General features: G+C 40.1%; 2 protein-coding genes across 2 annotated transcripts; both read left to right on the forward strand.

Annotated features, from left to right (window-relative positions):
- Nucleotides 1-8,651: 8,651 nt before the first annotated feature.
- cpne7 (copine VII) lies at nucleotides 8,652-124,364 on the forward strand. Its single transcript, XM_079810813.1, has 16 exons — nucleotides 8,652-8,761; nucleotides 15,204-15,756; nucleotides 39,445-39,627; nucleotides 50,256-50,330; nucleotides 53,498-53,572; nucleotides 68,848-68,931; nucleotides 69,023-69,112; nucleotides 71,898-71,996; nucleotides 72,181-72,267; nucleotides 74,127-74,186; nucleotides 75,193-75,326; nucleotides 96,714-96,768; nucleotides 100,589-100,640; nucleotides 108,662-108,795; nucleotides 117,360-117,596; nucleotides 122,099-124,364. The coding sequence occupies exons 2-16, from the start codon at nucleotides 15,478-15,480 to the stop codon at nucleotides 122,237-122,239; spliced, it is 1,785 nt and encodes a 594-aa protein (XP_079666939.1). The 5' UTR covers nucleotides 8,652-8,761; nucleotides 15,204-15,477; the 3' UTR covers nucleotides 122,240-124,364.
- Nucleotides 124,365-249,706: 125,342 nt separating this feature from the next.
- On the forward strand, nucleotides 249,707-254,562 carry LOC307139696 (adenosine receptor A2b; the record flags this gene model as incomplete). Its single annotated transcript, XM_079838761.1, has 2 exons — nucleotides 249,707-250,505; nucleotides 254,234-254,562. 2 exons carry the CDS (start codon nucleotides 249,707-249,709, stop codon nucleotides 254,560-254,562), a joined length of 1,128 nt encoding a protein of 375 aa, XP_079694887.1.
- Between the last annotated feature and the right edge of the window lie 16,476 nt (nucleotides 254,563-271,038).

Raw genomic sequence — 271,038 nt, forward strand, 5'->3', positions numbered from 1 at the left:
CGAGAGCAAAACCTAACTATTGCTGCTTTAAAGACCTAATACCTTTCCAGAAACATTTCGTTTTTGGAAGAACGTTTGTTCATAACTTTGAGAGAACCTTGCTGGTTACAACTTAACACGATAACCAGTAACACTGGAACGTTAGCTAAAGTTCTGAGAACGTTTGGGCAAAACCAAAGTCCCTTTAAGACAAATCGTTTCACTCGGCAGCCATCTTTGAAATGCCTCAGGTATGCAAGTGCAGCTCCTATCTCTTTGAATAGGGAAACATCAAATTCTCCAAAACTGTTAAAAACGTACAAATAAATTTCAAATTTGAAATCACCAATGAAATCTGACACAAACTGCCTCATAAATTTAGTTTCTGAACACTCGATTCATGAAAAAAAAACTGCATTTTTTTCAGCCTGGACAAAGGTAATGCGCTTGCGCAGTCCTAGGCGCGCGTTTCAAAACACTGGCTGTTTCTATAGCAACCAGAGCATCTAATGGCAGCTGCAGTGACGGGATGACTTTACTAATCAACGGCTGCGTCTGAAATTGCGTACAATGTGAGTAGGTACTACATTTAAATTAGAACGTGCTTCGCAACTGTTAAAAAAGTATGTTCTATATAGTATGAATAAGGGTAGTATGAATGGAATCCGAACGTACTACATCCACCATTTTGGTATTGTCATGTGACAAATGCTGTCACAACAGTGCGAACATTTAAAGAGCCCATTCCATTGAACCAACTTCAGCAATGTTTTCGGTTCTTCTTACCGCTTTCGTCAGCGTTTTAACGACTTTGAAATTACTGTTCAGATAAAAAATTATTTTACAGCCATTCACAAAATTGTACCCTTGATTTACATTGTTTAAACTTTTAACAAGTCAACCGTTTACTTATATGATGTTAAACAAATACAATAACCACAAGGAACGAGTACTTACACTTGAAAAGAGCCGTGTCTCAGTTTTCCACCATTTTCAAATATAATGACGAATCCTCTCCTGTGGCATCATGGGATAGTAAAATGTCCATCGTATGCGCACTTTAGAATCTCGCCGGAAGTAGTAGGTCATCTGGGTACTGTTCGCCTGCTGTTTTTCAAATACTATGAATTCGGACTACTCTGTTCGCGTACTGTTTTTCGCATATATATATATATATAGTAGAAAAGTATTCGATTTCGGACGCAGTCGTTGGCTGACTGACTCTTTCAGTTAGAAGGCGGGGCTTATTCACCATATTGGGCGTTGCACTTTCTCCCATTCATAAGTAATCAGAGTGCACTGTCTTCCTATACATAGTCTTTGGTAAAACCCCTATTTATAAGGTTTCAAAAGAACAATAAAGTGTTACATAGAACCTTAAAGGGATAGTTCACCCTAAAATAAAAAAAAACTAGTCATAATTTACTTACCCTGTTGTTGTTTTATTTTTCCATGCCCTTATTTCTTTTTTGGACCACAAAAAATTGTATGCATTATTTAACAAAAATCCTGACCTTGGTTGTTGGTTTTCTCTGCATGGCTACATTGGAAATTGAAGCAAAAAAGACAGTTCCTTTACAAATTATTATCTGAGTCTACATGAAGGACAATTGACATTGAACACAAAGAAAAACAACACAAAATAGAAACCAGGAAGGTTCCAGTGAATTACACTACACAATCCTCTATGATGTCTTTATGTGTGTATTTTGGAGTAATTGAATGGCAGTTTGCAGATGATAAGGTTGTCGGGTGTAACAGCATCTGTCTGGGTAGAAATACGCACATGAGTTTAGAGTTACACAATGTCTCTTTTATTTAAGTAAAAGCAATTAAGCGTATGAAGGCCAAATGAATAATGAAATGGTTACAGATTAAAAAAAAGAAAAGAACCATCTTTTGTAGCATAATGATATTAAGTTGGACAGAACAGACGTTCACAAAAATCCTGCCATTTGTAAACACTTAAACCTGCATAGATTCAAACATAAAGTAATCAGGCAAACACTTTTAAAGACATTTGTTTAACTGTTTAGAAGATAATCACATGCATTTCACCATGCACTCCATTACTGACACTTTGCTTCTATCAAAAAATCTCAATGAATGCTGTTCAAGTTGAAAAATTAAATAACATTAGGTTTTTGTATGTATTGAGGAGTTTAAATATCCTGAGGTTGAATTTCTAAAAAGATGTAAAAGATGTACTCAAAGCGCTTTACATGGAAGGGGGGAATCTCCTCAACCACCACCAATGTGCAGCATCCACTGGATGATGACGGCAGCCATGTTGTGCCAGAACGCCCACCACACACCAGCTGACTGGTGGAAAGGAGACAGCCAATCATTGTATGAGGATTATTAGGAGGCCAGTGGGCAAATTTGGCCAGGATGCCGGGGTTACACCCCTACTCTTTTCCGAAGGACATCCTGGGAATTTTAATGACCAAAGAGAGTCAGGACCTTTGTTTAACGTCTCATCCGGTGCTTGTTACAGTATAGTGTCCCCATCACTATACTGGGGTGTTAGGACCCAGACAGACCACAGGGTGAGCGCCCCCTGCTGGCCTCACTAACACCTCTTCCAGCAGCAACCTAGTTTTCCCAGGAGGTTTCCCATCCAGGTACTGACCAGGCTCGACCTTGGGCTACAGGATGATATGGCTGCTGGCTGTAGATTTCAGTAGATGTCCCCCCTCTGATTGATGTCACGTGCCGCTTGCCCTTCTCATCAGGATTCTTGATGGAGTGGCTCTTGATGTTCTCGTAGAATCGCAGACGCTGAATTAGCAGAGCCGGGTTAAGATGATCAGCACAGTGACCACAAGACCGCAACGTCTTATTTTCCAGAAACAAAATAGCACTTTACCTCTGATGAAGCCCATTCCATTATCGCTCCCACTTCACTTCCTGACATATCTACACTCTTAAAAATGCTTCCAATTTTTTTTCTCTCGCACTGATGCCATTAAAAAGCCATGCATTTTGGGTTCCCCAAAATATTAGGTAATTATTATGCCCTTTTACAAAATCGAACAGAGTAGGTTCTTGTGCTTAAAGGTTTCGGCAGTGGCTAAGTGTAAGTAGATGCTATACTTAGTGTTAAATAGTGGCAGATACTGTTCACACCTCAGTGTATATTATAAAACATTGTAATAATAACAATATATTAAGTGTATAGGATTATATTTATTAAAATCATAAATGGATGCCACCTTAGTGGGACTTTTCTTGTCTCTAAAGCCCTCCCCTACACCTAACTCTACCCGATAAACACTTTATTCCCACATTTTCTTAATTTTGATTTAAAATGAACTATACTCTCCAAGCTGGTTTGTGATGAGAAGAGGGAGAATGAGTTTGGAAAAAGGGCGTATTCGAACTCGGGTCGGTCGCATCAAAAGCTAACGCCACCCTCCTTCCTGACCCTGTTATCAGCAGGATTTAGTTTTGTAATTTTGTCCGGCTCAATCAGACTATTGGTTGGCAGAGTTAGTGTAACTAGCATCTGCCAAAAAGGCAGACTATTTGCACTTGGTGTAAATAGACACCGTTATTTTTCTGATATTTAACATTGTTGCAGCACCTCTCTTCCTAGTCTTTCAGTAACAATCCAATCCATTTAGTTCCTGTCGTGATGTGATTGGTGATGAACGCTTCAAGCTTGTTTGGGAAATGTCACAACTCAACCAGGCCTCGCCCCCTTGAAGGCCCGTTCACACTAAGGAGGACGATATGGGTTTTCAAACTTTATGATACCAAGTACCCCCAAATATGAGGGACCCCCTAAAAACAACATATTGTTTCCAAACTTAAATTGGCTATAGTTAATGTTGGATGTATAAACCTGAAGAAGAATATGTTCTATTAAAAATTATTTGTATAAGCGACATACACAATAAATGTAAGCAGCTTACGTACAGCGTTAGGAATACTGCCTTACAAACCCAGTGAGCAAGATAAAGGGGACTATAGTGAGAAAAACTCACTAGAAAGAAACAAAGCAAACATATTATACGGCAAGAAATGTTTGGTCCACTTTATTTTTGCTTTGTCTTTTTATTCTGTGAAATTTTCTGGGGACCCCTTAGAACCTTCTGGAGGACCCCAGTTTGTAGGCTACAACTATAAAAATATCAATAAAGATATAGTTCTGAATATCGTTCTCAATATTAAAGAATAGCAGAGTTCACATCACAGCTATAGCGATCATAACGATATAGAGAAACGATATTGTTGGAATCACTTGGATTTTATCCAGCCGATGAATGACAAAAACATTGACAGCCAATCAGAATCCATCCTGCTGTAACGAGCTCGAGCATTTAAAGCGGCGGCCAAGCATGTGCTTGGAATAAACAGAACAATATTGTCCGCTGGTGTGGACGCTAATATAGTTATCTTAAAAGTGATCGTTCTTGGTGTGAACGGGCCTTTATTTTGCCTATGCCTTGGGCGGGAATTACTTAAATGAAGAATATTGTGACACGTTCGTTCAGGGAGAATAACTCCCTTTGGAGTGAATTTGTGCTTTGTAACTTTGCAAAACCTGTCCTACATTTTCTCTCATTCCAGAAGCCGTTTCACTCGTATATTCATCACAATAGAGAAGAAAACACTATCGCAAACTGCTGTTTCATAGGGACTTTAAAAAAAATTATAATCTAAACACTGTAAAGAACCTTTTGTGCAAGTTCTATGGATGTTTATTGTTCTTCATGGAGCCATAGCGATCAATAAACAAGCTTTTATTTTTATGAGTGCAACTACTGTCCTATCTAAAAAGTAATACGAATAAAAAGTGACCTCTGTGTATGCCTTCAGAATGCTATAATTGTCAATAATATCAATTGCTCTGCTAGAATGAGACTTAACTGATTTGCAAGTTATGCTATATCCTGTCTTGGTGTTTGTGCTTAGCTGACACATCAACATACATTCTGTGCTGCTCAAGAAACACATGACAGGAAACTCCTCCAGTTTAACGAGACTATCATTTCTAATTCATCTCAAAATCTATAAGATCTAATGGCACTCTTTTATTTGTGATAAAGACAAATTTGCTTCTAGGACTTCTGTGCTTTTTGAAAATCCCACACAAAGGAATCAGATGGTATCTTAAAATAATATTATGTAAGAATTGTCTAACAATGCTATTTTCACCACTTTTGCCATTATGCCGCCATGCCATTATGCCAAAACAAAAGAAGGCATCAGCTAACAGCATAAAAGCATTTCAATAACTCTTGAGCTTTCATGTGGCCAGGCTGATATGACACACACTGACATTATACTCTGAGACCCTGATAACAACTACATGACATTAAGCCATTCGACAAAAAACGGGAGCCTTTGTGTCTTTCAATAACACGTGTAAATAATGACAATGGAAATCTAGGCATCGTTGCACACACACACACACACACACACACACACACGAACGCACACACACACACACACACACACACACACACACACACACACACACACACACACACACACACACACACACACACACACACACACACACACACACACACACACACACACACACACACACACACACACACACACACACACACACACACACACACACACACACACACACACACACACACACACACACACACGAACGCACACACGTGTGCATACAGTGCCCTCCACTAATATTGGCACTCTTGGTAAATATGAGCAAAGGCAGCTGTGACAATAAATCTGCATTGTTTATCCTTTTGATATTTCATTCAAAAAATGCACAAAATTCGAACCTTTCATTGAAGTAAACAATTGAATCTGGGGGGAAAATCTCATTATGAAATAAATGTTTTTCTCCAATGCATGTTGGTCACAATTATTGGCACCCAATTATTGCAGCCTCCTTTTGCCAAGATAACAGCTGTGAGTCTTCTTCTATAATGCCTGATGAGTTTATGAACACCTGACCAGAGATCAGAGATCATTCCTCCATACAGAATCTCTCCAGATTCCCAGCTCCATGTTGGTGCTTCTTCTCTTCAGTTCAGCCCACTCATCTTCTGTAGGGTTCAGGTCAGTCACACATTTGTGTGTTGATTTTGATCATTGTCCCGATGGAAGATCCAACCACGGTCCATTATAAGATTTCTAGCAGAAGAAAGTTCAGGTTTTGATTTTATATCTGTTGGTATTTGCTAGAATCCATGATACCATGTATCTGAACAAGATGTCCAGGACCTCCAGCAAAAAAAAAATTGTGACCAACATGCATTGGAGAAAAACATTTGACCAAGGGCACCAATATTAGTTGAGGGCACTGTAAATTGTCAATGCATCAATGGCTTTGAATTAAATAGCAACATTTCTAGCCAAGTGGAATTTATTTGAAAGGAAATCAGTGGTTCACAGACTTAAAGTTAAAAAAAAATCTGTCAAAATGACAGGAACTGGAAGGAAAAGTTTTCTCTGTTGAGTAAGGAAGTTTCTTAAATTTCAAGATTCTATGATTTTGTGTGGTATTGTTAGTATAGTTTTATTTATCAGTGTCAACTCTTTTACCACCAACCCACATCAGTGTCTTCATTAACCCATTATATCCCTAAGTTTATAAATAGTTACTTATTTATATTATTGCTACGAACCACTCTGAGACTCAAAAGGTTGGAGATACATGTTGTGCTTTTCCTCTCTGGACTCGGGACTAGAGACGGACTCCTCTCTGGACTCTGGACTGGAGACTGAGCCCTCTCTGGACTCGGGACAGGGGCTGGAGCCTTCACTGGACTCTGGACAGGGGCTGGAGCCTTCACTGGACTCGGGACAGGGGTTGGAGCCTTCACTGGACTCTGGACAGGTGCTGGAGCCTTCACTGGACTCTGGACAGGGGCTGGAGCCTTCACTGGACTCTGGACAGGTGCTGGAGCCTTCACTGGACTCTGGACAGGGGCTGGAGCCTTCACTGGACTCTGGACAGGGGCTGGAGCCTTCACTGGACTCTGGACAGGTGCTGGAGCCTTCACTGGACTCTGGACAGGGGCTGGAGCCTTCACTGGACTCTGGACAGGGGCTGGAACCAATTAATGAGCTGCCCACACACACCACATTGCCGTGGCCACAATGCTCAGCACTGCACACTCCAAAGACTCTGGCTGCGTCCGAAATCGCGTACTATGTGAGTAGGTACTACATTTAAATTAGAACGTACTTCGCGACTGTTAAAAAAGTATGTTCTATATAGTATGAATAAGGGTAGTATGAATGGAATCCGAACGTACTACATCCGCCATTTTGGTATTGTCATGTGACAAATGCTGTCACAACAGCGCGAAAATTTAAAGAGCCCATTCCATTGAACCAACTTCAACAATGTTTTTGGTTCTTCTTACCGCTTTCGTCAGCGTTTTAACATCTTTCAAAATTACTGTCAAGAAAAAAATTTCTTTTTACAGCCATTCAAAAAATTGTACCCTTGATTTACATTGTTTAAACTTTCAACAAGTCAACCGTTTACTTATATGATGTTAAACATGTACAATAACCACAAGGAACGAGTACTTACACTTGAAAAGAGCCGCGTCTCCGTTTTCCACGATTTTCAAATATAACGAGGAATCCTCTCCTGTGACATCATGGGATAGTAAAATGTCCATCGTATGCGCACTTCAGAATCTCTCCGGAAGTAGTAGGTCATCCGGGTACTGTTCGCCTGCTGTTTTTCAAATACTATGAATTCGGACATACTACTCTGTTCGAGTACTGTTTTTCGCATATACTGTATATAGTATAGAAGTATTCGATTTCGGACGCAGCCTCTGACTTGGGCGTGGCGACCATCTTGGACGAGGGCTCTGGCGTGACTGCAATCTTGGCAGAGGGCTCTGGCGTGGCGGCCATCTTGGCAGAGGGCTCAGGACTGGCGGCCATCTTGTGTGAAGACACAGGCTCGGCGGCCATCTTGTCCGAAGACATAGGCTCCGCTGCCCTTTTGTCCAGAGACACTGGCGTAGCGGCAGTGAGAGCTGGAAGCCCTGGGCGTGGCGGCAGGAGACTTTTCAGGGTGGAGTGCCCTCTGGTGGTAATCACAGGCATTCTCACTGGTGAATCGTGACAATTATAAATACGTTATTATACATATATACGTATTTTACTTTATAACATGTAAAATATGGATATTTTTCTTCCACAAATGCATCTGTTTGCTTCAGAAGGCCTTTATTAACCCCCCGGAGCCGTGTTGATTACTTTTATAATGGATGGATGCACTTTTTTGGGCTTCAAATTTTGGGCTGCCATTCGCCATTATAAAGCTTGGAAGAGCCAGGACTTTTTTTTAATATAACTCCGATTGTATCCGTCTGAAAGAAGAATCTCATATACACCTATTGGCTTGAGGGTGAGTAAATCATGGGGGCATTTTCATTTTTGAGTGAACTATCCCTTTAAACCTAGCCATCAAACATGTCACTAACCTTACCTGTAGATGAACACAATAAGTAAATAATATGACATCTAATATAAAGTGTGACTGAATTTTTTTTATAGAAATGTGTTTTTATTTTTTAACCAACAAAAGACATTATGAGACTTATAAACATGATTTCTGCACATTCATTCAAGCTTGGTAGATTCTTGTCCAAACTGACGTCAAAGCCTTTTTTTCCCGCTGAGTGTGTCGGATAAAGAAGCGTTTTTAATTCACTCCAATGTGGCTCTTCAACGTAACATGACGGCAAAGCCGAACTAGCGCGCGGTGGGCATGTGTCACACACACACAAACACACACTGAGAGAAGCAGCAGCAACAGCGGGTAAGAACACAGCTCTCTTATTTATAGTCATGTGTTTTGTTGTTATTATTATGCTTTTGCATATGCGATGTCTTTGATTAGGGACACACGTTTGTGGTATTTAGCTGTGACAATGAACTTGACAGTGATTGCAAGTCTTTCCGCAAAGATAAAGGAGGCAGTCAAATACATAGACAATAAACTGCATTCATACATGCATGCGAGTTTGACAAGTAATAGAGGATATCAAGTGGGTTGTGTGCCAAATTGCGTTGCTGACGCGCGCGCGAGAGAAGTTTACACTAAAGTGTAATCTATTAACACTCACTTCATAGTAGGTTACACTTTTATTCACGCCATTTAAACTGGATTATCTGCGTAAACGGGAAAAGTTTGGTGTATTCTTGTTGCATACTAAAATCATGTAAAAGAGCCAGTTACGCGAAGACCAGACGTTTGCTCGTTTAACTCGTGGTTCAAATCAAATAATATTTCAGGCTCAAGAGATAGCAAGAGTCTTTTCTTGTATATCGCACGAAAGATCTCTAACCGTGCGGTAATTTCCTCGCTAGAATGGCTCGATTGGCTGTTGTAAAGTGGATATAGATGCGAGAGGAGCTGTCCGCGGTCTGTGGTGCTGAGCCACGCGCACACTGGAGCACTTTGCTGGCTATATTTACTCGTCTCTTTTGTTTATTTTATCATTTAAAGGGTGAGTAGCTAATGCATTAAACACACCATTAATGTTAAGTGGTAATGTGATGATGAAATATGACCGCGGGGTACGAGTTATAGGGGGCGGGTTGGCTTGAACGCCGAAAAGGAAGTCAAAACAAAAGATTGGAGGGGGTCTTAAAATTGCATAGTCTTCCTGAGTTTTATTACAAAGTTATATGGCAAGTTAGTCAGAGCGACTAAAAAGATCAAGCCGAGGAGAAATCGCGTTCGCCTGGACGTAACGCGCTTTGGCACACATCGGCAGTGGAATCTCAAACACCGCGAGGTCTGGAGACGCGGGGTTTTTTTTCTAATTGGAACTTTTTTAAACTTGAGCGTCGCGGTTTAGAACGCCACGTCATGCACAAGATGATGCAAAAGAATCTAGCTCATGTTAACGAAAAAACAAAACCAAGCATCTCCGATGAGTGCAAAGACGCATTCTGTGTGCACGATGTGGTTGGTTGTGTATAGGGGAGAGCGGGGCACAACCTAACGCTTTTTGACTTTCTCAGTTTGTGTAAATTATTTATTTTTTCCCACATTAATTGCACACATGTCTAGTACAATTATGTGGTTTTGTTTCATTAATACAGTGTATACTTTTTTCTTGATTTACCCCGAAAGAATGGAAGTGAAATGTGACAACATGCCCCATAGGTGGGGTACATTGTAACATGTGGTGGGGCACGATGTAACATGGCCAAATGACAGCTTAAAATGTTACCTGATATAATAAAAAATATACAAGACAAACTTAAATATTTTGTCAACAAAATACAATTATAAACTTTTTAAAATAAAATAAAGGCATTTTTGAATCATTAAAAATATACTAATTTTTGAGTTTGACTACAAACACATCGCTAAATCTATACAGCATAGTTCAAAACATAATAATACTTAATCATTTCTGAACATTAACTCTCAGACATTATTCACCCTTTTCTCATGGTTTCTCAAAAGAATTAATAAAAGTATAGAATATAATAGCATATTTCTTGTAGGGGCTCATTGTAACGCAGTGTTACAACACACCCAACCTGCACAACTGGGATTTAACCTGCGGCTCGTGTCTTCTGCTGGTTAGATCAGCATTAAAGAACTATATCAACTGTTAAATAACAGATATAAGATTACAATAATATCGTATTTGTCTAATTTTAAATAAACACAAAAAACAGAGATGAAAACTAAACTTAAGTAAGAAATTTACTTTTGCTATGGTTTAAATACATGTTCAGTAATATCTTCCAGAGATTTTTTAATTTTGGCGCTATTTTTCCTCTAAATAATGTTGGTATGGCAACTAGTAAATACACTTAGTTTCATCATTCTGGCATGTGTGGAAAGGGTTAAAACATGCATGTTACAACTAACCCGCGTTAGGTTGTGCCCCGTGCTCCCCTACACTCTAAAAAAAAAAAAAGGTTCCATATGGCCACCAAAATTGGTGCTTTATAGCACTTAAAAAGGTTCCCCTATGATTACGAGCCAAGAACCATTTTGGTGCCATATAGAACCTTTTTTTTTTAGAGTGTATCAGTGGTTCTCAAACCTGTTCTGGGAAACCTCCACCTCTGCACATGTGTCTCCCTCATCTCTTCTAACACTGCAAGACTTGAATTTGGTGTCTGATGAGCGAAACAACCAAAATGTGCAATGGTGGGGGTCCTAGACAGGTTTGAGGAGCACTGGTGTATATGAACACCACTATGAAGGAGAATCAAAGTCTTTACTGATAAAAGCTTAGCAGAACATAGAGAGGTACAACCAAACTATCACAAACGAGAACGGACAAAGAACTCAGGGCATAGATATATGGAACAAACAAAGGGAACTAATTAGGAATCTGCGGAACAGAATGACTAATCAAGGAGACTAATGAGAACTCAGGCAGTTTAACAGAAACAAAGCAAACAAGACTCAGGGTGTTTACACGACAGCGATGTACTAAAGTAAGTACTGCAGAACAACTCATTTTGCATGGTATGTAGAAATTAAAGTTAAACCTTCAATCGCCTTCTGAAGATCCCCAAAAAGTCTGTTGGTGCCTTGGTTAATGTTGATGTACAACTACTTCGCTCAGAAAAGCAGTCAAAAAAAACAAAACTAAACCCTTATTTTAAAACCTTAATAAAACTTTAAAACTTATTTAAAAAATGAACACTTTGAAATGACATCAGTGTGATAAAAACAACCAAAAATAACAGAAACCCTCTTTGGAAAACATTTGAAGTGTAATTTGTAGGGATGCACCGATATGAACATTTTGGCCGATACCGATAACAATAAGTCCCCAAACAGTCAAACTCGCATCAGCTGTCTGTCAGCTGATCATGTCTACCTATAGGAATATGACATCTATCACCCAAGTGGCACCTCCCGCAGTTTCTCTTGAAGCCAATACGGAAGTGACATAAACTGCAATTCATCGACTGGCCACTTTGCCCCCAGAAGGGAGCAGAATCTCATTGAGCCCCATGTTAAAATGCCCAACTTTACAGCAGAATAAAACATGTTTACAGCCTGGTACAAATTGTGGTTTTGGTCTATACGGCTCATTTTGCCCTTCATGACAACTGTGAGGGGGGTGAATTTTTTTATAACTCATTCGTTTACATTATATAAAGCATTAAAGATCTGCATAATTAAGGGCGTGGCCACTTCGAATGACAGGTGGATTGCCGTTTATCTGCTGTCTGTTAGTCATCGCGTCACCTCAGCTCCGCCCACGTCCCGCCTCTTTGCCCATTTTCTATTATCCGGGAGTGACGTGCAATGACGCGCCGCCAAGATGGCAACGGCCAGCTCGTCCCTACTTTACGCTTCAAAACTGCTCATCAGAATCCTATGGGTGACGTCACAGACACTACGTCCATATTTTTTTACAGTCTATGCTATCACCTCATGCATATATATAGCTCCTCAGCACTATCAGCAGCTATCGCGTTTCTCCAGAGCTCATTTACCCTCCTCCACCCCCAGCTCCTCCTCTTGTCAGTCAGGATTTGGTATTCTGATTCCCATTGAATCAGAATAAATTCCTGAATCACGCTGTTCATGTAATATCAACATTAATGATATCTGCAATACATTATGTTGGTTCTGTTCTGTTTACCCTAAGGGGGGTTATCGCTGCTCTCCCTGCTCTTATCTATGCTAGGCTGCATGGATGCGCAGGGAGTTCTTGCCCAGAACAGAACCATACCGGCAATCCAAACTATATGCTAATAGTCAATCAATCAGCCTTGACGATAGTGGTCCTGACAGAATGCATTTTTGCAGTGAGAGAAGCTTTTTAAAAATAGTTTTCTATAGGCAGTGAGCGTTTTGCGCGCTGTTTATGTGCCCCGGGCTCCTCGCGTTTTAGCCGCCTGCTGCGCCTCAAGTTTTTGTAGGAGCGGTCTAAGGGCCTCAAGATGAAAAAAATTTACTCTGAGCAGAAAACTGCCCAACGTCATCACGTTTTTCTCCCCCACATTGTCCAATCGAATGAATGGAGAGGCGGGCCTTCCGTTGTGGTGATGTTTATCTTGATTAGACTGACAGGACAGCTGATTCGGGGGTTGCCTAGCAGCACACTGCTCTTTTCTAAATTAAAAAAGTCAATCAAAAAAAAGGCAGTGGGGTGCGCACGTTACAAACCTGAAAAATGTCTGATTGGGGCTTAATTCTTTATATTTGAAAGCCGATAACCGATATATTGGCTGATAAATCAAAATTTTTGAGGGACAATTTTTGAGAGCCTGATTACAAAATCAGAAGTCTCACCATTAAACGCCACGACCCAAGCACACAATTATGATTTTCTCATTATAATTTGATGTAGCCTATTGCTGCCTTCACGTGCTATCAGAAATGTCCTACTTCCCGTTTCAGAAGTCGTGATTACGAGCTTGTTGCATTCAAGTGCTTTGTTGTCGGAATGAACAGGAATCGTGGAGGACACCAGATTTATTCTTGCCTATTTATTGGGAGAATCTTATCAACAACAAAAAAATTACATGTAGTGTCCCATGCATTGATAACAATAAACATTTACGATGCTATATCCAAATAGTCCGCTTTCTGCCGATTCTGTATAATTTCGGGTCAAATGCATGCTGTTGTCGATGTGTATAAAAATACAATACGTGTCAAATGATTACTCGTATATGTTAATATGCACTATTAATGACAAGTGATTACCTGTCAAAGTTTATGGCACGCTCATCTTGGGAATTTGGGTATCAAAATTATTTCCGAACTTCCCAGTGGTAAACACGACATCAGAGGGTGTTCATGTGCATTTTTTCCCTAGGAAACTCGTATTTACGATAATTCCGATAGCAAGTGAAGGCAGAATATATATGACAGACTTGCGCTGCACATGTTGCACTTCACAGTATTTTCCTTTTTTGAAGTGATTTCAAACAATTCAAACCCATCATGGCGAACAGCGCACATCTGAAGTGTCTCAGCTGAAGGAAATAATCCATTATTTATTGGCTTTAATATATCGGCCAAATTTTTATTTGTTTAGTTTGTCTCACATCCCATTAGATTACATGGAGAGGGCGGGGTTTATGAGCTATACTTCATCCAGCCACCTGGGAGCGAACAAAACGTTTTGGCTTCACTATTCAGGACTTGTTTGGCACACTTGGTTCACACGGATCTGCAAAGGCCCTGTCCCAAATGGCACTCTAAACCCTCGCGGTCTTCGTACGAGTCTGCACTATCATGACGTAACGCCGCTTTGACTGTCAGGAAGAAGTCTGCTGCAGAGTTCACCAGTGCGGGCTCGGCAGAAGTGCGCATCAAGGGCGCATATCGACTGCAAAGGGGGCACTGCGAGCACCTTTCTGAGATCTAAAATGACAAACGGGACACCTTACGGTCTCGTGGACTTAACGGACATGCGCACGCGGCAGCCATTGTAAGTCCACAAGACCGAAAGTGCATAATGAAGTGTGCCATTTGGGACAGTTCCAAATACGACGTATAAAATCTATATTATGCATGCCAGGCCAGTAGTTGCCGATGTCACTTTGGCCATGTCCCAAATGGCACCCTAAACCCTCACGGTCTTCCTCTGAGTCCGCACTTTCACGACGTAACACCGCTTTGATTGCCGGGAAGAAGTCCGCTGCGTTACCCGCACCAGTACGGACTCGGCAGAAGTGCGCATCGAGGGCGCATATCGACCTCAAAGGGGGGGCTCGCGAGCACCCTTCTTAGACCTAAAATGACAAACGGGACACCCTGCGGTCTGCAGTCCACAAGACTGAAAGTGCACATGAAGTGTGCCATTTGGGACAGGGCCTTTGTAGAAACCCCATCCTATAGACTGAACACGTAATACGTATGCGCATGACGTCACCATTTTCACAAATTCACATTTTTGCTGTTTACATGGAGACGGTAAAGGTATTGTTTTCAAAACCTTGCACTTTGCAAGGTTTGTCATGTAAATGACAGCCAAAACGCATAAAAAGTTTTCCGCTTTAAGTGTAAAATGGTGTCGTGTAAACATACCCTGAAACTGAACATAACAGAATATACACGTTACACACGGTCCCTTCATACGGCAATGGTATTCCCAGTGCTCATTCTTTCTCAACTTATATTGTCACTTATGTACCTTGTATTCCCTATATTCACTGCAAGTCGATAGTGTGGTTTCAGTGCTTTTGTCAAATCATTGGATGTTAAAATGAAATCATACATCCTGAAATGTCTTACCCTCTTATTTCTTGCTTAGGAGTCTGTTGTGAAGAGGCTGTCAACTGAAAGTCTCACCTGGGATTTTCCTGTTGTAACACTAATGGACATCTCTGATTTACAACATCCCATTTGATCCCTTTAAATCTGAACCATTCCCAGCAGCCCATTCTCCTCTAATGCGAATCAGAGATAGAGATGTCTCTCTGTAAAGAACTTTAAGTCGAACTGACAGGTACTTTTTTTAAGACATCCCACATCTTTTGCTTTACGAAGAAACAACAGGCGGTCACATTTAAAGGTAGACTCCCTGAATGGGAGAGCCCTGCTTCAATCAAACGGAGGCTTTTAAAGATCGCCCTGTTGATAGTGCCATCTCCCATCTCCCGCTGACCCTCCGCACTCAACTTTCTGTCAGGATGAGTGACTCACAGGAAGCGATGTCCCCGGTGGCAGGCATAGGAGGCCCTGTCGCTTGTGTTTCCAAGGTGGAGCTGCGCGTTTCCTGCAAGTCCCTGTTGGACCGGGACACGCTCAATAAGTCTGACCCCTGCGTCATCCTCATGGTACAGAACCAAGGTCAATGGACTGAAGTGAGTTTTCCTTTTTTCCTCCTTATTGCTTGATTATATCTTTGCACTGTTGGAATATTTATTGTACAATATTGGTTTTGTTCTAATGCAGTTCAGTTATAAATACTGGTCAATCAATGTGGTCATCAGTTGATAAAATGCAAAAATATTTTAAACAATTAAAAAAAATTATTCACCCAAAATGAAAATGTTATCATTTACTCACCTTCAAGGGTTAGTTCACCCAAAAATGAAAATTCTGTCATTAATTACTTACCCTCATGTTGTTCGACACCCGTCAGACCTCCGTTCATCTTCGGAACAGAAATGAAGATATTTTAGTTGAAATCTGATGGCTCTGAAAGGCCTCCATTGGCACAATGCACGGTTCACTCTCAAGACCCTTAAAAGGTACTAAAGACGTTGTTACAAAGTCCATCTCACTACAGTGGTTCTAAAATAACTTTATGAATTGGCGAGAAAAGTTTTTGTGCGCAAAAAAACCCTAAATAACGACTTACATAGTGATGACGATTTCAAAACAAGGCATCATGAAGCTTCGAAGCGTTATGAATCAGTCGAATCAGCAGTTTGGATCGCCAAATTTCAGCAGTTTGGATCGCCAAATTTCAGCAGTTTGGCGGTTTGACACGCAATCCGAATCATGACTCGACTCACTGATTCATAACGCTTCGAAGCTTCCGAAGATGAACGGAGGTCTTACAGGTGTCGAACGACATGAGGGTAAGTAATTAATGACAGAATTTTCATTTTTGGGTGAACTAACCCTTTCATGTTCTGTAGAACAAAAAATATAGCCATGAATGGAGGAAATAAAGATGCAATGAAAGTAAGTCATGTTCCTGGATCAACATATTTGGTTGATGAAAATGTAGTCCTATCCCCTTTCCCTTTCCCTACCCCTAAACCTAACCCTACCCATAAGTTATCCCTAAAATCAGAGGGAAATGATAGGTGAATAACACTGATGTAGAAGCACCGAACCTTGGTTGTAAGCCTAAACTTGACATAAACTGTAAACTTGTCCCTCAAATCTGATTGGCTGATTGGAATGTTGATCCAGGATCATTAAAGATGTTAATCCAGGGGCATGTTAAACTTGGTGAAATCACGTCCACCCATTGGCAGTAGTGGTTCTAAAGGTTCAGTGTGTACGTTTTTGTGGCATGGACTCTTATCAAACATGCATTTAATTGAAATTTTGTAGGTGGCGCTATCGAGCCATTTTGCCACACTTAATTCTGAAACCCATATCAGACGTACATTTTCACCACTTATGACGCGTGTGCAACGTTTCATGAGTTTTCGAGCATGTTTAGGCCCTCAAAAATGCGATTCATTTCGGAGAAGAAAAATGACATGCCGAGCAATTCCAATATGGTCCTCACACCATCGGTGCTCGGGCCTTAATAAGTAAGAAATAGGAGATAATATATAGTGTACAATGGGGCTTAAGGCTTTACGGGGTAAAAGGCACCTTTGATTTTATTTTCCTCTAAACCACTAGACGGCACAAAAACTTGCCTCAGCACTTTCCAAAACATTTTTCAAGATGCACGTGGAAATTTGTCTGATCTTTGATGCGATCACGGACAGCAGCGCAAAGTTTATTCTGCACTCATTTGATCTCTAATATTTGATGTTGTCGATTTTGTCGAAAGACGCTCCTGCTGCAAAGGCACAATAATTAACATGATAATAAACAGCCGGCTGACTTTTCCATTTGTTGACATGACATGGTTAGATTCAGATGGTAAATATCATATATTAAAGGGTTAGTTCACCCAAAAATGAAAATTCTGTCATTGATTACCCTCATGTCGTTCGACACCCGTAAGACCTCCGTTCATCTTCAGAACACAAATGCTGATCAGCTGACAGACAAATAAAGTAGTTGAAATCTGATGGCTCTGAAAGGCCTCCATTGGCACAATGCACGGTTCACTCTCAAGACCCTTAAAAGGTACTAAAGACGTCGTTACAAAGTCCATCTCACTACAGTGGTTCTAAAATAACTTTATGAATCGGCGAGAATAGTTTTTGTGCGCAAAAAAACCCTAAATAACGACTTATATAGTGATGACGATTTCAAAACACGGCCTCATGAAGCTTCGAAGCGTTATGAATCAGTGAGTCGAATCATGATTTGGATCGCGTGTCAAACCGCCAAACTACTGAAATTTGGCGATCCAAACAGCTCATTCGGCTCACTGATTCATAACGCTTCGAAGGTCTTACGGGTGTCGAACGACATGAGGGTAAGTAATTAATGACAGAATTTTCATTTTTGGGTGTTTTCAGTGATTGAAATACTGCAGCAGGTGCTGTATATGGATCTTAAGTTCACTTATTTTTGTTTTAAGATGGAAATTTGACAGGCTTGTGCTGTAGTTCTATAGAGTTCTATGGCGGTTTTGCCCTCCAAGGCTCCGCGACAGTCATGTGACTGAAAACTATGAATGTGGAGAAACGGCAACCGGAATGATTCGCCCATAGGGCTCGCAAAATGTCTTTATCAACAAACACAATGATTTATCTCTCATACACAATTAATATGAATGTTATTTTGTTATTACTTGGCCGGCCCGATCGGTGGATATATCCACTCGCGCGTGTATTTCACTATTTAAGTGCCGTGGTCCACACATGTTTGAGTCTGATCACGAATCGCAGGACAATGAACCGACAACACCTCAAATACAAAGGATACTCCAGCCTTTGACATCGTGGCAGTTATGTTTAGTTTGACACGTACATAATCAGTAGATATCAAACACAACAATGCAATACTATCAAATATAAAAACATTTTTTTACTTGCATAATTGTGTTGCATCATTCCTCTCAGATCCAGAAGCCACAGCGTCGTTTTTTAATCTCATGCAAATCCAGTCTCTAGTTTAAAAAGAATCCAGTGAAATGAAGCGAACAAATGCAATGTCTTCTCCACGTGAGCTGGATCTTCATTAAAAATAAGGTTCCCTTTCGTTCAGTCACTACGACGTACGTTAGTGACTAACGAATGGGGGTTTCGCCTAGAAGCCAATTACCTTCGAGGTGTTTAACAGCGCCCAATGGCGTGCCAATGCCATGGGCATGCGGAATTTGCATGCGTAACTCCGCCCCACCGCGTGGGTATATAAGGAAGTACGCTGGCAACATCGCATTATGTTTCTGCTTTGGAGCCAAGAGAACCTCTTCACTCCTTCAAGCCTACAACTGAGTCTTTGTCAAGCCTTCGAGACGAGCAGCTTTCCAGAGGCGTTGGATCTACGGCGCGTTGCAGTGATCGCATACTGCCTGCCTGCTGATCTGCGCAGTGGTCCGTCTGACAGCTGGTGTGTGGTCCCTGGGCGCTTCGGCGTCTCTGCGAAGCTTCCTCTCATAAAAGAGCTTACACGTGGCACGTCCTTTTCAGGATGTCTCGCCCGTGTACTTCTGGGTGTGGCCGGTCGCTGAATTCTTTTGATGGGCACGATCTCTGCTTGGTATGCTTGGGCGTTCAGCATGCTCAAGCAGCGTTCGTGGATGAGTCATGTTCCCACTGCGGGAACATGACCATCGCGGTCCTGCGGTCAAGACTCAAGGATCTTCGTAATGAAGTGAGAGTCCCCTCAACCACACCCCGATCTACCGTGCCCCCCGTGGCCGGTACTTCGGCTGGTGGTCAGGGTGACCTGAGGGTTACGGTGTGGAACAAAGCCCCGACGCTCATGCCTCGGGCCACACCTCCCTCTAGCGTTCCGCAACCCGCGAGTGTTCAGGCAGAAATCGCGGGGCCAGCTCCGGCTCCCCCGCGCATTTCGTTTGGCGCTACGGAAGATGACGCGATGTCGGTCACCGCATCACAGGGTGGGCTCGAGTCCTCTGAGGATGATGACTCGGATGTGCTGCCGCCTTCGGGCGCGCCAGCATTGCCCGAGTCGGACCCAGAGCTGACAGCCATGCTGTCTCGGGCAGCCGCGAGTCTAGGGATAGAGTGGAACCCTCCGCCCTGTCCCGAACGCTCGCGGCTCGATGATTGGTATCTGGGGGCCCGCGCTGACTCACGTCAGTCCCCGCCCTCAATACCTTTCTTTCCCGAGCTGCATGAGGAGATTGCCCGGTCCTGGAAGTCCCCGTTGTCTTCCCGTGACCGGTCTGCAGTCTCCTCCGCCTTCTCCATCCTCGATGGGGCCGCGGCCAACGGGTACACTGGGGTCCCCCAGGTTGAACGTTCTGTTGAGATGCAACTGTGTCCTCAGAGCGCTTCGACCTGGCGAGGCAATCCTAAGCACCCCTCCAAAGCCTGTCGATTCACATCTACATTGGTGGCGAAATCGCACAGAGCCGCGGGGCAGGCTGCCGCCTCTTTGCATGCCATGGCGATCCTCCAGGTCTACCAGGCCAGGATCCTCAGGGACATGCATGAGGGTGGAGTTGATCCGGGGCTCTTAAATGAGCTGCGTGCCGCCACCGACCTCGCTCTCCGGGCGACGAAGGTGACCGCACGCTCCCTGGGTCAAGTGATGTCCACAAATGTGGTCCAGGAGCGACACCTGTGGCTAAACCTGGCCGATATGCGGGACACCGAGCGGACACGTTTCCTCGATGTCCCCATATCCCAGGCTGGCCTCTTCGGCGGAGCGGTTGAAAACTTCGCCCAACAGTTTTCAACCGCCCAGAAGCAGACTGAGGCTCTCAAACATGTACTGCCCCGGCGGCCAGCTGCTGCTTCCACCCAGCCGCCGGCACAGTCGCCTCAGCCTGCTTGCCGCCGAGGACGCCCTCCTAAGGCTCCCGCCCCTCCCACCCGGTCCAAGCAGCAGCCTTCACCCGGGCCGGGTCGCGGAGGAAGCCGTAGGAAGCCGTCCAAGTCCCCTCAGGCCGCCCCGCGCCCTGCTAAACGCCAGGCCAAGCGGCGCTCCTGAGACGGACGGCTCAGGGATGGCAAATTCTTTCGAGGAGATGGTAGCAGGACCACTCCTTCCCCCGGTGAAGGGCCGGGGGAGAATCCTTTGTTCAGCTGCTGGCCCCCGGGTCAGCAGCACCCTAATTTGGTCAAAGAAAGAATTAACACTCCCATCCCTGAGCCCTCAGAGATCGGTGATGTCAGTGTGCGCCACCCACGGGTCCCGCCACTCGCATCCCACTCTGTCGCCAGCCTCCTGGCAGAGCAGACCCCAGTGGAACGTGCGTCCTTCCCTGGTCTCCTCTGTCAGGACGCAGCAGTTAACCGCACCCCCACACCGGGACGCCCAACAGCCTCCCTTGTCCGGGTCGGTAACGCTGCATCGCTGCCCCACACCGGGTACACCTGTAGTCCGAATGACCCCGCTGGTGCAGTTCCTGGGAGCCTGGCTTCAGATTCCAGGGCTGTCCCGCTGGGTCGCGAAGACAGTCAGGTGCGGCTACGCGATTCAGTTCGCGCAGGTTCCTCCCTGTTTCCGGGGAGTCCGCTTTACTATGGTCGGGGCCAATGCCCCTGTCATGTGAGCGGAGGTTGCCACCCTACTGGCGAAGGGTGCGATCGAACCTGTCCCTCCAGCCGAGATGAAGTCGGGGTTTTACAGCCCCTACTTCATTGTACCCAAAAAGACCGGTGGGTTGAGACCAATCCTGGACCTGCGCATCTTGAACCGTTACCTTCACAAGTTTCCGTTCAAAATGTTGACAGCGAAACGCCTTTTCGAATGCGTTCGTCCCGACGATTGGTTTGCAGCGATCGACCTGAAGGACGCCTACTTTCATGTCTCCATCCTACCCTGACACAGACCGTTCCTACGGTTTGCTTTCGAGGGGCGGGCATACCAGTACGCGGTCCTCCCATTCGGGCTATCTCTGTCCCCTCGCGTCTTTACGAAGATTGCCGAGGCAGCCCTTGCGCCCCTACGGCAGCACGGGGTTCGCATCCTGAACTACCTCGACGACTGGCTCATACTGAGTCACTCTCGAGAGCAGGTTTGCGAACACAGAGATCTGGTTCTCCACCACTTAGCCTGTCTGGGCCTTCGGGTCAACTGGGAGAAGAGCAAACTTTGCCCCGTGCAGAGGATCTCTTTTCTCGGTATGGAGATCGACTCGGTCGCCATGTGCGTGCAGCTTACGAGCGAGCGCACGCAGTCTCTGCTGACTTGCCTCCGTCAAATCGAGAGCAAGAGTGCGGTTCCACTGAAACATTTTCAGAGGCTCCTGGGGCATATGGCATCTGCAGCCGCGGTAATGCCACTCGGATTGCTACATATGAGACCGCTTCAGCACTGGCTTCGCGATCGAGTCCCGAGATGGGCATGGCGGTCTGGCACGCTCCGGGTCCAAATAATCCGGGCCTGCTTACAGACACTCACTCCGTGGTCGAACCTCAGTTTTCTACGGGCCGGCGTGTCCTTAGAACGAGTTTCCAGGCATGTTGTTGTATCAACGGATGCCTCCTCCACGGGCTGGGGTGCCATGTGCAATGGACAAGCAGCCGCGGGCTCCTGGACAGGACCCCAGCGCCTTCTGCATGTCAATTGCCTCGAGTTGCTGGCAGTACGGTTCGCCCTGCACCGCTTCCGAGCGTTGCTGAGGGGTCAACACGTACTTGTCCGGACAGACAACACGGCCACAGTAGCGTACATCAACCACCAGGGCGGTCTACGCTCCCGCCGTATGTCTCAACTCGCCCGCCATCTCGTTTTATGGAGTCAGAAGCACCTGAGGTCCCTTCGTGCTATCCACATCCCGGGAGACCTGAACCGTGCAGCCGACGAGCTCTCACGGATTCAGCCACTTCCTGGAGAATGGAGACTCCATCCCCAGACGGTCCAGCTGATTGGGGAACAGTTCGGCGACGCACAGGTAGATCTGTTTGCCTCCCAAGACTCTTCCCACTGCAGCCTGTACTATTCCCTGACCGAGGGCACGCTCGGCACGGATGCACTGGCGCACAGCTGGCCCCAGGGCCTACGCTTATATGCGTTTCCCCCTGTGAGCCTTCTCGCACGGGTACTGTGCAAGATCAGGGAGGACAAGGAGCAAGTCATGTTGGTCGCCCTGTATTGGCACGGCCAGACCTGGTTCTCAGAACTGCTACTCCTTGCGACAGCCCCTCCCTGGCCTATCCCTCTGAGACCGGACCTCCTCTCTCAGAGACGGGGCACCCTATGGCACCCGTGTCCAGCGCTCTGGAAGCTCCACGTGTGGCTTCTGGACGGGACGCGGCAGGTTTTAGTGGCCTGCCACCTACGGTGGCCGCCACCATCACTTCCGCTAGGGCAGAGTCTACACGACACCTCTATGCGTTGAAGTGGAACCTCTTCGTCACCTGGTGCTCTTCCCGCCAAGAAGACCCCTGGAATTGCCCGATCAGGTCCGTGCTTGAGTTTCTCCAAGAGGGGCTGGAGCGAAGGCTGTCTCCCTCCACCCTCAAAGTGTATGTGGCTGCAATATCTGCCCATCACGACCTCTTGGGAGACAAAAAAGGTAAGTCAGCACGACTTGATCATCAGGTTTCTGAGGGGAGCGAGGTCAATGAAGACGGCTCTGCTGACCGCATTGGCCTCTCTTAAGAGGGTCGGGGACCTGCAGGCTTCCTGTCAATGAAGACGGCTCTGCTGACCGCATTGGCCTCTCTTAAGAGGGTCGGGGACCTGCAGGCTTTTTCAGTTGACGAAGCATGCCTAGTATTCGGGCCGGCTAACTCTCACGTGACCTTGAGACCCCGGCCTGGATATGTGCCCAAGGTTCCTACCACTCCCTTCAGATATCAGGTAGTGAACCTGCAAGCGCTGCCTTTGGAGGAGGCAGACCCAGCCTTGGCATTGCTCTGTCCAGTACGCGCTCTCCGCGCTTACGTAGACATGACGCAGTGTTTCAGGACCTCAGACCAGCTCTTTGTTTGTTATGGTGGAGAGCGGAAGGGAAGGAGCTCTCTCAAAGCAGAGGTTGTCTCACTGGATAGTGGACACCATTGTTTTGGCTTACCAGCAGCAAGGTCGACCATGAGTGTGGCCTCCTCTTGGGCTCTAGCGCATGGCGCCTCGCTAACAGACATCTGCAGAGCTGCAGGCTGGGCGACACCCAACACATTCGCCAGATTCTACAATCTCCGAGTGGAGCCAGTGTCCGACTATGTACTCGCCCCCCCCGAGGGGCCGGTAATGGACCAGGCTCTAGGTGTCTTCGCTTGCTCGCCACTCCACTCCGCGGACTGGATACGTGCGATATTTTCCTCAGGTGAGCTCCCCGAGAGCCCTGAGCTCCTCCAGCACTGTCGACGCCGACATCAGTTCAGTCTGCCCTTTCGAGCCCAGACCCTCATGTCCGGCCAGGTGCCCCGTGTGCATGGTTCCCTCCGGCGACCCCCACACGAGTATTTCCACCGTAAGCCTCCTCAGTGAGCAGGTGTCTTTCCCTTGGCAAGCCCCTGCCACCCCTAGGGTTAAAAATCCACCTTCGGCTGGTACCCTAGAGTTTCCCATATGCAGCCCACAGCGGGTCATATGTGTACTCTCTAAGTCCTCCCCACGGGTAGGCATCTTTGGCATTCCCTCACTGGGATATGCTTCCCAGTGTACCTTGGTAATCCTGTGATAAGTGGGAGTCCTACGGCCTTAAGTGGCGGGATCTCACACTTACGCAGGGCACTGGACGACAGCTGAGTGGCGCGGTTATATTGGAACCCCCATTCGTTAGTCACTAACGTACGTCGTAGTGACTGAACGAAAGGGAGCGTCTCGGTTACGTATGTAACCCTCATTCCCTGAGGAGGGAACGGAGACGTACGTTCCTCAGCCACGTCAGCTGTGCTGCTGGAACACGGAGTTCAGATCTTGGCTCCGCAGCAGATACATAATGCGATGTTGCCAGCGTACTTCCTTATATACCCACGCGGTGGGGCGGAGTTACGCATGCAAATTCCGCATGCCCATGGCATTGGCACGCCATTGGGCGCTGTTAAACACCTCAAAGGTAATTGGCTTCTAGGCGAAACCCCCATTCGTTAGTCACTAACGTACGTCTCCGTTCCCTCCTCGGGGAACGAGGGTTACATACGTAACCGAGACGTTCAACCATGCATTTTAGAATCCGAAGGAAGCTTAATTCATGTTTGAAACATGCCATAAGCTTTATTGCATGGAAGTTCGATCTGGTTTAGCTCCACGTAGGCCGATGTTATTTATCTAACATGCCAGGCACGAATCGGTAGGCGGGGCTAAAGAAATAGGCGTTCGTCTTCTTCAGTTGAGGCGGCGTTTCACTGCACTCTGACATTCACAGATTGAACGTTTGCTGGGCCTGGTGTCAATAAAAGCTTTTCTTTGACTAACAAGGAAGTTTTCAGCTTTGAAACTTACAGGATATTCTTATATTACTATGACCTTTTATATATCAAAAGCTCAAGGGAAAGTTGATTTCTCAATTCATGACCCCTTTAAACAAAATTAACCCCTTTTAATGAGTTATTTTCTCACACAACATTGTTGAATTAGAAGCCATTTCATTTTATAATAAATATACAGTATGTATAAGTTTTTGTCTTATATTGATATCATATGATATAGATTAGCAATATCACATGAGCAAGAGGGCTGTTTTTTCCCCAAATATCAGCATGATAGTATGAAGTAAATACCCTTGTAGTGCTGCCGTCAGACTCCTTCTATTCTTTAATGATTAAAATTTAAAACAGGCCTAAGTGTTAAATTCTGAGGCTCTGGGTTAAGAACTGTTGGATGGGTATAATTTCGCACAATGCCTTCAGTTGACATTCTGATAGTAGGGCTTGACTCTGAAGGTTGACTGGGCTGTCGAAAGCGCATGTGAGTGGGGGGAGTGGGCACTTTTTGGAATGAATCTAGGCAGGGAATTGTCACACAGCAGGAAAGGGCGCTTGAAGCAAGGAGAGAGACCACTCTGGTGTTTTTTTTTTCCATATCAAAGCAGTCACTGTAAGAAAAAAAAATTTATCTGGAGCCACAGCAGTGGTTCTGAAGACAGCTCGGCAAATCTGTCTGCAGCAATATGTCAGGCTGAAGGATGAAATCTTAATCCTGGCCCCATTATTCCAACAACTGTGTCACGTTCAACATCACAGAGAACAAAGTGAGAGATGCCATCCTGCCTCAGCTGCAGCATTCGTTGCATTTTAATAGATTCAATTTTAAAGAAGGGACACATAAATCAGGAAACTGAAAATGGAAAAGCAATTGAGATGTTGTCGTGGACATTGTATGAATCATCAATGGCTTCGTTTTCCATGAGGTTGAATATCTCGAAAAGAACTGATTGCCCTAATCGGACACTTTGCACTTCAGATTCTCTCGCATATCTCCATGTGCTGGCAAAGCACAGGTCTAGATTGAATACTGAAGAATAGCTGACGATGAAAACTGTTGCTTATCTTTGTCCATTTGAGACTAATTGACTCTTTGCAGTGGCTTTCATTTTGTCATCTCAAAAATGTTCCGTTTTCTGTATAACATCTATTTCAGTCACATATTGAGAGCTGCGGGACACAAAGATGAGCCGTGTAGTGAGGGGGAAAAAAGCCTTTTTGTCAGTGTGGATAAGACAATCATATCACTAAATGTATTATCTTCACACTGTGTGCCAGTGATTAAGTCTGACTGCAGCAGCAAGTTGTGATGGTTTGAGATGCATTATTGTGAACATGATTAGTTTTCGTAGTGAAGGGTTTGTAGTGGTTAGGCTGATGATAGTGCTGGTGAGTCACTGGATGAACAGCCTCTTAAAGGGATAGTTCACCCTCAAATGAAAACACAGGCATCTTTTACTCACTGGTCATGGTGTTCCAAATCGGTATGACTTTCTTTGTTCTGTGGATCTTTATTTTAGCTGTCCATACAGTCAAAGTCAGTAGTGTCCAAAACCACACTGGACAGTGGACCCCATTGACCCATTGTATTGTATTTGTATTGCCAGTAAAAGGTTTAGTAATTTCTACTTAGTTGAAGTTTCTTTTGAAATACTTTTAATTAAATTGTATAATTAAGTGTTGTGTTACTAAATGACACAATAGATATTGTGTAGACACCATGGGCCAGATTTACTAACAGCTTGCTCCAATGTAAACCCTCTTTTGACATTAAAAAAACTACTGTCAGGATTTACTTATGACACACAGTAAAAAATGATCGCTGAAAAGGCGTGGACAGGGTTATTTTTGCGGCTGAGCTTATTGCATAATCATTTGTTGGAGTTTCCATTCAGACGCAAAATTTATGGGAGGAGAGTATTTAAATGAATCACGCGAGGTGATTTACTAAGGTTTGCGCTAGTCAATTTACTGGTGTTTGCGCCATTATTTACCGCCCCAAAAAAGCATGTCTTAAACCAGATGCTAACTGGTAGATTGTGTTGTTCATTATGGAAATGATCCGGCTGTGTCTGTGTTCTTTAATTTGAGCGTCGTCAGTAGATCACACCAAGGCCGTAACCATGTCTTGAACATTAGGGGGGCAATTTTTTATTTAAAGCATAAAGAAACAGAACAGTGATCGAAATTCTAGGTCTAATTCTAGTTGGGAAATAATCCTTTTGGGACTATTTGCCAACAATATTTGCATTAATTTGCATCAAATATATAAGTCCTGAGATTCTTCGCATTAGTGAATAAATACATAGATCTGCTGATAACATTTGAATTCCCCAGCAAACCGTGTCAAAGGTTCCGGGTTCTAATCCACTCTCATATAGTTTTTCTTCTTCATTAAAATCAAAGATGTTCATCAATGATTGTATATTAAGAGCAGTGACACGCTTGTGAGCATTATGTTTTGTGATTTCACCAGAAAGAATAGAGTCTCTCTCCGCGATGGCATTAAGCGATAGATTGACGCGCTCGTCTGTGTGAGAGGACTGTGCACGAGCCCGAAGAGAACGTAAACCCCACCTACTTTGATTTGATTGGCCATCTCAATCATTTTGACATTGACGAGCGCTGTAAGACCAGACCACTGAGACATACCAGACTAAAATGTAACTTTTAAACCTTTTTGTCATCCTAACAACAACATACTGAGCAATTTGGCCATTTCTAATTATTGGGGGGGACTTCCTCTCACGCTAATTTGCCCTGTTTTATAAATCTGGCCCTGAGTCTACGTAAAATAGTAACACGGCACCTGAACACAAAGACCTCAAAACTTGGAACACAATACACAGTGACGGTAACATTCAATGGATTTTTCTTTTTTTGAGTATGAATGTGTCATGTTGAGTAGAAAATGACTTCCAAGGGCCAGATTTTACTAAACAGGGCAAATTAGCGTGAGAGCGCAATTCAAAAAAAGAACGAAAGAGGACAGTTATGTGTGTGATCTACTGACGAAACACAAATTAAAGAACACAGACGCAGCCGGATCATTTCCATAATGACCAACGCAATCTACCAGTTAGCATCTGGTTTAAGACGTGCTTTTTTGGGGCGGTAAATAATGGCGCAAACACCAGTAAATTGACTAGCGCAAACCTTAGTAAATACTAATTAAATGCTAATTTTTCACTGTGTGTCTGTAGTAAATCCAGACTTTTTTTTTAAACACCAGAAGAGGGTTTGCGCTGGAGCAAGCTGTTAGTAAATCTGGCCCCAAATGTCACAAAATGGCAAGGTTACTAAACCTAACAACAACAAAAGCAATGATAAAACAGTGTAAATACAGCGAACAATCAACCTACTTAATTATTCAAACCCCAGTGCATGATGGGAATACCAGTATCAGAAAAGTTGAGTGGTTTTACTTCATTTTATAACGTTGAGATGATCCACTTTTTACAAGCTTGACTTGAGTACTAATATAGAATTCACTTTACCTGATCTAAATTATTCATGTAGAAATTACATGTGTTTTTTCTGCAGTATTTACTTCACCACAGAATAATTTTTAACAGTGTACATGTCAACTAACTCTCATTAGAGTATTAGTAGACTGCCTGCTTAATATCTGCTAACACTTTATTTTGATGCTCCTCCAACAGACACTCTACTGACTAAGTAACTTTGCAACTACATGTCAACTTATTCTACTAACCCTAACCTAATAGTCTACTAATACTCTAATGAGAGTTGCTTAACATGTAGTTGCAAATTAACCAATCAGCCAATCAGATTTGAGGGACAAGTTTACAGTTTATGTCAAGTTGAGGCTTACAGCCAGGGTTAGGTGTTTCTGTATCAGTGTTATTCACCTATCATTTCCTTCTGATTTTAGGGATAAGTTATGGGTAGGGATAGTGTTAGGACTAAATTTTCGGACAGAAATGTCTGGAACATGTCTTATTTGGCAAAATCACGGTAACCCTGCCGTATTAGAGGTGTTACTGCCATCATTATACTACGCATAGAGAAAATATAGACTCAGTTTGAATATCATTTGCATGGTTTTACACTTGTCATTTCAGTCAAAGAGCGGCAGTATTTATGTAATTAATGATTTTGATCTTTTCCGTGACATTAGCTTTTACACATTCCAGATTGGTTTTCACAGTAGCAGAAAAAACTAATATTAGACACAGGCATATTGCCAAAGTCTGTGCAAAACATATATGCAAGGCTGTTTTCCTGCCATCGTCATTAGTCTACATTTTCTGTCTTGAATTTCTGCCAGCCGTTTTCAGGGATCTTGGCGCGCATTTCTAGGATGTGTCAATATAGTCTCATTTTGCTACAGGAGACCCGACATCACATATTCCACGCTCTCAATCCCATCCGTATTCCCATGCTATTCCCATTAGATCTCATGACTTCTTAATGAACTGGAACCCGTTACATTGATCCATGATCGTATTATCAGAATGGCCAGAATATGATAAGTTAAACATTAGGCTTTAATGTTCTCATGCAAGCACTGAGCGTATGAATCGTCACAGCATGAGACACAAAGCAGATTCTGCTCTACAGTCGAATGGACGAAGCAACAGATATGTTCGCCATTGCCCTGTTTTGCAAAACGTATCCTTTTAAATCATAGCTCGATGAACAGAGTTTTGTTAAGGTGTCAAGTTGGTTTGTAAAAAGCTTACCAAATCTCTGACTGCTGTCAGTTTTTGTTTTATAAATATATATATATATATCTTCCAAATGAACAAAATAGGAATTCATTGTGTGTTCATGCACTGCACCGCAGAAAAACTTCTCCAATTCTCCAGTGTATAGCAAAAATAGATTCTCAGATATTCTGCCTGAAAATGTCTCAGCAAAACTGCCACAGTGTTAGGGTTTTCAGGGTAGTTGCCAAGGAGTTGGAAGTGTTTGTTAGCATTAGGGGTGTGCAGCGGAGCCAATATCTGTACCTGTGTCTGTAATAATCTCAAAATGATTTGTATCTGTAGCTGTATTCGGATAAATCCAGAAGTGAGCAGGGTGAAATAACACGAGAAGCCTTTTTAAATGTAATTCTGTTCCCTTCATAGTTATCATTTAACAAATATGCCTTGTTTAACTCATAAAATAATTATTTTCTATTATAACTATAACATTTATTGAAATATCTTCTAAATAAAACAATAATACTAAATGTTAAATAAAAGGATTTAAAAAAAAAAAATTACATAGGAACTTTGTGTAGCCTACAGAGTTGTCAAGACAATACATGGAGGTAAAAAGATAATATTCAGTGGTTGAAAATTGCTAAAACAACTTTTATATAAATTTGAACAAATTATAAAGAATGCTGGCCGTCGAGTGAAACAGAGAAACACATCATATCGTACAATGGTTTAAAACATTTCAATAAACATACCAAGTAGTAGACAACGTGTATGATGTAGTATGAGGGTACATTACATGACAACAATGTACTAAAAACACAAAAGTTTTTCCTTTGCGTTTTTCACGTTCAGACAACAACACTGTCAAAACGATCCCAGTTCACATGTATCCGCGGAAACAACTAAAATCGCTGTATTCTGCCGCCAGGCCAGTAGATGTCACTTTGCAAAGAAAAGCTACGCACCTGTATAGACTGTAAGACAAATGCTCATGACGTTACAGTTTTCACAAATTCACGTTTTTGTTGTTTATATGGAGATGAAAATGGTATCGTTTTCAAAATCAAAAGTTCGTGTTTTCAGGCTAGGTTTTTCAGGTTTTCATTAGTAAATGAACGGCAAAAACTAGTTTTCTGTTTTTAGTTTACTCTGGGAGCTCGAAGCCCTCCCCCCGGACAGCACGCCAAATACGCATTTAAAGGTACTCTCTATAAATTATATGTAAGTCTGAACTCATGAACCGGTAGCGTTAACAAAAGCAAACTTGAGATAAAAACACATCTGCTTAAAGGGATAGTTCCCCAAAAAATTAAAATTAGCCCATGATTTACTCACCCTCAAGCCATCCTAGGTGTATATGACTTTCTTCTTTCAGACAAATACAATCGGAGTTGTATTAAAAAATATCCTGGCTCTTCCAAGCTTTATAATGGCAGTGAATGGCAGCCCAAAATTTGAAGACCAAAAGATTGTATCCATCCATTATAAAAGTAATCCACACGTCTCCAGGGGGTTGATAAAGGCCTTCTGAAGCGAATCGATGGGTTTTTGTGAGAAAAATATCTATATATAACACGTTATAAAGTAAAATATTTGAGCTCTTTTATCTTGGCGACTCCACCGAGCACTCCACGATCTTCAGTAGTTTGTTGTAGTTCTGTCTCTTCCGCTGCTTCTTCGACTGTAAAACGCTCTTGGTCAGTGTTCCCTCCAAGTGGATAAGCATAAAAAACACAAACCTATACATACAATGCAGTTTCCAGCTGAAATTAACAATAGAAACTAGCCTGGATGCCAGCCGAACTTAGCCCCGCCCACAACATTTGAGGTCGGGAAGTTCGGTCTGGACATGATCCGTTGTGGAGCAACTATGCTCGAACTAGAGCTGTTTGGACCATTCAAATTGTCAGGGCGGGCTTTATACGAGGATCGACAGATGATCAACAGTAACGTAATCATCCACGTCACCAAAGAGCGCTTGGGTTGAATTCGTTCTAATCCTAAACGGAGAACTTGTTGGTATATGCATTCACCTTTACTATTGTGTTGGTAAGTACTCTGTGTATCCTTAAATTCTTTTTTACAATACCGGCAAAGATCGTTTACACTCATCTTCTTCTTCTACTTCTTCCAGTGTGCGTGCAGTTGAGTTCTGTTGACAACTATGCGTTGCTCCGTTGCTCTGATTGGTTGTAGGTCTATCCAATTGAGTGCAGAGGCATTTTCTTTCCTGGTTCGGTTGAAACACGCCTCATAATCACAGCCCAATGGAGCAGTATCAGACTCATATTCTGACTAGAATCTGAACATGACGACGTCAGGCTAAATAGAGACACCAACAACAACTTGTGTTCCTTTTCACAATTATGATTACAGAGGCAAATTATCTATTAATAAAGATTTTCATGCAATTCCTTGCACAATACTATGTTAAAACCTTTACCATAGTGCATAGTACCAATGTCATTTGTAAAATTACACATTATGATGTTTGCATCACATAATCAGCTCCATATGTAACCGGTTTTACTCGACCTGCTCCGAGTGGGATTTGAACCAGGGTCTCCAGTGTAGGAGGCAGGCACGCTAACAAGGATGCTAAAGACCACAGCCATTAACGCAACTCCTTAGGCCAGGGTAGTAAGCTTTACATTCACAGCTCTTACTGGCCTACGGTACACTCACCCCCTAAACCTCACTCCCATCCGGGTCACAGAACCAAATGTAACCGGTCCTACTTGACCCACTCCGATCAGGATTCGAACCGAGGTCTCCCACATGGTGCGCTAGCGTGCCTCTTGAGGCCAGAGAGGAGTGAGGTTTACACGCACAGCTCTTACTGGCCTATGTCCGTTACACAAATTGTAGAAGCAAGTTGCTTCAACAAATGTGTTTTTGGTCATATGTTTGCTTTTAACACTATTGGCTAAGTTATGTGTAGGTGGTAGATTGTTTTCAAATGTATGAGCATTAACCTTCACCACTCACTGGACATTTCATTCCCGAACTGCACAACATTAACACAAAATTGCCAGATTCATGTTAATCAGTTTTGGTTAAAACTGAACATGCTTTTAAGTGACACTCTCTAGACATTTCTCATTGAAAGTGTTGTGAAACATGCAATAAGCAACGTAATATCATTATTCAGAAATATAATTTTTCCAATAAGCCTGGGTTGGCACATTGTATGCAGCTATTTTGTAGCTATTCGTACATGATTCTGAACATGTGGATTTTTGCTTCTATGTTGTACTGAGTGCTTCTCTGATGCTCTTGAGCCATTAGGTGTCCCACTATCTGCTCATGCAGCACCTATTAATGGGAAGTGTCATTGTTATGCAAATCGAGAGCTAAAATTGAGTAGGAGCTAAGCCTACTCATATCTCTCTTTGCACTCTCTTTCACTTACTCTCTCTCTCAAGGTGAGCGTTATATAGTATGTGTAAATTTAGTATAATATTCTGTTGCACTGAGACCCCTAAGAACCTGGCGTGTAATCTTTTCTTCTTAGGCTACATACATCACTTCCTTTCTGTCACTGCTTCTCTTATGCTGCTCAAACATCATAAATCAGCCACCGTAAGGGGTAAAGTGACAAACCCCGGCTCATTTAACAGCCCCTTTACTGCTGTATAACTCACTATGATGTTCTTCATGTTGACAATAAGATCTCAAAAGTCTCAAAAGTCTCTTCCTCTTGGTTTCTTTACTCTCTGTATTTAAATATTTGTTCCACTGAACTAAACAGAAGTTTGGCACCTATTTGTTTATTCAAAGCTTTTAAAGATGCTTTATTTAATATGCTTTCAGACAAACTATGTGCAAATCCATAAATCAGAACCATTGCTGAGTATTTTCTCCTTAAAATTGAAGTAAACCAAAGACAAAAAAAAGCGGTTTGACTGGTGTAATAAACTACCTTGTAACCAATCACGTCAACCAAAAATCTGGTACTTTTAACAATATAGTATATGATATACATGATGTTATGATGAACTACGTTCTATGATGTTCAAAGCGTTTGTAAGGATGCTGATTTTTAGAAGGCAGACTGAGATGGTGAACGGGAACATGGTTTGTGTAACATTAGCAACACATCATTAGCTGTTTGATAATGTAGTCAAGCAAAAGGCTAATCATATTAATTACCGTTATGTGTCCGACGATACCCTTGTGCAGCGTTTTCTACAGTAACTTGAGTAAAAGTTGACCATGTGGATCTCTGAGCTGGTGTGAGTGAGTGGAGGCGGGGATCATTTGCATATTCATATATGCACGTATACTAAATAAAGCAAGGGTGTAGAGTTACATTCAAGCGATTTTAACGGTGCAGTGTGTAGTATTTATGAGGATTTATTGACAGAAATGCAACATAATATACAACAATGTTTTCAGTGGTGTGACCTTACATAATGTACCGTTATGTTTTTATTACCTTAGAATGATCCATTTCTATCTACATACACCGCGGTTCCCCTTACAGTGAAGTCACCATTTTGCGCCGCCATGTTTCTACAGTAGCCCTAAACGGACAAACTGCTCCACAGAGCACTAGCTACTCTCTGCTGTCTCCGACGATAACATTTTTGTTCTGAGTCAGCCACCATAGCTTCTCTATATGCAAAGGGAGGGGTGAGCGGTGGGTGATTGCAATTCACAACCTCACCACTAGATGCTGATAAAATATACACACTGCACCTTTAAGGCATGAGGAATTTTTTTCATAAGAAAAAACATTGAATATGTAATTTTGGTGAGTTTTAAGGGATACAATTATGGACAACAGGGGGACTTTAATAATCTTAATATGGCAATAAATCTAAACTCACAGTGAACAAACAGTGGTAAGTGATAAAAGCTCTAATGATAAATCCACTCAAAGGTACACAGCCTGTCTCCTCACCTCATAACTTAAAGGAACACGCCACTTTTTTTGAAAATAGGCTCATTTTCCAACTCCCCAGTTAAACAGTTGAGTTTTCGAATCCATTCAGCCGATCTCCGGATCTGGCGGTAGCACTTTTAGCATAGCTTAGCATAATTAATTGAATCTGATTAGACTCTTAGCATCTCGCTCCAAAAAATGACCAAAGAGTTTTGATATTTTTCCTATTTAAAACTTGACTCTTCTGTAGTTACATCGTGTACTAAGACATGAAAAGTTGCGATTTTCTAGGCCAATATGGCTAGGAACTATACTGTTATTCCTGCCTAATAATCAAGGAACTTTGCTTCCATTCCATGGGTGCAGCGGCACAATTATATTACGCATCGCCTGAAAATAGGCTTACTTCCGTCAACATAACCAACGTGACAACCTGCTTGCACAGGGAGCGTGCTGGGGACTATTTTTCCTTCAAGTAAACAAGTTCATTGGAAGGTTGACGATATCATAATTTCATTTCAGACTCTACGTGGCATAGGCACGCAATCCAGTTTTGGCTGTGTATGTGAGTTGACCCAACCAGAGTTTTTAATCTAGACCTCAGTATAGGGAATGTGTCTGAATTCTGTATGTTGGCCGTTCTGTAACTGGGGAGTTCTGTAACAAAATGGTTTTCCAGCAGCAGATGTACTTGGAATTGATAAGAGTTCTGCTTTCCTGTGATTGGAGGAGCCGCGGGAGGCAGTTGGGTGTTTGGAGCGATAGCAGAGACTCTAGTTGTAGCAGTATGAACTAGCTGTAGCCTATATACAGTAGGGATTGAGAAACCATTCGGCCAGCACAGTATTGCAGTAATCTAGTCGAGAGGTTATTGGACATAATAGTTTCTCAATGTCATGCTCTACATCCAAGATGCTCCTCAAAAGTAATATTAGCAATATTTTTTGACCTCCCAGGAGGAAGCCGTCTATTTTAAGTCTAAACAGTCCAGTGCTATGAAATATCTTTAAATCGTCTCTATGCAAATCTTTTTATTTTTATTTAAATCAGCATAAATTAAAGGCAGCACATGCAACTATTTTTCAGTGTACAGAATTTGCCCGCCCTGACGGGATATGCACTTAATTCTCATGAAAAACAATATAACAACGAATAAAACATTAATGGTCCCTTTCTTTATTCTGAATACAGTGTCTTATTTCTTGTCGATTTTGGGCTGAATTATGACCTGGACATAATGGTTTTTTAAGATTCATCCCATACCAGCTCCTTTAGTTAGATTTACTACCACTTGCGCCTCAGTTCAAGGGCACATGCATAGTAGATTGAAGGGCTGAATATTTTATATATGAGGCTGTATGTAATTGCTGAGAAAGACTCTGTCAAACATGGGCTGATGGAGGAGGGTCATTCCCTGCTTGATATATGCCGTACAGACACATTGGAGGTTTGACACTGTTAATCTGATTTAGTGAGAGTATGATTGATTACCGCACATGCTGATTTTAAATGGTTATTTTCCACATTTGTGTGACAATAACAAATTACCTTTTTAGAAATACCCCAGAGAATGACAGTCGGCCTAGCAATGTTTGGATGCTACTTTGAAATTTGATAGTTTCCCACAAGTAAGCAATAAGGTACGAGAGGCGGTTCTGTATCGTGAAAAAGTCACGGCTGAAGAGGTAACAACGTCCTTCAGCTGTGACTTATTCAATATAATGTGACTACAGACAAAGATTGTCTTTATGAGTGAGTCAGTCAGTAGCGAAGACTTTTATATTGAAAGGGCTGAAGCTTGTTGTGAACATGGAACAAAACAGAACTGACAAATGCTTTGACTAGCGCTCTCTCAGAGTCAGGACACAGGAAAACCCCTTAACTCAGAACATAGTACTGACCTGAGTCTGCATGTCCACCGAAGTGTTTTTAGCCGGCTGAAAATGCTAGGCGCTCCACTGAAAACACCTCGCTGTGGGTGCTTGAGAGCGCTTTGGCAGCGCAGTGTTTTTTTCAGTTGAGACTCTTTGCTTGTTATGATACGGAATATCCGCGGAAGTGTTACTAGTATCTCATTTCACAGATAGTTTGTTTCCGTATTGATTCTATATAAAAATGTCCATATAATGTAAAGTATTTGCTCTGGCTCTTGTTTTAATTCATTTTGATCCGTTATTATGCTGCTTTTTGTCATTTGCTGACGTTGTACAAGTAGAATGTGGTTGGTCGGTGTTGCATTTGTCCCGCCCCTCCTCCACTGTGATTGGACGGCAGGGTAAAAAGTGATGAGTGTGAAATAGATGCTCAGCGCCCCGTTACGCTTAGCCTGGTCCTAACAGACTCTCGTACATTTCATTTGTACAGAGAGTCTGGCCACTCTCCATTGACAAGCGTTAACTTCCTTGAAGGCGGGTACTCTGTTGAATTTTAAAACTATTGTATCTGCCCAGAGCCACTCTGGATCTGCCATAACCAATCGCTAACGTTTGGTCGTGACGAATGTCATCTCAAACTAGCGCACAACATCAACGTCATCGTTCTCAGCCACTCCCTCTGTTCGCTGATTGGACCAGTTAAAATTTGACCGGAAAAAAACAGAGAATATACAGCAATCCCAGACGGAGTACTGAATGAAAATGAAAATTGAGTGGAAGTACGTAGGAGGGCGGAGCCAGGCTACGTTACGCTCATGCTACTCTAAAAACACGACGCTCCCATTTAAAACAATTGGAGAAATACACCAGCCGCGTGAAAAAACGCTTTGGTGGACACACGACCTGAAAGAAAATGCTATATATAAATGCAGGTACACTTGCTCTCTCTCTCTCTCTCTCTCTCTCTCTCTCTCTCTCTCTCTCTCTCTCTCTCTCTCTCTCTCTCTCTCTCTCTCTCTCTCTCTCACACACACACACACACAATACTCTACTCTACATAATACAGTAAGCTTTAATGAACAATATCATTGAGAACAAACATATGTTTACATTGCTAAGAGTGGTTGCTAAGGGTGTTGTGTAGTTCAGGGGTTTTCAAAATTAATAATAGTAATAATAATAATAATAATAATAATAATAATAATAATAATAATAATAATAATAATAATAATAATAATAATTAGATTAAAATAAATGAGTAAAGTTAAAAAATAGATACATCAATATTTTTATTTATTTAAATAAATAAATAAATTATTAGTTAGTTATTATTCTATTAAATACAATTATTAATATAAATAAATACAATTTTGATTAAAATTAAATAAATAAACAAAAAAAACAACTAATACATGTAACAATAGCTACATTACTACAGTGAGTAAAACAAAATACAGTATATAATAATGTAACACAAATTTTAGATTCATAATATAATTTTTTCTGTGTATAAACTGGGTGTTTATGAATGACAGATGCCGTATACCTTTTTGAGGGGTCCCTCACACAGGGATGATCATATTTGGGGGTTTGTGGCATCAAAAAGACCGAAAACCCCTGGTGTAGTTCACACAGAACTGCTTTGAAAAACATGAGACGCGGGCAGTGGAATGGGGAAAAAACAAGAATGTCTCAAGAACTGATTTGAACTTGTTTGCCACGGTTCTAGAACGTGTCTCATGCACGAGTCGCTGCAAAAGATGCAAGATTCGCACAGTGGTTATACACGTCCATCTAGCGTGTGTTTACATAGAAAAACAATGTAAAAGTAGCGCATTGGAATGGAAAAACACGTTCTGTGTAAACGGCCCCTTTGGTGAAGTTGTCATAGCCGTGTTTTATCGTGAATGAAACACAGCTATTGACCAATCAGAGTCAAGGACCGGAACTAACTGTTTTATAAAGTGTCATAAACAGACCTTCCCTTTTGAAAAAGTCTGCACTAAGCTACTAACAAAAAGAAGAAGAAAAGAAAATACTTTGACTCTGTTTAAGGAGGCAAAATCCCCTAGAGTTATTTTTTTTGCAAACAGAGCAGTTGTTATCTGGCACTAGTTAACAGTGACAGTCTTAATTTGGGATACATTTACATGAAATTTGATTAGTAAGACCATTAAAAAATGTGTCAAAAACATTGACATCAGCACTTCTATGCAGGGGCTCCAGTGAAATGGTGAAATGTTTATTCAGCAAACCAACATTATTTTTTCATGATAAACAGATAGAGAGATTCATAATAGAAAAACCATTATCAAAACAGCTGAACTATTGTCACATCATGAAAAATGTAGTTAAGTTAGTAGCAATGCTTTGTTACACCCCAAACCTGCTCACTTGTTGCTCTTCTACTCAAATTTCCAAAATTGATGATCGAACTTCCGTTCTTTGTTCATTCAGTCTTTGCTTTGGTATATTGGTAAGTAACGCCCAAATCATTGTCTTGTTCAGTGCTTATTGTACTGTTATTTTCAGATTGCATCTCTAAACAATTTCCTTAATATCTCTGAAAATGATGCATTAACTCCTACTGCTAATTGCCTCAGCGAGGTTTAATTCAGAAATGATTGTATTTGCTCAGTTTGTTTTTGACGTGCACCAGTGAACAATAGCAAAGCAGGGGGAGGTGAGGAGAGAGAGACAGCTGATGAATGAGAAACGAGAACAAACGCTTTTGTGCGAGAGCAAGGCCATGATCATCGCAGCTGCATGTGTGGAAGCTCTCAACAATCAGACTCATGAGGCCTTCATCCCCGCTACCGCCGTTTCTTTGACTTTATCCAGGGACGGCGACACAAACAGACGAATAAACAGTGCACCCTGCGATCTGATTGTTGATAAGCCAGATGCTTCCACAATTTGCAGTTACTGTTGACTGATTTGCTGTTCTGTCTTTCAGCTGGACCGCACTGAGGTGATCAAGAGTAACCTGAATCCGGTCTTTGCTAAAGTCTTAATGCTGGACTACTACTTTGAGGAAGTACAGAAACTGCGCTTTGAAGTCTACGACATCCACGGAACCCACAGTATTGGAACGCGCGATGATGACTTCCTGGGTGGTGTGGAATGCACGCTTGGACAGGTGATGTCAATAGATAATTTTGGTAATCCAGGTTGGAAACAAAAAAACCCTAAGTGCAAATAGCCCATCTTGTTGGCAAATGCTATTTGCACTAACTCCGCCCACTGATGTCTGGTTAGGCCAGACAAAAGGATGGAAGACACTGGTTTGTGCGCACCAGCAGTAGTAATGGGCGATATAAACAATAGATTTTAATTAGTGGTGGGCCGTTATCGGTATTATCGTGCTGTGTTAATGTGGGACTCTTATCGGGCGCTAAAAAAAATATCGCCGTTAATCTATTCTCAAAGTTGGGTTGGGAGCTGGGTCTATACTACGCAAGCTATGATGACTTTCACCTTGATATTTTAGCGTGGATGTATACCTAGCCGAATTGCACTGTAGGGGCGAGAGAACGAGTCTTCGAACCTGTGTGTATGCCTACTAGTGTTGTCAAAAATATCCATATTTCGATATGTATCGATACTGAAATATCTGAAACTTTACGATACTCATTTTCTACAGTATCGATATTAGCTGTGCTCTCCTCTCCTCTCCGACTGATAGTGAGTTGACACGCACCTGCCTCCTCTCATTCAATCCGGTTAACCCTCTGAACACGACGAGCGCGTGTTCTGCTGGATTTTTCCTCATGACTGCGTGTTAGTATTGGTGTGACCGGTCTAAATTTTGCGCAGGGTTGCACATAACATTAATTCTACTAATTCCCGCAGATTTCGCGCTCGCATCTGAAGCGCACACACACACATACCGTAATAAAGCCACCTCTGACATACAAGTGCAAAAATGAGCTCCTTTTTCCAGCTTATTAATGGTCAAATACTCTCAAAAATGTCTCAATGCCCATCTTGGTGAGTTTTAACGTAAACACAGTCGTAACCAGCTCCTCACAGGAACAGTTTTTGGGATCCATGTGTGCGTCAGGTCTTAAAGGGACAGAAGTTATTTATTATTCAAACTACAAAAAGACAAACGATCACTTACGAGCACACATATTCTGAATGCCTTCGGCAGAATTCAAATGAGCCATTTTAATCTAGATTAATTCCAAGATTACAGTGAGATTAATCTAGATAAAAAAAAATGTATTTATGCCCACCACTAATTTTAATTCTATTGCACTATTGCGATAATTTATGTTGATGACGCAATCTACCCGTGAAATTTAGGGCCATGAGCTGCAACTGGCAGTGGTGGAAAGAGTACCGATAAAGCATACTAAAGTAAAAGTACTGTTACTTTTTAAAAAATGTAGTGCAAGTAGAGTTAAAGTACCTGTCCTAAATACTACTCAAAGTAGGAGTAAAAAGTAGCCCCTTTAAAAGTACTCAAGAGTAGTGAGTATTATGCTATGAATGTTATTCCACCTTATACCCTGCAAATTAAAAATGCATCTTACTTTTTATGGATGATTCTCAGTAAGAACAACAACAAAAAAACAGGAGATCACCAACAGTATTTCAGTATTTCTCCAAGTTTTATTTTTGACTGCTAGCACTAAAAATACAGCCATGTAATATTTGAGAAAGCAACCAATAATCTGGCTATAAGCCAGTATAACCAGTAAACTTCAATAAGCCGACAGAAAGCAGGTTAATGCGTTTACATGCTGAGCGAAATCGATGTAAGGGACAAAAATCTATCATTTACGATTAGTTAATGCCTAATGCACTTTGAAGCCTGGCAAACAATCAAGCTAAACGAAGTGTTTCCAGCAGATGGCAGATGCAGCGCTAACAGAATACATACCATTTGTGCGTGTATTAGAAAATGTAATATTCTGCGGTCAATTTTTAGTAATTGTTTAAGGCAATTTCACGATTCATTTCATTAACCAGCAACAATCCCCTTCCATAAAGCGCGTACCTCTCATTCTAGGCTGGTCTAAAACCTGGTTTATACTCGATGCGTCTGCACGAGTGTGAGGGTGTCACACATTTGATGGGAGTCACACGCGCGACGCATGGAGACAGGACTGATTATTCATCTTAGCCAATCACGTTGACAGGAAAAAAAATGTAGCGACGGCAGGTTTAGGGAAAATAGCGCAGTAAAAGTACCAATACAGCACTTAAAATGTACTCAAGTAAAAGTAAAAGTACACTGTTTTTAAACTACTTAATAAAGTACAATTCCTGAGCAAAACTACTCAATTACAGTAATTCCTTACTTTACACCATTGGCAACTGGCTACAACGCATCATCGTATTCGTCATCTTGAGTAAACATAGCTGAAAGTGAAACGGACGACCGCTGCAACATCCATTATTTGGACTTGGTTCGGATTTAAGCTGTCCGACGAGCAGCAGCAATGACGGGCGCAGATGCGTGGGCACGTGCGCACAAATACACGCACGTGACACTCGCTCGCTGTCTTTGTAGTCTCTGCCGTGTGTCACTATATGAGGACATAAACGCATAAACCGTCACTTCATAAGAATTTACCTTTTAATTTGAGAAAACTGTCATATCATGAAATGAACACAGACACTCTAAGCTCTTCACGGCAACTTGTCAAAATAAAAGTTCGGTTTAACGTGAAGAAATTGACAGAATATATTAGGCTACTGTTGTAGCCTATCTTACAGTAGATTTAGCTACGTCTCTATGTAATAATAATTTGTCTCTACTACTAATAATAATTATGCCTAGATGGTTGCTTATTTTTCACATTTCTTTTTTATGATCTTTTCTTGAACAATGTTTACTTTTAAACAGCATACAGCTTTTAAATGTTTATGTATTATTTACTTTAAATGATTATAAACTTATTGAATTTTTTTTTTTTTAAATAGTTAAATAAAAAAATTAAAAAACAATATGTTGTGGTACCGAGTGCCGTAAAATCTTTATGGTATTGGTACAGACTACTGAAATTTTGGTGTCATGACATCCCTATTCCCTAATTCACAGTATCTGTTCCTTTATTAACAAGACACCAGTTTTCATTTCATTAAGAGAGCAAAATGTTTAAAACCAAATACGTTACATCAGGCTGCAGGTAAGAAACTTTGTTTGAAATATGTTTCCTTACGGTTTGGCTTTCATTAGAGTCTATGTAACCTGTTCTGAAATGGTTCTATAATAATTTATATATTGTGATATATCGTTATCGCAAGAGGCTGCGATGTATATCGCAATATGGATTTTAGGCCATATCGCCCATCCCTAACCAGCAGTAGTATAGGGGTAAAGCGCGCGGCAGGAAGTTTTGACACAAATCGACGCAAGGTTAGAATCTGCCCTTTTCCGAACTCGCTCTAATCCCTTTTCCCATCACATATCAGATTGTAAAGGCATTTATTTTCAATAAAAATAAAGAAAATATTCAAAAAAGTGGTAATAAAGTGTCTAACATTATAATTTATCTGTTACACTGTAAACCCGAATAAGTTGGGCTAACTCAAAAAATGTGAGGTAATCAGTTACATCAATTTTTTTATGTTATGTTCTGAGTTATGTTCCCAATTTTAAGTAAGCAGAACTATCTAGTTTTGAGTTTTTAGTACTCATGCATGTTAATTGCTCCTAACTTGAAGTACTGAGTTAGCTACAGTAACTCCCACATTTTGATAGCAATTAACATAAAATATTTAGTTACTTTTTTTTTATTCTTGCAAATCAAATTATTGAGTTATTTACTTCACTGTAAACCCTAATAAGTTGTCAGAACTCTTAAGTAAGTCTAAATGAAAGGAAATGAGTTCAAACAACTCAAAACAATGAAACAGTTCAGTTTACTTGAAATATGTCAGGGCTGTGAACTCATAACAGTTATGAATACTCATAACAGTTAATTTAAATTAACTAATTTGTTTAATTTAAGTTTGTCCTACTCAAACCAATTAAGTATTTTTGTAGGGTAGGTTTAGGGTCCCAATAAGGCAGCATTCATTTTATAATTTTAACATTATTTACACTTTGTAATTATTGCATACTGTTTAATCAGTCCCTCCAGAAAAATGCGATTATGCGATCGCGTGATTTAACGCATAATCAGCCAAAGTCCGCATATTCATGCAGGGGCCGCAATTTTTCAAATACGCCGCACTTTCGCCGCATAAATTGCCTATTTCCGCGTGCAAAATATGCGGGGCTATCATGATTTCATAATCCCTGCATTTTCGTTGCAAAAAAAGTCATATATATTAGCAGAAAGTTGAAAAATTTTCGTTTACTTCACACAAGAGCCGCCATTTCCGCCTATTGCCATGGGAACGTTTTGAAGTGACGTGATTACCCGACGCGAACGTCATCGAAAAGCTTCAAACCCCGTGGAGAAACCATAGATACCGGTGAAACCATGATGAAGCACAAACTCCCATTGGCCAACAAAAATAACAGCAAAAGAGCAAAGCAGTTTCCCTGTGTGCTGACTGATTTCAAAACACAGCATCATGAAGCTTTGAAGCGTTATGAATCAATGAGTCGATTCAGCGGTTTGAAGCATTATGAATCAATGAGTCGATTCAGCGGTTTGAAGCGTTATGAATCAATGAGTCGATTCAGCGGTTTGAAGCGTTATGAATCAATGAGTTGATTCAGCGGTTTGAAGCGTTATGAATCAATGAGTCGATTCAGCGGTTTGAAGCGTTATGAATCAATGAGTTGATTCAGCGGTTTGAAGCGTTATGAATCAATGAGTCGATTCAGCGGGTTGAAGCGTTATGAATCAATGAGTCGATTCAGCGGTTTGAAGCGTTATGAATCAATGAGTCGATTCAGCGGGTTGGATCGCCAAAGTCACGTATTTCAGCAGTTTGACACGCGATCCGAATCATGAATCGACTCGATGATTCATAGCATCATGATGCTGTGTTTTGAAATCAGTCATCACTATATAAGTCGTTATTTAGTTTTTTTTGCACACAATAACTATTATCGTCGCTTCATAAAGTTATTGTAGAACCACTGTAGTGAGATGGACTTTGTAACGACGTCTTTAGTAGGCTACCTTTTATGGGTCTTGAGAGTGTACATTGTGCCAATGGAGGCCTTTCTGAGCCATCGGAATTCAACTAAAATATCTTAATTTGTGTCCAACAACATAAAGGGAAGTCATTAATGACAGAATTTTCATTTTTGGGTGAACTAACCCTTTAAGAGATTGCACTTTGTGCATTGGAAGCACTCAAATGTCTGTTTTGTATAGCGACATCTGTAAAACAGGAAGTTATTTATTAATTTTTTCAGAAGTTGTAGCATATTCCTTTTGTAAAGCTACAGAACTTGATTGACTAAATGTTTTGTAAATTTGAGCCATTATTAAGGTCTTCAATAAAACAAGATGAGAACTTAAATATTCCAGCACTTTCTGTGATGTAGTTTTTTTCTCTTTCTCATCAAACCGCAGTTTTTGCAAGTTCCCGCAATTTTATCGCATAAAATTGCATAAATATCCCGCATTTTTCATCGCATTTTTTAAGAAAACGTGCCGCATAATCAAGGATTTTTGCCCGCAACAATCACAAAAAAAAGCCGCATTTTTCTGGAAGGACTGTTTAATGTACAACAACACTGAGGTGAAAATACTATCTGCCACTATTTATAAATATAAATATCATCTAACTAGTGTAAAGATCAGATCGGTAAGAAATGTTGCTATTTTCATAGTGTAAATTAGATTCTATTGCCATTAATACTTTTTTTTATGCCACTGCCATACAAAAAAAAACAAAAACAGGCAATAGTAATAGGCCAATAAAAATGTGAACCTTTATTTATAAGCAAGAACACCAAAAAATTGACAAAAATATTGACAAGAGTAAAAACAAAGTGAGAAAAAAAGTGCAGAAAACAATGAAACAGTTATACTGCTTATATTAAACAAAACTGTGTTTAAACGTTTATTATTAATTAACGTTTAAGAACATATTTGACCAGCAATTTCATTTATTTTTTCTCCCGCCTACAAGCACTTGACCAAAACCATCAGGCTGAGTGCCACCAAGAAACACACAGATTGAAAGCCAATAAACACATAAATTTGAGAATAAATGACGTATTACAGTGAATTGACAGGATTTTACCCTCTCTGTTTAATGCGTTTATAATCACACTCAAGCGCCATCGCGGCATGTTTAGTTTCCTGTCATCAGTCACTCACTGTTCGAGTGATTTAGATGAGAGAAAACACAAAATCCTCCAGTTTTAAAAGAGCGTGCTCCTCGCTGCTGTCAGTTTCCTCTCCTCTCCACTTCGATTAGTATTTCTTCTATTTTCCTCACACATTCCTGTCATGAGTGCCGTAAACATGGACAGACGAAGACTTACTTGTACTCAAACTACTTATATATTCTCTGTGAAACACTCGTTTAGCGCCATTGTGCTTTTTCGTCAAATGGACCAGCCCACAATGCATTGCGTACTACAGTACAAAACCGTAATACATAAATACAGTAGATTACTGTTGAAAATGGGCTGTAAATTAATAGCAATTGCTTACCGTGAGAAATATTGCCCAGAATGTATTCTTTTCCACAGTACATTACTGTTTAAATGGAAAACAGTGTCACTGTCAGATTTGGGCCATTTTTTTAAAACCGGAGTGTCTATTAACACCAAGTGCAAATAGCGTGCCTTGATGGCAAGTGCTATTCGCACTAACTCCGCCTAACAATGCCATTTCACAATGTTTTTCAATGTCTTCAGTGGTGCAATCAGTAAAGCGTAAGGCTTAAAGGTGCACTATGTAAAATCTTTTCAGTAAAATATCCAAAAACCACTAGGCCAGTGTTATATATTTTGTTCAGTTGAGTACTTACAATATCCCAAATGTTTCCAACTATTTGTAAATCGTGAGAAAATTGCTATTTTAACCAAGGAACCGGGACGTGTGAGGGAGTTGCCTCTCAATTGCGTCATATCTGCGTTACCCTCAGTTTCCGTTTTTATTTTGCAGAAACGCTTTACTCTTACGGCAGTGTGTAACATCATAACATCATTTTCAACACACTCAGATGTATCTAATACGATAAACAGAGCTGCGTTACCTCATACGCAGGGCCGGCTCTGTAAATCTGGGGGCCCTAAGCAGGATAATTTTGGGGCCCTGCCTTGCAGTGAATAATGGAGTATTGCACCGCAAACCATCAACTGTATACAATCTAACACTTACACATTTCATCTGTATATCTTTTAACATGATTGTCTACAATTATTTTACTGCTTATTAAAGTACACTCACTGAAACAGTAAAAGTAAAAGTAAAGATTACAGATTTGCAAATTTAAGGTCAATTTGTTGTTAACAAATATTAATAATTTAGCATTAACAATATATAGCTAACTTACAACATTAGCCATAGTGGTATGCGACTCGCTATGCTCTACTGAAGCAGCAGTAGAGTCACCTCCTCCAGCTGTTGAGATTATAATATAATTAATAATAAATACAGTATGCAGAGTAGATAAAACACATTAATTTTAAATTAATATTAAAGTACAATTAGACAACAAAGTGAATTATGATTATAAAACTAAATTTTTTATTGGCAAGAGGAAAATTAGCTATGTTGAAGTTGCGCACAAAACTATTCAAAAGAAAGGCAGTGGGAAATATTTACTTGTGTCATCTCTGGTGTCAGCCTCCTGAAATGTTTCTCCACGACCACCAAAATATTTAAGAATGGCTCCTCCTGAGAAAGTGACATTTTGTTTTTTACAATTATGTTAAGGGTAAATTAAAAGAAATCCAATGTTAAATTATATTATTTAATTATTGGTTGATTAACTCTTACATACTGTTCATATTTTAAACCTTCACAGCATGGAGTGAGATATTTTTTTACCTTTTATGATTACATACAGTAATACATTCACTGTAAAAAAAAAATCAGGTGCCCAATTGAAAATTTTCTAGTGAGTGATCACATCTAAAATTTTCAGTTGGCCAAATTTAATTTCTTGAATTTTAATTGAATTAAATTGCATCAATTCACATTAATTCAATTTGGCCAACTGAAAAATTTAGATGTGATCGCTCACTTGAAAATTTTCAATTGGGGACCTGCTTTTTTTTACAGTGTTCTTTACTAAAATTTCCCACAAATCCATTTTTCTTTTAGGTGTCTTGTATCGATCATCATTCAATAATGTTTCAGAGAGGACACTGTGTTTTCTTTAGGTTTAAATGGTCTGGGCGATTTAGCTTAACAATATATAAAATGTATTATATTATTTCATAATAGTATATGATTAATATTTATTAATAATCTTTAATTGCCTATTCAATTAAGACCATAAGAAAAAGCTTGTATTTAACCGCTTTATTTTAAACTTCATTTTGATTTTGACTGTCAAATGATTGCTCTTTCTCTTCCTTTTTACTTTCTTTCTCTCGAATGTTCAATAATTAAACTATTTTTTATTGTAAGCGTCTATTGAGACAAAGATTTTTCGTTTTTTTCTTTCCCAGAACTAGTGTAGGTCATGTAACGTTAACTGTTAAAAAGAAAATACATTCATAGGAGGTGGGTCTGTCTCTACGCGGTCTGTAGCCCAGAGCTGGGGCCGACGGCTGGACCATAGCGCAAGCAGTGTTGATTCAGCATAATCGACGGACAGCTAACGTTATGCTGCGTTCACACCAAACGCAAATAGAGTGTCTGGCGCGAGTGATTTGATTTCAATGTTAAGTCAATGGAAAGGCGCGTTGACGCGCGTCTGGAGGTCCCGCGGCGCGGAAGGCGCTTTTTGAGCGTCTTGCATGATAAACTACGGCGACGCTGGCGAGTGCAATCTGTAGTTAGGGCGCCCCCTAGTGGCGGCGGGGCTCTAAGCAACCGCTTAGTTCGCTTATAGGGAGAGCCGGCTCTGCTCATACGCATGACCACAAAAGCGGAAGTGGCGCCGGGGACTGTGGCATAATAACAGTCCCGCTGCTCACGAGGCGTGAATTGCATTCATCTTATTAACAATCGCTCCTGCCTTACTCAGCTCCACAACACTCGGCCCTGCTCTGCTTCATACTACAGTAACGTTAATAATCACATCCATGAACATGATTTTTGCCCGAGTCCTATCCCGATTATTTTCCACCGGCTGTGAGGTGAAGACCACATGTCCCAAGATTCTGCGCTCAAACGTGGCGTCATCAAACTACACCTTTGTTTTGAACAGGCGACCTCTAGTGGACGGAAAAGTTACATAATGCAGCTTTAAGGATTTTGGTTTTAACGCGGTCGACCCGGGTTCGAATCCGACTTATGCAGAGCTCGCTCTTCTCCCTTTTCCTATCACATATCACATGTGATAGGAAAAGTGCCTAAATAAAGAAAAATGTCAAATAAAGTAAATATGTAAAATGTCAAATAAAGTGCCAAACAAAATGTTTATTGATAATAGGAGTATTTATTGGGTAGGGTTAGGGGTAGTTGTAGGGAGGGCTTTTATTATCCCATTAAGGTGGAATCCAACTAATAATTTTAATAAATATAATAATTAACACTTTAAGTTATTATTGCATCCTGTTAATGTACAACAATACTGAGGTACAAATAGTATGTATCTGTCAAAATATAGTATAAATTGCATCGAATTACTTTTTACACATATTGCAAAGAACTGCTACTTTTACATGGTGTAAATATATCACTATTTTCACTTAGTAAATAGCATCTACAGCTATTTGCACTTAAATATCATCTATCGCTAAGAAATGTTATTTTCAATTAGTGTAAATAGCCACTGCCTTTTTTTAACAGCAATTTTTCTACATTGTGTACTATGCCATTCTCAACTAATTTTTATTTCATAACTATTTGATTTCCTTAAATTTGGCATTAAACAAAAGTTTCCTTACTGTGACATAAATCCGAGTGAAATGGCTTCTCAAACAAGAAAAAATATTGATTTTATCCATTGGGGATTGATTGAATCATTGGATGGTTGTGGTTTGCTATTGGTCGTTCTCATGTGAGTGATAGGTCGCCCTCGCGTTAGTAAACAAGTCATTAGAGAAGAGAAGAGATGTCGCTGCAATAAGGAGGGGAAGATATTTTCATTAAACATCATGAGGGAACATGAATTTTAAAAAAATATGTATATTGATGTGCACAGATAAATAATTTATAATAAATACTGCAATATTCCATTAAAAACAACAAGGGCCAGATTTACTAACAGCTTGCTCCAGTGCAAACTCTCTTCTGGCATTAAAAAAACTACTGTCAGGATTTACTAAAGACACACAGTGTAAAATGAGTACCGAAAAGGCATTGACAAGGTTATTTTTGCGGCTGAGCTTATTGCATATGCATTTGTAGGAGTTTCCCTTCAGACGCAAAATTTATATGAAGAGAGTATTAAAATGAATAATGCGAGGTGATTTACTAAGGTTTGCACTCATCAATTTACTGGTGTTTGCGCCATTATTTACTGCCCCAAAAAAGCACGTCTTAAACCAGACGCTAACTGGTAGATTGTGTTGGTCATTATGGAAATGAACCGGGTTCGTCTGTGTGCTTTCATTTGCGTGTCGTCAGTAGATCACACACAGAACTGTCCACTCCAATCAGCTTTTTTTTTGGAATTGCGCTCTCACGCTAATTTGCCCTGTTTAGTAAATCTTGCTCTAATTGTCAATTTTTATTTCAAGGTGACTTTAAAACATTTGAATCTGTTCCATAGATAGTGGCCCAAAAAAAGATGATGAAACCTCTGCTGCTGAAATATGGAAAATATGCTGGAAAATCCACCATCACGGTGAGTTGAAACAATCCACACACACAATTCATGTTTTATTGCTGCTGTTCACATTTACACATTCACTGGAAGAGCTCTCGTGGTAGAAGTTTCATCTGGCTTTACTTAATTTTAGCATCCGCAAAGGCATTTTGATTTTGTTTACAGAATAACAACAGGGCAATTTGAGTTACTTTACCGGAGACATTGTTTGCCAGACCAACTCACTATTAGACAATAACCACTTTTTGAGAATGAATGAAAAATCAATGTGTTTAATTAGACAAAATCAATCACTGTCTCTGTAAAGGCTCGTTCACACCAACGTTAACTGTATTAGTCCACACCAACACATGATTATGCGCATGATAATCGCATATCATCTGAAAAAAAATCGCTCTGAAAGTTATTTTATTCCAAGTGAAGTTATTAAACATAATTTCGGGAGGAGTACGCCCATCTAATCTTCCAATTAATACCAAGGTATAAAACCAGCAGCTTACCTCTTCCCATTTTTAGTTCCTGCAGCATCCCTCCTCCTCCCCTGCTCCTCCTTTTGTACAATTTTGCCTGTTATAGGGGGGCAATCGGAGCTCGGGTAATATCCTCTCCAAGCCCCTCTATAGCAGACAGCAAGCCAAATCTGTTTACCACTTTCACTAAGATTATATGGGCACACACACTCTTGAACTAAATAATGTTGTTATCGTTGTGGTGTGGACTTCGCTATTCTCAGAATGATTATTACAACTTTGCAGTTTGTAGTTATCATTATGATTATCATTCTCCTTGGTGTGAACAGGCCTTAACTACGGGTGGGTTGTTGGCACCTACACTCACCCCTATACAATTGCATTGAGTTATCATTTAGAAGTGATATTCATCACTGTCTATAGGACCACCCTTTCTTTTCTGAAGTGCCATCTAAATGCCAAATTCTGCCCACGTTGCTCATCACTATACTCATAGGATGACTGCACATTACAAAATGAGTGATTTTATTCCTATTACTTCTGGAATGAAATGTCACTTTAAAATATTTCTTGATACAGTTGAGTGAAACCGCTAGTACGTGTGATGGCTGAGAGATAGATAATGGGGAATCTCTATAACACTGGTGCATTAAAAAGTCATCAGGTTTCAGGAATAAGGTCTAACCTGTGTAAGGACTTTGAATATGACTCCGTGTAGTTTGGGTTGCAGTGCAGGCGGTTTGACCTCCAATTTAAATTCTGTTGTTTGCTGGGCCGATATCATATAACTCTGTTACTTTATTGTACTCTAAGTAAACGGGCCCTGGATGTTCTTACATATGGTGGAAAATAATTTAGTATATCAATTTCAATGTGTATTTCAAAAAAGTAGTATTTCAATTACAATATCACAGCTAGTTCAACTCAATTCAAACAAGCCACACAAGCCTCAAGCTTTTTTGGCATGTTTCTATTGCAGGCAGACAAGGTTCATTTGTAAGACAAAACGTAATACCACATCCTTATCTTAGGTGTTGATTCTCTGCTTTCTCATCAGTTTTAATGCATTTTCTTTGGACCACACTTCAGACTAATGGCCTTTTCATGTTGAAACTCCCACAGAAATGACTGTTTTTGACCTCCTCATTGGATTACACTCTGGTTGTAGATTTTTTTTTAATGCTGACGAAATCACATTTTGATCTGAGGTGAGACAAAATGGGATGATTTCAGCATTTCACCCATCTTTTCTTATCAAACTAATAGAGGTCAAAGACATCTCAATAAATGACTTCCTTTAATCAGTACTGTTCACATTCAATTACATAGTAAAAAGCAAGTTTAGAACCTTTACACTCGATCAAGTGCTTACAGTTTCTCTTCCGTTTATACTGTACGAGTTTTTAGCTGTATAGATAGAAAGATCTGGGCTGGGCAGACAGACAGACAGACGGATGGGCTGGGCAAAAGGACGGACTGAAAGAAGGATAGATGGGAAGATGGATGAATGGAAGGACAGATGGACGACTGGATGAATGGATCAGCTGGGCTGAACAGAGGGATAAGAAGGGCATTTGGTTGACAGACGGCTTTATAGATCAGCTGGATGAAGGACAGACAAATCGGCTGGGCTATGTGGGCAAACAGATAGGTGGATAGGTAGATAGGTGGATGATGGATAGATAGATAGATAGATAGATAGATAGATAGATAGATAGATAGATAGATAGATAGATAGATAGATAGATAGATAGATAGATAGATAGATAGATAGATAGATAGATAGATAGATAGATAGATAGATAGATAGATAGATAGATAGATAGACAGATAGATAGATTGAAAGATAGATAGAGAGATAGATAGAGAGATAGAGAGATAGATGGATAGATGGATTGATGGATGGATTGATAGATGGATAGGTAGGTAGGTAGGTAGGTGGATGGATGAGTAGATAGATAGATAGATAGATAGATAGATAGATAGATAGATAGATAGATAGATAGATAGATAGATAGATAGATAGATAGATAGATAGATAGATAGATAGATAGATAGATAGATAGATAGATAGATAGATAGATAGATAGATAGATAGATAGATAGATAGACAGATAGATAGATTGAAAGATAGATAGAGAGATAGATAGAGAGATAGAGAGATAGATGGATAGATGGATTGATGGATGGATTGATAGATGGATAGGTAGGTAGGTAGGTAGGTGGATGGATGAGTAGATAGATAGATAGATAGATAGATAGATAGATAGATAGATAGATAGATAGATAGATAGATAGATAGATAGATAGATAGATAGATAGATAGATAGATAGATAGATAGATAGATAGAGAGATAGATAGAAAGATAGATAGAGAGATAGAGAGATAGAGAGATAGATAGATAGATGGATTGATGGATGGATTGATGGATTGATAGATGGATAGGTAGGTAGGTAGGTGGATGGATGAGTAGATAGATAGATAGATAGATAGATAGATAGATAGATAGATAGATAGATAGATAGATAGATAGATAGATAGATAGATAGATAGATAGATAGATAGATAGATAGATAGATAGATAGATAGATAGATAGATAGATAGATAGATAGATAGATAGATGAGGATGAGGAGTCTGGTTGTCCACATATAGAGTATAAACAATAACAGAATGTTAGCTTGGTCTCAGCTAATCCCTTTCTTGTTTCCCAAGATTCACGCAGAAGAGATTTCTGGGAACAATGGTTACTTGGAGCTTGCCTTCTGTGCCAAGAAGTTAGATGACAAGGTAAGGAGTGATTCTTTTTCCATCAAAAGCTGTCAAGCATAAACAACTCACCAGAGTTTCCACTCAGTGTGCTTTTGACATTAAAGTATGCCGAGTGACAGAAAATGAGATTCTTAGTTTGTAAAGGAGTGATTTTTGACCCTATGAAACCAATAATCGCAGCGGCCAAAGAACCTTTCAACTCACTTTGAATGTTTTTGGTTCTCCATTTCAGCTCCGTTAAGAGCCATTAGGGCTATTATGGCTTCATAAAATCCCACTCTCTCTTTTTGGCTTTGGCGTAATGTTTGAAACCCTATTCATTCAGCTGAGGTTTCCTAATGAGAATGGAAGCTCTCTGAGCAGCGAGGGCTAACAGAGCCGAAGCGCTGAGGGAGCGTAGGGTGGCTGGCTGACTCTCAGTGTGCAAACAGCCTCTCCCACACAGCGCGGCCCACGGCGCAGCTCTCTCCGTGCCCTGTAGTTCTGCAGGTGTCTGCACCTCCCGCTGCGCTGCCGCACAGTACACAAACGCCTCTGCACCCCTCGTCCTACTCTCAGTGCTCATCTCATCTGGTTCTCCTACTCTTTCCTCTCGTTTCTCCCTCCCTCTTCCTCTTTTGTGTACTGCTGTTCTCTTCCTCTCTGCCTGGGGCGACATTTGTGCTCAGCGGTTATCTTTAAAACACAGCTTTTTTTGTTCATTCCTCAACCCTTTTATAATCTGCCTTTCATGAATTCATACATCTCGAGTAATGAAGGGAAACAGCAAATCGATAGCAGTGACTTGTCCACTCAAGCTTCTCATCCTCTCAACCCCACATTAGGTGGTAAAATCGATATATTGTCTATTCATCTTTTTACAGTGAGACAGAAATGCTATTTGGCATCTGTGGCGTGACAGAAAGCACAGGCTGTGATTCTGATTGGAGATGCTTAGTAAGCCAAAGCACCCACGCAAACCATTGGCTGACTGTGATTTTGCCAACTAGGACGTGTTCCTGGATCAACAATCTTTGGCTGGTGCTGGGACAACATTCCTCTTCCTCTTAAATCAGATGCAAACGATTGGTTGATCTGAATGGAAAGCCCCTATTCCTATTGATAGGAGTGTAGCTAATCCAGGAACTTGTTTTTTTGAGGGCCGCAAAGTAGTGTTGTAATACTCCAGACCGTTTTTTGAAGGTCTTGGTCTCGTCTCGGTCTCGACCACATACACAGAGAAAAAGGGTGTCAAAATTGTACCTTTTGGGGTACAACAGATTGTCGCTGGGGCAGTACCCTTAAAGGACATATTTGTACCTTTTTTAACCACAAAAAGGTTCATAGTAGGACCTTAAGGTACGTATTTGTACTCTAAGGTACTAATATGCACCTTTTAGGAGTAAAACAGGTACAAATATGATCTTTTAAGGGTACTGCCCCAGTGACAAGCTGTTGTACCCCTAAAGGTACAATTTTGACACCCTTTTTCTCTGTGTACTCTGTCTCGTCTCGGTCTCAGACTTCGAGGACTCTGGATTTAGTTTCAAGACCGGTCAAGACCACAACTGCTGGGATATTACTAAATTACTGTTTTATTTATTTATTCATGAACATCATTAATACGGACTACCGGCACATCCGGGAACTTAACCCCTTTTTACACTCTCAAAAAAAAGAGTGAAAATTGTATCTTTTAAGGTACAAGTGGCCGTCACTGGGGTTGGACCCTTAAGGGTACATTTTTGTACCTCTAAGTCAGGGGTAGGCAAGTTCGGTCCTAGAGAGCTGATGTCCTGCAGAGTTTAGCTCCAACCCTACTAAGCCAACACAGTATAAAACTCATGGCTCCCAGCATGCATTGCAGCATTAAGTATGTCACCATTGTTGAGATTCATATGCTGGTTCTTGATATCTGTGTGCGTCTAAACTTTTTTTCCCCCTAGAATGTATTTAAAAACCAAAATTCAGAATGTCTGATCTGTGGCAAGAAATTATTGTTGGTGAATATTATTTATTAATATTTTTAGTCAGTGATGAGTTTAGTAAAACCTTTTTTTTCATGATAATTTTTGATTATGGCTTCTTTTGATTTGAGCAGATTATGTGTTTTGTTAACACTGTAACAAAAAACACAAACTTGCATAAAAAGCCAATAGTCAAACTGACCAACTAAAGGAAACAACACATATTTTTAATAAAACATCAACATCAAAACCTCTGTTAATTCTCAATAAGAGCTTCTATAGATGTTTTTCAGGGTTGTCTGCAGGACAGCGACTCACTAGGACCAAACTTGCCTGCCAGTGGTTTAATTGTACCCTAAGAATCAATTGTGTACCTTTAAAGGTACAGTTATACGTTTTGTTCCCCAAGGAACAAAATTGTACCTCCACTGCACCTTTTTTTCTGAGATTGTAGGGGAAAATAAACTGGACTTCCCGTAGACTTGGTTGGCGTCGTGTCATAGCTGGGGGCGGAGTCAACGTGGGGGAAAACAGTCCATTCCCCACAATGGAAATGCATGGGGTTAACCCAGTTTAGCCTGTGTAGAATCAATTTTGCTGCTCGACAGAGCAAGATATATAGAAAAACTGAGCCAAATTGGGTCAGATTGTCCGTACAGTATCTGTGACTGATAAACCCAATGGAATCAATGGCCAGAGGTGTCATTTTCTCATCAAAATACATGCTGCTCCGCCGACCCCCGTATAGATATGACATGAATCACCCAGTCTTTCCATGAAGATGTAAATTCAGTGTTCCTGAATTTAATGGATTACAAGTATGTATTGCATACATTTAACATTTTAAAATGATCATAAAATGTGTCTTGTGCTATGAAATTGATATTTGGAGTTCACATGTCAGTGTCACAATATTATTAGAATTACTGACAATAGCAAAAAAAATGTATCACTGTGTGATTTATGAAGTAGCCTAGCTATTATGTCATGTAATATTTGTGGGAGCAGCTGCATTTAGACGAGAAAATGTACAAGTGTCGTACATATAATGTGACTATCAGCTTGAAGCACAAGCATGAGGCCGGCCCTTCCCATCATGAAGTAAAGAAGACTTTTGAATGTATTGTACATTAATAACCTCACGCATTACGTGGCTATGTGATCGCTCATCGTGAAAAACACCAAGTATGACTTTATTGGCGTTTTCTTCAACAAACTTTTGCCATTGCAATTCGTGAAATCTTTTTTTTTAATCTTTACAATAATACCAGCATCATGTAGTGCAAATGTTTAATTGTAATGGACGTATTGCACAGGCTTTCGGAATTGACGAACGGCTCCGTCTGTTTATTTGGCAGTATAAAACTTCAGATCAGGGTTTATTAACTTACTAGAGGTGCAGAACGTCACATGGCAACTTTTCGGGACTGCACCAAGCAAAAATAAATCATAATCATTACAAAGAGTAAAGATAAAGCGTCTAACAAGGTCTACATGCATTCATTCTAATGGCTTGTTTTCCCCCACGGCATATGGCGGATATGACGTTTTATGGGTGTTCCCAGTAATGCAGACCAAGTCCATAGACTTCAATACAAAATAGTGGCACAAAACAACGTCCATACACAGCCGGCAGGCTTGAATAACTTAACAAATCATTAAGATTAAACATGTCAAGTAATTATATGTCCAGCCTGCCTGCCAAGAGCGTGAAAGATACATCCACAAACTTAATTTGGTCAATTTAAAAACATGTCCCTTCATTTTCCCAGCGTCAAATTGGTGTCTTAATCTTAGTGATTTCTTAAGTTATTCAAGCCTGCCATCTGTGTACAGACGTTGTTTTGTGCCGCTATTTTGTATCGAAGTCTATGGGAAGTCTAGTTTATTTTCCCCTTAAAAGGGGCGTTGACGAAATTGACAGTTAAGTTCCCGGATGTGCCGGTAGTCTGTATGTGATTGGATGTAAATCTTACCGCTTCAGATGCAATCAATAACTTATTTCTAATATGATTTATTTATTGTGCCGGTTCCGAAATGAATGAGGGATTGTGTCAAAAATGTCACCAAAATAAATACAAATGCTCAGAAAATTCAAGATACTATTGCAAAAAAGTACTTGTATGAGATCTGGATTTTTATATTAAAATGTGATATGACTAAGCAATATCACGATAAGAGAGCTTTTTTCACAAATTTGAGCATGACTTTTATACAGGCATTCCATTTTTTTTAAACATTATTCTCAGCATTATTTATGTACAGTATTTGTAATTTGCTAATTCAGATGCATCTTCTGTACCACCTTTGCAGCGCAACGATGAATTTTGTTGTTAATGATTTGGTAACAGCTCTAAATAGTGTCTTATTCTAATTATATTTATTGATTAAAAATAAGTAATTTCTCAGGCGGTAATGTGGATCTTTATGAATATAAGGAGTGCTGGCCTGGTCTTGGTCTTGTCTTGGTCTCAACCCCTCAAAGTCTTGGTCTTGACTGGGTCTCGCCCTGCCTTGGTCTGGTCTCAGGTTAAGTGGTATTGACTAGAGGTGTGCGATACCGCTAGATTTGGTATCGATCCGATACCAAGTAAATACAGGGCCAGTATCGCCGATACCGATACCAATATCGATACTTTTTAATAATTAAGGTGGATGCGTCTTCAACCTAAATCTAAATGAATTTTCATGACTTTTAATTTGTTTTTGTGATTTGCATTTTGGGTTATTAATCAGTACTACAAAAGCTTTTGTTCAGAAACGACTTTTGGTTACTTCTGTTTTATTTAAATAAACAAAGTTACAAAATGATTACTTCACAAATATAAAAAATGTAAAAACAAAATCTCTTTTCAAGTAGCATGTTAACAAAAAATGTTTCTCCTCTTTAGTGCACTTCTTTTCAGGATTTTTTTCTAAAATAAACAAAGTCACAAAGTTTTACATACAACGCTCCTCTTTCTCTCTGCTGCCATTCTCCGCCTCTGACTGACTGCTGTTAGAAATGCGCGGCTGAGCGGCGCGCGCGCCTGACTGCTGGTGGTAGCGCTAGTGGTGAGTCACGTGACGGTACAACACAGGAGAGGCGGAGGAGAGCAGCGTCGAGCACGAGCAGCACCCTTGAGAGGTTGCTCTGCTCTGTGACAGCAGCAGCATTTTGACAAACACGGCCAGGTCGCAAAACGGGAGAAACTGAAACTTAAGTATCGATATTTTCACGTTGGTATCGATCAATACCGATACCAACGTTGGTATCGATATTATCGATATTAGTATCGATCTGCCCACCTCTAGTATTGACTACAACACTACCGCAAAGTCAAGTCACCTTTATTTATATAGCGCTTTATACAAGTGATAACAGGAAAATTATGCATTTCGGCTGTTGTTCTGAAGTCAGTTCAGTGTTGCTTTAGTTTCGTTGTAAAGATCATCAATTATTAAATTAGTTCATTTAATCTATGAAGCAGTTCTGCAAAAAATGATGCCTTCGTCCAGCTCAGTTCAGTTCTCATATAACAGTGTCAGTAAAGGCAGATCAATAATATTGTTGAATATTAAGTGTCCTCAACTAAGCAAGCCAGAGGCGACAGAGGCAAAGAACCCAAACTCCATCAGGTGACAGAATGGAGTAAAAAACCTTGGGAGAAAGCGGGCTCAGTCGGGAGCATTCAAATATTCATCCAAAAGGAATGAAAAAATTTGCAAAAATGGTACATACTGTATAAGGGTACCCTCAGAAAATATTTTGTACCTTATTTACCCCTAAAAGATTCATAGTAGTACTTTAAGGGTACATATTCCTACTCTAAAGTACTAAAATGCACCTTTTAGGGATATAAGGTACAAAGGTGTTCATTAAAGGGTTAAAAGAAAATTATCCCATAATTGACTCACCCTCTAGCCATCCTTGGTATATATGACTTTCTTCTTTCAGACGAATACAATCAGAGTTATATTAAATAATAACCTGGCTCTTCCAAGCTTTATAATGGCACTGAATAGAGGATTTGATTTTGAAGATCAAAAAAGTACATCCATACATCATAAAAGATATCCACCCGGCTCCGGGGGTTTAATAAAGGCCTTCTGAAGCGAAGCCATGTGTTTGTGTGAAAAAAAAATCCATGTTTAAAACTTTATATACTAAAATAATTTGCTTCCGACAGACGGCCGTACACATCGATTTATGGCGAAAGAGTGACCTGTGACAAACCCAGAAGCGCAGAGGATAGAGCAAAACAAAACACTGGTCATGAATTAGAGTCTAAAACGAGAATTTTTAAAGAGAGAGGATTTCGATATAAGCAAAGAGGAGCTTGAGTTTGTTGCCCAGCCCTAATTGTTTGAACCGCGAGAGGCGTCAAAGCTTAAGGCCATTACATACTCCGCAAGAACAGAGAAAAAAGTTCTCGCTCCCAGGGCTGCAAAACAAAATAACGTAATTTTGTTCTTGCAGCCCTGGTTTGGGAGTTCTCGCAGCTTGTTCTCGACACATCATCTGAGCAGAACTCAAGTGTAGGTGTCCGAGAACTATTGTGTGATTGGTCAGAAATTTTAAGTGGGCGGGGTTAATGCGGCGAAACGGAAATGTTCGGCACCGGCTTTTATCGTGAAGTATGGAATGTCCTGGCCTGAACGAATGTTGTTCTTGTTCTTGCCACCTCGAGAAAACAAACAAATTTCTTTGTTCTAGCGGAGTATGTACCAAGCTTTACGCTACTCCTACATCGCATCAGGCGTTACTCTTTTGCCGTAAACCGACTTTTTATTCGATTTACTAGATCGACTAGTTATTTTAGTTTTTAAAGTTTTAAATATGGATATTTTTCTTACACAAACACATGGCTTCGCTTCAGAAGGCCTTTATTAAACCCCCAGAGCCAGATGGATATCTTTTATGATGGATGGGTGCACTTTTTTGAGCTTCAAAATATCATCCTCTATTCACTGCCATTATAAAGCTTGTAAGAGCCAGGACATTTCAAACTCTAGATGGCGCAGGCTGATGGGTCCTTAACGCAATTGATGATATTCACAGCTTATAATCCACAGATATAACTACTTGGCGCAAGCTGATTGGTTCATGTCATATCTGTAGCCAATGAGCTTGCTGTTCAATATTTAAAGGGGTGATGAATTGAGAAATCAACTTTCCCTTGAAGTTCATTGTGATATAAGAATATCCTGTAAGTTTCGGAGGTGAAAACTTCCTTGTTAGTCAAAGAAAAGCTTTTATTGGCACCAGGCCTAGAAAACGCTTGATCTCAGAATATGTCGACCCTTGACGTCATTGTTTAATGAAACGCCGCCTCAACAGATACATTTGTACGCCTGATTCTGTAGCCCCTCCCACGGACTCGTGCCTAAGATTATATCGGTCTACATTGAGCTAAACCGCATCGAACTTCTAAGCAATAAACATACCACATAAGCTTCATTTGGATTCCAATATTATGAATGCATGGATGAACTTTATTTTTAATGAATATCCAGCTCAGGTGGGGAAGACATTTCATGTCTGTTCCTTCATTTCACCACGGATTCGTTTGTAAACAAGAGACTGGATTTGCAGACAGGATGAGATTACATGAATGAATGAAGCAACATACTAATGTGAGTAAAACATGTTTTTATGATAGTATTGCATTGTTACAGATAGTATTGATTATGTCTAACTGAACATACCTTAGCACGCTGTCAGGCTGGGGAATTCTTTATTTGAGGTGTTGTTGGGTCATTGCGATTTGGGGTCAGACTCTGACATGTATGGGCCAGTGCTCGCAAAGCCCAACGTCCCGGGGCTATGTGTTTTTCAGACAGGCTACCAAAACGTAAAAACGTCTTAAATAGTGAAATAACATTCCTTTCTTGATGTGCGTTGTTCACTCTCTTGACTTGATATTTGAAGGGCACTGGCTTGTGTGTGTACGGTTTGCGGTTATATTCACAGATCGGGCGGGCCAAGTAATAAAAAAATAACATTCCAATCAATAAATCATTGTTTTTGTTTGATAAAGACATTTTGCGAGCCCTGTGGGCGATTCATTCCGGTTGCCGTTTCCCCACACGCTTTCAAAACAATTCCCACATGTGCTGGCAGGGGAGCCGAAGCTCATTAAATATGCAAATCTTATCCAATCCTAGCCGTGGGCGTTTACTTCCAAGTCTTTAGTGCGGCACGCCCATAAAAACCGAGTGTTTCTTGAGAGAGCCTCAAAGCCAGGGCAGAAATTAGCCTATTACTTATTCATTATGATGTTTTTTAATGTAAACACCATGCAAACATCATAATTTGACCTCAGACAACAAAAAAAAAAGCTTCATGACTCCTTTAAATGGCTGGTTATATTCACTATAGCAGTTTGCAGAACGCCTTCAGAGTTCCTCTGAAACCCCCTACCTTCCCCAGCTCCACCTGCATAGATCTGCTATGGGTAATTTATATATGCTATTTGTGCAACAGCATATGTCTTACATACAGCTGCGTATCTGTGTATGTATTTGCAGTAGCAAGCTCTTGTTCTTGCTCTGCAACAGCAGCAGCAGTGGCTGTGTAACAGTTCTATTCCGCCAAGACCAAATACATTAACATTGTCATATCCATTACCAATTCAGAGAGTTGTCATCATAGAAATGCATTTATGCCATCTCTGTGCTTCTGGTTAAACGCACAGTATATCTGCAGCTTCTATGCAGTGTGAAAACAGCTCTATACAAATGTATCCATAATATCATGGTAAAATACATATGCTGATGCAGTAAATCGTGTTTAGTTCTGCTGTTTGCAGAATATGGAACCATATTCTTGGCACATTGCATATGCATGAAAGCAGAGGATACGCGGTCACATCACTAATTTATTTCTGTTCTAGTGACGGGCTTGTCCACCTGCCCATCAGAACCAGGCTAATTCTGAAAGTCTAATGATGGCAAATTCCATAAGGCAATAAAATTGAATTCTCACTTTCATTTCAAGCAATCTCTGCAATCAGCCCCGACATATCATTTTAATGCTCTTTTTCAGGGAGGGTGGATTTTATTGTCCTCCCTCTTGTAATTGCTGTTTATATTGCAGCTTGCGTTTTCACATTTTTACCCTCAGGTCTGTTAATTATTGCTCACTGGATTACATGTACTTGATAGGAATTACAATCATTAATATGGGCGTTCTGAAGGCTTTGCATCGCTTATGTTAGCTGTATCACATGAGCTGATTAGCATTTCTTCTTCACACTCATCCTCAGAACCCAGAGTTGGCGCCATCCTGGCCCGGATATCATAGTGAGAGGATGGATGGAGTCTAATAAACGGCTAGGCAGAATAATGGCTGTGCTGCTATCTTTGGACAGGATCTGTCTGTTCATATAACGCTGTCTTTCTCTGAATATAGACTGATATGATTTAAACAAAATGGACACATTAGCACACCATACTATATTGGACTTCTTGACAGCTTCTGCACGTGACCGTGCCTTTGATGTGAATGCCATTTCTCTTTATGAAGAAGTCGCTAATGCATTTTGAATCGAAAAGTCGCTCTGGGTTATGTGACATTTATCAAAGACTCTTCACTTGGCACTTTCTCTGTGAATTTTAAAGCTTAATTTGGTGATGTGCCTTCACATGGGGTTCTTTGTAGATATTAGCACATATTTTGTCTTTTTCAGGGAACTTTGATAGCTCTATTTTTCATCAGATCATAAAAGACAAGCACGGAATTAACCTTTAATCTTGCATTAAGTCATCCGGAAAATGGCGTTAAGGTTCTTGTCTCATTGGAGTGTGGCAGCCTTAAATGTCTTGTTGGAATAATGAACAGCCAGGAATCATCGTCGGTCCGTAGTGAACTTCATAAATGCATTGACAGTTTTCAGAGGTGCGATGCATGTGATGAATGAGAACAACAGACAAATCACTTGTCTAAATCAGTCTTCACTCAAACCACTGGCAAGATGTTACCTTGACAACCAGATGGGGGGGGGGGGGGGGGGGGGGCACCTCCTCTTTCAGCGTCCCTGTGGAGATGTCGCACACTAATGCAGCGAGAAATGGGGATATTAAATGGCTCGTTCTTTGCTCTACCCATTTCTCTCTCTCTCTCTCTTCCTTTATCTGTCTGTGCCTCGTTCTCTCTCTCAGATCTGCACACACTTAGGAACAAAGTCCTCAGTGGCTTCTCCGGAGAGCTGCAATTCAGAAACCTTATGTTGAATGATTGTTTCAGACAATATTGTTGATTTGATTTGCCACAGCTATGAGCACAATCGGCAGCAGCTCACATGGGCATGCACACAAAAACAATCGTGAAATATGCATTTTCCCTTGACCAATTATTCCACCCGAAAGTGTTATTGCAGATTTGTATCTTAAAAAGAAGATCTCTTGAACTCAGAATTTCTTTTTGTTGCCTTTATCCATATCAATATGGAAATATACCCATTTTCACTCCCAACTCGTCACATAGTGACGCTTGGTCAGGGGTCACCTTTAGTGTCATTTTCCGACGTGCGGGGTACTCCATTGCTTTCAGTTGTTTACCTTATAATTCTTTGCATTTGTGAAAGTAGACATGATTTTATAAATTATTATACTTTCAAATTTTGTAGCAACTAACACCACTCCTACCCTAAACCCACCCACTTCTCAACAATATAAAACACGTAACAGGCAAATGAATGCACAGTCACGGGTATTGCAAAAACTGACCAAAAACAGGTTAACACTCTAGTGAAGCGGCATGCGGCGATCGATACTTGGAATTTGAGGCTGTGCATTTAACCCATCCAAGTGCACACACACAGTAGTGAACACACACTCAGAGCAGTGGGCAGCCATATTGCTGCGGCGCCCGGGGAGCGGTTGGGGGTTTGGTGCCTTTGCTCAAGGGTCTCACCTCAGTCGTGGTATTGAGGGTGGAAGAGAGCACTGGTTATTCACTCCCCCCCCACCGACAATTCCTGCCGTACCTGAGACTTGAACCCACAACCTTCGGGTTACAAGTCCAACTCTCTAACCATTAGGCCACGACTTGTCCTTGTTCGGTCAACTTAACATTGCTGAGTGAAACGAACAAACTGGGCAGTGGATCTGTAGTTCCCAGCATGCAAGGGACTGCATTAAGAGAATACATTTAGGGATTAAAATGTTATTTTATGTTTTTCAAGGGGAAGATGTTGTTAGTTTATGTTCGTGTTTAATGTTCAGTTATGTTGGACATTTTTAGTAATTTTTTTGGTTACCATTATGCAGAAGAGTGGTGCTTGTGTTTAGGCTGTGGGCACTCATTTACACACATTGAGCCTCATTCGTGAAACGTTCGTAAATATAAAATTCTGAGTAATTGGTACATAAAATGGACATTTATGAAAACTTTCCTCCAGATTCATAAACACTTCGTAAACCATGGATTTGGTAATGAATTCCAAACATTTGTAAATAGGATGCACGTGCACGCTCATTCATAATTAGCATAATCCCTGCCCATGAGTTACAACTGCAAATGTCTGGAGGAACGCTGTGGAATCTTCTGGACTTCTTTCTCTGGTTTGGCTCCAGTATATTGCATAAATGCTAAAGAGACTAATTGTCCATATTGAATTATCATGCGTCCATCAAAGCATTTTACCCAACTAAAAATGCCTGGTGCTCTTCTGAAAACGGCCAGCTGGTGGCGCTTGAGAGCGCTTTGCAAGGGCAGCGTTTTTCCATCTGAGATACTTTGATTGCTATGAATATGATACAGAATATCCATGGCAGTAATGTGTTACTAGTATCTAATTTTGAAGAATATTACGCACCATTTACACGGGGTGGGGAGTAGGTGTACATTTCTTTTGTACCAACTAACATTTTGAGAATATGAACATTTTCGTGAATCCGAAAATTTACATCAGAGCGGCTTTACGAACGATTTACACACAAATTCGTTCTACTCGTGTTTCATGAATGAGGCCCATTTATTGGATGGACTTCCTGCCCTCAATTAAGTTATTTTTGCTTTTTTTTTCTAATAATATGCTTGTTGTTATTTAATAGTTTTCAACTTACACTTGTAGAGCAAGTAGTTAATTTACTAAGGTAAATTAAATCGATAAATGTGTTCACCTAACATAATAAACTTTTATAAATTTAACATAACATTATTAAGTAAACTGCACATATAAATATTATGTAACAGTGACAAATTCAAATGGTTTGTATTTACTTAAGGAAATTTTGTCAGCTTTACTTGACTTTCTTTTGTTCATATAACTACTGTAAACTGTTATTTGTAAATATTACTCAATATAATTGCATGGAACCACTTGACGCTGCTTTTTTGAGTAAATTCAAGTAATTAATTTTTTTGAGTGAAGTTGCAATTGCGAGTTATAAAGTCAGAATTGCGTGGTATAAACTCACAATTTGGATTTTTTTTCTCACAATTGAGAGTTTATACCACGCAACTGTGAGAAAAAATGTCAGAATTGCGAGATGCAAATGTGCAATTGTGAGATAAAAAGTTGCAATTATCTTTTAAAATGTTTTATTCTGTGGTGGAAACAAGCTTCCATAACATGTACTTACCATAGTAATAACAGTAAATATTGAATAACTACAATTGCAACTAACAACTAACCCTCAACTTAACCCTAACCCTATAGTAAGTACATGTTGTTAATTAATATTACTCAGTACTTAAATATATAATTACACTGTAACACGGACAGTGGACACCTAAAATAAAGTGTAACCAAACATTATTCAAGTATTACAAATAACTGTTATCTTGCATTCCAAGTCTTCTAAAGCCATACGATATCTTTATGTGAAGAACAGAGCGGATCTCAATGTTTTAATGACCCACTCTGAGAACGGATACAGTCACATCTCATTCAAAAGATACACCCGACTCTTTAGCATGATGCAATCAATCACGACACACACGTGAGTCAATGCCATTTCACAATCAAAGCTGATGTAATGATGTGTGCATAGACAGAATATACGGCGGCTGAAGATGGTGATCTCTTTTGAGTCTTTTCTTCACACAAATCAATCGTTTTAGCCTCGAAATATTTGAAATATTTGTACTTTTTCAATAGATTGTGCCTGTAGTTGTGTATCTGCCTGTTATATCCTGTTTTTTATATCATATAATACACAATGGGTAGGTTTAGGGGGTTGGGTTGGGTTATGTGTCTAAATTGCGAAAGTAAAAAACTAAATAAATGTAAATAAAATTATGCTGGCTGATTACTTTGAGAATCACACCCCAACATGTCAAAATGACAAAATTATAACCCAATATATAATTTCATCATGATTGTAACATTCCCATGCCTAACGCGTCTATGTGTGATGCCAAAGGTTTCTCAAAACCCTTTTCAGTGCCTTTCAAATCCCCAAAGGTGTGGATTTCTATTGAAATTACTGGATTTTGGATTATGTGCAGAATAATGGTAAAGGTGACCACACCTACAATCTTCAGGGGAAATGGACCAGAATTACGAATAGCTACCCTTGTTCACAGGATCTTTAATCTCCTAGAAATAGAGAGCATCTAAGTGTCATCATACGTTTTGGCTGGATAGCACGATGGGGGCAGTCGTGGCCCAATGGTTAGAGAGTCTGACTTGTAACTCGAAGGTTGTGGGTTCGAGTTTCAGGTCCGGCAGGAATTGTCAGTGGGGGGAGTGTATAACCAGCACTCTCCTCCACCCTCAATACCACGACTGAGGTGAGTCGAAGGCACCGTACCCCCAACTGGCTGCCCACTGCTCTGGGTGTGTGTTCACGGTGTGTGTGTGTTCACTACTGTGTGTGTGTGCACTTGGATGGGTTAAATGCAGAGCACAAATTCCAAGTATGGGTCACCTTACTTGGCCACATGTCACTTCATTCACTCACTCACTTAGTCCTTGCTGGTAGGTGCCATAACTACACCAATGGGGCAAAAAGCATATATTTTCCTCTGGCATCCATTCAAAAGCAGTCATGTGTTCAAAATAAATTTGTTTGCAAGCGACATTTAAATTGTAAATATTTACATGATATTATCAGAAAAAAAATTGATGCCAGTGACTGTTCTAGAGGGCTTCTAGCATGATTTAGGGGCCTATCATACATCCAGTGCAATGTGGCGCCAGGCATGACGCAAGTGATTTTTGCAAGTGAACTCGACGCAGTTATCATTTTCACGGTCAGCGCCACATTGTTTAAATAGCAAATGCACTCGCGCTCATCTGTTCGCCCATGGGTGTGCTGGTCTGAAAACCAGGTGTGTTCAGGCGCATTGTTGGCACGTTGCTATTTTGAGTCAACTGAAAATGACTGCGCCATTGACCAACAAAAACCTGGTCTAAAGTCAATAGCAGTATTTTTGTTTTATTTAAAGGGTAAGTTAGTAATATGTGCCTATTGGTGGGTACACGCAACTGGCTTTTAGAGGCAATGGGAGATGAGACTCTGATTGGTTTATTGCACGTTACGCCCCAAAAACACATCCATGACTCATTAAGAGACTAGGGACAACCCTTTTGGCCCATGAGTCTGGCGCGCCTACCGTTTTTTCCGCCGGTAAACTAGTAAAAGTGGATTCGGACACACCCTCAGATCATTAAAATAGGGCCCATGGACTTTGTCATCATAGCTATTTTTGTCATGATGTTACGTTCCAAATTGATTAGTTACATGACATTTATGACTCAGAAAAATAAAAGTGCCCATGAGCTATGACAAATTTCAAATTCCATACACCTGTGGTCCGGCGTCAGCTGAGCAACTAACATTCAGAATGTAAATGCTAATAGCTTTTCCGAGGTATTATAGATCTTCTTGATGATGTCAAAACCTGGAAGAATAATATGTCACTGGTTCTCTCAAGATTTTCCTATGGGGTTTTATAATGGGTTTTTTTTTTCTCAATAAACTTAATGAACTTTGACATTTTGTTCTATAATGTAAACTGCGCACACCCGCAAACGTGAATTTTAAAGCAGTTATGTTCACCTTTGAAAACATATGTTTTTAGTAAGTAACTAGATAAAAATGTTTGGGGCGTGAGTGTGTGCAGTTTACATTGTAGAACAAAACATCAATGTGTTGTCAAGTTATGTTTACCTCAGGCTTTATTTTACCCATAAATTGAAAACCTCCATTATAAAACCCATAGGAGAGAATCTCAAAACGATCTATATCCATGTTTAAAAGGACATCCATGTTTTTCCTCGCCCAACTTCCTGTTACAAAAAAGACATTAATTCAGAAAGGATTGCATTCATAAATCCATGGGGTCTTTTAGAAAATGCCCATTGCATGATGTTCTCCTTTTGACTGTATTGAAATTATCTTGTGACTGTATAGGATCTCTTCAGCAAGTCGGATCCATTCTTGGAGATTTACCGGATCAATGATGATGGAACAGAACAGCTTGTACACAGAACTGAAGTAAGTAGTTCCATCCCATGGGATAATAATCTTTCTTTTGCAGTTCATTATTCCTCTTTAGTTTATACAGTGCTATTGATTTTATCTGCAGGTGATTAAAAACAACCTGAACCCTGTGTGGGAATCCTTTAAGGTGTCTCTCATTTCTCTGTGCAGCTGTGACGACGAAAGAAAGCTAAAGGTGAATATTAATGGAATAGGTCACTCCAGAATGGGCATTTTATCACCCGTAATGTTCCAAACCTCTTCTGTGCGTCACAAAAAAAGATGTTTTGCAGAATGTCCAAGATTCTCTTTTCCTTACAATTAAAATTTCAATGCCTATCAAGTTCCAAAAAGGACAAAGTGGTCCTTACGACTCCTGCACTAATTTCCAAATATTATGCATACATTAAATATGCTGCATCCCAATTCACATGCTATCCAAATAGTATTTGAAATGAGGATTAGTGAAATGAGGATGCGCCAGATCCGTGCCCACTCGAATGGCTAATATGGCCCACAACCCTTTGCGAATTGGACGAGGATTTGATTAGAACTACAAACTAAAATAAAAAGTGTAAAAAAAACTACAAACATGGTGGTTGTGCGAGTCCAACGGTTAAAGCTACACTGTGTGATATTTTCCCCCATCTAGTGGTGAAAAGGTATATGACCATCCAGTGAATTTTAGTTTCTGTTCCTCTCAATTCCGATTTCGTTTTAACTCCTACGGTGGCCGATTTAGTCCAAGATTAAAATGGCTTCCAGTTCGACCTTGTCCACATTCGACACGGTGCCATCGAGTGTTAAAACGCGAAAGGCGAAGCTTAAATTTACGGGTATGTCCCTCTTTGGCTAATGTACTTTCAAGATGGAGGGGCAACATGGCGACCCGCATTCGAACCCCTCACCCGTATGTATTTTCAATGGCATATTATAAACTTACGAGAATACTTTATTACTTGAAAGAAATATACATTAATGACAGGGTTGCCAACTTTCACGCATTTGGCGTGACACTCACGCTTTCAGGCTCTGTCTCACGCTCTCACGCTGCCCAACTTAATCTCACGCCAAACTGCCAAACCTGCTTTTGATATTAAACAAAGTCTAAGCTTTTAGATTTGTTTAAGTTTTAATGCGAAATTCAAACAATAAATAGCGTTTTGGCGCTAATATGGCATAACAGTTAAAGCCAGAGTGTTGAAAAACGGAGATGCGACATGCTCTCTCATCTCGCGGGTGCACGCGCGGTCACGTGCTCCACGGAGCTCTCAATACTTCTAGCGCTGTGTCAATGCATTTGAATGGCTTGATACACAACATCTCCACTTCAGATGTTTGCAGCAAGTTTTGGTAAACAGTACAGCATAGTGTGCATTGATTATTACGTCAGCCATACAGGATCGTTTTATTATAGAGAGTGATGGAGATGCAACATTGTTAACATTAATGTTAATGTTTTTCCTGTATTTAGCCCTCATACACTCATACACATTGATGGTCAAATGTGACCATACACCTTAACTATTTTTCAATTGAATAAATGTTCTATATTTTAGTTCAAAAATATTAATTGAATATTTTGAGATATTTTGGTACTAAATACTATCTGTGCAATAATTATGGTCCTGACCACTTAAAATATTTTTCTTCTAATATTTTTCTTATTTATATTACAATTAGTATTAAGGTTGAATTAGAGAATTCTTATTCAAAGAGGAGAATTAGAGTCATTTTGTGGCTTGAAAAATAATAATTTCCATTTGTAATGCCATTACCCACTGGTGCCTTTATGGCTCTTTAATCAATATACATGTATCTAATCTAGTTGCTCAAAAGAGTATTGCAGTTTTGCATTTTAATAAATATTTTGATATGATCAAACACTAGATTTCTTTAAATGGGAAATTTTAAAATGTTAATAACGTACATATCCTTATTTCCTTATATGTACAGCAGGCTATGAATTGATACTGAAATCGATATAATCGTACGGTAATTGGTTAAGTACCCCCCCCCCCCCCCCCCCCCCCAAAAAAAGAAAAGAAAATCTCACTCCAACCTGATCTCAAAAGTTGGCAACCCTGTTAATGAGCACATATATTTTGAAAGAAATAAGTGTTTTTAGCTAAGAATAAACTAAAAAAGTTACACAGTGTAACTTTAAGCATAAAGAGGTTTGAGTGATTAATAATCAGTATATAACCTATACAAATTATATTTATTCAATGTTATCCACATTATATTTCATATGCAACAGCATTGTGAACTTTTGTAAAGATACAATTAACTTTTAAATGCATCATTATGCAAATTGAGTTCTCTGTTTGAAAGACTAACGACAGATCAACGTGCTACTTCATTTCTCTCCGATACAGTAGAAAATGAAATTAAATTGAATGTGGAGGATTTTAACTGTGACGAGATGATTAACAGGGCAGTTTAAACGGTGACAGGATGCACATGACTAAGCGTCCATTAAAGATGCAATTATGAGGAAGTAGTATGTCCCAAAGTTTGCCTATACTCTTCTGCTACACACTCTAAAGTACATACATTTAGGGCTTAGTATAAGTAGGCGAATTGGGACGCAGTAATAGTTTTGTTTTAGGAACAGATAAGAATTTAATTTGTTTTTCACTGAAAATCTTCCCAAGTTTGAACATGTGCAAGAGTGAATGGGGTTTCACAGTTATGGCAGAGGACATTGGATCTGTTCATTACATATAGTTGTGTGTTCAGATGTCTTTATGGTCTTTATGGTGACTTTGTAGTACTTTTTCAGAATATTGGACATTCTGCTAAATATCTATTTTGCTGTTTCACTTAAGAAATTCACAACGATTTGGTCTGACAAAAACAAAAACGTTTTGGGTGAACTATTCCTTTAAGAGAAATAATGACAGTAATCAAACCAAAATTAAACATGGAAACATTATAGACCCATGAGTTAATGAGCTGTAATTGTCTGTGAACTGCAGTGCTTGGTCTGGGACTATGACTCGAGGGGAAAGCATGACTTCATTGGTGAATTCTACACTAATTTCAAAGAAATGCAGAAGATTTCCTCAGGAAACAAGGTCAGTGTGAGACCTTCAGCCATACATTGGTGTTTGATATCGGTCATAGCTGTTTCCTGCCGAGGACCAGAATGGATTAAAGAAATGTCACAGCCCTTCTGCATGTGTGGTAAAAGTGACTTCGCTGCAGTGCCACCTTCAATTTTTCATCTCACCTCTTTGATCTCTTCCCGTACTCCTGAAGGTCACATGGGAGTGCATCAATCCAAAATACAAACTGAAGAAGAAGAACTACAAGAACTCTGGGTTGGTTATTCTCAGTGATCTTAAGGTAAGAGCCTGACAGTTTGTGTGCATGCAGAGAGAGCTTTGAGACATGCCATCCCTGTTTTTGGAATGCTAGTACTGCACAATACTGGCCAACTAGCTGTCAATGAATAGGCATAGTTATTATTGTTGTGGGTGGGTGTGACAATCATGCTTAGCCTGAAGACATTAGCGGGGTGGGAAGAGGATAATGTATTCGTCTTTTTTGTGCACATTCACACAGGGAAGATTTTTATTTATAGAGCTGTTTAAGTCTGTTTTTTTTTTTTTTATCCTTTTCACATTTATCAATTCAGATTGAGATTTGTGTTCTTTTTGTGTTTGTTTTTTATTAAGGCTAGTAATTTATTAATATTCAAGTCTTCATCACGGTACCTGTTAGTGGGTGGGATATATTAGGCACCAAATGAACATTTTGTCCTCAAAGTTGATGTGTTAGAAGCAGGAAAAATGGGCAAGTGTAAGGATTTGAGCGAGTTTGACAAGGGCCAAATTGTGATGGCTAGACGACTGGGTCAGAGCATCTCCAAAACTGCAGCTCTTGTGGGGTGTTCCCGGTCTGCAGTGGTCAGTCTCTATCAAAAGTGCTCCAAGGAAGGAACGGTGGTGAACCGGTGACAGGGTCATGGGCGGTCATGGCTCATTGATGCACGTGGGGAGTGAAAGTCTTCTGCTGCTGTAGCCCATCCGCCTCAAGGTTGTGCGTGTTGTGGCTTCACAAATGCTTTGCTGCATACCTCGGTTGTAACGAGTGGTTATTTCAGTCAAAGTTGCTCTTCTATCAGCTTGAATCAGTCGGCCCATTCTCCTCTGACCTCTAGCATGAACAAGGCATTTTCGCCCACAGGACTGCCGCATACTGGATGTTTTTCCCTTTTCACACCATTCTTTGTAAACCCTAGAAATGCGTGAAAATCCCAGTAACTGAGCAGATTGTGAAATACTCAGACCGGCCCGTCTGGCACCAACAACCATGCCACGCTCAAAATTGCTTAAATCACCTTTCTTTCCCATTCTGACATTCAGTTTGGAGTTCAGGAGATTTTCTTGACCAAGACCACACCCATAAATGCATTAAAGCAACTGCCATGTGATTGGTTGATAAGATAATTGCAATAATGAGAAATTGAACGGGTGTTCCTAATAATCCTTTAGGTGAGTCGGTGTTTCCCAGAACCATAATCCCAAAGAACATTCGCAAACAGCATTGCAAAGTTGTGTGGTCTGAACGACAGCTCTCGACCTGGGGTTAGAAGCATTCGTTTCTTGTTTGCATGACATGTGGATTAATAAATCCACGTCTTGAGCAAAATAAGCAAGATGACATTCAGTACAATCTATATCTTTTATTTTGAATATATACAAATGTCATTTACGTCTTTTAGTTTGTCAAGAATTTACAATAAAGCACCGTTTTTGAAGAGTGCGTATGTGTTCTAGTAAGAACGAGCCTATGATTGAATGTGGAAAAAAGCAAAATAACTGAGAACAATGAGAATTAATCCTCAGATGTAATGTGTTACTTTATTAGTTACTTGGAAAAAAAGTAATCTGATTACGTTACTTGTAATGCATTACGTCCAACACTGTGTATGACCATTCAAAAACGATTGTGCCATGTGGTACCATGGTAATGTTATAATGCCATTTGGTGTAATATTTTAATGGTATCCCTAAGGAAAACTTTTTTTGTTTTGGACACCATATGTTTTGTACTCTTTTTGTGAGTTGCTTCATATCTCCTGTACTGCCATGTGTCTGTTTGATGTGTATCAGTAAAATTCCAGAGGCTGAAATTTTGCATGTAGTCTTGCAGATAAATGTGGCAGAGTTTCTGCTCACCCTCCATTCTTCTTTTTGCAGCTTCACAGAGTCTATTCCTTCCTGGACTACATCATGGGAGGCTGCCAAATACACTTCACAGTAAGTGGGAACAGCAGTGCGCTCCACATTTAGCTCCGCAGTGCGATCCAGACCCTTCACAGAATCACTGCCCATCTTTTCCACAAAGCATGTAGATACTGAAGCCAGACGTGCTGGACTGATAACTGCCTCCTCGCAGCAAATGCAGCTCATTTATAGACTGCAAAACGTAAAGTTCTTGATTATTTTTTTCTCTTGTTTGCCAGTAAAAATAGCGAATCATTCTTAAAACAAGATCAGAATGTGCTATTTCGTCCCCATTCACGTTTGTAATTGTGTTACATTTTTTGACCAGCTTCTCTTGAGTTTTATTTTGAGTAAGAATGTGATTGTTTCACGGCTGGAGGCAACAGAACAAATTAATACCTCATCCAAACTGTTTTAAGTCCCCCACCTCATGCCCCCTTTTAGAGCGGCAAAATGGGCCAAGATTATTAATGAATCAAATTGAATATTCATTATTTAAATATCCGAATTCTCCTGTTGCCTGTTAAAATGAAAGATAATCCGAAGTCAAGGGGTGAAAGCCTCAGAGTGAATGGTTAGGAAGTCAGTGAATGTTTTGGTGCAGGTTTCCAATCGGATCTTCATTGAAGTGTAATGCACTGGTTTAGAATGTTTATGAGCTCTATTTCTGTTTTACAGAGCATATGGTAACCGGTTGTGCCATTTTTGATTATAACATCTGCTTGATGAGTGACTATACAATACATGCCTCTAAGCAAATAACATTTACATATTGTCCATTTTAAGTACTTTAATTATTTATACAGATGGGCTTCTGATTGCAGAACTGTTCTATTCAGGTTTTGTGTAATTTCCTTGGAAAGATGGCTTTTGGCTTTTTGTAGACAGACATTTCCTTTCAATGTTCTACAATGGTGACAACTATTGTTCCAGGCGTAAAACTAAAATGATTAAAAGTATTTGACGATCGATCAGATTATGTAACCCATTACATTTTCGTCCTGCATTTTGCAGCTTCATCATGCTATTATCTCTCTAGGTTGCCATTGACTTCACGGCGTCCAATGGGGACCCTCGCAATAGCTGTTCCCTGCACTACATCAACCCATATCAGCCAAACGAGTATCTGAAAGCTTTGATAGCCGTGGGGGAGATCTGCCAGGATTACGACAGGTTAGTGCTGGTGTTCCTGCTGATGGAGGTGGGCACTATCATGTAGGTTTGCAATTTTTCTCATTTGGAATTTAGTGCATGCAGAATGTCTCCAAAAGTTAGTGACTAAGCTCAGATGTAGAGTGAACAACTTTTTTTGACTTTGTAACTTTATGACTTTTTGACTAAATGATTTGCTGACTTGCTCTGACTATCCTTTTTGGGTGATGTCACATACAGTTGTGGTCAGAATTATTGGCACCCTTGGTAAATATGATCAAAGATGGCTGTAAAAATAAATCTACATTGTTTATCCTTTTGAATTTGGCTTTCATTGAAGTAAAATGATTGAAAGTACATTATGAAATAAATGCTTTTCTCCAAAACATGTTGGCCATAATTATTGGCACCCTTTTATTAAATACTTTTTGCAACCTCTTTTTGCCAAGAGAACAGCTCTGAGTCTTCTTCTATAATGCCTGGTGAGTTTTGAGAACACCTTACAAGAGATCAGAGATGATTCCTCCATACAGAATCTCTCCAGATCCTTCAAATTCATGTTGGTGCTTCTTCTCTTCAGTTCAGCCCACTCATCTTCTATAGGGTTCAGGTCAGGGAACTGGGGCGGTCATGGCAGAAGCTTCAATTTTGTGTTCAGTGACATATTTTTGTGTTGATTTTGATGTTTGTTTTGGATCGTTGTCCTGATGGAAGATCCAATCACAGCCCAATATAAGATTTCGAGCAGGGGCCGTCAGGTTCAGCAAGGACGTTTTTTCTTGAAACCATCCCAAACTACATGTGGTGATGTAGGGGTTGTTTGATAAAAATAAAAAAAAATTGTTTAGCCTTTCTGACCGCAAGACTCAACTAATCCCTGCAATTCTCCAGCTGTGATCCTTGGAGATAGACTGGGTAAAACCAGCCTGATCTGCCAGTGATTTGATTTCGCCCTTCAACTCAGTCTGTAAACCTGTACATTCATTTCTACTGCTTCTGTTACACTTTTGCGGGAACCAATCACAGACTGACTTATCCACCTGGCACGCTATTGGCGGGTTTAACACAATGACAGATAGAGAAGGGATGGATCGATGCCCGTTGATCACGGCATTGTGATCTCTTGTGGTCTGATTGGTTGAAGGACTATCCAATTGCGTACAGAGTCTTTTAATTTATGCTAGTTGATCACGCCTCTTGTGCAGTAGAAAATACAGACTCCCCAGACTGATGTTAAATCTTAAATTGAGCTTGGTCTGGTGATAGCCAGACTACCTTGGAGAGTTTTTGGCCTCTCAAACTTTCCTCCTCGCCGTGCATTAGGACGATATAGACACACATCCTCTTCCAGGCAGATTTGTAACATCTTTGGTTGATCGGAGCTTCTTAATTATTGCACTGATGGTGGAAATGGGAATTTTGCTGCACATATTCTGCTATATTCTTTGGTTTTACTCATTATGATGAATGATTAAGGGAATTTTGGCCTCTGTGTTTCCTCATATTTATACTCCCGTGAAAGTCATAGCTAGACAATTTCATGTTCCTAATCACCCTGGTGTGCTAAACAAATTAAATATTAATGGGAATATACTTCAGAGATATTTTACTCATAAAAAAATTCTAGGAGTGCCAATAATTGTGGCCGTGTTTTGGAGACAAGCATTAATTTCATAATGTGACCCCCCCCTCACACACATACACTTTCAAAAGGATAAACAATGCAGATTTATTTTTAAAGCCATATATACCAGGGGTGCCAATAATTCTGACCACAACTGTAGGCTGCGCAGGCCATTGGTAATTTTAACCAATATCCAAATAGCTATTTAGGCTTTGTTTTAGGCTACTCTTGTACAGTGTTTCTAAAAAGCATGCCAATATTTGATATATTAATCAAATGCACGTTAAAGGGCACATTTTATACTTTATTTTACCTGTCCTCTAGTGTGTAATATAGCTGTTTGTGCATGTAGTCTGCAAAGTCACAAAACATGCCAAAGGGAGTTGATCTCTCCAACAGAAAACACCTTCCTGAAATTCCTCGTTTGTAGTCTTGCCATTATTTCTGTGACTTAGCTACATCACCATGTTTCCCGTATACATAATGCTCACCTGGGTGCTTTGGCCCACTGTCAGTAAGGGATTTTGCTATGGTGATGAGACGCTGTTTTGTTTTTAGTTTTTGAATGGACCAATGCTTTACCATAGATATGATACTGTTTACATCTGCTTATGAAGCCCCGCGAGACGACACCTGATTATGGTAGATTTCTGACTCACACTCTAAGCGGTTGACCAATAACAAGACTGCACCAGCTGACCAATCAGATCAGACTAGGCTTTTCGGAAGGTAGGCTAAACTAAAGCAGATTGTTTCAGGCAGAAGGTGAAAAGAGGTGCTGCAGCAATGTACAGTATGAGAAAATATTTTTTTAATCATGAATCTTGATTATTATATGGGCACTTTAACATAATGAAGTACAGCAGCAGTAGCCAAAATTGAATAACAAAAGGAAGTGTTACAATTTTAACTCACCAGGATGCTCTGGAGGGTGAACTGGACCTTCAGCCTCCTCTTCCTGTTCAAAACGCCCCTTCAAATGTGGGTACCGGCAGTGTTTCAGAGTGCTGCTCCTCAGCCGACTTGCATTCAGGTCTTGAATGAACAGTGTTCACGACCCAAGCACTTCTCAGCAGACAAAAAACAAGTCCAAGGACGGATTATCAGGTCAATGGGAGTCAATCATCAACAACAACAAGCCACTACAAATGTAAAATTAACATAGACACATAGAACAGTGCTTGAATGTGTAGCACAGTATGAAATGAACAAAGAAAAGAGAAAGTCTTTTCCTGGCACCTTGACAACACTAACAGAGTCTTTTGAACAACTTATCGCAGCTGTGATGTTGTATACTCTTGTGGTATACCATTGTCTCTTGCAATCTGCACATGCATTTATTCTCATAACTTCATTTCTTGTAATTGCAACTCTGATAAGGGGGCATCCGATAAGAGTGGTGCCATGAGGCCTCATATGACTGCAATCCGTCCTTCCCTTGTGAAATACACTGGAGAAATGTATACTTCATATCTTCAAATCAAGTATTAAAAGACTTTTCCAAAAAGTACCCCCCCCCCCTGTATTTGCAGATAATATAATTTTAATGAAATAAGAGGCAACTTAAAGGGATAGTTCACCCAAAAATGAAATTTTTATGTTCATCTGCTTACCCCCAGGGCATCCAAGATGTAGGTGTCTTTGTTTCTTCAGTAGAACACAAATTAAGATTTTTAACTCCAACCGTTGCAGTGTGATAGTCATATAATGCATGTCAATGGGGATATTTTAGAGTATGAGAGCAATGAGAGTAAAAACACAGACATACGAATCCTTATTAAAACATGCGGCTCGTGGCGACACATTGATGTCTTAATAATGTCATCTAGTATTCCCAGCGCTGTAACTTCCGGCGAATAAGGTCGAAATACTGGTGCGATCAAAGTAATATATACGTAGATGCCTCATTCGACCGATCCGCGCAGGCACTAATGAGGAATCTATGTATATATCTATGATCGCGCCGGTATTTTGCATGTATTTTGACCTATATATTTGAACATTTTTAATATAACTCAGATTTTATTCGTCTGAAAGAAGAATGTCATATACACCTCGGAATACTTGAGGGTGAGTAAATCATGGGCTAATTTTCATTTTTGGGTGAACTATCCCTTTAAGTTTACTTAAAGAGAGTACATGTTTATGACTTTTTAAAAAGTGTACTTTGTCAAACTTATATTGGCCCGGTTTCACAAACAGGGCTTAAATTAAGCCAGGTTTAAGCCTTAGTTAAATAAGGGCATTTAAGTAGCATTTTTATAAACATACCATTGAGAAAAAAACTTTACTGATATGCATCTTAAGACAAAACAATTGCACTGACATATTTTAAGATATAAGATTTAAGAGCAAGTTTCTTTCGGTTAAAACAGCTCAAACATGCATTTTAGTCTGGGACTAGCTTAAACCTTGTCTGTGAAACCGACCAATAAAGTACTTGATTATAATTTGAACTGTAGTGCTATTCAATGTAATATATTTTTGTTTAATTATTGTTTAATTGACTAAATTGGAACTTAATTTTTTTTACAAATGTGTTATTACAAATATATTTAAATACTTGACATAAAAGTTTAAATATAAATTACAATGTATTTTGGTTTACCATGAATGCTTGTCATATTTACAACCATATATAAAAGACAAATTAAGTAATTATGAAATTACTTATAAAGATGTACTTAAAGGGTTAGTTCACCCAAAAATGAAAATTCTGTCATTAATTACTTACCCTCATGTCGTTCGACACCCGTAAGACCTCCGTTCAATTTTCGGAACACAAATGAAGATATTTTAAATGAAATCTGATGGCTCTGAAAGGCCTCCATTGGCACAATGCACGGTTCACTCTCAAGACCCTTAAAAAGTACTAAAGACGTCGTTACAAAGTCCATCTCACTACAGTGGTTCTAAAATAACTTTAAGAAGTGACGAGAATAGTTTTTGTGTGCAAAATAACCCTAAATAAGGACTTATATAGTGATGACGATTTCAAAACACGGCATCATGAAGCTTTGAAGCGTTATGAATCAGTGAGTCGAATCATGATTCGGATCGCGTGTCAAACCGCCAAACTGCTGAAATCGCGTGACTTTGGCGATCCAAACTGCTGAATCGACTCACTGATTCATAACGCTTCGAAGCTTCATGATGCCGTGTTTTGAAATCGTCATCACAGGTCTTATGGGTGTCGAACGACATGAGGGTAAGTAATTAATGACAGAATTTTCATTTTTGGGTGAACTAACCCTTTAAGTCCTACTAAAGTGGACAAAAAAACTCAAGTTCAGTTTATTGCATTTAATATAATTGTAAACTATAGTACATTTTTGTTTAAATGCAATTAGCATGTAATTCAGGATCTGAAAACATTACATTCGGTTCACACTTAAGTATATTCTTTTCAAGTCTGTTATTAAGTACTCTTTTAAAAAGTGTACTTCTTTTTCACATACATTTGTTCCACCCAACCTTTTTACTCATTGAAAAATTTTGAGATAAACAGAATATTTGCAGTACAGAAGTAAATTGGGTTGTGAATACAGTTTTAGGTAGAGGTTTGGGCTGAACAGTATATATAGTATATCACTTTAAGCTTGCCTGGAGGCTGTTTGCTGTCTTTGAGGCTTTGTTGGTTAGCTCAGGTCACTATTTAATTTATTTCTGGTAGTTCACTCATTGCCTAGTGAAGGTATCAGGGGTCTGTCCAGTCCAATGACTGAGGCTGAGTTCTTCCTCTGAGCTACATCCTAATAACCCATGGCACTGCAGATCCTGCCAGCGACTGGTGCCAGGGACTCGCCAGTGTCTGTAGTCTGTAGCTTATTAAACAACTGTGCTTGTGGAACCCTAGTGTGAGAGAGAAATCTGAACCGACTAATCAGCCAAACAGAATTTCCCTTTATTATGTGGCCTTTATTTATCAAAACTGAGAACTAACGCATTGTGTGTGGGTGGTTAATATAGTTAGTGTATTCTCTCTAATTGTGCAATGCTGCAATTTTCACCTTCCCTTTTCCTGCCTGATTCAGAAAATTGTGCATTAGTGTGTTCAGTGTGTTTCTTTCCGGAAAGGCGTTCACTGTTTGTCTTTTAAACAGCCATATCCCATGACCATTGATTCTGTTCCCGTTTTATTAAATGGTAGTTCTTGACTCACAATGACTAAATCAATATCTGCTTAAGTTGTTGTGGGCTTACAATAATTAGCCTTATAGGAGCTGGTTAATTACCGTCTTACACATTTATAATAAAATCTGTTCCAAAGGGAGGATTCTCTCCTTAGATTAAAGCCAAATGAGTCAACGGATATATCCCCCTAATGGACAAAACAGAAGAGGCATTATGATTAATGAAAAAGTTTAATGGATGAGGGTGTTTTTTCAAATTTGGCCACGTTTAGCCCTGTGGACTATTTTCTACAAACAATGTCCAACAGTCACAAGAGAATTCAGTTTTTTTTTTCTTTTCTATATGTTCTGTTTGTTCTATTCAACTGCGATGAAAATGAAATCTCTGTAACACGTTATTTTAGTGTCCTTGTGACACGTTACATGTTCTTATTATGGTAAAAGCTATAAATTGTGCATAATTATAACTAATACCCTGACCCTAATACTAACCCCATAGCAGGTACACTCTAAAAACATGTGCTATATGGCACTAAAAGTTAGCCTGACGTCGTCATACACAATTCTAGTCAGAATTTGAGTCTGATACTGCTCTGTTGGGCTGTGATTATGGGGCGTGTTTCAACCGAACCAGGAAAGACCTCAATTGGATAGACCTACAACCAATCAGAACAACGGAGCGATGCACAACGTTAGTTGTCAAATGTCAACAGAAATCAACTGCACTGTGTTGCCAAGTCCGCGGGTTGAAGCGACCCCAATTATGTGATATACAGACCCAGAAATGCGAATTTTAGCAGGCAGCCCTGCCAAAATAACACATATTTTACCCCACAAATGCCATTTTTTCCCCGGCTTGTTTTTGGCTAGTTTTGAGTAGCAATTGCTGGAATAAGTAACGTTAGAAGAAAAAGATGAGTGTAAATCCTTACCGGTGTTGTAAAAATAATTTAAGGATACACAGAGTACTTACCAACACAATCATAATTTCTGAGAGAAATAGTAAAGGTGAATGCATATACGAACAAGTTCTCCGTTTAGGATTAGAACAAATTCAACCCAAGCGCTCTTTAATGACGTGAATGATTACGTTACTGTTTATCATGTGTCCATCATCGTCTAAAGCCCGCCTTGACAATTTAATTGGTCCGAACAGTTTCTGTCCAGGCATAATTACTTCTCTACGGATCAAGTCCAGACCAAACTGCCCAAGTTAAAATGTTGTGGGCGGGGCTAAGTTCGGCTGGCATCCAGGCTAACTAAAAGTGGTTCTTGGCTCGTAATCATAGGGGAACCACTTTTGGTGCCAAATAGCACCATATCTTAACATGTTCTGTATATGATAACGGTGCTATATAGCACCTCAGTCAGCGGTGCTATATAGCATCTCAGCCAAAGAACTGTTGAAGAACTGCTGAAGAACCACTGAAGCACCAAGATTGGTGCTATACAGCACTTAAAGAGGTTCCCCTATGATTACGAGCCAAGAACCACTTTTTTTCCACATTTTTTTCATGTTGTTAATTAATATTACTCAGTACTTAAATGTATAATTACACTGTAACAAGGACACCTTAAAATAAAGTGTGACCAAAATTTCAAACACATTTGGAATAAAATGGCAAACCTCTTTGTATTGCTAAGGCTGTATGTATCCTACATTAAAATACAATTCATTTAGTACATTTAAATAATTTTCAACAAAATTTGTTTATTTTTCACCAATTTCAACTGGAATAAATAAAAGTGCCTGTAGTTAATCCATGACGTGCTTTAAAGAGAATGGCTGTGTCCAAAATGGCATACTCTCTGAGTATTAGTTTGCAACCATTAAAAACATATGTTCTATATCTGGGTTGTCAAACTCAGCTCCTCAAACCCTGCTCCATACCTGTAGTTTTCATATAAGCCTGAAGGACTTGATTAGCTGATGGAGACCCAGGTGGACTTGCTGACTCAGAGGTGGAGACGGGGGCTCAGCAGACCGGGGTGATGCCGGAAGGAGTGAGGACCAAGGAGGAGCCTGGAGAAGCCAAAGGCGTGGAGGGCTGATGCACAGCCAGAGGCCAGGAAGACCATGGTGGAACCAGAGCAATGAGGGATCAAGGAGTTGCCAAAGGTACGAGGGAGCCCAGTGGAGCCAAAGGCCTGATGGATCACGTTTGAGCCAATGGAGCGCAGTGCCTGGGTGGAGTTGACGGGCTGACAGGTTAAGGTGGATTCATGGGCCTGAGGTGAAGCCAGGGAATCTGCAACACCATTCTCAGCTGGGGATCGGGATGCCCAAGGCTGAGCTGGAGAGTTGAATGGCCGAGGAGCTGGACATCACCAGAGGAGATGGTAGGTCCAGGGGACTGGACTGAGCCAGTGGAGAGGATGGGAACAATGGAGGAGGAAGGACTCTGTATGGGACCAGAACATCTAAACGGCCAGACGGGACCAAAGTTAGTGAGTTTGAGGGTGGGACCTTTATCCGCAGACCACAGATCTATTAGGCAATGGTCAGCTCCTGGCTCTTGGATGTAATGTGTGAGCTCTTGGTGGTAAGCTTTAGCTCTGGGACGGACATGGTAGTCGGTTCTGGCTCTGGGACAGACGTCGTGGACGGCTCGGGTTCCGTTGCGGGAGTGGGCTCTAGCACTGGGTGTGTGGCGGGCTCTGGCTCTGTCTCAGGGCCATGGCTGGTGCAGGGCTGACAGGCTCCTCCTCTGCCTCGCAGATGGTGAAGTGGGATCCATACTTCAGGAGCGCACACTCCAAATACTGAGCAAATGTCCCTTGAGGAGCTTCTCCGGGCAGATGTGCCTTCGATCGCTCATTAAGGCTGGTATTTTAGAACTTTTAGGATTTAAAAAAGTCCTTCATGTAGTCCTCGAGGGAATGCACCTCTTGGTCCAGGAACAGAAGTTGCACCGCTGGTCCATCAACTTTCTTTGTATTACTCGTTTTGAGGGTTGGTTATTCTGTCATGCGTTGCAACAAAACCAAACAGTGAGTTTACACTGAGAAATATACGACACAGGTGCAAATCGTAAGTAACCAAAGACACAAACAAGAACATAATCAGAAACCAAAACTAAACAGAGTAGGGGAACAGGAACTTACTACAACAGAACAGAATGTCAAAATGAGAGCAAACAGAACATAACCGTGACACATATAGAGCTCACCAAATATGGTAAATAGAAGCACAACCGAACTTGCTTGACGAATGAGAACAAACCTTGCATAAGCTAAAACATGCTTGTGTGACATGCAAAAACAAACCTCATTGATTCTCGTGTCAAGCAAGCATGTTTAAGCTTCCGTTTACCAAATTTGCTGTTCTTTATGTGTTGATCAATGTTTATAAATCTTTACATGTGAATAAAAGCCACCATATAAATCGTTATGCGATAAGATCTGGATTAAACTTCTCGATTCACATGGATTACTTTTACAATGTACTTTTTCATGTGAAAATTGAAGTTGCTTGCACTTTAAGTGGATGGGCAAAAATTATTAGAGAATATTAAACTTATTTGTGCTCAGAAGATGAACATGGGTTTATGGGCTTGGAATGACATGAAAGTTAGTAAATGATGAAGAAAATTTCATTTTTATATTTGCTATAGGATACTTCTGGTAAGTTCTCCTGGGTCGTACACCTACGCTGTGTGGGTTCCCTGATCAGGATGAAAGGGTGTGTTACTCATCATCACACATCAGTTGTCCACTTGAAGTTAAAAACAGGATGGATGTGATCATAGTGGGATGTTGTGGGCTTTGTTTGCCCCAGGAACTTCTTTCCCAGGAACTCTTTTTCCCCCAGACCTGTTGCGGTCTGCGTTTCCATCGCGGTCTAAAGTACCGTGAAGATTAGTCCGGTGACGTAGGACTGTGCGCTACTTTCCAGAGCCCACTGGATTTCGTCCTCTGCAAATACACTTAATAAAGCCTGAACCTCGTTGTCTGTCCATCGGTCGTATTTTTTAAATTCCATTGTTGATTTGAGTAGCAAACAACTCTTAATGCACCCACCGCAACACACTTTTAGGTTGAAATAAAATGCTGCGTGAGCACAACCAATCAGCATTTTCAGACCCCAAGTCGCACCCCCAAAAATTTCTTTAACTTTGAAAAAGTACTACTTCGTGAGCAGGGCCGTTTTGAGGGGGAAATCTTTACCCGGGTCCTGCAGTCGATACACACAGAGTACTACCCCAAAGTCCCTAGTTCCTGGGGAAAGTTCCCGTGGTGGAAACGCGGCTTATGTGTCGACTCTCTCTCTCTCTCGGGTGTGTGCACGGATAACAATGCGTTAACAATACAGTCCAGATTTTCGCCTCTTCTTCTGTGTTTAAAATCGTTTGAATGTGTATATTGGCAAGACAAAACACATCCAAATGATAAACTTTCACTTTATGATGATGGTTAAACTATATTAGTTAACATTAGTTAATGCATTAGTTAACATGAACTAACCATGAACAACAGTTAATAAAAATACAGCTGTCCATGGTTTGTTCATGTTGGTTCACAGTGCATTAATGTTAACAAGATTTTAATAATGCAAAGTAAATGTCGAAATTAACATTAACAAAGATAAATAAATGCTTTATAAGTGCAGTTCATTATTAGTTAATGTTAACTAATGTAGTTATCTAATGTTAACTACTGAACCTTATTGTTCAGTTCAGTTCTACCACACATACATTTCCTTTACTTTACGTTTATAGACACTAAAATGTACAATATTGGAGATGGTGGTCCAGTGGGTTAAACCACTGAACTGATATGCAGAAGGTTGCTGGTTTGATCCCAGCGGTCACCACCAATGTGTCCTTGAGCAAGGCACTTTACTCCTCGTTGCTCCAGGGGGATTGTCCCTGTAATAAGGGCATTGTTAGTCGCTTTGAATAAAAGCGTCTGCCGTAAATGTAAATATTGATGTTTTGACAGCATCGAAAATGTAAATCATTTACACATGAACAATTGTAATGATGTACAAATACATACTGGAAAGGAGCTTGACATAATGTGAGTTTACTAAAACACAGCCAGTGATCTCATCTGAAAAGGAAATAGTTCCAAAGTGAGTTTTTTTCTTCTTCTTTGGAATAACAAGCATTGGTGAGTTGAAGTGTGCATTTAGTTTGGATGAAGACTCTTTGTAGCTCTTATAGAAATGCTTGTGGAAATCTTTTTCTCTTCACATTGCTATAACCGCAGCTGCATTGACAGATACACATTGCTTTGGGTGGATATTCATCCCACGGCTTTTTTTTTTCTGATAATGGTAGTGAAAATAAGATGATATTGATTTCAGTTTGCCTGCTTAATGCATCGTGTTGGTGGGCAGAGAAAATGGCAGAGAGAGAATTTACAAAATGGCTGTTTCCCGAAATACACAGCCTTTCACATGTGGTACAGCTGTGTCAGATAATATCTAAAACAAAGGTGACCATTGAGACCTAATCATATACTAATTAAGATTGTATTATTCAAATACTGATGTGATTCTTTGCAAGCCGATAATTGTGGAAAGACTTTGGTAGCATGACTCACTCAGGTCAAAAAACAATTAACACTGCTCAACATGGTAAGCTAATTACCAGTGCATGTATTATTGTAGTTGTTCATATGCTTTGTCAGAGCCGATGTGACTTTGGCAAGCACTTTGTTGCTGCTGTACAGCTCCCCGCTGGCTGTCCGTTGGGCTTTTATTAAAGCAGGATTAGGCCTCTTACAGAAGTTTTGTCCCTGCTTCTCGTTTGAGATGCTGGACGGCGGTGGCAGTCTGACTGCCCTCATCAGATTCTGCTGGAGATGTGCTGATGTGATCTCTCAAGGGAGCCGTGAAAAAAGTGCTGAGGAAAATAAGAAAAGACTATTGTGCACTGACTTGAGAGGGAGAGAGCAAGGAAAGCTCCTGCTTTCGTAATTGTTCAGATTTGTGCCTCAGTGGATGACGTTCTCCAAATGACATGAAAGACACCATGACCATCAACCTGAGCAATGATTTGATTTCATTATGGCAAAAAAGTTGGAGGGAAGCTATCGTTTTAAATCAAAATGCTGAATGAGATTAAGGATGCAAGTCGTAATGTGACTGAATAATATGGATGCACCCCTTGTGACCCAGTTTCACAGAGGCCTATGAGTAAGCTGAATGCTTTTGGGAAGCTGAGAAGGCACTATTTTTTTTTAATCATTTGCAAAGCAGTTGGCAATGAAGGAAGAAGTCACAGTTGTCAGAACAGCTTGCCTCGAGATCACGGATGTGTGAATGTTTAGCATGTCAGGCATCATTGTATCATACATATAAATCATGCTGATGGATACAGCACTTCAAAAATTCATTTGGAGTGCTGAAATATGGCAGGGAGGGCTTGGGAGCATGAAGAGGATTTTATATTTAAAATTGAATAAAACAGGCGTGACTGAATGGTGAAAAGTTGGGAAACTTTGCATGCAGATCAGGATTATTCTCGTTACTATAGATATTACTAAAACTATATAAAAAATATTTATTCAAATAAAATAAAATATTTCAGCTAGTTGACAATTCCTCATTTTTATTTAGTTTGTTGAAGTTCACAAAAAAAAGGCAAGTTGGCAAGTTGATGTGATGAACCCAAGTGCAGTTTATTTACAGCATGAAGAGATACAACACAAACGATGACTTGAACCTGACTTGAACAGACTTGAACCATGACAGACACTCACCGACAGCGGGTTACATCAAACAATACTCAACAAGGACACATGGCAAACATGAGGGCTTGAATACACAAATACTAATGACTTAACAAGACACACCTGTGAACAATCAAGACAATGAACCAATGACAGAACTGAACTGAGAACACATGACTAAATCAACCAATGACAACAGGGGCACGTTCAAAGCTCAAACCGGTGCGCAACGTTTTGCTACGGTTTCCGGTTGAACGTCATGTTTCCTGGAAACGGTGTGTAACGGTGTGCAACGGGTTTGAGATGCGTTTTTTCTCATTTGGTGGGTGTGTCAAATATGTCAGCAGCAACATGTATATAAACCACGCTGTATTAAAGAGACACACAATGGGTCCAAGTGAAGATGTTTACAAATGTGTCCGCTGCAGCTCAGTATACACAATAATTAAAGGTATTAGAAGACATGATTGTCGTAAGAGTTTCATATATGGTAATTGCTTGACATAAAGTGAGAAAGAAAATACAAGCTATTAAAAAAGTAAGAACTACAAATAAAATGATTTAAATTAGAATTGATTACCAGGAGATACAAAAGTTAAATAAATGGGATTGGGGTGTTGTCATTTATTCTGGACGGCAAGGGCAGTGATTGCATGTATTTTGCAGTATAAAACACGTATTTATATCGATTTTATCAGGCTCCGAAAATTCCTCAAAAAGAACACAAAGAATGGCCTTCTCAGCTGCCATTGTTACAACTCTTGTGTCAACATAACAGCATGTTCAACGCAGCACCGTTTCCATTTAAAAAACGTTTTGCAACCGATCAGCAAGAGTAGCCGCGTGCAGGCGGGGAGGAGCTGCAAACGGAGACGTGAAGTCGGACACTTTCTGCTTCCCGCAGTGATGCTCGTGCTGTGTTTGCATACTTTATCACAGCTGAAGTGAAATAAATGCAATATTTGTCAATACACAGATGTACAGATGTACACAGACATTATTGTCATGTAATACTTTATGCACTGCTTAATACAGCGTGTGTTTGTACAAGAATAAAGTTCAAAATATAAGCCTACACTATCAATGAAGTGGGGTCTACGTTTTTTATCAGTTTTATTTTGGTAAACATGGCAATATAACATTGCGACTACATGAAAGGAGGTTTTACTGTTATAAAAAACTGATTTGTGAGCATTAGTGGAACTGAAGGTTTTTAGAATAAACACGAAACACACGTGATCGCTGTCATGCGGTGAATATGGCCAATCGTGGAACAGCTGTGTCGTCATCAGAGTCCGTGCAGTCTGGTGCAGCCACTCTAGAGAAACTGCTCCGGCTGTATTAGCCGACTGCTCTCGAATCGCTCTCGCGGCACTTTGATGCCATACGTCACTGTCACGTGGCGTCTTGTTCGACTTCACGCAGCACTGAAAAAACAGGAAAAGACATGTTGTCCAATTTACTTAATCGTATTATTTGTGATCTACGCAACAAATTTGTGTTTCTCTTCTAAACATGATTTCATTTCTTTCGATTAATGTAATTCTCTAAAATGTGCAATCTACTAGATTAAATTATTTGGGGTGAATGTGAACCAATTAAGTACTTGAAAATGATTTTTGCTGAAACTGTAGTTCCCAGCATGCTTTGCTTGGGACATGACGACTAGAGTAAAATTGTTGAAATTAAGTGTTATTTTATGTTTTTGGGCGAAAATGAGAAAAGGGGGAGACTTTATATTGTTTATTAGTGTTTAATGTTTATTATGTTGGAATTATTAGAACCATTTAAATTACTCAGGGTTACCATAGTGGAGAAGAGCGGAGCGATTGCTTAGGGTGTGGGATGTCATGAAAGAGCATTTCACACTTAGCACGTATATGATGTGCTATTGCTGGCAAATCAGGGCTTAAAAACGGAAAAAAATATCAATCAGTTCACTCTGAGCAGAATCGATATTATAGCGTTTCCGTTTTTTGCGTTCCTCAATAAACATTACTGTTCCGAAAACGGTTTGATTTGAAAAAATACCGGTTAATAACGGTATTTTAACTTAGCCTATACAAATATGTATAAATAGACTTATTTTTCACTCAATAATAATAATACGCATGGTAATTAAACTTGAATATTTATTTCATAACATTTTTAAAACCACAACAGAAATACATGCATTAATTACAAAGCACAAACAGCAGGACAAATGTTGACCTGTTTTAATGGAGCGTTAGACTATTGAAAGTGGCCCTCTTATGCCTAATTCTTTTCAGAAGAGTGATAACATTCTTTGTACATAACTTTTTTTCAACACGACTTGTTTTAAAATTGCATGAATAAAGAATAAATAAACTGGATAACCATTGCTCTTTTAATTCACTGTCAACTGGTAATTTCAAAGCAAACACTGCGCAACACGTCCTTGCATCACATAATCAAATTCAGTCAGCTAATAAAGCTTGATCATTTAATGCAATATAACATACCATTTAATACGAAGCATCAACCGTCTATATAGAAAACATTGACCTGTCCTGTATTGGCAATCTGAAAGACTATAGGAAAAATGTTTGATAGATGCTAGTATCCTACTTGGATAGGCTTAAACGGATTCCATAAACTAGCCTAAATCAGTCTATTTGAGCTTAAAGTCCGTACTGCTTATTTAAACATACGAAAAGAATGTCCTCCAATACCTGCGCTTTAGACCTCAGCGGGGAAAGAAATGTAGGCTACTTGAGGCATGAAAATGCGCGCTCTACTGACTTGCGTTACCGGTAGATTCATAGATGACTGCAGGGTGCACGGGCATTTCACTCACTTGATCCGTTAACGTCACATGCTGTACTACTCAATTCATAATTGGTCACTGCCAAATTAAAATATTAAAAGAACGATAAAATAACGTTATTAACCGATTAATGGCCATTTCAAATTAACGTTTCTGTTCAGAACGATTCAAATTGATTTTGATTTCGTTTTCGTTTTTGTTCCTCTTAAAATTTTGTAAGTTTCCGGTTTTCGTTTTCGTTCCTTGAACCGGTTCAGAGCCCTGTGGCAAATATAATGAAAGTTACTGAGTACAGCAATATAAATCAATCAAGTGACAACAAAAATATAAAAAAATAAACTTGTGTGTTTTGATTAAAGTGGCAGGATCTCAAGCCCTCGTGTGCACCACTGTTGTTAGGGAGCCATGTTAAAATCATTGTGAGACTACTCAATTCGGTTACTTAAAAATTACTTCATTCCATTATGTTGAAACTATGTGAACAAATTATGTTTGTTAAACTTAATTGATTGATGTGGAACCGATGTACATGATTAAATCATGTAAATCCAACACCCCATTTTTTTCAGTGAGTGATGCACAGACCAATCAGCGGCTGACTTGAAGCGTGCATGCCGGTTAGAAATTTTGTCCGACTTGAGGCAGCGCCGACGCCACGTGACGTATGTCAACAAAGTGCTGCGAGAGCGATTTAAGAGCAGCCGGCTGGTGCATTTTGCGCAGCTTCTACAGAGCGGCTGCACGAGTTCTGATGACGACAGCTGTTCCACGATTGGCCAGATTCACTGCATGACAGCGATCACATGTGTTGCGTGTTTATTCTAAATGTTATTTTATTCGATGTTATATTGCCATGTTTATCAAAATAAAACTGATAAAAAACATAGACCCCACTTCATTGTAGGTTTATATGTTATAAATATATACTTTATTCTTGTACAAACAGACGCTGCATGTTTTAAAGGTCCCATGGGATGAAATTTTCATTTTATGAGGTTTTTTAACATTAATATGAGTTGCCCTAGCCTGAATATTGTCCCCAAGTGGCTAGAAATTTTGATCGGTGTAAACCGAATTCTGTCTGTCTTTCTCTGCCTTTGAGAAAATGACAGCTCACACAAGCTGATCTTGAATTTTCCTGTATGACGTCATAACAGGAACGGTTACCTCCCTTTCCTCCGCCCAGAGAATTTGGCACGCCCATGTGAGCGCCATAACGGTTTGTCCTTGAGAGATCATGGCTTGTGAACGAGTGAATGCTGGCAGTTTCTCAGTGTTTGGATATACAAATTAAAACAGAAGTCTTTTTTCAGTTCCTTCTGATCTGTGATTCGTGATTTCTGATGTGTAGCTAATTATTCAAGTTCACACAGAACTTTATTATTCGTGCACACGCTGCGGCTTCTCTCTCCCGACAGAATGTTTTTTTCGTGTTTTCTATCTCGTGAATCAGTGTTTTTTTACGTCCTCGTCGCATCTATCTGTTCTAAAATGTGCATACAGTCGAGAGTTTCTGCTCAACATCGGCAGAGTAACATCTTTAGAGATAAACCTCACGCACGCCGAGGCTCGGGCTGCACTGACCGGTGGCCTTCAACATCACCGACCCCCAGTACTGCATCTGGCCCACAGCGGAGGCACCAAACGCGGCGCGAGATTAAGCAGAAGGGGGGTAAGCGCGGAGTATCTGGGCTAGGCTAGCCAGCTATCCCCACAATAAACTGGATTACATTTGATTACTGCGCTTTTGTCTTTGTTTGCGCTGACGCTTTGTTTGCGCTGACACTGACGCTTTTCATATGATAGGAAAATATCTAAAAATAATGCTATAATCAACACTTACTCGTAACTTGTTCATCTCGACAGCTGTAATTGTACATTGCATGTGTTACAAAGTTGGTAGAATAATGATGAAGACGGACTCGGTGTGACTGGGACTCGTGTTTATTCAGAACTCTCAGATACAAACAAAATAAACTTGTGCTGACAGCGCTCTCACAACTCAGTAGTTACAATATATAACTTTGTTAGCAATCGCTCCGTCTCTGGTACATTGATGTCCGATTCGCGAACGAATCGTTCTTTTGAACTGGTTCTTTTTAGTGAACTGGTCAAACCAGTTCACGGAATCGAACTGATTCGTTCTAAACGGTTCGCATCTCGAGTCAGCACTGATCCATAAGTTACTAAAGTTACTAACTTTCTGACATGAGTGACAGTCCCTCCAATTAGAAATAAACTAATAACCTGAAGTATATTCTATAACTACAACAGTTCACTGAACTGAGACGTGCTGAGAGAACTGATGAGAAGTGAACTCAGGTCCATCCGTCTCTCTGGCAGCAGCTCGTGCCTGGTAGACCTCATTAAACCACGCCCCCTCCGCCACAAGATCTGATACTAATTTCAAATGCAAAGATGTCGGCCAATCACAACAGTGGGCGTTTTTACTTTTACTTTTTAAGTCTCACAGCAGACACGCCCCTTGAAACAGGGCATTCAGCAAGAGGGCAAACATCAGTATAGAAAAAATGCCTTTTATTTCTAAATTATGACATTTTATGATGTAAAAATCATACGAACAATATAAGTACACCTCAGAATACATTATAAAATAAAATAAAAAATCCATCCCATGGGACCTTTAAGCAGTGCATAAAGTATGACATGACAATAATGTCTCTGAAACATCTGTGTATTGACAAATATTGCATTTATTTCACTTCAGATGTGATAAAGTATGCAAACACAGCGTGAGCGTCACTGCGGGAAGCAGAAAGTGTTCAACTTCATGTCTCCGTTTGCAGCTCCTCCCCGCCTGCACGCGGCTACTCTCGCCGATCGGTTGCATCCAGCCACAGCCGATGTCGAACACACCTAAACTCAAACAGAAAACATGAACATGAAACAGAACCAACACACCGTGACAAAAAATGACAAAAGCACACAACAAAATGTCTACAAATTAAAACAGAAAATCTAAAAATAAAACCTAATTTGAAATATTAACAAAAGTTTAATAGTATATCAATGATATTAAAATAACAGAATCTCTGTGGCTATGGCTCAATTATGGGATGGATTAGTGCCGTGGTTGCATAGCAACAGGTATGTAAAAATGTTAAATTGACTTCAGCTACGGACTTGAAATATAACGCTCATGCCCCAGAACAAATTTGCCTCTTTGACCCATCATCACAATCATTCTGGATTTTTCTGCTTTTTTGCATGTTTGATAAAACCCTTTTTCATATTTTCACACTGATTTGCACAAATTTGCATGCATGCATTTTCATTGGACATAAATAAATACAATAAAGTGAGATCTTTTTAAAATTGTCTACCCTTATGCCAGTTGTTTTAAAACATCTATAGTTATCCAAAAATACTTTGTCAACTGCATTTGCCTGCGGAGCTTCATTGGGTTTAGTTGTGCCTGAAATGGCTGGAAGTCAAGAGTTGAAGCTCCTTCAGCTGTAATATTATTCTCTGTGTTGTCTTCTTCTGGGCGTATCTCAGAAATCTCTCCTTTCTTCGCTGTGGTAAACAAGCCACAGCTCAATAGCTCACGTTAACTTTAGCTATGATGTGATTAGGGAGATGGAGATTGTATCATGCTAGAGATTAGTGTACTCCTCTTCATGGATCAGCTTGAAGGAACAGTCTCAATAGCCGTCACAGCATGATGTCTTCAGGCAAGCAAACGTGTTAATGTGAGGAGAATCAGTTGCACATTGGTCCAGAGTTCTGCTCTATCGGAGGAAACTGAGCAGGATGTTTTTTCAGTCAGATTGCATTGATACTCCACATACTTAAGAGTCATGAGAGCTGCTGGAAGGACCCTTGTGAAAAAGAAGTACACTTTAGCATACTTTTAAAAAGACTACTTACTATGGAAACAAAGAATATACTTAAGTACTCTTAATTTCATGTTGATTGCAATAAAATGAAAATGCATTATCATTAAATTTATATTAAATGCAATTAGTTGAACTTCAGAGTGCTGTTATCAACCCACTTAAGTACGTCTTCATATGTAATTTCGTAATTGTTTCCATTGTCTTTGAAATATGGTTAAAGTGTGCTGCTGAAGTTACTGACAAGCATTTATAGTAAACTGAAATACACTTTAAAGGGGTGGTTGTTTGCCCCTTTTTACAAGATGTAAAATAAATCTCTGATGTCCCCAGAATGGGAAGTTTTAGCTCAACATACCCCACAGAGCATTTTTACAGCATGTTAAAATTGTCACTTTTTGAGGGTGAGCAAAAACATGCAGTTTTTGTGTGTCCCTTTAAATGCAAATGAGCTGCTGCTCACGGGGCGGAGCTTCAAGAGCTGGTGTTAGCAGTTCTGATTACCTCATGCAGACAGGCAATGAAACTGTTCAGCCTTTTATGTTCAAACCGTAGTCGGACAATGACGGAGAGATAAAGAAGAAGTGACAACATGTAGAATGCAACAGGACGTTTCTGAATGGTTAGTTGATGAATTTATGTAGCGGACGTGGAGTTAACTATCTTCAGGTCATTGATTAGCATATCCTGTCATGGTAATCGATAAATTCTCAACATGGCCTCACCCCCTTTGTTTTCTGTTCCCGGGGGCGGGGTTTATGTAAATTTCAGGGTTTGTGACACAATGGCCAGTCAGAGGTGTTTATGATTACAGCTCAACAGCGCTCAAAGCGTCACATTTTTTACATTTCGGTACCGATTTGGTATCACGGTCAGTACTTTTGACAACAGTAGCTTACACTGGGTTGCTGGTGGTTTGTGAATAAGAGTACTGCAAAATGCAGAATTAAAGATTTGGCTCCATTTTAATTTTAATTAAAATTGAATTAGCCACACCCCACGGAAGGTTGAATTTGATTTTGAATTGAAATGACAAGAGGAATTTATTTTTTTAAATTTACAAAACACAGGTAATTAATTAAGAGTTTTTCCAGCCTGGTTCACGAATGGATAATTTATTTAATATGATGAAATGTAAAATACAAATTATTCTATTCTGCCTTTCTTTAAAAAACCTTCATTATTCAAATACTTTTTTTTTTAATTCAAACAAGGCTTTGTCAAGCCGACATTCAATTTCTGACTTGCTTTTCTAGTTAAAAATACACGAATCTCAGTTAATTTTAGTTGTACTTCCTTACATTCAAATTTGAATTGCAATTTTTTTTTGTGACATGTAAAGGCCAAGTATGGTAACTCGTACTTGGAATTTTTCCTCTGCATTTAACCCATCCAAGTTAGGGCACACACACTAGGGGCAGTGAGTAGTGAACACACACACACTGCAAACCGTGGACACACACACCCGAAGCAGTGGACAACCACTTACTGTGGCGCCTGGGGAGCGATTGGGGGTTAGGCCTTGCTCAAGGGCACCTCAGTCATTTCCTACTGGTATTGAGAATCGAAACCGTGACCTTTGGGTTACCAGTCTTGACTCTCTAACCATGAGGCCATGACTGCCCCAATTCTACATCCTGTTTGCTATGAATGCCAGCTATGAATAAAAGTTTTGTGCACTCTTTCTTTTTGAATCCATCCGGAGAATATATGAAATATTTTGTTGCATACTCCACAGACTTGGCTCAACGGGGATTCATTCAAATCACGCCTCAACTTTTGGAGCGAGTGAAGGTGGCATTGATTGGCCAACACTAGTAGCCTCTGGTGACAGCTATCAGAACAGTGCTACCTCATCTAGCTTTCATTAGCAAGTGAAAGACAAGCTCTGTGCCTGTGGTTATCTTCCCTCTCATGTCTCAGCTCTCTGCTGCACTCCTCTGTGGTTCTGACCTCATGATACCCTTCCTCACGTCACACGGCTGTGAGTTGTCGCATGTTGAGTGATCAGCTGTGTGGATCTGCTGTCCTGCTGCGTCTGTGCCTTCGCCCCTCACTCTGGAGTCTCTTTCATCCCTTCAACACTCCACATGTTCAATGATCTTACACACACCTCTTCCCCCAGCAGTACACCATGTTCACCCTAGTGGCATATTGATATTTGAACCTTGTTAAGCTGGTGAGGTATTTGTCAATATTAAGCCTTGTGTGTGAGTATGTGGGTTTTGATGAATAAATTATTTTAGACAGGATCTAAGAGCACATATGTAGAAAGTGTTGTTTAGCTTGTTTATTAATTTACTAATCAATGTATTTATCTGATCACAGTGACAAACGATTCTCTGCTTTGGGCTTCGGGGCAAGAATTCCACCTAATTATGAGGTAAAATATATTTTTTTGTATATTGTATATGTGGTCCATTGTGAAAAATAAGTGTTCTTAATTGTCTTAAAGAGAGTAAGCTTTCTTGATATGGTTGGTTAATTTTACAATGTCCTTAAATATGTTTCATGTACTTACTATAGTAATAACAGTATATTTTGCATAATTACAAGCAATTACAAATACTTGATAAAAAGTACACTTTAGCATACTTTAAAAAATATATTTTTAATTAAATCTGAGAGCTTTATGTCCCTCTATTTGACACTTAAAGAGATCCAAATGAATTCTAATCCATATAAATTGAGCAGTTTAGTCAACATTTTCTGAAGAAATCAATAACTTTATGTGATGTACAGATTTAATTTAGGCTCTTATTCACAAAATAAGAAGCTCAACCGAACCTGCTTGACACACGAGAATGAACCTCATTACTTCTTGCTGAAGCTCAAACGTGCCGCGTAACATGAGATTGAACCTCATTGGTTCTTGAGGAAGCTCAAACGTGCTGCGTAACACGAGAATGAACCTCATTGGTTCTTGAGGAAGCTCAAACGTGCTGCGTAAGACAAGATTGAACCTCATTGGTTCTTGAGGAAGCTCAAACGTGCTGCGTAACACAAGATTGAACCTCATTGGTTCTTGCTGAAGCTCAAACGTGCTGCGTAACACGAGATTGAACCTCATTGGTTCTTGAGGAAGCTCAAACGTGCTGCGTAAGACAAGATTGAACCTCATTGGTTCTTGCTGAAGCTCAAACGTTCTGCGTAACACGAGAATGAACCTCAATGGTTCTCGCTGAAGCTCAAACGTGCTGCGTAACACGAGAATGAACCTCATTGGTTCTTGAGGAAGCTCAAACGTGCTGCGTAACACAAGATTGAACCTCATTAGTTCTTGCTGAAGCTCAAACGTGCTGCGTAACACGAGAATGAACCTCATTGGTTCTTGAGGAAGCTCAAATGTGCTGCGTAACACGAGAATGAACCTCATTGGTTCTTGAGGAAGCTCAAACGTGCTGCGTAACACGAGAATGAACCTCATTGGTTCTTGAGGAAGCTCAAACGTGCTGCGTAAGACAAGATTGAACCTCATTGGTTCTTGAGGAAGCTCAAACGTGCTGCGTAACACAAGATTGAACCTCATTGGTTCTTGCTGAAGCTCAAACGTGCTGCGTAACACGAGATTGAACCTCATTGGTTCTTGAGGAAGCTCAAACGTGCTGCGTAAGACAAGATTGAACCTCATTGGTTCTTGCTGAAGCTCAAACGTTCTGCGTAACACGAGAATGAACCTCAATGGTTCTTGCTGAAGCTCAAACGTGCTGCGTAACACGAGAATGAACCTCATTGGTTCTTGAGGAAGCTCAAACGTGCTGCGTAACACAAGATTGAACCTCATTAGTTCTTGCTGAAGCTCAAACGTGCTGCGTAACACGAGAATGAACCTCATTGGTTCTTGAGGAAGCTCAAACGTGCTGCGTAACACGAGAATGAACATCTTTGGTTCTTGAAGAAGCTCAAACGTGCTGCGTAACACAAGAATGAACCTCATTGGTTCTTGAGGAAGCTTAAACGTGCTGCGTAACACGAGAATGAACCTCATTGGTTCTTGCTGAAGCTCACACGTGCTGCGTAACACAAGAATGAACCTCATTGGTTCTTGAGGAAGCTCAAACGTGCTGCGTAACACGAGAATGAACCTCAATGGTTCTAGCTGAAGTTCAAACATGCTGCGTAACATGAGAATGAACCCCAATGGTTCTAGCTGAAGCTCAAACGTGCTGCGTAACATGAGATTGAACCTCATTGGTTCTTGAGGAAGCTCAAACGTGCTGCGTAACACGAGAATGAACCTCAATGGTTCTAGCTGAAGCTCAAACGTGCTGCGTAACATGAGATTGAACCTCATTGGTTCTTGCTGAAGCTCAAACGTGCTGCGTAACATGAGATTGAACCTCATTGGTTCTTGAGGAAGCTCAAACGTGCTGCGTAACATGAGAATGAACCTCATTGGTTCTTGAGGAAGCTCAAACGTGCTGCGTAACACGAGAATGAACCTCATTGGTTCTTGAGGAAGCTCAAACGTGCTGCGTAACACGAGAATGAACCTCATTGGTTCTTGAGGAAGCTCAAACGTGCAGCGTAACATGAGATTGAACCTCATTGGTTCTTGAGGAAGCTCAAACGTGCTGCGTAACACGAGAATGAACCTCATTGGTTCTTGAGGAAGCTCAAACGTGCTGCGTAACACGAGAATGAACCTCATTGGTTCTTGAGGAAGCTCAAACGTGCTGCGTAACACGTGAATGAACCTCATTGGTTCTTGCTGAAGCTCAAGGTGATGCGTAACACGAGAATGAACCTCATTGGTTCTTGCTGAAGCTCAAGGTGATGCGTAACACACAAGAAAAACATGTCAAGCAAACATGCATAAGCGTCTGTTTACCACAACTGATGTGTGAGTTGATTAATGTTTAAATGTGAATAAAGTCGATCTACAAAATGAACGAAACTCTTACGGGTTAGGATCGACATGAGGGTGAGTAATCAATGACAGAATTTAATTTTTTTGCTTGAACTATCTCTTTAAGTATGAACTGAATATAATGTTTTTGGAAACTCAACTGCAATTAAATTAAAATATATTATAGTCGAAATTATATTAAATGCTTTTTTGGTTTTTTAACCACTTAAGTAGGACTGAAGTACATCTTTATAAATGTACTTCTATTTGATTAAAATGTTGAATACTGAAAGCATTTGTGGTAAACAAAAATATACTTTGATGTAATTTTTATTGAAACTTGTATGTCATGTATTTAAATATATTTGTAATGATGAAGTTGCAATTTAAAATGTATTAACTTGTAATGTAAAATAACACGCTAAAGTTAAATTATAATCAGTTATAACAATTATAAATCATGTGCTTTAGTTTGTTAGTCAATGCATCAAAATAAGTGCACTGGCAAAAGATTATTAAACATAATGATTTAAAATATACTTTAATTAAAACGTTTAATTTGACACTGTGTAAAAAAACACTACGCTAAATGGCCTTTTATTTCATTAAAATTATAATAATAATTTTCTTTTTAATTGCACTTTTAAGATGTGAAGTACACTGCAAGTGCATATTCATTGCACTTCTTTTTCACAAGGATGGTCTGTTTGGTGTATAATTTGTAAATGTGTAGCTTCAGTATTTGATAGAACGCAGCCCTTGGCACTCCATATCTCTCAAGTTATAAGTCATAACTAATATATTTTTATTTACAGACACTCTCTCATGAAATACCAACCTTTACAGCAAAATATGGCTATTCTCACATAATTAAAATAACAACAGCTTGCAAGTAAACTGTCACAGGATTTCATTGTATGGTCTGTTTGTTCAGACAGACTGCAGTGCACTATAGCTATGAGGTCTATTTTCTTTTCAAAGAAATATAGCAATAATAGTTATATTCAGAATGTCGTTGTCAACAAAAGAAAACAATTTCAATGAAATTTGTGCTAAGTACCAGAGGGGGTTCACAGTGGTTGTTGCTTACAATGGAAAATCTGTAGGGAAGATGCTATTTTGTTTTAGCATAATCATCATCATCATCATCGGGTCATTTCATGCACAGTGTTGCAGAAAGTATTATTCTTAGAAACATGCAAATGCATTGCATGATTTATTGCCTTCCTTTAACAGCAGGATTTATGACCTTGAATGGGGTTTTTAACCAGAAACCAGGCGTGTAAGTGCATGCTAAACAAGCTATAGTTGACTAAACAAAGCTTTTATGTGTGTTTTCTTCTCCAAACTACAGGTGTCTCATGACTTTGCCATCAATTTCAACCCAGAGGATGATGAATGTGAAGGTAAGAGTGACAGGCACTTCTTGTGGGAGCTGAACAAAGACACTCAGTGATGTTTCTGAAGCTATTGCCACAGACAGTTATAGGAAAAGTTCAGTCAGAAATAAAAATTCTGTCATTATTTACTTTTCCTTTCGCTAACCTTTCAAACTTTATATGAATTTCTTTCTTCGGTGGAACACAAAAGGATAAATGTTGAGGAATGGCCACTCTTTTCAAAAAAGCCACTTTAAACGTTTTATAAACGTGGTCCCATATGACTTTCTCCTGAAGCCATCTGATGCCATCTTTGTGTGAGGAACAGATCAAAAGATATGTTTTATTCAAAGAAAATCTTGCCCTCCGCTGTCACCATCCATTCAAATATCATGTGTCTTTAAGGCTGAGTCAGGTTTGATATCAATGTTATAGTGACATCGATGTGACGTGACCAATCTTCATTGACATCAGACCTGGGTCATGCCATCCAATCATGGCATGGTAAATCTGTCAAAAGGCATAATTGTAAATGGAATGGCAGGAAAATCGACTTTAAAGTTGAAGTATGTTTTTTCTGCAACAATAGTGATATGGGATCAGATTCCCGCCTAAAATATTGCGGTCACACATCAAAAAATAATAAGCGTGAATCCAAATTTTAAAAACACGTGAAAATGTAATGCAAAAAAACAATGCGAAGTTAACCAGAATCACAAACAATGCTTCACGGAAATCAAAATAATAAGCGGGAATCAAACATTTAAACAAGTTTAAAATGATATTGATCAAAACTGAAACATGAATTCGAAATTATCTGAATCACACACAAAATCATGTTTTCTGCTCTTATTTTCATTTTTTGTATGCCTGTGCTCTTTTCTCCTTTGCTCGTTTCCACATTCTGCGCTTGCATTTCCAAATGTTGCCGTTAGAGTTTCATGTAAATCAGGGCATCACCATTGGTCCATTAGTTCTAGATTGACAGCTCATCCTCTAGCCAATCAATCGGAGAGGGAAGTGGACGTCACTCCAATGCGACTCATGCCGCTCAGTTCAGTCAGCCGCTGTTGAGCTACGAGTACAACGCGTTCTCTATCACTGTATCTGCAAGGAAATCAATATTTTATTGTTATGAATATAATCTTAGGAATCTATTATTTTGTATGATAGACATTTTAGGGGGGTTTCTCACAATTAAAGCAGGCAAATGAACGTGATCACGACTGGGTGCTTACTGACGCTTGGCTGCGAGCGAAACGTGTTCACTATAGGCCCACTGTCTCTGCAAGGAAATATATTAGTTTACAATCATGAATATATTAAAATGACTAAATATATATTATTAAATATATTCATTTACACAACTGACATTTTAGGGAGGTTAATCAGACGTAAGCACCCAGTCGTGATCACGTTCATTTGACTGCTTTAATTGTGAGAAACCCCTAAAATTTTGATCCACGCTTATTATGAAAAAATTCCTCTTTCTTCCCTTTTCCCTCCCTACTCTAGACTGTGCTACACTGAGAAATGTACACGGACTCAGTATTTCAGGCACTTGTTGTGCTCACTCGACTCTTCATGACCAATCGCTTATTGTACCCCCAAGTTGTAAGTCGCTTCGGATAAAAGCGTCTGCTAAAGGCATAAATGTAAATGTATTATTTTTTGATGCGTGACTGCAATACATTAGGCGGGAATCTGATCCCATATAGTGGCACCTAGCGGAATTACAAGAATATACAACCTTGCAAAAAGCCCTTTTTGCACCTCTGGAAACTCAAACATCACAAATACAGCTCTTACGGGGGCTTGTGAAAGCATGTCTCAACCGGTAAAAGTAGGCTACTTTCAATAAAAGTACATATTAGGCTTTTCATGAGTAATAAAAGGATAACGCTCTGTCTAGAGCTAATGTGAGCATCTCGCTTATAATAAACCCATCCAACGTATCTGCACCGGGCGCATTGTTTGACAACGCACCACGACTGTTTGAGGCTGAATGAACATTACAAACTGTTCATTTTCTTTCTGAACGGGTGCATGATGATGCCGTGTGGTATTGGAGTGTCCATTGTAGAGCGTTGCATCTCAATGCCCCATTTGCTTTGACATGTTCATGACCTTTTTAATCTTTGAAGGTCTAAATGCAGCGAGTTTTGGCTTGAACTTCTGTACCCGAAGCAGAATGTCTTTTTTTAATGTAACAAATCAGTCATAGTCCCACAGCACATGGTCCCTAAACACCCTCTGGCTCCGCCTGCTATAGTAGCCACACCCTAAACTCTGGATTGACAGATCTGAGTGGACACTCTCAACAGGGGTTTCCAACCTTTTTTCATTTGAGAGCTACTTTTTAAAAATGAAAGTGGCTGAGAGCTACTCATGTTATACAATACTTAAATCTCTTAAAGGAACACGCCACTATTTTTGAAAATCATTTTCCAACTCACCTAGAGTTAAACAGTTGAGTTTTACCGTTTTCGAATCCATTCAGCCGATCTCCGGTGGTAGCACTTTTAGCATAGCTTACATCATTGAATCTGATTAGACCGTTAGCATCTCGCTCAAAAAAATGACTAGCGATTTTCAAAATGGTACTATTTAAAACTTGACTCTTCTGTAGTTACTTTGTGTACTAAGGTCGACAGAAAATGAAAAGTTGCGATTTTCTCTTTGGTCATTTTTTGAGAGAGATGCTAACTAGGGTTGCCACCTTTGGTGTGGCAAAATAAGGGACACCCATTCACGACCGAAGCAGATTTGCCGCTGCTGTGGAGCATCACTCGTTCGAATCAGCTATCGCGTCTGTTTTAAGCGATTTAAACTTCTCCTTTTCGTTAAAACCCGAGCAAAGAACAACACTCGAAGCCTTTATATCTAAAAAAGATGTTATCGCTGTCTTAACGACTGGATTCGACAAAAGTCTGATACCAGCTTGGCCCTTTGGTGGCTAAACGAATGGGTCTTAGCGAGAGTCCTCTGGTAGTGTTAATGTTTTACAAAATATAGATTTAAGTCCTTTTCAGGAGTGAATGAAGTTGTTTAAAGCTCAAATCTGTGGTTTATTTATAAAGAGAGCGCCTTTTTTAAAAATTTTATCTGCCGTTTTCGGAGTTGTGAGTTCCAGTGGTTCAGCGGCGCTCAATCGATCATTGAGCCCGCCGAGAGGCGCCTTTCCTCGGCCAGTCCTTCTGCCGTCTGCCGCTTGCTCTGATGTCTCTGTAGTGGTTTAACCGTCTCGTCTTGTGTAGATCTAACGGCTGATCTGTGCTCTCATTAATCTATAATTTGTTCCTAGACAGACCGTTTTGTCTGAGGGCAAAGTGAAGTTTCATAACTTAATATTTTTAAGATATTAAACTTTACCGTTGTAGTCTCCTAGCGCTGACTTTGACTGAATTGCTTTATTTATTGTATAGCTTCTTATACCTTTTACTTATACTTTTATAATTGCTATTGATGATCACACATAAACTGACATTTAACAAAAAGAGACTGGGTTGTGTTTTGTGTCATATTTAATTTATTACAGTGATAATCATAGCCTATATTATGTGTGTGTGTTTTTTTTAAAATGTAAACGAAAAGAGGCTGGGTTTTTTATATTTCGTTTTGTTATAAACATGCATTGAAGATATGCATTGCCTGCACTACATATACAAATATATACTGAGTGATACTGTCAAGAGCATAGTAGGCGGACTAGTGTCCTCCCGTCCTCGGGAGTTCGTTCTCCGGAGTCAAACTTGGTAAGTCATGGACGCAAGTCAGAAGTTCGCGTACGAAATATGTCATAAAACACCACTGCCTCATTTCATAAAAAAATAAAAATTAAACATAATAATAATAATAGCCACACGAATGTGGTTCAGGCAACGCGTAGCTAGGCCTACATTGATTATCTTATATATTTATAATAAAACGAAGTATAAAACACCCTGCCTCTTTTCGTTTACATTTTAAAAATAATATATTAAACATTAATATGTGGTTTAGGTAAGGTGACCAGATTTCTGAAATGGAAACCGGGGACATTTCCTATTTGAGAACACAAGTACAGACAAGAACGAATATTGAGAGACGTCATCTCCCTCATCGCTCTGATTGGTTTTAGGTCTATCCAATTGCGCCGAGAGGCATTTGAGCGACGCCCGTTGGTGACGCCCCTTTGGAAATGATTTGTCTATGAAGCTTTGCCAGACCATAACTCAGTTACTACTGAGAATGGTCTGGTTTTAACCAGGCTACTTTAGTAGCCTATTTGGTGCACTTTAAAGGGACAGTTCAGCCCAAAAAGAAAATTCTGTCATCATTTACTCGCCCTCATGATGTTCCAGACCTGTATGAGTTTCTTTGTTCTGCTGAACACAAAAGAAGATATTTTGAAGAATGTTTGTAACCAGGCTTCTTTGGGGGCACCATTGACTTCCATAGTAATCTTCCTATGTGTTCAACATAACAAAGAAATGTATACATGTTTGGAACAACTTGAGGGTGAGAGAATGATGACAGAATTTTCATTTTTGGGTGAACTGTCCCTTTAAGCAGTCATTCTGAACCAGTAATCACTTTTTTGAATTTCAAAAATGTATTTTTTTTTTAATTAATTTACTTAAATTATGACTATATTATCATGTAATTATTTGTTTTAAATGTCATAAACTTTATATGACAGGATTATTGGTTATGTATGATTATAGCGTAGCTAAATTATAAATTAATAATTACATTTATTAGGCTATAATCTATTAATTAACCTGTCAAAAAAATAATAATTCTGTCTGCCAAGCTCTGATAATGTATGGAATATTATATTAATATATTATCCATTAAAAAAAAACTATAGGCTACCTTTAGAAGCACAGATGTGTCTGTCACCACTGTTGCTTTAAGTCAGTCAGTCTGAGCAACTGAAATGCTTCTCACAAAGTGTGCAGTTGGCCTGAGGTTCATCATGAGTTACTGGACAGACCCATTGATACCTTTTTGATATTCAGCTCTATATCTGGAGATCCTCTTGCGTTCAAACGGTGGACGCACGCGACGCGAGCTCGACATGTTTTTAAAAAAAACGCAAGTTTACAGGCACACGGCATAGCGCATGTTCTCGAGACTCCGCCGCTATGACAACAAATCCGCTAAAACGCAATCGCACAAATGAGCTCCTGTACTACTTATTGTGAAATTGATTTGTTTATATTTGCTATCAGTATTCTCCACACTGCAAAATCCTTGTGTGTTTATTGAACTATGTGTGGACCTATGTAAAATACGGAACAAATCGTGTCCCGTATTGGTTTGATACGGAACGCGTCATTTTGCTTGTAAATATGGGACGATTCCATATTTAACGGGACGGGTGGCAACCCTAATGCTAACGGTCTAATCAGATTCAATGATCTATGCTAAGCTATGCTAAAAATGCTACCGCCAGACCCGGAGATCGGCTGAATGAATTCGAAAATGGTAAAACTCAACTGTTTAACTCTAGGGGAGTAGGAAAATTAGCTATTTTCTATTTAACTATTTTCAAAAATAGTGACATGTTCCTTTAAATAACAAATCATAACTCTCATATTATCAACTATCCAAACTATTTTACACCTGAAACGTCACCCTTTAATATCAGAGAAAAGAACACAATCAGAATACAGTACTTTATGGAAAATAGTACTTTGCAGATTATACTGTATAAACATAACTATAGTTGATTTTATAGTGCATCATAACTAGAGATAAAACAGTATGAACATTTCATTTCATGAATAGTAACCAAAACAATCACGGTTAACATGGTATCGCTAAAATGTGCTGGAAATGTTCAAAACGTACTGATACTAAATTAATTCACCAATTTTGATGTTGAAAACCAACAAATAACAAATAAAATTAGCATCAATATGCATAAACATTAAAATAATAACATTAAAAATAATGGCCAGATTATAAAGGAGTGTCTTGCAACATAACATGTTATCTACTAACAAGTTCAAATAAAATTTTGACAAAAAAAAAAGTTTTATAAAAAGATAAACCTCACATTTCAGCCTTAAAATAACTTATGAAAAGGCAAAGTCAAAATGATAAATTACTGTCATTTTATCTGCCCCATAAACAAGGTTACCTTATTACCAGAAGTGTTACGATATTTAAAATGTACATTAGCTTATTTTACATCTGTCTTTTGAAATGAACAGTATAAATTCAGCCTGATTTTCACATTGTTGGAACAATAAAGGCAGACAGACTGAATGAAAATGTAAATCCATTCTCTGTCAGTAGGTGGCGCTTATGGAAAAGCAGAAATAGAGCCGTTTCCTCTGTAACCTCTGTAAACACAGCAGCGCTGCACTTATAAACGCTACTTTATTAGGCATTACATGGAGAGAAGATAAAAAGAAAATGCCATTGAAACTTTTCTGAAGACATTTGGTTCCCCCTTAGAGATACATAATAATAATAAATCAATTCATATTTTTTTTCAAATAACTTCTCACAGCAATCTGCCATGTTTTCATGCAGAACGAAACCTACGCTGCATGCTGTGCCTCCGTGAGACTCCTGCTAACTTTGCTTAATCTTGCTTGATTGAAATGTTGACGTCCCTATTTTTTTCTATTGTTGGTTGTTTTTCTGTTGTATTGTAATTACATTTGCATGTTCATAAATAAATATAAATAATAACCTCAAAGCCGATATGTCAAACCTGATTTGCATTGGAGGGGGTGGGACACCTGTCTGTATTAGCTCACTCTGATTAGATAAAAAGTATGTCTTGGTGAGCTACCTCAAATCTACTCTCGCTTAGACTAGAACCTTCAGACGGGGTGAGAAGGTCTTGAATTTCTCACAGCTTTCATTGGTCAAGGAACGGCCAAGAGGATGTTTGACTGACATGTAACGCAACCAATCACAGTTTGTTTTGTTCCACATCATGTAGGGGCATGAAATGTAAAGTCGATGTCCCTGAAATAACATACTGGTATGTATCTATAAATTATTTGTTCTAGAACGTTGTGTAAGTTTACTGCAACAATGGAGTCGCAAACTTCGCACACTTTTAAAAACCCAGCGTTTAGTTGATCCTGATAAGCGCTCGTTGTCACAGTTAAACACAACGCCGTTCTTTTTCCACAAGGGAGTTTGGCGTCACAGCATGTTTCCAGACGGACTGTTAAAGAATGCGACGCACACGTCTCGCAGACATCCTGTAGAATTCAACCAATCAGAAGACGACTTCGAAACTCCTGAAGTGTTTCCAGAAAAATTTGCCATATGCATCAGACGTTCAGCCAACGGTCTGTGGGCGTGACGTCTGAGGCTGGGACTACCTCAAATCAATCCACAAGCTTTTAACATGCATTACACTTCAACTTCAAGCTGCAAACTGTGTTTGGAAACTGGTAGCTGGTTTCTAGCTAGTCCAAGCTGGTCATGGTTGACGATCTTGGGCTAGCAACAAAACAGCTGGTCATACCAGCTCAAGGTGGTTTTTAGACCAAATATTGTCTGGCTACACTGAACCAGCTGCCATGTTCCAAAACACAAACACACCAGTTTTAACTAGATTTTCTACCAGGGATTACAAAATGTTAGACTATTCCTCACACATATCATATTTATAATGCTCATGAACAACTCCAACCCCAGTTACTTGCATAATATGGAAAAGAGCGTACAGAACATTCCTCAACATTTTTGCTTTTGAGTTTCACAGAAAATGAAAAGACATACGGTTTTGGAACGACATGAGGGTGAGTAAATAATGACCGAATTTTAATTTCTGTGTGAACTTTTCATTTAACACTCAAAGAGATGTGTGAAGAGTGGAAAATCTTGGGCTTGCTTCAGTCCTTTCACATTTCTGCAAAGGATGAATAGTTCAGACTCAGTCTCTCCACTGATTTGATCCCAAAATCTGTTGCTTTTGCTGCCAATACTTCAATACTGCTCCCGAAAACCCACCGAGACACAGAGAGAGAAATAAAAATGAGCCTTCAGAACAGAAGTGATAGCCGTGTCCCCTCTCTCTCTCTGATCAGAGATCCAGGGGGTCGTGGAAGCCTACCAAAACTGCCTGCCCAAGATCCAGCTCTACGGTCCCACTAATGTGGCTCCCATCATCAACAGAATAGCTAAACTGGCGGCTGGGAAAGAACCCATCAAAGACGCTTCTGTGAGTATCTTCTGCTTCTGGCACAGCACTGCACTGAAGGTGAAATTCATGCAAAATGAACACTGGAATCACTAAAGGAATTATGCAATCATGTAATGGCAAAAACGCGGTCACAAAAGTGTTGATGGTAGCAATTTACATGGGAGTAAAAATATTTAATTGTAAATAAAACAAAGATTACTAGAGTACATTTTAAAAGAACACTACTTCCTACTTCAAAATGTCATGTTTCATTCAATGCATTACTTCGCAGGATTTTCTGTGAATTTTGTTTACAAATTTCTATTTTTTTTCCATCCCCCAATGAGGAAATGTCTGGATATGTGCGTCTTCATTATTAGATGAATTGCAAGTACCATGATGACACAAATATCCTTTTAAAATTTAAACTACATTAACCCCTAGGAGTCTGGGCTCTTTTGGGGCCCTTTAGAAGTTTTGACATGCTCTTACATTTGTGTTTTTTTTTCAGTTGCTTATAAACATATTAATGGCAAAAGTGTAATTACACTGTATTCAGCACAAACTGGGCTACCATAATATCTAAGCAACATGTATGTACATGCTTGGATTTTTGAGAGAAAAATGTTTATGCATGATTTTTGAAAAAACTAAAAAAAATGTTTTAAAATTAAGGCCTCAAAACACACAATAGATATGTGTTCACAAGACTTTTGACTCCATGGTGTATTTTCATTGAGTTTTTGCTTCAAACTGATGTGAGAATCATTGAGCCTACTCGAACACATAAAACAATCCACTGATTTAAAATTTGTAAGACAGTTTTTCTTCACCTAGCCAGTATGCGAGGAGGCGTGATATCTAATGAATAATGATGAGTCTCACCTGAGAGCACAATAGAACATAATAGCCCGCATTAATGAGCTGCATAATGAATGAGCTTCATACCTGACTGAGAGAGCAAAAAAATGCTCTTCTTATTTAGTTGAAAACTGTACTTATCTAGTAAATGCATCTTGATTTAAGAAAATATTTAGACTAGAAACAAGACAAAAATGACTAAGAAGAGCATTTTTTTTTTACATTTTTTGTACTATTTTTTTGTTTTTAAAAGTAGTCTCATGCTAAAAAAATAAATGATAAATAATTAAAATGAAAAACAATTTATACAAAACGAAATTCACTTTAAAGAAAGCAATTCTCTTTCTACAAAACAAAAAAATCACTTTCTACAAAACAAAACTTCAGAATCAGTTCTGACCAACTTTGATATTAAATTGAAAAAATACCATTAGGCTATAATATTTAAACATCAATATGAAGCAAAATACTTTTGACTGGTACTATATTTATAGCATATGAGCAGACATTTGCGAATAAAAGCTTTCTTGATGTGACACTAGGCTCTTTTACAATAAACACATTATAATCTGTCCAAATCAAGCCAAATAAATCTTGTCTAAACAGTCTTGCGTGTATGACATTTAATGTTGCAACAGGATTAATATTTAAACGGTCTTTTTGCGTTTAATAATCACAGATGCTAACAGAGTTAACTGAATTAATTATAATCAGCGGCGGAGTCCTTTGCTTTAAGAAATGAACAGGTTTGCATGAGGAGAATAAATCCAGGATTACTGCTCAAACGCGTCTCAAAACGATGTATCTGAAGTAACGTTACAGCGCTTCACTAGATGTGTTTGTATGAGTTGATGTGGGCGTTGATGCGGGGATCGTCAGTATTTGAATCTCAATAGAGCGTGCGATTCGTGGGCGTGGTCGCATTAGCACTAATGAAGTGGATTGCGGGAGATCGACATGTATCGCTTTTCAACCAGATTACATAAACACAGAATATTGGTTTTCGATTTGGTTTACATTGTTTAAAACCTGACATTTCAGCGTTTCTTCAGACATATGTCTCATGTTTGTGAGACAAGTATTCACTAAGCTAAAGTTCCTTTTCTGAAGACTATCTGAATGAATGTCTTTGAGAGAGAGGCTGCAGATCGCGCATCATGTGTGTTTTCTTTGTTTTGCAAAAAGCAAAACATTTTGTTTTTATTGTGACTTTACACAAAAAAAATAGAAACTTAACAGATTAAAATGATGTATAACACTTGCCTGAATGATAAAAAACGACAGGGTTATTTGAGTCTCTTTGGCAGTGATAAGAAAAAAAGAGAGCCGATCACGCCGGCGCGACGGTCGACTCAAGAGGGTTAACCACCAGCTTTCTATGGGCAGTAATTGTGGATGAAGGTTACACTTTATTTTACAGTGTCCTTGTTACACATGACATGTAGTTACTATAGTAATTACTATAAATTGTGCATAATTAAAGGTGGGGTAGGTGGTATTTCAAAACTGCTTTAGAAAAGTGCCTCGGGCCGAATACCAAAACAAACTTGTAGCCAATCAGCAGTAAGGAGCGTGTCTGTCTACTAATGACGGGGAGAAGAGAGCGCTCAGTGCATGTCATTATTCAAAAAGACACGACACAAGACGGACATTAACCGAGCGACGACAGAAAGAGAGAGATGACAAATAAAAAACACATGTGGAAGATGTCTGTGGAACAAAAGAAGGCTTATGATCAGGCAAGAAGTGTCAGCTTTCCAGCGCTGAGGTTGCTTTATTTCTTCTCCATTGGCGAGTAACATTGGTTTTGTTTTGTTTCACAGAACTAATATATGCTGGCTTTTGCTTGAATATGCTCATGTGTCATGTTTGCTCACTTGTCCATTTGCTATCCTATTGTCGTTCACTTCAGCAATGATAATTACCCGTTCATTTCCACACCGTATAAGCCTGGAGTGTCTAAGCCTCCTCACTGTCTGTTTCAAGCGTCAGCTCACAAAGTGTGTCTGAACAGTAAGATAATACACTCCTAATATATGTTTGTTTCCTTTGGTTCCTCTTTTCGTGATCGATATAACCCTCTAATCTTGTCATAATTGTAATATGTTGGTTAGTTGGTCTGTCGTGCTCGTGCTATCGAGTGGTTCATGAGAACTGTGTTTGTGTTTTTGGGATGTAATGGATGAATTTTTCATTGAACATTCGACCTGGATTACCATAGTAACACGTGTTGCTTTCATTTATTGAGGACATCATACTCTCGGCCGGCTGGCACAGCTGATTGCCGTAGTCGTTGCCTGGGTTACGTATGTATGGGGCGGAGCTTTCAAAATAGGGGCGTGTTTGATCAACATGGCTTACCCCACCTTTAAATGCAAGTAACCCTAAGCCAAACCCTAATCCTAACCATACCATACAGTAAGTACATGTAGTTAATTATTATTACTCAGCAATGTGTAAATGTATAATTATAGTGTAAAACGGACACCTTAAAATAATCCATATTCTGATAAATCCATATGCGGACAGGGAAACAAAGTTAAACCCTATTTTAGATTTAACTTAGGGATGCATCGGCCACCATAACGGTATCTGCCGATATATGTTAATTTTTAATGCTATAGTTATCGGCTCGATAAATAATGGATTATTTCCTTCAACTGAGACACTTCAGCTGTGCTCTGTTCACCATGATGGGTTTGAATTGCTTGAAATATGATTGGAATCAGAAAATATAGTTAAGTGCAACTGGCAATTCATGTAGGCTACATAAAATTATGAAAACATCATTATAATTGTGTGTTTGGGACTTGGATTTCAATGGTAAGACTTTTGTTTTTGTAACCAGGCTCTCAAAAGTTTGGATTTAGATTTATCGGTTATCGGCTTTCAAATCTAAAGAATTATCATATCGGCCAAAATGTGAAAATCTGCCAAAATATCGGTGCATCCCTAATGCAACTGTTTTTATTGCATTGATTGAAATGCAACTACTAGTAATTAGAGTATTAGTTGACTGTCTGCTTAATATCTGCTAACACTTTATTTTGATGCTCCTCCAACTGACACTCTACTGACTAAGTAACTTTGCAACTACGTGTCAACTCATTCTACTAACCCTAACCTAACAGTTTACTAATTCTCTAATGAGAGTTAGTAGAATTTTGAATATGCATACAATGATAGGTGATTACAATACAGCCATCCAATTAGAACATTAAATCAGGCTGTGTGCATTTTTCATTCATAAATGTCAAACTTGGCTACGTCCACATTAATCCTGATACATTTGATAATGGCGTTTTCGTTTCGAAACGCTCTCCGTCCACACTAGCTTTTCCAATCATTTTCCAAAAGTTTCTCATCCACACTGAAACGGCGGAAAATGCTAAATTCACTGAGATGAGAATAAAGTTCTCATGCAATTCTTCTGACAGGATCATTTTATTTAGCAAAATATCTCAGAATTCCCTGATGTGTCCAGGTTGCACCCAGTCACCATTATTTGGTCTAAAATGCAACTGCCCTCATGTTTTGCTGCAGGACAGCAATTGCGAGTACATTTTCTGTTATCTTTGCCGGACTGATATATGAAACAAAATAACATATCTTTAGCAACAGTGTACATAGCACATAACAGGCACAATACCAATATAAACATAGCTATCTATGGGTACAATATGCGTCACATGACTATACATGTGTCATTATTTTCAAATACCTCACAATCCACACAACATTTACTAATTTATTCACTTGGGAGAGCGTTTTGAAAAAGCTAAATTTTCATAGGACAAAAATACCATCTTAGTGTGGATGGAAGGCCAAAATAATGAGTTTTCAAACTAAAACGTGTAGTGTGTGGACAAGGCCTTAGTCACACTGGCTTTACACACTCACCACACTAAAAAATGCTGGGTTAAAAATAAACCAAGCTGGGCTGAAAATGGACTAACCCAGCAATTGGGTTGTTTTAACCCAGCGGTTAGGTTAAATGTTTGCTTAAAGCTACACTGTGTAACTTTTTTAGTCTATTCTTAGCTAAAAACACTTAGTTCTTTCAAAAATATATGTGCTCATTAATGTATATTTACTTCTTTCAAGTAATAAAGTATTCTCGTAAGTTTATAATATGCCATTGAAAATACATAAGGTAATGGGATCTAACGGTGGTCGCCATGTTGCCCCTCCATCTTGAAAGTACATTAGCCAAAGAGGGACATACCCGTAAATTCAAGCTTCGCTTTTCGCGTTTTAACCGGTTTTAATACTCGATGGCACTGTATAAAATTCTCTGCCTCGCGCATGTGCGCGTCAACTTGTTCAGACTTGTCTGGTGCATGTGCAGAGAGTTTTCATCTCAGCAGCGTCCAGTAACAGTTATACGGAGTTTTCCTGGCTTGTTTATTCCTCAAGTCTGTTTTTCCTTGTGTGGTATTTCTGTGCGTTAATAACTCCGTGAGTAATAATAGTTATTGTCATTGTAGATGTGTTTCAGAGTGTGTCATCGCGTAATTCAGTTGATGTCACCTCAGAAGTATTTTTGTGTCAACATACAATAGCGTAATGCTCACCTATTTGAATAATCATTCAGTTATTTTGTTATCAACAATGTTTATTCGTTTATAGAAAATATTTGCTTGTAATGTATGTTGATGGAAATATGTATCAGGTCTGATTGGCATATTAACAATTGTTATACAGAGCGCACTGCAGTGCTAACGTTAAAGCGCCGCACACACTTTTGTAACCCGACACCGTTAGCAGCGGCAGCTCCGCTCCTTTTAATGCAGCTGCCTTTAGCGCCTATATATGGTACAATAAGCTCTGGTTTACGGTTACATCATACAAATGTAACTTATAAGTATAGTTATACAGTTCTTAACTGTGTATGTATATTTACCATCCTTATTTGTTCTCTCACAGAAACCACATTTATGTACATATCCACGCAAACCTGTTTATGCCTTGCAATTGGATGACTGAATAAACATTACTATCATCAAAGTTCACTCTGGATTAGCTGCAGTTCTTTCTAGCCGAATAATTAGGCCAGTTGAGTTCCAACCATCCCACTGCACACAGAATATCCCACAGACACCGTGTCGAATGTGGACGAGGTCGAACTGGAAGCCATGTTAATCTTGGACTAAATCGGCCACCGTAGGATCACCGTAAATCGGAATTGAGAGGAACAGAAACTAAAATTCACTGGATGGTCATATACCTTTTCACCACTAGATGGGGGAAAATATCACACAGTGTAGCTTTAAAACAGCCCAATTGCTGGGTTAAAACAACCCAATTGCTGGGTTAGTCCATTTTCACCCCAACTTGGGTTATTTTTAACCCAGCATTTTTTAGAGTGCATGCTGTAATATTAGATGGTCATTAAAAATACCTCTTTATCCTTGTTGGATAATTAGTCGAACTAATATTTTCAGCTTATATTATTCAATAGAGTTCATTATGTGTGCCTTTCTAAATGGGGTATTTGGCCCTTTGAGTCCCTAGCAATAATTTTGCAGAGTTAATTTCATCATGCAAATAGCAGAGATGGCTTCAACCCTTTCCAAATTTGCATTGAAAAGACACATGTTTGTCATTTCAAAGGAAGAAGTTAATTTTATGTGATTTTAATGTAAATATTCATGAAGAAATATGCAGGTGAAGTTCATTTAGTTTCTGAACTGTTGGTGAAATGTGAATAAAAAAAACAGGAATTTTCACTGAAATGCATCTCTCTAAAGAGCTTTAATGAATTTGCCTCTGACTATCCTTTTGTTCCCGGCTTTATGTCCTTGGTTTGTGCACATAACCTTAAATTTAGTCATGGTCCAAATAAAACTTTTTATAGCTGATTATCTTGAGGGCTGTTTTGGTAATTAACGCAACTAATCAATTTAGAATTCTATTAATTCACTTTACATGGTCTCGGGTCAAATATTTGCCCTCAAGCTTAGCAATTTCCTATGCATTGCTCTATTTCATTGCTGTCTTCTACAAACTATGTCCTTGTGATGATCTTCATCTATTATTTAATCGTACATCACCCCTTCCCCAAAAGTGATCGTTTTTCAGTAAATGAGCTCAGTGAGATCAATGTTCAGAAACCAGGCCATTCATTCAAACTGTAGACTTTGCATGTTTAATGTTGGCCGAACCCCTGGGATGTTCAGGCCAGTAAATATTGCTAATTTTAGCCCAGTGACTGCCTATTTTAGAAAGTATCTAATATTCTGTTCATTACTACCGAGGCATTAAAAGGAACAGTTCGCCCATAAATTAAAAATCATTTTTTATTTTCCCATGTTGTTCTTTTCTGCACAACACACACAAAATATGATTTTTTTTTGGTTGCAGTTTATGCTAAACAAATATATTTTTTTAAATATACACTCACCTAAAGGATTATTAGGAACACCATACAAATAATGTGTTTGACCCCCTTTCGCCTTCAGAACTGCCTTAATTCTACGTGGCATTGATTCAACAAGGTGCTGAAAGCATTCTTTAGAAATGTTGGCCCATATTGATAGGATAGCATCTTGCAGTTGATGGAGATTTTTGAGATGCACATCCAGGGCACGAAGCTCCCGTTCCACCACATCCCAAAGATTCTCTATTGGGTTGAGATCTGGTGACTGTGGGGGCCATTTTAGTACAGTGAACTCATTGTCATGTTCAAGAAACCAATTTGAAATGATTCGAGCTTTGTGACATGGTGCATTATCCTGCTGGAAGTAGCCATCAGAGGATGGGTACATGGTGGTCATAAAGGGATGGACATGGTCAGAAATGAGGTAGGCCGTGGCATTTAAACGATGCCCAATTGGCACTAAGGGGCCTAAAGTGTGCCAAGAAAACATCCCCCACACCATTACACCACCACCACCAGCCTGCACAGTGGTAACAAGGCATGATGGATCCATGTTCTCATTCTGTTTACGCCAAATTATGACTCTACCATCTGAATGTCTCAACAGAAATCGAGACTCATCAGACCAGGCAACATTTTTCCAGTCTTCAACTGTCCAATTTTGGTGAGCTTGTGCAAATTGTAGCCTCTTTTTCTTATTTGTAGTGGAGATGAGTGGTACCCGGTGGGGTCTTCTGCTGTTGTAGCCCATCCGCCTCAAGGTTGTGCGTGTTGTGGCTTCACAAATGCTTTGCTGCATACCTCGGTTGTAACGAGTGGTTGCTCTTCTATCAGCTTGAATCAGTCGGCCCATTCTCCTCTGACCTCTAGCATCAACAAGGCATTTTCGCCCACAGGACTGCCGCATACTGGATGTTTTTCCCTTTTCACACCATTCTTTGTAAACCCTAGAAATGGTTGTGCGTGAAAATCCCAGTAACTGAGCAGATTGTGAAATACTCAGATCGGCCTGTCTGGCACCAACAACCCTGCCACGCTTTCCCATTCTGACATTCAGTTTGGAGTTCAGGAGATTGTCTTGACCAGGACCATACCCCTTAATGCATTGAAGCAACTGCTATGTGATTGGTTGATTAGATAATTGCATTAATGAGAAATTGAACAGGTGTTCCTAATAATCCTTTAGGTGAGTGTATATATATATATATATATATATAGAGAGAGAGGTTTAGAACAACATGGGGGTCAGTAAATAATGACAGATTTTGGATGTTCTGGATGAGTGGATGAGCTTATGTTTATTCCAGTGTAAAAATAAAAGTTATTTTAAAAGTTATAAAAGTTTATTCCTTTTCTCTGCCAGCTATATCATATCCTGCTGATCCTCACAGACGGGGTGGTAACAGACATGGCCGATACACGGGAGGCCATCGTTCGGGCCTCCTACCAGCCTATGTCCATCATCATAGTAGGAGTGGGAAACGCCGACTTCACGGACATGCAGATCCTCGATGGAGATGATGGAGTCCTGCGCTCACCCAAAGGGGAACCCGTCTTGAGGGACATCGTCCAGTTTGTGCCCTTCAGAGATTTTAAAACGGTCAGTTTTTGTCAGTCACTGGGAATTTGCAAATGAAGGTTCATGTGTTATTGTAGATCCTGCATCTCAGAAAGAGGGGATCTGCATATAACTTAAAAATTGCTTGGTTAAAAAAAGTTATATAATTTTTATATGTTTGCAATAAAAAGCAAACACATATCAAGTTAAACAGCAGTTATTTTAATCTTCACCCTATTAAAAACTTTAGGTTAAGTAATCAAGACTGTTTCCACCTCAGAGTAAAATATTAAAATGAATACATTTAAAATAAATACTGATGTAGACTGTGGCAATGCTCTATTGGTACTAAAGGCCCCGATATACTCGCAGGGAAGTTCTTTTTCGTTTAGGGGTAAAACAAAGTTCGAGATATGTGAGCAGAGATTTACTGTTAGCAAATATCTGACGAGCCCACACTGCTGAGAGCGACGTTTAAGGCCCTTTCACAATGGATGTGTAACGGAAAAGCGCATTGGAAAAGCGAATATTTAGTGTGCGAATAGTTCGCGTCAAAATCATTCACATCAGCTGTGACACGAATTTAAGACGTCTGTGACGTTTCAGAGCTCCAACATTCCAAAACATTTGCGGCGACAGCTGAGAAAACACAAACACTTCTTCATTCAGTGAAGAAGAGCTTTTCATTTCATTTAAAAGACCGAAAACAAGGTTTTGGGTGCACCCAGTCTTAAAAGAACAGTCTGAAGGGGAGTATGCTAAATTTGTACAGAAGCTAAAACGGCCCCACTTTGTATTAGGTGGCCTTAACTACTATGTACTTACATCAAAAAATAAGTGCAATGTACTTACTGTGATCATATTGTGGTGCAACACACCTTTGCTGATATTGAGTTGGGATACGGGTAAAGTTAAGGACCGGTGTGTTGGTAAGGGTAAGTTTAAGGGTAGTGTTAGGTGTAAGGGAAGTGTCAACAGTGTAATTACAAATGTAACTACAGAAATTAATTACAGATGTAATCACATGCAGGTATTTTTAAAACTGTAAGTACAATGTAAAAACATGTATGTACACAATAATTGCAATATATCAAATGATTAATTAAAATGTTAGTACATAGTAGTTAAGGCCACCTAATATCAAGTGGGTCCGCTAAAACTTTATCATCGCCGGTTCCGCACTTACTTTCAAATGTCCATGGGACAATATGAGGAGCTCCTCCAGAGACAGTTGCACCGCATCTGACACAAACCACTAACTTCAGGAACCAATCGATCCAGAGCAGCTATGTTTCCAGTTGAGTCACAATGTAAAAATTAAATGCCACAGTCGTACCGACGGAAACACATTCACTTTCCATAGTCGCGGACTATTATCGCGCAAATTATTTGCACGTCAAAATCGCGTCCAGTGTGAAAAGACCTTTAAATGAATATGTAAATATGTGCTGCATGCTTTCCTCTCAATAACAAAATAAAATTGAGAAAACAGCAAGTGTCAGAAAACTTACTATAAAGTGTCATAAATTTTCTACTATAAAGCAGCACTCCAGTGTGTTCATATTTTCAATCACCACGGACCAATGGTAGGCAAAGCCGGAGCAAACGTTTCCGGAAACTTATGTTTCAAACTTATGTAAATCCATTTTTTAAATCCATGTTGTTTATGCCAAATTCTCACCCTACCATCTGAATGTCACAGCAGAAATCAAGACTCATCAGACAAATCTTTTATTGTCCGATTTTGGTGAGTCCGTGTGAAATGTAGCCTCAGTTTCCTGTTCTCAGCTGACAGGAGTGTCTTCTGCTGTTGTAGCCCGTCTGCTTCAAGGTTGGACGTGTTGTGGGTTCAGAGATGCTCTTCTGAAGAGCTCAGATGTAACAAATACTTATTTCGAGTTACTGATTCCTTTCTATCAGCTCAAACCAGTCTGGTCATTTTCCTCTGACCTCTGGCATCAACAAGTCTTTTTTACCCACAGAACTGCCGCTCACTGTATTTTTGTATTTTTTTTCTTCTCTTTTTCGGGCCATTTTCTGCAGCTTGGTATACTTGAAGACATTAGAAGACGTGATTGTCGTAGTTTTATAGTAAAAATATAGCATATCAACATGATGATGTAGTTGTTTATATTTTTAACTTCATTGCAAGGCAAGTTTATTTATATACCAAATTTAATACACAATGGTAATTAAGTGCTTTACATAAAATTAGAAAGAAAATACAAGGTATTCAAAAATAAAATAATTTAAATTAGAATTGATTACCAGGAGATTTGAAGGTTTTGTCGGGGCTGAACGCAGCCCTGGTGTACCTAAAGGCCAATTTATACTTCTGCGTCGAGTGTACGCCGTAGTGTACGCGCGTAGCCGACGCCGTCGTGAGCATTTATACTTCTGCGCTGCTGTCCGCGTCAATGTGCAATTACACATGCCGACGCTAGTAGGCAGTGTCCTCGGGCATGTTGGTGTAATCAAGACAACAGCCGAAGAAGAAGCAGCTTAGAATGTGTACATTCATGTCGGATTATCAGCAGTAGTGAGAGAGCTGCTTTTCTTGCAGCTTGAGTTGTTGTATCTAATACAAATTAAGCATCTCTAGTTGATTAGTAAAGTTAAGTAAGGCGATCTGGCGCTGGAATGCGTTTGTGAAATCATGCAGAGCTCGTGGCCGCTGTTTTCAGTAGCAGTGGCTCGAGCAATCGATTGCTGTTGCGGAGACTTCATTCACGAAATGTACCCTAATGTGTCCCTTTTCTTGATATGCAATCACTGATTAACATCTTTGGTTTTAATGAGAAAATAAATAAACTATACTCAGCGGATCTATGTATTTATTTACTACCATAAAGAATCGCTGGACTACAAAATATTGTGTTATAGCAGACGTAAGGAACTATCATCCCATTTCTGGACACACACACACACACACTCCTATCGCAGATTTTGTATTTATTTATTGACCTGAGGAAGGGGTTCTGGCAGACCAATCACAGCGCTCGCGGTCCGCGTAGAATTGACGCGTTGTTACATTTTTGGAGAGGTGCGCGTCAGGGTACGGCGTATCCAACGCGTCTATGCGTTTGGTACGCCGTACCTTCTGCGTGCACTCGACGCAGAAGTATAAATTGGCCTTAAGGGTGCTTTCACATCTCTAATGCGGTTCATTTGGTCCGAACCAAGGGCAAACAATTATACATTGTAGCATTTTTCAGCTTTTTTGGTTTCTTTTCACACCACCACACTGATTGCTTTGGTCCGAACCAGTTGAAACGAACCAAAATGCAGTCACATGACAACATCCACATCACTCATTGGCCATGGCGTATTTCCTAAACTACGACTGCGCGGGCTGGTTTTGTCCCTGGCCATAATCTATTACATTGTTTGTATACACCACAATAAGCAAACAATACATCTCTAAAATGAAGCGTGGATCTCTTCAAGGAGGTCTCGGTACGCTTGTTTGGTCCGCTTTTGGTCCGCACCCGAGTGAGATTGCTGCTTTCACACCTGACCAAACGAACCGCACCAAAGGGCAAAACGAACTCTAGTCAATTCAACCAAACTAAATGAGGCAGGTGTGAAAGCACCCTAAGAAAGTGGCTCACTCAGGTCACTAGTGCAGTAGTCAGGGCACTGATCAGGGAGTCGGGCCACATTCATGTACACGACTGATTCACACCCTAGGAAACTAGGGAGCAGATTGAGACGCACACCCCAAATCACCCCAAAAAACACCCCAAGTGTGAGATGTAATGTTGCAAATTCTAAGAAATAAAGTCAAGATTAAAATATATAAAGTTGTAATTCTGAGATATAGTCACACTATGAAATATAAAGTAGCAAGTTATGAGAAACAAAAGTGAATTACTGTGCAATCACAACTGGGAGATTATTATTATAGAGAAATAAAGTCACAGGCCTTTTTGTTTTATTTACTCTGGGGAAGAAGCAGGCTTTCATAAATAGTAATAATCTAGAAGATACAGGTCCCACTTTATATAATCTGTCTTTAACTATGTACCAACATTTAAATGCATTTATTGTCTCCATGCATGTTTTACATTGTACTTACACTTATACATACCCTGCATGTAATTACAGCTGTAGTTAACAAAATGTGACTAATATTGTCTGTCCAAAATGTAAGTCCTTTGAATTATCCATACTACATTGTACTGTTTTGTACATGAAGTACATGAACACTTTGTAAAAGGAGCCTTGCATAAATGATATGGTACTTTGGTGAAGGATGCAGGCAGTGAGGCGAACCAGCATATGCCAGTGTTGATGAAATATCTTCGTTTTCCAAACAAACAAACAAAAAAACTATAATTTTAGAGAAGCAAGGATTAAAAATGTGTAAATACTCTCAACAGCCTGCTGCTTGGCTCTCCACCAAACTATTTAAATCATAATCTGTACTCTCCTCATCCCCTTTGTTTGAACACAATTTAGCATGAATTTGGTTGATTTGCTCTTTTTCACTATTGTTAATGTTTCCCCCCTCACGGAGGCCAATAAAAGTGTCACTTTTGCAGGCTTCACCAGCTGCACTGGCAAAGTGCGTCCTGGCGGAGGTGCCTAAACAGGTAGTGGAGTACTTCAGTCACAAGGCCATACCGCCCATGAACCCAGTGCTGAATTCAGCCCCCAACTCCATCGCCAACACTCCTGAATAACACTCAAACCTCAGGTCAAGCCCTCTACTCCTCCACAGCACAGCAAAGAGTGAGAGCTGGGACAGGGCTGCTCTGCCAACATACAGTACACTGACCACATTTTGTCCATTATAAGATGTTCATACACGACTGGATCTTGGTGGCCGATCTTACCCTTGACACCACGACTGCTCCCCCAGCATGCTAACCGGAGTCCATTTCCCTCTGTCTTGTCTAAGGGCAGACAGAACATTGAATTCCCATCAGCACCACAGGCCTTCTGATCCCCGCTGACTCTTTTCAACTGCACAAGACCACTTCTGCTTTCTGCGGTTTTGTATGCCCTTCAGAGATTTTGAAGACTTTGCTCTGCCTGCCTGTGGGCTCTTTTCATTTTCTGGACTCTTGGAGAACTGGAACAGAACTGGCCACAAACGTACAATGTAATATGAATAAATATTCTATAGATATTTGCATGTACAGTGCATTGACTGGAAGAGTTCGCTTTGGTTTCGCTGGACAAATATGCATATTTCATAGCTAAAATCATGATCATTTTGATGTAGAGATAATGGGTGTGAGAATGGTCATCAGCTGACTAGTCAATTAGTCAGGTCGACTAGTTTTAAATATTTTAGCTGTGGTGCTTTAATTAGCATGTTTGACAATTTGCACAGTGAAACCCACTTGGAGAATCTGCAAATCCATCGCCTTTAAAGCGCCGCTGCAACAGACGTACACATGCAGACATGCTGTTTTTTAAGCATCTCGCGCCATGAGCATTCTTAAGACGCTGCTTTTCAGAGTTGTTTTTCAGAAAAAAATACCTTTTACAAATGCAATCTGTATAATTCCATTATGTCTAACTTGAATGCATCTGTTGACATCCCATAACAAACACGTCTGATTGGTCAAAACGAAACCTGCCTAATTACGTATGTAAGACTTCTTACAAAAATATGAGTCAACAAGTCGGTAGGTTGCCTGAGAATATCTATAGTCATTATATTCTGTCTACAACTCTTGCTCTTATTGAAGTGTACACTAATTAATATTTTTTTCCCAGTTTAAATGGTTTGTGGAAACTTCGCCACAGGCACTGTGTCAATCATGAGAGAAGTGCACAAATCTTTGCTCTAATTAAAAAAGCGAAGTATAATTTTTGTGCCGATAGCAGAACCAAACAGGGGTGCGTTTCCCGTACAACGACGTAACTGACTGCTGAACTACAATAGTACGATAGACTGGGTAAACCCAGCCTGATCTGCCGGCGATTTGATTTCGCCTTGCAGCTCAGGCTGGAAACCTGTACATTTATTTATCCTGCTTCTGTCACTCTTTTGCGGGAACCAATCACAGACTGGCTTATCCACCTGGCGCGCTATTGGCGGGTTTAACACGATGACGGTAGAGAAGCGATGGGTCATTGCCCGTTGATCACGCCTCTTGTGGTCTGATTGGTTAAAGGACTATCCAATTGCGTACAGAGTCATTTGAATTATGCTCGTTAATCACACCTCTTATGCATATACCAACAAGTTATCCGTTTAGGAATAGAACAAATTCAACCCAAGCGCTTTCGATGATGGGGATGATTATGTTACTGTTTATCATCTGTCCATCATCGTCTAAAGCCCGCCCTGACAATTTCATTGGTCCGAACAGTTTCTGTTCAGGCATAATTACTCCTCTACGGATCAAGTCCAGACCGAACTGCCCGAGCTCAAATGTTGTGGGCGGGGCTAAATTCGGCTGGCATCCAGGCTAGATAGCCAGACAAATAGTACGATGCATCGTTGAAGAAATCAACTAGCTAGTCACGACTGTTTCCCGAAACCATATTGTCGCAAATCTGTCATTCAACCACGTTGTTTAATGATGTCACGCAGGTGGTGGTGTAATAAATACTTTTAATGAATTAGTATGAGATCGAATTCATGCTAGATTTTTTGCTATAAATTATGGACATAGCACCTGAGGACTAATTCTTCTTTTTCTCAGTTATTTTGCTTTATTTCCAGATTCAAATAGGCTCGTTCTTACGTACTAGAGCATTTGTTGTATGTATTCGAAATAAAAGATTGTACTAAATGTCAGCTTGCTTATTTTGCTCAAGATTAATATATATTAAGTCCACATGTCATGCAAAAAAGAAACTATGCTTCTAACCACAGGTCCAGATCTGTCGTTGCAACCACGCAAGTTTGCGATGCTGTTTGCGAATGTTCGTTGGAAATATGTTTTCGGGAATCACCGACTGGTTGAACTATGTTGATAACGACGGAACTTGCGACCATAGTTGGCTAACGATGCTTTTGGGAAACGCACCCCAGACTGGTTTCATGAACACTCCCCCCATCTGTCATTGGTGGACCAAACAGATAGTACCACCCCAAACTCACTCCACCTATCTATGGCACGTCTTCCCTTGTGAAAAAAATAGCTTTATTGTATTGAATTTGTACTTAAAATCTTGAAAGTATATTTAAAGTTTCAGTGTGTAAATTTTAGCGGCATCTAGCGGTGAGGTTGCAAGTTGCAACCGTCCACAAAAAAACACATAGAGAAGCTACGGTGGCCGACACAGGGCAAAGAAGTCGTTGTCTGAGACTGCAGAGAGTGACTTGCGCTCTGTAAAGCAGTTTGTCCGTTTAGGGCTACTGTAGAAACATGGCGGCTCAGAATGGTGACTTCTCTGTAAGAGGACCTGTGGTGTGTGTAGATAGAAACGGCTCATTCTTAGGTAATAAAAGCATAACGGTTCATTATGTAAAGTCTTTATACAACACTGAAAACATAGTTATGTATATTATATTGCATTTCTGTTAATAGATCCTCATAAATACTACACACTGCACCTTTAAATATATACTTGTAGATGGTATTATTAATGAACTCAAAGGCCATTTAAGAATACATAAAGAGAGTCCACTTTTATGAATGTTCCTTAACACATTTAAGTACATTTTTAAAAAGTACACTTTGGAATATCAAATTAAAAGTTTTATTTTAAAGAACCTTTTACATTTAATCTTTTGTGCTTTTAAAAAGTACACACACGTTGATGTGTTCACTTACAGGTCATACTAAAGCACACGTAAAGTGCTCGGTTATAATATTAACTGTAGTGTGTTATGCAATATTACATTTAAAGTTAATATAAATATATGACATACGAGTTTCAATAAAAATGACACTAAACTAAAGTATAATTTAATTGACTGTTATTCAATGGTCATTTTCCATACTTTACCATTTTTCAAAGACAACAGAAATAATTATGAAATTACATATGAAGATTTAAGTCTTACTTAAGTGTTGTCTTAGGTTCAACTAATTGAATTTAATATAAATTTAAACTAATACATTTTCATTTAATTGTAAATAAGATGCAATTAAGTGTCCTCAAACATTGCTTTCAGTTCGCATTTAAGTATATTCTTTTAAAGTATAATTTCTGTAATAAGTACCCTTTTTTTTAAAGTATGCTAAAGTGTACCTATTTTTCACACAGGAGGCCACATTGTATGCAAAGCATTTTAACATTAAAATAAATTTCAGCTTTAAAGCAAGTTTTCATTCGAAATTTAGCAAAATGTGGGCAAAGTGAATATAAACCCCTGGTTTCACAGACAAGACTTAAAGGGTTAGTTCACCCAAAAATGAAAATAACCCCATGATTTGCTCACCCTCAGGCCATCCTAGGTGTATATGACTTTCTTCTTTCAGACAAAAACAATCGGAATTATAAAAAAAAATGTCCTGGCTCTTCCAAGCTTTATATTTTTTCTTACAAAACCCCATCGATTCACTTCAGAAGGCCTTTATTAACCCTACTTTTATAATGGATGGATGCACTTTTTTAGCCTGGTCCTACCATACTCTCATACATTTCATTTGTACAGAGAGTCTGGCCACTCTCCATTGACAAGCGTTAACTTCCTTGAAGGCGGGTACTCTGTTAAAGTTAAAAACTATTGGATCTGCCCAGAGCCACTCTGGATCTGCCATAACCAATCGCTAAAGTTTGGTCGTGACGTATGGGAGACGACAACAACTATCGGCTTAGCATCGCTAGCGTTCGCCTTAGCCAACTCCTTCACCACTAACGGAGTGAGCTGGAAAATCAAACTTTTCCCGAACCCCATGGAGAGGAGGGCCACAACATCATGGCCACCAACAATACAAAGAATGTTCTTGCTCTGGCTTTAACCTCTGGATATTCGGCAGCGTTGCCACAACAAACCAAATGGCTTCGCCCGCATCTTCCTCCGCCGAACTACAACTCAAAATTTGGCCGGAGAAAACCAGTGAATATACCGCAAACCCAGACGGCGTACTGAAGGAAAATGGAAATTGAGCGGAAGTACGTAGGATTGCGGAGCCAGGCTAGCACTTTCTTTGGACTTCATTTTTTGGGCTGCCATTCACTGGCATTATAAAGCTTGGGAGAGCCAGGACATTTTTTAATAAAACTCTGATTGTATTCGGCTGAAAGAAGAATGTCATATACACCTAGGATGGCTTGAGGGAAAGTAAATCATGGGCTAATTTTCATTTTTTAACGAACTATCCCTTTAAGCCTATAGTCCCAGACTAAAATGCATGTCTGAGCTGTTTTGAGCTGGCATATCTTAAAATATCTCCCATTGTTTTGCCATTGTCTAAGGCACGTTTATGAAAACTACTGAAATGCCCCAAATGAACTACTCCCGGTTTAATCTAAGCCCTGTATGTGAAACCAGGCCAAAAAGTGATTAAACAAAATGCGCTGTCTTTATCCTTTTGTTTGGTTGGCAGTGGCACCCACACAGATATGCTGTTTAATTGACTCTGACACATGACATTGCCACATGCACAGGGTTTATATCAAACAACAGGTTGACATTGAACAATAGCCTTGTCAAATATAGATGGCTGCACAGTACGTGCATGACCTCAAATATTAACATTGCACGTACAAACAAACAGTGATGGCTGTATTTACATTTTACTCTGGAACTTAATTGGGTGATCAGTAATAACTTCATAATAAGAAATCATTCCGTATTGCCTAGCACAAAAATACCTGCCCTGTCAAATGAATTGCAACCTTTCATACTAGAGCGATGTTATATATCTTTTAGACAGTTGCTTCAACAAAACTGAGAGCTGCATTTTGACTTAAAATAAGTGTTTAATGAATGTACATTTCTTTTTCTTAGTGCAAAGCAATGGTTTCGAGTCATCCATTAATGGTATATATAAAGTCATTCACGATTTTTTGGGCTGAAAAGTGTCACATGTTTGATGTGCTTAGTACACGTCTATACGAGAGCACAGCCTGTAAACTTGTTCTCTCTCCCTCTTTCTGTCTGCTATTCTGAAGCCCGTATTGCACAAATGCAACATTATAATTCCATTGTGATATGGTTATGTAAATGAAGAATGCAGATCTTAACATGTTGCTGTTTCTGAAATGGCTTTTTGAGCCTATTCCAATTTCCGCAGCGGTCTTGTACATAGCATTTTTAAATACTTTCTTTTCTTTGCTTGTCTCTTTAATCCATTTCCAAATGGACTGCATTTGCATGTTCAGTGTATCCTGGGGTGAAGTTTGATCCCTCTTTTTCAGGAGGTGCTACTCTGCCACGTAGTAGCAGAAGGAGAGGAAAATGTTGAGCATGAGTGTCCTTCTACTATGGGTCATCATCACCCTGTTGGTATTTTCTTGCAGCCGGAGGTCATTGCTGCTTTAGATATTCATGCAGACCTCAAGAGTTATTAGGTAACACATTAAGTCTGCTTACAGACTGGATCCTGAAGCATTATATCATTGAAAAGATAGGCAGATCATGCTGTCCAAAAGGAAATCTTCATTCAACTGTATTGTTATTACTGTCAAAGGCGCTGGATCACAGGGAGCAAGAAGAGTCATTTGAACATATTTGGTCTCATCTATGCTTTAACAATGCTTTGATTTGAGCCATTACTGGAAGTATCTCTTTCAAAAGCTGTGATTTACTGCATGCACTCCTCTGTGTTGAAATGTACCTGTCTGATTTCTTTCAGTGTTATTTTGTCGGAGGCGAGTCTGCTGTTGCACAAGCCCGTTTCCTGTAGACTATAGACTTCTGCATCGAGGCTAATAAATCTTTTAATAATTTGACTGAACGGTGGTGTCGTTGGTATGTCAGTTTGATGCAAGTGGACACATATTTACATTTTGGCAGATTATTTGTTAAGAACTTTTTCCCCACCAGTGTTTTTTTTTTTTATTGCCAGCCAGCACCAACAACTTTCATGGCCCGTATTCTTAAAGCTTCTAAGAAAGCTCATAACTTAGATCTTAGCTGAGTGATTCAGGCCCGATCTGAGAGCAACTCTGAGCGAGGAAAATACAAAACAAATGTATCTTAGTGAGGAGGCGGGGCTTTTGAAGACTGTGATTGGTTGGTTGTCCAAGAAGGGAAAAGGAGCACTTTTAAGTATAGAGTCTACATAAACCTTCACTTTGAAATTACAGGTGTCATTTTTCCTGTGCCTCTCTCTCTCTCTCTCTCTCTCTCTCTCTCTCTCTCTCTCTCTCTCTCTCTCTCTCTCTCTCTCTCTCTGTCTCTCTCTCTTTCTCTCTCTCTCATATATATATATATATATATATATATATATATATATATATATATATATATATATATATATATATATATATATATAATACATTTTTTTCTTTTTCCTATTTCTATATCATCACTGCTGCATACTTTGGTATTTCTGCGCTGTGTTGGAGATGTTAACGTGTCTCTAATAAGATCGATCACAAACATGATCCCTGACCGATGTAATGTGTAGTGTCTCCTTAACTCACTGTCATGCATTGTGTGCAACACATTTCTTCTCCCTCTTTGCGTTTTGTCCATTTACTCCGCTGCTAAAGAAACTCTTAAACATCTTTAAAGTCCTTGTCCGTACTCCTAACACTTTTGGACCTTAAGATCTTTTTTAAGGGTTAAGATGCTTTCTGAATTACTTTTTTCTGCACTAGGATTTTTTCTTTAATTTTAATTAAATCCTAAATCCTATACCTCATTAGCCTGACGTCGTCATACTCAATTCTAGTCAGAATATGAGTCTGATTCTGCTCTGTTGGGCTGTGATTATGGGGCGTGTTTCAACCGAACCAGGAAAGACCTCAATTGGATAGACCTACAACCAATCAGAGCAACGGAGCGACGCACGTTAGTTGTCAAATGTCAACAGAACTCAACTGCACAGTGTTGCCATGTCCGCGGGTTGAAGCGACCCCAATTATGTGATATACAGACCCAGGAATGCGATTTTTAGCTGCCAGCCCTGCCAACATAACACATATTTTACCCCCCAAATGCCTTTTTTCCCGGAGAACCCCCCCTGGAAAGCTATTGGGCTTGTTTTTGGCTAGTTTTGAGGAACGTTAGCAATTGGGCAGGTTTTGTTGTAAAAACTTGGCAACCCTGTACTTGCACGCACGCTGGAATAAGTAGCCTAACTTAGAAGAAAAAGATGAGTGTAAACGATCTTTGCCGGTGTTGTAAAAAAAGAATTTAAGGATACACAGAGTACTTACCAACACGATCATCATTTCTGAGAGAAATAGTAAAGGTGAATGCATATACGAACAAGTTCTCCGTTTAGGATTACAACAAACTCAACCCAAGCGCCTTTGATGACGTGGATGGTTACGTTAATGTTGATCATCTGTCCATCATCGTCTAAAGCCCGCCCTGACAATTTCATTGGTCCGAACAGTTTCTGTTCGGGCATAATTACTCCTCTACGGATCAAGTCCAGACCGAACTGCCCGAGTAAAAATGTTGTGGGCGGGGATAAGTTCGGCTGGCATCCAGGCTAATACCTCATGGGTTCAACAAGTCTTTTATTAACGTTAGGCAGTTTTTTATTTACATGCTGTTGAATGTTTGATGATTGCGTTAGCTTACATGTGTAAGCAATCTTCTATCGCTTAATTCTTCTTCTTCTTCGATTGTTCTGTACTCTTTCAGAGGATGTGTAATAGCGCCCCCTACCATATAACTAAGATTTCCGGAAAAACTGAGAAGGGTATAGCTGCAGCCTGGAGATCTCCAAATCAGGGAGGGAGCTCCAAAATAGGGTGTGGCTTCATCCTATTGACAAACAGACACATGACAGAGAATTGCTTGATATAAAGTCGCAATTACGAATTTATATCTTGCAATTCTGACTTTTTTCCCTACAATTGCGAGTTTATATCTTGCAATTCTGACTTTTTTTCCTCACAATTGCGGAAATATCTTGCAAATATGACTTCATAACATGCAATTGCTAGATATAAAGTCAGAATTATGAGTTATAAACTCGCAATTCTGAAATCTCCCCCCCCCCATAATTCTACTTCATAACTCGCAATTGCAAAGTCAGAATTGTGAGTTATAAAGTCAGAATTGTGAGATATATATTCCGAATTGCGAGTTATCTCACAATTCTGACTTTATATCTCACAATTCTGACTTTTACCTCACCAGACAATTGGGCCTTTTTAGTTGCACCCAGCATCACTGCCCCATATACCCTGCAAATCTCAAGCCCCGGGACAACCCCGTCGGTTAGAACAGAGCAATAGAGTACAACTTGCCCACCTGTAAAAATAACTTTATATTTTAGATCAACTAGAAATTATGTGTAATTTACAATTTTTTTATTTTGGAAATCTTTGCATGTGGAGATCCACTTTTCTGCCCACTTTTGGAGTTAACGCCCCATTATGGAGATCTCCGGTCTGCCGCAATACATATTTGGCAGGTGGTCACATTCAGGCTTGCTCAAAAGTTTACACAGCCCTTGCAGAATCTGTGAAAGTCCCTCAACTGTCCTCAGTGTGAAAAGATGGATCTCAAAATCATACAGTCACTGCTGGAAAGGGTTCAAATATGCAAAAGATGCTGGAAAACTGAAGAATTTGCAGGACCTGGAGGATTTTTCTGAAGAACACAGATTGCTCAGGACAAACAAGGGACTCAAGAACAACCATCACAAAGTGGATCATCCAGGTAACGATACACAGTAAAACTTAAATTTGCTCATTTAGAAATACATATGAAACCTTTATTTCGAAGTGAAGCTGAGAAAACATGATCGGGGACAAGGGAATTTGCATGTCCGGTTTTCTTTGGTACTAATCATTATGAATTTGTGTTAATTAGGGTACATCTATGCAAGAAAAACCATGTAACATGAAAGTTGATTAATATTTTATGTAAAATATGCAGTATTGTTTCATGGGGACATAAAATCCACCAAACCGAATGGCCCATATCTTATTGCAAATCTGCAAAACCTGAGATTGGGCATTCATTTAGGTCACATGAATGTGTCTCTTGATTTAAGGCAGAATCTACAGGTCATTACATAAACATATAGAAAGCATCTAATGTGCATCTAGAAGCAACCCCGGCAATGCACAGTATTTTAAAGCATACAAGATCATAATTCCATAATTTCTGCCATTCAAGCCCAGTGTATAGGTGCTGCTTTATTTCCATTCATTCTCATGCATCTCATCTCTTTATATGAAATAGTCTGTGTAGTCTACTTATTGGCAGGTAAACATCAGGTCCGTTTAGACCTTAGAACAGATGTTTTGAAGAATTAAGCTTCAAAGAAAGTGAATTATATTGAAATTATTGCTAAAATGATTAAGATAATAAAAATGGGCTTTTCTAATTGTCAATCATGGACTTAAATGTTATGTGTGTCTGGTACTTTAGTTGAGTATCACTCTTATAAATATAGTTTCTCTATTGGCATCAATGGTTCCATAAAGAACATTCATGGAATCTTTCCATCACACAAAAGGTTCTTTAGATTTTTTAAATGTTCTTCACACTATTAAAAAATGGTTCACAGGAAGTACGGGGATCCCAGAATGGCTCTACTATGGCAGTGGTTTTCAAATGGCAGACTGCCAGTTCCAGACCCCGGCTTGGTTCCCATCCGGACCACGGGACATAATTGAGCCATTTTACAGTTTCTACGGTTTAAAATGAGCAGCACGTCAAAACAATGGAGCGGTTCATACCAGAAATGCTCAGGTTTGTTTATGTAATGATCATTTGGCGCTTTGTCCTCTAATATTTGTTTTATCTAGAGCCAAACACTCTTCATTCAAGCCCTTTCCGCTCCGTGCGCATTGCTTCTCTCTCCCGTAAAGCACCACATTAAAAGCAGCAGATGATGCGGTTATTTTAACAACAGTAGCAGAAACATGGTGAGGAGAAAATCGATGCTTTTGCTAAAAGGGTGCAGAAAATGATACAGATGACTCCAACCAGTCAGGTTTGTGATGTTAACTCGTGGCGCCTTTAGACGTTTTACCCCCCTCAAATTTAACATTATGAATCAACATATTGAGAGCATTTCATAATAAACATTCATGAAAATTATGTAGATTGGGAAGACTAAAAATTTTGAAATGACATGACATTATGACATGTTGGAGTGTGATTCAATTCAATTCAATTCAAATTTATTTGTATAGCGCTTTTCACAATACACATTGTTTCAAAGCAGCTTTACAGAAAGTGCATTTCATAGATGTACAGTAAAAATGTTAGAAAGACAATGTTAAAGAATAATGTTCGAAAAAGTTAATCAATCGTGTATTAATTTAGGCCATAACAACGCTGGCGTTGAGTCGTCTCTTCACAGGCGAAGAGTCGTCTCATCACAGGTGTCGGGGCATCCGAAGTCTCCATGAGAGGCTGGATACAAACTGGAGCTGATGAACTATTTACCTCAGGACTAGTGTCCCGAGATAACAACAGAAAAGCAGATGGGAAATGATTAGCGTAGCTGCTGTTCAGAATATTATATTAATGCTTTTGATCCGATTTAACTGTAGTATAAAAAGATAATTATAATGTGAATGCTTGGCTAAAGAGATGCGTCTTTAATCTAGTTTTAAACTGGGACAGCGAGTCTGAACCTCGAACAATATCAGGAAGACTATTCCAGAGTTTAGGAGCTAAATGTGAAAAAGCCCTCCCTCCTTTAGTGGACTTAGATATCCTAGGAATGACCAGAAGCCTAGAGTTTAGTGAAAGAGCGCGATGGATTGTAGGGCGATAGAAGATCCGTTAGATACACTGGAGCTAAACCATTTAGGGCTTTATAGGTTAGTAGCAATAGTTTGTAATTGATACGGAACTTCACAGGTAACCAGTGTAGAGATGATAAAATTGGTGTTATATGATCATATTTTCTTGACCTAGTAAGAACTCTAGCAGCCGCGTTTTGGACTAACTGTAGTTTGTTTATTGAGGATGCAGGACAACCAGCTAATAAAGCATTACAGTAATCTAGTCTCGAGGTCATGAATGCATGAACTAACTTTTCTGCATCAGAAATAGATAGCATGTTACGTAGCTTAGCAATGTTTCTAAGATGGAAAAATGCCGTTCTTGTAACATATGAAATATGATTTTCGAATGTCAGGTTGCGGTCTAATATAACACCCAGGTCTTTTACTGTAGTGGATAAAGTGACAGGACATCCTTCCAAGGTAAAATTGTATTGCGAGAGGTTTTGTGGGCAGTTTTTTGGACCAATAAGTAACACCTCCGTTTTATCTGAATTTAATAGCAGAAAATTACACGTCATCCAGTATTTAATATCTTCAACACACGCTGTCAGTTTAGATAATTTAGCGTTTTCATCCGGTCGTGATGAAATATATAATTGAGTGTCATCAGCATAACAGTGGAAATTAATTCCATGTTTTCTTATAATATTACCAAGTGGCAGCATATATATAGAGAATAGCAGAGGGCCTAACACAGATCCTTGCGGCACCCCATAGTCTACTGACGTCATCTTTGATTTTTCCCCATTTAAACAGACAAAATGGTAGCGGTCTGATAAGTACGATCTAAACCAGTTTGATGCCTGTCCCTGAACACCAGTATAATTTTGAAGTCGATTCTCAATTTAATCAGACAGCATAATTTTATTTACATTTATTTTCACTATTTAGACACGTTTGAACCAAGCCTGTAGCACTCCTGTCAGAAACTGAAACCTCCGCGCCTCGATCCCCCCCCCCCGGTGGCCGGTCCCTGTATAGCTCATAAACCCCACCTCTCCATGTATTAGAATGGATGGAGACACACTAAACAATTCAATTACACTTCAAATAATTGTTTCCTAAAGATGGTTTCTGTCATTTTTGGCAGTTTTTATTACGATGATTTCATTTCAATTGTTCGTTTTTAAAATAAGTTTAGTTTCAGTGAGTTATTTGACGCTATAAAAACAGGGGGTGTGACGTCATGATTGACAGCTGAGATTGACGGCTTCTCTGAGTGAAGTTGTCACTGAGGCACTAACAGATTTTTTCGTGATTTTCGGGAGAGGGTTGGATCTTTAGCTTTAATTTCTACATTTCTATAACTGTTTATTTCACACCAACATAATGAATTGTTCTTCATCTGCGAGAGTGCGTGCGGGCTTTTGATAATCGCGCCTCTACTTCCTGCTCTCTACTGCGCAACTCCGGTCCCGAGATGTCAGCGCCATGTGCGGGCCTACGAAAGCTTCAACTCTGGTCAGCGGAAGTCAATGAAGTCGCGTCGTCCATATTTTTTTACGGTCTATGGTTTGAACATGTAACCCAACCCCATCCCATCCCTAAACCTACACTCTAAAAAAATATAGCACCTCAGTCATCCCAAAGAACCGATGAAGAACCAAGATTTGGTGCTACAGCACTTAAAGTGGTTCCCCTATGATTATGAACCCACTTTTAGTACTATATAGCACCATTTTTTAAGAGTGTAGTTTAGGCAACCTAATATAAAGTGGGGCCTTGTTTTTTCTTCAACAAAAATCGGCCAAGGGTATAAGAGTATTAGACATTTTTAAATGGATGCAGAAGGGTTAAGAGCGTAAGGTCACTTCTATACTTTAGATTACTAATTCTTGTAATTCACACCCTGCTCTCTAAAATCGAGGGAAAGAGAGATTATTTAGAGAAAGCGATGTTTAAACTAGTCCTGGTTGGCAAAATAGGGTGATAAAGATCTTGGCATTTTTTCATTAGATGTAATAAAAGGGTATTTTTTCAGAGGAATTAATTTGCTCAGCTAAAGACCCGAGGTGAATTTCTTGCCCTCACTTAAAAATATTATTTTTAATATATTTAGGTTATTTTATTTTTGTGTTTCAGCTCAGCATTTTAACAAGTTATATAATAGCCTACCTTTTCTGCCCATGGCCAGTTTTTTGCACATATTTTTTATGCTTTTCATTTCACAGTCAGATGAATACTGTTATAAACATATTTCAAACCACATGTAAATGAAATCCACAATGTGTTTTTTTGTTTTCAATTTGTCAGCCTTCACACCATGAGCATTAAAGCAAAACGCTCTGCACTAAAGTGATATCTAAGTGAATCTTGTGATTTGCGTGATGTGGTTTCCAGCTCCAGGATCACTGGTGTCTTTACTGAAGATGATGAGGTCTTCTCATGCAGCGCACCTCAGTTGCGTCACGTCATTGGGTGACTGCATGAATGATTGTAGTTGCCATGGCGATCTGCTGGGTGCTTAAAGGGCAGCCATGAAGAAATAGAGTGAGATGAGCTGGAGCAGATAATTGTTAAAAGAGCCGAACAACCTTGAGTGAAGTTCAGGGCCTTCAAAGAATGCCACAGAATTGCTTTGGTCTCAGATGTTGACACTGTGTTGAAATATAAACAGGTTTTAAGACCATAAAAAATGCGCTTTTGTATGAGAATAAATACTTATGTTCTTTATTGAAGATCTGGGTGTTGGAGTAAGAATCATATTGCTTAATATCACGTCAATGTTGATGTGGTTTTTCTGTTTTGTTCAGCTAAAGTTCTTAAACAGTGTTAGCAAACACTCATTAGGTGAAGCAGTCAAGTGGACAGCGTCCTTTAAGTGTATTTGTTTAATTTCTCATTTGATTTTAGCACAGTTGTCGTTGCTAGGAAACATTGTTTTGTTTAATGTGCTAGTTGACATGTAGTTGCAAAATTACTTATAGTTAGTAGAATGTCTAAAGTGGACTATCAAAATAAAGTGATTTAAAATAAAGATTTTAGTTATTGTTTGTTTGATACCACATTTCATTTTTTGTCAAACTTGGTAAACGAGTGCTTTCACATCATGTAGTAATTACCGTAACTATTCTGACTTGTAAAATGAATTCACATGATTGTAGAAATGAAAGCTTTAGCATAAGTTCTGCCGGGAAGACTTAATTGTCACGTCACTTCCACTTTTTATCTATCCAATCACATTCTAATACTTGGGTATAAAAGATCGGTAACTACTCACATCTGAGTTCGCAGATGCTGACGCTCCAATTCACCGTCATCCTCCCCACCACCTCCAAGTCAAATCCTTCCCTACATCCACCCCACCACCACCACCAGGATGGTCCCTTCCATACCTCACGGGGGGGTCGGCTGCGCCTCTGCCTTCGTCTTCAGGCAGGATATGCAGAGTCCTGACCCTCAGATTGCGAGCTACGGACGGGGCATATGCCAAAGTACTTTATTGCTTGCTGGGTTGTTAATAAATTGATAATTGTCACAGTATTTATTCTCCCGAGTCTTTCTGGTAGAACTGAAAGCTCTAGCATAAGTTCTGCCAGGAAGACTCAATGTTACGTCACTTATTTCATTCAGACCTAACAAATCATGTCCTAAAAGATCAGTACTTACACATGTCTGAGTTCGCAGATGCTGACGTCAACATTACCTCCATCCTCCCCACCACCACCAGGATGGTCCCTGCCTATACCTCCCAGGGGGTCGGCTGCGCCCCTGCCTTTATCTTCAGGCAGGAAATGCAGAGTCCGTTACCCTCGAGATGAGAGCTCTAATTATAATACTTGCTGGTCTGTTAATAGATTAATGCATTGTTACTTCATCTGGCCTCCCGAGTCTTTCTGGTAGAACCCGTAATTACAACTTTAGACAACATTTTCTGAGAGCTATGACTGCCATACCACGCAACCACTGCAGATTTATTGTGGAATTAATAGTGCAAGAGAACTGCAAAGTCCGAATCCGACGACGTGAACAGCTGCGTGTGCAGCATCGGGTGTTGTCATCTCTTATTTACGGTAGTTACGACATGGTGTGAAAGCAACAAAAGGGGTGATGAACTGAGAAATCTAATTTTCCTTGAGCTTTTGTTATATAAGAGGTCATCATACAATAAGAATATCCTGTAAGTTTCAGAACTGAAAACCAAAAACAGCCAAAAACAGCTTGTATTGTTACCAAGCCCAGAGAACGACTCATTGTGGAATGTGTACATGTAATATATAGGTGAAAGACCGCCTCTGCAAAAGATCAACCCCTACTTCATCATTGCAACTTTGGCCCCGCCCACTGGCGTGTTAGTGAGATGACGAAGAGAGAAGAGCGATGCAGGATGGACTACAAATAACATTACCATCCAAAGGATCCTAATGTTTGGAATGTGGTTGTTTATTTTCAACAATGTGAATGTCTCTGTTGAGCATTATTGATTTATTTGAATCCAATTTCGCTGCAGGCTTTGCAAACAGACTTTTACAATAGACTCGACAGTAATGCAACAACATGTAAGGAACAGTTCTAATGCCTGATCTGTGACCAGTGATTTCAGATATGTAATGATTCATGTATAGTCACATTTACATTTACATTTAGTCATTTAGCACACGCTTTTATCCAAAGCGACTTACAAATGAGGGCAATAGAAGCAACTAGAACAGTCAAGAGCAACTAGAACAGTCAAGATGTTCTTTGTCTATGTGTCAGTAAATCAAACCAGTGACTAAACGGTCAACTTCACAGTAGGTGCATTTACATGGAGCACTGTAATCGGTTTTAAAGTCCAATCTGAATGAAAATGCTCCATATAAACACCTCAATCGGAATAAAAATGGCCAAACCGAATGAAATTGTAATCGGTTTGAGAGGGGATAAACCTTTTCATGAACCGATCAAACAAAAAATTCCACCATGTAAATGACCTGATCTGATTACTTTGAGAGCACGTCTTTCTGTGACGTGATATACAGCGCGCGCCTCCACAACTGAATAGTGCCCGCCGTGCTCACACCAGGCTAATGTTGACAAGAGAGGAAAGTACATTTTTCTGAGGTATTAAACTTTTTATTTCGTAACATGTTATGAACATAACGTTGGAATAATGACACAGACATAGCCTGGCTACACCATCTCATCTTGACAGCGTTTGTCCTAGGCTTCAACTGCGCCTGACAGAAGAATTCATTTTTCTGAGGTGATTCTAACACTTTATAACAAACAATAAATAGCATTTATAAAACTGGTGGCCGTTGAGAGTTGCCATGGCAACGGGTAACATTCAAGCTGCTAGAGAGGACGTGTCAACACTTCTCTCTGTTTCTCGTAAGTTAGCTATATATATAAAAAAGTTCAACAACTGCTTCAAATTGGTTAAATAACATTACCCACAGTTTACTTTAATTATTTTTGTTAATATTTAAACATCTGTGATTATGGTATATTTCCTTAATCATCTGAAATATCTATGTGTTTAGTACTAGTATGCGGAGCACGTCTTGAATGCTTTCATTTATGTTTCACCGTATAATGTTTTTATTAATAATTTGGGTGCATTTTATAGTTAATTTTGTGTTTTTCAAAATAAATTAAATGAATTCATTTTGAGTCCGCATTCATCATTCACAGCTGTTGAAATAGCCATTGTATAGGACATAAATTAGGTTAACCTACTGCATGTCCGCCCACAGAAAAATAAATAAATGTAAAAATTACCAACACAGAACTATTGATCACAAACGTCGCAGTTACTACAACTGGCAACGTTACAAATCTGATGCGGCAGACAAACTGTGTGCGCATGTCACAAAATGATTCTGATTGAAAGTCAGCACATGTAAACACCAGATCGGTTTAGATAACGTCTCATGTAAACAGTCCACTGAATCTTTCAATCGGAATGACAAAAAAGTGCGCATGTAAACGTGGCTATTGTTTCTCTTAGTAGGATGAAAATCTGTTTAAATTATAAGCAATCAAAGAACGCTCCCTTTGAAATCGCTGGAGCTGTCAATCAAACAGCGCAGTTTATCAGTGACTGAGTTATGGACTTACAAAAAATGTACATTGTGTTATGTACACTGTTAGTTATGATGAAAGCATTCGTTAGTGTACAGAAATCGAGTTGCAATGACGAGCTCGCTGCATTCATGCGCTCAACATGTTTGTGATCAGCTACAATGCTCATCAAGTAAAAACGTGCTAAAAGTTTTCCAGAGTTAAACATGTATTACTTATAGCCAATCACAGCAGTGGGCGTTTACACTAAAATCAGGGTAGGAAAATACCTTTTATTTCTACATTTTTGATGTAAAAACCATACTAACATTATAAGTACACCACAGGAAACATTATAAAACAATGCAATTCATGATCCCTTGAAAGTTCAGTTTGAACCGGAGCTGAAGAAATACCCACATGCAAAAGTAACAAGACCACGTCCAATTCTCCCGTTTTTGTTTTTGTGAGACGTCTGATATCAGCAGTAGAAAATGTGTTTATCATTTTGGCTTTTATACAAAATGAACTGGCATTGTGCTATCAAATTCACTGGCAGTATTTTAGCTGGGTGGCAGGCAGTTCCATTTCCATGTCTTGATAACGGCACACAAACAAACAACAAAATAGAAACTTCAATTGAGCTCCGTGTATTTGATGTCTGCCCTCTTTACTTTGCATTTCTGATGTAAATGAATGTTCAAAGCACAGGCTGCACATCACAACAGTGGCATTTCACCCCACTGACTCCACAGTGGCCAAAAAGAGACGTTTCTATCACCATCCGGAAAAGCTAATAGATTTATTTAGACTAGCTTCTCTGAAAGGTTAGTTTCATTGTACTTCTTCAAAGTTCATGATTCTCTTTTCTAATTATCAGTGGAAGAGTGAGACACATGGACACCCCTATTATGATTTTAAGATTGATTATTCCCTATCAGTTGCAAAGTGATATAAATAAAAGTTTGGTTATTTACTGTTGGAAAGTACATTTAGATATGGCCTCTTGGAAAACAAATTATAATTTAAAAAAAAATGCATGCTGAAATGCCCAAATTCAACAGTTGCATATGGTGGAAATATAGTGAGTAGCAGTGCATTTTAAGTTCGTATGGTTTCTGTTTGAGATTGTGGTCACTTTATGAGATTAATGTGGTTAATTTCACCCAGGCTTGTTCTGCTTGCACACAACGATGATCCCTCGGGCTAAATTGTTCATATTCCACTGCAGCTGTTTAATATTTTATTTTCTTCTGCAATAAATGCTAATGTGCAATTATAATGATCTTCCTCAGTCCCTTTGAACAAACCACTACATGATTTTGTAAGAGATTAATCTGTGCAACCAGTCCCACAACAAACAAAGCTAAATCTTAATATTTAAATCTTATTTAAACAGCCACATTTAGCAGTAAATATTCTGTTACATAGTAAAGAGCAAATGAGGTTTGTAATATGAGAAACACCAAAATATCTTACTCACACACCTCTGAAAGTGGATATTGCAGATTTTTTACGGAAAAATTGGTAACTTTTTTTTGATAGTCCACTTTAGCCAGTTCTACCAGAAAGACTCGGGAGGCCAGATGAAGTAGGCTAAAATAGCAAGTTATTCGCAGACCATATTTAGAGGTTCTTTGGCGTAGGCCCTGTCCGTAGTAATGAGCCATCGTTTTGACGTAGAACCAGAAAGTGCACTGTGAGAATGATGTTGAAGAGAAGAGATTGTTGTTCTTTTCTTTTTGTGCACAAAAAGAATTCTCGTCGCTTCATAACATTAAGGTTGAATCACTGGAGTCACATGGACTATTTTAACGATGTATTTACTACTTTTCTGGACCTTAAAAGTTGCAATGACATTGCTGCCTATGTGTGGTTCAGACAATAACACTTACCCCACCTTTAATGCAAAAGAATTTCCCATGTTGACTTACTTGCTTACAGTAAGTCATGTTTTCCTGTACTTTATTGACTGACCGCATTAAAGTATCTTCCACAGATCCTCTAATGCTGTGCCATTACTGTAAGGGCTGGAAAAACTTGCTGTACGTATATGAAGTAAGATTTTAAGTTGAACAGCTTGAGGGTAGAAGCTGTTGATTGGAGACCCATGTGCAATGGACGAGCATTAACCACAATTCTTTTAAGTAACATTTGTAAATGGCTTTATGCAGTGCATATATGGCCATAATGGAATCTGCAGACTCCCAACATTGTCTACAAAATCTACAGTATATATTACAAAATGGTCAATTGCCTTCAATGCAGATGAGAGCACTACTGGTATAGAGATGACCAAAACAGCCAATAGATGAGCCAAAAGAGTTAATAAAAGGATATGGATGAGGCGCAGGATGTGTATAATTTTTGGAATGATGGGATTCCAATTCTGTTTCAATTCCAATTCATTTATGCAAATTCCTTTCAGCCTGTTGCTCAGTAAATAATAAAGGTATGTTGATATTTAAGGAAAAGGATCAGTTGAAAGTATTGCTAATTATTTTAGCAGATAAACAAATTTTTGTTAGCTAACATTAAAGTAGCATTATATCAATCACATTTTTTTCTTTGTAAGGAAGTAACAAGCATTTTAAAGGTAGACATGTCATAAAGTTTGTCCCTCTACTCTTGACCAGTTAAATATTATAAGACCTTTAATTTTGAATTTTTAAGAGTGGTTTAAAGGGTTAGTTCACCCAAAAATGAAAATTCTGTCATTAATTACTCACCCTCATGTCGTTGGACACCCATAAGACCTCCGTTCATATTCGGAACACAAATGAAGATATTTTAGTTGAAATCTGATGGCTGAGAAAGGCTTCAGATAGGCCTCCATTGGCATTCAGTACATTGACACTTCCAAGATCCATGAAAGGCACTTAAAACGTCATTACAAAGTCTATCTCACCACAGTGGCTCTACAATAATCTTACAATGCGACGACAATAGTTTTTGCGCAAAAAAAAAATCAAAATAACACCTTTTTCCAACTTGTTCTTGTCTTCCGTGTGTGCCTCCACGACGCATGTGTCACGGGGTGACAAAACAAACCGAACGGGACTAAGATCCTGGTGAATACTGTTGCAGGATTTTCCAGTGAACACCCGGTCTATGCCCTGGGAATCTGTTGCCATGGCAGCGGGGCTGATTGCCTGAGTGACAGCAGGTGTGGGGCAATTATAGAGAACGCTGTGAGAGGGACACCTATGGAGATGAGGCTTTAAAAACAGAGAGAAAACAGACTGTGTGGTGTGGTTCTCCTCCCGTATGATGCTGTGTTTGTCAGCGGGTTGCTCTTTTTATTGAGGCTGGGCTGTGGAGTGGGGAAGATTGGAGTTGTGGAAGAGGAAGGAAGGAGTGAAGTATTTGGCAGCGAAGACTGGAGGAATATCGTCCGTAGTGAGAAAGACGCAAGTGATGAGTATTTGATCCGTTGTTTATATGCACTAACACTGAAGTGGTGTGGAGAGTTTGGAAAACGTTTGGCACGAGTGAACTATTACACCGAGTGAATTAATGATCTGTCTCCAACTTCTGTCCTCTCCTTGCCGAATGTGGTAATCGCTGCATCATTCTTCTGCTTTCCCGGAGCAAAGTCAAGCCCTGATCGAGGACGAGATCCGATCTGGTGGGAGAAAAGACCGGTGGGTGAGTGCTGGCCCGAATGCACGGTGTGCGAGTGGAATTGCAGTGCCTGAAGTGAAGATTTACACGGTTTGTGCTGTGAAGTGAAATTTGTGTGTGGAGAAGTAATAGAAGTCTGCCGTGCACTCCTCTCCTACAGTCTTCCACCCGCTGTCTCTAACGAAGGGTCTTGATAAAGCAACTGCCCAACTTCCGGCTTGAAAAGACCCGGCCCCGCTAGTGCTGAGTGCTTCTTATATCCTGTACTGTTGAAACTGTGCTGTGTCTGTTCTAGTGCTCAGCCGAAGTGAGCGTCCCGCTCTAAGTGTCCTCCCCGCCTGGTGGTCTCCACACGCCCTATTGGAAGCCTTTACCCTGTTCAGAAGAAGAAAAGGTATATCAGTTGCAAGCTTCATGTACTGTTGAACCGTTGAAACTGTGCTGTGTCTATCCCAGTGTTCAGCCGACGTGAGCGCCCCGCTCTAAGTGTCCTCCCCGCCTGGTGGTCTCCACACGCCCTTATTGGAAGCCTTGATCCTGTTCAAAGGAGAGAAGGTATATCAGTTGCAAAGCTTCACACACTGTTGAACCGTTGAGACCTTGCTGTACTGTTCCAGTGCTCAGCTGAAGTGGAGTGCTCCGCCCAAAGTGTCCTCCCCGCCTGGTGGTCGAGTGTTCCGCCCAAAGTGTCCTTCCCGCCTGGTGGTCTCCACACGCCCCTATTGGAAGCCTTTACCCTGTTCAAAAGGAGAGAAGGTATATCAGTTGAAAAGCTTCCCATACTGTTGAACCGTTGAGACCTTGCTATACTGTTCCAGTGCTCAGCTGAAGTGGAGTGTTCCGTCCAAAGTGTCCTCCCCGCCTGGTGGTCTCCACACGCCCTTATTGGAAGCCTTGATCCTGTTCAAAGGAGAGAAGGTATATCAGTTGCAAAGCTTCACACACTGTTGAACCGTTGAGACCTTGCTGTACTGTTCCAGTGCTCAGCTGAAGTGGAGTGCTCCGCCCAAAGTGTCCTCCCCGCCTGGTGGTCGAGTGTTCCGCCCAAAGTGTCCTTCCCGCCTGGTGGTCTCCACACGCCCCTATTGGAAGCCTTTACCCTGTTCAAAAGGAGAGAAGGTATATCAGTTGAAAAGCTTCACATACTGTTGAACCGTCGAAACTGTGCTGTGTCTGTCCCAGTGTTCAGCTGACGTGAGCGCCCCGCTCAAAGTGTCCCCCCCGCCTGGTGGTCCCCACACGCCCTATTTGGAAGCCTTTACCCTGCTCAGAAGAAGAAGAGAGTGGCTCGCTTGCCCCCACCTCTGAGTACCTCCCTCCGGAGTAACCCCAGTGACTCGCTTCGCCCTCGCATCGGCATACTTACCTGGTTCCAGTCTGAATGGGGTTCGTATGACCACGGCCTCCCCTCTTGAGTCCCGTAGAGGAATACTTACCCGGTGACCTACCTGGACGGCGCGGGGATTCCCCCCTGATTCCCCTCCGGCGAGCCTCCGGTCCGTCCCGAGCGACCCTCCCCTCCCGTCCCGGGAGGTCTGTAGACTCTTGGACTGTCCTGGTGGCAAGAAGAAGATTTTAATTAGGACTTATCCAATTCATTGACCTTTTAAATTAAGAAATAAACTGTATTATTTTATTCTCTTGTCTGTCTGGTCCTTGACACGTTCCTCGAGGTGGTTCCCGGGTTTTTCAGGGGTGGGTGCAGACTGGGTTGGCCCGCCCCGACCTGTGACAGAACTTGGCGTAGTCGGCAGGGTTACCACCTCGAGTGGAGCGATCAAGGACCTAGATGGCAGAAGAAGAAGAGCCAGTGGCCCGGCAGCCCGTTATGCCTTTCTTTATGGGAAGTACGGAGGTCCAGGGTCAGAATTGAGCCTGTCAGCATGGAAGACCCAGGTTGAATACCTGGCAGGGCTCCAAGGGCTAAGTGCCCCTCAGAAGGTACAGTTTGTGCTAAATTCGTTGGAGGGAGAAGCAAGAAGAGAAGTACAGGCAGCGCCGGAAGCAACCCGCATCACAGTCCAAGCCATCTTTGATTTTCTCACGGGGCAATACGGAGACACCACCCCGGTAGCTGTCCTGAGAACGCAATTCTTTAATTGTAGGCAAGGGCCTCGACAAACTGTTCGGCCATTCGCGTTGCAACTGAGGGAACAGTTTACCAGGCTAAGGGGAAGACAGGATCACGGCCTGGGGGACGAGGAGACCCTATTGCGAGATCAGTTTCTGTTGGGATTACGGGAGGGCCCCGTGCGTCAGAGTCTGCGGGTGCAACTGAGACGGACGCCGGACCTCACGTTCGAAGAGCTGCGGCAGGAGGCTCTAGCCCTCGAGCGTGACCACAACGAAGGTATGGATCCCCCCAGCTGTCTGGCTGCGAACGCTGTCAGTGGGCCTTCGGCCCCTGTTACTTCCGATTGGAAGCATGCCCTCCGGGAGGAACTAAAGAGGGATATCCGTGAGCAAATGTCTGAATTGTCTAAGTCTGTCGTCGAGGAACTCCGCCGAGAACGCCTCCATTCATTACCCTCACCGCGGGAGCGAGCCTACTCCGACGGGAATCACCCTCCAGAGCGTCACTTCACTCGACCCACGGGTCCCCGATTCCAGTGGGACGAACAGGGGCGTCCTATCTGCAACGGCTGTGGGAAAGCCGGACATTACGTTCGTCAGTGCTCCGCCAGACGCGCTTCGCAGGGGGGTTTTTAGAGTCTCCGGCCACTGTGGGTCAAGTGGTCGGGACCCCCTTTTCAGACCCCTCGTCTTCCAAACTGTCGAAGGAACGCCTGGTGGGCCGTTGTCCGGTCATCGTGGTTCAAGTCAATGGCCAGAAGGTGCAGTGTCTGCTGGACACGGGGTCGCAAGTCACTCTGTTCGCGGAGAGCCTAGTCCAGGAACTATTCGGTACCCAGGGCCGGCCGACGACCGAAGCCCCCTGGCTGACTCTGCGAGGGGCCAACGGTCTCGACATCCCATACGTGGGATACGTAGTGACAGACCTAGAGATCCATGGCATGGTCGTACCCCAGAAGGGGGTGGTGGTGGTTCGCGACGCCTGCTTGGGGTCTCATCGCGCCCTGTTGGGCATGAATGTCATCTCCGAATGCTGGGAGGGGCTGTTCCAGAGTGGGCCGGCCCGAGCAACTGCGACGCCTGAGGGCAGAAAATGGGATCGCATTAGAGCTGACTGTCGCCGAGTTTGCCTGGCCGAACAGCAGGGGGACCGGGAGAGCACTGGAAGAGTGGCTTGCCGCTATGCGTTGTCCATCCCGGCTCGAAGCGAGGCGATGGTTTGGGTCCGGGTGCCCCCTAGACTTTACCACCCGGAGGAGTGGGTGTTGGTAGAACCACACAACGACGGTCCTAAGGTGGAAGTGGCCAGAGGACTGGCATCCGCCCGAGGCAGCCGAGTCCGGGTGAGAGTCCGGAACACGAACCCTTTCCCGATCCAACTGCATCGTCATCAGTGTCTAGCCCGAGTTACCTCAGTGTTGCCCCAGCAAGTGCAAGATCCAGGAGGAGTCAAGTTCAGTCAAGTGGGCCCGACCGTAGTGGAGGTTGCGTTGGCGCAGACGGGGACGCACAGAAGAGAGGCTGAAGGAGGACTGCCGGCCCATCTCGGAGGTGAGTCCCTACGGGGAGAAGGGTTGGAGGAGGATCAAACAAGACGGCTCAAGGCTTTCCTATCAAAATGGCCACAGTTGTTCTCCACCCATGACGAGGACTATGGGTGTACTAACATCGTTCAGCATCAGATTCCCACTGGAGAAGCCCCGCCTAGTAGGGAACGCTACCGGCCGGTACCTCCAACATTATATTCTGAGGTTCGGGCTCTTCTGCGGGGGATGCTGGATAAAGGGATCATCCGCGAGAGCAGTAGCCCTTGGGCGGCCCCGATTGTTCTGGTGAGGAAGAAAACAGGCGCATGGAGATTCTGTGTGGATTATCGGAGGTTGAACCAAGTGACGAAGCGGGATGCTTTCCCATTGCCTCGAGTCGAGGATTCCCTCACGAGTCTCACCCGGGCGGCCTGGTATTCCACACTAGACCTGGCGAGCGGATACTGGCAAGTACAGGTGGACGAGCGGGACCGGGAGAAGACAGCCTTCACGACTCCTTTTGGGTTATATGAGTGGGACCGGATGCCGTTCGGCCTCTGCAACGCCCCCGCCACGTTCCAACGGCTAATGCAGCGCTGCCTGGGGAGCCAGCTAGTGGATACCGCTCTTGTGTATCTGGATGACGTGATTATCTATTCCCCTGACTTTGAGACTCACCTTCAGCATCTTGAGCAGGTGTTCCGCTCCCTGGAGAAGTACGGGCTGAAGCTCCAACCGGATAAATGTCAGCTTTTCCGGAAGGAGGTGAAGTTCCTGGGCCATATCGTGAGCGCTGCAGGAATCGCTGTGGACCCAGAGAAGGTGTCGGCTGTACAGGGGTGGACTGCCCCGAAGACCGTGCGTCAGGTTCGATCCTTCCTCGGCTTTGTCGGGTACTACAGGCGATTTATTAAGGATTTCTCTAAGATCGCCAAACCCCTGAACCAGTTGCTGGGTGGAACGGGACACACCAAGGGCCGAGGGTCCCCAGCGATTCAGTGGGATCCGGCATGCGAGACCGCCTTCCAGAGGCTCAAGCAGGAGCTGTTACAAGCACCCATCCTGGCATACGCAGACTTCACCCAGCCCTTTATCCTCTACACTGACGCCAGCCACTTGGGCTTGGGGGCTGTCTTAGCGCAGAAACAGCAGGAGGAAGAAAGAGTCATTGCTTATGCGAGCCGGAGTCTACACCCCGCGGAGAGGAACGATGCCAACTACAGCTCCTTTAAAGGTCCCGTTCTTCGTGTTTTTTTGAAGCTTTGATTGTGTTTACAGTGTGCAATATAACATGTGTTCATGTTTCGCGTGTAAAAAAACACAGTATTTTTCACACAATGTACTTATCTGTGTACCGCTGTTTCCACTGTCCTAAAAACGGCTGGTGATTTCCCTGTTCTATAAAGTCCCTCCTTCAGAAATACGTAACGAGTTCTGATTGTGCCAGCGCTTACCGTGTTGTAATTCGACCGCAGCTTAGCGCACGTGCCAGCAGTTCCTGTGTTGTGATTCGACAGCAGCTTAGCGCATGTTGGAAAGATCACGCCTCTTAACGTAGAGATGAATGCGTTCAATAATCTCTACAGCGTCCCTGGGAAAGCCAAACAAAGGTGATTTGACTCCTGGATGAAAATAACAGCGTCTCGACGACATGGCGATAAACACACTCAACGCAACAGTTCCTTTTCTCCACGCGACCGTCCGCTTCTCCACGTGGGACAGCAACAAGACCGCGCCCCCTTTTTCGCGTTTCTTTGTGGGCGGAGGTTAGTCTGTTCTACTGCTCTACTGACGTAATTATAGCAGGAAGTACCAGGATGTAGTCCAAGCCAGCCGTTCGCTGTAGGCTTTGAAAGGGAACTTCTGTTAAATAAAATATCTCGCTTGGCATTGAACTTTGAGCTTTATAATTTTACAGGTATTATTTATGCTCTAACAGCAACATTACACACTAACTAAAGTTTGAACAATGGGATCATGCGGAATGGGACCTTTAAGCTTGAGTTACTGGCCATGAAGTGGGCGCTCAGTGAGAAGTTCAAGGACTACCTATGGGGAGCAAAGGTGACCGTAGTGACCGATAACAACCCACTGGTACACCTACAAACCGCCAAGTTGGGGGCGGTGGAACAGAGGTGGGTGGCACAATTGGCCAACTTTGAGTACCAGCTTCAATACCGGCCAGGAAGGGAACATACCAACGCTGACGTACTATCTAGGTGGCCAGAAGGAGGGCCGGAGGGTCCGAGACCCATGCGGGAGGTGGACCGCGACGAGGGAATGATGGTGGGCATTGTGGAGGCACCGGGACCACCGTTGGAGGAACCACCCGCAAGTTGGGGATGGGACCCACAGCGCTGGAGGATGTTGCAGGGTGAAGATGAGGACCTGTCACTGGTCCGGGTCTGGCTGGAACAGGACAAGTGGCCGGAGGGTGCGGGACGCCGGGCTCAAACCCGAATCGTGAGAGGGCCTAATGGGCCAGAAGGAGAGGCTCCATCTGAAGGAAGGGGTGATTTGTCGGTCCCTCCAGGACTCACGCTCGGGTGACCCGGTCTGGCAAGTGGTGGTCCCCGAGGGAAGATGTCACGCTCTGCTGGAGGCTTATCACACCAAGCTTGGTCATCAAGGGCGGGAGAGGACGACGGCCCTTTTGCGACGCCACTTTTACTGGCCTGGGATGGAGGGGACCGTGAGGACTTACCTACAGGGCTGCCCGCGCTGCACCCTGTTCAAAGCCAGGAAAGAGACACGAGCTCCATTGGTCCCAATTCGAGCTAAAGCACCGATGCATATCCTCGCTATGGACTATCTGACGCTGGGTCGGCCGGTCGATCGCATTCAAAACCTCCTAGTGGTCACTGACCTGTTCACCAAATATGCCTGGGCCATCCCAACTCTGGACCAGACCGCCATTACCACCGCTAATGCCCTGTGGAGGCATGTCATCCAGCCCTTCGGGTGTCCCGAAGTGTTCCATTCAGATCAAGGGCCAAATTTTGAATCCAGGGTAGTACATGAGCTGTGCCAACTGTACGGATGTAAGAAGACCCATACAACGCCCTATCATCCTCAGGGGAACGGAGGGTGCGAGAGGTTTAACCAGACGCTGCTCGGTCTCTTGGGGACCTTGGAAAACGAACAACAGGGGCATTGGGCTGACAACCTTCCGGCAATGGTCCAGGCGTATAACAACAGCATACACAGCACGACCGGGTATGCACCGACCTACCTGATGTTCGGAAGGCATGTGAGACTACCAGTTGACCTACTGCTGGGAACTGCGGCCGCTGAAGAGGGAGGCGGTGTAACGGAGTGGGTGGCCAGACACCATCAACGCCTTCAACTGGCCTACGAACGGGTCTCGGACCGAATTAAGCAAGCCGCAGCCAAGAACAAAAGGTTGTATGACCGTACGGCTAGAAGTGCGCCGCTACTGCCTGGTGAAAGAGTTCTGGTGCGAGATAGCCGGCGACAAGGGAAGGGCAAACTCAGTGATCGGTGGGAGCCCCAGCCGTACGTGGTCCAACGACAGCCGCATCTCGATCAACCGGTGTATGCCCTCCGTCCCGAAGGGAGAGAAGGTCCAGAGCGGGTGCTCCACCGAAACCTGATGCGCCCTTGTCCGAATTACCCCGAACCAACTGTAGAGAGACCTCCGACTGAACCAGCGTGGATACCTCCCGTGGTGGGATGGGCTGTGGCCCCCCGGAGGCTGGAAATAGGGCCAAGGCCAGAGGAACCTAACTCCCCGCCAAGGCCAGAGGAACCCTACTCCCCACCAAGGCCCGAGGAACCTAACTCCCCGCCAAGGCGATCCCAACGGGAGAACCGGGGGCAACCCCCAGCCAGGTACGGAGACTGGGTGTCCGGATCCCGTTCTAGGGACTAGAACGGTTTGGCAGGGGGGTGTGTCACGGGGTGACAAAACAAACCGAACGGGACTAAGATCCTGGTGAATACTGTTGCAGGATTTTCCAGTGAACACCCGGTCTATGCCCTGGGAATCTGTTGCCATGGCAGCGGGGCTGATTGCCTGAGTGACAGCAGGTGTGGGGCAATTATAGAGAACGCTGTGAGAGGGACACCTATGGAGATGAGGCTTTAAAAACAGAGAGAAAACAGACTGTGTGGTGTGGTTCTCCTCCCGTATGATGCTGTGTTTGTCAGCGGGTTGCTCTTTTTATTGAGGCTGGGCTGTGGAGTGGGGAAGATTGGAGTTGTGGAAGAGGAAGGAAGGAGTGAAGTATTTGGCAGCGAAGACTGGAGGAATATCGTCCGTAGTGAGAAAGACGCAAGTGATGAGTATTTGATCCGTTGTTTATATGCACTAACACTGAAGTGGTGTGGAGAGTTTGGAAAACGTTTGGCACGAGTGAACTATTACACCGAGTGAATTAATGATCTGTCTCCAACTTCTGTCCTCTCCTTGCCGAATGTGGTAATCGCTGCATCATTCTTCTGCTTTCCCGGAGCAAAGTCAAGCCCTGATCGAGGACGAGATCCGATCTGGTGGGAGAAAAGACCGGTGGGTGAGTGCTGGCCCGAATGCACGGTGTGCGAGTGGAATTGCAGTGCCTGAAGTGAAGATTTACACGGTTTGTGCTGTGAAGTGAAATTTGTGTGTGGAGAAGTAATAGAAGTCTGCCGTGCACTCCTCTCCTACAGTCTTCCACCCGCTGTCTCTAACGAAGGGTCTTGATAAAGCAACTGCCCAACTTCCGGCTTGAAAAGACCCGGCCCCGCTAGTGCTGAGTGCTTCTTATATCCTGTACTGTTGAAACTGTGCTGTGTCTGTTCTAGTGCTCAGCCGAAGTGAGCGTCCCGCTCTAAGTGTCCTCCCCGCCTGGTGGTCTCCACACGCCCTATTGGAAGCCTTTACCCTGTTCAGAAGAAGAAAAGGTATATCAGTTGCAAGCTTCATGTACTGTTGAACCGTTGAAACTGTGCTGTGTCTATCCCAGTGTTCAGCCGACGTGAGCGCCCCGCTCTAAGTGTCCTCCCCGCCTGGTGGTCTCCACACGCCCTTATTGGAAGCCTTGATCCTGTTCAAAGGAGAGAAGGTATATCAGTTGCAAAGCTTCACACACTGTTGAACCGTTGAGACCTTGCTGTACTGTTCCAGTGCTCAGCTGAAGTGGAGTGCTCCGCCCAAAGTGTCCTCCCCGCCTGGTGGTCGAGTGTTCCGCCCAAAGTGTCCTTCCCGCCTGGTGGTCTCCACACGCCCCTATTGGAAGCCTTTACCCTGTTCAAAAGGAGAGAAGGTATATCAGTTGAAAAGCTTCCCATACTGTTGAACCGTTGAGACCTTGCTATACTGTTCCAGTGCTCAGCTGAAGTGGAGTGTTCCGTCCAAAGTGTCCTCCCCGCCTGGTGGTCTCCACACGCCCTTATTGGAAGCCTTGATCCTGTTCAAAGGAGAGAAGGTATATCAGTTGCAAAGCTTCACACACTGTTGAACCGTTGAGACCTTGCTGTACTGTTCCAGTGCTCAGCTGAAGTGGAGTGCTCCGCCCAAAGTGTCCTCCCCGCCTGGTGGTCGAGTGTTCCGCCTAAAGTGTCCTTCCCGCCTGGTGGTCTCCACACGCCCCTATTGGAAGCCTTTACCCTGTTCAAAAGGAGAGAAGGTATATCAGTTGAAAAGCTTCACATACTGTTGAACCGTCGAAACTGTGCTGTGTCTGTCCCAGTGTTCAGCTGACGTGAGCGCCCCGCTCAAAGTGTCCCCCCGCCTGGTGGTCCCCACACGCCCTATTTGGAAGCCTTTACCCTGCTCAGAAGAAGAAGAGAGTGGCTCGCTTGCCCCCACCTCTGAGTACCTCCCTCCGGAGTAACCCCAGTGACTCGCTTCGCCCTCGCATCGGCATACTTACCTGGTTCCAGTCTGAATGGGGTTCGTATGACCACGGCCTCCCCTCTTGAGTCCCGTAGAGGAATACTTACCCGGTGACCTACCTGGACGGCGCGGGGATTCCCCCCTGATTCCCCTCCGGCGAGCCTCCGGTCCGTCCCGAGCGACCCTCCCCTCCCGTCCCGGGAGGTCTGTAGACTCTTGGACTGTCCTGGTGGCAAGAAGAAGATTTTAATTAGGACTTATCCAATTCATTGACCTTTTAAATTAAGAAATAAACTGTATTATTTTATTCTCTTGTCTGTCTGGTCCTTGACACGTTCCTCGAGGTGGTTCCCGGGTTTTTCAGGGGTGGGTGCAGACTGGGTTGGCCCGCCCCGACCTGTGACACATGCGCGAGAATATGACGTAGCGCCGGTGTTCGGGAATCCATGAAATACACACTTAAGCCCCATTTTGAGCACTACGCCGAGACCTAAAGCGCGATCAATGTAGAATCCAACAGCTTAGACACGCGCGTCTTCCTCTGCTCGTAAAGAAATCGCTTCTGGGTCATGTGTCCGAACGCCGGATCTGCGTCATATTCTCGCGCATGCGTCGTGGAGGCACACACGGAAGACAAGAACAAGTTGGATAAAGGTGTTATTTTGATTTTTTTTTGCGCACAAAAACTATTGTCGTCGCATCGTAAGATTATTGTAGAGCCACTGTGGTGAGATAGACTTTGTAACGACGTTTTAAGTGCCTTTCATGGATCTTGGAAGTGTCAATGTACTGAATGCCAATGGAGGCCAATCTGAAGCCTTTCTCAGCCATCAGCTTTCGACTAAAATATCTTCATTTGTGTTCTGAAGATGAACGGAGGACTTACGGGTGTCCAACGACATGAGGGTAAGCAATTAATGACAGAATTTTCATTTTTGGGTGAACTAACCCTTTAAGGTGTATAGAGAGGGTTAAACAGTGTAATTATAGGCATAATTAGTAATTAATTAAATGTTAGAACATAGTAGTTAAAGACACCTAGTATAAAGCGGGACCAGTTTTGCTTAAAGTTGGTCACGTAAAACATCTTCAGGACCAAGCAGAAATCTTGCCAACTGGTTGCATCAGCATACAAATGTGCCCAATTGGTAAACTGTAGCAATATCTGCAATTTAGGTTTAGGATTACCAGACACACTTTATATTACGTGTCTTTAACTACCATGTACTATGAAAATTTAAATTAATAATTTGATACAATGCACTTATTGTCTACATACGTGTGTTTACATTGTGCTTAGGCTTTCCTGTAGCTCAAACAGTAGAGCATGGCGCTAGCAACGCTAAAGTCATGGGTTCGATTCCCAGGGAAAGCAAGAACTGACAAAATGTAAAATGTGTACCTTGAATGCAATGTAAGTCGCTTTGGATAAAAGCGTCTGCCAAATGCATAAATGTAAATGCTTATATTTTAAAATACCTGCATGTAATTACATTGTAAAATTCAACAGTTGTTCTAACTCATACTTTTTAGTTAACTTTAATGTCTTAACTTAATTTAAAAAATCTGTCCTATTCACATACTATGCCTTGTTTACTCAGAAAACCCAAGTTAAGATTAATTGATTGGTTTGAAAGCCATTTTTTTTACGGAAACAAAAAAAAGTGTTTGAGGCGGACATTTGACTTTCCCTCATTTCCTCCACTACTGTAGTTATCTTTCTTTCATTTCCCAAAGTCTTGAATGTTGAATTGTCAATACAACTGACAAATTTGTGAGAACATCACATAAGCAGATGACTTTATAAATTGATGTTGATTTTCCTAAATGTTTTAGTTTGAACTTTGAACTCGACATTATAGGGATCAGTGTTCCCTTTGGTCGGGCACTTGGATCTTCACTTACATTATTGTAATTTTCTTCCTATTGATGCGGCGATGCAACAAGAAATCACAGTTATTTGGTTTCAAAGGAAAAAAAGTAATAAATAGGTTGCTTTTAAAAAGTGACCAAACTACACTCACCTAAAGGACTATTAGGAACACCATGCAAATACGGAGCAATGAGCTCAAGGAGGCGAGGATAGCCAGGAGACAGGAACTTTAATAAAAAACTCAGGAACACACTTAGACACGTCTAACATGAAACGAGAACCGACAGATACTGAGAGCAAACTGAGGGCTTAAATAGACAGAGCAAATGAGGATAAAGAGGAGCAGGTGAAGGACGTAACTGATTAACCAAACTAGGGGAAAAACAGAGTAACAGAGACTTAAAGGGGGGGGGGGGGGGGTTGCGAGAGAGTGAAAGCAGTACCGCCCATCAAAACTCTTTGCTCGGCTGCACTGCAGTCACAGGACTTCACGACATCAACAATGTCACCAAAGATGTGTGTTTTTGGTTGTCAAGGCAAGACAACCCTGTACAGCTTCCCAAAGAACCCAGCGTCAATGAGTGGATAGAGTTTGTTTTACTGGAGCAGCAACGGAGTTCCCTGCATTTCGGCAGCATTTTATAAGCAAGGCCCAGTTCGACGCCGGATTTGTAGCTCGTCTAATGCTGAAAGATGGAGCAGTCCCAGCGATTAAGGTTCACGGTCGTGACTCGTGTGTTGGAAGCAGGCGGTGAGTAAAACTGCTTCAAATGTCTTTGTGTTGTTAGCTATCGACTCGTTTATTCAATTCGCTACTATTCCATTGTTTTTCTGTGTTAACACGCACTAGTCTGATGTGCAAAACCGTTACGCTAGCTACTGCTAACATTAAATCAGATATAATAGTCCATAAATCAAATTATGTCCTCATAAACCACAAGAAAACACACAAATGTTGTAAAATTCGTGCATGACAAGCCGCTAAGCAAGTATATACAATTACAGGAAGTTACATACCATTGAGACGTCCTTCTGTAGTCGTTGCTGCTCCTCCTGTTCAATTTCAGCCTCTAGATCAGATTCTGGATCATATATGTATGGCTAAATCTGATTGATCTCCATTGTTTATTTAGGATAACGTTTTTTCACGTTTAAAGGGGTCATAGAATTACATTTTTGTACAAGTTAATATGATTCTTTAGTGTCTAAATGAAAAGTTTGTAATATACTTTAATTAAAAATTCTCATTAGTATTGTAAGAAGACACTCAATTTACCTGGTCAAAACCAGCTCAGTTTTCAGCAAGTCATTTCTGTGTATGTGACTTTAAATGATAATGAGCTTTGCTCACCCCACCCCCTCTGCTCTGTGGGGCGTTCGGTTCGACAACACCACAACACACGTGGAGTGTTGCCTTGACAACAGTTGAGGGTATATTTTCGAGAAATAATGGCAACGGGAGTCTCTGAAGACACATCTGAGCAACCTTATCAATTTGAACCGGAGTCGGACCAGGAACAGATGACGAACCCAACGAAGTTCGAACAGGACGTTTCTGAATGGTTGGTTAACGTCATGTTACTTTGATCTATCTTTGTACTGGCAGAGTAGCGTAGTGAGATATGAATGCTATGTGTTTACTGATGTGTTAGTGACAGATTGATGTTATGTTATAAGATTTTTTTTTTACATTACTTCTTAATCAGTAACAGACACCGTTATAAACCATGTACAAAAGTAAGCTTAGTGTAGTGTTACCACGTTAACTTTATCACCCGAGTACACAGTTTGTAATAACAAACATAACGCGTTGTTCATTATAAACGTGGGATTATGAATTATATTGAGAACGTCATACACAGAAAGCATGGCGTAATGTAACTTACCCTGTAAACTTTAGCCTCATTCATCGTGAAGCGTGCAAGCGATTTGCAAAGATTAATATAAAGGTTAATAAAACGTTACACTCACATCTTCCTGAGGTGCAGCAGGAACACGATCCTTTTTTTCAAGAGCAGCTTATTAGCAAAACCTGCTTTATACTGACGCTCGTTTATAAAGCAGTCTGCTGGGAAATGATTCGCGCAAACATTGACGTTGATCGGGGGGAATATTCCCTTCTAAAACAAAACTCAGCAGCCACTGGGTCTTCAGCGGTTCGCTGAAGAACATCAAAATGACTGCTGTGTTCGTTATTACACCCAAGAACACAACACCACAATCGCTTAGACGCCATTCTGCTCCAGCGTATCAACAATGGCGGATTGATGACAGCTCGCTCAGGGCGGGTTTGTGTTGAAACGATGCTGTCAATCAACAATCGTAGGAGGGGCGTACACCGTGTAACGTCACACGATCAGACGGCTCGATTTGAGACAGGGGAAAATATATAAGGAGATTAAAAAAAAACACTGGATGTATTTTTATCATTATATGATGGTTGTGTACAGGCACTGCCAACACACATTTCCGTATAATCAACTTGTAAAAGTGCATGTACAATTATATGACCCCTTTAAGGATGTCACAGCTTTCACACACTCTCAACGCAATAGCTGCACAAGCTCGTGGCTGTTTAGCTCTGTCCACACGATACGCCTCCAACCGCTCAGTTTTTTTTGGAAAGACTCGGCACAGCCTATCTTTCTTTTATAAATATAATAAAACTAAAGAATTTTCGGAGATGGATGCAATACTAATCTATAGGTACTCAAGATTGACATGAGATTGACTGAAACTGAGTGTTTCACCCCCCCTTTAAACAAAACACACAAGACAGGACATACATGTAACACTCGTGAAAGTCTTAACCCACCCTTAAACCAACCCATACCACCAAAGCACGTCCTGGTTTTGTCAAGTTATACATTCCTGGGTCAACATATTTTGTTGATCCTGGAACATTCCTGTCTGAAAATGTAGTCCCTACCCCTAAACCTAACCCTATCCATAAGTTATCCCTAAAATCAGAGGGAAATGATAGGTGAAAAACACTTATGTAGAAGCACCTAACCCTGGCTGTAAGCCTAAACTTGACATGAGCTGTAAACTTGTCCCTCAAAATTGATTGGAATGTTGCAGGATCAACAAAGAAACCTGTCGGTAATCTTACCCATATCCCACCTCAATAGCAGCACAAATGTTTTGCAATACAACATGAACACAATAAGTACATTGTACCTAACCATTTATATATATATATATATATATATATATATATATATATATATATATATATATATATATATATATATATATATATATATATATATATATATATATATATATATATATATATATATATATATAAAGTACATACATTGTAGTTATAAACATCTAGTATAAAGTGTGACTGGTAATGCTAATACAGCTATAGCTCCAATTTATTTTACACTACTTCATTTTCATGAGCCTTGTTCATGAGGCTTATGGTTTATAATTTGCCTGCCCTTTGTATTTTCCATTATCCCCAGCTCTGATAAATGCAGTCGTGATGAACCGCACCATCTTGTTCACAAAATCTAATATTCTCTAATTGCTCAGTGTCCATTCAAAGGCAACATTAATCAATACTTTCTCCACTGTGATCCTAAATTTAACGCTCTGCTCATAAACCTGACACGGAGAGCTGTAATTACACTAAATTTGTTCCATATTGAAGATTACTGGCTTGTAATAATCTGGTTAATGAGGTAACCATTTACCTCTGATTGTTGTAATAGATAAACCCAGAGCAGTCTCCAAGAACTTCTTCAGTGTTTTTGAAAACTTTTGACAGGAAGCTCAAAGAGATTCTCACATCCATCATTTTGGTTTTCGTGGCGTCCTAACATTTGTTCTGAAATAGTACGAGCGTCCTGGGTGGGAGCAGATATGGTTAGTGTCATAAAAGAGCTAAATGCTCTGAAGCGGCCGACAGGATACATGCGGCATTTAAACAGGCACAGCCTTTGCCTGAGAGAACCTGAAAAGATGTAGATGAAGGAGCTTTGTAAAAATGCTAATATCTGCTGACAGCACCTGATAACAAAGGGTAGGAATAAAGAGAAAACTATAGCAGAGGCTTACAAAGAAGTGAACATTGCTTTATGTTTCACATAAGATTGATGGTATTGTTTGCTGTGCTTCACACACACACACACACACACACACACACACACACACACACACACACACACACACTTTTTTGGGCAAACACCACTTGGTATGATTTATAAGCTTTGGTTTTTCACGGGGACTTTCCATAGACAATCAATGAAAAATAAAGATTTTTATACTGTATATACTGTATAATTTATTCCCGAACACTAACATAGATAGATAGATAGATAGATAGATAGATAGATAGACAGACAGACAGACAGACAGACAGACAGACAGACAGACAGACAGACAGACAGACAGACAGACAGACAGACAGACAGACAGACAGACCTCGAAAAGTTGCTCAAAGATAGTAGAAAGTAGACAGATACTGTAGATGCCACTATCTTTGAGCAACTTTTTGAAGTGTAACATTTATGAACAGTTAAAGTCAACTCAGTTCAACCTGAATCCTTTTCAAGTACTCTGACCTCCAGACTGACCCGACCACATTGACCTGTCATGGAGTAACACCGACACTGCTCAGTGTGGCACAACAGCGAACATGATTCGCAGAGTAGGACGTGATCTTGGATCAGCATCTTTGTTGTCCCTGGAACATCATTAGCGCTAACCTTAAATTTATGCCCAACCCTTCAGCAGTCTGACATGTAGGCTATCCAGGCAGGTAAGTCTCTACGCTGCCTCTCAGTGGATGGGATGTGTAAACGGAGGTGTGGTGTCTAGACTAATGTGCAACCCTATCCGTAATACAACTCCATATCCAGCCTCAGATTCAGACTGTAAAGTGCCAACCACTAGATCAATGCCATTGATCAGTCTGTTGAGTGGAGACTGATGTTCTGGTTTAACCCATTAGACAGGCCATCTTATTGGGCCTTTAACCTGCTGAGGAGAGAGGTAAACTTAAAGGTAATTAAAGGTAAAATGTGCTCCTTGTGAGAAAGAAGTACAGTTTAGAAAACATACTTTAAAAAAAGAGTGCCTATTATAATTAGGGGTGTGCATTGGCACTGCCCTCACAATTCGATTCGATTACGATTCACCAGGTAACGATTCGATTCAATTCGATTCTGCGATGCATTGCGATGCATAAAAATTTTACTGCACACAAGGCAAATTTTTAATAAGTCATGAGGCAATACAAGCAGTCAGATATTGAACAACAGATTGTATTGGCTGCTATGTGTGTATTATCACTCTCCTGTATCTTTGACATAAATGTCATTAAATAAAATAAAATTGAATGGTACAGGGTATTGGATATGGCATTTTCAAACCTGAAAAAGAAAACATAAATCACTGCTTTCAGTGCTTTGAATGAGAAATGTTTCTCTTCTCTCTGCTTTAGAACCATTTGAAATTATATAGAGCAATAATAACCAACTAAGCCAACTTTTTCCAGCAGTGAACATAAGTGTTTTTTTTTTACACACAGTAAAAAGCTCTAAGACAGGGCACTTCATGAACTCTTGTGCAAATATTAATCTGTAATTACAGTCACACTATTGTAACAACAACCACCACCCAGGCACCCAGCAATAAAAATATTCAGTGCAACACACACAGTAACGTTGACACTAGGGACTCGTCAATTCTCGTGCTTGATTTTAGTGTGGCAGGCGCGTTAGAAGGGCGTAAGCAGCGCATATTTTTTTCGGCGCCCATGTTAACAGATCAGAGCATTCACATCGCACGCAGAGGCGGCAGCGCATCGCATCGCATCGCAGGAGCAGAAGCAGCAGTGCCGCGATCGTTTCTGCGCTGAGTCTATTTTTGCCGCGCTGCTCACGCTGATTTGAAGCCACAGTGGATTGTTCTTGATCAAAACTGACCAGATTAACATGGAAAATAACAAATTTCACCATGAAATCATGTAGTGAAGTGCCCCGTGTGTTTCACAATCACAGCATATGCTGCCCATCAAAAATCAAAGCACGAGACAGACGGGGCTCGGAGGAGAAGCCCGGAAATGTGACATAATGTACAATATTTGTCTGTATTTGCAATATCTGCGCAAGACAAACGCTGCCAGTGTGAATCCACAATGGGGGCGCGGGCTCCTGCGTGCGGTGTGAAGCCGGCGTCAGAATCCGAAATGTCCGCTTTCCAAGCTTTGGGTGCGTTTTTAATTACCCGTCTATCGCGGTCATCTCCCTCCGCCTCAGCCATCTTGATTGTTGTTGTTATGACCCTGGAAGTAATTGAAACTTCACAACTTTATTGTCCAACTCAAGGCCAGAAAATAAACGGTGACATAATCGATTATGGCACTTTGCCGCATCGATGCTGAATCGTGCATGCCCCGCATTGCGATGCATCGCTGAATCGATTATTGTTGACACCACTAATTATAATATACTTAAAGGGTAAAGTTCACCCAAACATTTTAATTCTGTCATTAATTACTCGCCCCCATGTCGTTCCAAACCCGTAAGACCTTTGTTCATCTTCCGAACACAAATGAAGATGTTTTTGATGAAATCTGAGAGGTTTCTGGACCAGCCTTATAGGCAGCAATGTCATTGCAACTTTCAAGGTCCAGAAAGTTAGTAAAAGCATTGTTAAAATAGTCCATGTGACTCCAGTGGTTCAACCTTAAAGTAATGAAGCGACAAGAATACTTTTTGTGCACAAAAAATAAATAAAAAATGTTGCAAAGGGAAGGAAAAGATGCGGTAGAAAAAAGTGTACAAGCAATAGGGATAACCGCAACCTGGAGAGGATTGTGAAACAAAACCCATTCTAAAATGTGGGGGAGATTCACAAAGTGGAGTGGACTGCAGCTGGAGTCAGTGCTTCAAGAACCACCACGCACAGTTGTATGCAAGACATGGGTTTCAGCTGTCGCATTCCTTGTGTCAAGCCACTCTTGAACAACAGACAGCGTCTCGCCTGGGCTAAAGACAAAAAGGACTGGACTGCTGCTGAGTGGTCCAAAGTTATGTTCTCTGATGAAAGTAAATTTTGGGGTCCCAGAGTCTGGAGGAAGAGAGGAGAGGCACACAATCCACGTTGCTTGAGGTCCAGTGTAAAGTTTCCACAATCAGTGATGGTTTGGGGTGTCATGTCATCTGCTGGTGTTGGTCCACTGTGTTTTCTGAGGTCCAAGGTCAACGCAGCCGTTTACCAGGAAGTTTTACAGCACTTCATGCTTCCTGCTGCTGACCAACTTTATGGAGATGCAGATTTCATTTTCCTACAGGACTTGGCACCTGCACACAGTGCCAAAGCCACCAGTACCTGGTTTAAGGACCATGGTATCCCTGTTCTTAATTGGCCAGAAAACTCGCCTGACCTTAACCCCATAGAAAATCTATGTGGTATTGTGAAGAGGAAGATGTGATATGCCAGACCCAACAATGCACAAGAGCTGAAGGCCACTATCCTGAGCATAATACCTGAGCAGTGCCACAGACTGATCGACTCCATGCCACGCCGCATTGCTGCAGTAATTCAGCTAAAGGAGCCCCAACTAAGTATTGAGTGCTGTACATTCTCATATTTTTCATCTTCGTACTTTTCAGTTGACCAAGATTTCTAAAAATCCTTTCTTTGTATTGGTCTTAAGTAATATTCAAATTTTCTGAGAAACTGAATTTGGGATTTTCCTTAGTTGTCAGTTATAATCATCAAAATTTAAAGAAATAAACACTTGAAATATATCAGTCTGTGTGTAATGAATAAATATAATATACAAGTTTCACTTTTTGAATGGAATTAGTGAAATAAATCAACTTTGATGATATTCTAATTATATGACTAGCACCTGTATATACGTCGCTCAGGAACCTCTTGGATTTCATCAAAAATATCTTAATTTGTATTATAAAGATGAACGAAGGTCTTACGGGTTTGGATCGACATAAGGGCGAGTAAGTAATTTTCATTTTACACTTTAAGTGTGAACCGAATTTAATGTTTTTGGACACTTAATTTCATTTGAATTGCAATTAAATGAAAATGTAGCATAGTTTAAATATATTATTGCAATTAGCTGAACTCTGGAATACGACTTAATAGGACTTCAGTACATCTTTATATGTAATGTCATGATTATTAGATCATTAAAACATAACGATTTTGGAAGTAAAAGTTTTTAACTTGACATTATCACAAAGTCTACTTAAGTTTGTTAAGAAACATAGTGTTCTATCTTTAGGTACACTTAAGTTGCCTTTTATCGCATTAATAGTTTATTATCTGCAACTACAGTTTTAAAAACGTATATACTTTTTTGAAAGTACACCACAAGTGAAGAAAGAAATGACAAGAAACAAACCGGTTTATGTCAGTGAAATAGTCTGTTTTTATTACTTTTGGACAGATGGAAATTCTTATCAGATTCTGTCATTTTGCTGGTGTCTTCTGTACAACCATTCATGTAAACTACTGCAACATTATTCAATTTTTTTTTTTTTTTCACATTGGTCTATTTATAATTTTTTCATATAAATGCACATTGTTAAACGAATGCTTTGCATGTCAGTCAGACACTGTCTTCCTGTCTAAGTTGGCCAGAATAAGCTGCAGTGTGAAAAAGACCTTTTGCCATTATGTCAAAGTAGCTACGTGAGACTAATCATAAACTAAAAAATGCTTGCCTCATTAAATATTCATGTGCTGTAGTCTCAGAAACTTTTACCCGCTGTGTTTAGTTTCAGTTTCTGAACAGACAAACATTTAACAGGTCAGTGAAAACAGATTGTTGCACTTCTCCAGTCAATGTTTTTTAACTTCTTAACAATGTTAAGAACTTTAGCTGAAGATAAATCCAGGATTTAATATGACCCTTGAAAAATAACTTAAAGCCCCCCCTGGTGAAAATCAAGTTTTTTATGTTGTTTATATGTCTATGTGGTGTTTCAAATATTCATGTGCATATTCACAAGTCAACACCATTGCTGAGTATTTTCCCCTTGAAACTGAAGTGAACCAAAGACAATCTCAAAAAAGTGGTTTGAAATCGTTGGTGTTTCTAATGTCACAAACTACCTTGTAACCAATCACCTCATCGTGTGGGCGGGCTTTAGCATATCATCAACTATTCTCTGAAGCAGGGGAGAGACTGGTGAATTTGATGTATATTACAATTATTATAAACTATATGCCTTTCTCCACTGACTGTTCTAAGTTGCTCAAAGCGTTTCTAAGGATACTGAATTTTAGAAGGCAGACTGAGTTGGTGAACGGGAACATGGTTTGTCTAACATTAGCAACACATCATTAGCTGTTTGATAAAATAGTCAAGCTAAAGGCTAATCAAATTAATTACAGTCAGATGTTGTAAAGAACGATACCATTGTGCAGCGATTACAACAGTAACTTGAGTAAAAGTTGAGCGAGTGGATCTCTGAGCTGGTGTGAGTGAATGGAGGCGGGGCTTATTTGCATTTTAATGAAGCAAGGGTGTAAAGTAACTTTCAAGCTATTTTAAGACATAGGGGGAAAAAAACGTTTAAATGTCATTTTGGTGATCAAATATGAGTTTTAAGGGATAACATTATTGACTATGTATTGTGTTTCATGAATGTATTGACCTCGGCCATTGCATCCCTTTATTATTTTTCACTAGCCTGGATGCCAGCCGAATTTAGCCCCGCCCACAACATTTGAGGTTGGGAAGTTCGGTCTGGACTTGATCCGTTGTGGAGCAACTATGCTCGAACAGGAGCTGTTCGGACCAATCAAACTGTCAGGGTGGGCTTTATACAATGATGGACAGATGATCAACAGTAACGCAATCATCCACGTCGCCAAAGAGCGATTGGGTTGAATTCGTTCTAATCCTAAACAGAGAACTTGTTTGTATATGCATTCACCTTTACTCTTTCTCTCAAAAATGATGATCATGTTGGTAAGTACTCCATGTATCCTTAAATTATTTTTTACAACACCGGCAAAGATTGTTACACTCATCTTCTTCTTCTACTTCTTTCAGCGTGTGTGCAGTTGAGTTCTGTTGACAACTATGTGCTCTGTTGCACTGATTGGTTGTAGGTCTATCCAATGGAGTGCAGAGGCATTTTCGCCCCATAATCACAGCCCAATGGAGCAGTATCAGACTCATATTCTGACTAGAATCTGAGTATGACGACATCAGGCTAATTTTTCACTGCAATATCATTGCAATTGTATGCTAGTAGACAGCAGAACTCAGAAATGGAAATGTTTGAAAAGATTCACAGTAGTCAAGTTTATTCTCTGTAAGGCAATCAGTGCACCAACAGAGCTCATAATGTCCCATAAGTACCACAGTATGTCAATCAATCCGACTCATAAATTTGGAATACAAATGAACTGGTACCTGTTATTTTTCTCCAGGTTATGATCTTCCATATTCCTCAGTATTGATTAAGCTGCATCCCCAGGTCAAACGGCTCAGTCCACAAGAGCTCCAGCTGTCTTTTACATTGCCTACGCAAGCCATAGGAGCAAAAGTAATTTATGCATTCTGCTGCTATTCCTCATTCTAACTCATTTCATTTTCTTTTAAATATGTGCTAGCACTAACAACACATAGTCCCATGTCTGCACCGAGAGATATCGCCTTATATCACCTCCAGGTTGAGCAAGAAATGTGTTTGATAAATCGTAAAGAGAAAGACTGGTTTTAATAAAACCTTCGGCGGCATTTCTCCCAATCTCAAACACTCCAAACCCACAGTTTCATCAGCACCATATTAAGAAGGCCCCATCTTGTGTTTGTCAACTCTTAATTGTTAATTACATTAGTCAGTGGGATGGATTAAGAAATCAGCTCCAGCAGCCCTGCAGCAGAGTCAACTGAGGTGAAGAGAGCAGGTTTATTTGCTTGCATTGTACTAAAAGCTATTTCAATTTTCCATCATATTTTATCTCAATTCAATTCACACTGCACCCGCAGACGGCAACAGACACTTGGTCGGGTTTTAATGGATCAGTGTGTTAACCCTGTCATAGTCTGTTGCCTTGTTTCTGCCAAGTGAACATGTTGAATCTGAATTAGATTGTCTGTGGAGTGACGTGTCTGCATTGGTCGGTGCAGAGTGAATTGGCCATTATAGGATGCATCCCCTATCTGATCTTTACTTTCACCTGAGCAGACCCCTGCTAAAAACTCCAGCTCAGAATCAATTGTTGCTGGGTGCTAACCCAGATTCAGTGTGTTTGCTTCCCGAACAATACTAGGAAGACTATTCCGTTTATGCGCTAGGGAAAGGATCTATCAACTGCAGTTGATTTTGGTTTTGTAGGTATTGTCAACTACTGGTATTGATCAAGTACTGGGGAGCTAAACTATTTAGTGCTTTGTAAGTATTTAGCAAGATTTTTTAATGTATACAATGTTTAATAGGGAAACCTCATATACATTCACATATACCTTGAAATCTTGGTTAATTAACCCAAACCTTGCTAACTTGAGGTATGCAGACTCCAAAACCACGGGAGTAGGCTATATAATATTGTGTGAAATTTGTCAATCCCACTTGCACCTCATAAATAGGGCACGCACCGTACGCTGAGTACCTCTGAAGTAGAGATGCACGATTAATCTTTAAAAGATTGCGATCTGGATTCAAACGTAAATGTCAATGATTTGTCTGTATTAAACCTTTGACAGAATCACACTGCGACATTTAAATCTGTGTTGACCCGAGAGAGCAGTTATCATGTATAGGTATGAAACAACTTCAACCACACAACCAGACAATATCGTTATTTCTGTGTTACAAATATTCAAATTATCACAGAAGTACTGGGATAAAAGTTTATAGCTCTGATGTCTATGGTAGCGATTGAAAATAACTTGACATTTCAAACAAAGATTGTATCAATTACATCATTACACCAGTAGGTGGCGACAAGTGATTTAAAAATGTACGATTCATGTTACATTCATGTTACATCACGATTCATTCAAAAACGCTGATTCATCCGGTAATGTAACAAGTGAAGTCTTTATATGATTAAGTCATAAGCCTTTGAATTATTCATTCAATCCATTTTTTTTTTTAAATAATTCATTCTAATTGATTTAACATTTTAAATAGACTGTCTGCAGCAATTAACATTTTGTCAGAACTTCTAGTATATTACATGTTATTTTGTTTAGTTGTCTCTTGTCTATTCAGAATCGTGGGAGAATTGTGATCTCTATTTGAAAAAAAACAACAACAACACATTTATCCAGAATGCAGCTCTACTCTGAAGTAAACTAATCCTGGAACATAACCGGAACATAACCTGCTCCAGCTGGTTATGTTAAAGGTGAACTATGTAGGATTTTTGCAGTAAAACATCCAGAAATCACTAGGCCAGTGTTATATATTTTGTTCAGTTGAGTACTTAGAATATCCCAAATGTTTTCAACTATTTGTAAATCGTGAGAAAATTGCTATTTTAACCAAGGAGCCGGGACGTGTGAGCTATGCGTGTGAGGGAGTCGCCTGTCGATTGCGTCATATCTGCGTCACCCTCGGTCTCCGGTTTTATTCAGTGAAACACTTTACTCTCACTGCATTGTGAACAAGTGTCATAGCAGCCGCCGTGTTGCATCAGCTAAAGCTGCGGCTCAACATTCAAACAAATACTGTTAGTGTTGCTGTAAGCAGTCTGCAGCTCGCTTTCAGAAACGCTCCATCTTCCCCAGCTCCACATGAGTAGATCTGCTACAGGGGTTATTTCATGTCTAAAATAATATTGAGATATCTTTCACTCTTTTTGAGTTACAGGCATTCGAACTTTGGAAAAACAATACTTATGGCACTCAGGATGTTCTATACAATTGAGCTGATAGAAAAAAACGAGATACATTTCTAATTTCAACATTATTTGTTCTTCAGATATTCCTTTTTAAATATAAAAAGTATCAGATGTGTGCAAAATTACCCACATTTGGTTTTCAACCACTGAATTTTACTCATGGAGCCGCATTAAGATCTCCATATCTCCTGGACTGAACCATCGAGGACCTTTACAACTAAGCAACCAAAAGGAAAGTTTGTTAAGAATCAGAATCTAAAAGTTGCATATAATCACTGTTGGCATATAATGCCAACAGTCACTGTTGGCATATAATGCAACAAAGATTGCTAAAGTCAACAGATTTTACTAATAGACCTACTAATCTCTGCGTAAAAATAAAATAATGATGCTGCCATCTTTCTAAAGTCTTTTAGAGCCCCCTATATGTTGCCTCCAGATCTCAGGTGAAAATTATAATTCGACCTCCCTCTACAAAACAGTGGATTACTCCATGGCATCTTATATTTTGGCTTTTATTTTTATTTTAGTTTGTCTTTCTACAGAAAAAAATATTAACAAAATAAAGAAATTGAGCCGGTGAAGTTTCTGAAATTTGGTTGATTTGACACAGAATGACCTAGTAGCAAGTCTCTGTGCTTCCTCTGCAGCAGCAGCCTAGCAGATCTATTCGGCTAAGACCAAACACATTAACAATGCCATATCCATTACCATGCCAATCTCTATTAAAATACCAATCTCCCGAGAGTTGTCATGACATAACTTATATTAACTAAATCAAATCTATATTTGGTGTGACGACCAAGTTTGACAAGGGCCAAATTGTGATGGATAGACGACTGGGTCAGAGCATCTCCAAAACTGCAGCTCTTGTGGGGTGTTCCCGGTCTGCAATGGTCAGTATCTATCAAAAGTGCTCCAAGGAAGGAACAGTGGTGAACCAGTGACAGGGTCATGGGCGACATGCGGGGAGCGAAGGCTGGCCTGTGTGGTCCGATCAAACATATGAGCTACTGTAGCTCAAATTGCTCAAGTAAGAAGTTAATGCTGGTTCTGATAGAAAGGTGTCAGAATACACAGTGCATCTCAGTTTGCTGCGTATGAGGCTGCATAGCCACAGACCTGTCAGGGTGCCCATGCCTCTGTCCACCTCCGAAAGCACCTACAGTGGGCACGTAATGTTCAGAACTGGACCACAGAGCAATGGAAGAGGGTGGCCTGGTCTGATGAATCACATTTTCTTTTGCATCACGTGGATGGCTGTGTGTGTGTGTGTGTGTGTGTGTCGCTTACCTGGGGAACACATGGCACCAGGTGCACTATGGGAAGAAGACAAGCCGGCAGAGGCAGTGTGGTGCTTTGGGCAATGTTCTGCTGGGAAACCTTGGGTCCTGCCATCCATGTGGATGTTACTTTGACACGTACCACCTACCTATGTTGCAGACCATGTACACCCTTTCATGGAAATGGTATTCCCTGGTGGCTGTGGCTCTTTCAGCAGATAATGTGTCCTGCCACAAAACAAAAATGGTTCAGGAATGGTTTGAGGAGCACAACAAGTTTGAGATGTTTCCTTCAAATTCCCCAGATCTTTATCCAGTCAAGCATCTGTGGGATGTGCTGAACAAACAAGTCCGATCCATGGAGGCCCCACCTCGCAACTTACAGGACTCAAAGTTTCTGATGCTAACATCTTGGTGCCAGATACCACAGCACACCTTCAGGGGTCTAGTGGAGTCCATGCCTCGATGGGTCAAGGGCTGTTTTGGCAGCAAACGGGGGACCATCACAATATTAGATCATAATGTTATACCTGATCGGTGTCTATATAAACCAGAAAATCAATAAAATCAATAAAATCATTTAAAACAGAAAATCAATATTTTTACCTATCCTATTCATGCTGGTGTAGCTGGTGCACTCAGTTCGGCATGCAAAATCATGTGAGATCATACATTTTGTGATCAGCAGAAAATTAGGAATGATCCTGATGCGTCTCAATATGAAACATATAGGCTTTGGCATGGATAAAAATCCTTTAATGTTCAGCATTAGTGTGTGTAATGCAATGAAACCCCATTAATATTTCACCTCACAGTGGAAAAACACTTCTCAGCACCTCAGTTTAGCTGTCTTACACTCAGATTGCTTTTCTCATATCTTGCCAGGATATATGAGTCAGTTCTAATCGAATCTCTTCTCTGAATACATTCTGAGCACACTGACCTAATGCACTGGTTTAATGCGAGAGCTTAAACTGAAATGTGTTATTTAATGGTAACCGGAGTTTGCAGCACACGGCCGGTCAAAAGTCCAATGACACGGAAAGATGCTGTTGGCTACAGCTGTTTGGATGCCTTTATTTACCAGAGCCGTGAACATGCATGACTAACTTTCATGGAAGCTCACTGTAGGTGAATGAGTTGAAGCAGGGTTGTGCTCAAATAGCACTTCAAAAGTATTTTCTTCCACATCCCATCTTCAGAATAATGGGTTCCGCAAACGATAAAAAAAAAAAACAAGTTCAAGGGCTGAAAGGTTCATGGATCTGCAGTCATAAAAAAAAAGGTATGAGCAATTTTTGCGTTTGCTGGTCTGTGTTCGGGTGTTTAGTGTAGTGTCTGGATATCATCCCCACTGAAAAGCTTCTGCGACTGCTCAGGCATGAACCATGACAGTGACTAATAACCGAAGACCATAGAAACATCTGACTCATTCCCACTGGCGGCTTTTCGCTTGCAGTCTTTCCTAATAAGCTTTTTTCTTTTCACGCTTACTTTTAACTACTTCCAACAATCTGACTCCACATTAAAAAACTATTGCTCAACATGTATTTAAAACCTGGAAAGAAATACAATGTGACAGATTACAAAAACTGTTATAACAAAGAATCTATCTATCCATCCATCCATCATTCCATCCGTCCGTCCGTCCGTCCGTCCGTCTGTCTGTCTGTCTGTCTGTCCGTCCATCCATCCATCCATCCTTCATCCATCCATCCATTCATTCACGTAATGATAGAGAAAAATGGAGCGAGGACTCAAATGCAGACAGAAAGGAGTATTCATTGTAAAATAAAAAGAATATAAAAACAAAACCCACGAGGGGGAAAAACCAAACTTAACCAGAACACAAAACCAGAGTCAGGAAACATAAAGTACGACGGGAAACAGAAGACATCAGACATACTAATGACAATGAAACAGCACAGGACTGAAGACACAATAAGATAATAAAGGGTGACAAATCAAGCAGGAAATGAGGGAGAACAGGTGGGGCAAATAAACCAATATTGAGATAACAAGAAGGGCGGGGTGACAAGGGACCAGAGACATGACATCACTCCAAAACATGACAAAACCACCACATGTGCTGCACAGGACAAGACAGACATGTGACATTACCTCCTCCTTGAGGAGTGGCTACCAGATGCTCCACCAGGGGACCAGGGAGGGACTGGAGGGACAGACCAGGGTGGGACGGGAGGGACAGACCAGGGTGGGATGGGAGGGACAGACCAGGGAGGGATGGGAGGAACAGACCAAGGTGGGATGGGAGGGACAGACCAAGCCGAGACGGGAGGGACAGACCAGGGAGGGATGGGAGGAACAGACCAAGGTGGGATGGGAGGGACAGACGCGGGCGGGATGGGACCCCCAGCAGGTAGCCAGGGCGGCGCACACAGTTCAGGAGGCCAGGGCGGCGCACACAGTTCAGGAGGCCAGGACGGCCCACACGGTTCAGGAGGCCACCTCTCTGGACTCTGGTTGTGGCCTGGAGCCCTCTCTGGACTTTCTGGACGCTGGTCAGGAGCTAGCCACGGCAAGGCAATACACTTAGGCGGCACTGGAAACTCCTCAGAGACGACCGCGGGCTGCTCCGTAACAGCCCCCGAATCTCTGGAGGAAGCCCTGTGCTCCTCCCAAGCACGCAGGACTGCCACCACATAATACCCCAGCACAGCCCTCCTGGCCATGTCAGGACTCGGGACCGCAGGACTCGGGACCGCCGGACTCAGGACCGCCGGACTCGGGACCGCAGGACTCGGGACCGCCGGACTCGGGACCGCCGGACTCGGGACCGCCGGACTCGGGACCGCCGGACTTGGGACCGCCGGACTCGGGACCATCCTCTTCCTTTTTGACCTTCGTTTCTTGGTTTGAGCCAGAAGAGGGTCATTATCTTGACTTGATGGAGGGAGAGCGTGATGGTCACTGCAGGCAGAATCTGGTGATATCCAGACTCTCCGATTCAAGTAATTCAAGAAATTCCAGAAGTTTAAGGTCTTTAACTGCTCCATCTCCCACTGCGGAAGAGGGTCATCCAAACAGCGGTTGAAGATGTATTTGAGGACCACATCAGGGTAATTCAACCTCTCTGCCCTCGACCAAAACTTCTGGGTGAAGGCCCGTACATCCCTTCCCCTCTGACAAAGTGTAGTGTGATCTCGAGGACAGGCCGGACTTTCCCGGGAATTAGCAGGTGGCGGGATTCTTAAACTCATTCTGCTGAATCCTGTTATGGCTAGTTCATTCTGTCACGTAAAGATAGGGGAAAATGGAGCGAGGACTCAAATGCAGACAGAAATGAGTATTCATTGTAAAATAAAAAGAATACAAAAACAAAACCCACGAAGGGGGGAAACCAAACATAACCAGAACACAATACAAGGGTCAGGAAACATGAAGTACGAACATGAAAACATGAACAGCACAGGACTGAAGACACAATGAAATAATTAAGGGTGACAAATCAAGCAGGAAATGAGGGAGAACAGGTGGGCCAAATAAACCAATAATGAGATAACAAGTAGGGCGGGGTGACAAGGGACCAGAGACATGACATCACACCAAAACATGACAAAACCACCACATGTGCTGCACAGGACAAGACAGACATGTGACACATCCATTAGCAATATTTCCAACAGTCATATATATATATATTTCTTGCAACAAAAGAATGTTGACTCCTAGTGAACTACCTCATTCAACTGAGCGCTATTACTTAATAATTTGTTAAGCAGAGTTTTTAGTCAGTTAATAGCAGTTACTAGTTAATAGTGTTAATAATGCATTACTCAGTTGTGTGTAGTTATTCATTAATGATTGAACAGCTTTCTAAAGTGATAGAAAGTTGAATACAATTTTTATTAAATTGGAAAAAATGCTAAATTGCTTTAGATTTTTGAACCTCACTTGTATGTACACATTTTCCATAATATTCAGCAGCAACAGACAGCGGACAACAGGGGCGACTTTGTAAAAGAAGGCTAATTCACGACATCTCTTGAACCCACACAGGATCACTGGGGCTTGGTGGCTCTGCTCTGTGTTGCTCGCTGCTCCGGCTGACATTTATGCCGCAGTTGCTTTAGCTCAGGATTACAGATAATAGATGAAGCAGACTATGTGGATGCAATTACTGATGCGTAATTCACCATCACCTAATCTCTGTTCATGATATGAAAGAATTGGGCCCCATCCATGTGACCTAGCACATGACCTCGTCGCAGGAGACATCAGCAGACGCATGCGGTGGCGTGTTAAATGAGGACAGAGAGAAAGCACAGTACAGCAGACTTATACTAATGCACTGAGCATCATTTCCCTCCAAAACACACCATGTTTGAACAAGAACTGCTGCTCTTTCATAACCCCAGCAAACCCCATGAGATTTTTTTTACTTGAATAAAAAGTAAACATTTTAATCTACAGAACTGAACTTCAACAGTGTAGCAGACTGCCAGTCATTTCAGTTTGTGGAGTGTGTTAAAAACAAGTCCATCCATAATGATCCATCCATCCATCATCTATTCATCCATCCATCCATCCAGCCATCTATCCATTCATCCATCTTCTATCATTATTCATTCATCCTTCTATCCATCATCCATCCATCCATCCATCCATCCATCCATTCATTATCTATTCATACATCATCCATCCATCCATTCATCCATCATCTATCCATTCATCCATATATCTATCCATTCAGCCATCTATCCATTATTCATCAATTCATTATCCTTCCTTCCTTCCATCCATCCATCCACCCATCCATTCATCATCCTTCCATCAATTAATCCATCCCTCCATTCATTATCTTTTCATACATCATCCATCGATCCATCCATCATCTATTCATCCAGCCACCTATCCATCATCCATCCATCATCCATCCATTATCTATCTATCTATCTATCTATCTATCTATCTATCTATCTATCTATCTATCTATCTATCTATCTATCTATCTATCTATCTATCTATCTATCTATCTATCTATCTATCTATCTATCTATCTATCTGTCTGTCTGTCTATCTATCTATCTATCTATCTATCTATCTATCTATCTATCTATCTATCTATCTATCTATCTATCTATCTATCTATCTATCTATCTATCTATCTATCTATCTATCTATCTATCTATCTATCTATCTATCTATCTATCTATCTATCTATCTATCTATCTATCTATCATTATTCATTCATCCTTCTATTCATCACCCATCCATCCATCAATTATTCATCCTTCCATTCATTATCCATCCATTCATCATCCTTCCATCAATCCATCCATCCGTCCATCCACTCATTATCTATTCATACATCATCCATCCATCCATTCATCCATCTATCATCTATCCATTCAGCCATATATGCATTATTCCTCCATCCATTATCCATCCATTCATTATCCTTCCTTCCATCCACCCATCATCCATCCATCCATCCATTAATCCATCCATCCATCCATTCATTATCTATTCATACATCATCCATCATCATTCATATCATCCATTTATCATCTATCCATCCATCCATCATCTATTCATCCATCCATCCATCCATCTATCCATCATCAATCCAGCCATCTATCCATCATTTATCCATCATTCATCCATACATCCATACATTCACCATCCATACATCCATCCATCCAGCCAGCCATATATCCATCATCCATCCATCATCTAATCAGCCATCCATCCATCTATCCATCATCGATCCAGCATCTATCCATCATTTATCCATCATTCATCCATCCATACATCCATACATCATCTATCCATTATTCCTCCATCCATTATCCATCCATTCATTATCCTTCCTTCCTTCCATCCACCCATCCATTCATCATCCATCCATCCATTAATCCATCCATCCATCCATTCATTATCTATTCATACATCATCCATCATCATCCATATCATCCATCTATCATCCATCCATCCATTATCTATTCATCCATCCATCCATCATCTATTCACCATCCATCCATCCATCCATCTATCCTTCATCAATCCAGCCATCTATCCATCATTTATCCATCATTCATCCATACATCCATACATTCACCATCCGTACATCCATACATCCAGCCAGCCATATATCCATCATCCATCCATCTATCCATCCATCCATCCATCCATCATCTATTCAGCCATCCATCCATCTATCCATCATCGATCCAGCATCTATCCATCATTTATCCATCATTCATCCATACTTCCATCCATCCATCCAGCCTGCCATATATCCATCATCCATCCATCCATCCATCCATCCATCCATCTGTCCATCCATCCATCCATCCATCCATCCATCCATCCATCCATCCATCCATTATCTATCCATCCATCCATCCATTATCTATCCATCATTTATCATTATTCATTCATCATTCTATCTATCATCCATCCATCATCCTTCCATCCATTCTCCATCCATTAATCATCCTTCCATCCATCCATTCATCATCCTTCCATCCATCCATCCATCCATCCATCCATCCATCCATCCATCATCCATCCATTCATCCATCCATTAATCCATTCATTCATTCATTCATTCATTCATTCATTCATTCATTCAATTATTCATTCATCCATCTATCATCTATCCATTCAGCCATCTATCCATTATCAATCCATCCATCCATCCATCCATCCATCAATTACAGTTATGTGCTGTAGAAAACAATGCATTCTGGGCAACATACAATTATCAACATGCTAATATGAAATTACAAATAATTTGTTTTGCTGCCAGACTATACATGACGCGTGCAAAATATAAATGTCCCCAATATAAATGTAAATAGAATGCTAAATCTTGATATTGATTTGATTTCTTCCGACAAAACAATTAGTGTTGACACCATTTCTCTGTTTCAAACACTGAATGTGTTATACTATCCAAATCAATATCCCATTATAGAAAGTGCCATCAACCCGCAAACTGTTTACCTTTATTCTCATGCTAATAAAAGGCCAGCACTACAGGGAAGCTCTCTGAATATACAACGAAACCATCTTTGAAATAGCATTTTCCATCATTAGCAGCTGTGACATTTCAGATAATTGACAGGTTTTAGTGAAGACTCTGCAGCACAAACAAAACACCTTATATATTGTGCACTCATGGAAGTCAAACTGAAACTCATGAATTTCTTGCGCATGCAGTATTGAAAATCGATAACATTTCCTAATTTTACTGAATTACAAATCCTACATTTAAATACAATCCTGTGATATTTTTATTTTACTGCACTGACAACAAATAGCGGTGCAGCCATTTATTTACTATCGAATCTGTAATTATTATTCTAATCTGCTTTATTATAAGCCATTGGTGACATGAATGTGACATTGTTGTATGTTAGAAAATATTTGCTTTTTTTTTCTTTTCTTTTTTTCTGATGTTCCAGCAAACCGTGACAGTTTAGAGAATGTTAAGACTGTTTGTCTTGAATGTGCCAAAGCGATAAAAAAAACTGTAACAGTAACTGAACAGTGCTATTCTGGCACTTCCCACCTTCATAATGACTGCTTCCTAGTTAGATTGTAAATTATATAAATGTATTCAACCCCCACAATTCAAATTTTGTGCAGAATCTTTTATTCTTTATAACCTCCAATAAATGCTGCCTGTAAGTGCTTAGAAGCTTCTGTAACCTCTCAACTGCAATCTTGGCCCCTTCCTCACTTTAAAAAGCTTCTAGATCACTGATACTTTTTGGTTTTCATATTACCACTGCTTAAACTTACCCAGTGACATGTATATGCATTATGCATTGGTTTCCATGGCCGAGCAGCTCATCCAAGCCTTACATCACCAAGTGCAATGCAAAGCGTTGGATGCAGTGGGGTAAAGCACGCCGCCACTGGACTCTAGAGCAATGGAGAAGTGTTCTCTGGAGTGACCAATCACGCTTCTCTGTCTGGCAATGATGGACGAGTCTGGGTTTGGCGGTTGTCAGGAGACTGCATTGTGCAAAGTGTAAAGTTTGGTGGAGGGGGATTGGATTATGGTGTGGGGGTTTTTTCCAGAGGTTGGGCTTGGCCTCTTAGTTCCAGTGAAAGGAACTCTTAATGCTTCAGCATACCAAGACATTTTGGACAATTTCATGCTCTCAACTTTGTGGGAACAGTTTGGAGATGGCCCCTTCTTGTTCCAACATGACTGCACACCAGTGCACAAAGCAAAGGCCATAAAGACATGGATGAGCAAGTTTGGTGTGGAGGAACTTGACTGGCCTGCACAAAGTCCTGACCTCAACTCGATAGAACACACACAGCCAGGCCTTCTCGTCCAACATCAGTGCCTGATCTCACAAATGCGCTTCTAGAAGAATGGTCAAAAAAACCACACTCCTAAACCTTGTGGAAAGCCTTCCCAGAAGAGTTGAAGCTGTTATAGCTGCAAAGGGTGGGCCAAATCCATATTAAACCCTACGGATTAAAAATGGGATGTCATTAAAGTTCATGTGCATGTAAAGGCAGGTGTCCCAAAACTTTTGGCAATATAGTGTACGTCCAAAGTAAACAAGTGGATTTTTTTTGTATTGTTTAACCCATCTAAAACATCTCCCTGTATAACATGGGAGGCTTTTAAAACTAAATCAAATGATTTGTTTCTGGTCAACAACTGTTCTGGTTCTTAAGATTAATCAATAAAAAGTGGATGTTTGTGCTGATGCCCAACAGAATGTGCTCTCCCCGTTCCAATATGATGCACTGTCAGTGAGTAGAGCTGATAACAAGTTATACTGTATAATGGATAAAACAGTCTTTATGGCAGCAAGGGAGGTCAGAAGGAAGTGTACTCGCTTGTCAGAATAAACTCAAACGGATGAGACTATTGTTGAAGGTCTTCTTCTCCTGTTCTGGGAGAGGCTTTAATCAACATAAACTTTGAAAGCATGCACCCTATCAGCCTTTTATATTCAGACACAAAGACACTGTGAAAAGCTAAAGTGGAGACTGGAGGCTCATTACCCTGTTTAGAGAGAACAGAATGAGTTTCACCCCAGACAGCGTTTTCATAATGCTGGAAAAGTACAGAATGTTCTTTGTCACGAAAAGGGAAAATCAGACACTGCTCCTCTATCAGTAGGGTTTAATGGCTGTATCTTTAAACTCTTATCAAAGTAAGACTTGGTAAAAATGCAAGTGGGTCAAGCTCCTTTATGTAAACTGCCTTGTATCATTTATTATGACTAGAGTCAGCATTCTCTATTCTCCCCTTTCCCCTGTACTCTTTAGAATTGCTAGTGAACCTTTTGTAATAGCAGTAATGGGTATCTTTGGGTAATTGCCATCTACAGCATCACATTTGCTTTGCATGCCAACGATGTCAAACATCTGTCTGAAACACCCTGATACATAGGGTTGACATCTTATTAAAGTCTGAGTTTTTTTTTTATTGATTAAGGAAGAGAACAGAACCCAAAATGTTTAATGGAACTGAATGTTTTACACATCATATCATGAAGTGCTGCAGGGATGATATACTGTATTTTTGTAGTCCAAAGCCCGCAAACAAATGAGCATGGAGTTCTGGTTCCATAGCCCTGAAGTCAATGGGGTTTTAGTTGAATGGCTGATTTCAGGTTTGTGGTTAACATTTTATGTTGATGGTCCACTTTCGACATTCTACTAACATCAATTCATCATCCTCCATCCATCCATCTATCTAGCCATTATCCATCCATCCATTCATCATCCATCCATCCATCCATCATCCATCTATCTCTCCATCCAACCATCCATCCACCCATCCATTCATCATCCATCTATCTATCCATCCATCAATTCATCTGTAATGAAGGGTCAACAAGATCCATTTGCAGTTTTATTAAAGGTAGCAGAAGTACAGACAGGGATAGAGCAATACCGTAAACAGGGACAGGCAAGGATCGAGGCTGGCGGCGGGAATCAGAGTCGGGTCACAGGCAAGGATCAAGGCAGGCGGCTAACAATCACAGACCAGTGTACAGGCAAGGTTCAGGGCAGGCGGCAGAGGATCTCAGATAACAAACAGTCCGGGTAACAACAAAGTATCAGTCCACAGAAAACGCTCAGAAATGACAACCGTAGCAAATCAAGACTTCGCAAATATGTGGCGTGTGTGTGTGTCTTAAATAGTGTGTGTGATGCAGTGCAGGTGTGCGTGTGATCAGTCCCAGGAGTGAGGGCCTATGGGAAATGGAGTCCGACTGATCATGAATCAATATTCCGGTGATGGCTCCCTCCGGCGGTCCAGAGGATGAACCGGTGAAGCGCTATTCATGACAGAGCCCCCACCCTGTGAGCGGCTCCTGACACGAGGAGGCGGACGCCGGGGTCTACCACGTGGTCGAGGGGCCGGTCTCTCCGGGTGCGTCTGATGGAATTCCTCCATGAGTGCAGGGTCCAGGATATCACCTGCGTCGACCCAGATTGCTCCCTTTGGTCCGTACCCCTCCCAGTCGACCAGATACTGTAGTCTCCGACCCCGACGCCTGGAGTCGAGCAGTTCTCGAACTTGATAGGCCTCCTCGCCCTCAATCCTCAGTGGTGGGGGATGTCGGCCCTCGGCTCCCTCCGGTTCTCCCCTCGGACCCCCGGAGGGTTTCAGCAGCGAAACATGAAAAGTGGGAGAGACACGATAGTTAGCAGGCAAATTTAACCGAAATGAGACAGGAGTAATTTGTTTAACGATTTGAAAAGGCCCTACAAACCTGGGACTGAGTTTCTCGCATGGGAGTCGTAGACGTAGGTCCCTGGTGGATAGCCAGACCCACTGCCCCACGGTGTACTGGGGGTTCGGTCGCCGATGTCGGTTGGCCTGAACCTCTTGTCTCCTGATAGCGCGTTGCAGATGATGATGAGCCAGCTCCCAAGTCTCCTCACTCCTTTGCATCCATTCGTTTACAGACGGTAGCTCAGAGGGTTCGCCGGACCAAGGGAACAGAGGAGGTTGATAGCCTAGAACACACTGGAAGGGAGTAATCCCTGTGGCTGGTTTCCTGAGGGAGTTTCGGGCGTATTCAGCCCACATCAAATAACGACTCCATTCAGTCTGGTTTCTTTGGCAGTATGTGCGGAGGAAGCGGGTGAGTTCTTGATTCATCCGCTCTGTCTGTCCATTGGACTCTGGATGGTAGCCAGAAGTGAGACTGACGTTGATGTTCAGGTTCTTGAAGAAGGCTGACCAGACTCGAGAAGTGAACTGCGGACCTCTGTCCGACACTATGTCCTCAGGTAATCCATAAAACCTGAATACGAAGTTGCAGAGCAATTCAGCAGTCTTGAATGCAGTGGGGAGCTTGGGCAGCGGAATGAGACGACAGGCTTTTGAGAAGCGGTCTATGACAGTGAGAATGGTGGTGTTGCTTTGTGATACAGGAAGATCAGTGACAAAGTCTATGGCGATGTGTGACCAGGGGCGTTGTGGAATGGGTAGAGGATGCAACAGGCCAGCCGGAGACAGATGAGGGGTTTTGGAGGTTTGGCAGGCGGTGCAGTTGTGGATAAATTGAGTTACGTCATTGAACATTGAGTCCCACCAGAACTGGTTCCGTAGGAGGTTATGTGTGGCGGTGATGCCTGGGTGACCGGAACTGGGTAAATCGCGGACATGGTGCAAAAGTTTATCTCTTAAAGGAGCTGGTACAAACGTTTGGTTCGGTGGGCATGCCGCTGGTGGAGCGGTCTGTGCGTTGGCCTGGGTGATCTCTGACATTACGTCCCATTGGACTGGTACTAGAAGTAGTGAGTTGGGAATTATGGGTTCCTCGGTGTCCGGTCTTTCTACTCTGTCAGTTTGTCGGGACAATGCGTCGGCCTTGGTGTTCTTAGACCCCGGTCTGTAAGTCACTTTGAACTGAAAGCGGGTGAAGAACATAGACCATCGAGCCTGGCGGGGATTCAAGCGCTTGGCAGAGCGGAGGTATTCTAAATTCTTATGGTCTGTGAGCATGGTGAAAGGATGTTGAGCTCCCTCCAGCCAATGGCGCCATTCCTCCAGCGCCGCCTTCATTGCCAGTAACTCTCGATCACCCACGTCATAATTTCGTTCTGCTGCAGATAACTTTCTGGAATAGAAGGCACAGGGAAACATTTTCTCAGGGTTACCTTAACGTTGAGACAGAATGGCCCCGATGCTTGTGCTAGAGGCGTCTACCTCCACTATGAAGGGTCTGTCAGGGTCTGGGTGACGGAGAACGGGTGCCGTGGTGAACCGCTCCTTCAGCTTGCTGAAGGCCTCTTCAGCCTCCGGGGACCAGTGTAAACGAGAGGTTAGACGTTTCGACATGGAAGTTAGAGGAGCTGCCACTCTGCTGAAATTGCGTATGAACCACCTGTAGAAATTTGCAAAGCCCAGAAACCTCTGTAGTTCTTTGAGCGTGCCCGGTTTGGGCCAGTCAAGGACTGCGTTAACTTTGCTCTCATCCATAGCGACCCCGTCTCGACTGATGATGTACCCCAGGAAGGAGGTGGAGGTTTGGTGAAACTCACATTTCTCAGCTTTTGCGTATAACTGATGCTGGATAAGCCTCTGAAGAACAGCCCGGACGTGCTGGATGTGTTCCTCCACTGACCTGGAGTATATGAGGATATCATCTATATATACTATGACCCAGCGATTCAGCATGTCTCTGAACACGTTGTTGATGTAGGACTGGAACACTGATTGACTGTTGGAGAGCCCGAACGGCATGACGAGGGTCTCGTAGTGACCAGTGGTTGTGGAGAATGCCGTCTTCCACTCGTCCCCCTCCCTTATGCGAATGAGATTATACGCACAGCGGAGATCCAGTTTGGTGAAATATTCGGCCTGTCGTAACTGTTCGAGAGCAGCGGGCAGCAGAGGCAGAGGGTAACGGAACTTGACGGTAATGTCGTTCAAGCCTCGATAATCAATACAGGGCCGTAGTCCCCCGTCCTTCTTCTTCACGAAGAAAAACCCTGACGAGGCGGGTGATGTGGATGGCCGGATGAACCCCTTGGCTAACTCCTCTTCAATGTAAGCCTTCATAGCGGCGGATTCGGGGTGTGACAGTGGGAAGATTCTGCCTTTAGGAGGCGTGGTACCTGGTAGTAGTTCAATGGCACAATCTCCTGGGCGATGAGGGGGTAATTCAGTCGACCGTTGTTTGCTGAAAGCCACAGCTAGATCGGTGTATTCAGCCGGGATGTTAAGCTTTTCGGGGTTGACCTCGTTCAGCTTGACCGTTTGAAGAGGCAGGGGAGTGACTTGTTGTAGGCAGTTCTTATGGCAGGAGGTATCCCACTGCAGTATCTGTCCCTCCTTCCAGGAGATGTGTGGATTATGGGTTCGGAACCACGGCAGACCAAGGATGATGGGGTTGTTGGGTGAGTGAATGACATAGAATTGGATGCGTCCGCGGTGAAGAATTCCTATCTGTAACCTGAGTTCAGTGGTGATGTGTGCCACTCTTCCTCCTCCAACAGGTTTTCCATCTAACGCCTCCACTGTTAATGGAAAATGGCAGTCAGTTAGGGGAATGTTGTGTTTCTTAATAAAAGTGTCAGATATGAAATTCCCAGCTGCACCAGAGTCTAAAAGGGCCTGCGTGGTAACCACCTGTTTGTTGAGAGTGATTAGAACGGGGATTTTGAGACAGGAGGGTGAGTAATCGGACTGAATGGAGGAACTCACTGTTTTAGAGCTGGTAGGCGTGGGACGAACCGGGCAGTGGCTTCTGAAGTGACCAGCCTGACCGCAGTACAAACACAGGTGCATTTGGCGTCTTCTCTCTCTCTCTTCCGGCTGAAGAGGAGTGTAGCCCAGCTGCATGGGTTCGGAGCTTGGACTGGAAGGACTGGTGACGCGTGTGGGGCGCCGTGAGCGGAGGAGATTGTCAATGTGAATGGAAAGTTCAATAAAAGAGTTCAATGAGCTACCTTCGTCCCGGCAGGCGAGCTCTGCTTGCAATTCCATGGTTAGGCCTCGACGGAACAGTAGCTTCAACGTGTCCTCCACCCAGTTGGTCTGAGCTGCCAAAGTGCGAAACTGTAAAGCATATTCAGCCGCCGTTGTTTTGCCCTGAGTGAGAGAGAGCAGCTGATCACCGGGACTTTGGCCACCCGCGGGATGTTCAAATACCTCTCTGAATCGTTGTAGAAACTCAGCGAATGAGGGGAATACAGAGTCATCGTCTCTCCTGACAGCAGTGGCCCAGTCCAGCGCTTTGCCGGTAAGCAGAGAGCAGACAAAGGATATGCGACTGGTTTCAGTGGGGTACAGAGAGGGCTGTTGTTTAACATATAGTGAACATTGGAGGAGAAATCCTTTACACTTTGTTGGAGTACCATCAAAATTCTCTGGCAGGGCCAGATGGGGATTCACCGCTGGAGAGGTGGGTAATGCGGGCGTGGCAGGCGCAGCGGGCGGTGGCGTGGCGGCCTCGGCGGGGTGGATGTGTAGGGTTTGAAGCGTTTTTACCAACTCTTCCGTTAGTGATGTTAAATGGTTCAGTTTGTGGTGATGCATCGCTAACTGATTGGCCTGAGCGGATAACTCAGTGGAGATCTGTGACCAAGCTGCTGGATCGCTGTGTGGCGAAGTCTTCTGTAATGAAGGGTCAACAGGAAGTGGATCCATTTGCAGTTTTATTAAAGGTAGCAGAAGTGCAGACAGGGATAGAGCAATACCGTAAACAGGGACAGGCAAGGATCGAGGCTGGCGGCGGGAATCAGAGTCGGGTCACAGGCAAGGATCAAGGCAGGCGGCTAACAATCACAGACCAGTGTACAGGCAAGGTTCAGGGCAGGCGGCAGAGGATCTCAGATAACAAACAGTCCGGGTAACAACAAAGTATCAGTCCACAGAAAACGCTCAGAAATGACAACCGTAGCAAATCAAGACTTCGCAAATATGTGGCGTGTGTGTGTGTCTTAAATAGTGTGTGTGTGATGCAGTGCAGGTGTGCGTGTGATCAGTCCCAGGAGTGAGGGCCTATGGGAAATGGAGTCCGACTGATCATGAATCAATATTCCGGTGATGGCTCCCTCCGGCGGTCCGGAGGATGAACCGGTGAAGCGCTATTCATGACATCATCATCCTCCATCCATCCATCCATCTATCCATCCATCTATCTAGCCATTATCCATCCATCCATTCATCATCCATCTAGCCATCCATCCATTTATTCATCCATCCATCCATCAATCCATCCATCCATCCATCCATCCATCCATCAATCATCCATCATCCATCATCCATCATCCATCATCGACCCTTCCATTATCCATCCATCATTCCAACCATCCATCCATTCATTCATTCATTCATCCGTCCAGCCATCCATTCCATTCATCCTCCATCTATCTATCCATCCATCCATCCATCATTTCATCCATCAATTCATCATCCTCCATCCATCCATCTATCTAGCCATTATCCATCCATCCATTCATCATCCATCTATCTCTCCATCCAACCATCCATCCATCCATTCATCATCCATCTATCTATCCATCCATCCATCTATCAATTCATCATCCTCCATCCATCCATCCTTCATCCATCCATCTATCCATCCATCTATCTAGCCATTATCCATCCATCCATTCTTCATCCATCTAGCCATCCATCCATTCATCATCCATCTATTCATCCATCCATCCATCCATCCATCAATCATCCATCATCCATCCTTCCATTGTCCATCCATCATTCCATCCATCCATCCATTCATTCATTCATTCATTCATTCATCCGTCCAGCCATCCATTCCATTCACCCTCCATCTATCTATCCATCCATCCATCAATTCATCCATCAATTCATCATCCTCCATCCATCCATCTATCTAGCCATTATTCATCCATCCAATATCATCCATCTATCCATCCATCCATCCATTCATCATCCATCTATCTCTCCATCCAACCATCCATCCTTCCATCCATCCATCCATCCATTCATCATCCATCTATCTATCCATCCATCCATCCATCCATCCATCCATCCATCCATCCATCCATCCATCCATCCATTCATCATCCATCTAGCCATCCATCCATTCATCATCCATCTATTCATCCATCCATCCATCCATCCATCAATTATCCATCATCCATCCTTCCATTATCCATCCATCATTCCATCCATCCATCCATCCATCCATCCATTCATTCATTCATTCATCCGTCCATCCGTCTATCCATCTATCCATCATCCATTCATCATCCACCATTCCATCTATTCTCCCCTTTCCTCTGCACTCTTTATAATTGCCAGTTAACCTTTTGTAATTACAGGTGTTATCAAACATCTGTCTGAAACAGTTTTTTAAATTCCTTAATGAAGAACAGAATAGAACCAAACATGTTTAATGGAACGAAATGTTTTACACATCATATGAAAGTGCTGCTGGGATCAGTATACTTCTAGCATAGGTGCAGTACAAACGAAAAACATATTGTAAACTAGTTGTGTACTGTTACACTTAAAGTATACTTAAAAGTATAATTTTATTCACTAAAAAGTGGACAAATCTAGCCCCAAGTAGTATTGAAATAGTACATTTACAAGTATACTACTAGTACATTAATATTAGTATACTTAAAAATATACTCAAACTTTACTTAAGTATAGTTAATAAAATTAACTTGAAGTATACTTATTTTTTCTTAGAGGCATCAAAATAAAGTGTTAGCAGATGTTAAGAAGACAGTCTACTAGTACTATAATGAGAGTTGGTTGACATGTCGATGCAAAGTTACTTAAAGTTGACCATCAAAATAAAGTGTACCCCAAAGAGGTTTTTTTCTACAACACAAAATACATCAGTAATACCCCCTTGTGACTTTAAAAAGCTTTTTCTTGTCAAAAAAGCGTCTAGCGCTCCATCGCCAGAGTGTGTCTGCCACGGGTGGGGGAGAGGGGACACCGGAGCTGACCCCTCTTGATGAGAGACTGGCGGCAATTATTGGGGAATCCCTATTAAGTGGAGGAGGTGACTGAGGCGGAGGGGGACACTGACGAGAATATCAGTTTTGTACATTATTTCGTTCTGTTTACCATATTATTTATGAGGATGAATTGCATAACATGCCAATATTATTGCAAAACATATTTCACTTTTCTTTTTGCAAATATGTGTTAATTTGCATTTCTGTGGTAATTTTCGTTTGATTTTGTTTGTTTTACACTGCAGATCGATCAAACAGCAGTTCATGTAGGCTGTTAATTGTAATACTTGCCTTGTGAAGTCTTCATGTTATTTATGAGAGGCAGTATTGCCATTTCTTTTACACAACGGTCTACAGTTTTACACACTTTCGCGTGTTTCTTCCATCTGCCGACGGTGTCGCCATTTCGCATTTCACCCGTTTTTGTGCGTACGCCTGGGTCAGAGCTTGCGTGAAGGACCACACATTTTCCCGTCAAGTTTGCATTTTATAAATACCAATTATTGCGTAGAGAGCGGCGTACGCCTTCTTTCGTACGCAATGTCTATAAATGAGGCCCCAGTTCTCTTCTAAACAGAAAAAAAGGAAGCAAACACAACACAGAGGAATACAGCACATAGAAATATTTATTTCAAAATGCAAAAATGGAGACTGTACAACTAGTAACTTAATATAAAATTAAAATTAAACCTCTTCAATGTCATAGAAAATAATATTCCTGTAGACCGCCAGAAAACATAACTGCAGTCAAATGAAACTAAGCCTCTGCAATCTGATACATTTATGTAAAGTGTAAACATTGCTGAATAAAAATGTACCAGTGGATCACACTGTTACAAACAGAGTTAGACACGGATAACAGAGGCAGGTGAAAGCAGAGTTTATTTCGTAACCAGGAAGTGAGCAGGTGCGGTGAGAGTCTGAGTGAGAGTATCTGGTAATGCTGTAATGGTTGGTAATACAGTACGTCTTGGGATCTTGAACACAGGAACAATGGATCGAAGGAGACGAGGACCAGGAGACAGGACGAGACGAGGAGACACTCAGGGTTCGATGGGGATCAGGTAAGTAGTCAGGTGAGTCCGAGGAAGCACTACAGTACTAACATTATAGAACAGCAGTGCAGAAGAGAACTGAGCCTTTAAATCTCCTTTGTAAAAGCTTTACTCATAAATCGCCCTCACTTTAGATGAGCTCACAAAAAGAGTTAACTGACAACTACTAAATGTTTTATAACTACCTAAATTAATCATGAATTACAGTGGAAATACATGTTTATAAAGCATTTATTAACACACTTAGCAACTATTACTATGTCTAAATAAAAAGATGTATAAATGTACATTTAAATAGTTTATTAATCCTTTACTTACACTTTCTAAATGATCTGATGTACCACTGACAACTCCTACATAACTGGTTTGTAAATAATGTAATACTTAATTTAGAAATGATACATTTATAATTTATAGATTATGAAAATACAATTATTAAACACATTCTAGATATGCTTATAAATCAAGATTAAAGCATTTACAGCTGTATTTAAACTGCTTGGTAATGTCTATTAATGCGTTATAAATTATGAATTAACTATTGACTAATGCTTAGCTAATGCTTCATAGCGTGTAGTTATTATAAAGTGTTACCAGACATTCTGTTAACTTTACTATGTACTTTGCAACTACATGTCAACTAACTCTCATTAGAGAATTAGTTGACTGTCTGCTTAATATATGCTAACATTTTATTTTGATGATCCCCAACAGACATTCTGCTGACTATAAGTAATTTTGCTACTACATGTCAACTTATTCTGAATGTGTTAAAGGGACCATCAAAATAAAGCGAAACCCAGGTTTGATTTGATAATTATACAATATGTTGATGAAAGTTTCAAGGATTTCCTCACATTCCAGATTAGAGGCCTAAAGGAAGGTCTAAATGAGTTTATTCCATTGAACCATGAAAGAACACTCTGAATATATGACCGAAAGTACTAATGGAAAGATTTAAAAGTAGATAGACACCACCAAGGATTTATATATTGAATTAATATCCTCTTAATACTTTCCAGAAAGAAATAGATTGATTTAGGCATTCTCTGCAAGTAACGTACCTGACAATGGAGAATACACACACACACACACACACACACACACACACACACACACACACACACACACACACTGTATATTATATCGGTCAAAAGCTTGGAAACATTACTATTTTTAAATGTTTTATGAAAGAAGACTCTTATACTCACCAAGGCTGTATTTATTTGACCAAAAATACAGTAAAAACAGTAATATTGTGAAATATTAGCACACTTTAAAATAACTGTTTTATGTTTTAATATAATTAAAAATGTAATTTATTTCTGTTTTTTATCCTTACTCTGTCTTCAGTGTCAAATGATCTTTGTTGAATTGTTGCTCAATTATTAATAGTGGTTCTTATTTTTACCAATGTTGAAAAACATTTCTGCATGCTTCATATTTTTGTGGAAACAGTGAGACATTTTTGTCAGGATTCTTTGATAAATAGAAAGCATTTATTTGAAATAGGAATATTTTGTAACAATATAAATTACTTTAACTGTGTGTGTGTGTGTGTGTGTGTGTGTGTGTGTGTGTGTGTGTGTGTGTGTGTGTGTGTGTGTGTGTGTGTGTGTGTGTGTGTGTGTGTGTGTGTGTGTGTGTGTGTGTGTGTGTGTGTGTGTGTGTGTGTGTGTGTGTGTGTGTGTGTGTGTGTGTGTGTGTGTGTTTCCATAAAAATATTAAGCAACTGTTTTTAACATTGATAAAAATAATGAATGTTTCATGATCACCAAATCCTCATATTAGAATGATTTCTGAAGGATCATGTGACACTGAAGACTGGAGTAATGATGCTGAACATTCAGCTTTACCATCATAGAAATATATTACATTTTAAAATATATTAAAACAGAGAACAGTCATCTTAAATTGTAATAATATTTCACAATATTACTGCTTTTACTGTATTCTGCAACTAATATCCCTATATAGGTCGCTTGTTACTTCCCTGAAATACGACCCATAGGAGCGTTTGCTAAAGGTGCGCCCCTATCGACAACAGGACACGTTCATTTTAATGCTTTGTTTCCTTTTATTTGGGTCATATTTCGGGTTTTGCGTAGCTCAATTGATAGAGCATTGCAAAATACAACATCATTTAATCATGTGATCATGCAATCATGGGTTCCATCCCAGGGAACGCATGTGCTCATAAAGTGTATATGCACTATAAATCACTGGGTAGGTTTAGGGGTGGATGTAGTTGTTAATAAAAAAAGATTTTTGCTAAATGGAAATATGACAAATGGTGATAAAAAGTCCACACATTGCATTTAAATGAACACGCATTTTGATTGTTAATAACAGTCATACGTCATTTCAATGACGACAGACGTAACACGACACATTTTTACGCCAGCTAGAAGGCGCATGACTGAAAAACGTAAATAAAGTTCTTAATAAGGTGCTTGAAAAACGACCTATAGAGTGGTTTTTTTTTTTTAGATGACAGTCTGATATATATATATGGGGGTTTAGTCTGAAATTGTTTTTCTGTCATGTCTTATTAGATTTCTGCATTGTTCAGATGGTTCTTAGATTTCTGCATTTCCGTATTACTTTTGGGAACTCATGAGGCCATAAATGTTGACTCATTCTTTCTGTGTTAAATGGAGCCATTCATTACATATCCCAGTTTCATCATCTCCTACTCTATATCTGGATCTCTGTCCACACTGATCACGATCAGGAAGCATATGATAGAGGACAGATAGAAATGCTTAGTACAGATGATTTATGAATGTATTGTACATGCTATATGCTATTTGACTAAGATGCATCAGTTGACAGGTACTCCATTACTGAGGACAGGCTAATGGCTGTCACATTTTAGAGAATCTTAATACGCAGAGACAAACGCCTGTATGCCCTTGCCATTCTCGTTAGCTCGGCTGGTGTAAGACTCAATAAACTCTTCACGGGTCATTACTTAGACACACTACAGGACTTTATTGACTGTGCTGCCAAGTTGTAATAGCATTATGTCCTGCTCATTCTGATGCGTATTAATCCCACAGTGCAGTGTTTCACACAATGTAACTTCACATATTTTGTGGTGTTTGCTAAGGAAAGCATCACTCTTATTGCTTAAACATAGTGTTAGGGGTTTGTTCAATCTACTACTAAACTCATCTCAAACCATTTGTGCAATCTTAAATCGTGCAGCTTGTTGAAGACAAGTCTGCTGCTACTTTTATGTTTTGGCTTGTGGGCAGTGAACTTGCCCAAAAATCCCATAGACTTACAATGAATGAGAGATCTGAGCCACATTTTTTTTTTTTTTTTTTTTTTTTTACATGCCACTAACCCTAAACCAAACCTAAAATTAATCATAACCATTTAAGCACATGTAGATAATTGATGTTACTCAGTACTTAAATGTATAATTACACTGTAACAAGAACACCTTAAAATAAAGTGTAACCATAATGTTTTGGGACACTTAATGACATGTTAAATGCCATTAATTGTTTTTTTTTTACCTAGAACTTACACTATATTGCCAAAAGTATTGGGACACCCCTCCAAATCATTGAAAACAGGTTTTTCAATCACTTCCATTGCCAAAGGTGTATAAAACCAAGCACCTAGACATGCAGACGCTTCTACAAATATTTGTGAAAGAATGGGTCGCTCAGTGAATTCAAGCGTGGTACCGTGATAGGTGGCCACCTGTGCAATTCGTGAAATTTCCTCGATACTAAATATTCTACGGGCAACTGTTGGTGGTATTATAACAGTGGAAGCAATTGGGAACAACAGCAACTCAGCCACAAAATGGTAGGCCACATAAAATCACAGAGCGGGGTCAGCGCATGCTGAGGCGCACAGTGCGCAGAAGTCGACAACTTTGTGCAGAGTCAATAGCTACAGACTTCCAAACTTTGTGTGGCCTTCAGATCAGCTCAAGAACAGTGTGTAGAGAGCTTCATGAAATGGGTTTCCGTGGACGAGCAGCTGCATCCAAGCCTTACATCACCAAGTGCAATGCAAAGTGTTGGATGCAGTGGTGTAAAGCACGCCCCCACTGGACTCAAGAGTGACCAATCACGCTTCTCTGTCTGGCAATCCAATGGACGAGTCTGGGTTAGGCGGTTGCCAGGAGAACGGTACTTGCCTGACTGCATTACACTGTGGGTTGTCTTTCAGGGGTTGGGCTTGGCCCCTTAGTTTCATAGAAAGGAACTCTTAATGCTTTAGCATACCAAGACATTTTGGACAATTTCACGTTCCACCTTCTGGGCCTCCGGTCTTGTGTGGGCTCATCGATTTGGCAGCTCCTCCAGTTTGCTCCATCATCGCTGGGGTATTCGTCGTCGGTCGTCCCCAGGACGTGTTCCTTCACATCGTCCACTCCTTGGCTCCTCCCACCTCCGATTCCGCCCTGGGGTCTCGTCCTGGCTAGTCTCTGGTTTGGCTTCTCCTGCTCCAGGCCCCTCCCTGGCTCCTCCCTCCTTCCACGCCCTATGGACTGTGTCTCCTGTTGTTCTCTCCCCGCCCTCCTCCAGAGCCCCCTCCCTCCTCCGATGTTTCTATAGGACGCGCCTACTGGAAGGGGGAGCTAATGTTACATGTCTGTGGTTTTCAGTGCTGTTAGTTTTGTTCCTGTGACCTAGTTTTTCCCCAGTCTGTCTAATTAGTTATTTCTATCACCTGTGTCTTGTTAATTATCTCATTTATCCTGTGTATTTAGTTCTCAGTGTTCCCTCAGTGTTTGTCCGTCGTACGTCTACGTATAGGCCTACTGGTGTTTGAGTGTTTCCTGAGAGTCGTTGTCATTAAAGTTCCTGTTTCAAGTTCTCCTTCGCCTTTGTGAGTTTTGATCAAGACTAAGTTTTGTAACAGTACCAGGCTGTAAACATGTTTTTTCTGCTGTAAAGTTGGGCATTTTAACATGGGGCTCAATGAGATTCTGCTCCCTTCTGGAGCCTGTCCCTAGTTTAAGTCCCTTCCGTATTGGCTTCAAGAGAAACTGCGGGAGGTTGCTGATTGCTTTCAACCAGCATATGAAATATTTCTGAAACAAATCGCCGACCTTGCCTTTACCCCAAAGCTGTTTCAAGTTTCACATAAGTTGATGTAGGCCTATGTAACATTTATGTGCTGTAAGTCGCCTCCTTAAAAACAAAACAGTCATAGGATTAGTTTGCATTTGTATTTATGTACTTGTGTACCTTCAATGATCTTCATTTAATTAGGATTACACTAAAGGCCAAGCTTTAAAATAATCAATGCACGTCAGTGGTAGAAGTAGGCCGTACATGACTGAAATGCTAAAGTGGTTGGAGACTACTTTTCAGAATAAAATGGGACCTGTCACATCTCCAGAAGGTGGAAGCTATTTGCATTTCATACCACAAAGCACAGTCGACGCCGTGGATAATTGGGCAGGGCGAGCACTTTGACTCTTTTGTGTCTTTTTAGAAAATCTGTGAAGTGAGGCAGATGATGCCAACGAAAGACCAGGGCAATCATGCAGGAGAGTCGGCCACAGATGGCTGTAATTAGCAGCAAGGAGAGGAGGTCAATGTAAGCAGCACCCTGTTCGAGGCTGCCCATCGAAAGCCGTACCTTCACCCTAACACCAGTCGGGTCTCTTGACACTTGTGACAGTGAGTGAGAAGAAAGAAAACATGCTAAAGCTGGTAAGCACAGTCAAGGGTAAAGGATATACATTCCACCCCTGAGAATATGACAATTATGCATTTTGCTCTCTGTTCATTTAGGGACTATGAACTGAATATGGTGTACTGTAACTGTAATGGGGGGTTTCTTAACCATGTGTAGAATATTGGATTGAATGGATTAATAATAATGTGGAAGACGTCCTGCTGGGTCGAATAAAATGGCTTGTCCTATCTTACTAATGCCCTTGGCAAATGGTACAAAGGAAGCAAATTAGCTTTCAGATTTCTTTTAAAAGGCTGTCAATCATATACAATTACTCAATAAGCTGATTAATTAATCACATGAATCAGACATATCTGAGAGAAAACACTAAATTAAGATAATTTAACCCTAGAATGCATGAGCCAAAAAAGTACATTAATTCATAACATAAATATTTAATGTTTTTAGTTAGTTACATCAATCACATCAAACATGAGTTTTAAAGGGTGCGGTATGTAGGATTGACAGTGGTCGAAATAGGTACTGCAGTCCAAATTCAAAATATTGTTTACCCCGCCCCCTCCTGCTCAGACTAGATGCTCATGCGGGTTGCCAGATTGAGGACACGCAACCGGAGCTAGCGCAATTGACCTATCGGTAAGCCCCGCCCCCCTTAGTTACTGTTGCTAACTCGGACAAACAAACGAAGTTGCTATATCTTACAATGACAGCTGTCAGTGTGAAAAACTTATCCCAAGATGTTTTTGGACACAGAATGTGGCGTATACCCCGTCCGAATGATGGCCAAACTTTACTGATGGTTTATCAAGTTTGTTATGTCCTTTTTCACTCCAAAAAATCATCGGAAGAGCTGAACAAACAAAGCATAAGAAGTGCGCATTAACGTCTCATTCACAAACTATCTCTCTCCTTTGCATTACCATTAACATACACAGCAAATTACACAAAAACACTCAAACAACTAACAGTATACACAGAGCTTGTGACTTTTCGGGGGTGCAGTTAATAACTGGTAAACTTTGTATCTGCAAAACAACTCCGATAAACTGCGTGCAAGCTTTCCCTTCCACTATCCGTAGACTATAATACCCATCAAAACAGGGTCCTAGGGGAGTCCTCCTTAGTAGGACAGATAATGTAGACCTTAAACATATCTAAAATTAAATTAATTTACATATAACCAGTTTAATATGGAGAGGCACTGAAATGTAGACCTTCGTGTTTTTGACCTAACTTACAGTGTTACATGACGTGAGAACAGTTAACGTTTACGTTAGTTATTTCGGTTTGTATGTTAGCAGGGACTTTCAATCAGTGTTACAGTACCTCAGGCACGACATTTTAGCATTTTTGTAGCATAAACACCATCAAACTGATGAGAGCTTCGGATTTTTCAATGTTTCTCTATGGCGCTGAGACCTAAAGATGTCCGAGTTCCGGTCCCAGCGCAACTGATCCTCAACTGCTATTGGCTCATCTGCGTTCGAGGGGAGGGGCTTACCGATAGGTCAATTGACAATGAAAGCCAAACTGTAAGTTGATGAGTTGATTTTCCCACGTTTTAATGTGCTCTCGTTCATAGAGATTTTTAGATAGATGTCGGGTAGAATCTGTGATCTCTGATCCAGTTTGTTTGCTGGCTTCCATGGCTGCAATACGCTGTGTTTTCCACCAACTGACAACCCAGGGTCTTGAAATACTACTGGGTAAACTTGCAGGGTGCGTTATCACACAGACCAAAACAAAAACAGACATTCTGTCGTGGAATGCACATTTCAAAGTAGAATAACTGGCTGTAGCATTGATTTTCAGAGAAACAAGTATGAACTCAGCATGTTTCCTAAATATCTGCAAGCATATTGTGGTATTTTTATGCTTTAGTAAAGTGAAAAACCTGCACACAGCATCTTTAAGGGATACAATTATTGACTACAGGGGGACTTTAAAAAAAGTCTTCCCGTCTCCATGATTCACAAGGAAGTGTCAGAGCTGCTGTGAGGAAATGGGCTGTTCTTCCTCCTCAGGCAATGTGGCAGACAGTTTCTTCTGCCAGCAAGCAGCTTGGAAGGGTTAAGAGTGGGACTACAGGGGTGCCAGCCCTCATGCTCTGAGGTGTGTGTGTGAGAGAATGAAAAGCTGTGTGACGACCCCTCTGGGTGTGTGTGTGTGAGTGTGTGTTTGTCAACTGAACTGTGAGGCCAGCGGGCCCTCAGATGTGCTAAACATGTCAGCAGCAGTGTTGCTGAATGTCCCTTGAATGATGCATCTCCACCTGGGTAACATTGCACTCTGTCAGTGTATTCACAGCTGCCAAAGACAAAAACAGACAGCCTGATAAACACCAGGATCTTCTGACAAACTGCTCTACATTATTGTTCCTTCTTAGGAACCGAGCATGACTAGTTCACTTAACTTAAATATGGTCATCATTTGTGCACACTCAAGTCATTTCAAACCTGTATAAGCGTAACTATGTTCTGTGCTTTCATTCACACACTGGGAGAAAAGAATTTGCAGAAAAATGTTAAAGGTATTTTTACGAATTTTGGTAACCAAACAGTCTCAGCTCCCATTGACTTACATTGTATAAACAAAAAATACAATAGAAGTCAACAGGAACCAAAATTGTTTGCTATCCCTTTACCAAAGTACATTGGGTCCTATTTCACATCCCAAACTGTCCTGTAAAGATAAACCAAGAAGAGAGAAACTCGAATTAATCCTGCTAATGTTATAGTGTCTGATTCCAAGACAAAATCCATGTGAATGTAGCTTTTTTCTTCCAGGGAGCCTAAAGAAGAAATGTAGTGAAATATTCACACTGCTCTTTTCATACAGTTAAAGCAGATACATTTTTACAAAAATTACAACAAAACACCAATGAAGCTAGTTCATATGACACTACTATTAATTCAAGTCCAACCCAGGCTCATTGGGAAACCGTCACTCTGGCTACATTTCTGCAAAACCGCTCGGGGGACATTTCATTGAATTTTTTATGTGACACGTCCACTAGAATCGCTACAAGCTAAATATTTTATTTTTCTCCATAACAGATGCGGGTTTATTAAACAGTGTCATGAAAAAAGTGCCTGTGGGTTATATTGTGTATATTTGCAAAATGGTATTACGTTGCTTGGGGCAAGTTTCACGGCAGTTTCAAAGGGATATGTCCAGTGACTGCCACTAAATAGCATGTGTATGAAAAGGAACTTTTGTTGGTGTTTTACTGCCTCAAGTGTTCATTTCAACTGAAAATTGCAGTGAAATGTATGTATAGGCATATTTCTGCATTTTTGCTGAAATATAGTCAGTCACAGTTACACTTTATTTTATTGGTATGCTTTAAAGGGTTAGTTCACCCAAAAATTAAAATTACCCCATGATTTACTCACCCTCAAGCCATACTAGGTGTATTTGACATTCTTCTTGCAGATGAACACAATTGGAGTTATAATAAAAAATGTCCTGGCTCTTCCAAGCTTTATAATGGCAGTGAATGTTGCTCTGTTTATAAAAGTGCATCTATATCCATCATAACTGCTCCACACGGGGGGGGGGGGGGGGGGGGTTAATAAAGGCCATTTTGAAATGAGAGAGATGCACGGGCGCTATACTTTTTATCTAAGTTGAAAACGATCGGCCGGAAGCTATATAATTTACTTTAAAAAAGTTTTAAATATGGATATTTTTCTTACACTGAAAAGTCTTTAGTTTTATCATATTTATAAAAGAAAGATATGCTGTACCGAGTCTTTCCGAATAAAACCGAGCAGCTGGAGGCATATCGTGTGGGCGGAGCTAAAAAGTGTCACATGTCTGTCTTGTCCTGTAGAGCACATGTGGTGTGTTTATCAGGTTTTGGTTGATGTCATGTCTCTGGTTTCTTGTTTACCCCACCCATCTTGTTACCTGGTTATTGTTTAATTGGCCCCACCTGTTCCCCTCCTGATTGTTCCCCTTTATAGTCTCCTTGTGTCTGCAGTGCTGTGTTGGATCGTTATCTTATGTTGGATGTTGTCTTCTCCCTGTCGTGGTTCCGGTTTACCTTTCCTGGTATTTAAGTTTATTTCATGTTTGGTTTTCCCCCTCACGGGTGTTTTGTTTATGTATGTGTTATTTTATGATTTACAATAAATCTTCTCTTCCCTTTTCTACCCACTTATACCTGACATAACGATCCAACCAATATGAGGACTCAGCGGAAGAAGGCCTCGCACCGGCAACCAGCCTCCCTTGTCTCCTGCCCTCTCTGGCAACGCATATATCCAGCTTGATGCATGGAGTTCCCTCCGTCAACGGGGTACTGACCTGAGGGAGTTTGCCCTGGTGTTCAGGAGGGCAGCAGATGGACTGGGATACAACAATGGGGCTCTCAATGACCTTTTTAATGATGCCCTAGATGAGCCATTTGACTGGTATGTGATGAGAGGACTGAAGGGGACTACATTTGAGGCAGTGGTGGAGTTTTTCACTCGTCATGGGAAGAAAGCTGCCAAGGATGCTGAAGCCCCTCCAAGGGCGGTTGAAGGCTTCCTCTGTGACAAGTCCGGTGGTCCCGAGTCCGGTGGTCCCGAGATGGAGGAGGGGGAGAAGAAAGGCTTCCTCTGTGACAAGCCCAGTGGTCCCAGTTCCGGTGGTCCCAGTTCCGCTGGTCCCAGTTCTGGTGGTCCCAAGTCCGGTGGTCCCAAGTCCGGTGTTCCCAAGTCCGGTGGTCCCAGGTCAGGTGGTCCCAAGTCCGGTGGTCCCAAGTCCGGTGGTCCCAAGTCCGGTGGTCCCAAGTCCGGTGGTCCCAAGTCCGGTGGTCCCAAGTCCGGTGGTCCCAAGTTCGGTGGTCCCAGGGTAGTCCCAAGCCAAGAGACCATCCTCGAAAAAAACTTTCCGAAACTTGTGAGAAACCGGAAGGACTATTTTTGGCACAGAAATACTCCATCAAACGTCCCTTTAAGAATTAAGGTGAAGAATTAAGTGTGAAACCATCAGGAACACTTTAGTCTCCATTTTCCAGAACTGCAACCTACCTGGAGTCTCCAGAAGTGTAAGGTGTCAGGATCTCAGAGACTTAAGTTAGGTAAAGAATCCTAAAAAATGACCCCCACTTAATAAGAATCACAAGCTGAAGTGTTGTAAAATACATGAAAACTGTTTTTCTATAGGCTTTATAGACAGTATAAGAGCCTAAGGACCAGCACCACATCCTCTCGTACCACTGTTTGAATAATTAATCTTCCTGTATCTGGCAGTAAGTTTTGGGAGTTCATTCTTAGTCCATCTCCTTTTTTTTTTTTTTTTGCAGAGATGGACTAAAATGAACTCCAAAAACCCTTAAAATTGCTACTTGTACATTTTCACTTGCTGTGTTGTGTTAGGTTTGAATATTAGCATAGGCAAAAGTGAATCAAGAATAATGGAAGATTATCACATAGAAAACATCCGTTTCATGCACATGGCCATCATACTAATCAGATTCTTTCCTCATAAAACTTCACTTCACAGGTTGAGCAGAGTATGGTGTGAGCACTACAATAATCCTGAGATCAGCAAACTCGCAAACTCAAACATTTCCCTTTTAAATGCATGAATGGGCGCACGCAAACCACAATGACAGCTGTGTCGCAGACTTGGTAGCAAAAGAAAATCTCCTTGGATTACTACATAAGAACTGGCACTGGCTTCCAGCAAGAGCATCGTAGAGAGAACAGGAGGTGCTGCTGGGAAGGAGGAGATGAAGGAAACGCAGGCGTTCAGATGCAATGAATGGATACTCAGATGCCAGCAGCTCTCAAGACTCTCCTCTGAATCTTTGTCTGCTTTCTCTAATCTGTGCCAATCAGACACCACGTCTTGGCTCATTTAAATGGAAGAATGAGAAGCTGAAGGCATGCGTGAGAACGGCCTGATTGTGCGTAAAGCTCCTCCGCTGATCTCGATTAGTAAAAGGCTCTCCATTCCTCAGGGTGACTTTATGACTCTAATGGATCTACTGGACTTAGTCACAAGCCAGAGAATGAGTTGAGTCTAAGATGAGTTGTGTCTCACGTAATAAATGCAACAGTTGATAGGAGACACAGTTATACATTTAATAGTTGATTTTTATGTGGTGTTACTTACTAATTTCACCTTTGTAGTCTTTGCAGGTGCAACTTACAGTAATGTGTAACATTATAAATCAATGACCATTTCTATGACCAAAATATATTTCATACACACACACATCAGTTGTGCGTGGTTGTGTTTTAAAATGAAGAGGCAAGTCCTTACATTATTATACAGTATAAAAAATGTCAGGCCTCTCCAATTTAACATTTTCTAGTGACTGGTCACATCTAAATTTTTCAGTTGGCCAAATTGAATTTCTGTGAATTGATACAATTTAATTCACAGAAATTCAATTTGGCCAACCAAACAATTTAGATGTGACCAGTCACTAGAACATTTTAAATTAGAGAAATGTTTTACAGTGAAACTGTGAGGTTGGTCCAATTAAATATTTTAAATTGTAGTAACAATTGTTTATTTATCACCGTCCCAAAAGACAAAAATGACTAAAAACATAAATATATTAAGCAAAATGAACACAAATGAAAGCAGATCATCAGTCATACAGCACTATTGTGTGTCACGTGACAAGCAATGTCGCGTCACCATGGAAACAATAAAGTGAAAGGTTCTAAATAACTGTCACCTTGAAAAACTTGTGCTGGGGCTCAGCCAGAATATTATACATTTACGTGTGAAAGGGTTAAATGCTCTCCTCCCATACATTTTGCATCTGAAAGGGACACACCTACAAATGCATATGCTATACGGTCAGCTGCAAAAATAACCCTGTCCACGGCCTTTCAGTGCAAATATTTCACTGTGTCTTTAGTAAATCCTGACAGTAGTTTTTTAACACCAAAAGAGGGTTTGCACTGGAGTAAGCTGTTAGTAAATGTTAGTAAGAATGAGACCGCCATGCTTGTTAATTTTGTTAATAAAAGTTCTGTTTAATATAAGCGGGTTTGTCATTGTATTGTTTTGTTGTGTTTTTCATTAAGAATAATAATGAATCCACCATTCATGCAATTGCTGCCCCGAATTGCCAAATTTCCTCACTGCCACATCCCTAGAACAGTGTGAATTGAATTACAGAAAATACTGGGAGACAGTGTCAAAACCCAAGGAGAGACATAACAAGAAAACTTCCAGAGGTAAAACAAGTTGTGTGGCCACATATTGTGCTCGAGGGGACAGAGGGCAGATGCTAGTAGAAAAAAGTGGCAGTAGTTCAGCTGGGAAATGACTAGGGACCACACAACAATTGAGCAGAGGTCAAGAACGCTTGTTTAACACACTGTGCAAACTTAAAAATAGTCTCGATGTCCTGTGTCCAATTTAATTTTGCTCTCTGCAAGTGTGGTTTGGCAAGGGGTGTTTTTGAAGCAGGAGGGCTGCAATGACTGCAGACCGGTCAAAAGTTTGGAATATTTTAGTCTCTTATGCTCACTAAGGCCCTGTCCACACGAACACGGGTATTTTTAAAACCGCAGCTTTTTCTACGCGGTTTGGCTGTTCGTCCACATGCAAGCGCAGTATCCGGTTACTGAAACTGGACTTTTTTGAAAACTCCAGCCAGGTTGAAGTTTTTTAGAAACTCCGATTACAGCGTTGTCGTGTAGATGGTGAAACCGGAGATTTCGGCTTGTTAAGTCGAAATGTGCACCGTTCTCTCTTTTGTTTGACATCAGATTTTGCGCTGTTATCGCCTTTGTTTACATGAGTGGAGTCTATGCAATGGCGGACGTAGCTTTTAATAACTCTGCTAACAGCGCTTATCACATGTATACAGATACATGCACAGTTATCATTGTATTGCAGAACAGAGGAGCCAGAATGCAATAATACAGCATAGTAAGGCAAGTGTGTGAAGCTTCAGTCCACTTGGGCCCTACCCCTGTGTACATTTACCTGTCACTGAGTCAAAAGTAAACTTGCAGAAGGGTTTCACTGAGCCCATAGCATCCCTCAGTGCATCGGTGCCGTGGATGGCACCCATGTGGAAATCAGGCAGACAATCATAGCGCGGTTTTGCGTTTTCATGTGGACAGAGTTTTTTTTTTTAAACGGAGGAGGAAAAAGTCCGGTTATAAAAATACCCGTGTACGTGTGGACTAGGCCTAAGGCTACATATATGTAATTAAAACTACTAATGTGAAATATTATTACAATTTGAAACAACTTTCTATATTTTAAAATGTATTTAATTCCTTTGATGTATCATTACTCCAGTCTTTAGTGTCACATGATCCTTCATAAATCATTCTGATATGCTGATTTGCTTCTAAATGATTATTATTGATATGCTGCTCAATTATTAATAATGGTTCTAATTATATCAACGCTGAAAACAACTTTTGCTGCTTAATATTTTTGTGGAAATCATGATACATTTTTATGATGAAGAGAAAATTCAAAAGAACAGCATTTATTTCAAATATAAAAGTTTAGTATCTTTACTTTTTGTGTCTTTAATGTAACTTTTGATCAATGTAATGCATCATTGCTGAATAAAAGTATTAAGTGACAGTCTATAAAATATGAAATCTTTCAATCAGCACTCCCTTAAAATGGTAATTTGAGTGCTTATTGCTTTGCTATATTACAAGAATCTAAAAACAGTACTTTCTTATGTTGTTAAGCATAAAGTGGCAGGACTGGGCAGTTGTTTTGTCCACAAGAGGCCGATTGTTTTCGCATATCTGAAAGCAAACACTATGGTGACCTTCTATTGAAATATGAGATCAGTCTTGTCAACATTACACTGGGGGTGGTGAGTAGAACATTTTAAATAGAAAAATAAATAAATAAAACGCAACCTGATTATAAAGACTGATAGATGATTATTTCCATAGGATTTATTTATGCTTATGCAAATGCATGAATTCATATTCCTCACATACACTCTGAAAAATAATGGTTCTTTGGCGGGGTGTATGGTTCCATGAAGAACCTTTAAAGGACAACTCCGGTGAAAAATTAACCTAGGGATAGTTAACACATGGTTACCGAGTAGATCGTTCTCTGGGATGCGTTTTCATGAAATCGAATGTAAAGAGTTTTATCACTAAAAGCAGATTAGCTTATAATGCTAGTATTTGTGGCACAGAATAAGTAAAATTAAATCACTAGTTAATACCACTAACAAGGCTCAAAATAGCCTCACACTAACACTGTAGCATAATGAGGGTCCCTACATGCAAACCAAAGCATTGAGAACTTTGTAAGTGTACAAACAGTTTAATAAGAAGATACTTTATAAAGACAGAACATTATGCGTAGACAGGAGCCATCTTGGAAAACAGTCTCGACGAGTCGAGCCATGGTTGAATAATCCGCCATCTCTTTGCTCCATAATGAGCTCGCCAAGCACTAGTCTCGGTTGCGTTCAGTTTTTTTTTTTAATTATTTTTATTTATTTATTTTCTCTGTTGCGTTCAGTGCTTTCTTCCAGAAACAACAGACCATATGAGATTCCAAGTCACAGTTCATCACTTAGCACAGCGTTCGTGGCTCGACTTGTCGAGACAGTTTTCCAAGATGGCTCCTGTCTGTATACACGTAATGTACTGTCTTTATAAAGTATCTTCTTATTAAACTGTTTGTCGGTGGGCGGGCTTAACATAATGACTGCAGAGTTGACACGGTTCTGCGTGCTACTTGTAAACAAAGAAGCTGGCGAACAGCGGTCTCTCGAATCGCCTTTGGCCGCGACTCTGAAAGACTTGGAGTTAAGTTTTCTTTGAGAAAAGAACAAAGAACAGCACTGAAGTCATTCTTAAGAAAGGAAAATATTTTCGAGTTTTGCCGGCCGGATACAGCAAAAGTTTAATCTATCAACTAACTACGCTTCACCTTCTTCGTTGCTCTGGTTGGTTGTAGCTCTATCCAATTGCGTGCAGAGGGAATTTGAAAGATAACCGTTTATCCCGCCCCTCTGATTGAGCCCTGCCAATGGTGAGTTCCCAGACCCAACATCTTGATGTGAGTCTGGCTTGTCAGGCTACCTTTTTGGTTCTTCCTGGCACCTTTATTTTTAAGGGTGTACCCCTATATGTTTATACTCTTCTGTTTGTTTTTTGCATTACTGCTTTAATAAAGCTTATTCATTTTTAAGATTCTGCAGGTATGTACACTGATGATGAAGAAAGACTATAAACTTTAAACAGTGTATAAACTGTACACTGTAAAAAATATTTTTCAAAACAAAGATTATTGGAGTACATTTAGCAAATTTCAGTCTTTCTACTTCATAAATTCAAAATGCTACTTGCTGTTTATTTGTAATAAATTTACAAGCAATTTCTACTACTGTTTTTTGTGTGTGTGTGTGTGTGTGTGTGTGTATATGTGGACCAACCAAGCGGCAACCTCCTCCAGTTTCTCTTGAAGCCATACGGAAGTGACTTAAACTGCAATTCATCGACTGGCCGCTAGGGACAGGCTCCAGAAGGGAGCAGAATCTCATTGAGCCCCATGTTAAAATGCCCAATTTTACAGCAGAAAAAAAAAACATGTTTACAGCCTGGTACAAATTGTGGTTTTGGTCAATACGGCTAATTTTGCCCTTCATGACAACTGTGAGGGGGGTGATTTTTTTTTATCACTCATTCGTTTACATTATATAAAGCCTTAAAGCTACACTGTGTAACTTTTTTTGTCTATTCTTAGCTAAAAAAACTTAGTTCTTTCAAAAATATATGTGCTCATTAATGTATATTTACTTCTTTCAAGTAATAAAGTATTCTCGTAAGTTTATAATTTGCCATTGAAAATACATATGGTAATGGGATCTAACGGTGGTCGCCATGTTGCCCCTCCATCTTGAAAGTACATTAGCCAAAGAGGGACATACCCGTAAATTCAAGCTTCGCTTTTCGCGTTTTAACCGGTTTTAATACTCGATGGCACTGTACAAAATTCTCTGCCTCGCGCATGCGGCGTCAACTTGTTCAGACTTGTCTGGTGCATGTGCAGAGAGTTTTCATCTCAGCAGCGTCCAGTAACAGAGTTATACGGAGTTTTCCTGGCTTGTTTATTCCTCAAAAGTCTGTTTTTCCTTGTGTGGTATTTCTGTGCGTTAATAACTCCGTAAGTAATAATAGTTATTGTCATTGTAGATGTGTTTCAGAGTGTGTCATCGCGTAATTCAGTTGATGTCACCTCAGAAGTATTTTTGTGTCAACATACAATAGCGTAATGCTCACCTATTTGAATAATCATTCAGTTATTTTGTTATCAACAATGTTTATTCGTTTATAGAAAATATTTGCTTGTAATGTATGTTGATGGAAATATGTATCAGGTCTGATCGGCATATTAACAATTGTTATACAGAGCGCACTGCAGTGCTAACGTTAAAGCGGCGCACACACTTTTGTAACCGGACACCGCTTGTTAGCAGCGGCAGCTCCGCTCCTTTTAATGCAGCTGCCTTTAGCGCCTATATATGGTACAATAAGCTCTGGTTTACGGTTACATCATACAAATGTAACTTATAAGTATAGTTATACAGTTCTTAACTGTGTATGTATATTTACCATCCTTATTTGTTCTCTCACAGAAACCACATTTATGTACATATCCACGCAAACCTGTTTATGCCTTGCAATTGGATGACTGAATAAACATTACTATCATCAAAGTTCACTCTGGATTAGCTGCAGTTCTTTCTAGCCGAATAATTAGGCCAGTTGAGTTCCAAATATCCCACAGGCACCGTGTCGAATGTGGACGAGGTCGAACTGGAAGCCATGTTAATCTTGGACTAAATCGGCCACCGTAGGAGTTGAAACGAAATCGGAATTGAGAGGAACAGAAACTAAAATTCACTGGATGGTCATATACCTTTTCACCACTAGATGGGGGAAAATATCACACAGTGTAGCTATAAATTTCTGCATAATTAAGGGCGTGGCCACTTTGAGTGACAGGTGGATAGCCATTTACTGCTGTCTGTTAGTCATCGCGTCACCTCAGCTCCGCCTACGTCCCGCCTCTTTTCACTCCATTTTCTGTTATCAGGGAGTGACGCGCTGCCAAGATGGCGACGGCCAGCTCGTCCCTACTTTACGCTTCAAAACTGCTCTTTAGAACCCTATGGGTGACATCACGGACACTACGTCCATATTTTTTTACAGTCTATGGGACCAACTTAATGTTATATTCATTATATGTTTTTTTTAATCATAGTAATGGATCCAGCTTAATGAGCATGTAGATTCTCCCAGCGCAAATGAAAGAAATACATAATAACATGATTATTATTACACCCTATTCTCAAAGTAAATAACACACAAACACAGTACAGAATCCATTGGAAATTACATGTTCATTTCCTTCCAATCACAATATAATCATTATCATGTTCTTTCTAAATCATTCCCCAGCCCATGAAAAGAGACAGCATCTGATTAGCTCAACCCGAGCAGGCAATCTCTGTAAGCGCCAATCCTACTGAAAAATGAACAGAACTTATACTGTTCATGATGTGCATCATTTCCACTGATTCTAAAATAAGCCTGTTCAATAACAGGCCAAAGGCCATCCAGAGTACGGACATGATGGATGTGTTCTCGTGTCGATAAAAGACGAACACAGTTCTCCACATATCCACATGAACCCTTTGAATTACATTATTGAAGCATCAGGGATGGATGTGCTATAATATCAAGGTCCTTCTTTCCAATATGTGATTTTGTTATTTGTCTTGCCAAGCCGTGATGTCAGGACTGAAATGGGTTATACGCCCACTCGTACACTGCGGCTTCCTGTTTCATCTGTGTCTCTCTGGTGTACATGTGAATATGATTCATTCTTACTTTTTCTTCAGTCTCTTCAGTTTATACAAACAATATGAGTCTCATGATAGCTAGATGAGCTTACCACAGTGTATGAAGAGTGTATCATGAGGTGATGGGGTTTAAGGAGTATTGCGATATTTTATGAAAAGATAAAAACATCATCACAACAGGAAGCTTCAGAGCCGAGCTGAGCAATTTGCTACCACTAGTGATTTGTGTGGGTTTGATTTAACTAAAACCAGGGAATTAATTATGGGCCGATATACTCACAGCAAAGTTCTTTTTCTTTCTTTGCTTAGGGGTAAAAAGAAGTTTGAAATACCTTTGCAGGGATATACTGTTAGCAAACATCCCGATGTGTTGTTAACTACCCCCCCCCCCCCCCAGCTTTTTAAAAACTTTTTATTCTAGCTTCATGCATTCCTTTTTTATCAACACTTAAATATGGGTAAGTTTCATAAAAACGTTTTGAACAAAAAGCTGAGAAAACCATGCTTTTGTCAAAGACTACATCCAGATCAGATTCAGAGCGATGATTAAACACAGATGGAGTAGATCGAGTCCATCAACACCCTCTACTGCTCGCACAGTCCTATAGCTCGTCCTGGGTCGACATTTCATTCAGTAACATTAGGCAGTTTTGATTGATATGATGTTTAATGTTGATGATCACGTTATTTTACATATGCATCTGCTTGCATACGGGCTGCGTCCGAAAAGTCTCGCTGCCTTATCAGACAATGACTAAGAGGACGAAACTAATTTCGGACAGACTTCTTAGGCAGTGTAAACGTTTAATGATCTACAGCAAAATAGAGAGCTTTGGTGAGAACTAAACACATATTTAATAACTACATTAGTAACTTCCCGCTAGAAATCAGAAGTGGAAAATGTTGGTAAAACATTTACATTTACACACAAACTGACCAGCAAACGCAACTTTCGGACGCCATCTTTTTTCCAGATGAACTGTCACAGAATGGAAAGCACAGGATTGTGGGATATCAAAGGCAGCGAAGGATACAAATATGCTGACTTCAAAAATCAATCAGATGAAGGTATCTCAGGAGACAGGAAGTGAAGCTAACATTAGAATCGGACGTGCCTTGATGCCTTCCTACCTTGAAATGTGTCCTCCGAAGGCAGCATTTTCCAGGTTTCGGACACAGCCTATATCGTATGTTTTTTTGCATCTTCTTCGCCTGTGTTTTGATCAGGAGATACTGTACTCATTCAGAAGATGCGTAATAGCGCCCCCTAGCGTATAACAGTGGAAACACAGAAAAATCTGTGTTTCGCCGGGAAGTGTTTTCTCACAAATAACGGAAAATTCTGTGTTTGGCGGGGAAAGAGTGAAGATGAATAATGCGCTGCGCTGTGGGTATGTTTGCTCCAACTCTGCAATTTGGCCAAGTCCAGTCACATTATGTTTATTTACATAGCACAACAGATCGCTTAAACAGTTTTACAGTAATACAGTTTTTCTTCACTTTGGCTCAATTCTCGATTGAGATTGCCTAGCACAATCACTACCATTTTTTAACATGGAGGAATGACACAAACCTAAAGAGCAGTAGCTACAGCAATCGCTGGATTCCGGTAACAGCCGTACACCAACCTAGAAAGTTACTCAAAGTTACTCCCGTTTCACAAATCAGGTAATCATCTGGACCTTATCTACACGCGCTACTGCTCCACCGACGACCCTTTAGTTACTCCATTGCACACCTCTGATCACTTTCTCATCACTCTTAACCTCCTACTGACTCCTGACACAACACACACTCCTCCCCAGATCACCTTTCGGCGTAATCTACGCTCACTCTCTCCCTCCCGTCTATCCACTATGGTTTCATCCTCACTCCCTCCACCTGCTCAGTTCTCAGCACTGGACACTAACAGTGCTACTGACACTCTTTGCTCCACTCTAACATCTTGCTTGGACAACCTCTGTCCCGTTTCAACCAGGCCAGCCCGCACCACTCCCTCTGCCCCCTGGCTGTCTGATGTTCTCCGCGAACATCGTTCTGGGCTCCGGGCGGCAGAGAGGAAGTGGCGAAAAACTAAAAACACTACTGACCTGACCCTGTATCAGTCTCTCCTTGCTTCTTTCTCTGCTAATGTCTCCACTGCTAAATCTACATACTACCACAACAAAATCAACAACTGCTCTGACTCTCGTGCACTTTTCAGAACATTCTCTTCACTCCTTTGTCCTCCTCCCCCCCTCCTTCATCAACTCTTACAGCTGGCGACTTTGCATCATTTTTCACAAATAAAATCTCCTCCATCAGCAGCCAATTCTCCGCACCACAAACCGACACGCACATCTCAACAACCATCACACATACGCTCCCCTCTTTTTCTCTGCTCTCTGAAGCTGACATCTCCAAACTCATCCTTTCCAACCACCCCATTACCTGTCCACTTGACCCTATCCCCACTCACCTCCTTCAGGCCATCTCTTCTTCTGTTACTCCTGCACTCACTCATATTGTCAACACCTCTCTTCACACCGGGACCTTCCCCACAGCATTTAAGCAGGCTCGGGTAACCCCACTGCTTAAGAAACCCTCTCTGAACCCAGCACTTTTAGAAAACTACAGACCGGTATCCCTTCTGCCTTTCATTGCAAAGACACTCGAGCGAGTTGTTTTTAACCAGCTCTCTACGTTTCTTGAACAGAACAACCTCCTGGATATCAACCAATCTGGCTTCAAAAGTGGCCACTCAACTGAGACTGCCCTGCTCTCGGTTACCGAAGCACTGAGACAGGCAAGAGCGGCTTCCAAATCCACAGTACTTATCTTACTGGATTTGTCTGCTGCTTTTGACACAGTTAACCACCAGATACTCCTGTCAACTCTCATGAAGATGGGCATCTCAGGAACTGCTCTCCAGTGGTTCAAGTCTTACCTCTCAGGTAGGTCCTTCAGAGTGTCATGGAGAGGTGAAGTGTCTAAGTCACATCATCTAGCCACTGGAGTTCCGCAGGGCTCAGTGCTTGGACCACTTCTCTTCTCCATCTACATGTCATCACTGGGAACTGTCATTCAGAAACATGGCTTTTCCTATCATTGCTACGCTGACGACACTCAACTCTACTTCTCATTTCAACCAGATGATCCCACGGTTGGTGGTCGTATCGCTGCCTGCCTAACAGACATTTCTGCCTGGATGAAGGAACATCACCTGCAACTCAACCTTCCAAAGACAGAATTGCTTGTGGTCTCAGCCAACCCAGCACTTCATCATAATCTCTCCATTCAGCTAGGATCATCAACCATAACTCCGTCCAGGACAGCCAGGAATCTTGGAGTTGTGATTGATGATCAGCTAAAATTCACTGACCACATTACTGCAACATCCCGGTCCTGCAGATTTGCGTTATACAATATTAGGAGGATCAGACCCTTCCTATCAGAGCAGGCCACACAACTCCTGGTCCAAGCTCTTGTTCTCTCCAGACTGGACTACTGTAATGCTCTTCTAGCGGGCCTTCCGGCATGCACTATCAAACCCTTGCAACTGATCCAGAACGCAGCGGCGAGGGTGATCTTTAACGAGCCAAAGAGAGCGCACGTCACGCCTCTCTTCATCAGTCTCCACTGGCTGCCAATAGCTGCTCGCATCAAATTCAAGTCACTGGTGCTCGCCTTCAAAGCAACCACTGGCTCTGCACCAATATACCTAAACTCGCTCGTTCAGACTTACACACCCTCCAGGAGCTTACGGTCTGCCAGTGAACGACGCCTTGTAGTGCCATACCAAAGAGGCATGAAATCACTCTCACGGACCTTTTCCTGGACTGCCCCCACCTGGTGGAATGACCTGCCTATCTCAATTCGAGCCGCCGAGTCTGTAGCCATTTTCAAAAAACGGCTAAAGACACGTCTTTTCCAGCAGCACCTAACCAATCAAGAATAGCACTTAACATTCCATTCGATTCATTTTCTGTCTGTCTAATTTATTTAAAAAAAAAAAAAAAAAAAAAATTTGTCGTGTGTTCTGTGTTAGATTAACTGAGACTTGTTACAGCACTTGCATACTGTAGCCCTTGACCGTTCTAGTTGCTTCTATTGCTCTCATTTGTAAGTCGCTTTGGATAAAAGCGTCTGCTAAATGACTAAATGTAAATGTAATGTAATGTACTTTGAAAGTAATTCCTTACAATTTTACATTAATTCCTTAAAAAGTAATTAATTGTGTAATGTAATGCGTTACATAAAAAAAAAGTAATGCGTCACGTTACTTTTTCTCACCAGGGCTGGGCTTCTTTTTTTTGATAAAAAAGTTAGATTTTTGGGCATGTGTAAAGAGCCTTTCACACCAAATTTGAAACATTAAGCCTGAAGGAAATGCAAATTCAAGCCTGTACAGTAGAGGGCGCAGCTGAAACAAACCTTTCAGCTGCTGCCATTCTGAATAATGGAAGAAAAAGACGCAGGAGAGAAAAAGTAAAAACTAAAGTCATTTTTGCTTATGGTTTAACTGAATCATCGACTGAAGCAGCAAGATATTGGTCAATAAAGTAAGATTAAATTTTAAAATATATTTGTTTTATTTAACATTTAATTACTGGAGGTTTGCATAGTATTCTGATTTTGCATTTGACTGATTTTATTCATTTTGAGGAATACTGAATCTTTTTTGTGCAAGTGAGATTAGTAAATGCATGTTCACATTTATTCTAAAACAATTGGGACGGGATGAGAGAGGGATAAGAGAGGGATCAGTCAATAAATGGGAAAACAAAGTTACTTGCATTACTTATTTGAAAAAGTAACTCGTTGTAAATCTGAAAAGTAACGCGTTACTTTACTAGTTACTTGAAAAAGTAATCTGATAACGTAACTCAAGTTACTTGTAATGCGTTACCCCCAACACTGATCCAGAATAACCTCCTACATGTTTTAACCACCTACAGAATAACCTCCTACAACACTCACAACCCTCTACAATGCGAGTAAATCACTCGCATTTGCGAGTAAATCTTCACTCTGGGCGACTAAATAATATCTATCATTAGCCATTGGCTAATAAATGCTTAGATTTTACTCACCAGTGTGTGTTAGAGGCTAAGAGTTTAGCATAGATATATTTTCACTCGCTAAACACTCAGAGAAACAGTTTCGCTCGCCGTCAATTGATCAGTCTATTTCAGTTCAGCTCAACAGATGCGCAGCCGGGCTGTATTTGACATACCGTAAACTCTAGTGTGAAGGCGCACAACTCGCCGTTGCTTTACCGAGAGTGCTGTGTTTCTCACTCACTCTCACACACACAAGCGCACGCAAAGAGAGAGAGTCTTAAATACCACGCAGAATCGCCGCGCTACATGTAAACCATATTCTTTGTTGTATTTTCCTATCAAAATAACGGAGTTAATTTGGAATTATTCAGCTTTTAAGAACAAGCAAGATATGCTGGTTTCTCCGATAGTGGGCGGAACTAATGAAATAGACTGATCTAATGCGCAAACAGCAATCTCATTGGCTGGTGCTCATCAATTACCTTCACTGTTTTGATTTTAGCAAATCAGTTCGAGCGAACACAGACAACGTGATTAATATTCATGAACCCAGCAGCTCATCAATCCTTAGTGCATTGTATATTGTTATTAGTAGTAGAATTAGGAGTAATATTTTCTTATTAATAATTAACTATTATCTATTACTATTATAATTTATATATATAAAACATATTTTATATGTATAAATATAAAAAACATTTCTTAAATATATACATGGATGTGTGCGTATTTATATACAGATAATAATTATGCACAGTACACACACATATATCTAAACACAAACTTTTATTTTGGATGCGATTAATCGCGATTAATCGATTTGACAGCACTAATATAAATAAAATAGTATATCAGTCTGGCGAGTAAACAAAAAATTGTACTAGCCAATGGCGAGTCTATTGCCAAGGTGTGCGTAGAGGGTTGACTCACTACCATCAGGAGCAAGCACCACTTCAGATTTTCTTCAGACAATTATTTTCTCTACCATTACAGTAACATACGTAGAAGATTCAATGCATAACCTTTAGCCAATCACTCTGTCCCTCTGTTTCCCCAGCGGCCTGCTGATTGCACACTATTGCATGCTTTGTTTGCACTTTCAGGGATATTGTTGTGTGCCATTGAGACACTCATACATTTTTAATGAATGTTGTTCTCAACAGAAGATATTGGCAAGAACAGCAATTATGTTAGTTATTCCCAGAGACAATCTATTAATGAGATGCAAACAGGCTGTTATTATCTGATTAGTAACAAAATAATTTCACCAAATAAGCATACTAGTATGGCATCTTGAATTTCTATTCACCCAAATTTTTAAATATTAATGGTGAATACATACTGTAGTTTTATAAGTGCAGAGGAAAACAAGATGTGACATTAGGCAATTAGGTTAATTATTCCTCTTCTTGAGCCGTACTCTTCAAGTCTCCCAGCGACTAAACGAGAAGAGCAGAGCTTGTGGAAAATAACCAGAGATTAGATCTACAGTCTCTAAAATCTGTTTTACAGTGAGCTGGAGGAGACACAGCGATTCCTCTCAGCCAGAAGCAGCTAACGGAGCCTCATTACAGATCCCCACAGTACGTTTGGATTCAGAGATTAGAGGATGTGGCTGAGCCCATTACAGGATTGTTCTTTTAATGTTTCTTTGGAACGCTCGACTGCTTCACATTTCAGGCTTTAAATAGAGAAGAGGCTCCTGGCTATGATATCTTGTGTGGCAGCAGTGGAAGCAGGTGTGAGTGTGTATATGTTGGTTTGATTAAATGATTAGATGGATTGTGTCCAGTATACTTGTACTAAATGCCAGCAATTTTGACAATTACATTATTGAAAATGTGATGATACATAGAGTTTAAGGTTCCATTTTTAGGGAAATACAAAGTCAATCTGCCATTTTCATAATTCTTTGACCATAAGAACAAAATAGCTAAATTGAGCAAACTGGATGCTGATTGAAAGGGGAACAAAATATAATGTTAGATTTTTTTCTAATGTTTTGTTTTAATGTCACATTTTATAGTCATTTGTGGGGTTGAGGATGTTTGTGTGGTGACTCACAGGAAGGCAAAGCAGCACAGCTTCTGTCAGATAGGTGGTTTTAATGGGTTGACATAAATCATACAAACTTCATCAAATTCAAGACAAAAAAAGAAGGGTTGTTTCCCCTTGTTTAGCAGAAAAAGTTCTCGGCTCCAACGGCCTCCAAAGGGCAAAAAAAGAAGCCTTCAACCAAACCCAATCTAAGGCAAGCCTGCAACCTTAGCCGAAAAAAGCCAAGAGGACAAGAGGCCGCTTTTTTCTTAAAGGGTTGATGAATTGAGAAATCAACTTTCCTTTGAGCCTTTGGTATATAAAAGTTCATCGTGATATAAGAATATCCCGTAAGTTTCGGAGCTGAAAACTTCCTTGTTAGTCAAAGAAAAGCTTTTATAGACACCAGGCCCAGAAAACGAGAACTCTCACAATATGTCGACCATTGACGTAATAGGACGCAGAAGCACCGCCTCAAGCCCGCCCATCGACTCGTGGCGCTAAACGATACAGAATCGATTGTAAAAAAGATAGAGGTCGAGATTGGATTTGCAGACCTACTGAGATTAAAACACAATGCTGTGCCTTCTAAATTGGATCCGACAGGAACGGTGCAACACACTTATGTGAGCAAAACATGTTTTTTTATATGTGTTAGTATTGCATTGTTACAGATCGTTTGATATCTATTGATTACATACCTTAGCATGCGGTCACAGGCTGGAGAAGGTTTTATTGGTTCATTCGTGATCAGACTCGGACTTGTGAAGCCAGCTCGCAAAGCCCCAGGGCTATGTGTTTTTCAGACGGGCTATCACCGGCCAGCCGACGCGCGCGAGCGCGTGTGTGTGTGTGTATGGTTCGCGGTTATATATATGATGATTGGCCGATGATCAGGCGAAATGATACAGAAATAACATTCCAATCAATCGCGGGTGGATGAGAGATGAATCATTGTGTTTGTTTGATAAAGACATTTTGCGAGCCCTGGCTGTGGGCTGGGCAATTCATTCCGGTTGCCGTTTGCCACACACTGTCACTGACAGGGGAGCAGAAGCTCATTAAATATGCAAATATTATCCAATCCTAGCCGTGGGCGTTTACTTTCAAGTCTTCAGTGCGGCACGCCCATCAAAACCAATCGTTTTTCAGAGAGCTTCAAAACCAAGGCAGAAAATAGCCTATTACTTTTTCATTATGATGTTTTTGAATGTAAAAACCACGCAAATGTCATAAGTTGATCTCAGACAACAGTATACATTATTTTTTAAAAGCCAGTTCATGACACCTTTAAGTGTATTTTAAAGGGGTCATGAATTGAGAAATCAACTTCATTCAGCCTTTGATATATAAAAGTTAATCTTTATATAAGAATATCCTGGAAGTTTCAGAGCTGTCCTTGTTAGTCAAAGAAAAGCTTTTATTGACACCAGACCCAGCAAACGCTCGATCTCAGGATGTGTAGATGTGACGTCATCGTCTGGTGAAACACCGCCTCAACAGAAGAAGAAGTATGCCTGATTCTGTAGCCCCGCCCACCGACTCGTGCAACAAATGTAACATAAATAACATATAGGTCTACGTGGAGCTAAACCGGATCGAACTTCCAAGCAATAAACATGCTGAAGATAGCAAGATATTGCGCTGTGCCTGGTTGTGGAAGAACCCAGTCGCTGCATAAGCTTAATTTGGATTCCAATATTATGAATGCATAGATTAGCTTTATTTTTTATGAATATCCAGCTCAGGTGGGGAAGACATTCCATGTCTGTTCCTTCATTTAACCACAGATTCATTTGTAAACAAGAGACTGGATTTGCAGACAGGATGAGATTACATGAATGAATGAAGCAACACACTAATGTGAGTAAAAAATGTTTTTTATATGTGACAGTATTGCATTGTTACAGATCGTATTGCTATCTATTGATTATGTGTACATGTCTAACTGAACATACCTTAACACGCTGTCAAAGTCTAAAGAATCCTTTATTTGAGGTGTTGTTGGTTCATTGTGCTGCGATTCGTGATCAGACAAACGTCTCGGGGCTATGTGTTTTCCTGACGGGCTACCAAAACGTATCACCGGCCTGCAGACGGGCTATCTTAAATAGTTAAATAACATTTCTTTCTTGATGTGCGTTGTTCACTCTCTTGACTTGATATTTGAAGGAAAAATACAATCAAGGACGTTTTGATCATGCTGATTTGTCTGACTTTGCAGTGAGGCTTGTGTGTGCGTGTGCGTGTTAGTGATGGACGGTTCACGGTTATATCCACCGATCGGGCGGGACACGTAATAAAAAATAACATTCTTATTAATTGCGGGTGGATGAGAGATAAATCATTGTGTTTGTTTGATAAAGATATTTTGTGAGCCCTGTGGGCGAATCTTTCCGGTTGCTGTTTCCCCACACACTTTCAAAACAATTCCTCACGTGTACTGACAGGGGAGCCAAAGCTCATTGTAATATGCAAATCTTATCCAATCCCAGCCGTGGACATTTACGTCCAAGTCTTCAGTGCGGCACGCCCATCAAAATCGAGCGTTCCATGAGAGAAGCTCAAAACCAGGGCAGAAAATAGCCTATTGCTTATTCATTATGATGTTTTTTAATGTAAAAACCACATAAACGTAATAAGTTGACCTCAGACTACAGTATAAAAAAGAAAAAGAGCCAGTTCATGACCCCTTTAATGGAGGAGAGGCTTCACTACGCTAAATAAACTGCTTCTGTAGGGAAAATGGCTTATTTAATGAATCGACAGCCCATCAACCAGGCCTGTCGCCAAGGGGGCCAATGCCCCCCCAGATGACACAACGTGCCTCCTAATTGAATGGTAATTCAGCAAACTTACTGTTGAGAGCAAAAAAAAACGTATTCTGTGGATTTGGCGATTCATGTGTTTCATAACAAAACTTCCTCAGCAGCATTTAGCTCACAGGAACATTAAACTCTAGAACAGTGACGTTAAATAACACATTATCTTCAGAAATATGAATCAGAAATTAGGCAGAACACATGTAAGGCTGGGCAAAACTTCCCCTGGCCACAGACTTATTTTCTCATTCAATTGCCTGCTGTTGCTATGGAAGCTTGTTTCAACCAGGGCTTAAAAAACGGAAACAAATATTAATCGGTTCACTCCGAGCAGAATCGATATTATAGCGTTTCCGTTTTTGCGTTCCTCAATAAACATTACTGTTCCGAAAACGGTTTGATATGAAAAAATACCGGTTAATAACGTTATTTTAATTTAGCCTATACTTTAAACAAATATGTATAAATAGACTTATTTTCACATATAACGCATGGTAATTAAACTTGAATATTTATTTAATAACATTTTTAAAACCAGAAATACATGCATTAATTACAAAGCATTAACAGCGGACCTGTTTTAATGGAGCGTTAGACAATCGAAAGTGGCCCTCTTATGCCGAATTATTTTCAGAAGAGTGATAACATTCTTTGTACATAACTTTTTTTCAACACGACTTGTTTTAAAAATTGCATGAATAAAGAATAAATAAACTGGATACCTATTGCTCTTTTAATGCACCGTCAACTGCTACTTTCAAAGCAAACACTGCGCAACACGTCCTTGCATCACATAATCAAATTCAGTCAGCTAATAAAGCTTGCTCATTTAATGCAATATAACATACCATTTAATACGAAGCATCAACCGTCTATAGAAAACATTGACCTGTCCTGTAGCAATCTGAAAGACTATAGGAAAAATGTTTGATAGATGCTAGTAACTTGGACAGGCTTAAACAGAATCCACAAACTAGCCTAAATCAGACTATTTGAGCTTAAAGTCCGTACTACTTATTTAAACATACGAAAAGAATGTCCTCCAATACCTGCACATTCATTGTAGACCTCAGCGGGGAAAGAAATGTACTTGAGGCATGAAAATGCACGCTCATACTGACGGTAGATTCATAGATGACATTTCACTCACGCTTGATCCGTCAACGTCACATCCTGTACTACTCATTTCATGATTGGTCACTGCCAAATTAAAAAATTAAAGAGAACGATAAAATAACGTTATTAACCGGTTAATGGTCATTTCAATTTAACGTTTCTGTTCAGAACGATTCAAATTGATTTTGATTTCGTTTCCGTTTTTGTTCCTCTTAAAATTTCGTTCGTTTCCGGTTTTCGTTTTCGTTCCTTGAACCGGTTCAGAGCCCTGGTTTCAACACTGAATAAAAAATAAAAAGGTAATCTTTTATCAGAATTGCATGATGTAAACTCACAATTGCACATTATAAAGGCAGAATTGCATGATATACAGTCTCAATTGCGTGTTATAAAGTCAGAATTGTGAGATTAAAAGTTCAAATATGTTCAAAGCAATTATCTTTTTTTCTTTTTTTTATTCCGTGACAGAAGTAAGCTTTCATGTGCTTCTGATTGAGGGAAAAGCTGTCCATAACGCTGGACTTGGATCAGTTTTCTCCATAATGAAAGAATACTCGAAACTCCGGTTGAGCGATGAGTGAGTTCTGCACGCTAACAAATCCTTTTCGTTATAATAAGCAATCATGTAAATAAGAGATACATAGAGCATCAGTGTCACTGATTATAATGGAACTTTGTGAGATTGCGATGAAGATGTATAACCGCTTTTTAATAGTTATAGATAGTAAAATGAGCGCTCTTGCTAGCTTTCTGCCATGTCAAATCCTGCATATGCTTGGTTTTCTGTAAAAATTCTGTTAAAACAGGGGTTTGTGAACATAGGCAGTTTAAGAACAAAAAAATTATTGTTTATGCTGGGATGTGTAGGTCGCGCGGTGACACAAAACTATTTCAAAGAAATCTAAAAATGTTTTTTAAAGGGGAAGCGCGTGTCCTCATGTGTTGGTTCACCGTCCGCCTATGATCAGAAAAAAAATGTATATTGTGTTTTGGTGTTGTTTTAATATAGAACGTGGTCTATTTCAGTTACATTAGGCTAAATATGAGTTTATTTTTTTTGTGAATGTCTGTTTCATAGATCACAAAAAAGTGTGCCCCCCCCCCCCCCCCCCCCCATGAAAGTGAAAGTCTCACAGTGCATTATGGGTATTCTCTAGCCGTTGAGCGCATAGATATCCATAATAAAGGCTAGATGTCTCATCCGCGCTGCTGGCCAATGGAGGTCGACGTCCTGGCGGCTATCTTGTCACAGGCAGCTCGCTCACTCGTAACATTGTTTTCATGGGTGCTTGCACTTTTTTAATAACCATAACTTGCTCAATTTTCTACCGATTTTCAAACTGTTTGGTTTGTTATAAACGTCAGAGATGTAGTTATGACACTGCATACTTATGAAAAATTATTCATAATTTGTTCAAGCATCCATAGTTATAGCCACGTTAATAACGTTTGTAAGAAACCAAACCATTTGTAAATCCGTCAAGATTTCAGTGAGATAAGAGTATTTGTGTTCATGCAGATCACTCGCCTTACATCAGGTACCACAGAGCCCTGCCTGTGACAAGATGGCCGCCGGTGACGACGTTAGAGACTCCGTCGTAAGACATCTAGCCTTTATTATGGATATCTATGGTTGAGCATACATTAGTTGTACACTCGTTATTGCAGTGCATTGTGGGATTGAATGAGTGCACTCGATAACGTCCACTATAGTTTCGGACACCACTACAAATGGCTGTCCCCTCAAATAATGCCCTATTTAAGGGTATAGGGGGGGCGATTTCGGACACAGCCTCTGATATCCGCAAACACTGAGTGAATGTCGCACAATTCTGAATGAAATTGAATGACATTAAGGCTGTAATGTGATTGGTTATCAAGGCACACGGGATAAAAACTACAAACACAGATAAACAGTGTTAAAAACTACAAACACAGCATATGTGCGAGTCAGATGTTAAGTACAGAGGTTTAGATAAAGGGGTTTGAGTGATTAATAATCAGTATCTAACCTGACGAAAATATATTTATTTAATGTTATTCACATTATATTTCATCTGCAAAAGCATTGTGAACTTTCGTAATGATACTTTAGACATTAACTTGTAAATGCATCATTATATTCAAATTGCAAACACATGAGGAGAGTCTCCGCATGAAAGACTAACGGCAGATTAACGTGCTACTACATTTCTCTTCGAAACGGTAGGAAATTAAATTAAATTGAATGTGGAGGATTTTAACTTTGACAAGATGATTGACAGGGCAGCTTAAAAGGTTGACAGGATGCATGTAACTAAAACCGCGTTTCGACCGCAAGGACCAGGGTCTAAATGAAGTTCTGGGTAAAAATGTCCCCCTCAGAAAGTCCCTGCTCGCGAAGTAGTACTTTTTCAAAGTTCAGGAACTGGGGTGGGACTTGGGCGCTGAACATTGATTGGTTGACTCCACGCAACATTTTATTTCAACCACCAAATTTAAGTCTGTTGCGGTGCGTGCAGTAAGAGTTGTTTGCTATTCAGATCAACAACGGAGTAAAAAACATGACCGATGAAATTTAGCCCATGATTTACTCACCCTCAAGTCATCCGAGGTGTATATGACATTCTTCTTTCAGACGAATAAAATCTGAGTTATATTAAACATTTTCTGGCTAATCCAAGCATAATAATAGCAGAAATAGTTGCTCTGTTTTTGAAGTCCATAAAAAATGCATCTGTCCGTCAAATAACGTGCTCCACGCGGCCCCGGGGTGTTAATAAAGGCCTTCTGAAACGAATCAATGCGTTTGTGTTAGAAAAATATCCATATTTAAACATTTAGTTAATTTTTTTCTTAGGCTCTGCATCAGCCGTCCCCGCGCCATCATTTCTGGTGAATAAGGTCAAAATACATGCAAAATACCGGCTCGATCATAGATATATACATAGATTCCTCATTAGTGCCTGTGCGGATCGGTCGAATGAGGCATCTACGTATATATATCTTTGATCGCGGCAATATTTTGACCTTATTCACCGGAAGTTATGGCGCTGGGGATACTAGATGACATTCGTCTGATAAGAGGTAAAAAAAAAAAACATAAATACTGTTGGGTTTCTCGCAGAAACCGATCATTTCGTGTCTTAAGACATCAATGTGTCGCCACGAGCCGCATGGTTTGATAAGGATTCGTATGTCTATGTGTTTTTACTCTCATTGCTCTCATACTCTAAAATGTCCCCATTGACATGCATCATACGACTATCACACTGCAACGGTTGGAGTTAAAAATCTTAATTTGTGTTCTACTGAAGAAACAAAGACACCTACATCTTGGATGCCCTGTGGGTAAGCAGATGAACATAAAAAAATTCGTTTTTAGGTGAACTATCCCTTTAACTAAAATAATGAGCAATATATTTGTTAACGTTAGATAAAAATACCAGTTCATAGTTAGCTCAGGTCCATAATATTAACAGATACAACTTTTGAGTTTAATAATGTTGAAATTAACATTAACCAAGATTAATAAACTCTCTAGAAGTATCTTTCATTGTTAGTTCATGTTAACTAATGCAGATAACTATTAACGAATGGAACCTTATTGTAAAGTGTTACCATAAAACCAGCATCATTTTCTATGTCAACGGACTTATGATTTTCACCTTGTGGATGATAAAACAAGCTGAAAAATCCTTTAGACTTACACAGAAGGACAAGCCATATCTATGGGCCTGTGTGTCTTAGATACTGGAGGGTGGGCTCTTTTCAAGTTATCAAAATCAAGCAAAAATGTTATGTAGTGGTGGGCACATTTGCATACATGTAGAGGATCCATTAATAACTTGAACTTCCAGCTCACTGGTCAGATCTTTCATCTTCACCGTTGGACTGATCTCTTCCTTCTGCTTCATTGATCAGACAAACATTAGCAGGCATCACATCAGTTATACTGCTGCCATGTGCACACATACAGCTTTAAAATGGCTAAAGGTGCTGCAACTAATCTGTCTTTCAGATATCACTGACATAGGTTAATGGAGAAGGCAAAAAGTGGCACAAAAAAAAAGTCAGAAAGCCTGTTTGCCTTTTTAGAAAACTAACCTGATCTTACAGAATACTGAACCTAGAGAAGATTGATATGGATATTCCAGTCAATCGCCTCCACATCAGTGAGTTCTTGGACCTTGCCTATCTAACACGCTACCCTGAGAGTGTAGTTAAGTAGTTAGTGAAGCCTCCCCTCACATCCATTAAAAAATGGTCTCACTGGAACTCTGATCTCTTTCCTGTGTACCGCACACTTTTTTGCTAACCTTGGAGGCTTGCCTTAAAGCGGCTTTAGACCTGCAGGTACAATGAGTATAGTTTAATCGAAGATCAGCAAACAATACAATAAGTAAATCCACAAAGAGAAATACGAGAGGCAAACAAGGTCAAATTCCACACAAAATCATACATAATCATACACTGTTTGTTCGTTGCCCAGAGGAGAACTGGCACTCCGACTGAGCCTGGTTTCTCCCAAGGGTTTCTTCTCCATTCTTTCACCTGATGGAATTTTGGTTCCCTGCCACTCTCGCCTTTGGCATTTGGCTTGCTTAGTTAGGGACACTAAATATTCAACAAAATTATAGATCTGCCTCCATCACTGAGCTTACTTAAGCTGGACTGATATCTTCTGTATAGCCGAAACAAACTTTGTTGCATTATTTTCCTGTTATCACTGTAAAGCTGCTTTGAAACAATCTGTATTGTTATATACTGTACATGGTTTATGAGCTATACTGCATCCAGCCACCTGGGGGTGATCAAAAAGTTTTGGCTTGGTTTTGGCTTTTCACTTTCCAGGACTTGTGTGGCACACTTGGTACAAACCAAAAGTAATCATCCAGGCAGATAGTTCAAAGACCATAGAAAACAAAACTAAGCAATGATGTATAAACAACAAGAATTTGCAACCAATTTATGAAACATGTGCTATAAGGTACCAAACAGGAAATGAAGTCAACAAAGAGTCACAGTTCCGAATACAGGACCTCTGGAGATGTTTTGTGTTTCTTTTTAAATGCAAATGACCTGCTGCTCCAGAACCCCTTATAAGAAGAAGGCAGAACTTTAGGAGCTTGTGTTCCGGCATACCAGCAACAATAAAACAGGACAATCTCACGCACTGAAAATGTCAGAAACTGTCAGTAGCGGTGTTCAGCCTTATATGTTCGACCCAGAGTCGGACATTGATGGAGACTCAGGAAAAAGTGACAACTTTTACAATACAACGTTTCTGAATGGTTAATTGATTAATTTATGTATAGATGTGGAGTTAATTATCTTCCAGTCATCAATTAGCATGTCATGATCATGACCGTCATGATCTATCGCTATATAATCTGTAAAGCGCTGTACAGGTGCTCGTGTGGGAACTGTTGTAAGATGCCTACAGAGCCAGTGAATATACACTCACCTAAAGGATTATTAGGAACACCTGTTCAATTTCTCATTAATGCAATTATCTAATCAACCAATCACATGGCAGTTGCTTCAATGCATTTAGGGGTGTGGTCCTGGTCAAGACAATCTCCTGAACTCCAAACTGAATGTCAGAATGGGAAAGAAAGGTGATTTAAGCAATTTTGAGCGTGGCATGGTTGTTGGTGCCAGACGGGCCGGTCTGAGTATTTCACAATCTGCTCAGTTACTAGGATTTTCACGCACAACCATTTCTAGGGTTTACAAAGAATGGTGTGAAAACTGAAAAACATCCAGTATGCGGCAGTCCTGTGGGCGAAAATGCCTTGTTGATGCTACAGGTCAGAGGAGAATGGGCCGACTGATTCAAGCTGATAGAAGAGCAACTTTGACTGAAATAACCACTCGTTACAACCGAGGTATGCAGCAAAGCATTTGTGAAGCCACAACATGCACAACCTTGAGGCGGATGGGCTACAACAGCAGAAGACCCCACCGGGTACCACTCATCTCCACTACAAATAGAAAAAAGAGGCTACAATTTGCACAAGCTCACCAAAATTGGACAGTTGAAGACTGGAAAAATGTTGCCAGGTCTGATGAGTCTCGATTTCTGTTGAGACATTCAGATGGTAGAATCAGAATTTGGCATAAACAGAATGAGAACATGGATCCATCATGCCTTGTTACCACTGTGCAGGCTGGTGGTGGTGGTGTAATGGTGTGGGGGATGTTTTCTTGGCACACTTTAGGCCCCTTAGTGCCAATTGGGCATCGTTTAAATGCCACGGCCTACCTGAGCATTGTTTCTGACCATGTCCATCCCTTTATGACCACCATGTACCCATCCTCTGATGGCTACTTCCAGCAGGATAATGCAACATGTCACAAAGCTAGAATCATTTCAAATTGGTTTCTTGAACATGACAATGAGTTCACTGTACTAAAATGGCCCCCACAGTCACCAGATCTCAACCCAATAGAGCATCTTTGGGATGTGGTGGAACGGGAGCTTCGTGCCCTGGATGTGCATCCCACAAATCTCCATCAACTGCAAGATGCTATCCTATCAATATGGGCCAACATTTCTAAAGAATCCTTTCAGCACCTTGTTGAATCAATGCCACGTAGAATTAAGGCAGTTCTGAAGGCGAAAAGGGGTCAAACAGAGTATTAGTATGGTGTTCCTAATAATCCTTTAGGTGAGTGTATGCTACATGGAGATAAAACGGGTATAGTTTAGTTTAATTACGGTTATAACTAATGTTGTCATCTTGCTTTTATGACATGCTATTGCATTTGTGTTATGTACTGTATTGCAAGAAGTATTGCAAAAGACGGATGCGACAGCTTGAGCAGACTCCCAAATGGATGATTGACCATCCTGGACTGCAGCCTGTTGAATGAATCAGCTCGTTTGAAGAGACTGCTTTTGAAAAAAAAATGAGAGAGTGGATTTTTACCATTATAGGCTGTTTTTTCTCACACACTGCGGACATGCATAATAGGCCCCCTTTAAAGGGATAGTTCACCCAAAAATGAAAATTAGCCCATGATTTAAACACCCTTAAGCCATCATATGACATTCTTCTTTCAGATGAATACAATCGGGGCATGGGCGTCACTAGGCCCTTTTTAGGCAGGCTTCAGTCCCCCCTAAACTTCTACCCAGCCCCCCTAAAAATGTGTGATTAACCTTTATAACATATTAAACTGGCGGGATGCTTCGTCCCGTCTTTTAATCAGCGTGTTCTTCAATCCACAGCGGCGTCGAGCAGAACGCACGTCAGAAGCAGAGGTGTGTGCGTCGATCTGAGCCTCATTGGTCTGTCAATGTCAAAATATTTGAGAAAACCAATCAAATCAGAGTAACGTTAAGTGGGCTTTATGTACACACAGAATCTGCTGAGGCTGAGTGCGAATTTTAGCAAAACGACTCGACGTCAAGTGCGAGATAAGTAAGTAGCTAAACTAAACATTTCATATTTGAAAGCTGCTTCTTTAATCAGAAATGTTAAACAAATTACAAAAATATTCAGGCAAATTAATAAACTTTTGTCTAATTTCGCCATTTTGAATTGAAATAGACCTATGTCATTTAACAGACAATATTAACAAAGCCGTTTTCTTCAGATAAGGCATAAGATTAATAGTAATGAATGTGTGCATATTGTAAATTAATATAATTCCATTTGCAGCATTCAGTAAATAAAAAACTTCAGTCTGTATTGGGCATAAGATTAGTAGCCTAAAGGTGTGCATATTGTGAATTCATTTAATAAATTGAATTTATTAAATAACATGTTTACTGTCTTCACTGACGAAAATGGAAAAACTTTATCAGTCATATTTGCCCTCTGACATGGTTTTCAAGCTGTTGTTATAAAAAAATTTGGCGTTCATCTTAAAATGCACATATGTAGATCATAAAAATCAAAATTTTCTTGGGGGAGCACCTCACATTTTGGATCTCTGACTATAAGCATTGTATGATTAAGGGATGTACAATATGGTCATGCAGAATAAGGCATTAACATTAGTACTTATAAACAGCCAATGATAGTGAGATAGTGAGAATTGGACCCTAAACTAAAGTGTTACCATTTTTTTTTCATACCCTCACTGGGTTGTCTGGCTATCACCAGACCAAGCTCAATTTAAGATTGAACATTGGTCTGGGGAGTCCGCTATGTATTTTCTACTGCACAAGAGGCGTGATAAACGAGCATAATTCAAATGACTCTGTACGCAATTGGATAGTCCTTCAACCAATCAGACCACAAGAGGCGTGATCAACGGGCAACGACCCATCGCTTCTCTTTCCGTGATCGTGTTAAACCCGCCAATAGCGCGCCAGGTGGATAAGTCAGTCTGTGATTGGTTCCCGCAAAAATGTAACAGAAGCAGTAGAAATGAATGTACAGGTTTCCAGACTGAGTTGCAGGGCGAAATCAAATCGCCCGCAGATCAGGCTGGGTTTACCCAGTCTACTCACTGGGGGCTGAGCCCCCCTAAAATGAAAATCCTAGAACCGCCCCTGAATCGGAGTTATAGAAAAAAAAATCCTGTCTAATCCAAGCATTATAATGGCAGTAAATGGCAGCCCAAAATTCCACCAGACCGCCTTCTGTATTCAACTTATGAAAAAAACGTAGCTGGCATGACGTATGAAGTCACCGTTTTGAACTGCGAGAGGCGTTGCGCTTTCTTTGTAAATTGAATACGGAAGGTGGTCTGGCGAAAGCTAAATATTTTACTTAATAAAGTTATAAATATGGATATTTTTCTAACACAAACCCATCGATTCGCTTCAGAATGCCTTTATTAACCCCCGTTGTGCCATATGGATTACTTGTATAATAGATGGATGCACTTTTTTGGGGCTTAAAATTTTGGGCTGCAATTTACTGCCATTATAAAGCTTGGATTAGCCAGGATACTTTTAAATATAACTACGATTGTATTCGTCTGAAAGAAGATTGTCACCTAGGATGGCTTGAGGGTGAGTAAATCATGGGCTAATTTTCATTTTTGGGTGAACTATCCCTTTAAGCTTTACTTTTGTTTCGTTGTTTGTTTATTTTATAATTAAAGTAGCCTATCACGTTTAACATTTGCCGGTTCCCACCTCCTTCTTCCCCCGAATCTTTAACATCATGACACCATGAGTTCTGTAAGAACTATAATGTCAACATTTCTTCCAGTAACCTTATCACAAAGAAAATATTGAGCTCCTTGAGTATAGTATATTTAAGACACCTTCAGAAGGTTTCGCCAAAGATCCACTAACCTTTGCGGTGTTCGATGATGCTCTGTTGCATCTGTCTGATCGGATAGTTAACACTCAGCTATGTCTGTGCCTATATGCGCACCGTCGGGTCTTATCTTGTGTCTCGTCATCAGATCAGCGATACTCAGAGGATGTGGACGCACAAAATCACACATCAGCACACAGGCCAATGTGTGTCACAAAAATGTTTACTCTCAATTATCATAGCAATAACATGCACTATCAGCCTGGAAAATAATGCTCTCCTCTTCATTTCCTGCCCTATCTCTCCCATTCAGTCCCTCGGCCTGGGCATAATTACTCATTCTTGTCTACATTGGCGGTAGAGCCAATGAAGGATTGCCATATTCTATAATTGTCTCAACGGAAAGTTTGCAAATCATTCCACAGTAGCTCTGCCAGTGGAATTACGTGATAACACTATTTAATTTACCCACTGGGGTGAAGACGAGCAGAATAAATCAAAGCGGTAGTGTCATAATCCGTTATCTTTCTGACGATCATCAAGTCCGGGTGAAAACATTCTTGATCATCCTACATCTATTCTGTCTATTCGGTTTGCATCTTTTTTTTTTTATGCTCGCCCGCTTCTGGAGCACTGCCACGCCTGATGGAACTATCAAACTGTGAATATCTGATAATGGTAATGGCTGCAGGTTTGTGGCTTCGTATCTGATTCTGTCATTCTGTACTTGATGAGATTTTGTGATGATTTCCTTTTGAGCAAACGAAAAATGATCAAAGGCACTTTGAAATTGAAAGCATGGAAAGTTATTGCCACAACAATCTCATACTTTTGGAAGAGTTTACATGACAGAATTAATTCTTTATATAGATTGTTTCCACCTTTTTTTGTGGAAAAGAGGTTGCAGAACTCAAAAGATATTTTGAAGGAAGTTTCTGTGTATACAATGAAAGTCAATGGGGTCCAAAACAACAGTCAACCTCTTTGACTTTCATTGCATAGAGAGTAAAACCCTGAGACATTTTTCCAAATATGACATGATGGTGGGTAAATGATGATAGAATCTTCATTTGTGGATGAACTATCCCTTTAACCCTGACATATTAAATAACAGTATTAATATTTATTGAATCTTTAGACAAATCATGTGTTTTTTTGATGACACATGAGGGTTTTATGCTCATATCATATGCTACAGGAGAATATGGAACTCATAGTTGAAGAGGGAAAACAAGTTAATCAATGAGATCTTTATAACAGTATATATGGCAATTTACATACAGGGCTTGACATTAAAACCCGCCAAATGCGGGTGTATTTCAGCAGTGGCACGTTACGCAGTCACTTTAGCAGCTTGAATTTATACACTCTACTTCGTAGCCTTTTAAAAAGGCATATGAAATAATAAACTAAGTTCAATATAGTGTTGGCAAAAGTTTTTGCGATGCATATCGATACTGAATTTGAACTACATTTTCCACAGAATAGATACAGGATAGCAGCTGCACTTTCTCTCTCTCTCTCTGACAGCGAGTGACTCTCTGCATCCCTTCACTCACTCGTTTCATTTGCTCCGGATGAATATTGTTGGTATTACAGGGCTTGAAAAAAAGTGCATGCACATAAAGCCTCCTCTCAGAACTAAATTGAGTAATTTTTTGCTGCTTATTGCGCTTAAACAGTTAAATGCACACAAAATAAATGCAATCACGCTGCCCACTCATAGTACTCGGCGACTTCAACATTCACCTGGACAAATATTATGCTTCAGATTTCCACTCCCTCCTAGCTTCATTCGACCTCAAACGCATCATCACGTCACATACCCACAAATCTGGTAACCAGCTGGACCTCATTTACACACGCAACTGCTCTACAGACAATATCTTGGTCAAACCTCTACACATCTCAGATCACTTTTTCATCACATTTAATCTCCAACTTACTACTCACACACCACCAGTTCCTCCACCAGTTACTTTCAGACGAAACCTGCGCTCACTCTCTCCTTCTCATCTTTCCTCTGCTGTCTCTTCCTCCCTTCCCTCATCCACACAATTCTCTTCTATGGATGTTAACACTGCAACTGACACTCTATGCTCCACCTTAACTTCATGTCTAGACAATATCTGCCCTCTTTCTTTTAGGCCAGCACGAGCTACTCCCTCTAACCCTTGGTTATCTGATGTTATTCGTGAACATCGGACAACACTCAGGGCAGCAGAGAGGAAATGGCATAAATCAAATCACCCATCAGATCTAGCTAAGTATCAGTCTTTGCTCTCATCCTTCTCGAATGAAGTACACGCAGCTAAATATTCTTATTTCCAAAACAAAATCAGCAGCACCTCAAACTCACGCACACTATTCAGAACATTCAACTCTCTGCTCTGTCCTCCTCCTCCACCCCCCACCACCTCCCTATCTCCAGACGACTTTGCACAATTCTTCACAAACAAAACAACAACTATCAGCAATCAGTTCTCACCCCCACACACTGTGGATTTTAGATCAGCCACTTCCACGACCGAACATACTCTCTCCTCATTTTCCACACTCACTGAGCCCGAAGTATCTAAACTTCTCCTCTCCAGCCATCCTACCACCTGTCCTCTCGATCCCATTCCCTCACACCTCCTTCAAGCCATCTCTCCTACTCTCCTTCCTGCACTCACACACATCATCAACACATCGCTCTGCACTGGCACCTTCCCTACCACTTTCAAGCAGGCTCGGGTAACTCCACTGCTTAAGAAACCCACTTTAAACGCATCACTCATAGATAACTACAGACCTGTCTCTCTCCTGCCATTCATAGCAAAAACTCTTGAACGAGTTGTTTTCAACCAGGTTTCATCCTTCCTCTCACAGAATAACCAGCTGGACTCGAACCAATCCGGTTTCAAAAGGGGCCACTCCACAGAGACTGCATTACTGTCGGTCACCGAAGCCCTGCGGATAGCTAAAGCTGAGTCCAAATCATCAGTCCTTGTCCTCCTTGATCTATCTGCTGCCTTTGACACGGTAAATCATCAAATCCTTCTGTCCACCCTCTCATCACTGGGCATCACAGGGACTCCACTCCATTGGTTTGAATCTTATCTCACAGGTAGGTCCTTCAAGGTTGCCTGGAGAGGAGAGGAATCCCAAGCACATCAACTGACCACGGGGGTTCCTCAGGGCTCAGTGCTTGGACCTCTCCTTTTCTCCATTTACACTACTTCATTAGGTCCCATCATACAGGCACATGGCTTCTCATATCACTGCTATGCTGATGACACTCAGCTCTACCTTTCATTCCAACCAGACGACCCCACAGTAGCTGCACGAATCTCCGGCTGTCTGGCTGACATCTCTGCATGGATGAGTAAAAATCACCTACAGCTCAACCTGGCAAAGACTGAGTTCCTCATCTTTCCCGCCAGTCCCACTATGCAACATGACTTCACCATCCAGCTAGGTGCATCCCTGATCTCCCCTTCAAAAACAGTCAGAAATCTTGGAGTTACATTTGATGACCAGTTGTCCTTCAGAGAACACATTGCTAAGACAGCTCACTCTTGCAGGTTTGCGCTCTACAACATCAGGAAGATCAGACCGTTCCTAACAGAACACGCAACACAGCTTCTTGTCCAGGCCCTGGTTATTTCTAGACTTGACTACTGCAATGCGCTTCTGGCTGGACTCCCCTCTTGTGCGATCCAAACACTTCGAATGATCCAGAATGCAGCGGCACGTCTGGTCTTCAACGAGCCCAAAAGGACCCACGTCACACCACTCTTCATCTCTCTGCACTGGCTACCACTCGCTGCTCGCATCAAGTTTAAGTCGCTGACGCTTGCCTACAGAGCCACCACGCACTCAGCTCCTGCATACTTTGACTCGATTCTACGTCGCCACACCCCCACCAGAAGCCTTCGTTCAGCTAATTTTCATTCAACGTTCCCAGCTGGTGGAATGATCTGCCCACCGCCATCCGAAATGCGGATTCATTGACAACATTCAAAAGTCAACTAAAAACTCATCTCTTCCGTGAGCACTTAACCTCCTAAAAAAAAAAGCGTCTGCTAAATGCATAAATGTAAATGTAAATGTAAATAATGTCAAAATGCCTGTCTTGGCAAGTATTCACGTAAATCGGTCAGTTATGTTTTAAGTGAACGTAAACAGTTGAGGAAGAAAATGCATGTGTAACAGTATATATCCGGGGTGGCCAACTAGGGGACTCCGGCCTGAATCCGGACCGCGAGATGCGTCCATCTGGGCCGCGAAGCCTTTTGACGTAATGAAACAAATAAATGCCAAATGCCATTTAAAAAAAATAATAATAATCACATTTATATCAGGCAGCTCAGTAGGACTGTCTGGGTCCTATGTCGCCTCGGGTTGCGACGACAGTTACTATTGCTTGCTACGTTCAGGCGCACTGTTGCTAATGAAGAGACTCAGAGCAGAAATCCGCGTGCAAAAACAATGGCATTTTCAAAAATTAGGAAAGTTGACGCTGAAAACCGAGTTTTCTGAGATGAATGGGTGGAAAAATTTGCATTTATTCTTCCTGCAGCCAGTACGAGGCCTTTGTGTCTCATTTGCTCTGATTCTGTTGTGGTTGTCAAAAGTGGAAACATTACATAAAATGTTTCTTGCACTTTTTCATTTTGCCAACACTAGTGGCACTTTATTTTTGCCTGTTTGTGTTTCTGCATGATATTGCTAATGATATTTTACCAGTGCAATTTGAAGCACAGAAGAGATCAGTGTTCAAGATTAGATTATTATTTATCTCAGTTCAGCAGAAAAAAGCAATTTAGTTGCAAGTAATGTTGAAATGAATGTATTTTCAGTCTCAGATTTAGAGATGAAGGCATTTTTCGTTCATCATATTTTTGTCAGACACGTTTACTGGTTGAATTTAGATATTTTGTACCACAGCAACTTAAAGGACATAACAGAACAACATCAAAATGACCTATGTTTGCTTTAACAATATGAAAAAACATGTTTATCCATATGAGAACATATTATATTTTGTTCAATAAAGACATTTTTTTATCCACACTAATTTCTTTAGTCTGGCAAAAAATATCAGTTATTGTTTTTAGGTATATTTACTGGACCTCAAGCAATTTTAGTTGAAGACCCCTGGTATATATGATCTGTGCATCAGTCTTAACGTGACAGCGGCCCAATATACAGGACCTGCTGCCAAATTATAATATAATATAAAAAATATCTATATGGCAGTTTTTCCCTGTGGTACCGATGTCAAAATTGTGGCCAGTGAAACTTTGGAAAACCACTAACACAGTGGCTGGTGAGCAAAAAAGTGAATGCCAAGCCCTGCTGACAGAAAATGCATGTAAATATCAGTTGTCATTCTCTATCTTTCAATAATATGTCTTAGTAAGATTATATTTAAATGCTTATAGTTTTATGATCAAAGGTCTGTAGTTTTAATTGTGGGGGGTAAACATAAAAATCAATGCAATACAATGATGATTAAAAGATGAACAACTAAACGTTCTTCAAAAGCCTGATGTATCATATTTGATACTCACATTTTAACATGACTTTTCAAAATGAAACCAAACAAAGGCCCTTTACACATGGTATTAAGATGACGAGGGAAACACACACCTGTTTACACCTGGTGTTTTAATCCATCTCTTTTGTCCACTTTCAACCACTTCTGTCCTGATTTTTTCAAGAAGAGGGTCTGTGGGCGGGTAAATGTATGGTTTTTTTTTTAGATCTTTCGATCCATTGGACAAAATAAGCTCATGCAATTTACATATGAACGGGCACAGAGGCAACGGAAACACACGGAGAGCAGCAGCTTTCGTTTCTGCTCTGACAGCCGCAAGAGCCGAATGCCGTGTTAGAAATCAGGAATGGTGAGAGAACATTGTGCTTGTTTTTCCTTTTTACTTTGGGTCTCCAGCCAAAGTTTAAATCTTGTCTGGCTAGCGTACTTCCCATAATGTTTACGCATTAGGTCAGTAGTGGGCGGAGAGTAGGTGGTCTTTAGTGGCTGTTTGAAGGCATTCCACCACATGATACACGTATAGGGGACAGCGGGGCACAACGCTTTTTGACTTTTTCAGTGTGTAAATCCACTTGGGGTTCAGAGTATTTATTTTTTCCCACATTAATTTCACACGTCTAGTACAATTATGCGGTTTCATTAATACTGTGTATACTTTTTTCTTGATTTACCCCGAAAGAATGGAAGTGAAACGTGACAACATGCCCCATAGGTAACATTGACAGCTTAAAATGTTATCTGATATAATAAAAAAAAATATCCAAGACAAGCTAAAATATTCTGTCAATAAAATATTAAAGTTAATTATTAACTTTTTAAAATAAGATAATGGCATTTTTTAATCATTAAAAATATACACATTTTTGAGTTTGACAACAAACACGTTGCTAAATACAGCTTAACAGCATAATTCAAACTTTTTTTTATAATTCTGAACACTTTTATTCACCTTTTTCTCATGGTTTCTCAATAGAATTCATAAAAGTATAGAATAAAATAGCATATTTATAATACGGGCTCATTGTTATGCAGTTAGATCAGCATTAAAGAACGATCTCAACTGTTAACCCTCTGGTGTACTTCCAGTCAAAAATGTTAAAAATCGTAGCTTCATCGGAATGGTCCGAAACTTGGTGACTTTATTGGTACTTGGTATATGAACACCCAAAAAAATTGGGGACAGAATTTGAAAAGTCTTAAGTGGTCATAAAAAAAATAGTCACACTCAGGACCTCCGGGTCAAAAATGACCCCCATAGGAAATTAATGGGAAATTGGCAAAAATACGAAAATACAGAGTTTTTTGTGCATACAATCTACAAATCAGCCAGGATGCAGAAAAAAAGGACTCAACAGTGAAAGGGTGAATCTCTAAAACATCAAGAGTGCAAAAACGGACAAAAAAACTCACAAACACACACACACACTTATACACACAAAAACACACGCACACACAAATGAACGCGAGTCATTCCAAAAGCTAATTATTATAAAGTATTATAAAGTAAAACGTCAAATTACCATTTAATATATAATAACAGATTCTCAAGTTTTTTGTTAGTTTGGTTGGTTTAAATGGTAATTTGAAGTGCCAGTTTTACTTTATAATTTCGTGTAATTTTTTTAAAAGTTTTGGATCAATGTGTCCACCGGATGGCACCCATCTCATTAAAAAAATTGCTTTCATGAGGCCTAGGCTTGACTCTAAAATGAAATACAGCTTTAATAATAATAATAAAAAATTATATATATAAATATATATATATATATATATATATATATATATATATATATATATATATATATATATATATATATATATATATATATATATATATATATATATATATATATATATATATATATATATATATATATATATACACATTTTCTATTATATTCAATGGAAAAAAATGGGTCATAATTATTGCATAAATATTATTTATAAATCATAAAATTATCTCAAAACACAAAAAAAGAAAAGAAAAAATATTATTGAACAAAAATGTATTTCATTGATTTTACAAAAAAAAAAAAATATCTTAATCCCGCCCTCCGGGTCATTTTTGACCCGAAAGTCCTGAGTTTTACCCATAAATGAAGTACCCCAGAGAGTTAAATAACAGATATACGATTAAAATAATATCAGATTTGTCTAGATTTAAACAAACACAAAAAACAGAGATGAAAAATAAACATAAGTAAGAAATTTACTTTTGCTATGGTTAAATAAATGTTCAGTAATATCTTCCAAAGATTTTTTAATTTTGGCATGTGTGAAAAGTTTTAAACCATGTGTGTTACAACTAACCCCGCGTTAGGTTGTGCCCCGCTCTCCCCTACACTACGGAAGCAATCCGGTCTAATGCGTTTCCGACTACCTCTGGAAGTGGTCAAAAGTGGACAAGCTCAAAACGTTCTAGACCCCGTTTACACCTGTATTTAGTGTTGTCCACTTGTGATCCGATCGACCAAAACGCATCTTAATACCAGGTGTAAACAGGGCGAGTTGCTTCAGTCCAGTAAGTGTTCATCTTGAAATATTACTAACAATATAAAAGTTATTATATTTTCACAGCACAAAACATGTATCAAGAAAAAATGCCTTTTACTGTCAATCAGACGACATAAGGCATGCAATATAGATTGTGTACAATTGTGTTTCAGCAAAGTTTTGATCATGTTGATAATTGCAGTAGGCTTTATGGGGTTAAGAAGTGGGCGGCTTCCTTCCAACTTTGCTTTATTTATAATGAATCATAATTTGATGAATCATAATAAGTTTAATGCAGAAGGCAGCAGACTTCTCATAGACTGTTCTCAAAAGTCTAACATTTCCTTGTGAATTACCTATTTTTTGTATTCTTTTCACTTCCAGAATGATCTAGTCGCCCTGGCACAGTGTGAGCATCACCCGCTGACTGCATATGCCAGTGGACAGCTTCCTTTTGTTTCTGGAAAGGTTAAGACATTGGAAGCCTGCCTAGCCGCCCTTCATCAGCCACCTCACAGGATCTTTATGCAGTGTTTTCAGAATCGGTTTATGGAGCAAGAGTGAAAAGCAAAGGTTAGGGGTTCAAATCAATGCTGACAAACAAGAGTGAGAGCACATTTGATGAAAGTCAATATTCTTGACTGCTTCTGCACATGCTGTAGACGAGCTGTGGTTACACAACACTTAAGTGGGGTTTTTTTTTGCTCACTGAGAAAAACATTCTTTTATTTGTATGCTTTAGAGGTGGAAATAGTCAAGAGGTTGAGTCTCAGGGTATATTCACTATTTGAAATGCCTTTAGTTTTATTGTAGCTATATGCCATTGCAAATAAGCTGTTACTTTATTATTTCTCTATTTGTAAATATTCATGCTTTGCGGGAATATCAAGTGTTACTTAGCACCCCACCTTCTCTTACATTTTCTGGCTTTCAGTGCATTTCAGGTGAAAACTTCTATTCTTTCTCGTCAATTAATTTATTTATTCATGCATTTCAATCGCATGGGACACAACCACCTACACCTACATTATACAACAGATATTGACATTATAAGAGATTATGTAACTGAAAATTACAGCAATTTTTCATATAGTATCATTTAAAGTGGCTTCTGATTCTGAGGCTTATTGGAAATGTAGTTTAAATATATCCACTAGGTCACAGGTGTCTATTTGCAGCGAGCTGGAAAAGGGGGAGCAGCTGGGATCAGATGATTCCCTCTGAGTTAAAACATGCTATTTAAAGGATCTGCCTTAACCACAGTACAGACACACACAGCAGCACAACAATGTACACATATATCTGTGGAAATTCTCTCTCAAACATGCATAAGGTATAATAATGGATGGATATACATTGGGGAGAACAAGTATTTGATACACTGCCAATTTTGCAAGTTTTCCTACTTACATAGCATGTAGAGGTCTGTAACTTTTTCTGTAAAAAATCCAGAAAATCACATTGTATGATTTTTAAATAATAATTAGCATTTTATTCTATGACATAAGTATTTGATACATCAGAAAAGCAGAACTTAATATTTGGTATATTAAGTTCTGAAGGGGCTATGAACTATACTCTCTAAAAAGGGGTGTGACAGAGATAACAGGCTAACAGAATTATTCCTTTATTTTTGTATATCACATGGAACTTCTAATGTTAATTAAATACAAGCAACCGTGTATCTGTGTAGTGGATGACTGTGTGTTTGTGCGCACATGCTGTGCGGGGGAGATAGGGACCGATGGGTATTGATTGTATTGCTTTTTTGTGTATGTCTCACCTCACCTGTAACTTGTGACACAAGGCAGATGCTGCAGAGAGATAGCACCTTTGTTCATGTGAAGGGGGGCGACTGATGAAAGGCTGTATTATCACAATGTGTGAAGAAGGAGAAAGACACACACTCAGACTGATAGCAGGACTCGGGGTCAGAGGCGTTGACAGATGCTCTCTACTCAGTGCCTCTATGATGGTTTTTAAGGGGTAATACAGTATGTAAGAATTTACATATAATGTATTAATAGCTTTTTTTTATTTACCAATATGTGAACAGCTTGTAATGAAACTTAAAAACGGGACCTTCCCCGACTTAGGGTAAAGCCGAAAGAGCAATTCTGTAAGGTCAATGTGTCATACAAAGAAAATGGGTTAATTTAAACTATAGTCTTGCGTAGCTGGAGATCTATATAGTCTATAGTCTCAAATATACTTTATAAACAAACATCGGTGTAATTTGAATGACCTCTTCTGTCGACATAATGCCGGTCAATCGCAGAGCTGGTGCAAAAATATACACATCACTGCGATCAGACGCTTTCTTAACTGCTGTTTTCTCACCACTGACATTTTTGTTGTGTTTATATTGTTATACTGAGAGGACAGCACACGGCACATATTTACATTCGCATAAATGTCACTCTCAGCAGTGTGAACGGCGTTGGGATGTTTGTTAACAGTATGTCGCTGCAAAGGTATTTGCAACTTCTTTTTGCAAAGAACGAAAAAGAACGTCACCATGAGCACTTCTGGGCATTGAATCGCATTCAGTCTCTTGCACGTTGCCTGTGCAGGAGTGCACACACAAGCGTTAAGTTGCTGGCTGCAGTTCACTTAATGGCCACTGGTGTCGCTAATAACAAGGGTTTCTGAATTTTAGCCCTTTTAACTCTTTACTCGCCAGCGTTTTTTTTTTAAAGTTGCTAGCCACCGCCAGTGTTTTTGTTGTCTGGCTAATCTTTTATGATTGAACATTGGTCTGGGGAGTCTGCTCTGTATTTTCTACTGCACAAGAGGCGTGATCAATAATTCAAATGACTCTGTACGCAATTGACCTATCGGTAAGCCCCGCCCCCCTTAGTTACTGTTGCTAACTCGGACAAACAAACGGAGTTGCTATATCTTACAATGACAGCTGTCAGTGTGAAAACCTTATCCCAAGATGTTTTTGGACACAGAATGTAGCGTAGCCTATATCCCGTCCGAATGATGGCCAAACCTTACTGATGGTTTATCAAGTTTATTATGTCCTTTTTCACTCCAAAAAATCATCGTAAGAGCTGAACAAACAAAGCATAAGAAGTGCGCATTAACGTCTCATTCACAAACTATCTCTCTCCATTGCATTACCATTAACATAAACGCATGCAAATTACACAAAAACACTCATACAACTAACAGTAAACAAACATATACAACCGTATGCCTTTTCGCGGGTGCAGTTATAACTGGTAAACTTTGTATCTGCAATTTGCAAAACAACTCCGATAAACTGCGTGCAAGCTCTTCCTTTCACTACCCGTAGACTATAATACCCATCAAAATAGGAGTTCTCCTTAGTAGGACAGATAATGTAGACCTTAAACATATCTAAAATTTAATTAATTTACATATAATCAGTTTAATATGGAGAGGCACTGAAATGTAGACCTTCGTGTTTTTGACCTACACCGTTACATGACGTGAGAACAGTTAGTTATTTCGGTTTGTATGTTAGCAGGGACTTTAATCGTAACTTAACGAGAGTATGACAAACAGAAAATCCTCTCAGGATACCGGGAATCAGTGTTACAGTACCTCAGGCACGTCCTTTTAGCATTTTTGTAGCATAAACACCATCAAACCGATGAGAGCTTCGGATTTTCCCATGTTTCTCTTTGGCGCTGAAACCTAAAGATGTCCGAGTTCCGGTCTCAGCGCAACTGATACTCAACTGCTATTGGCTCATCTGCGTTCGAGGGGAGGGGCTTACCGATAGGTCAATTGGATAGTCCTTCAACTAATCAGACCACAAGAGGCGTCGGGCATCGATCCATCGCTTCTCTATCCGTCATTGTGTTAAACCCGCCAATAGCGCAACAGTTGGATAAGCCAGTCTGTGATTGCTTCCCGCAAATGTGTAAAAGAAGCAGGATAAATTAATGTACAGGTTTCCAGCCTGAGCTGCAGGGCGAAATCAAATCGCCGGCAGATCAGGCTTTCCCCAGTCTAGGGTTTATATGATGTTTAATATTGATGATCACGTTATTTTACAGATGCATCTGCTTACATATGATTTCTTGTTTTTTTGCATCTTCTTCGTCTGTGTTTTGATCAGGAGATTCTGTACTCATTCAGAAGATGCGTAATAGCACCTCCTAGCATATAATAAAGTAATTCAATATTTGTTTAGTTCTCACCAAAGCTCACTCTATTTTGCTGTAGATCAATGCCTAAGAAGTCTGTCTGAAATTAGTTTCATGAGGTGCCTTTATGTACAAACGCTGCCTTACAAGCCATTGTCTGATAAGGCAGCGTGGCAACGAGTCAGTGCCTAGGTTTTCAGACGCAGCCAAAGTCACTCCCCCCTTTTCTACTCCAAATTAAATGTCACATAGCAAATGTTTTTTAAAGACTAAAGCGTCTGGCTTTTAACAATGCTTATTTATAATAATTTTGAATGATTTACATATAATTTATGTAATTATTATACCCTTAATCAATTACACGTATCATTTTAGTGTCTTTTTAGAGAGTATAGTTCCTAGCCATATCGGCCTAGAAAAATCACAACTTTCCATTTTCCGTCGGTCTTAGTACACAATGTAACTACAGAAGAGTCAAGTTTTAAATAGGAAAAATATCTAAACTAACGTTTCTAGGATTTTCATTTAAGGGGGGCTCAGCCCCCAGTGAGGATATGAAAAAAAAAAATTGGTAAGACTTTAGTTTAGGGTCCAATTCTCACTATTAACCAGTAGCTTATTAGTATGCATATTAGGATATTGTCTGTTTATTATTACTTATACCTATAAAGCAAATATTAATGCCTCATTCTGCATGACCATATTGTACATCCCTTAATCATAAAATGTAGGCAGGTTTACAATCACTGAGATCCCAAATGTGAGGTTAGGGGGGTTTGGGGGGCATCACCCCCCGAGAAAATTTTGATTTCTATGATCTACATATATGCATTTTAAAATGTTCTGAACGCCAAAAAATTAGATAACAATAGCTTGAAAACCATGTCAGTGGGCAGATATGACTGATAAAGTTTTTCCATTTTTGTCAGTGAAGAAAGTAAACATATGTTTAACTGATATTTATATGTTTTATGAATAATTTTTGTAGACATGTTAATATACTGAAGGCTAACAGGAAAAGCTAGATAGCCTAACTAAATGTATTAAATTAATTCACAATATGTTACTAATCTTATGCCCAATACAGGCTGAAAAAAGTTGAGCTTTTTTATTTACTGAGAGCTACACATGGAATTATTAAATTTACAATATGCACACATTTATTACTAATATTACTTTGTTAATATTTCTTGTTTGTTAATTAAATTATAAATGACATTACATAGGCCTATTTCAAATCAAAATGGCAAAATGAGACAAAAGTTTAATAATTTGCCTGAATATTTTTGTCATTTGTTTAACATTTCTGACTTAAAGAAGCAGCTTTCAAATATGAAATGTTTAGTTTAGCTACTTACATATCTCGCCCTTGACGTCGAGTCGTGCTGCTAAAATTCGCGCTCAGCCTCAGAAGCATCTGTGCGTACATAAAGCCCGTCTAAGGTTACTCTGATTTGATTGGTTTTCTCAAATATTTTGACACTGACGAGCGGTGACAGACCAATGAGGCTCAGATCAACGCACACACCTCTGCTTTTGACGTGCGCTCTGAAGAAGAACACGCTGATTAACGCAGATTAAAAGACGGGACGAAGCCGAAGCCTCCCGCCAGTTGCATATGTTTGAAAGGTTAATCACACATTTTTTTTAGGGGGGCTGGATAGAAGTTTAGGGGGGGGGGGGGGGCTGAAGCCTCCCTAAAAAGGGCCTAGTGACGCCCATGCTAAACTCTTTGGTCATTTTTGAGTGAGATGCTAACGGTCTAATCAGATTCAATTATTTATGCTAAGCTATGCTAAAAGTGCTACCGCCAGACCTGGAGATCGGCTGAATGGATTCGAAAACGGTAAAACTCAACTGTTTAACTCTAGGAGAGTTGGAAAATGAGTCTATTTTCAAAAATAGTGGCGTATTCCTTTAAGCTTCCATAGGCATGAACTGAAAACGTGCCAGACTGAACACGCGCTGAGAATGACTGCCACGCTTACCTCAGCTCTGCTCAGCTCTTCGCTCTCGTGATGAATGAAATCTGACTCCTGCTGCGTTTGTGACAGGGGCGGACTGGCCATCTGCCTTACCGGGTGTTTTCCCGGTGGGCCGCTGGACAATGTGGGCCGGCCCGTTGCTACGTAGGCTAAATATATATGAAGAATAAATTATAGTAAAACTACGTAGCCTATATCCTTCCGTCAGCCCAGACGAATGGCCCGCGCAGCCCACTTGAGGCAAAACTCTAATCTATAGCCTGCTCAGTCCCAGTGTCTCAGTGGTGTAAAAGCGCTCGTCAATGTCAAAATGTTTGCGATATCCAATCAAATTGAAGGAGGCGGGATTTACTGTGCACAGCAGCCGAGCAGCGCGGGCGGCACTTGAATGCGAGCCGAGGTAAGAGCTGAATATGGGTCAATGGGCTACAGCCATATTTACCGACTGTTAACGATTTAAAAAATGTTAAACGACGGACATTAATTTCCAGGGATGTAAACTACTGCTGACCTTTTAGAATTAATCAGATTGTAATGCCTTTTACGTTATTCGTCACAGAATGCACAAAGAAACATTAGCGTAGGTGTCGCAGTTTTCAGCATATCAGAGGGAATGTTTGTCTTTCTGTTTCCAGGCTTTCTTCAGTAATTTCACAATCATTTTCAAATTATTCATAATACTCAAAATATATTTCTGAAACGTAGGCTTAGCCTACACATACATCATGCTAAAACTGGCAACTTTCATATTCAAGTAGCCTATGGAAAGTGTCATAAATGAAAATAAATATATAATTTGCTAGTTAGTTCACATGCATTATGTTACACAATGGTAATCAAAAGACTATTTAAAATGTTTTTGAAAGAAGAAGGCTGAATTTATTTCATCAAAAATACAGTAAAACCACAAATATTAAGAAATATGAATACAATTTCCAATAGTTGTTTTCTATGAGAATGTATTATAAAATGTAATTTATTTCTGTAAAAGCTGACTTTTCAGCATCATTACTTCAGTAAGTGTCACATGATCCTTCAGAAATCATTTTAATATGCTGTATTTTTCATATAATTTTTAAACTTTGAGCTCTATTCCATAAAATTACAGATGTCTAGATACTATAACCACTAGAAAGGCAAAACAGTCCACATTCTGCACTACATCCTAAGTCTTCTAGACCATAGCATTGTATACGGTCTGATTTTAGGTATTGAACTTAATGATATTAAACTACAGTTTATGGAAAAGAGAAATCAAAATTTGTATAAAAAAAAAACGATTTGCCATGTGCACCAGGAAAGACAAATTATAACCTGAAGAAGTATGCCAGTCATTCAGTATGATAAGCATTTCAATAAAACAATTATAATAATATTAATATTTTTGTATAAATAGCTTCTGTGTTTAAAATTGCCCTGTGTATAATGAGCTGGTGGGTTTATGGTGAGGTGTGTAGCAGACCAGGTGTGATGGGCCGCTTTGTGCCAGAAAGTCCAGGGCCACTTTTTTGCCCCAGTCCACCCCTGGTTTGTGCCATGACGTTCGTTTGGCTCACTCACACTTTATTGAAAAGACACGTTCAGTTTTTAATTGTAGTATTTATTCTCTAACTGAACAAAATCATTTTATTACTATTAAAATCAAAACAATGGTGGGGGTGGTGTCATCGTGGGCAAGTGATAACCAGTGGCCGTGGCGTTGGAAGTGGCCTTGTTGGGCAGTGAAGCAAGTGCTTTCTGGGAGTTGTTGTCTTTCATCCACATGAGACAAAAATAAACTTTTTTCAGTCTAGAAGGCACCAACTTATAAAATAATTTCACATTTCTACTACATAAATGACCCAGTTTAAATACACATTCATCTTCCCAGCGCTGAAGTAACCCTTTAACAACCACTTTTGATGATGCACAGGGAAATTTGGCAGATCATTGACGTGAATGCGGACAGCAAAGTAAAGTTGATTCTGCGCTAGTTTGATCTAATATTTAATGTTTTTTAAAATGTTGTAGATGCAAATTAGAATCCATATAATTATTGTATATATTTTGAGTCTTGTTAGTGATTTTCAGTTTAGAAAAAAGGTGTCAAAAATTGTAACAAGTACTCCTAAAAGGTAAAACAACTACTCCTAAAAACAAGTACTCATATTAGTACCTTAGAGTACAAATATGTACTTTAAGGTATGACTATGACTCTTTTTGTGGTAAAAAAGGTACAAAGATGTCCAGTGACAAGCTGTTGTACCTCTAAAGGTACAATTTTGACACCTTTTCTCTGTGTGAAGGTAAAGCAACAGTTTTTCAATAATAAAGAATATGTAATAGTATGGTATTTGGGGTAAAAGGCACTCCTGCTGCAAAGGAACAATAATTAACATGATAATAAATCGCTGGCTGATTTTTCCATTTGTTGACATGACATGGTTAGATTCAGAATAAATATATATATAAGCTGACAACACAAATAGTTCAAAGAACTGGCATATACGGTTTCATTTGGGTTTTTGCCCTGCTTTGATTCTAACTATGTTATTTTACATCGGGTATATTTATAACTCAGTGTGACTAATGGTTTAAGCGATTAATTTATGAAAAGATTAGCCATTAAGAATCTTCGTCATAAACTGGCCTGATCTGCAAGTAGGCCGAAGCCTGCACATGTCAAGACTCATGAGTTAAATTGACACATCAAACCATCGCACTGCAATAAAAAACCTTCATGAAAACTTCATTTTCCCGTGAATCAACAAGAGAATGTCAGATGAGCAAACATCTGAGGTGACGTACATGAGAGTATACTTACACGGCACGAATCTTCAATCAAATTCCACTTTCGCTTCCCACTCTCTCAATTTTCTGTAAGACAGTTTCAATCAAAGCTTCATGCTCACTCACGTCAGTTGTCATTTGGTGGTACTAACTACAGCAGTCATGCTGGAAATTACAGCAGGGAGGTTTTGTGATGTTATTAAAGAGAATAACACCAAGATTGTGAACTAATATATTCTTTTGACATTACAGAGAGACAAATCAAGAGCCTCTTCTGATCAAAAGATGATTGAAACATTCACAAGTCCCTTTCGCCTGTGTTTGGGTTGAGTGTAATAATAATTGTACAGACTAATTGATTGATTTGTGATCTTCAAAAAGCTTCCTGATAATCTGAACCCCAGAACTGCCTATATCTACAGGACAAAAGATGCATTTTAAGGTTTCGGATCTAAGTTAACAAATCAGGTCAATGGGGAGGTGGACATATCTAAGCAGGATGAAACAAATCACCTAAAGCAACTTTGCTGCTTTCATATCCTGCTTCAATGGTAAGTCATTGATGTTTTGGATAATTGTATTTTTGACAGTGACAGTGATTTTTACAGCAGAACACAACCGAAGTTGCAGCACAACCAAACTTTAGCACTTAATTAGCACTTCTTTACTTCTCTAATGACTAACTTGCAAGGAAAACTGTCATATTAGGCAGGGAAACAGCCAGCAGAATGCTTTCAGCTTATCAGTGTAAAAACAACAGAAAACTGCATATTATCTATGCATTTGTCCATGTCATAGTAAATGCGTTAGCATAGAGTGTGTTCTTTGACATTCAGCCGCAAATTGTGCCATTCACTGCGGTTCACGCCTGATTTGTTCTAAACATCAAACCATAAGTATTATGCCTCTGTAATTAAAGGATTAGTTCATTTTAAAATGAAAATTACCCCATGATTTACTCACCCTCAAGACATCGTAAATGACACTCTTCTTTCAGACGAATACAATCAAGAGTTATATCAAAGGTGTCATGAACTGGCTTTTTAAAATATTTATACTGTTGTCTGAGGTCAACTTATGACGTTTGCGTGGTTTTTAATAAAAAACATAATAAATCACCCAGTCTTTCGATGAAGACATTAATTCGGTATCAGTACCCGAAATTCGGTACCGGTACCCAACGATACCTTTTTTCGGCACTTTAGGGATGTTAACATCAGTAACTATAAATAACTTGTAAGTCATTTATAGAAGTGTTACTGACATTATGCCAGAGCTGCCCTGGTCTCTGTCTGCCATTGTCTGTGATGTTTGTATACTGTAATATTTACTAGTAAATAGTAGGCTACTAGGTACTTAAATTTAATTAATAAAAAACAACTATATTCTTTTAAATGTAATTTCTATGAAAACATTTACCACAAACGATGTGTTGTGTATTTTCTGGTAATCAAATGAAGACGTAAGACATTCATTCAATTTATCTTTTAATTCAACTTTTTTTGTCAAACAAAGTGCTGCACAACTGAGCTTTATACGGTTAAAATTAAAACATTTAAACAGAATTTTTTTTATTTATTACTTAAAAAATAACGCTTTGATTATTATTACATTAGTGTTAGTATTATTAATTGAGACTCTATTAATTGAGTATCTAAATTCTACTTTACAACAGTGATGTATTTGTCGAGATAAACCGGACTTTTATTTTGACATGTTGCAGTTAAGACCTTTGAGTTTCTGTGTTTATGATATGATGACGGTAGTTTTTCTCAAATTAAACGGTAAAATGCTCATAAAGTGACTCTCAGTGGCTCTGGAGATGACGTTCGTGCGTTCATGTCCTCATATGAGACGGCAGAGATGGAAACACGCGACCGTCATACTGATAGTGAGCGCGATAGTGAGTGTGTGTGTGTGTGTGTGTGGTAAACCGCACTTCTACGGCATTCATTCGCACAGAGACACGCAGGATTCGCATTTAAAAAGTTACTGTAGCAGCCCTTCAACTTGGAATAAACAGGCTTAGGAGTGTTTCCATACGGGTGTACTTTAATTCAGACGAGTGTGCATAGCACCAACACCGTGAAACCTTATTTTTAATGGTGTTTGAATTTCACGGTGTTTGAAAATATCAAAGGCAATTTAGCCAGATACAAAATAATCCCTTAACAAATGCACTTTAGCAAGCTAGCATCACATTGGTAACAGCATAGCAGGCAACAGCCATAATGGAAATGAGTCTCGTTACCATTTACATGAACGTATGAAATGAATTTATATGAAATAGTACATTACAATGAACCACATACCTCACTCCGCATATCAAAGGGGTGCTAGAAAGTGGTGATCCAGGGAAGGTTGCCGCCATTGACTTAGCTTCATAAATGATTCTAAAATTATTACTGCCAAAACAATCAAGCACAGAGTGGAATAACACTTCAAAGAACACTTTAGTTGAAGGTTACAGTAATGTTTCCAATCTCTGACTCTAAAACATGTATCGTCTTGTACCTTCTCGTGTTTCTTATTGAACAAGTGTGAGCATGGAGAGATTAGTCCCCCATGCAGATAGCATGATGTCAAAATAAAAGTCACATAAAATAAAGGTATGAAACAGGATAATCATAATAAAACACTGATAGTGGTCATCTACAGTTATGGTTTAATATTCACAGACACTAGTCTATACCACCAGATGTGTTCTCATGTACCGGAATTTGGTACCGATTGATTTAAAGGTCCCATGGCATGAAATTTTCATTTTATGAGGTTTTTCAACATTAATATGAGTTCCCCTAGCCTGAATATTGTCCCCAAGTGGATAGAAATGTTGATCGGTGTAAAACCGAGTTCTGGCTGTCTTTCTCTGCCTTTGAGAAAATGACAGGCCAGACTAGCCAATCCTGAAGTCTCCTGGTTTGACGTCCAAGCAGGAACGGTTTCCTCCCTTTCCTCCGCCCAGAGAATCTGTCACGCCCATGCAAACACTCGAGAGATCATTACTTGTAAACGAGTGAATGCTGGCAGTTTCTAAGTGTTTGGATGTACAAATGAAAACAGAAGTCTTTTTTCAGTTCCTTCTGATCTGTGATCAGTAGGGGTGTAACGATTCATCTACTACATCGATGTATCGATTTATTTTCCTACGATCTAACTACATCGATCTGTGCTCGGCAAGTTGGCCTTCCGGACGACATATATCGATCTAACATCGTTTTAAAAGGTAATCAATCGATTGTATCGATCATAGGAAATAACGCATTGGATTTAAGCACGTCAGACTTTATATGGATGTTTTTTCTTAGCACTTTTAATGATAAAGGCGTTAAACGTTACTCGATTCAGTCTGCCTATCTGTGACATCATCGCAACGCACGCACCAGCAGCAGCGCTAAGAAAACAAAACAGCATGGCGGATGGCAGAGGAGAAGCCAACCAGCGAGAAATTATCAAGTCACCAGGAGAAAGAGCTAAGTTAGTAACGTGTTACCTGTACTTTCAACCCTTGCTAAATGTTACCTGTGCATTCCTGGGACCAGTGTGCCAGCAGAGCGAGCTTTTAATACTGCTGGCGACATAGTGAACGCACAGAGAAGTGTTCTGCGGTCAGATCATGTTGATATTTTTGAAAAAGAAATATGTAGAGTCATTGAAGAGTAGTTGGTTACATTTTATCTTTTGTTAAATATTGTTTGTTTATTAAACTGAGAGTAGTAGCAGGTTCAGCCAGTTTATTCAAACTGAAGAGATGTTGGTTGCACTTTATTTTTGATATTAATATTGTATTTGTATTATTTTAATGTTGAAAAACAACAGCAAAAGTAACAGGTACACCTACTATTAATTAAACCTGAAGAGAAGTTAGTTGCACTTTATTTTTGATATTAATATTGTAATATTTGTATGTTGGATAACAAAAGCAGAAGTAGCAGGTTAACCTACTGTTGAAATGTTGGTTGCACTTACTGGGCTTTTATTGAAAATGTATTGAATATTGAAAATGAGAGCAGAAAAGGTTAACTTCCTGTTAATTCAACCTAAACTGTTGATTGCACTTTATTCAAATAAAATTTGAATGCATTTGCCATTAATTGTTGTTTACTTGTTTGTTTATATCCATAATTAATTGATACCTGATTCCCTTACAAGAAACAACAGGAATCTAGGAAACGTCACCTGCACTGACCAGTATCCAGATATTTATTTCAGTCACACAATTTTTGGCTAAAAAGTTACTGAATCGATTTCAGGTCACTGAATCGTTTCGGATCGTATCGTTCTAAATGAACCAAAATCGTCCTTGAATCGTATCGACAACCTCAAATCGTGATACGAATCGAATCGTTGTTAAAACGAATCGTTACACCCCTAGTGATCAGTGATTTCTGATGTGTAGCTAATTATTTATTATTCGTGCACACAATGCGACTTCTCTCTCTCCAGACAGAACGGTGTTTTCGTGTTTTATATCTTGTGAGTCAGTGTTTTTGTACGTCCTCGTCGCGTCTATCGGTTCTAAAATGTGCATACAGTCATGAGTTTCTGCTCAACATCAGCAGAGATAAACCTCACACACGCCGAAGCTCGGCCTTCAACATCCCCGACCCACAGTACTGCATCTGGCCCACAGCGGAGGCACCAAACGCGGCGTGAGATTAAGCAGAAGGGGGGTAAGGGTGAGCATATCCGGGCTAGCCAGCCTAGCCCCACAATAAACTGGATTACATCCGATTACTGCTGTTGTGTCTTTGTTTGCGCTGTGTACTCAACGCGCGTCACTGACGCTTTTATTTTATTAAAAAAAATAATGCTATTATCAACACTTACTTTTAACTCGTTCATCTCGACAGCTGTAATGGTACTTTGCGTGTGTTACAAAGTTGGTAGAATAATGATGAAGAGACGGACTCGGTGTGACTGTTTATTCAGAACTCTCAGATACAAACACAATAAACTCGCGCTGACTGACAGCGCTCTCATAACTCAGTAGTTACTATAAATAACTTTGTTAGTAATCGCTGAGCTCAGTCTCTGATACATTAGTGATGTCCGGTTCGCGAACGATCTTTCTTTTGAACCAGTTCTTTTTAGTGAACCGAATCAGTTCACCAAATCGGACTGAATCGTTCTAAACGGTTCACGTCTCCAGTCAGCGCTGATCCATAATTTACTAAAGTTACTAACTTTCTGACATGAGTGACAGTCCCTCCGACTAGAAATAGACTAATAACCTAAAGTATATGCTGTAACTAAAACAGTTCAGACATGCTGAGAACTGATGTGAAGTGAACTCAGGTCCATCCGTCTCCCTGGCAGACTCGTGCCTGCTCGTGCCTCGTTAAACCACGCCCCCTCCGCTCATATAAAATGCAAAGATGTCAGCCAATCACAACAGTGGGTGTTTTTACTGAAGTCTCACAGCAGACACGCCTCTTGAAGCAGGGCATTCAAGCCACAGGGCAAACAGCAGTAGAGAAAAAATGCCTTTTATTTCTAAATTATGACATTTTATGATGTAAAAGTCATACTAACAATATAAGTACAGCTCAGGAAACATTATAAAATAATAGAAAAATGCCATGCCATGGGACCTTTAATGTGAATCGGTACTCGGTAGTTTCGACGTAATTCGGTCTGTGCCCTTGAAAGTACCGAGTTCGGTACCCAACCCTAGTGTCTTGTGCTATGATATTGATATTTTTCTGAATATGCCGTGTGCAATGCAAAAGTCATTTGTAAGTATGTTTGAGCTAGCATATAAACATAAACGTCAATTTACCGCAGTGCCACGTTTAACAAACATTTGTCAAAAGCCTAACATCATACAGTTATATGATGACCTGTTTGGCATCAATGACACGAGTTTAGATAAAGTTTATCCGTCAGTTTTCTGTTGTCTTGCATGAATGTAGCTTTTTCTGTTTATTCATTTGTTTTTCTTGTTAGTACAGCCATGCACAAATTAATTCCTACATAATACAACGCACATTTGGAGTTGACATCAATAGCAACCGTCTTCATCAAAAGACTGGCTGATTTATGAAGTAGCCTAGCTATTATGTTGTGTAATATTTGTGGGAGCAGCTGCATTTAAATGTAGAGTGTCGCAGAAAATGTACAGTGTCGTACATATAATGTGACTATCAGCTTGAAGCACAAGCATGAGACCAGCCCTTCCCATCATGAAGTAAAGAAGACTTTTGAATGTGTTGAACATTAATAACCGCACGCATTATGTAGCAAACACAAACTATGCAAAAGCGGCAGCCCTTCCAACGCACTCACAGTCCGAATTCACTCACTCCTTCAAGTGGACTACATTAGTGGAGTAATGTAGGGATAGTGAATGAGGGTATTAGGGGGGCGATTTTGAACATAGCACAGAAATATGAACAGATTTCTATAGCCCTGCGCTGGATATATATGGTCAAAACACTTTATTTCTAAAACTATCATTCCTACATGTTTTCTTCTAACCAGCAAACGCCAGAATTCTGCCTTTTAACTGAATTAAATATTTAATTTAGAACATTATTTAAGTTTTTTGTTTTTGTTTGAAATATTTAATATTTCATACGCAAGATAATGTAGTTGAGTAATTTCCCTCCCAAAAACACTAGTGATGTTCGGTTCTTGAACGAATCGTTATCTCGAGCAAGTAACCGGTTTCTTCTCAGCAAGTAACCGGTTGAGCCGGTTCATTAATTGCACTGAATCGAACTTTAGTTCAGAGTTGATGACGCAAGACACAAAAGCCGAAGTAGCACGCCCGCCAAAAAAGAACCCGAAAGAGCCGGTTCAAACATCTGTCAAAGTTTGCAGAGGATGATTGAGTTGGCGACGCAAGTCTGAGGCACGTAGGCTACTGGAAATATGCTTATGACTACTGTTATCATTTGATTAAAACCTGCAAAAACCTTTCTGTCGAGAGATTTAAATACATTTTACTGCCGTTTATTGTGCATGCAGATTATATTTTAAGTTGTTAAGTGAAATGTATAAGCTTATTAGACTGGTTTATTCTTTCTATATATGCTACTTTAGACATATAACATATCCGTGTTTGTTGACCAGTGCCTGTAATGTGCGCAATTTTCAGTCGACGACGCTAAGGATGAATTAACTGTGAACACAAACCATTAATTTAAGTGAATGAAAGGCAATAATCAACTTTATTCGATTGTTTCAATACGCATTGACACAGATGACTTCATTTGAATGTTTCCTTGATATAACATGACTCTGAGAAATGCATAAAAAAGCATAAAAGAAATTGCACGATGACGTCACGAACCTATGAATCGGCTTTTTGAACCGGTTCATTGAGCCGAAAAGAACCGGTTCGCGGAAATGAATCGGATTTTGCATCACTACAACAGCATAAATGTATAGTTTAGAAGTGTGGGAAGGACGAACGGAACAAAAAGACCCTGAATGTAAAGGGGAAATGAGCACCGTATGAGGGTTAAAAACACGACTGGTTGCGCTATTGCGATAATTAACAACAGGGCATCACGTGACCGAGCTTGATTTGCCACAGGTGTTCATCTATCCTGGAGCGTCTGCCATGTAGATTTTGTTTGCTTACAGTTGGCCTTTGTTAAGCCTGTTTGGAAAATAAGGATTTTTCAAATCACCATGAGTCAATGATAGTAATTATGCGCCATGATGTCCAGCATCAACGTCTCCATGCCATCAACAGATGTGGACTTGAATGACACGGATATACAGGGGACACTGGAGGATTATCGCCCCATTAAAATTGGAATTATATCCGTTTTGGGAGTGATGATAACTTTGGGAAACATTGCCGTGGTGATGGTCATAGCTTCAGCTGTATCGGGGTGGTCGAGGAACTCTCGGTACTTTCTTTTGTCGTTAACGGGAGCAGACTCCGCGTTTGGACTGCTTCTCATGCCGCTAAATCTGTGCGTGAGTTTCATGAAGGATTATAACGAGGGCCCGGACCCCTTCTGTCACGTGGTAGCATTTTTCAACGCGACTATTTATTCCACCTGCATGTACACGCTTGCGACCATCAGCCTGGAGAGATACATCGCGGTGTTTTACCCTCTGAAATACTCCACCGTGTTGACCAGGAGAAGAGCGCTGCTTTTAATCTCGTTCGCGTGGATTTTCCCTCCGCTCCTCCTCGTTCCCATCTCGTTCCCGGCGGGCATCATTGAAGTGCACTTCTCCAGAGCGTCGCTCGTCTGCAACCCCCTGTACTCCAGCAACGTCTCTTACTCCCTCACGTTGTCGTGCTTCATCTTCTTCCCGTGCTCGGCCATCATGACCTTCTGCAACCTCAGACTGTGGATAGCCGCCAAGAGACAGAGGGTAAAGTTGAGAAGACACAGCTGGGGTGGAGGATACAGACCTAAAGTCGCCTTACGTGTCCTAGTGCCAGTCATGACCGTTTACTACACCTGCTGGACGCCCTGCATGGTCATCATGCTTTACAATGGTGAGATCTTCATTGATGGTTTGTTCATTCTCCTGTTGTTCCAAACACAAAAGCAGATGTTTAGCAAAATGTCCAAGCTGCTCTTTTCTTTACTATGTAGAATGGAAGTAAACATTTGATCAAACGTTAATAGCCACCTTAAAAGTAGTTAATTTCAATGTTTTATCTATTTGTCATAACTCTGACTGACCCTTTTTTAACGTATTATTTTGCGTTTTATTTAAAGGAACTTCCTTTCATTCATACATGAGGGATTCGCTTTATTTAAACGTTGACAGCCCTAATATTTTGAGGTGGTGTATTTAGTTAAATTGCTTTACAATAAGGTTCCACTAAACTTACAATGAGCAATGTGACAGTTTTTAATTAACCTTTTGTTGTTAATTACTTAAAAATAAAACTGTCATTTTAGTTCATGTTAGCTCTGGGCCATTAAACAATATCAAAGGATTAGTTCATCCAAAAATTATATTTATCCCATAATTTACTCACCCTCAGTCCATCATATGTTATTTTTCTTTCAGACGAATACAATCAGTTATATATATATATATATATATATATATATATATATATATATATATATATATATATATATATATATATATATATATATATATATATATATATATAATTTTTTTTTTTTTTTTTTTTTTAAATATGCCTGGCAAATCCAAGCTTTATAATGGGAGTGAATGGTACCCTAGATTTTGAAGCCCAAAAAAGCCCATCCATCCATCATAAAAGTTATCCCATAAGTAATGGGCAATAAATAAAGTAATATCATAAGGACACTAAATATTCAACTATATTACTGATACATTTCAATTATCATAGTCGTAATTAAGAGAGAAAATGTTGAATATGATTTTAAATGTCTTAATTATTAGATAAAGTCAAAAATATGATTTTAAAATAGTGAGATACAGAGTCGAAAATACGACATGCTAAGTCATAATTATAGGAGAAAATGTCCTCATTATTAGATAAAGTCAAAAATATGATGCTAAATATCATGCTAAGTCATTGTGAGATGAACAGTTGAAATTAGGACTTTAACAATTCTGAGATAATTCAAAATTATGACTTAAAAAATCTAAATAATGATTAAAAGTCCTAATTATGAGAGACAAAGCTGAAAATTTATTTTAAAAAGTCTCAATTATGACCAAAACACACTTAAGACATTTAAGATATGAAATATGCTTGGTTTTTGTTTTTAAATGCACTTTAAAAAATGTTCACACTTATAATAATAATAATAATAATAATAATAATAATAATATTTACGTTATTGGTTTAATTTTGTGATTTTATATATATATTTTTTTTATTTTATTTTATATATTTATATATATCATATTTTACATGCATTTTTACATTTTGAAATCAGTTTTTACAACAGAAATCAATCAAAAACTTACTTTAGCTTTTCATCTAAAACAAAATTAATTTCATATCTGTAAAGCTGCTTTAAAGCAATCTAAAGGTGACTTGACTTTATGTATGTACGTGAGTCTAGTTCCGGTGGAAGAGTGACCTCTGACCTGACGCATTGCTTATTGATGAACGTGGAAGCAGAGGATTCCAGTAAAACACCAGTCACGAATTAGAAGTCTAAAACAATAATTTTTAAAGAGAAATGTCGGAGGATTTCGATATGAGATGAGGAGCTCAAGTTTGTTGCCCAGCACTATTTGTTTGAACTGCGAGAAGCGTCAAAGCTTATGCTACTCCTACATCATGCGTCGGGTCAGAGGTCATTCTTCCACCAGAACTAGACTTGCATATGCCCTTTAGCGGGAGCCAGTGATTTATAGTTTATAAAGTCATAAATCTGGATATATTTCTTACAAAAATGCATGGCTTTTCTTCAGAAGGCCTTTATTAACCCCCTGTAGCCGTATGGATTACTTTTATGATGGATGTGCAGTTTTTTTGGTCTTCAAAAAGGTCCCATTCACTCCCATTCTAAAGCTTGGAAGAGCCAGGATATTTTTTAATATAACTCCGTTTCTGTTATGCTGAAAGAAGAAAGTCATATACACCTAGGATGGCTTGAGGGTGAGTAAATTATGGGATAATTGACATTTTTGGGTGAACTAACCATTTAACAGAGTTATCTTTTAATAATGCCTTTTATGATTGTTATAATGTATTGGTAAATGTTCAAAGTAACATTAAAATTAATAAATGCTTGTTAATTCATGTTTACTTATTTGAAGTGTGACAGGCATTTTAACTGTATTTGTGGCTATGGTGCCTATAGCTGGTACAACACTGACTAAAGAGGGAAATATAAAAAAATATACAAAAACTGATAAGGAAAGGACTCAGGGTGCAATGACCTTAGCTTTCTGCAGCTGTTTTCAGCAGACATGAAGAGATAATCACAGAGATCTAGGGGAGCTGAGATGAAAGACAAGACAAGGAGACTGAAGCCCTCCAACATAGCGTTTAAAATGCCCACTTTTATGGCACTTGTTTGACAGCCCTTGGTTACTGTCTACTTTGTTTGTGTTAGAATGGAGCAGCTTGAGCATTCTGCTAAACGACTGCCGGGGTGTAAAGAAATACAAAGAGATTGTATTGAGCTGATATAATATTGTAGATATATATTGTAGATATAATATGAGATGAGCGGAAAAAAATATGAGATGAGCGGGGAAAAAAAGTCTGTGCTTTTGCATTCTCACGCAAATGTTTTGTTCCCCCGAGAAACTTTCGCTCGCAAAACCTTTGCACTCCCCTGCAAAAACGTTTGTTCGCTCCCAAAACTTTTGTTCTTTGCGAGTGAACGGACAGTTTCTCGGGGGAATGTGAACATTTTGAAAAGCTTTGAAAACCCTTCCCATATTTTTTCCACCGCCATGTCCCTTTAGGGGTTCCGTATTATTAATGAAATCGGGAGACAATGGTGATTTGTATCAAACTCTGCAAGGCCGCCCATTTCCATTTCCCATTGTCCTGGAACCGGTTATCTGAAATTAAGAAATTTAAATTCAGCCAAAGCTGATTTTATAGTTGATTTTTAAAAATGATTTATTGACATCATCTAGTATTTTCATACTTATGATGACCATAGTTGACTAGTTTAAGACGAATTGTTTTTAGTAAGAAGGGGGGGGGGGTGCAAGATTAACACTAAGTGGGATATTTAGTAGTGTTGAATGTTTTATGCTAGTTTAGAAGAGTCTGTTATGATGTTTTTTTGTAGGGTTACCATCATGGTGACGAGTGGAGCATGATCTTAGTTTGAGAATAGGTATAGTTAAATTATATTGCGGTCCTCATTCAGAAAGTGTTATGCTAATGCTACCAAAGCATTGTGTAACCAATTAGCAATGTGGCATTTATTGAATTGGCTAGTTAAAGCTAGTCACGTTACTAAAAATGTGAGATTACATTATATTTTAAGTTAAATGTTTGAATTATCTTGCTCAAATATTTCAAGTTCAGAGCAATTAAAATGTATGATTACAAAATAAAAATCTGCAAGTTCTGATTATTTAGACCTTAAATGTTAACTTAAAATAATGAGGCAACTGATTACAGTGTAGGTTTGGAATGACGAGTGAATAAATGATTAAATTGTCTAATCTATGCAATCCAGACAGTCAATGTACGAAATTACTGACTTCAAGCCTACTGCTTTGTAAATGTCAGTGCCCATGATGCTAATATTTTATAGAAAGAATAAGTCCTAAAGCATTTTCCCTTGTTCACAGCTATTTCAGGTAGCAGTGTCCCCGAATGGATCGAGTTCATTGCTGTGTGGTTACCAACCTCCAATGGCTTCCTCAATTGTATCTTCTACTTCTGGATCAACCATAGCTTTAGAAGGAAATTCCATCTGGTTCTTCGGAGACTATGTCTAGGACTTTTTCCAGCTTCTGACACTGATTGTAGTTGCGTCAGCTCGGTAGAATCCTCTGTGATTCCTGGATGGAACAGTAACCACTCGCTCCATGAGCGGTTTTCTAGCGTGTCGTCCACCTGCACTCTGCTAACGCTCAAGCCACCTCAGACCAACATGCGTGAACCAGAGCCGGCTTGAGAATCCTTTTATTCTTGTGATCTGATGAAGTTTTAAAAGCTCTGAGACCTCACGAGTGCAACTGACATGTTATTAACCGGCTCAGACAGAGGTTCCTCCAATAATTGTCTTTTTAATCACAAGTCAGCATTCGGAAACGCACACATTATCATAGCTTCATGCTCTTTTAGTTTAATGGCTATTTGTGCCTTTTTACTTCTTGATGGCACCTCTCGTTTTCTCTCAGACTTGGTTTCTTGGCCTCATCGAAGTCTTGTTTCTTAACTGAAACGGTTTTGCATTGTTGTTTGCCATTTCAGGTTAAACGCACGAGAGCCTTTGAAACATTTGCACACATTTCCTTATCTACTCATAAACCCAATATCAAGCATCTGTGGAAATTCAACCTTTAAATCTCAGTTATGCGGTTAATGTAGAAAGGGGAAGTAATTAGCCAGGTACGTAATGTAAAGGTCAGCTCAAATATGCCTTTTGGCTTTAACCTTTTCTGTTTCATGACATTTCCTTTGCATCTCTGAAGCAAACATTAATTTTTATGTTCAACTAAGTCTGCTTTTTGGTCCGTGTCAGACATTGAGGAACATTGTACGGCCAGCATTACCCAACTGTTTATAAACCATATGGACGCTGTAATGGCATAACTGTAAATCTGGATTTTAAGTTCGTTTTAGCATAAGCACTTGTTACACAATGATGCATTTAAATGGGGGGGGGAAATACATCCTGTGGTGGAGGGTGCATATGAAGCAAGCGTATAAAGAGCTGTTAATGACTTGGGAGTGTTAAACAGCCAGAAATGATGATTGATTACAAAAGTTTAAAAGTTTTTGATGTGTAAATAATTTTTTATATGGTTTAAAAAAAGAGTTTGTGAAATGTTCAAGACTTATTTTGTTGTAAAATAAAGCGTCAAAGCCTATTTACTATCTAAAGCATCACTGTTTGTTTTGGTTGTATGATTGATTTACTAAAAATCAGGTCTTGCTAGAGGCATAAATCATCTTTTTAATGGGCTGGTAGTGTAGTGCTTGTGCTTTGTGGAACGTTGGGATGTTGTTGAGCTGGTAGACGAGGAAATATACCTAAACAAAACACATGAGCGCTCAGACATGTAACGACGTGAGGAGTGAGATTCTCCATTCTGCTCTGCTTCATATAGATGACATTTATAGTGGTTCATTTTGACAATAAACCTCAGGAGCATGATATGTAAGGGATGTGCCAAAGTTTGCTGCAGATACTCCTGCACCCCAATAAACTTGGCCATATGCTGCGGTTTTCTGGGCTGTTTACTGTACAGCTCAGGGGAATGTATGGGAATTTTTTTTTGTTAGAGAGAGCTTATATTTGTCGATTGCGTGGTAAAAATACATATAAATGCCCGGTTTCACAGACAAGGCTTCAGCCAGGTCCCAGACTGAAATGCATGTTTGAGCTGTTTTAGCTAGGCTGACCATATTTTGATTACCGAAAACCAGGACAATCGGCCCGGCAATGAGATACTCGAAGTTTACTCAAAGATTCCTTATTCATTTCAATACATTTAAAGTATACCCCCTCTGTATGGATTGAAATGTTATATTACACTCTAAAAATAGAACCTTTTTTTTATGGCACCAAAAATGGTTCTTGGCTCGTAATCATAGGGGAACCTTTTTTAGTGCTATATAGCACCAATTTTGGTGCTTCAGTGGTTCTTCAGCGGTTCTTCAGAGGTGCTATAAAGCACCTTAGTCAAAAAACCGGTGAAGAACTTCTGAAGAACCACTGAAGAACCACTGAAGCACCAAAATTGGTGCTATATAGCACTAAAAAAGGTTCCCCTATGATAACGAGCCAAGAGCCATTTTTGGTGCCATATAGAACCTTTCTTTTTTTTAGAGTGTAGGGCCAGGAAAGGACTTGAAAACGGTACATGTCCTGGGAAAACGGGACGTTTGGTCACCCTAGTTTTAACTGAAATCGACTTGCACTGACATGCACTATATTGCCACAAGTTTTAGGATGCCTGCCTTTACATGTACATTAACTTTTAATGAAATCCCATTCTTAATCCGTAGAGTTTAATATGGAGTTGGCCCACCCTTTACAGCTATAACAGCTTCAGCTCTTCTGGAAAGGCTTTCCACAAGGTTTAGGAGTGTGTTTATGGGAATTTTTGACCATTCTTCTAGAAGTGCATTTGTGAGGTCAGGCACTGATGTTGGACGAGAATTCACAGTCTCCGCTCTAATTCGTCCCAAAGGTGTTCTGTCAGTTTGAGGTCAGGACTTTGTGCGGGCCAGTCAAGTTCCTCCACACCAAACTCGCTCATCCATGTCACGGTACCACTCTTGAATTCTCTGAGCTCCTGAGAGCGACCCATTCTTTCACAAATGTTTGTAAAAGCGTCTGCAGGCCTAGGTGCTTGATTTTATTCTCCTGTGTGGCCATGGAAGTGATTGGAACACCTGAATTCAATGATTTGGAGGGGTATCCCTGTCTCAATACATTTGGCAATGTAATGTATCAAATGTCAGTGCCATTGTTTTGTCTCAATGTTTTTTTCTAAGGCACGTTTATAAAAGAGTTCTAAGGATCAGTTGGAGACCGTTTACCAGTTAGATGAGCCAGAATATTCAACATTTTAAACAAGCAAAAATCTAAACTGTGACAGAAAGTAGTTTGATTTAATGTCTAAATATTCAAACGCAAAACAAAGTCATTATGTCTGGAAAAACTGTTCTCATCAGCATAGGTCCATTTCAACTGAGCATAAACTCATCAATTGCTGCTCAATTTTCTAAGTCCAGAGGTTTTTCTCTAGTTCTTTTTATATTTTTTATTAACCTAATTATTAGATAATTTAAAACCATGTTGCCATAGCACTAGAATTTAACTGGATCTATGCCTGTTATTTTATAAAAAAAGAGAAGGCCTAAGATTTCTTATTCATTAATACAGGCAAAAGCACCACAGTTAATGGGTTCAAATCTAAACCATCAAATGTATAAAATAGACTGACACGCACCATTATTTATTTAGTTAGTTAGTTGAGCCAGATTCAAGTTCAACTATTTTAAACAATAAATATTTTTTTAAACCCAAACTGTGACAGAAAGTAGTCTTTGATAATGTCTAAATATATATCCAATTGCAATAGCTTATAAAAGTAAATAATTATATCTGAAAACACTGCTCTCAACAACAAGGCTTTTCTTAACCGTTTAAAAATAGGCCCTTAGGGCTTGGGCCCTAACAAGGGGTCAGGGTTGGCACAGCCTAAAGGCCGTTCACACCAATAACGTTAACTATAAATATAACTAACAATAACTATATTATTGTTCCCTGGGGGTATTACAGAAAGCAAGGTTAACTTGCCGTCACATATACCTTGGCTTGAAGTTTCGGTTGATCAACCCAAACCTTAATTGCTTACTCGGGGTATGCTGGTTCCAAAAAGTTCAGACAACTCAGAGTATGTTGCTGGTTAACACACAAGACATTCTCAACAGAGCGATGAATCGATGATTCACCGTGGAATCAGGCGCCGAGAAAAAGCGTGCCATTCTACTTCTTTTTCATTTGTTTAATGGCGATTTACATAACCTACTTAGTGCACATCGCCACCTATTTGGTGGTTGTGCAATCTTTTTTTTCAGTCTCTTTTGTTTAATAAGTATTCTTTATTCACTGAGAATATGGGTTATATTGTTTGTTTGATGCTAATTAATTGAATGCAGATCCATGTGTGAGATGACAATCAAATAAATTAATAAATATATTTGAATTGAATTAACATTTAAACCTTGTTATAATAGTGCTTTAGAATTAATATATAATATTGTATAATATATAACTGTAACTATATAACACATTTAGTTATGATTAATATAGTTAAATTAATATATTACACACATCTGAATACCTCTTAAGCAAACTAACCCTGGATCATGAGTTGCTCCGTAGCGGAGCAGAAAGTTATGTTCATAGTGAGTTTCTATGGCTACTTGCATACCCTGAAAGTTACCTCCATTTTTGGAACCTAAAGTTGAGGTTATCCTCTGACCCTTAAACATACCCGGGTATGTGTCACAACCTGCTTTCTGGAATACCATTCCCGAAACTCATTCTTTTCCCTTTCCCAATCTAATATCATCAGATCGTAAAGGCATTTCTTTTAAATAACAATTAACAAAATATTTGAAAAGTGGAAATAAAATACTTAACGGATCTTTCTTTATATTTTCCAAATGAGGTGGCATCCATTTAATGAAATATAATCATTTACACACAATTTGTTATTACAGTTTTTATAATGTACTTCACTGAGATGCAAATATAGCATTTAACTACTATTTACACTGTTTGCACGTAAAGCAAATAGACTCAGTATATACAAATATGTATTCATTTATTAATTAAAAAAGCTTAATGCAATGATTTTTTTTAAATTCATGAATTTGATATTACTGATTTGAAAAGGTATTTTACGCTATTGTAACCGCTGTGGTTTTTAGATTGCTCACTGAGGGTTTTATCGCAAATTTCTCTGTAAAGTTGCTTAGTAACCGTACAAACTGTATTTTAGCATTATACCAATACATTTGAGTTGAAAATATATAATATTTATATAATATTTCAGGTCTATACATCTAACATTAAGAATAGGTAGGATATTAATACAAAGTAAATATTTTCCAGGTATTTTAAATAGGTTAGTCTTGAGTTCAGTGAAGATATAAATGCTATATAATTTTTTTAACAAAAATTCTCACAGTAATAAAGCTGGAGTCTATTGCATTGGTATGGTCATAATTAAGGAACCTTTGCATCAAAAAGTTTGAAATCCATGAATCGATCATATATTTGACCAATCTGAAAAGAAAAATTCCATACATGCCCCCGAAGGCTATGGTAAACAGCCCACATAAAAGCTGCAGCGTATGCGCAGTGAACTCTTTATTTGGGATGTGTGAACCTCAGTGCTGGCTCAGCAGCTTCTGTAGATCTGCTGCAGCACCATCATAAGAGTTGCAGAAGATGAGATCAATTCAGCTCCGTCTTTACATTCTATAATGAAGAAAATGGTGCAATGCTGTACCCGGTGAACTTCTGAGCAAAGTTTATGTCATAAAAGCCACATAAGGAGTTATGTGATGCAAACCTCAAAATGTATTAGCTAGCTTACAAATCATGCACTATGGTAAAAAACATCTTCATTAATCAATAATCTGCTTTTGTAATTTTGTGTAAAAAAGGAATAAACTGCAGTTTTCTGCATTATGTAATGAAGAAAAATAAAAGGGGTCATGAATTGAGAAATCAACTTTTCATTCAGCCTTTGATAAAAGATCATTGTGATATAAGAATATCCTGTAAGTTTCGGAGCTGAAAACGTCCTTGTTAGTCAAAGAAAAGCTTTTATTGACAGCAGGCCCAGCAAACACTCGATCTCAGAATATGTCACACCTTGACGTCATCGTATGCTGAAACAGATACATATGTACACCTGATTCTGTAGCTCCGCCCACCAACTCATGGAGCCAAACAGATTGCGCTACCGAGCAATAAACATGCCCAAGATAGCAAGATATTGCGCTGTGCCTGGTTGTGGAAGAACACAGTCGCTGCATAAGCTTCATTCAGATTCTAATATTGTAAATGTGTGGTTGAACTGTGCATGCGTGTGCGTGCGTGTGTGAGTGATGCGTGTTTCGCGGATATATCCACTGATCGGGCGGGCCAAGTAATAAAAAATAACATTCATATTAATTGCGGGTGAATGAGAGATAAATCATTGTGTTTGTTTGATAAAGACATTTTGCGAGCTCTGTGGACGGATTCCGGTTGCTGTTTCTCCACATTGGAACTTTTCAAAACAATTCCCCACATGTACTGACGGGGGAGCCGAAACTCATTATTATGCAAAACTGTTATCCAATCATAGCAGTGGGCGTTTACTTCCAAGTCTTCAGTGCAGCACGCCCATAAAAACTGGCTTTCCAGGAGAGAGGCTCAAAACCAGGGTAGAAAATAGCCTTTTACTTATTCATTATGATGTTTTTGAATGTAAAAAACACTCAAACATCATAAGTTGACCTCAGACAACAGTATACATTTTTTTTAAATAGCCAGTTAATGACTCCTTTAAGAGGATAAAGTCTTGCCTAAATTCTGAAACCTAAAGCAGACACTGTGCTTTTCTAGGCTAGTTTAAGAGACAAATCTGCATTGCTTAATAGAGATCGTTTTGCACCTCTGCTCTGTTCAGTTGCATTGAAAGATTAATATTACATGATACTGATTTAAATGAGGGTTAAAATAACAATAATCCTAAAAATCCAAAATCGTACACTCACTGACTATGTAATTTTTTCTTCCTGCAGCCAATTTCATTGGTCAATTGAATCACGGCGAGTGACTATTGGGTCATGTACAGTTGAAGCTGCAGGTTGTCTGGTATTTTTGAAATAAATACTGTATTTGGACATTTGAAATACTGCTAGTAGGCAAGTGTACATATTCAGACACAAGATAAGTTATTTAAAAATAATCTATTTACCACCAATATCACATTACCGTTGCCAAAAATATCTGCTGAAAATGAAACCAGCTTCTCAACAGCAAATCAGTACTGCACAGTGCACAGGTATGGGAAGCTACAGCGACACCTTGGGGTGCTGCTAATGTGGAACTGATTTTTAAAACCTCCTCGTGTGGTTCAGCTGCTATCTGGGCAGTGACTTTGTAGCTGTTTGTTGTCATGGTGATGCAATTAGGATGAGTGTAGGAGACTATTTTAGATCACGTGGAAGCCCTTATGCCATTTGGAGGGCTGCAGATAGAGCACCAAATAGAAACACTCGAAGGCTGTCACCCCTAATCAGCAAGAACAGTGAAGGAAATGAAGCTCATTTGGTGATCATTTGAGAATTGATCAGATTCTACTAGAACTCTCGTAAGACAGCATTCATAACCCACTTTACTTCTGTAATATGTAACTGTCAACGTTAACACATGCGATAAAAGGCAAGATTTGTTCCAGAAACATTTGTTGCTGGTTGAAAGTCACTTCACATCCTGATAGCAATCACTAATTGAAGTTGTCTGTGGAAGGTGTAGGACCATAAAATGTTCGCCCAATCATTGCATTCGGTCCAAATGCAATGGTACAATGTCCTACCTGCTTGTCAAACCATGTATTTCCATACCTCTGCACACCTGCTCGCGCAGACATCACATGTCATCAGTGCGTTTCATGCTATGCGGAGTAAAGCCCTGTTCGGACGGTAATTGTTTCTCACGTGGAAGTCCGTAAAAATAAAACTCATGCATTCGGATGGTGATTTATTCACGGTGGAGGAGCGAGTTTTGTGATCCTGGGAATGCGCTGCTCTCGTGGTCAATAACATGATTGTATGCTGTAAATAAAATGTCATATGCTTGGTATAATAAGAATAAATGCATATTTAATTTAATAATAGGAAAATATTATCCTAATTATTACTATTTAAATCTGTTTAAAAAAAATATGCACATTACAGTTAAAATGGTTTTCTGTCTTATATATTATCTCAAAATAAAGGATGTAATTTTATTCCACATGGAAATGAGCGGAAATAAGTGAATACAGCCTCTTATTTACATGAGGTAAACATAATGCTGCGGTTATTTTCACATATATAATTGCTGCCGTAATAACGGCCCATTTCAAATGTTCACGTGCTTTTCTTCTTTTTATTTTTGAGTGGTGATGAAATATATTACTCTTGTAAATACTAGGGCTGTGCGTTATTGAAGAAAAATGCAATTTGTGATACGATATTGCTTTAAGTGTGTACAATCTATTTAAATTATATTTTAATAATTATTTAAAAACTATATGCGTCTAGAAATTGGAAATTTTAGAAAATAGAAATTTTAATCTATTGACAGCCCTAATTAAACATGTTTGAACAAGAAAAAATGGGTCGGTCTTGGTGGCATCAGCTGAAAAGAAAAATCATTCCAGACGAGGGTAAGTTACATTTTTGAGTAACAGTCCATCCACAAATGTAAATTGTCATTTACTCACCCTCCTGTTGCTCCAAACTTTCTTCTACGGAACATAAAAGATCATTTGAACGACATGAAGGTGAGTAAATGATCACAGAATTCTCATTTCTGGCTAAACTATCAAACTCAGACGTGTGCCTGTGGCAGCATTTCTGCAAAATGATATTACATTGTTTTTGCACATTTCACAACACATTCACAGTGAAATATCCAGAGAATGGCACTAAAAGGTTAATGCTTTATCACATTTGAGAAATAACGTACTATAAAAGCCGCTGTCTAATCGATAAATCGCATCTAACATAAAAGTTTGTGTTTATACATAATATATGTGTGTGTATATATATATATATATATATATATATATATATATATATATATATATATATATATATATATATATATATATATATATATATAGTATATTTTACAGTATGTCTGTATGTGTATATATACTGTATACACACACATATTTATACATATATATATATACAACGATCAGGCATAACAATATGACCACCACTGACAGGTGAAGTGAATAACACTGATTATCTCTTCATCACGGCACCTGTTAGTAGGTGGGATATATTAGGCAGCAATTTAACATTTTGTCCTCAAAGTTGATGTGTTAAAAACAGGAAAAATTGGCAAGCGTAAGGATTTGAGCGAGTTTGACAAGGGCCAAAGTGTGATGTCTAGACGACTGTGTCAGAGCATCTCCAAAACTGCAGCTCTTGTGGGGTGTTCCCGGTCTGCAGTGGTCAGTATCTATCAAAAGTGCTCCAAGGAAGGAACAGTGGTGAACCAGCGACAGGGTCATGGGTGGTCAAGGCTCATTGATGCACGTGGGGAGCGAAGGCTGGCCCGTGAGGTCCGATCAAACAGACGAGCTACTGTAGCTCAAATTAATGCTGGTTCTGATAGAAAGGTGTCAGAATACACAGTGCATCGCAGTTTGTTGTGTATGGGGCTGCATAGTCGCAGACCGGTCAGAGTGCCCATGCTGACCCCTGTCCACCTCCAAAAGTGCCAACAGTGGGCATGTGAGCATCAGAACTGGACCTCAGAGCAATGGGAGAAAGTGGCCTGGTCTGATGAATCTTTTCTTTTACATCACGTGGATGGCCAGGTGTGTGTGCGTTGCTGGGGAACACATGGCACCAGGATGCACTATGGGAAGAAGGCAAGCCGGCGGAGGCAGTGTGATGCTTTGGGCAATGTTCTGCTGGGAAACCTCGGGTCCTGCCATCCATCTGGACCTAAGCATTGTTGCAGAGCATGTACACCCTTTCAACGGTATTCCCTGATGGCTGTGGCTCTTTCAGCAGATAATGCCCTGCCACAAAGCGAAAATGGTTCAGGAATGGTTTGAGGAGCACAACGAGTTTGAGGTGTTGACTTGGCCTCCAAATTCCCCAGATCTCAATCCAGTCGAGCATCTGTGGGATGTGCTGAACAAACAAGTCCGATCCATGGAGGCCTCACCTTGCAACTTACAGGACTCAAAGGATCTGCTGCTAACATCTTGGTGTCAGATACCACAGCACACCTTCAGGGGTCTAGTGGAGTCCGTGCCTCGACGGGTCAGGTCTGTTTTGGCAGCAAAAGTGGGACTAACACAATATTAGGATAGTCATAATGTTATGCCTGATCGGTTTATACAGCATATGTTTTGATATACAGACATGCGCGCACACACACACACACACAGACATATACATAATATATTCTGTATATACACACACATATATTATGTAAACACAAACTTTTGTTAGATGCAGTTAATCGTGATTAATCTCTTTGACAGCACTACAATAATAAACCTAACCGTCAGTGTTAACAGGAGATAAAAACACATTTGCTGAAACAACCATGACATTTGAGTTTGCTTCTGCAAGTCTTTGAATTCTTTTATCATGACTTGTGTTTCACAGAACTCGTAGACATGTGCTCTGTTCAGTTCAGTGCTGTACCAGGTGAGCTATGCCGGAAAAGCTATTTTATGGAGCTAGTTTTTGCAAATTTCGAAATATATTTGTTTAGAAATCACGCATAATGGTAAAAATGTTTTGAGGTCATAACATAGTATTGTGCAACTGCACGAAAAAGTGTTTATTAATCGATACTCTGCCCCAGTAATCATCATTTGTGTGAAAGGGAATTAAAGTTGTTTTACTGCCACTAGTGTTCATTGCAGCTGGAAACAGCAGTGAATTATATTTATAAGGCACATTTTTGGAGCTTTGCAAAAAAATGTAGATAGTCACTGAGCTGTCAAATAACACTTCATAGCATATAATGGCCGTGAGAGCTCATGATAATTCAGGATTATTTGAGATTTAGCCATGTGTAGTGACATCTGATAGCTTCATCTGTGCCAGCTGGACCTGCTAAAGCAGGATTCTAATTATACTGATTGTAATGATAGCAATTCAGAGCCTTTTTTTACATTCTCATCATTACACATCTCTTTCAAACACGGCCATTTAGGGAGGCTTCAGCTGTTCCCTGTCTTTTATCTCAGCTCTCATAAAAAAAATCTCTGATTCTATGGTAAATTTTTCTTAATGAAAACATTGGCTGCAGCAACCATGCTTTTCCGTATTTCACAATGAATACTCCCCTTACCAGCTATCGATAAACTGTAAAAATGTTTGTTACATACATGCAAGTCTTTTTTCCTTCTTTTTTTGGTCTTTCCTGCTCTCTATTCTGAGATCACAAAGATGCACTCCCTTTATTATTGGCAACAAACAAAAAGCTGTGTAAAACATTCACTCATTTTTTATTAAATTATATTAAATATTTGTTTGTTTTCCTGAACTATACAACGGTCATGCTGACACCTAGTGGTGTGAATGTAATATCACACAAGTTTTAAGTAATTGATGCCATTGTGCTGTTCACAAAGAGACATGATTAATTTCCATGAGCCACATGTCTAATAACAGAGAGGTTACTAAGAAAATGTGAGCAGAATTCAGCTGATCATGTGATCTCCATGTAGAATAAGGCAGCTCTTATTAGACTACTGATATGAATATCAGTATGTCCATCTCATATGACTGTACACTGTAAACGTGCCTTATATTTCTTTAAATGTAAAAAAAAATTTCAATGAGGAAAAAATGAATGAGTGACCTCAGGATCTCAACCAAGGGGCCGGGGCCCATTAAGGGGTCCTCAAGACAGCTTAAAATGATTTAAAATAAGACCAAATATACTTTATAAATGCAATATAAGCTGTCATATTTCTTATTTTAATGAATTCCCTCACCACCTGTCGTTTGACATTCTTGTAAAACCTGAATACTGTCTTGCTCAAAAGTTTACACACCCCTCGCAGAAAATGTGAATCATTTTAACAAAATAAGAGGGATCATACAAAAGTCGTTATTTAGTATTGTCCTGAATAAGATATTTGACATAAAAGATATTTACATATAGTTCACAAAAAAAAAGCTGAATTTATAAAAATGGCCACGTCCAAAAGTTTACATACCCTTGATTTAGCCTAGAAATATAGACGCACCCTAGCAACTCTCCGTTGGCTTGCGAGCTGGAAATACCAAACTCTGGTCAGGCCAATCACATCGTGTATAGAGTCGGTGGGCGGGCTTAACATAATGACGGCAGAGTTGCGGTGGTTCTGAGTGCTACTTGAAAACAAAGAAGCTGGCGAACAGCGGTCTTTCGAATCGGCTTTGGCCGCGACTCTGGAAGACTTGGAGTTTAGCTTTTCTTTGAGAAAAAAACAAAGAACGGCTCTGAAGTCATTCTTAAAAAGGAAGATGTGTTCGGAGTTTTGCCGACCGGCAAAAGTTTAATCTATCAACTAGATCCGCTTCAACAGCTTTCCTATAGCTCAAACAGTAGAGCATGGCGCTAGCAACGCCAATGTCATGGGTTCAATTCCCAGGGAAAGCAAGAATTGACAAAATGTAAAATGTGTAGTTGAATGCAATGTAAGTCGCTTTGGATAAAAGCGTCTGCCAAATGCGTAAATATAAATAATGTTCTTCGTGGCTCTGGTTGGTTGTAGCGCTATTCTATTGTGTGCAGAGGGAATTTGAAAGACAACCGTTTATCCCGCCCCTCGGATTGAGCCCTGCCAATGGTGTGTTCCCAGACCCAACATCTTGATGTGGGTCTGGCTTGTCAGGCTACCCTTGATTCTTAATACTCTGTGTCATTCCCTGGATGATCCACGACTGGGACCTGGAGGATTTTTCTGAAGAACGTTGGTCCGTTTAACTGCTCAGGACAAACAAGGGACTCAAGAACATCCATCACAAAACCAAAAAACAGCCGTGGATCATCCAGGGAACGACACACAGTATTAAGAATCAGTTAACCTTTGAATGTAGCCATTTTTATAAATTTAGCTACTTTTTTTGGCTTGTAAACATCTTTTATGTAAAATATCTTATTCAGGACAGTACTAAATAAAACAATTATTTGAATTTGGTATGATCCCTCTTATTTTGTTAAAATTATTCACATTTTTACACATTCTTCGAGGGGTGTGTAAACTTTTGAGCACAGCTGTATATGAGGAATTTTAAAAGTGTGATTTCTGGACTCGGAAAAGTCATGAAAATGAGCGTTATCTTTAAAAAGTCATGAAAAACACAGTCAACAAATACACATTATTGACAATTATTGTCAAGCTCTAAAATATTTGATTGGGTAGATGCTGAGAAATTGTTATGTAGATTCATTCATTCTAAAAGGTAAACCCTGATTCGGTTATTGAAACTGCTCCTGTAATTATAAAACATTTTTTTAAGTAAATGTTATTGTAAATATAATTTAGAATATTTGTATAAATATTTAACAATTTAATAAAAAAAAATTCTATTGCCACTCCTAGTTTCTCTAAATATAATTTTTTTGAAAATGCGCTGCTTTTTCTTTAAAGCACAAGGCTGCGTATCCAACAAAGTGTTTTTTTATCCAGCTGAAAACACTAGGCGCTCCGCTGAAAACGCTTGAGAGCGATTTGGCAGCGCAGTGTTTTTTTCAGTTGAGACTCTTTGCTTGTTATGATACGGAATATCCGCGGAAGTGTTACTAGTATCTCATTTCACAGATAGTTTGTTTTTGTATTGATTCTATATAAAATGTCCATATAATGTAAAGTATTTGCTCTGGCTCTTGTTTTAAATTATTTTGTTCCGTTATTATACTGCTTGTTTTCATCTGTTGGCGTTGTACACGCAGAATGTGGCGGTTGGTCGGTGTTGTATTTGTCCCGCCCCTCCTCCACTGTGATTGGACGACTGGTTGAAAAGTGACAGTGATGAGCACTGCGTTTTTCATTTTTCAACTCTCTGCGACCAGTAAAAAATGCTGATCAATTGAATACGCCAGCCATCCACGTGAAAAAAACGCTTTGGAGGACACAAGGCCGCCTTTTTTAACGCGGATGGCTGGTGTATTCAATTGTTTTCAAAGGGAGCGACGCGCTTTTAGAACGCAATGAGCGTAACGAGGCACTGAGCGAGTATTTCACGCTCAATCGCTGAGCGCTCAGTGTTTTTTTACCAGTCGCAGAGAGTTGAAGAATGTTCAACTTTGAGTAAAACGCAGTGCTCATCACTCTCACTTTTTACCCAGCCGTCCAATCACAGTGGAGGAAGGGCGGTAAAAATACAACACCGCCCAACCGCCACATTCTGCGTGTACAACGTCAACAGATGAAAACAAGCAGTATAATAACGGAACAAAATCATTTAAAACGAGCCAGAGGAAATATTTTACATTGTATCAGCATTTTTATATAGAATCAATACAGAAACAAACTATCTGTGAAATGAGATACTAGTAACACTTCCGCAGATATTCTGAATCATAACAAGCAAAGAGTCTAAACTGAAAAAAACGCTGCGCTGCCAAAGCGCTCTCAAGCGTTCACAGCGAGACGTTTTCTGCTGGATAAAAACACTTCGGTGGACACATGGCGTAAGTACCATAAATATTGTGGGGTTGGATGGCCTTCAAATGTTGTCTTTGACAATGGAGGCCTCTGTTCAGAAAGGTTAAGAACCACTACCTTAGAGGTTTTGGGCTCTTAGCAACAACATTTAATGTTGTTTTAACTTTTGTGGCATCTTCTATAACTCATTGAGAATTCACAAGGTTTTTTATTCTTGTACCCCCTTCACTGATTTATTGAGGTCTGTCCGATTCAATAGCATTATTCCATCACGGCAGAAATAACAAAACCTTGAGAGCCTAGAAAACCTCAATGCGTTTAACAGCACTCTCCAGCTCGCTGCTACAAAAGATGCGCTGGTGTATTAAAGACCGTGGGTGGATTTAATTATCAATGCTGTCACGCCTCTGCAGTGAGCTTTGACCTTGGGTGTTTTTGTCAGGCCTGTGTTCAGAAGATGTTCTCTGACCCGTCGGGCTGCATAGACGATGATCCGTTGCTGTGGTGACATATCGAGTCTCCTGAAGAGTCACGCCACATTTCAAGAGGAGATTTCCCAGTTTGTACAGCGCTCAATAAAACCTGTAAACATCTCCCATCTTATCTTTGCACACTCTGCTGCCATTGACTATAAGGCACAGATGGCGGTAGGAAGGGAGAGGATAAAGCATTAAAGCCCTGGACATGACGTAGGGTGTACAATGACTTTTTGTCTAATTCAGATAAAGATTCACAGGTTTTTAATATGTGATAGCAGGCTAATGAACATGAAACCACATCCGTGGCTGCATCACAACAGAATGGATTTTTATGCATGAGCATCTTGATGAAATTCATGGATGCATTGACTTGTGATTCATCTCTTGTATTATCATAATGCATCACTCCATATGGCACTAGAGGGAACAGAAAGAAAATCACCAACCAATTTCCTGGGTAAACATTACCAGCTGTTTAGTAGCGCTAATCTGAGACCCCGATCACTCATTTCCTTAGAAAGAAAAAAAAAAAGCTTGGACTGAAATAAACAGGGTCATTGATGACCAACTTTCTTCTGTTCTGTTTCTCCATTGGTCAGCTTGTCTCCATCTCAATTGTCTTTGTCTGCAAGTGCCATTATGCAGGTTATGTACGTACCATTAGGTTTTGTGAAGAAACGACTCCAACTCTACCTCCAACAAACCTTTTCTATATACCCTAATCATTTTTAACAACATGTATTCTTTACGTCAACGAGCCCATTGTTTCTGCCTTAAATAATTACATTATACATTGTTAGCTAACTGTGTGGTTGTATATTTTCTGAAATCCATCATTTGGACAGTCTCCTCTGATAACAAATCACTCTAAATTGTAATGCAGACGCATTCATTTTCTGTTAAGCTGCTTTTAGAAGATTTGTATTATGAAAAGAGCTATACAAATAAATGTGAATTGAATTTATTTGAATTTTGCTGTCAACTAGCATCTGAGCAGGTACACTGCCCACCATTCTTCTGCCAGAGAAAGACATTACTGGAGTGAAGGACAAACGCTTGTGTGTTGCCATAAAGCACACAAAGGTGGGTTATTGCTCACGAGTGTTCAGACTTATCAAAACAAAATGTGTACACTGGAAAAAAAAAGGAACACTTAAAGGAACACTACACTTTTTTTGAAAATAGGCTCATTTTCCAACTCCTCGAGTTAAACAGTTGAGTTTTACCGGTTTCGAATCCATTCAGCCGATCTCTGGGTCTGGCGGTAGCACTTTTAGCATAGCTTAGCATAGATCATTGAATCTGATTAGACCGTTAGCATCTCGCTCAAAAAATGACCAAAGAGTTTCAATATTTTTCCTATTTAAAACGTAACTTTTCTGTAGTTACACCGTGTACTAAGACCGAAAGAAAATTAAATGTTGTGATTTTCTAGAACGATATGGCTAGGAACTATACTTTCATACGTAATAATCAAGGAACTTTGCTACCGTACCATGAGTGCAGCGGCACAATGATATTACGCAGAAATGAGAGTATAGTTCCTAGCCATATCGGCCTAGAAAATCTTAGTACACGATGTAGTTTTAAATAGGAAAAATATCGAAACTCTTTGGTAATTTTTTTGAGTGCGATACTAACGGTCTAATCAGATTCAATGATCTATGCTAAGCTATGCTAAAAGTGCTACCGCCAGACCCGGAGATCGGCTGAATGGATTCGAAAATGGTAAAACTCAACTGTTTAACACTAGGGGAGTTGGAAAATTAGCATATTTAAAAAAATAGTGGCGTGTTCCTTTAATTTAAATTAGCTAAAGCAACACAATTGCTATAAATTTTGTCCCAACTTAATTTGTGTTCAATCCACTTAAATATATGTAAAATTGAAGTTTACTTAATCCGTTTGTGTTGAGATTACATGAATGATTTGTTGCATTAACTAAAACTGGGCGGGGTTTGTTAGTTCCGAGCATGCTTTGCTCATGGCTAAATCAAGAGAGAGTGGCTGCATTCCAGTTCT

This window comes from Gobio gobio, assembly GCF_949357685.1.
Source record: "Gobio gobio genome assembly, chromosome: 2".
NCBI lineage: Eukaryota > Metazoa > Chordata > Actinopteri > Cypriniformes > Gobionidae > Gobio > Gobio gobio.

Coding starts and splice junctions, on each gene's coding strand:
- cpne7 (XM_079810813.1), top strand. CDS start 15,478: ATGGGAGAGCCCTGCTTCAATCAAACGGAGGCTTTTAAAGATCGCCCT. Junction 39,628..50,255: donor TGGAATGCACGCTTGGACAG/GTGATGTCAATA, acceptor TCTGTTCCATAG/ATAGTGGCCCAAAAAAAGAT. Junction 100,641..108,661: donor AGAGGATGATGAATGTGAAG/GTAAGAGTGACA, acceptor CTCTCTGATCAG/AGATCCAGGGGGTCGTGGAA.